Raw genomic sequence first — 288358 nt, 5'->3', positions numbered from 1 at the left:
AAAAGAAGGTATTTCATTAGTGATTAATTCAGTGATGTCCTCTGTTTCAAAATTTTCACTTCTTAGTTGTTTTGCTTGCATATTTTCAGGGTGAGCCCTTCATATCCATATATATCATAGAAATAGACATTGTCTGAACTTAAAAAATGGAAAGTTGAATGAACTTAAATAGGTAAAAAGATCTTTATCTGATTGTATTGAAAAAAAATCATATAAGAACTTGGAATGTTCAGTAAAGAATTTTGTCAGGTTGAAAATTATAATCAAGTCCTTTGCTTTCTTCACAGTCGTTCCAAATAGTCTTTGATTTCTACAAGTGCTTTCTTGGATGAGGTGGACGTGTCAAACATCCTGGATAAATAGTGATGAGACTTACACCCATATCAGTGACAAATAACTGAGTCTGATCCAGAGCACAGAGCTGGATTTTGAATAGAAGCCAGGGCCTGGTGCTTTCACATTGATATGAAGAGGAAGCCAGCCTCCTTTTTCACTACATCTTGGTGAAAAATGCGTCAATGTTATTAACTGCATTTGATATTACATGTAAGAGATCAATTTCAATCATCTCCAAGTCGCTGTACTGATTTGAGAAATGATATTTGGGATTTTTTCTAACACTTTGCATTTTTAGCATGTGAATATTTGGAACCATAGGCAACAGATAGGTACAACATAAAGAACTATTATATTAGCTCTGGCTGTATATTGATTATATAATAATATAGCTATAATTATGAGAAACTCTTATTGCAACAAATATCAACTAGAATTTGATAACAAGGATATAATGCTTATCTTTCATTTCATGACAATAGAAAATACTTTCTATATCCACATTACATTTTAAAAAATATTATAGAGATGAGATATATCAAGAGACTATCTGATATATGCCGTTATATCATGCTACCAAAATGTGTAGAGAATAATGAAAGGGGGACCTTTCCTGCCATAGAGAATAGTGAAAAGGGGAGCTTTACAATCAATATTCACATAGAAATTAAAGTGGGTGTACATGAAATGCCTTCAACAATGGACTATAAAACATATAAACCTTAGACATTTTATTATGACACAGCACCTAATAGATTCAAGGTTAACTCTCAGATGAGAAAGAATGCCAGTGGGTCAAGGTATAAAGGAGTATTTTTCTCTTTTCTCTTTTCTCTTCTTGTCACCTCCTCTCTCCCCTATTTTCCCTTTCTAGCTACCTCTGTTTCTTAACAACTTTTTAAAGTTTTTCTTTTGTCCTTTGTTTATCCCATATCTTCTTCCACTGGAGAGATGTGTCCTCATAATTAGTCATCAAAATGTACCCAGTCCTGTGCAAGATGTGACAGAAAAGCATAAAGAACACATAGAAGTTTCCTTCCCAGAGGCAATTTAGAATGATATCTGGAGACAGCCTTCATATATGAATCAATGAACATATAAGGAACATAAGTGATTGAAAACCACGCACCAATCACATAGAAAAGCCAGGGTGGTTACCACAAGAAGGAGGAGAGAAAGAAATGTCAATGGGAATTCACGATGTAAGGCTGATGGCTGGAAAGTCAAGCCAATATTGGGTGTTGTAGGAGAATAGGAGAGGCTAAGAGTCTAGTTTGCAATGAGAATTCATTCAGGTAAAAGCAGTCTGGGCACACAAGGCCACCAAGGTGAGAGCTCCTGAAAGAAAACCTTCAGCAAAGCTTTTACTGTGCACCTATTGGCCGTGGACAGGCTAGCTCTGGTTCTTCAGTGGTACCTGGACCCACAGCAGAACATCTGCCCAGAAGAGACAGAGAAGTACATATATGGATCATAACCTCAGGAGTAATGCAGGGATCTAGGAGTTGATTGGATCTGAAACAGGCAGAGCTGGGTCATCAAGATCTCAACCAAGCACTTCTGGGTGGTTTGAAGCTGCATGTTCCTTTTATCTTATTAATTGCCTTTCAGAGAAAGTGCTGGGTAATGTTTTGTTCATGTTTAATGATCCGGCCTTGACCATCAGCCTGGGAAAAAATTGGGCTGAACCTATGGTGGTTTTACATAGCACCTTTGGAGTTGAATCTTGTGAGTTGTGTTCTTAATAAAACATATTTACAAAAGTGTATAATCATGGAATTGACATAAGACAGATTGACAGGAGAAAAACAAATTTAATTTCATATGTCTGGGAACCCTGCAAAGATATGAAACTCAAAGAAGTAACCAAAGCAGTCAGTTTTTATACATTTAGAGAAAGAAACAATACATTTGTAAAGAATTGACAAGACAAAGATGTTTGTGCTTAGGGTAGTAAATTAGTGTAAAAATAACAAGATTTGTTCACATAGCCTTCTTGTCCTTAAATTCTCTATATCTGATAAGGATGCCTTCCATCCTCCTGATACACATAGAAGATTTATTTCCTGCTTTTAGGGGGACAAAAGAGCTTCAGAGTGTCCTTCCATTGACTTTTATTAAATAACTTTAATTCAAAATAATCAGTGTGCCCAAATGGCGTATTTTGGGATATCATATCCTGTTCCTCTTCAGCAGCAAATAAAAGCAGATAAATAGTCAAGGCCTTAGGAAATACAGGAATTGAGGAATAAGAAACCAGAATGTGGCCTTGATAAATAATGAAACCATAAAGAATAAAGAAGATGGGGCGCCTGGGTGGCTCAGTCGGTTGAACGTCTGACTTCAGCTCAGGTCATGGTCTCACAGCTTGTGGGTTCGAGCCCCGTGTCGGGCTCTGCACTGACAGCTCTGAGCCTGGAGCCTGCTTTGGATTCTGTGCCTCCCTCTCCCTTCCCCCAACCCAGTCACATTCTGTCTCTGTCTCTCTCAAAAAAAAATAAACATTAAAAAAAAAGAAGAAAGAAGAGAAAAAATTATGATCACTTAAAAAATTGTTTAATTCACTACTATAAATTAATGGGATCAAGTTGAAAATGACAGATATTGAAATATACAATAGCTGAGAGGTGAGGATATAAAAGCATGTTCTTAAATTCTTCAAGTTTGAGAACTAAGGGACATCAATGAGATTGCATCTACTAGCACCACAAACAGATTTGAAATATTAAAAACTCATACAATTATTTTCTTTACTCATGCAAATGCCTCGATAGTTGCCTTTTCCATTAAATTGATGAATAGACCTTTGTCTCAAGTGTCCTTGAGACACAGCCTTTGTTGAGAATTCCTGGGGGTTGGGTGGGGGGAGTAGATGAGGGAGGGAGAACGGTACTATACAGTAGTTTAGAAGACAGGATAGTTCTTAATGCAACTAAATAGTTTTTTGTTAGAGTCCCAGGACATCTCTGAAGTTAGGAAGCCATACCCAAGCACGTGCTTCAGAGGGTGTTCTTGTCTGTATGTCAACCCCAAAGCTAAGAGCTTTTCTATGTACTGCCCACCCTTTTCATATTATAGTTATTTGTCCCTCTGCATTCCCATTGGCCGAGGGACTGAGTGATCATTGTTATTCTCTAGCTAGCTTAATATATTTGAAATGTGCTTTAAGAGGAAAAAACAGAAGGAAAAAGCCATCACAACTAGATTTGACTGTTGATTAAGGAGAAGAAACGATGGTACTGGTTTAGTCAGGATTCTTTTGGTTGGAGTGATAGGTCCCCAGTTCAAACTAGCTAAAGCAAACAGGGGAGGTTATTCAAGGACATTAAAGTGTCTTATGGAGCCCAAAGAGAGAGGTGAGGCCGGGTCTCAAGAAAGAATGATCTAGCCTCTGAAAGGCTGTCAGCACCATCTTGTTCTTGCTGAATGTATATCTGGGTCCTTCCTTCTCTCACCCAGGCCCTGAATCCTACCTTAATCACAACCTTAATCTTTTAGATTTCTCTCCATACTGGGCACCTAGTAGGGGCTTAATAAGTATGTACCCAGCAGGTTAGTTCTTCACAAGGTGGACTGTCAAACCCCCCAGGACACCTCACACAAATTATCATAACATTGACAGGTCTAGGGATTGCCACAAAGAGTTTGTGTCGTATCATTATTTTAAATCAAACAAGGAGGCAGCTATGATTGTTGTGGGATCACTTGAGTACAGCAGTCAAGAAAGAATTCTGACTGGCCCAGCCAGTAGAGCATGCAACTCCTGATCTCGGGGTTGTGAGTTTGACCCCTGTCAGGTGTAGAGATTGCCTTAAAAAATAAAATCTTAAAAAAGAAAGAGAGAAAGAAAGAACTTTTGAGACGTTTTACAGTGTAACTTAGTGAGTTTATTTAAGTAACACAGGGACAGGACCTGTAGGCAGAAAGGGGCTCTATGCTCTATGAAGCTGGTGTTTATATGCTTAGTGCTCAAAGGCAAGGGGATGTGCAGGCAGTATTAGATCATAAATGTCCTCTTCAAATTTCTATTCATAAAACTACTTTTGCAAGATTTCCCTGGAGCTTATCATTCAGTTTGATATTAACAATCGCTGAGCTATACAGGCAGTCATGAGACCCTGTAAGAATATAGCAAGCAGCACCTATTTGATCCTTATCAAAACTATGCAGACTATAGGTCAGCCTTCTGGGATAAAGGTGAACATTTTTCTGCTTCTGTCCCTCATCATAATGACATGTCAGTCCATATTTCTAGATAGAAAAAGAGGTAAAGTAATGAATCCAAGTAACATTGAATAGACGCAGTGGTGTCTTACTTTCTTTTCAATGTTCTCCCTCATGTTAAGTATCTAAGCACCAAGTTTTGCTCTTCCTTCCAAGTTTGGTTTGAAGTGGCTTCCAGTTTGACGCCTTCAAGGCACAGTTTGATCCCAGCTTGATCAAGAGCCACCTCCCTCTTTGTCAAACTTCAAAGAGTTTGGCAAAAGTTCTTCTTCTGAAATGCGTGTGTGTGTGTGTGTGTGTGCGCGCGTGTGCACGTGTGACCTGTGGCTTTCTAGGAAGAAACAAAGGAAGACAATCGAGCTCCAGCCTTTGATTCAAAATCTTCTCATCATCTGTGCTTCTGCATGACTGCAAACTGCTGTGTTCTGTCCTCTTCGTTCTGTGCAACTTTCCACACACTCCTACCCAGAGACCAGCCTTCCAACAGGATCACACCGAGTTCCCATAAGCTTAAAAGATTAATGAACAAAGACAGCCCTATATTATTCTCTTTCTTTTGGTCCTGCTCAAGGACTCCCTGGGCATGCTACCTTCTGCTTTGAGCTGCAATCACTATTGTTCCCTGTACTGAAGACTGTACTGTAGGTAGGGACCAGTAGTTTCCCTGCTCAATGCCATTGTGCTGAAAGAGCTCCCTTTTCCCTGTTGATGTACCCCCAGTGGCCTAGGTACTGTTGGTTCCCAGGGGTCCATGGCACTGAATGCCTCACCTAGGGGGTGGCGCCTCTGTGGTGGGAACAAAAGTTACCTCTTTGCTTCTGACAACCAATGCCCAGATCATCCTGTGTTGTTTTGTGTTTAACAACTCAAGTTAAAATGCATTTTATCTCTAAGACAGCACTTTCAATATTATGCCACTTTGAAGATAGTATGTAAGCACAATATAAACAAACCTGCAGTGAAGGAAAGTTTATGTTTTAATTTGGTGGAATGTGTGTGTGTGTGTGTGTGTGTGTGTGTGTGTGTATGTTTTCAGTTTGGTTAAATCACAATCTGCAGCTATTTAGAAAAGAACAAAAAGGAGAAGTTTCCTGATCCACTTGATAAACAATTCTGGGCCTCCAGTCTCTTTCATGGTCCATGGGATTGAATTTAAAAGCCAAAACACTAGGTTTAAATAGAAAAAAAGAATGCATTTAAAAAGGCAAAGCAAGATTCTTTTTTTTCTTTTTAATGAAACTTGAAAACTTGACTTGAAAGAGATTCCATGTGTAAAGTTGCCTGAGGAAGTTTATCAAACTTTTATTCTTTGTTTTATTTTTGCTTTAGGTAAGAAGCAATTCAGAATATGAATTTTGACACCATCAGTAGCTGGACTTTGTATTCTCTTTCATCAATAAGCAATTTCATTTTCTATATAGTTATAACTTATTTATAAAGAGTTTTATGGAAAGCTTCACTTACCAAGCATAGCTCAAGAGTACTTCACACTGCATTTCTGGAAACCTCTGTTTTCTTTTTAAGACCTGCCTAAGAAAGCTACGTTGACGGATGTGAAAGACTTTAAACTTCATATAGGTCATTACCTTCATGGGAAAAAAGACCATCGTAGACACAAAACAAGAAAGAGAACTTTCTATTGGAGTGATCATATAACAAAATTATTTGTAGTTTAAAAGAGATCAAACATCACATCAACATGGGGTTATCTTTATTAACATTTTACCAATCTTGTCTGTAAATAGTAGTGGAGTCATTTGTCTATACTTGGCCCAACAATATCCACATAGATGACATTTGCATTTAGTGCCCTCCTAACATACTTTATAAACATTTTTCCCCAGATGTCCTATTCTGCCAAGGAACCCCCACCTTGGCACCTGCTCAGACCCATGAGAACCTGTGACTTTTATGTTTATTTATTTGCTTCAAATTTGTTTCATATTGACTTTTTCTTCCATGATAAAAATATGCTTATTAAAGAAAATATTAGAAAGTACAGACAAGCAAAATAAAAATCACTTGTAAACCCATTCTTTAGAATTTAGAGAATCCTCTAGAAACTATGATCAGTTTGTCCGGAAGTGGAGCATATAGTGAAGCAACCAACTATACACACGGGACAAGAATATTTTTGTGCCCACTGGGGAGAAACAAGTTATTCTGTGTCATTGTGCTTGTATAGGTGTGTGTAATTTTTACTGAGGGAAGCACATTAATTGGTATTCATTGCTATAGTTCAGGGAACTTCAAGCATGGTTGACAGAATAGAGCAAAGAATTTTTTTTTTTTTTTTTGTAAAATGGCTTTTCTGACCTACCTCTCAAGTATTGAACTATTTTACTGATATGCCAGGCCAGTTCCATTCTGTCTCATAATTGGTTGGATAGAAATAGGGAAAAAGCCTATAAAAGATATGCTGGATATTTACTGAGAAAAGGAACTCCTAGAGGCAGGTAAATTCTAAAAGTTCCTGAAGCCCCAAAGCCCTGAAATCTATCCAGCCCAACTCCCTACCTCTACCATATGCCATTGGCCTGGTAGCAATTACAACCTCTCCTTAGTCACGAGGTTTTGTTTTTCGTTTTCCATTTTTCTAAAATTTAGAAACATTTCAAATGAAAACTTCCAAAGATAAACACAAGTAGAAAGAACAGTATAGTTAACAGCTAACCACTGAGGTTCAAGAACTGCCAATGGCTCCAAAAATCACTTTGAAGCAAATTCCAGACATCACATCATTAGATAGATGATGATAGATAGATAGATCTTTAAAACAAGGTAGTTAGGGGATGACTGGGTGGCTCAGTTGGTTAAGCATCGACTTTGGCTTGGGTCATGGTCTCGCAGTTTGTGAGTTTGAGTCCCGCGTTGGGCTTTGTGCTGACAGCTCAGAGCCTGGAACCTACTTTGGATTCTGTGTCTCCCCCTCTCTCTGCCCCTCCCATGCTCATGCTCTGTCTCTGTCTCTCAATAATATATAAATGTTTAAAAAAAACTTAAAAAAAAACAAGATAGTCTGCTTAGGCTGCCGTACAGAATGCCACAGACTGAATAGCTTGAACAGGAATTATTTTCTTGCAGTTCTGGAGGCTGAAAGTCCAAGATTAAGATGCTGGAGGGCTGGTTTCCAGTAAGACCTTTCTTCCTGACTGGCAGGTAGCTGGCTTCTCACTGGGTTCTCACATGACCTTTTCTCTGGTGTACTCCTATGTCTCTTCTTCTTATATAGACACCAGTTCTATTGAATTAGGACACCACCCTTATGATCTCCTTTAGTCTTAATTACCTCCTTAAGGACCCCATATCCAAATACAGTCCCATGCAAGTTAGAGCTTCTATATGTGGATTTGGGGGGAGAGACATAATTCAGTCCAAACACAGAGATTTCTTTTAACATAAATACAGTATCATTATCACACCTAAAAATAGTAACAATAATCTCTTAAAATTCAATATTTAGTCAAAGTTCAACTTTATCCAATTATTCTTATAAATATTTTTTATAATGGTTTCAAAGTTTCATCTTATTTTTTTTTTCAAAATTTTCTCTTATTGATGATAGTCTGCGGAAACATCTTGTTTTTATCTTTAAATCCATCAATAAGCATGCACTTAATAAACACTACTATATACTCAGCATATTTCTTCAAAAATTTTTATTTAAATTCTAGTTGGTTAACATACAATGTAATATTTGTTTCAGGAGTAGAATGCAGTGATCTCTCACTTACATACAACATCCGGAGCTCATTACAACAGGTGCCCTCCTTAACACCAATCACCCATCTAGCCCATCCCACCCACATCCCTCCACCAACCAACTCTCAGTTTGTTTGCTATCTTTAAGATCTCATGGGTTTTTTTTCCTTTCTCTTTACCCCCCTCCCGTATGTTCATCTGTTTTGTTTCTTAAATTCCACATATGAGTAAAATAATAGGATATTTGTCTTTCTCTGACTTATTTCACTTAGCATAATACACTCTAGTTCCATTCATGTTGCTGCAAATGGCAAGATTTCCTTCCTTTTGCTGGCTGGTAATATTCTATTGCATGTCAGGGCACCTAGGTGGCTCAGTTGGTTAAGCATTCAACTTTGGCTCAGGTCATGATCTCGCAGTTTGTGAGTTTGAGCCCTGCATCTGGCTTTGTGCTAACAGCTCAGAGCCTGAAGACTGCTTTGAATTCTGCGTCTCTCTCTCTCTCTGCCCCTCCCCTGCTCACATTCTCTCTCTCTCTCTCTCCCTCTCAAAGAGAAATAAACATTAAAATTTTTTTTTAAATATTCCAGTGTATGTATATATACCACATCCTCTTTATCCATTCATCTGTCGATGGACATTTGGGCTCTTTCCCCAATTTGCCTATTGTTGCTAATGCTGCTATAAACATCGGGGTGCATGTGTCCCTTTGAATCTGTATTTTTGTATCCTTTGGGTAAATACCTAGTAATGCAATTGATGGATCATAGGGTAGTTCTATTTTTAACTTTTTGAGAAACCTCCATACCGTTCTCCAGAGTGGCTGCACCAGTTTGCATTCCCATATACTCAGGATATTTCTAAACACATTGAGGAGCTAAATATCCAGGTCAGTAAATGGTAAGTAATGAAGTCAAGGACTTGAATAGGGCCAGATGACAAAGAATATTAAAAAGAATTTTTAAAAAGCATAGCAAAGTTTAAACTTGATTCAGTTAAAAATTGATAACCGTTGAGGAGTTTTGAGCTTTGAGATAGCAGGATGAGCTTCAACTTCTCCAGTGAATGACAACGCAACAGTGACAATTTCCTTCACTTCTCATAATGTCTGAATCCTCAGTTGGCTGAAAGATCAAGAGAAATAATGCTTGTTTTATACAAACGTGATGATAAAAATATAAAGATTATATTTAGTTTATAGAAAGTTGTCATTATAATCAACTGATTAGAAAACAGGAATCTGCAAAGTAAGACTCTAACTATATACACATATACAGCTATATTTTAATACTCAATAAAAGATTTTAATTAAAAACTATATGAATAATATAAACAAGAGCATCCTTGATGGCCAGGAGAAATAGAATGAAAGAAATTAAATTTCAGGACTTAAAAAGTAAGTTTTTCTGACATTTTCTACCTTTGCATTTAAGTTTTTTCACTATATAAGTCTTAACCAATACTGCTAAGAGCTAAGTACATACACAGACAAATGCTATGTAAAGGAAATTTAACTATGGTTATTTTGAGCTAAATGGATTATAAAATAAACCTAAGACCTCATTACAGGCCAAGTTTTTGCAAAGATATAAAAATTGAGCTGTGGTTGGCAGGGATGCATGTGATGGAGTTTTGAAACACTTGTAATCTATGAGTCAGTACCTCTGGAATGCTGGAGAAAAAAGAATGGCAGTAATCAATCCAAGAGGACACAAAGGCATGTGCTCTGTGAACTGTTCCAAGTCTATTTTAGCAAGTGCACATGTCTCCAAAATGAAAGATACTCTCCAAATGGTCAAATGGCATCTGGATCATATAAGAGTTTTTTGTTGTTGTTGTTATTGTTGTTGTTTTTGTTGTTGTTTAGTCTTTTAAACCATTTCAAATTCAACAAGATTCTCCAAAATCTTTAGTAAAATGAACAATTTTCAAAATTTAGAAAAGGCCTTAAGGAAAAGGCTTTATTGGGACTGGAGTTTACCATTAAAAGGATATTCCATAAAAGCACATAATTCTGAATACTAAAAAAGCAGAAAATAGCACGGAAATATCACAGAAAGTAGACTGTGTTTTGTTTGGTGATTTGCCAAAAGGATTCACAAGACCCAATGGCAGGTTATACTTATGGCTAAAATTTATTACAGCAAAGTATACTGAGCAGAAGCAGCAAGAAACAGATGTGATCAGTGGAGTCCAGAGAGGTTCAGCACTGTCTTCCAATGTCCTTCCCCATCTAAGTCCATACAGGAGCATTTTCTCTCTGGTAGATCTATCTGGGATATAGATGGAATGTCTCTGCCTAAGGAAGTCCATTTGAGTCTCAGAATCTGAGGCTTTTACAGGTATCTATGTATCACCTAGATACATTCTACTACACAACCGGCCATGGCAACCAAAATCAAGACTCCAACAATTAACACAGATGCACATCATCACTCTTGAGATTTGCACAAAACAATTTGACCAGCCAGCACAGCGTGACCCATTGCTCCAAATGTATATAACAAAATTATCAATCATTAACATAAAAAAGATTCCAGGGACCACATTCCTAGGTGTTGGCCAAGGGTCTATTATGGCTCCTTCGGAGACATGTAAGGAATAAGCATACAGACCTGCTGTGATAACTCTTTAATCACTGGTATTTTGGTGTGAACCAAAGGGAGCAAGCTTGCAAGTGATAACCCTGAGAGCATGCCTTGTATGCTCCATCACTCTTCCTTTCCCAAAGTTTCTCCTCCAGCAAGAATGTCTTCCACATCCTCTCCTGTCCTAATTTCCAAATCCCATATACCCTTCAAACTCCCAAGGTACTGGTTGATTCCCCAGAGACCCATGCTGAGCTGGTAGCCATTATCGTGCAGTCAGGACCAGCTACAGAATTTGCAGGGTCTAGTGAAAACTAAAAATACCGGGCCACTTGTTCAAAAACTATTCAAAAATTTACTATAGTAAAGCTTGACAGTGACAGTAAAATTTTAAATCAAGAGAAAGACCTAGCACAGAGAGCCCTGTTGCATGGGTTGCACACCCATGAAGCCCATCCTGAGTGCAATGATCTTTCAAGAGGCCAAATTACTGATCAGAAAGATGACTTGATGATACGTTCTGGGTCCATCCATGTTGTCACAAATGGCAAGAACTCATTCTTTTTTAAGTCAGACAGAGAAAGGCAAATATTATATGATTTGACTTACATGTAGAATCCAAAAACCAAAGCAAATGAAAACAAAGAAACAGAAACAGCTCATAAATACATAGAACTGGTGGCTGCCCGGGGGGGGGGGGGGGGATGGGCAAAATAGATGCAGGAGACTAAGAGATACAAACTTCCAGTCATAAAATAAATAAATCACAGGGGCTCCTGGGTGGCTCAGTCGGTTGGGTGTCCGACTTTGGCTCAGGTCATGATCTCACGGTTCGTGAGTTCAAGCCCCACGTCAGGCTCTGTGCTCACAGCTCAGAGCTGGAGCCTGCTTTAGATTCTGTGTCTCCCTCTCTCTCTCTCTGCCCCTCCCCCACTCACGTGCACGCGCACGTGCGCTCTCTCTCTCTCTCCTTCAAAAATAAATAAACATTAAAAAATTTTTTAATAAATAAATAAATCACAGAGCTAAAAAGCACAGCACAGGGAAAATAGTTAATAATATTGTAATAATGTTATATGGTGATAGATGGAAACTACATTTATCATGGTGAGCACTGAGTAATGCACAGGATTTTCAAATCAATATGTTGTACACCCAAAATGAATGTAACACTGTATGTCAATTATATTTAAGGTGAGTATACTCACCTTAAAGTCAGTTCGCTCAGTCCTGCCCATCACTGGCAGTGTGACCTTGGAAAGTCACTTAGCCTCCCAGACTATTTCCTCCTCGATATAACAGGAATGATATTGACACTGAGTTCATGGGGCAATTGTGAGTGTTGAAAGAGATAATGTACATGGAGGCACTTTGTAAACTAAAGTGCTATGCAAATGTTATTAGCCTTCTCTGCAGAGATATTTCCTTCTAGGTAATGAATACTGGCTATTTCCTATTCCCTGGATAGTACTCGAGATGCACTGGCAAATACTTTCTTTTCTGATCTTTTCCCCCAGACACTAGTACTTCTCTCATGATAGCATTATAACATAACCTCATATTATGCTTTCCAAGTCATACAGTACAGTTGCAGTGATAGCTGATATGTCAGGAGAGACTGATACATTCATATCATCCCGGTTGAATATCTTCTATGGATGGCTAATCTTCTGCACCTGATGTTTTATTCCAATTAACTTCAAATTCATAGTGTCATTTCCAAAACTTGTCCTAAATTGCAGATCCATCATGCTATATAATGCCTGCAGTTGTCTATGAGCAAAGTACATTTTTCTCTCATAATCTCTTACCTTCTTAACTACGGCTATGTATACATAAAGATCTTGGTAAATATTTTGCCAAATGAATGAATCAGTAAAGGAATGAATGAAGAAAGGTTATAATCTGGAGATACCAAAAGATTAAATGCTGAAACTTGTTTATGATCACCAAACATGATTACCTTTGATGTCAGAAATAATTGTTTTCCTGATTGCTACCTAAAGACTTCCCACACATGGTATTGTATCCCAGGTAGTCACAGTACTCAATCCTAGGAAAGACACAGTCGTAGTGAGAGCAGCTGCTTGGGCTGATGTAGAGTAGAATGAAGTGAGATGAGCCACAGATCAGCTTATGCACACCAGCCCTTCCTGGATGGGAGCAGAGCTCTTGCCTTGGGGTTCTGAGTCAGTTTCAAAGTTGTCAAAGGGGGCATCCTAGAGCTAGATCTGGAAGTCGGTGGCACTATTACTTCCTGACTTTCCTCCTTACTCTCCATCTCTCCCCTCTTCTTCCCCCACCACATAACAAACACACAATCAGGGCCACTGTTGATTTCTCTTAGGCCAGATTCAAACCATGAGTCAGCTCTAGGACTGTCCCCATCCCCATGGAGCACAGGAGTTGGACTGGTCCTCTTAGAAGAAGTATAGTGTGGGGGCGCCTGGGTGGCGCAGTCGGTTAGGCGTCCGACTTCAGCCAGGTCACGATCTCGCGGTCCGGGAGTTCGAGCCCCGCGTCAGGCTCTGGGCTGATGGCTTAGAGCCTGGAGCCTGTTTCTGATTCTGTGTCTCCCTCTCTCTGCTCCTCCCCCGTTCATGCTCTGTCTCTCTCTGTCCCAAAAAAAATAAATAAACGCTGAAAAAAAAAAAAAAAAAGAAGAAGTATAGTGTGGACCTGAACTCTTGGCTCTGAAAGACTAGTCTAGCCTTTGGAAGGTGCTTACAGGAAAGAAACCAATGATTTTCATTCCAAACTTCTGTTTTTTTATATGTCTTTGGGTGGCATGTATTATCAAACCTCAATTAATGTGTGCTGTAAAACTGAGTAGAACTCCCACTCTGGTCAACTCACAGAAATGGAGAGGTCAAGTATAGAATGTGACTGTGATCTCTGATAAGTCTCTTTGTCTGAATATTTGGAGACTACCCAAGAAATTCCAATGAAAGTAAATTGCTTACTCTAAAAATGGAAGTGTTCAATTTTTAATGCCATGAAAGAAACAATTGAATGACTCAGAGCATTCAGCCTTTAGGATGATTAAGAAACCCCAAATTGTTACGACACTAAGTTCTTAAATGAAGCAGAATCCTCTTTGAGCAAGTTAAAATCTTTGCTGCCTGTGCTCCCAGGGCCCTCAAAACAGAGTGAAAATAATTAAAGCATGATTATTGCAACTTTGATGGCACTCCTGATTTGGAGATGATCTTCAGCCTCAGAGATCACAGAATGCTTCAGTTATAGACTGGCTCTATTAAATAGAATAGTAAGTAAAAATGTGTCATCTTGGAGGAGCTAATGTTTCCTAGGGATGGATTTAGTGAATAGAATTTTTAGCAGTTAGAATGAGATTTTTTCTTCTTGCTATAAGAAGTGGCTTTTCTCTCCTACTGTTGGAAAAGGAGAGAACAGTCACAAACTATGTTATAATGGAAGACTCAATATGAACTTTGGCTTTTAGAAAAAGCCATAATTTTCTAGCTTGATCACTATTAAATTTGCTCCCACCGCAACAGCAACACTTTTGCTCATTACAAGTTTTGGTCCCTAACACTATTCTCTACCAGAAGGTGAAAGGACTCCTAGAGGGTACCAGATTCCATGTCTTGGGACAAGAAAAACCAGGATGGTTTTAGAAGATCACATCTTGCCAAAAAGCAAAAATGTCTCTAAGGAAGCCAGAAACAGGGCTAAAGGGCAAAGCAACTTGCTTGAAGAGTCTCCTGCTGTAAAATAGAGCCTCAGCGAACAATAAATGTTATTGTTAATATAATTAGGACAAGTTGAATCTAGGAAAGGCCATGACTTTACGATACCCTAAAAGAAACATTAACATAAAATTATACAAAAGGTCATTGTGGTACGTACACAAGTGAGTGTGAGGAAATATTTTATTTGTATTGATTTTAATAAATAAAAGTATGTGTGTTTTCTTTCTTTTTTTTTATTTTAGAGAGAGAGGGAGAGAGTGAGAGAGCACGTGCAAGCAGAGAAGTGGGGCAGAGGGAGAGACAGGGGAATCTTAAGCAGGCTCCATGCCCACCACAGACCCCAGCATGGGGCTTGATCCCATAACCCTGGGATCATGACCTGAGCTGAAATCAAGAGTCAAATGCTCAACTAACTGAGCCACTCAGTTGACCCTTTCTTTCTTTCATTAAATTTATGCCTATTTATAAAGTATGGACATTACCATCACACTCCATCCATGTGAGTGAAAATAGTGAATACAAGCTAGTGGAAAGTCCCAGAAATTGTGGACACAGTACAAAGTACAGGACATTTCTGGTGATCACACATAAAAACAGGGAAGAAAGGGTTTAACATGTAATCACTACAGATAGTCATACATAAGACAGAAAAAAAGGGTTCAACAGTGAAAAATGAACCAAATGTCCTAAAAGAAAGCTAACTATGCTTCTAGGTAATTAAACCTCTTGATGGCCCTACTAGTTATAATGAAATACCAAAAAGGAATAAAAATGATTTTAATAATGGTAACAGATGAAGTGGGCCTATCAAAATGGAAAAACATGTTATTTAATACTAGCCAGCCAGGAGTTTAAAAATAAATCATTTGAAGAAAGATACCAAATTGTAAAAACAAAAAACAAAACACCTAAAACATATGCTAAAAATGATCTTGAACAGTTTTACTAATAAATGGAACTGATAAATGGAGCTTGACTGTACACAGGAAGGTCTGCCCTATTGCCCACAGACTCACTCAGGTCTGACTCACATCAGATCCTGTGCTCTGACCAAAATTTAGTTGATCAGCTCCATCTTATAAATGGTCCAGTCCGGGAATATTCTTTTGGATCTGGTAAGATCACTGAAATCCTGGGAAAGTATCCAAATAGTGCAATGAAAACCTTAGAAAGATATTGAAATAAGAATAGCTGTAACCCCCAAACAGTATAAAAACAAGTTCAGGGGAAAATGAAGAAATATGGTAGGGCCATTTTGATGATGTCTCAGAAATAATCTGAGTGTGATAATACACTTTATAATCATTTTTGTATGTTTTATCAACTGTTCAAAGGATTTCAAATGTTTTTAAAAATCATCAATACTAATACATATACCTGTAATCATTTAAATTGTTTAAGGAAATTAATTAACTTGATTTTTAAAATTTTATTTTAGAGAGAGAGAGAGCACACGAGCAGGGGAGAAGGGAAAAGGGAGAGCAAGAGAGAGAGAGACAGACAAACAGAATTTCAAGCAGGCTTCACACTCAGCACAGAGCCGGATGCAGGGCTTGAACCAACAATGTTTGGCATTGGGTGCTCAACTGACTGAGCCACAAAGGTGCCCCTAATTAAATTGTTTTTTAAATGCTCAAAAGAAGTTTTAGTTTTCAGTGATACTTACTAAGGTATATGAGTTTAACAACCTGAGCATTAAACAAAGTATAAATAGTTGTGAATATTCCTTTCCATGTCCCAAAGCATTAAAGGTTGTAAACATTAGGAGAGGTGACGTGTGGCAGGAATAGCCTGGACTAATGACAATGCTTAATCAGGAAGGTGGTAATGCACTGGGGCAGGGGAACAGAAGGCCTTCCTTGTACCAGATTTATTATGTAGGCTCGTGGGTAAAGAGATGTTTATAACATTATACTCCATACATTCTTCTGTGCTAAAATATTTTATAAAAAAACAAATTTACAAGTGTACTTGAAGGAAGAGAAACTCTCTCTGATAAGAAAGAAGGTCTTAGTCCAAAATGAATGGCTAGATTGGCTCAAAATGTACTGAAAAGTGTTCACACCTTGTAATCTTAACTCCAAAGGCAGAATTTTTCCAGTTCAAAGCTATTTTAAGATATTCTAAGCAACGTATGATGACAAATGGTAGCTCCACTTGTGGTGAACAGAGCATATTGTATAAACTTGTCAAATCACTATGTTGTGCACCTGAGACTAATGTAACACTGTGTATCAACTAAACATTTTAACAACTGGTCAGGTTAGATAACTACATTACAATTATCTTGTATCATTTGATTCTAATGGCATTAACCATTAAGCATACGTTAATATATTACATGTCTTAGATTTTTATGAGATTGTTTAACATAATTTCCAGAAATTAAGTCACAGTGTCTCTGCAGACTTTTGCTTCGCTGTGCTTCAAAAACTGCATGTCTGGGGCGCCTGGGTGGCGCAGTCGGTTAAGCGTCCGACTTCAGCCAGGTCACGATCTCGCGGTCCGTGAGTTCGAGTCCCGCGACAGGCTCTGGGCTGATGGCTCAGAGCCTGGAGCCTGTTTCCGATTCTGTGTCTCCCTCTCTCTCTGCCCCTCCCCCGTTTATGCTCTGTCTCTCGCTGTCCCAAAAATAAATAAACGTTGAAAAAAAAAATTAAAAAAAAAAACCAAAAAAAAAAACTGCATGTCTATGTGGGAAAACATTTACTGCACTAACAGTGTTTGATTTGTTGGCTTAAGCAGGCAAGTTAACAATAAGTTATTTTTAGCTTTTAAAACTCCAGTCTGGTTAATGTACAGTGCTATATTAGTTTCAGGTGTACAGTATTGTGATTCAATAATTCTACAATTCAATTCAATTCTCAGTTTTCGTCATGATACGTGGACTCTTAATCTCCTTCTCCTATTTCCCCAATTCCCCACGCACTTCCCCTCTGGCAACCACCAGTTTATTCTCTATAGTTAAGAGTCTGGTTTTTTATTCATCTCTTTTTTCTTCATTCATTTGTTTTGTTTCTTAAATTCCACGTGTGAGTGAAATCATAAGGTATTTGTCTTTCTTTGACTTTTTTCACTTAACGTTATACCTTCTAGATCCAACCATGTTGTTGCAAATGGCAAGATTTCATTCTTTTTTATGGCTGAGTAATATTCCATTGTGTATATATACCACCTCTTGTTTATCCATTCATCTACTGATGGACACCTGGATTGCTTTCATATCTTAGCTATCTATTGTTAATAATGCTGCAACAAACATAGGGGTGCATATATCTTTCCAAATCAGTGTTTTCATATTTTGGGGGTAAATACCCAGTAGGAAAGTTGCTGAATCCTATGGTAAGTCTATTTCTAACTTTCTAAGGAACCCCCATACTGTTTTCCATGGTGGATGCCCCCATTTTCATTCCCACCAATGGTGCACAGTCCACATCCTCACCAACACTTGTTGTTTCTTGTGGGTTTTTTTTTTATTTTTTTTTACATTTTATTTATTTTTTTTTTTGAGAGAGAGAGACAGAGCACAAGTGGGGGAGGGGCAGAGAGAGAGGAAGACACAGAATCCAAAGCAGGCTCCAGGCTCTGAGCTGTCAGCACAGAGCCCGACGTGAGGCTCGAACCCACAAACCGTGAGATCACGTCCTGAGCCAAAGTCAGTTGCTTAACTGACTGAGCCACCCAGGCGTCCCTCTTGTGTTTTTTATGTTAGCCATTCTTACAGGTGTGAGGTGATATCTCACCGTGGTTTTGATTTGCATTTCCCTGATGATAGAAGTTGTTTTAATATTAACTTTGGGAAGCAACAGCTATCATGAAAAACAAAAATACAACTAATTCACAGCAATAACCCATTAGTGCAATATAGTGGATTAACTTTACAAGAAAAGACAAATATGAAAAATGCAGGTCTAGTGACATTCTGTACCTTATGCAGAACTTTGCAGTGGTGCAAAGCTATCATTTCATAGTCTGAAAATTGTGGTCCATCTAGGACACAGAGAGGGCCATTGTCAGCACAGGGAATTTTGTTACTAAGATTCACTTAAAATGGGTTCTTTTGTAATAGTCTTCAAAGAGAAGCTCTGTATAGAAGTCATTGGCAGGCCTCATGTCTGAATTAAGAACTCAATAGCCAAATTATGAAAGAGCCCAAATGTCCATCAACTGACGAATGGATAAAGAAGACATGGTATATATACTCAATGGAATATTACTTGGCAATCAAAAAGAATTAAATTTTGCCACTTGTAACCACATGGATGGAACTAGAGTGTATTTTGCTAAGTGAAATAAGTCAGTCAGAGAAAGACAAATCTCATATGATTTCACTCATATGTGGAATTTAAGAAACATAACAAATGAACATAGGGGAAGGGAAGGAAAAATAAGATAAAAATAGAGACAGAGGCAAACCATGAGAGATTCTTAAACACAGAGAAAAAACTGAGGGTTTCCGGAGGGGAGGTTGGTAGGGGGATGAGCTAAATAGGTGATAGGTTTAAGGAGGGCACTTGGGATGAACACTGGGTGTTGTAGGTAAGTGATGAATCACTGGGTTCTACTCCTGAAACCAATACTACACTGTTTAACTAACTTGAATTTAAATAAATAATTTTTTAAAAAAAGAACTCAAAATCTCTAGACTTTTCTCATGTCTGGAATCAAGAACTCAAAATCTCTACCTTTAGGAAAGATTACTTTTTTCCCATAGTTGCCCCTGAGGTTTAGCAGCAAAGTGCAAGCTGAGAGAATTCTTCACTCATTCCAACTGGATTGATTCCAACTGACTATCCTTAATGCATGTATACTAAAACTTTGGGTTGTAATTTCAGTTAATCAATTCTGTATTTGCTGATCCCACAGTTTCAGAAATGTCAAGATTTGATGCTTGTTATTTGAATCCAGACTGGCTCTTGAACATTTTCTTTTTTCTTGGTAGCTTGTAATATTACCTCTCTGTTGTATCTTGTAATAATTACTTTTTCATTGCTAAACTCAACTCTAAGACAATGGGGTTTGGGGACATCTCTCCTCATTAACATAGTCACTATGTGCTAAAAGTGAAAGCAAATAAAGGAAACATAACACAGGTACTCACAGCACTGCCCGCAGGATGTCTCAGCTCTGCAAGGATCCTGTGGTAGAGGGGAGGCACCACCATGTGGTCCAACACAGCTGAGTTGGGCCTCTGGCTTCTGGCATTTGGCTGTGTGACCTTCAGCTAAGTATTTTACTTTTCTGGGTCATAGTTTTCTCAGTGAAAATGCCTAACAATACCTTTCTTAGTACGGATGTTGTATTCAGGGCCAGGATTAGGATGAAGTAGAATAAGATGGTTACATAAGCACAGAATCGGACTCTTTCTTTACTTAAAAATGTTGATATTTGTTACATTGTAGATTTCTTTGCATTAATTTTGATTTTTAAAATAGTGCAGGGGTGTTTGGGTAGCCCAGTCCATTAAGTGTCTGACTCTTGGGTTCGGCTCAGGTCATGATCTCACGGTTCGCAAGATTGAGCCCCGGGTCGAGCTCTGTGCTGACAGTGCGGAGCCTGCTTGGGATTCTCTCTCACCCTCTCTCTGCCTCACACCCACCCCTCAAAATAAATAAAATAAATAAACTTTTTAAAAGAAGTCTTTAAAAAATGGTGTATTAAAGTATATTATTATTTATTCCTTAACTGAATTTTTGTGAATCCCTCTTAATTTATGCCTGAGACATATGCCTCATTTCCTCACTCTGGTCTCAGCACTGATTGCATTTTCTATCTTTATAATTTGCAACATTATCCAAGGCAGAATTCTGGGAATAATCCCAGATTCCTCATTCTTAACCCCCTTCTGCATCTAAACAATTTGCAAACTTCATAGATTCTACTCTTCCTCTCTCTCATTGCTCTTCTGTTCTCCATTCCTACAGCCCTATTTGTGTCTCATCACTTCCCTCCAAGATAACTCCAAGAGCATCCTAACTAGTCCACCCTAACTAGTCTACCTGTCTTCCTTCCATGCATCCTCCAAATCATTGCCAGTGATATCTTTCTAAAAGACAAATCTGATCACATCGCTCTCCTGCCTTCAAAGATTTCTCCTAGCTTTCAGAATAGCCTAAGCTCATTCCCAACCCTTTCATACCCTGGCCCCTGCCTAGTTCTGCAGCTCATTTCCTGCTGTAGCCTACATACACTCTCCGTACATTGTGCTGTTTCATGTCACTGTGCCTTTGTACATACTGTTCCCTCTCTCTGGAATGCTCTTCCCACCTCTTTATCCAGCTGACTTCTTTTGTTTCAAAGTTCACCTCAAGAATATATCCTCTGGAAGGGCACCTGTGTGGCTCAGTCAGTTGAGCATCCAACTCTTGGTTTGGGGTCAGGTCATGATCCCAGGATCATGAGATCAAGCCCATAATTAGGCTCTGCACTGAACATGGATCCTGCTTAAGAGTCTCTCTTTCTCTCTCTCTCTCTCTCTCTCTTTCCCCCTTCTCCCCAGCTTGCACTCTCTCTCTCATTCTCTCTCATTCCTCTGTGAAGAATTGGCTGCCTACACCATTGAATTTATCTACCTAGTTTCTGTGTTTCCAAAGCACTTCATGTATCTATCTCTATCTACTATCATGCTATGCTGAATTCATTGATGTACTGACAGTACATTGGACAATAATGTCCTTTAGAACAGGAATCATGACTTTTTATCTTTGTTTTCCATCTCCTAGCACAGTGCTGATGGTACTCAGTAAATATTTGTTAAATGAATGAATTCTATGAAAGGCATAATAATACCCAGGATAGAGTAGGTACTCAAAAGAATGGGTCTTCTTTTTTTATTTGTTTTTGCACCCAACCACCCTAATAATAAATTTAGAGTCATCGTTCTCAATAACCAGATACTTTTTAAGAATTGATACTTTTCTTAAATAAAGAGTTTCAAGGCATTTGTTGATTTTATCACCACTGGTTGGAAGCTTTGTTTGAAGTTATTTTAAGTTAACTGAACAAACTGGGTAATGACGTGTGCTGGTCCCTGTACCCTAAAGGATGGATAAGAAATGATTGCTGATCTCAAAGAATTTCAATTTAATACAACTCAGTGTGACAAATACTCACTGTATGCTTCTATAGGACATATTGCAATAAAGTGCCAGAGAGTGTCATACAGAAACTATGGGGATCACATAACTTGTACTTGTAGAATCAGTGGAGTGAGATGCTGGAAAGGACATTCCACATGGAGGGTACAGAGGTGTGGATGTGGGAAGTCACAGAATATTTGGAAACAGAAAACAGGTCCAATGGGGTACATGTAGGAGAACGGAGGGAACAAAGGTCATTGAGAATATACTGCAGAGGATGTAAAATACCACAGTGAGGGATTCATGATTGACCTAAGGCAACAAGAAACCATAGAAGGTTGTTGAGCAGAAGAGTGTCATAACCAGAGATTTGCTTATGGCAGGTTACTTTGCAGTAATAGTAATAGTATCATGGATGTTTACCATCTAAAAGGGATCAAGCCATTGTGAATTACTTAAACAAAACAAATACACTGAAAACTGTACCTCTCATTGAAAGACTAAATGTGAGAACTCATACTTAAAAAAAAAGGAACTATGCACTACATTTGAGTAACCTAAAAGATTTTAAATTTAGGAATATTTGTGTGCAAAATATGGTTTTTCTCAAGTTAGAAGGAAAGGTTGGTGGAAAATTGTTGCTTCTTATTTACTGAGTTGGTGATTTTCCATTCTTCCTACTCAAGGACAATCTGTGGTCTGGAGGTCTTGCCATTCATCCACCTAGATCTAACAGTCAACACAGAAACTGGCTAGAACTCACCTCTTCTCTTCCACATCTAACATGACCCTGAGTGTGGCAATCTCCATGAAGAGATATGAAAATGAGCTGATTTCTAGAACCCAGAATAGCTGTTTCTCTAGAACATGATATGTTCACAGTAAAACACCAGTGGTGTGCATAAACTATTTGAAAATACATGATGTAAGTGTCACCTTAGGAAAATCTGATGTAGAAATGTTTGTGAAATCTGAAGACATAGATAAATAAAGGTGTGATTCTTCATCCTTATTTACCTTTGCATTTAAGACAATTAGATGTATATATGGACTTTTGAGGACAAATGAGTCATGAGAAACCAAGTTTTTCCATACTTCAGCTGTCTTAAAAATCTCAGGTTACAGGGGTGCCTGGATGGCTCAGTTGGTTGAGCATCTGACTTTGGCTCAGGTCATGATCTCACAGTTCTTGAGTTCAAGCCCCACATCAGGCTCACTGCTGTCAGCATATAGACTCTTCAGATCCTCTGTCCCTCTCTTTCTGCCTCTCCCCTGCATGTGCTCTCTCAAAATTAAATAAAACATTTTTTAAAAATCTCAGGTTACAAAGAATCAGGTGAAACAAAGAATCAGGCACAACACAAAAGCTAAGAAGCTTTTGAATTATTATTACTCCCAGGAAAACAACTTCTGGAGCAACAGGGCAGTGGTGTTCTCAAACTGTGGTATAAATTAGAATCATGAAGAAGTTCTATTACGGGCACCAGGCTGGCTCAGTCAGTGGATTGCGTGACTCTTGATCTTGGGGTTGTGGGTTTGGGCCCCACATTGGGTGTAGAGATTACTGAAAAATAAAATCTTCAAAAAAAAAAGAAGTTCTAAAAGAACTGTGCCTGGGCCCCATCTCTGGAGATTGTTTTGGTAGCTCTTGGGGAGGAGAGGAATCAGTTATCTGCATTAAACACACGTACATAATTTTGATACCAGCAAAGTATGACAACCACTAAAAAAAGGACTACTCAACCTCATGTCTCCCAAATCCCCAAGGACCCAACTGTCTTTTTATATTTGTCTTTAAAAAAAATACTTGTCTTTTTATATTTGTACAGTATTTTCTAAAGGGAATGCATGCTTTAAATCCTTTATGATTAGAGTAAAATTCTTCTAGATGGTTGAAATTCCATTATCTTCACATTCTTTCCATATTTTATAATGAGCTGACATAGGCCCATGGAAAACTAAGAGAATAGAAATAGAAATGCCATCAGAAGATGTGTCGGTCCAGATGCACTGAGCCGCACAGGCCAAAATGGGATTAAATGTGTGAGGTTTTTATTAAGGAAAATGATGCTGTGAGGGAAAGTGGAAGCAGGAGGAGGGGAACTAGGGAAATCTGGGGAGAACTCACCAGCCCCACAAATCTGACCCCAAGCGAAGGAGGAAGAGAGAATGCTGGGCAGCGGCATCTTAGACCACTGTATAGTGCAAGGAAGATTCAGCAAAGCTGTCAAGGATTTCTCAAGATGAAATAGACCTAAGTTTTTAAAAAAGGATTTAGATTTGATTTCCAGATTCTTCCTACCTGTGTGATCCTCAGAATCAACCTAGAAAATGACCTTGAGAAATTAGTGGCTTTGAAGTACATCGTATCTCCTAAAGAAAATTTCCAACTATCACTGAGATCTTGGAGTATTTTTTTTAATTAATTATTTAAACCTCACCCCTGGAGAAGGGCGAATTATCACCATTCCATTAGGGATTCTATATCATTCATTCATTAAATTAACAGAACAAACAAGATTCTAGAAATAGCTCCTTAAATGCAGAGTGTTCTGATGTTAAGCACTTTCCACTATTCTGGCATTACCAATATTTTGGATATTCCTGTACATGTCACAGTCTTTGATTCTCAGGCAAATCCTAGAAAGACAGCTGGGTCAATAACAACGATTACTGGTGGCAGTTCCATAGAGTAGATCTTCATTATTTCAATTGTTTCCAGAGCATCCAGCAACATATTAGGATCTGCCTAATCCCTACCATTTTAGAGCTTCCTTTCCTCATATGGCATCCATTTACCCTCCAATGACATAGTGCTTAACATTTCAGTCTGAAGCTTCCAATGAAGTGCCTAAATATAACTTGTGTCTAAGAGGAAGGTTTTCCAATAGTAGTATATGCAAGCAGCCCCCACTTTGTATAGTTCCTGTGTGCCTGAATTTCAGTTACCATGGTTTAGGTAAACAACACTAGTTCTCCAACAATAGTTCAAATTTCAGTTACCATACACTCGACAGTATGGAGTAATTGCATTCAGTAATTGATGCTAGGCCTTCAGTCCACAAATCTCTATGTAAATAACAGATGTGCAATACAATCGGCATCCAACACATCACTTCTTTCCAGGTCTACCAGTTATTGGCCGTTGCACATCTGCTATTCAGTTCTTGCACGAACAGCAAAGTGTGAAGTTGTGTAGGCTTTTTGTCTCCCAGCAATAAACTCACGTGACATTTTACAAAAATGGGTAACAGAAAGAAGGAATTGGCCAACAGAGATGAGAATGCAGCAAAGAAGCAAATTGTGATAAAGCTAACAGTGAAACTTGAACACAATACATGAGTTCTAGAAGAACTAACGGTGGGAACGATGTCTCTGCTCCCGTGGACACCTCTAGAGGTACAGCCAGAGGAATTCAGTGAAGGCAACTTATCGGCATAAATGGGGAAAGTGGTCATGATGGGAAAGGATGAAGATATCCCAGAGGAAGTGAGGTTGGCAAAAAATTCACACTAAAGGAACTCACGGAGACACTACACCATATTGAAAGCACAAAGGATAAATGTTGGAAACTTAGGAATGTGACAATTCACTAAGGCATAGAGAAGTTGCTTGTTCCGTATTGCAAGTTACATGACAAGAAGAAGGCAAGCGCTATCCAAATTATTGATAGCTTTTTTACAAAGAAATTAAACACATTAATCTTTAATGTTTCTAATGTGTTAACTTATAATGTACTAAATGTCAGTTCTACTATTTTTTAATTTTTAATTTTTATTTACTTATTTATTTAAAGTAGGCTGTATGCCCGGCATGGGGCTTGAACTCACAATCCTGAGATCAAGAGTCACATGCTCTACCAAGTGAGTCAACCAGGCACCCCAGGTTTGTTTGTTTGTTTGTTTTTCTATGCCTTTGTAACTGACAGAGTTTTTAACGTTTTGAGAAAGTATTTAAAGGTCATAGAACAATTGTCATTTTTTTCCCACTAATAGTTAAGATTGTTTTGCATGTTTCCAACTTACACAGTCATTTTTACTGTCCTGCACTACTGTGCCAACTGAGGACTGCCTATACACATTTGAAAGGGTCAAAATATCAAGAAACAAAATCACAGAAATTTGTATCCAGTTGATAGTCTTCTGTAGTACTGAAACACACTTCTTCATCCTACCAATTGCAAATTGTCATTTAAGTTTTTATTTAAAAGAAGCAACTGTTTAAAAATGTTCTTTGAGAGCAAAACCCATCACAAACCATGTTTGACAGAAAAACACAACTGTTCAAAGAGCCTCAGAAAAGTCACCCTTGAATACATTTTACTACACACACCATTGTAACAGTTACTGCATTATACCAAATTTCCAACTCCTTTTTCCCCCAGTAAAGCTTAATGTTTACATTCAATGCCATAAGTCTGAGGCAACCAGGAAGATGGTTTCTTAAACAACTAGGGTTTGGAAGTTGCAACCTTCAACTTTCTGCTCTTTGCTCCATATATTCTCTGTTTCCCCCCCCCCCCCCCCCGCCTCTTGTGGAATCCAACCCCCCAAATTACATTTCCAGCCCTGGGTGTTCCCTGGGCCAGCATTACTACACCAGCTGTACTGAGAACACCACTGTACTACTTAGAGGGACATATATTTTACATGTGCATACAGACAAACATAATTGAGTGAAGGAAAATATGAGAAGCAGATCCGGGATTGTGCTTCTGGACTGAAGGACTAATGAATTGAAGAGTAAAGTTGGGGGTTGGGATTTGGGGGAATTAGAGGAAGGTGGTCAAAGGTAGAAACTTCCGGTTGTAAGACAACTAAGAACTTAGGGATGTACTGTAGAGCATGACAACTGTAGCCACTGCTGCTGTGCGACATATAGGAAAGTTAAGAAAGGTGATCCCAAGCGTTCTCAACACAAAGAGAAAATTTTCCCCTTTATTGTTTTCCTTTCTTTTCTTTTTACAGTATCTATATGTTCCCTGAATCTATTGTGGTCATCATTTTACAATACATGTAAATCAAACTGTCATGCTGTATGCCTTAAACTTATGCAGTGATGTAAATCAATTATTTCTCAATAAAACTTGCAAAAAAATAAAGAGAAATGCTTTCTGCCTGACATGACCCTTGTGCTGTGAAAGCAGCCAATGGCTTGGTCAGGATGGAATTCCTATGAGGCACCTGGGACAGTTGCCCTGAGGTGGGCTGCCAGGGATGAGTCACAGGGAGAACTGGGAATCTATCCTTCCCAACCCCTCCTCTAAAGGATGAAACTTTGATGACACTTCAGCAGGGAATGCGGTTGCCAGAGTATGTGTGGCAGTGAAAATGTGTAACCGTGGTTACATCACTACCCTGATCTCCCACTGTGGGCGTCACCCACTCCTGGACAGTGCTGGATCTTCCCTGCTTCCTACTTCCCACACAACTTCCTATTCTCTCTGCTCTGGAGGCAGACTGGGAAGTTACACTTTCAAGGGAATAGGTGGTTACATTTTCAGGGCTTGGCAACCAAGAAGAATGGCAATTCCATATACAGAAGTTTCTCTTCTTACAAAGACATAAACAAAGTCATTTTTTCATGTTTATTTATTTATTTTGAGAGAGAGAGAGAGAGAGAGCATGAGCAGGGGAGGGGCAGAGAGAGAGGGAGTGAGAGAGAATCCCAAGCAGGCTCCAAGTTGTCAGCATAGAGCTCAACATGAGGCTGGATCCCACAAACCAAGAGATCATGACATGAGCCAAAATCAAGAACTGGCCACTTAACCAACGGAGCCACCCAAGCTCCCCTAAACAACGCCATTTCTTAAGCTGTCCTAAGTGACACCACATCACTGATTAGCGGTGGCAGCAGGGCACAAGTGATGTATTTTCCCCCTAGATCGGCTTTATTGGTCTCTAAGATGGTAGAAAAGCTGCTAAAACATGGGGCACTTGGAGATGACTGCTGGGAAGGGGAGTGAGGGATGTGGGCCATGCCTAGAGGTGGCGTAAAAGATAAGACCACCAGGTAATGCTAGAGGCAGAGTGTCAAATTCACACATGAAGCCTCAGTCCTATACCTTAGAATGTGATGGTATTTGGAGATTGCATCTCTAGAGAGGTGAGTAAGGTAAAATGAGGCCATTAGAGTGGATCCTAATCTAATCTGACTGGTGTCCTTATAAGAAGAGAAAATTTGGCACACAGAGAGACATCAGGGATGTGCACCCTCAGAGGAAAGACCATGTGAATATATGTTGAGAAAGTGACCATCTGCAAGCCAAGGAGAGAGGCCTCAGAAGAAACCTGTTCCGTTGACACCTTGATCCTGGACTTCTAGTCTCCAGACCGTGATAAAATAAATTTCTGTTGTTTAAGCCACCCAGTCTGTGGCTTATGGTATGTTGTTATAACAGCACTAGCACGCTATTAGAGGCTTGATAGACCATAATTAAAATTAAGATTCGCCTGAAATTTTTTTAAAAGGGAAGAACTGCCAAGGTCCCCCCAAACAAAGAAAGTCTGAGGAATTGTCACAGGCAAGAGGAGCCTAAGGAAATATGATGATTAACTGTAAAGTCGTATCCAGATGAAATCCCAGGGGAAAAAAGGATATTAGGTAAAAACTAAGAATATCCGAATAAGGCTTGGACTTTAGTTGATAATAATGTGTCACTATTTGTTTGCTAAGTGTAATCAAAATACCATATTAATGATAGATGTTAGCAGTAGGGAAAAATGGGCAATGGGTGTGGGATTCACAAAAGCATTTTGTATTAACTTCACAATTTTTCTGTAAATCTCAAACTTTGAAGTTTAATTTTTTTATTTATTTTGAGAGAGACAGAGAGACAGAGAGAGGGTGCAAATGGAGGAGGAGCAGAGAGAGAGGGAGAGAGAGGGAGTCCCAAGCAGGCTCGGTGCCCTCACTGCAGAGCCTGACACAGGGCTTGATCCCACAGATGTCGAGATCACAACCTGAGCTGAAACCAAGAGTGTGATGCTCAACTGACCAAACCACCCAGGCACCCTTGAAGTTTAATTTTTAAAAAAGAATGGGAAGCAATATATAAAATTCTAAGATGCTCTAGTGGCAGGAATGCCATCAGTAGTTGCCTAGGAGGGGCGTTTGGGAGAGAGAATCACCTGCAAAGGGGCAGTTGGTAGGGGGTAGAGGGACTATTATGGTGGTGGCTACAGAATTGTACATCATTAAGAAAATTCATCAAACACCTTAAAATGTGTGAATTCCATTGTATGTAAATAATACCTTCATAAAAGAAACAAAGGTAATGGAAAGATGTTAAAAGTCTCTTAAGTTGTTGTATAAGTGGTTGTGGAAAATCACTTTAGCAGCAGGATAGAGAATGTTTTGGGGATGAGATCAGCACCAAGGCAATTGCAGAAGCCCAGGCAAGAAGAACAAGCCAGAGTCTGAACAAAGAGCTAGTGGGTTGAGATGGATGATTTCAAATTGCACTGGAGAACAGCAATGGCAATTTAAACAGCTAGTGCTCACACCCATTTTCTCTTTTCTCCCAGCCCCTGAGAAGGAGAGGATATCATCCTTGCTTTACAGAGAAGAATTGACTCCAAAAAAGTTAAGAAAATCCTAGGAGCTTGGAGAGATGTCACAAATGGGCTGCTGGCAGGTATCAGGACACTTCTCTTCCTGTTAGAGTTCACTGCAATTGATGTTTAGGTCTTAATATTGTCCTTGGTTATAATATTTGTTTATGCTATGGAAGGTGATAGTTACATAAAATATAGCAGTATAAGCTATCATGTAGTCTTCCATTTTAAAATTTATAGACCACAAAAAAATAAATAAAATAAAATGTATAGACCACAAAGCTCAGAGATTAATAGCACATTGCATACCAACCTCCAGATCAATAACACATCTCATATCTACGTTCAGGGAAAAGAAAACCAAAACGTGCCCAAGTCAGACATTAATAACAGGTTATTTATTTTTTTAATGTTCATTTATTTTTGAGAGAGAAAGAGCGTGCAAGTGAGCAGGGGAGGGGCAGAGAGAGAGGGGGAGAGAGGATCTGATGTGGGCTCTGGGCTGACCGCAGAGAGAACCCAATGTGGGGTTCGAATTCACGAACCCCAAGATCATGACCTGAGCTGAAGCAAGACACTCAACCGAATGAGCCACCCCGGTGCCCCAATAACAGGTTATTTTTAAAAACACCTGATAACTGAAGGTCATTGAGTTCACACTTCTCTGTATCCCCCATAGTGGGTAGCACTGTGCACTATTCTTACTTGAAGTACTATAATTATTCCTTGATTGGTTTGTCTTGACTAGAGTCTTATTTATGTGATTTGGGGGTAAGTGAAGGCATTTCCCACACTGGAGCAGACTTTAATAATAACCACAGAAATTATTTTTTTTAATAGATGACACTGTATGAATGAAACATCCCAAGGGAAATGGAGCTTATTTTCATTCACATGTGGTGACAAATAAAATGTATCTGTGCACACACATGATTGAGGGGACCACCTATTATATGAACCTGGAATGGATCTAATATTTACTGGATGCTTATTTATTGAAGTATTTGTTTTAAAGCCTTTATTCCTCACTAGAAGGGGCAATGTCTGCATTATTTGCCATGGTCACTGACAGGTTTAGGAATCAATAAACACCTATTGATTAAATGTGTTTGTTACTACATAATGAGGCAGGGATTTTGTGTGTTATCTCAGTGAACCCTCTCACCAGCCCAAAGGGTAAGAATCATTCTGATTGGGGCGCCTGGGTGGCTCAGTCAGTTAAGCTTCTGACTTCGACTCAGGTCATGATCTCGTGGTTTGTGAGTTCAAGCCCCGCGTCTGGCTCTGTGCTGATAGCTCAGAGCCTTGGAGCCTGCTTCGGCTCTGTGTCTCCCTCTATCTCTGCCCCTTCCCTGTTCATATTCTGTCTCTCTCTCTGTCTGTCTGTCTGTCTCTCTCAAAAATAAATAAACATTTAAAAAAATGTTAAAGAATCTTTCTCATTAAACAGATGTGTAAACTACAGAGCTTCAAGGTTCTACAGCAAGTAAGTGGCTACACCCAACAGGAATTTGAAACCAGAGGTACATAGACCTGCAAACACGGGCTTTTCCACTGATTAAGAGTAGAGAGACAGGGCGCCTGGGTGGCTCAGTCAGTTAAGCACCTGACTTTGGCTTAGGTCATGATCCCACTGTTGGTGAGTTCCAGCCCCACATCAGACTCTGTGCTGAAAGCTCAGAGCCTGGAGCCTGCTTCCAGTTCTGTGTCTCCCTCTCTCGCTGACCCTCTCCCACTCATGCTCTGTTTCTTTCTCTCAAAATAAATAGATGTTAAAAAATTTTGAAAAAAAAAAAAAGTAGAGAACCACCTAGGAACCATGTGTGTGTACCTGGAAAAAGTACTCTTTGCTTTTGCTACCCTTTGGGTGCTTCCTCTAAAAAACAAATTAAAAAAAGGCCCTACGTATATTACTATTTTCAACCTTCCACTGGATAATGATTATAATTTCACATTTAGATTTTCTTTAACTCATGAGTTATAAACCAGCAGTTTACAGGCTGAATCTGATCCTCCAATATGTTTTGTCTAGCAAGTGATTTTTTAAAAATTGAATTTTTGGGGGTGCCCGGGTGGCTCAGTCGTTGAGCCTCCGACTCTTGGTTTCCACTTAGGTCATGATCTTACAGTTCATGAGTTCAAGCCCCGTGTTGGGCTCTGCGCTGAAAGCGCGGAGCCTGCTTGGGATTTCTCTCTCCTACTCCCTGCCCCTCTCCAGCTTGCTCTCTCTCTCTCTCTCTCTCTCAAAAACTAAATAAACAAACATTTTTTAATTGAATTTTTGCACAGCCCCCACCAGACCCTGTTGTCTAGGACCATGCTGTTTTGCTCATTTGTGTTACCTGCCTAACCACTTGCAGGCAGCCCTAGAGGGGCTAAATTAAAACCAAAGCCCAGTTAAAATGCTAATGCCCCTGGCAGGGGTTAATACTTCTGTCACTAGTTTGTACCTTCCTGTGACTAAGTGTACACCTCTACCGAGGAGAGATTTTTGAGGGGGAAAGATCGAACATCTGAGTGAAGAAAGCAGAGGACATACTGGGAACTGGAAGAGCGAGAAATCAGAGATGGTCCATACTTCTCCCATAATCCTCTGCCTCCCTGCCTCCTGTCCACCTCTCAAAGCTTTCCTTTGTCCACCTGCTTAATCTCAAGTAGGAATCCTCAACCAATAATTTCCTGCTAGTTATCATTCGTTTCTCTGGAAAACTTAATAACCACAATAATTACCCAAGGCAATAATGTTCTGTAGTAATCTATAACTGAGATATGCCTACTGTCTCAGCCTTGCAAGAGCTCACTTCCCTTTATGCCAAAACATGAATAGTCTAAGCCTCCATCCTGTATGGAAGGCCAGTATTTTTATTAACAATAATTAACTTTTATTGAATATTTATTATGTGCCAGGTACTTTGATCTTAGTTTAAGCAAGAATATACCTTGTTTATATAAATCTTCATGAATAATCAATAATTTTCAAGGACAGAAGGAGCAAAACCATATTTAAGAAAGAAACATTATCTGAAAGAAATAATTTGCAACAATGTAACCCTCACAATGAAGACAAATGTTGGAAACATTAGTGAGGACAGTATAGCTCATTTTCTAGAATCATTTTTTTAAGGTTTATTTATTTTTGAGACAGAGAGAGAGAGAGAGAGAGAGAACACGTGGGGGAGGGGCAGAGAGAGAGGGAGACAGAATCCAAAGCAAGCTCCATGCCATCAGGATAGAGCCCAGTGCAGGGCTAGATCTCATGTATGAAGAGATCATGACCTGAGCCAAAGTCGAACACTTAATTGACTGAGCTGCCCAGGCACCCCTCTTGGATCTTTTTATTACAAAACAGTATCTTTACTAAAAAGTCAATCAACATGTTTTTCCAAAAACAGGGGTGTCTGACTCTTGATTCTGGCTCAGGTCGTGAGTTTCATGAGTTTGAGCCCCGTGTCAGGCTCTGGGCTGACAGTGCAGAGCCTGCTTGGGATTCTCTCTCTCCCTCTCTCTCTCTTTCTGCCTCTCCCCCACTTATGCACCCTCCACCCCCTCACTCCCTCCCCCCCACTTTCGCCCTCCCACCTCCCACTCTCATCTCCCCCCTACCCCTCCCTGTCCTTGCTCTCACACTGTCCCTCCACTCCTGCACTCCAGAGCTCTCCCACACACGCATGCTCTCTCTCTCTCTCTCTCAGAATAAATACATAAACTTAAAAAAAAAAAAAGACTTGCAGGAACAGAACTTGTGGCTATTTATTCTTCCTAAGGGTATTATAAGTGGGACAGGTGAATAGGATTTGGGTTGAGGGGAGCAAGGAGGAAATAACAATGCAGACATAAATGATTTAATATGAAAGTTACAGATTATATATATACAAAGTATATATCACAGATATGTGTATTATAGATGTATGTACATATGTTGCATATATGTATGTGAATATGTATGTGTATAAAGAGATAGCAAAGAATTCTATTATGAGCTTAGCTAGATCTCACATTTTCCTTATAGTCCTGAAAACAGAGAGCAAGTTATTTTACAGTGAGTGAAATTTGGCAAAAGGTACTCTGAACTACTTTCCTATATTGATTTGAAGATTTTGTAGTCAGGACACACATTGTACTCTGATGCTGGCAAGTCATTTGCTTATTCTCAGCATACCAATGATAAAATGGAAAAGCTGCCTGTGAATTATAGATACCCTACCTAGAGTTTCCATTTTGACTTGCTAAATCAATCAAAGTGTATTTGATTCCGTTTTATCACAAATATAGTGTTTACATTCTAGCAGAGTCTAACACTTTTATAAGTCTACCAAATCTTAAAAGTCAGGGAAATAACCCAAATAAAACTTGTCCACTTGTCCACTTGATCTTCAATTTTTCTCAATCATAACAACACATTTTCTTTCTAGTGGTTCCCCCACTCATCAATAGTAAAGCCAGCTCTTTGTTTTCCTGAACATCAGATCTATCAACTGCAAATGTGCTGCATACAAACCACTTTTAGAGACATCGAGCAATTACATCCATTCTAATGCTGTGAATAGAAGGTTCGATGCCTAATAGGTTCACCCAGCAAATGAGATCCAGCACTATTTAATTACTATCCATAAGTGATATATTTGCAGTTCCAGGATCTTGAAAAAGACCACAACCCTTATAACAGCTGTGTTTATACAGCTTTGACATAGTGAATAACTTGATTATGTTGCATTTTTGTGCAGCTGAAACCCAAAGGCGGGGCTGTAGTTAACCTGATTAAAGTAGTACTTTCTTGCAGAAGGCTTACCTGGAATGGACGTTACAATAGGATTAGGATTAGGATGAGAGAAAGCTCACCTTCTTAACTAAAAGGGTCTCCCACTTTAGTTTATTTTATTATTAATATCATTTATTTATTACTTATTTATTTGAGAAAGAGAGTTCTCCTGTGTTCAAGTGGTGGGGGAGGGGCAGAGGGAGAGATAGAATCTCAAGCAGGCTCCACCCCCAGCACAGAGCACGACTCCACCGTGAGATCAGGACCTGAGCTGAAATCAAGAGTTGGGTGCTTAACCTACTGAGCCAGGGCCCAAGGGTCTCCTACCTTAATCCTGTCTATACCTAAGATGCCTATGGTAAAATATCAGACCATATTGCTAACAATTATATTGCCAATAATACTTAAGCTCCTCCAAAATAAGAGAAAATTATTCATTACTTTCTAAATAAGCTTTGTCCTGACTTCAAATCTTGTGGATTGATAGTAATGACTAGAGTCAAAATGCAGGTGGGCAGTGGTGACGCACATCCGGGTTCGAGCTTTCAAAGGTTCATCAGCATTAGGACAAACACTTAGAAAGAGTTTATTATGGCTCTGTGTTAGAAAAGCTGGAAGGAAGTACCTGAACTTCCGGGTAAGTGTTCACTAAAAATGAATTTTAACTTGTCTGCCTTTCAATTCAGTTATTCAGGCATTTGCTTTCAATTTTATTTTTGGTAAAGAAAACAGCAATGGAAGGAAGAACATAGACTGAAGTTCTTACTATTACAAATCAAGTCTTTGCAGGAATACACAGTATAGACTTCCTAAGAGCTCTGCAACAGTGGTATGGTGGATTTCGTGATGTGTCAGCCAAGCTCCCAAATCCTCCATTTATGATGAAGGCTGGTGGTTGACTCCCAGTCTCCCTGGGAATCGTCTTCCACAGAAGGGAGCTGCCTCACCTAAAATCAGGCCCCTTCCCCAGGGGTAGCCAACATCCAATGACCAGCTTCTTATCTGTATTAGAACGACTTTGATGGGCCATCCCTGTTCCAGAGCTTTCCCACAAAATCATTGGAGGCAACAACGCATCACACTGCCATTCCTCTGCTTAATGCTGCTTCGCTCATTTTCTTGTAGGTGGTGTTGCTGAGAGCACACCCCAATGAACTTCCTGCAAGCAAATCTCTGCCTTCGAGACTTTTTCCTGTCAAACCCAACCTAAGACATATGGCAAAAGTTTTTGGTAGACTTAAAAAATAACTACTTTTATGTCATTGTGGACTATTATTGTATTAATTTGTTTTGAGCAAATGGACTGGCTGCAGTAAAATTCTTGCTGGTTTTCCTGTGCATCAGTCTGCTTATTCCTAAAAATATAAACATGGTTGTATATATGTTTATTTAAAAAGGAGTCTGAAAAAATTACAAATTGTAGAATATATACAAGTCTGGTTTAAAAAAAAAAGAATTAACAAGCTTGCCAAATCATAGTAAATACATGAATAAATAGGAAGGTCTTCAGTTTCTACTTTCTCAGTTATGAGCATTCTCCTTATAATGATTATAGTTAACATAATATATATTTAGTATTTATATATATGACATATATATTATTATATGTAATTGTTAATATTAGGAATAAGAATGAGAATGAATAAGAATAAGAATAAGAATAAGAATAAGAATAAGAATAAGAATAAGAATAAGAATAAGAATGAAACCTTGGGCATTGAAGACATGACCGGAATGTACCTGGTCAAACCATGGTACATCCAACCCAGTGTTTTGCATGTGAGAGGCAGATTTGGGGCAAGATCTTGACTGTCATCCCTGATTTCATCTCCAAAATGTCAGGAAGTTTCTCCAAAATATCCATTCTTTATGCTCTCATGGCACTGCTTTTAAAGGACCTATCCCTGTGATTTATGTTTATTTTAACTCCTCCACTAGATTAGGACCTCCTCATTGAGAAATGATCCACATTTGTATCCTACACCATCTCTTGAGCAGAGCAACCATAATTAATAGTTACTCATTGAATTTCAATTTCAATCAGTATAGGATTTATTAGCACTTATGAGATCCTGAGCACTGAGCTAAACATTGTTGAAGAAAATGAGTCACACTTACTATCCTCAAAGAATTTATTATATTCTTGGGGTTAAACATATTTAGACAGCTAGACTGGCTAATTAAGTATGGCAAGTTGAATATTCACATTTATCTTTGATCCCCCTGACATTCCACTAAAATAACAGTAAAGAAACACAAAAGTCCTAAAGCTACAAGTGGAAAGAAAACTTGAAAGATCATCAGCAAACAGGATTTCAGCAACATGTTGAAAATGTGTAACTGTCTACATAGGCTGGAGAATGCTAAAACCTAGGTTTGCAGGGCAGAAAGCCAGAAAGTAAGTCAATTCTTCACACAGAATGCAGAAAACCTCAGGAATTGTAGACACCAAGAGGCAGGGGTGCAAGGTAGAGCTGAAAATAGGTAGGTTTAGTTGAAAGATTATATTGGGAGCAGTAAAATGCAATCCCCTCCTACTCAAGTGCCAGAAGATTGCCCCATTCCTCAGCACAACAGAAGGAAGAAAACACTCTCTGAAGAAGTTGAACCAGAGAGACTGTGGATTTAGAGACACCAGACACAGCTGAAGTTGTGATGAGTTGCCTTACTAAAAACAGTGGCCCAGTGGGTTGAGCACCTGACTTTTGATTTTGGCTCAGGTCATGATCTCACAGTTTGTGAGATCAAGCCCTGCATTGGGCTCCATGCAGACAGTGCAGAGCCTGCTTGGGATTCTCTCTTCCTCTCTCTCTGCCCCTCCCTCCCCTCTCAAAAATAAATTTAAAAAATTAAAAAGCAATCCATTCATTTAGAGAATACAAATTTAGAAAAACATATATATGTTTATATATATATATGTTTATTTCAGTTTGGGATCAGCATACCAAAAACATTAGCATATCCAAGAAATGTTATCACATATTTGTGTACACACACACACACATACACACACACACAAGCCAACATAACAGTTAAAAATAAACATGACACGGGGCACCTGGGTGGCTTAGTTAGTGAAGCATCTGACTCTTGATTTCAGGTCAGGTCATGATCTCATGGGTTTGTGGGATCAAGTCCCACATTGGGCTTAGTGCTGACAGTGTAGAGCCTGTTTGGGATTCTCTCTCGTTCTCTCTCTGCCCATCCCCTGCTTGTGCTCACTCTCTCTTGCTGTCAAAATAAATAAACATGAAAAAATATAAGCATGACACACAAAAGCCAGAGATGGAAAATAAGAAAGACAAGAGAAGCACAGGTAAAAAGAAACTAAAAAAGCTGCCTGGAAGAAAAATGCAGATCACACACAGATGATCAGGACTCAGAATGAATCAGACTTCTCAACAACAACAACAACAACAACAACAACAACAGAAGCTGCAAGATGGTAAAAAGAGCTATACAAGTTAGGTAATATAATTATAGTGCACAATTTAGCTAAGCTGTGAATGATAGAATGTAAACACTGTACAATAATTAACTAAAAATGGTGATGGAAATATGTTGGGAAGATAAGGGGAAGAAAATGTGTGTGTTGAGTCAGATGAGGGGCAAAATATAAATAAAATATATATAAACTCTGATATAAAAGAGTTATATTTTCCTTTAAAAAGAATAATAAATCAGAGGCGCCCAGGTGGCTGAGTCAATTAAGCGTCCAACTCTTGACCTCAGCTCAGGTCTTGATCTATGGGTCATGAGTAGAAGTCTCATGCTGGGCTCTGTGCTAGGTGTGAAACCTACCTAATAATAATAATAATAATAATAATAATAATAAATCAAAAATCAGCAATAAAGGAATGTTATGTTATTTACGACATGGAGATAAATACCAGAAAAATTGTTAAAGAGTTAAAGTGATAGCTTTGAAGAATAGAAATGAGGACTGGAGTGGGTTGAGCAAGAATTTATGTGGTTCATTGTTGTAATTCTACTTTAATTATTTTTTAAGTTTGTTTATTTTGAGAGAGAGAGGGAGAGTACACAGCAGAAGAGGGGTAGACAGAGGGAGAGAGACAGAATCCCAAGCAGGCTCTGCACCATCAATTCAGATCCCACATGGGGCTCAAGCTTATGAACTGTGAGATCATGACCTGAGCCGAAATCAGGAGTCCAATGCTTAACCGACTAAGCCACCCAGGCGCCCCGTAATTCTATTCTTAAACAATGGATGTGTGCTATTTTGATAAAAACATTTTAAAAATATGTTCTAAAGAATTAAACTGTGGTCTTAAATAGAGTGCAGGAGTTTTCTATCTGACTGTGAAAGAATTCTATTCTGAACAACCATTTGCAGGAGGTGGAATTTGGGGAAAGATGAATGGAGTTTGGTGGCCATGAGGAAAATTCAGGGTGAGATCACAAGACTTTGAAATTAGCAAAATATAAGGGGTCAGTGAAAAGGCCAGTTGCCAGGAATCAAGAAAGTAAGATGCTGAACAGTGAGAAAATCCTACATAAATAGGGGGAAGTCAGATGATAGAAGGCTTTGGACTCTAAGCAGAAGAATTTGAACTTGCTTAAGTAAGAAAAAAGGGAGTTGTGGGTTCTCGAGCAATGCAATGATGTAATAAAGAAAGGTTTTAGGATATTTAATGTGAAAATTATTGTATGTAAAATAGTGGATATGAAAGGGAATTGTTTGGTCTCTTTCACCATTGTATCCCCAGAACCTGTCTCAGTGCCTGACTGGTAGTGGGAGCTCAACCCATACTTACTGAATAACCAAATGGAAAAGAGGCTGGGCATTGTCCTAGTAATCCAGGCATGTGGTAGTAAGGCTTGGGACTAGGAAGGGATAATAGAAATGGAAAGGAACAGGTGCCTCTTATACACATTTCAAAAAAAGAAATACTGTAATTTCCTATTCTAAATGCCCATTTAAAAAGTCATTTCACATTAAATATAAACAAATTTTCTCATAGTAATAATGTTATAAATAATGTTACATTCTTAGGCCCTCTCTAACTATAATTAGTCTAAATATAGTCCAATCTAAGTACATATATTATGCTTAAGTAACATTTAATAGGGTCGTTTCTGGTAGATAAATTTTAAGTTCCAAGTTGTGGGTTTTCATACCAATTGTGTATTGCCATTAATAAATTTTCAAAATTGAGCATCTTTAAACAATAACCATCTTATGACATCTCATGATTTTGTGGGTGAGGAATTTGGGCAGGCCTCAGCTGGGTGATTCTTCCGTTCCAAGGGTGTCACTTAAGATTACTCACTGATATTTATCTGCAGGGTGTACTGGTCTGGACAGTTCAAGGTGGCCTCCTTTGCAAGTCTGGAGCTTGGGTAAGGACAGCTGGAAGGCTGGGATAAGCTGGGACTATGGTTAGAGTGCCTACATAAACATGGCGTCTCTAGCAGGGTAGTTGATCTTTTTATGTGGCAGTTGAGACTTCTCTGAAAGAGTGTTCCAAGAGATCTAAGTGGAAGCTACAAGACTTCTTCCCACTTAGTCTTAGCATGCAGTGCATCACAATTCTGCCACATTATATGGTTACAAGTAAGTCAAAGGGCCAGGAGAGAGGCCTAAATCCAGGGATGCTTGCTTTGTTGGAGGATCATCTTTGGTGGCTAACTTCCACAATGGAGATTTAATGTTCTAAGTTTGTATAGGTACTTAATTCCTATCCTTTTCAGACTATTCCAAAAAATACAAGAGGAAGGAAAACTTCTGAATTCATTCTCTGAGGCCAGTATCATCCTGATACCAAAACCAGATAAAGACCCCACAAAAAAAGAACTACAAGCCAATATCTTTCATGAATACAGATGGAAAAATCCTCAACAAAAATATTAGCAAACACACCCAATGATACATTGAAAAAATCATACACCACGATCAAGTGGGATTTATTCCCAGGATGCAAGGGTGGTTCAATATTCGTAAAACAATCAATATGATACATCACATCAATAAGAGAAAGGATAAAAACCATATGATCATTTCAATAGATGCAGAAAAATCATTTGATAAATTACAACATCCATCACAATAAAAACCCTCTGCAAAGTAGGTCTAAAGGGAACATACCTCAACGTAATAAAGGTCTTATGTGATAATCCTACAGCAAACATCATACTCAATGGAGAAAAATTGAGAGCTTTTCTCCTAAGGTCAGGAATAAGACAAGGATGTCCACTCTTACCACTTTTATCCAACATAGTACTGGAAGTCCTAGCCACAGCAACCAGACAACCAAAAAGAAATAAAGGGCATCCAAATTGGTAAGGAAGAAGTAAAACTCTCACTATTTGAAGATGACATGATGCTATATATAGAAAACCTGAAAGACTCCACCAAAAAACTACTAGAACTGATAAATGAATTCAGTAAAGTCGTGGGATACAAAAACAATGTACAGAAATCTGTTGCATTCCTGTACACTAATAATGAAGCAGCAGAAAGTGAAATTAAGAAAACAATTCCATTTTCCATTTACAACTACATCAAAAACAATAAAATATCTAGGAATAAGCTTAACCAAAGAGGATGAATTTCTTTTATTAGTGTTTTATGGAAGATATTCACAAACCAAGAAACAAACTCTTAACTATAGAGAAATGATGGTTACCAAAGGGAAGAGGTGGGGGAATGGGGATTAAAGTTATACTTAACATGGTAAAAAAAAAAAAAAAAAAAAAAAGAAAGAAAAGAAAAGAAGAGAAAAGAAAAAGAATGCCTCTGTCTTTACTGTGCCAACGTTGTTTAAAGTTTTTTAAAACTTTAGCATTAATAAAAAGATTAAATCTCAATCAATCTGTATAGGTACAAGTACCACTCACATTTTCATCAGAAAAAAGTTGTATTAATGAGTCTCAAACTGTGTCCTCAAGGAAACCTGTTTCATTGCTAATGTGGAATAATGCCAGTCTTTTCCATATTTGGAAGAAAAACTGGGATTAACCAATTTTTAAAAAGTCAATCTTTAGTTTCACTATGAAAATAATTCTTAAAGCCTATTGCCTGATACCACTATTCCTCACTGATGTGACAGGACACGTTTTTAGAAATATTTTGTTTTTCAAGTAGCATTTATCTCCTTCCTGGTCCTAGGCAGAGTCAGGTTCTTTATGCTCCCTTGCCCAGAAAAAGTGTGAATGTCAGATCTGAAAGCAGAAGGCTCTTGCAGACACTTCCCTTTCTGGATTTTGTTTTCATAAAGTCTGTGCTTCCAGAATCTGCTGTGCAGAAGGAAGGAAGAAGCAACAGTTGCAACCAAAGTGCCTTAAACAGCAGATGTTTCCAGAGCTTAATTCCTTGGCCCTTCCATCAACCTCCTTTCCTGTCCCACACCCATGAGTCACCTGAGTCACCTTTTTGGAACCCCTACTCCACGGAGACTTTGAAAATCACTGCTCTAGAGCAATCATTCCCCAGGTCTGAGGTGAAGACACAAAGGAATGGTGGAGTGGAAGTTGATGAACTTCAGACACAAACTACCAGATTTCTCTTCTGCATGTATAAAGGATGAAGTAAACAGTGGAGTTAGAGGTACCTGGAACTTTTTCATAGCCTGTGAGTATGGAAGAATGCTGATACTGGTAATCAAACTGGAAAAGTTGAGTAGTTGAACTGAGTATTGGCAGGAAGCAGAGGATAATTAATTAGTCTCTAGAATGTCAAATGTAATGTTAAGGTAATGCATCCTAAAGAAGGTGGCCTATAAGCTGCTAGAGAAATGGGAATGTCACACAAGTGAAAAGGTCAGGGTTGTAGATAAGAGTCTAGCAACTGTTGAAGACATGGGCTCAGAGAAAGAGCAGAGTGCTGAGGACAGGGTTGTCATGAAATCCTGTTAAAAAGATGGAAAACTAGTGGCCCACCTGCCACAACAACCTCCTTCTTTGAGCGATTGCTGCTTTCACTGAAAATTTTGTTCTCTAAAATTATAGACTATCAGAATCATTGTTTGAAATTATATCAGTAAGAATAAAACATCCTACTCTTTCTTCGAGGCTCTAAGACATAGAGAAGCTGCCTTGATTGACTTCCAAGACAGGTGCAGAGATTTGGGTCAGAGGTTTCTGAAGACAACTTTCCACATCTATCTTAACTTTGTAGTCCCCAAGGAAACAGGACCTTGGGTCCACTTGTACTCTAGACCTGAGGTCCTATCTCTGCTTTGTTTGGAGCCTACTGAAACACAATTTTATTAAAATTTTACCTAAATGCCACACTTCCCCCAGAGCCCTTTAACTCCATCTTTGCCTTTGTTTGGCCAGATGTGCCAGAGTTCCTCAGGTGTGAACTCTCCCTCATTGCTGTGGATCAACAAAGCTGTGTCTGTTGAAGTTTGGATTAATTTCTGGAGGCATTTGGATGGTAGGGCGAAGACTGAGCACTGGAGGTTTGTACAATCCAATCATTCATTTTTTACAAACCAGAGAAAGGGTTCCTGATTGTCTTTGCAGTTCTTCCACAGCACCTTAGAGAGACTTCCAGGTGAGAGTCATTATGGTATCCATCTTTCTAAAAAGCCACTTCAGCTTTTTAGCTGACATATAATCCATAAATTTATCCAGGTCTTTTAAGACCATCTTCAGACTCAGGTCAGTCATTCCTTCAGTGTTGAGATGGACGAGTTCCATGTATTTATTACCGGAGAAGCGGGACCTCCAATTGACTGAGGCCCTTCTCCCCAACCACCTTGCTCTTCCACATTTCTTCAGCAATCTTCTGCATTCCTTAAGAGAAATGTCCTTTTTCTTTCTTGTCTCCCCAACGCACTCTCTCAGTAAAGAGTAACCGCTTAAACCAGAGAGCCAAGCCCCACCCTTCGCTTCCAATCTTCCTTTCTCTGGGAAAGCGCTCTAAAAAGGTGGGCTACGAACCAATTTTATCTCCAGACCAAACAGAAGGCAAACACCTCCTTATTAGGAATACAGTATTTTATTTAAACAAGCTACAACATAAGGTAGTTTTAACAAATCCCTTGACCCCTGAAGAAGAGAAAACTAAGCGCGTCCGCCTTCGCTCTGGGAAATTCTGCGGCCAGAGAATTGCCCGGTCAGGCGGCGGGGCAACCAGAGGTACTTCTGTAAGAGAGCTTCCAGTAAAACTCGAATCGGCAACCCCAGGGCGAAGAGTGGCTGCAGGGCGGCGGCGCGGCCCAGCGCGGACGCGGATTGGTCATCTCGGCTGGGACCCGCCGCGCGTGCGCCGTGCTCCGCGCGCACCGCCCATCCAGCCGCTCAGTCGCCGGTCTTCGGCCTCTGAAGTGGTCGGGTGGCTGCCGGCAAGCCGGCGATCAGACTGCCCGGCGGGCGGACGGCGGGGCCGGCCTGCTGTCTCCGAGGAAGAGGGACGTGGCAATTTTTCCGGTGTCTAGAATCCCGTCGGACCCGTGCAGCCTGCCCAGGCCGACGAGGGAGAAACTGAGGAGCCGCAGACTCTCCACCCGTGCCGCCGCCGCCATGGCTGCCATGATGGATCGGAAGTGAGCCTCAGGGCGACTGCTACCGGCGCCGGCGCTTCGAGTCTGGGTTCCCGGGCCACCGCCGCCGCGGGAAGGGCGGGCGACGCGCCAGACTGCTGACTCTCTCGGCCTTCGCGACCCCTGTCCTCAGCTCGGGCCTGCTTCCTTCCAGACTGAGAGGCGGGGAGTGGCTCCCGGTCTCCGGCCCCGGCAGCGAGGAAGATGGCGGACCCGGCCGAGTGCAACATCAAAGTGATGTGTCGCTTCAGACCTCTCAATGAGTCTGAGGTGAACCGCGGCGATAAGTACATCGCCAAGTTTCAGGGAGAAGACACGGTCATGATCGCGGTGAGTGACCAACGCCCCTACCCCCAGTCTAGCTCCTTCGGGCCTGGCCGGGCCCCGAGTTCGGGGAAGTGGCGGGGTGCAGAATTGAGAGCTAGCAGTGATGACCCCAACCCCGCCCCCGAGTAGAGTTTGCCGGTTCAGATAACCCTGGGGAGGGAGACTGCGCGGCTCCATGGCTGTTCCTGGATCGCCCCTACCCCGATCTTAAGTGCCCAGAGAAGGGAGGCGCCTGGTCTCTGTCTGGGACACTCCCCCACCTGGGGCACTGGAGGAACTGTCCGGGGTGTAAGTTTAGTGCATATTTGCCTGTGTGTGTGTGTGTGTGTGTGTGTGCGCGCGCGCGCGCGCGCACCCGCGCGCGCACAGTTACTGATGCTGTTGGTGTTTTGGACTACCCCAAGTTTACCATTTGTAACATGTGCAAGATTAAAGTTTAGCTAAGAACGTTGAGCTTTAAGACTAGCCCTATTGTACCTTAAATAGTGAAGATACTTAGTTTTATAGGAGATAAAGATACAACTATTTGCTGAACCGTATTGTTTGCCTCACGGGAGAAGGAAAAATTATCAAACAACTACAAATATACCTGTACCTCAAATGTTCACCCACCCGTCCTTTGAGTGATGAATGAACGTTCATGTTAACTATTATAAATGACAAATTGAGGACTGTAAAGAGTGAGTTTTCTTTTGAAATCGGAGTGATCAATTTTGTTCAATTTTATAGTAGATCTAGCAGATCAGATTGGATCAAGTAAGTGCCCAGAAAAATCTGTAATCTCTTACTGGGTTTTATGGGGTAAGAGCATAGCAAAGAGTGTTAACTTTTTGTATTATAATTATAAAGGTAAGCGTTTTAAAAAAAATTAAAATTTGACCAGTAAGCTGGATTGATTTCTTGTTAACATTAGATCTCTACTTCTGCCTTGAAGAAAAACTGATTTTGATAATCTTAAGGACGGAGAAATAGTGTCCTTTGTACTATAAAATGTAAAACATAACTAGAGTTGGCTGATCATTGTCAGGGAAACCAGAATGTAAGGTTGATTTTTTTTGTGGTCTGATCTCTGGTATCAAAAGGTCCTCTGGAAATAGAATTTCCAGGTTAAGAAGATTAAAATGGGTAGCAGAATATTACATACCTAATTGTGACTAAAAATTAAATTTATCTTTCTTGGTAATGCGATTGTGGCAGAACTTTTTTCTACATTGCTATCATGGTACAAAATCTTAATGTTAATCTTTTCTCTAATGGCATTCCATATTTAGCATATTGTTTGCACAGCCTAATTTGGAAATAGGACAAAGGGTCACAGGAGATGGGACATTGATGATTAAGAGCATTGACATAGGAGATAGGACTGAACTTCTTCAAGAGTTTCTATGTGAAAGTTTCCAGAATTAAGCTCTAGGTAATGAGTGTCGTGTCATAGCCCTTTGTTGCTTGGTAGGCTTTTGGCAAACAAATCATTAGATTACTAACAACTGCCAGCCACTACTGTGTAAAGACTGTCCGGCTGGCTTTTTGTTAACAAGTTCATGAGAGAAACTAAATGATACCATGGTGAGACTAAGAAGTTAAGCACAGAAGTAGTCATCCTTTTCCTTTAGGATGGTATCTTCTGTGGAATCAGAGGAGGCTTGCAGGGCCTGGGTTGTTGACAAACTGGCTACTAGTTGCTCAGAGTTTTTGTGATTACTCAGCAGTAACAGTGGTTGACACATTGAAGCTATTTCCTTTTTGATTTGTATTAAGAATGTCTCATTTCTGCAGATTTTTGTGTGTGTTTAAACAAATCTATAAGTATTACCAGGATTCATTTGTTGGAATGATAGGATTTAGGATTCACAAGATGTATTGAGAAGGCAACTTTCTGCCCAAATATGACATAAAATATGAGGACAGTTAAAACAAGTAATTACCACTGGAAGCACACATGTATTCTAGGTTGTTCCCTTTGAATAAAGTTCTTGGACGTTCCTTAGCAATGTAAATAAATTTAAGTGATAATAGAAGTAATGAATAGGTGATTGAGTTGTGAATCTGCAATAACAGTTGGCCTTTAAGTAAACTGGTAAGCATTTTAGTCTTTTTTTTTTTTTTTAAGTTTAAGCAAAAATACAACGGAGTCCTGTAGCCTTAAGAAATATAAGAGGACAGGTTTAGTTCATTATTTTCAAGAATTAATCTGCATTTACTGGGTCATTGGTTACTCTGAGGTCTCAATTTTTTAAATGAATTTATATTTTAAAAGGTTGGGAATTTATAAGGAATAGCTGAGAGAGTGAAATTTAAAAATTTCTAGGTAAAGTCATGTGTTGGTTTATTTTGTTCATTTTACTGGATCCTGATTCAAAAGAAATGGTTTTAAGAAGGAATTGCTGCAGTGCGTCATTTAAAACTAAATTATTTTAAACATGATTTAAACACATTTTGTAGTCTTCTGGTTAAATCAAGATTTAAAGAGTAAGTAGTTTATAATGTTACTGAATTATAGGTATAATCTGTGCTCCTTTAGAAGATAATTTTTAAGGATTCTCATTTTCATTGAAGTTCAATTTCCAATGTATTGTCCAAACTTTTTTCTGTTACATCAGTGATTTTAATATAATATCCCATGGCAGGCAAATCTTGTAATCCTATAGTGTCTCTCTGTGTTTTGCAACTTTCATACAGATTTTTTTGGTAATTAAGTGCTTGTTAAAGAGGTATAAGTATCACATATTGAATGAAATAAATGGATTATTTAAGGAAAACCTTTAAATAAAAAAAGGAGGACAAGGGAAACACCGTATTTAGTTGAAATGAGCCTGCCGAAAACTCCAGGAAAAAAAAAGTCAATAGAAAAAATTATTTCTTTATGCATCATAAAAGTGGAACATGCGTATGTGTATCATTAAGTATCTTTATTAATCATTGTTCCTTATATGGTATACTGTAGAGGCTGTCAGAACCAAAAACAGGCTGTTGCAGTTCATTGAAATTAGAGGAAAGTAAAACCTAATTAGATAATCTTGTCCAGTTCCTTGCTTATAGCTCAACATGATTTCTCTTTTCAAGTGAATGATGATTTGGTGTTTGATCCTAATTACCTTAAGAGTGAACATTAAAAGAGAAGAAGTCATCATCACACCTGTACAGTTGTGGAATCTTAGCTAACAGTCATTGTCAAACTAAGGAAAATCTGATAAGCTATAATCCCATGTGATCTGAGGATCACTACTCAAAATTTTAGAGAAAGGTATATATGCCTGCTAGGAGGGTGTCCTTTATAACCAGATTTGATGTTCTGAAAATACAAACAGGAACCACTTCACTAAGAAATCTGAGGTATGGGGTGCCTGGCTGGCTCAGTCTGGAACATGCAACTCTTGATATTGGGATTTTGAGTTCAAGCCCCACGTTGGGTGTAGAAACTACCTAAAATTAAAATCTTAAAAAAAAAAAAAAAGACAAATCTGAGGTATGGTTGCAATTCAGATAAACATTCCTATTTGGTTTTGTCCACTTGAAGCCTAAGTCAGATATGAATGTATCTTATGACTTGGGGTATCTCTGAAGGTTCATAGAAATAAGACTATATAATGTACATTTCAAGGCAAAGAACCAGGATTTTTAAGATACGGATGTCTAGATTGTGAGTGTTCCTTTGTTTAATTCATTTGAAAGATTTTTAATTAAGAGCTGTCCCTTAATTGTAGACCCATTAGAAGTTTTCATGTTTCATGTATCTTGTTTTTCATCCCAGGAAGCTATGGTCAGTTAGTAACTTCAGGTCTTGATCTCTAATCAAAACATTTGCCTTATTTAACAAAATTATAGTTTAGTTTTGGAATTTAAAATAAAACTTTTGTCAACTTAATGCTTATAAGTACTTAATTTTTTTTTTAATTTTTTTTCAACGTTTTTTATTTATTTTTGGGACAGAGAGACAGAGCATGAACAGGGGAGGGGCAGAGAGAGAGGGAGACACAGAATCGGAAACAGGCTCCAGGCTCCGAGCCATCAGCCCAGAGCCTGACGCGGGGCTGGAACTCACGGACCGTGAGATCGTGACCTGGCTGAAGTCGGACGCTTAACCGACTGCGCCACCCAGGCGCCCCAGTACTTAATTTTTTATTTAACAATGATCTAACATCTAAAAAAAATCACTCAATCCTAGCTTAATTATTTTTTAGTTTGCGTATTTGCGATAAGGAATGCTATAGTAAACAGCTGTATAAAAGTACTTTTGAGGCAGGTTTTACTATTATCCATTATTTTGGGTATATCTCTTATTAAGTGAAAGTTTAAGACCACTGTTTTTATTGATGTAATAAATGGAGATGACTTAAAACTGAGTCGTGTTTGTTCTTTATATACATATATAATTTTTTAAGTTTATTTATTTTGAGAGAGACAGTGTGAGCAGGGAAGAGAAAGAGAGAAAGAGAAAGAGAAAGAGAAAGAGAAAGAGAAAGGATCCCAAGCAGGCTCCACACTGTCAGCGCAGAGCCCGACAGGGGGATTGAACTCATGAAACTGAGATCCTGACCTGAGTTGAAACCAAGAATCAGACACTCAACCAGCTGAGCCACCCAGGCACTCCTGTTCTTTGTATTTTTTATTTTTATTTAAAAAATTTTTAAAGTTTATTTATTTTGAGAGAGTGTAAGTGGGATAGGGACAGAGCAGGGGCGGGGCGGGGTGGGGGGGGGAGTAGCGAATTCCAAACAGGCTCCGCACGGTCAGTGCAGAGCCCTATGTGAGGCTTGAACCCACAAACCTCGAAGTAGTGACCGGAGCTGAAATTGAGAGTCTGACGCTCAACTAACAGAGCCACCCAGGCACCCTTCTTTATATTTTCGAAATGTTTACTTTAATAAAATTGTATTACTTGACTTATTTTGGAGGATGCCGTGCTATTACCTATTTTCTGTTGATTAGTTTGTTTCATGCAAGCAAAATTTAAATTAATCATTGTTTAATTCTTGTTTTCATAGTATCTTTTATACATTTTTTATTAAATGCATATTTTGGCTAATTGCAGTCTGTTCTTGACTCTTTACCATGAGTTCTTTAATGCCAGATGCTGACTCCATTTCAATTCAGTTAACATTGCATGACCACTTACATTAGATCTTAGTATACAGCTTCTTACCTTAGTATTCAAGATTCTACCCAGCCTTATTCTCTGTTCTTTGAACTCTACAGTCTGTACTAGCTAAATAACATTTCTAAAACTCTGTTAATCGTTTACGATATCTGATACCTGATAGGTGCTAAATGTTTGCTGGATACATACAGAGGAAAAGTTACTTTCTTTTTGCATAGGAAGAATTAGCATGGTTTGTCTGTGGATGGTGATTGTTATTTTGATTGTACATGTGTTTGTTTTCAATCATGATTATGTCTTATAAAATCAGTAAAAGAGTAGATTTTTTTTTTTTTTAGTTGCACCTGTAAAATTGAATGTTAATGTCTTTGTAGAACCTTAGTGAAAGGACATTTAGGCAAAGAATAATCAGATATTGAGATGCCTACTTTTTTTTTTTTTAATTTTTTTTTTCAACGTTTATTTATTTTTGGGACAGAGAGGAGACAGAGCATAAACGGGGGAGGGGCAGAGAGAGAGAGGGAGACACAGAATCGGAAACAGGCTCCAGGCTCTGAGCCATCAGCCCAGAGCCCGAAGCGGGGCTCGAACTCAAGGACCGCGAGATCGTGACCTGGCTGAAGTCGGACGCTTAACCGACTGCGCCACCCAGGCACCCCGAGATGCCTACTTTTAATTGAATACCAAAGTGAGGTCATCTTAGTATATCCTTTAGGAATGCTTTCAGCTGCAGAAGGAAAACAACTAATAGTGGTTTAAATAAATACGAGGTTGTTTTTCTCAAATATAAAAAGTCTGCAGATAGGCCCTTACTGCTACTACTTAATGACTCTGTTATCTGTTGTCATCCTTAATTGATTTTATCATGATGTTTGTAAGATGGATGCTACAGCTCCATCATTCCAGAAAGGAGAAAGGGCAGCTTCAGCTGAGATGGTCCTTTTTATCAGAAAACAGCCGTTTCCCCGAGACCCTTCAGGAGACCATCACTTTATTTACAGAATCCAGAACTGGGTCACGTGTCCACTAGTTGCAAGGAGACTAGGCTATCTGGTGTTTAGCTTCCCAACGTATGTAGTGGAAACTGGCATGGGGAAGGGGAATTAGGAATGACTTTGGATAGCCCTTTAAGAGTGTCTGTTTCGTTGTAATTTTCATTATATTATTGCAGACTTTGGGGAAGGAGACTGGGATGTAGTTTCTAAAAAGTAAGGTCTTTTTTTTTTTTTCAACTTTTTTTAATTTATTTTTGGGACAGAGAGAGACAGAGCATGAATGGGGGAGGGGCAGAGAGAGAGGGAGACACAGAATCGGAAACAGGCTCCAGGCTCCGAGCCATCAGCCCAGAGCCCGACGCGGGGCTCGAACTCACGGACCGCGAGATCGTGACCTGGCTGAAGTCGGACACTTAACCGACTGCGCCACCCAGGCGCCCCAGGTCTTTTTTTTTTTTTTTTTTTTTAGCTAAGGCCTGAGAAGTCTTCTGTAATGTTAAGGATTGTTTGGGAAGTCATGATTGTTTTATATTTTAGGGTCCAGTGTCTGTCCTTTCCTTTAGGAGCAGGTAGAAAGCAGGCATACACTTCCTTTCAAATACTTAGAATCCCCTTGCCCTCCTCTCATCTGTGCATGCTTACTTTTTCTCCTTGATTACTAGATTGTTCCTGCCAGTATTTAAACTTGTTCAGGTCTTACCCATCTTTAAAAAAAATTTTTTTAGACCTGTAGCCTGATTTCTGCTCTATTCAGTTACTTCTAATACTTTTTAAATCTCTTTCCAGTCTGACCTTTGTCATTGGATACTTTTCAGTTTTGCCTTGACCTCACAGCTATATTTGACACAATCAGTCCCTCCTTGATAATTCTTCCTTGACTTGCATGGACACTGATTTTTTTCATTCCATCCCTGTGGCTCATTCATCAGACAATATCAGCAGTGTTCTAAATGAGTCCCCAAGATCCTTTCAGGGGACCCAGAAGGTCAAAACTATTTTCAAAATAACACTAAAATGTTATTTGCCTTTTTCATTGTGTTGTCATTTACATTTGATCTTTGCTCCTTAAACTTCCAACTTAACTTCTTTTGGCTTCCTGCATTCTACAAGCTTCTTTCTGCCGTAGGATCTTTAAGCATCCCAATACCTAGCTAGGCTACTTCCCACCCTCACCCTCCCATGACTAGTATTGAAGAGACAGGTAGTGAGCTATTCTTCAGTTCTTAAACATCCCTTCTCCAGAGTCATTCCCTGCTATATTTCTGCTTTCTCCCAGACTTGGGTTCTTCTTTTATATGCTGTCACAGCACTCCATTGCATGAGTCAGATATCTAGTCATTTAATTATTTGTCTGATGCCTGCCCCACTATTACTTATGCTCCATTAAAGTAGAGAGTGTATCTATCTTGGTCATCATTCTAATAAGATGTCTAGTGTATTAGGCATTCCATAAATATTTGTTAAATGAATGAATGATTGGAAAGCTGTTGCAGTAAAATGAAAAGCCTAATGGGAGTAGTGGAAGGAGCTCTGAACTGAACGGAGATTTGAATTTAAATTTTAGTTTTGTCATTAACACCGTTTATACCTTTCAGGATTCTAGTTTCCTTGTCTGCAAAATGATACTATTGAAAATAGAGCCTCAGTACTTGCCAGAGTAGACACTCATTAAATAAAAATTCACTCAACAATATTTCACTATCATAGTAGTGCTAGGCCCTGGAAATCTAACAAAGACATTTTTGGTTTTGTAAAGTTTATTCTAGTGAATTTGTACTTAGTGATCCCTAAGGTCCTTTCTACAAAGATACTATGACATGAAGTAATGCATAGTAAGTACTCTATTTCAAAGGTTAAATATATGATGACATCTTTAAAGGAGCTTAGAAGTGTCCATTCACCTTTAATTTGTGATGTTGACATCTTTGTTTCTGTTTTTCAGTCCAAGCCTTATGCATTTGACCGAGTGTTCCAGTCAAACACCTCTCAAGAGCAAGTATATAATGATTGTGCAAAGAAGATTGTTAAAGGTAAATATATTGCTATGTTGTCCCAGCAGTAAGTAAAATTTGTTTGTGATCTTCTCCATTTACCCAACTTTTTTTTTTTTTTCATTTTAATTGCCCCCCCGTTTTTAGTTAATTGTAGAAGACAGTTTAATAAAAAAGATAACAGGGGCGTCTGGGTGGCGCAGTCGGTTAAGCGTCCGACTTCAGCCAGGTCACGATCTCGCGGTCCGGGAGTTCGAGCCCCGCGTCAGGCTCTGGGCTGATGGCTCAGAGCCTGGAGCCTGTTTCTGATTCTGTGTCTCCCTCTCTCTCTGCCCCTCCCCCGTTCATGCTCTGTCTCTCTCTGTCCCAAAAATAAATAAACGTTGAAAAAAAAAAATTTAAAAAAAAATAAAAAAGATAACATACAATTAGTAAACACACTGTTGCTCAAATTCCATGATCTAATTCATATACAGTACCTAGTGAAGGGTATTATAAGAATTTTAGTGTTAACACACCTATTCTAAAAGATGCATTTCTATTAGGTATTCCCAGGCGAGTTTCTAAGGTAGCAGTTATAGAAATACAGCAGCATGAGAATGACTACAAAATAGTTAGACAAGTTTCTAAAAAATAGTAGAAAATGGTAGCAATCTATCATTCTTCCATTCCATTGTTATTTCTTCCCCAAAGACTTCTCTTGTGTTCTACAGAAAAATGCTGGAGGAAGTGTGTACATTCCAGTTAATACTATTAATTTGTACTAAGATTTTCCAAGTTTATATTTTCTAAAACCATAGAACCCTAGAGTTGAGAGAGGGTATGAGTGATATCCCAGTGAATACTAGGATAGAGGGGATGGGATTCGGTATAAAAGTAGACAGGTTAGGGTTAAGTAGGAGCACAGACAATTCATCCAGTAACAGGAGAATAGGTAGAGTTTTTGGATAGAAGTCTATAGGTGTGATGGAAGAAAAATGCAGATCTTTTCATATTCCATTTTGTATGTGATACAGGGAGCAAAGTCATCACAGAATGAAGATGAGGGGGAGGGGGTCCTAGGAAAAAGAATGAAGTTGTCTGGCAATAGAAGTGAATGGATTAGGGAAATGTGGCAGTATTGCCAGGCAGCATTAAGGGCCCACTTGAAGTTAGTAGCCAGAAGAGTTGAATTTACCTAGTTGGTGTTTTACCAGATGAGTACAAAAGAGGGAGAGAAAGGCAGGAGAATTAATTGAGGCTGTAGTCAAGAGAATGATGATAATAGTGAACCATGGAATCTACGGTGAGTGAGGGGAAGGAGAGCACAGGTGGGAGAAATGGGTTTGAGGGACATGAAAAGAAGCGGTAAGGTTAGTATATTATAGTCTTTGTGGGGTCAAAGGTTTGTTGGAATCAGGGTACTAGAAGGAATAATAGGGGGTAGATACTTAATTGGCCTTAGGGAAACAGTGTAGTTAGTAATTAAATAAAAGGTCTAGAATATAACTGTAGAATTGACATCTGAAGGAGTAAAGGACAAGAGATCATGGAGAAAACTAGGCCCAGGATCTGAGAGACCAGGGTATTTTAATAGGATCATCTACTAAATGGACATTGGAACCACCAAGAATTACAACAGGAATAGTATTGATGAGAGACAGTGGACTGGATGTTGAAATCTTCATAGAAAGATGGAGAATTAACTTGATTCTATAAATGATTACAACAAAGAGGAACAGGCAGTGTCCTCTTTTGTTTGTAGGCATCAAGTAATTTTCCAAATGAATCTGTCATAGAACACAATTACATTACATTCTTTGATTTTAACATACTTTTTTTAATCAGTACAGCCTAAGATTTTACATGAGCTTTTTTTTTTTTAATGTTTATTTCTTTATTTTTGATGGGGGGGGGGGCGGTGGGGAGAGGCAGAGAGAGGAGACTGAGAATCCCAGGCAAGCTCTGCACTGTCAGCACAGAGCCCAATGCAGGGCTTGAACTCATGAACCTTTGAGGTCATGACCTGAGCTGAAATCAAGAGTCGATGCTTAACCGACTGAGCCACCCGGGTGCCCCACATTCACTACTCAGTTATTGATTCATAAGCTCATGGGCAACTTAAATGTACAGATCTTTTTCACATCTCCTGTGGCCAACATTAAACCCTCTTCCACACTTGAGTATTGGAGTTTTAAAATTTGACTATAAGGGCGCCTGGGTGGCTCAGTCAGTTGGGCGTCCGACTTCAGCTCAGGTCATGATCTCATGGTTTGTGAGTTTGAGCCCCGCATTTGGCTCTGTGCTGACAGCTCAGAGCCTGGAGCCTGCTTCAGATTGATTATGTGTCTCCCTCTCTGCCCCTCTCCCTGCTCACTCACTCTCTCTCTCTCTCCCTCCCTCCCTCCCTCCCTCCCTCCCTCTCTCTCTCTCTCTCCCTCCCTCCCTCCCTCCCTCCCTCTCTCTCTCTCCCTCCTTCTCTCTCTCCCCCTCCCCCTCTCCCCTTCTCTCCTAAGTAAACATTAAAATAAATAAAATAAAATTTGACTATCAGCTTTCAAAGTGTGGATTCCATCTTATCATTTTAGCTCTTGATTATATTTTGAGTGTTGTTCTTATGGTTATCTTATTAGGATATATGTTGGCTGTCAGCGTATTTGATAAGTCTGTTATGATGTCAGGGACTTGGAATTTTTTTTTAAACTTTTTATAGGTGGTGTTGTTTGAAAAATATGACTCTAAATCATTTATAAAATGCTTAACGGGAGGCGCCTGAGTGGCTCAGCTGGTTAAGCGTCCAACTTTGGTTTTGGCTCAGGTCATGATCTCATGATTTGTGGGATTGAGCCCAGTGCTCTGCCTCTCCCCCCACTCAAAGTATAATAAGTTTTAATAAAGGCTTAATGGGCTGTGTTCCTTTGCCTAGTCTTCTGAAAACTAAATAAGGTTTTTGGCAGTTAATTAAATCACACTGGGTATCCATCCGACTTCAGATTCTCTTATACAGTTACCTAGTTCTTAGCTTGTCACATATCAACAAAAATTTGATGAAAAATTTGGATCCTTTTATGAAGTCATGGTACATGAGGCTGGTGTTTCCCCAGAGTATCAGTTGGGTGACCGTATCGAGACAGGAAATGAGTTTAGTTCAACCATAGCTTTTCCTTAGTGAAATTTTGTATACTTGTCTGTAGTTCCCATAATCTATCATTTTTCCTTTTTGAAAATGAGTATAACATTTACAAATTAGTAATCTGCTGTTAACTTTTCATTCCCCGTGGCTTTTAAAAATTAGCTTGGTGGCTGTGAAGTTTTTATCCATGGAATGTATTTCTCCTATAACTAGAAACCTGGGCTCATTTAAATCCATTCTCTGGATGTCTTATCCACTTCAGCCTTAAAGTCTTTCTTGGCAGTGTTTATTTTGTTGTTCCATTTTGAGGATAATTGTGTAGAAGGTGGTAATAAAATGGGAATACCTCTGTCTTATATTATCTGTTAACATTTTATTCTCTGGGCTATGCAAGTCTACTCATATATTAGTCTTTTTCTGAATATTTTAAAATCTCTTTTTAGGGCCTTAACTTTTTTGTTTTGATTAGACTCACTCATTATGGACTTCTGTTTTTCTCATGCTGTTCTAGTGATTTTTGTCTCTTTTGTACATCCTTAATTAGTCTCTTAATAGTTTCATACTTACCTTTCTCAGAACCCTTTGTAATCTGAAGTCCTGAGGTACATGTTTCTATTACCTTCTGTTCTTTTTCATTACTGTTTACAATTTTAAGATGACATGATTCATTTAGTGAAATTTCCCTCCTGTTCTCAAAATTTGATCCCTTTTACTTCACAACAAATTTCTGTTTTACTGTTTAGAACTGAATTCTGAAGAGCAGTTCATTTGTTTGCATTATGGTTAAGAACACAGGCTTTGGAATCAGACAGACCTAGATTGAAATCCAGGCTCTGCCACTTTCTAGCTGTGCGAATTTTGGCAAGTTACCTAACCTTCCTTTTTTAAAAAAAAAATTTTTTTTAACATTTATTTATTTTTGAGAGAGAACACAAGCAGGGAGGAACAGACAGAGAGAGACACAGAATCCAAAGCAGGCTCCAGGCTCTGAGCTGTCAGCACGGAGCCCGACGCGGGGCTCGAACTCACAGACTGCGAGATCAAGACCTGAGCTGAAGTCAGCCAGCCACCCAACCAACTGAGCCACCCGGGCACCACTTTTTTATATATATGTATTTAAAATTTTTTTTTAACATTTATTTATTTTTGAGAGACAGAGACAGGTTTTCTAACCTTTCTAAGTCTCCATTTCCTGTTCTGTAAAATGAGGGTACTGTGAATATTTAAAAAGATGATTCATGGAGGGACGCCTGAGTGGCTCAGTTGGTTAAGCATCTGGCTCTTGGTTTCGGCTCATGTCGTGATCTCACGCAGTCTATGAGATCAAGCCTCAAATTGAGCTCTGTGATGACAGTGTGGAGACTGCTTGGGTTTCTCACTTCTCTCTCTCTACCCCTCTGCATGCTCTGCTCTCTCTTTCAAAATAAATTAATTAAAAAAAAAAAAAAAAAAAAGATTCAAGAAAAAGAACTTCACCCAGGGCCTGGTATGAAGAAGCAAATACACAACAGATATCAACTGATGTTTGTTTCCTCTGTCTTCTAAGAGAGGAAATTATTTTATTAATTGAATCATCATAATTGTGCTTAGGGTAACTCAGTCTACAATATTTTCACTCTACAAAATTAGGCTTCAAGCAACTATTACAATAGAAAGTTCTGTCACTGTCTCTCTCCAGCTTCTTTGCCAGCTTGTAATTTGTATTAGGAAAGTATCACCTGGCTATGACTTGCTCCTTTTATCTTCACCCAAATGCTGTCTACCATTTTGGAGAAGGCTGGATATTGATAGTAGGTAGTGGGACTTGTCCTGGGCAAGAACATGAATGTGGCAAAGTTAACGATAGATACATAGATGTAAGGAGAGAGATGAAGTAGAGGTAGGTGGTGAGTGCCTGGTGAGGTATGAGGACAGGAAACCAATTTAAATACATGGCAGGTTGTCCTTGGGACAATTATTGGCACACAAATCAGGTGGAAGGCCATGGTTAGAAACTGTTGGTAGGCAATAGTCAGCAAAATGATAGGTGAATTGGTATTGCTTCTGAGATGTGGATTTGATGAGCAAGCTGCCAAGGACGACCTGAAAGCAGCTAGTACTCTTTGGGCTCCTGATGGTTCACTGAAGCATTGTTTCATAAATTTCTGTACAAGTTTATGTTTGTATAACTTTATTATGTACAAAGTTATTACCTTTTCCTTTCTATAGATTCACTAGATAGGTTTTCTTTATTTTGAGCAAGGTTTACCCACTTGTATTCTCTCGTGAATTCCAAATCTGAGGGATGTCTCTTCAGTTCTCTGTATGAAGTAGTTGTCATTTATTCAGTACTTGCTATATGCTAGTCATCTTACCAGTCCTTAATAGATTTCTCTGTTTCCTACCAGAGCTTCCTGACCTGAACTGTTTGCCACTTCATTTACTTTTAATTTTTCCAGATGTGGCCTCCCATATATTTATTTTAGTTCCTGTGTTCCTTGATAATACAGTACAGGGGTCAAGAGTATGTCTTTAGAGCCAGGACTGTCTGGGTTTGCATCCCAGCTCTATCTTACTAGCTGTGGAAGTATGGGCAAATTAATATCTCTGTTCCTCAGTTTTGTTCTCTGTAAAGTAGGACTAAAAATAGTACCTTTCACAGGGTTTTGTGAGAATTGAATACATTAATGTATGAAAAATTATTAGAGCCTGGCACATTTTATGCTCTCAGATGTTAACAGTTTTCTGATTTGTAATTCTCATAGCCTTCCTTAAGCAGACATTTTGCTGATGAGGAACCTGAAGTTCAGAGAGAGAATTGGCTTTTAGAAGGTGTTATGCTGTTGTCTTGCTTACTAAATGTTTTTCTTTCTTTCTTTTTTTAACGTTTTATTTATTTTTGAGAAAGAGAGCATGCGAATGAGGGGGGGCAGGTGGGGACAAGATCAGAAGCGGGCTCTGAGCTGATAGCAGAGAGTCTGATGAGGGCTGGAACTCACAAACTGTGAGATCATGGCCTGAGCCGAAGTCAGATGCTCATCTGACTGAGCCACCCAGGTGCCCCTAAATATTTTTCATTTTTACAGAGTATGAAAGACGTAATATTTGTCTATAGTTGTCCATCTCTGTTTCTCACAAGAACAGCAAAAGTGTATTTTAAAGGGTGAGGGAGGCATTAGAAAGATGCTGTGTGTTTGTAATGGTAACAATTATTCAGCAAGCATTCAAGTCCCTACTAAGTGCCAGTCACTGTGCTAGGAGTTAAACACAGTCCTGGCTTCAAGGAGTTTACAAGCAGGTGAGGAAGGTAGACAAGTTAATTGACTGTTGCAATAGAGGAAGGCAGACAAGTTAATTGACTGTTGCAATATACAGTTATAAGTATAATCTTTAAATGTAGATGCTATAAGAACACATAGGATAAGCTGCTCATCCAAATTTATTTGGGGTGGTTTATGGTGTTGGGTTGGAGAAAAAAGTAAAGCCTAAGCTAGTCTTAAAAGATGCACAAAGGGGCGCCTGGGTGGCTCAGTTGGTTAAGCATCCGACTTCAGCTCAGGTCATGATCTCACGGTCTGTGAGTTCGAGCCCTGCGTCGGGCTCTGTGCTGACAGCTCAGAGCTTGGAGCCTGCTTCAGATTCTGTGTCTCCCTCTCTCTCTGCCCCCCTGCTCATGCTCTGTCTCTGTCTCAAAAATAAATAAAAACATTTTTTAAAAAGATGCACAAAGAGTAGGAAGGAGAAAGACGGGTGCCTTGTGAGCAGAGGTGACATTGCATCAAGGCATACCCACCTGAGAAGAGCATCGTGAATGTGGGAAACAACATACATTATGGTATGACTGAAGTTGAACCATGTGAATTTGTCAGATTTGATCATTTTGACCACCAAAAGAGCATTGTGAGAGGAAGGATGATGGGAGGTGGAGCTGAAAAAGCAAACAAGAGCCAGGTCAAAAAGAGCCTAATTTTACCTGATTACAAATGTATGCTCTCCAGGACTTTTAAACAGATGAGTATTATTTTTTATTTTTTTAAAGATTCATCCTCAGGATGGGTACATTTCATTGTATATAAATTTTTTACCTCAGGGATGGAAACTGGAAAATGAATCCTAGTTAATGATATATGCATGGTGAAGTATTTTAGGTGAAAGTGTACTGAAGTCTGCAGGTTACATTGAATTGCATTAAAAAATGAGATGGATGGATAGATACATGATTAAACAGTAAAATTATAAAATGTTACTGATCAGATTTTAGTGGTTATAGGAGTGTTCCCTGTAAAATGTATTCACTTTTTCTGTATGTTTAGATTTGTTGGGGGTAAGTCACTAGAGAAAGCAAAGTCAGGGCTGGATATGAAGGTAGGCAAGAATTATTTTCCTACCTATAAAGTAAGTTTAGAAACTTACTTTAGTTATAATGTGGTATGTCTAGAAATCACCTCTAATCAGTCATTGTTCTATCCCTTGCGCCCAGAGCAGAGCTTAGATCCTAGCAGGTGTCCAATAAATATTTGAATGTTGAATATTCCATAATCTCTGTAATCATACGAAATTTTTTAAGTTATGCTTGAAGTCCCAAATACAAATGTATTGTATACATTTGTTATCCTAGGTCCCTTCACAGAACATAGTTTCACATAACCACAAATAATACTATAATATTTTGTAGACATGCTAGTAAATACGATCTTGAGAAAGTCACTTGTTCACTTACCAGTATTTATTAAGTATTTATTTTGGTGGTTGCTAGGTATTTGGATCATATCATGAATAGATATATCAAAAATTTGGATTTGATTAAAAGATATTAAGCAGAGGGTGTGACATAGACATACTGAGAACAATTGTGTGTAAAGGAAGTGAATTGGAAAGGGTCTAGTACTTTTTTCTCTAGATGATTTCTTACTCAAAATTATACTGCAATGCCATCCATTTTAAATGTGATAGAAGATCTCTTAAAATTTTCCCAGGGGAGTAAATACCTTTTTGTTGTTGTTGTTGTTGTTGTTGTTGTTGTTGTTATTGTTAATAAATGTTTCTGTAGGAAATCTGTTAATATCTAGTTAGTTGAGCCCAATGTTGGGATTGTTCTTTTTTTATTTTTTAGATAACCAATTAAAAAAAAAAATACAAGGATTGACTTGCTTACTGATTTACCACTGTTGCCATCAGCTATTTCCAACAGAGTCTTCTCTTTTTACTTTAGCTTCCTCTAGAATACAGTGTAATCTCTTAGTACCTTTTTGTCACCAAAATAATACAACTAAATCCCTAAAAATTGAAAATAAAAAGGTCACCTTGTTAAATTTTCTTTTTTCCCTTCAGCCTAGTAAAGAAAGATATTTAAATTAAGGTTAATGGTAGATTTTGGAGTACATACAGGGCTAGAAAATAATTTCATAGGAACTTTCTGAGAATTTATTTTTGAGTTAGAACTGGGCTTACTAAGCTTGTGTAAGGGAGACTGTTGTATGGGTTTGTGAGATTTAATCACCAATTAACCACTAATCAGTAGTCCTAGTTGTAAAAGTGAATTCATATCTCTATGTAAATTTGCAGAACATTTTTTTCCTTCTACGTCACATAAATCTTTGGAATACAGGTATAATGACATTTGAGATATATGTACACTTATATAAGAAATGAATATAAGCAATGGAATTTAAATTTTGTGTTTTATTGACCACAGAAAGTAATCTGGGCTGGAGAGAAAGTAACTACTCAGGTGAATCATTACTAAGAAAATTACTATTAATGTATTCTTATTTTTTTCTTTAATGTCTTTATAAATTTTTCATGAACTAAATTTTGTGATGGTATCTTTCATATTAGTATAAAGAAAATCTGAACCTTCCTTACTGTTCTTCCCACAAATATTTTATTGTGCAGATTTGATTATGCATGGATGAGGAAAGGGTTAATATGTATGTGAATTTTTTCAGTGTTTTCTAACATTCTTAAGTAATTTCTCATGAAACTTCCTTAAGGGGAAAAATAAATGCCCTGAAGTACAAAATCTCTTATTTTCTCATAGATGTACTTGAGGGATACAATGGAACGATATTTGCATATGGACAAACATCCTCTGGGAAGACACATACAATGGAGGTAATATTTTATAATCTGTACTTGCATGTGGTTTGCAGAATAGAGGTGCATTCATTATTTGCGAAATGATTTTACTGTGTTTAAACAGCTTTATTCTGTTGCTTACTCTCCTATGAATAATACATAGGTAACATCACTGTTGGAATCTAATCAGTTCTGGAGTTTGAAATTATATATTTGAAATCATATCTAGCTTTGTTTTGACAGCATAACCACACAATTATAAACATTTTAGAATTAACAGGAATTTTCTTTATAATGGAAATTTGAAATCTTGAATGTTTTATGTTTTCATTTCTATTCAGAGCAATTCGTTCTCCTCTCCAAATACCTGCCACTTTTCTTTAATAGGAATGTGTCCACAATTGTCGGTGCTGCCATTATAATAAGATGTGGATCTGCCCAAACTTTGCTTCTAGAAAACATCCTGTATCTTATGCTGCTGCTACAAAGCATCTGCTTTTGTCATTTATCTGAGCATTCTGTATAAATGGCTGAGTATTTTAGTGTAATTCACATTACTCGTTTCCATAAAGTTACGGAGAATAAGGACATTTCTAGCACTTGCGTGGATTCGACTTGAAGGAACAGTATGAACTTACATTGGAAGAAACAAACTAAAACTCTTTCTTTAGAATATGTTCATTTCACAAGCATGGACAATCTAAATCTAATGATTAAATAAAAGGCTAAGGTCAGTTGGTAACCCATGTTGTTGACATGCAGTATTTATGTATAATTTACAAATATATGTAATAGTTGAATTGGATTTTTTACATATTTGTAGAGCCATTTCACAATAAAATGGCAACAATTACAATTTCTATCCTCTATTGGCTGTAAATTGTAGATTAGATGTTTCTACTTTTAATTCATACTTAAAGTCTCATTTTCTGTTTAGGGTAAACTTCATGATCCAGAAGGCATGGGCATTATTCCAAGAATAGTGCAAGATATTTTTAATTACATTTATTCTATGGATGAAAATTTGGAATTTCATATTAAGGTAAAATCCGTGGGGTATTTTGTTTTATATTAGAATAATTTTATTCCAAGAAATAATAAATGCTCTTTTGTTTTAAAAATATTTTTAGTTATTTTATGGACAGTTACAGTAGAAAGATCATTAGAGTTAGTAAACTGAGGGTTCTTAATCTGCAATTAGATGACCTTAAACAAGGTCATAAAGTCTTTTTTGTCTTAGCCTCCTCTGTAAAGTGATGGAGTTTATTACTGAACTCAAAGGTTCTTACTGCTCTCATGAGTCTAATTCATTGAAGATGGAGATATGTAATAGAAATTGCTTTTTAGTTACATGAGCAGTTTAGAGAATTTAGATATTCCTGTTAGAACATGAGCTGTGGCTAAGTTGTTAACTCTGTCCTCTGGTATAGATGGTACTTGGCACTCAAACCCCAATAAATTTAATGAACTAATTATAAATTATTTTATACTACTATAGTAGTATAAAATAGTAGTATATTAGTAGTATAGTAGTAGTAGTAGTATAGTACTAGTAGTATACTGTTATACTACTAATAAATTATTTTATAATTTTAATTAGTTGATCTTTTTTTACTTTATTTCTTTGCCCTTCAGGTTTCATATTTTGAAATTTATTTGGATAAGATAAGGGACCTGTTAGATGGTAAGTTAAATTCTTGCTCTTTTATCATTTTAAAATAGCACATGTTACTTTTTTTAATAGGTGTGAGACCATTTCTAAGTAACCTCTATGAAATTGACTTAAATTACAAGAAACCGATTTTAAAGTTCTTTTAAAGTTAGTTGAATTTTTTTTACACATCGAATAACTTATTTAAAGCACATATTTATGGGTGCTTGTGTTTCTTAAATAGTAATTAGAGAAATGGATTGTAGTTAGAGGTCCTGAGTCCTAGTCTGCTGTCAGATACATTGCCCTTGGGCAAACTGTTCAACCACTCTGGCTTATTATTTCCAAAATGTGGGTGGTAGAGGTTGCATTGGACCTAAAATTCTATACTGCTGCATTAAGTTTCTATTCAGATCTCCTCTGTTTCTACAGAGTCTTTTTTAATAGTGATGTGTTCATATTTTTAAAATTTACCTATTATTAGGCCGCTTGGGAAAGGAAACAATCTATTGAATTAGCTATTTCATGACTAGTGTTAGAGTTTAGGAGAATGTTGCTGATATTATTTATTTGTCTTTTTCAGTTTCAAAGACCAACCTTTCCGTTCATGAAGATAAAAACCGAGTTCCCTATGTAAAGGTACTTATAAAATAATACAGAATGCTTGTTTAGAAAAATCCTGTAATAGGGGCGCCTAGGTGGCTCAGTTGGTTAAGCGTCTGATTCGGCTCAGGTCATGATTTCAAAGTTCATGAGTTTAAGTCCTGCGTTGGGCTCTGCTGACAGCTCAGAGCCTGGTGCCTGCTTCAGATTCTGTCTTCCTCTCTCTGCCTCAAAAATAAATAAACATTAAAAAAAATTTTTTTTAAAGAAAAACCTGTAAGAAAATTTTTTAAGGTTATTGACATATTAAAAAAAATTATTTTATAGGGATGCACAGAGCGTTTTGTATGTAGTCCAGATGAAGTTATGGATACCATTGATGAAGGAAAATCCAACAGACATGTAGCAGTTACAAGTAAGTAGAATGTTTATTAACACGAGTTAAGGTACAGAGCTGCCTTAAAATATCTTTATCAAGTTGGTTAATTGTAAGATTTTTATGTAAAGTGATGCTTTAGAAATTATTAGTAAGGGAAAGCCATGTTTGTTTATAGTTGTTTGTGTAATTTCATTGCAGATATGAATGAACATAGCTCTAGGAGTCACAGTATATTTCTTATTAATGTAAAACAAGAGAACACGCAAACGGAACAAAAGCTGAGTGGAAAACTTTATCTGGTTGATTTAGCTGGTAGTGAAAAGGTAAAATCTTTATATTCTGGTAGATATTTAAGCATTTTTATAAACTTTAGCTTGAATTTGGACTCAGGCATTATTCATTGTTAACATCTTGAAAACTTATCAAATTGGATTTGGTAGTATTTTTGAGAGTTTAAAAGCATTGATGCATTGCCAATGACTACTTAAACTGAAAAATCAGTTGCAAGTTACTATCATTTGTGCCATAGTCCAGTTCAACCAATAGGTGTTACCTTTTACTTAGGGTATATGTTTTTATTGAGAATTAGTTCAGCATATATTGTTATCAATTTTATTAGTTATTCTTTTCCCAATTTTTGGTATCTATTTTATCCATATTGGCAGTGGGCTCCCTGTGAAAACTGATAACTATCCATTAGTCTTTTCTGGTTTGGTTGTACCTATTTTCTTTTCTTTGGATGATTATTTAATTATTACAGACTCTACTGTGGACTATCATCTGATTATAATTTATGTGAAAATCAAAATAAGTTCAAATATTTTAATATTGATCTCTGCAACCATTTTTGCTGTTTCACTAATTTGTTTCTTCTGATTAAAATGACATACCTACTCCCTTTTACTCAAGCCTTAAACATATCCTTCAAAGCCTGTCTTTAATTTTGTGAATTCTGAGAGGCTGTTTCTTCAGCCGACATTGCTAGTCTACTATTTTATCCTATCTTTAACATATGTATTTTATATCTTTTTTAAAAGCAGGTTTGCTTATATATTTAAATTCAGTACATAACAGAATATCAACCTTATGATTTAGCAAATTTTAAAAGGTTCCTCTTTAATGGAGCAAAGGGGATTAACAAATAGTAAATTGCAAATGTACCTGAAAATTTGTTATTTTCAAGAGCACAAACTAAAAATAAAATTCGGGATCTCCTTAATCACATTCTTGTCATGGACCTACAGTTGTCAGAAGACCAATACTCAAGTAGTGATAGCTTAGAGTAAATAATTGACAAAATCATGAAGCTTTTCATTTTGTTGTTTGCTGGTTATTGATGACCTCTGAACTTTTTAGAAAATTCAAAGAAAATAATTCTTAAACTCACAGTTTTGTTTTCATTCTTTTGAAATCTTATGCATAGGTTAGTAAAACTGGAGCTGAAGGTGCTGTGCTGGATGAAGCTAAGAACATCAACAAGTCACTTTCTGCTCTTGGAAATGTCATTTCTGCTTTGGCAGAGGGAAGTGTGAGTACTCACGTCTTCTCTTTCCCTATGGTTATCTTATGGGGAATTACTTAAATATCAATGTATGTATATGCATGGATGTTTGTGGGGCCAGGGTGGAGCGGGCATCTGGTGTTTTTAAGTCAGTATGTGTAAATTAGTTGTCTTTAGGAATTTATAGTAGTGTGTATGTTCTAGTTCCCATCATAATATTATCAGTTAAAATAGCCAAAATCCCTTTGTAATTTACTTAGAGTATTTATAAACAGATTTTATTCTGTAGAAACCCATTGGTCTTTGTTTCTTTTGTTTTTGTATTGTAGACGTATGTTCCATATCGCGATAGTAAAATGACAAGAATTCTTCAAGATTCATTAGGTGGAAACTGCAGAACCACTATTGTAATTTGCTGCTCTCCATCATCGTACAACGAATCTGAAACAAAATCTACACTCCTGTTTGGTCAGAGGTTTGTTGTTAAGAAAATACAAAGTCTATGGGGCGCCTGGGTGGCGCAGTCGGTTAAACGTCCGACTTCAGCCAGGTCACGATCTCGCGGTCCGTGAGTTCGAGCCCCGCGTCAGGCTCTGGGCTGATGGCTCAGAGCCTGGAGCCTGTTTCTGATTCTGTGTCTCCCTCTCTCTCTGCCCCTCCCCCATTCATGCTCTGTCTCTCTCTGTCCCAAAAATAAATAAACGTTGAAAAAAAAAATTAAAAAAAAAAAAAAGAAAATACAAAGTCTAAATGTAGATAGGTCTTTTGTTTATTAAATCTAGGAAAATAAAGGTAGATATTCAAATCAGTGCATATTGTTAATATGACACAACTTTTTAATTGAGAGATAATACAAGCAAGGTCCATTTTTAAAACTGCTTAGATTTGAATTAAGTTTTAGTACATATTGAAATCAAATGTTAAATTCAGTCAAATTTATAGGAGAAGCTTTAAACATTAAAGAAAATAAGTATTTGAGTCAGATAACAAAGAAAATCTTGACATCTAATTCTATGTTAGTCTGTTGACAGGTTCAAATAATGAGATAATATGAATTGGTTAACCTAGGAAAGTCAGTAGTGATGATTTTATTTTTGACCTTCAACAATAATTTTTTTTTATTCAGCCTTGCAAAAGAATTAGGAAAATATGGGCCCTTTTTTTTTATCCTCCTCTGGTGGTTAATTTTTTTTGTCTTTAAGCTATTCACAGATTTGAGGACTGACCCAAATTTATTTAGCTTGTTGAAGAAGCACTGTAGTAATTATGGGTCTTTGTATTTAGTCTAAAGATAATTAACAGTCAAATTACTCAGCCATATATGCCATACATATATATATAAAAAACAGAGATCTATAGATAGTAATTGAAAATAGTTAATTTTAGTCACACTTTTTTCCTGCAATTACTTCTTTTAGGGCCAAAACAATTAAGAACACAGTTTGTGTAAATGTAGAATTAACTGCAGAACAGTGGAAAAAGAAGTATGAAAGAGAAAAGGAAAAAAATAAGACCCTGCGGAACACCATTCAATGGCTTGAAAATGAACTCAACCGGTGGCGTAATGGTAATAATTTATAAAATCTGTCATTTTGAGTTTGTTGAATATGAATGTAAAACTATTTTATAAATTTGAGACTGACACGAATATAAATAAGAATAGCAAAGCGTATCCATTTTTATTTTTTAAGTATTAGAGATCATCAAATAAAAATGACTACAGTCTTTTAAATTCTGATTTTACCTGAAATAATAAATAGAGGCATAAAGGCCATCTTGGGAGCTATAGCAACCAAGGCACAGATGGCAAGTTTCCTAGATTAGGGAGGAAGCAATAAAAATTACAAGATTTGGTGACTGGATTTAGAAGATGGGGGTGAGTGAAAAGTAATTGTAGTTTTTTAAATCTCAGACTGAGCAGATAAAGTTGGTGAGAGCTGCTGAAATTGAATAAAATTGTCATTAGTTTTAGACAGGTGGATGTTTATTAACTATCTGTTGTCTTATTTTAGGAGAGACAGTGCCTATTGATGAACAGTTTGACAAAGAGAAAGCCAACTTGGAAGCTTTTGCAGTGGATAAGGATATTACCATCACCAATGATAAACCCGCAGCTACGATTGGAGTTACTGGAAACTTTACTGATGCTGAGAGAAGAAAGTGTGAGGAAGAAATTGCTAAATTGTACAAACAACTTGATGACAAGGTGCGTATTGTTCACATTCTATTTTGTTTTAGAATGTTATGACATACAGGTATTTTTATTACCTAATTTTAATATTGTGGGTCCAGGTGACCTGTGTATACATCTTTCCTTGATTTGTTAACCTTTTGAAAATCGTAAAGTTGACCCTCAGACAACACTGGTTTGAACTGCATGGGTCCACTTAGATGTGGGTTTTTTTGATACAGTACAGTAATATAAATGTATTTTCTTTATGATTTTAATAACATTTTCTTTAAATACTATATATAATATAACATAAAAAATATGTTAATTGTCTATATTATTGGTAAACCTTCTATTCAACAGCAGACTACCAATAGTTTAAGTTTTGGGGAAGTCAGAGGTTACATGTGGATCTTCAACTCCATGGAGGGGTCAGCACCCCTAACCCTTGTATTGTTCGAGGGTCATCTGTTTTAATAAAAAATATAAAATCACAATTTCTGTTTCTGTGCAGAAACTATGTATGAGACCTAATTTTTTCCCCCTCTTCTTTAATTTTCTGAAGGAAATTGAACATTGGGTCATTGGAGAGCCTTAATGAAATGATCTCTTAGAATCAGGGGTCTAAGGACTCTATAATAAAGGTGATGCAAGAGATTAGAGAGGGAACAGAATAAAGTGGTAATAGTGTTTTCCTGCTTTGATTATATCCATTAGAAGTGTGAAAAATAAATTATAAAGCAAATAGGAAAGGGAAAACGAGAACAGTGAAGAGACTCGAAGAAAATAGTTCTGGTTTTGTTTTTAGGTGGAATTTTATATGTGTTGTAGGCAGATATGGCAAGTTTGAAGTAGCCGAATGGCCTTTTTATCTATCTTTCCTTCTTTCTTATTTAAATTCAAGTTAGTTAACATATAGTGTAGTCTTGGTTTAGGAGTAAAACCCAATGATTCATCACTTAATATAACACTTGATGCTTATCCCAACAAGTGCCCTGCTTAATGCCCATCACCCATTTAACCCATCCACCCACCCACCTCCCCTCCAACAGCCTTCTGTTTGTTCTGTGTTTAAGAGTCTCTTATGGCTTTCCTCCATGGCTTTCCTCCCTCTCTGTTTTTATATTTTTTTCTTTCCCTTCCCGTGTTCCTCTGTTGAGTTTGTCAAATTCCACATACGAGTGAAATCATAAATCTGTCTCTGACTGATGGATTTTGCTTAGCATAATACCCTCCAGTCCTATCCAGTTTGTTGCAAATGGCAAAATTTCATTCTTTTTCATCACCAAGTAGTATTCCAGTGTGTGTGTGTGTGTGTGTGTGTGTGTGTGTGTGTGTGTACCACATCTTTATGCATTCATCAGTTGGCGAACATTTGGGCTCTTTCCATAATTTGACTATTGTTGATAGTACTGCTGTAAACATGGGGGTGTGGAGGTGTATGTGCTCCTTCGAATCAGCATTTTTCTATCCTTTGGATAAATACTGAGTAGTGCAATTGTTTGGTTGTAGAGTAGTTGTATTTTTACTTTTTTGAAGAACCTCCATACTATTTTCCAGAGTGGCTGCACCAGTTTGCATTCCGACCAACAGTGCAAAAGGGTTCCCCTTTCTCCACATCCTTGCCAACATCTGTTGTTTCCTGAGTTGTTAATTTTAGCCACTCTGACTGTTGAGGTGGTATCTCAGTGTGGTTTGGATTTGTATTTCCCTGATGATCAGTGATGTTGAGCATCTTTTCGTGTGTTTCTTAGCCATCTCCATGTCTGCTTTGGGAAAATGTCTATTCATATCTTCTGCCCATTTCTTCCCTGGATTATTTGTATTTTGAGTGTTGAGTTTGATAAGTTGTTTATAGATTTTAGATATTAACCCTTTATCCAGTGTGTCATTTGCAAATACCTTGCCTTTTAGTTTTGTTGATTATTTCCTTCACTGTGCAGAAGCTTTTTAATCTTCATGACATCCCAATAGTTCATGTTTGCTTTTATTTCCCTTGCCTCCAGAGACATGTCAGGTAAGAAGTTGCTGCGGCCGAGGTCAAAGAGGTTGTTGCCTGTTTTCTCCTGTAGGATTTTGATGGTTTCCTGTCTTACATTTAGGTCTTTCATCCATTTTGAGTTTATTTTTGTGTATTGTGTAAGAAAATGGTCCAGTTTCATTCTTTTGCATTTTGCTCTCCAGTTTTTCCAGCACCATTTGCTGAAGAGATTGTCTTTTTTCCATTGGATGGTCTTTCTTGTTTTGTTGAAGATTAGTTGGCCATATATTTGTGGGCCCATTTCTGGGTTCTCTGTTCCATTGGTCTGTGTGTTTGTTTTTGTGCCAATACCATACTGTCTTGATGACAGCTTTGTAATACAGCTTAAAGTCTGGGATTTTGATGCCTCCAGCTTTGGTTTTCTTTTTCAAGGGTACTTCAGCTATTCGGGGTCTTTTCTGGTTCTATACAAATTTTAGGATTGTTCGTTCTAGCTCTGTGAAGAATGCTGGTGTTATTTTGATGGGGATTGCATTGACTGTGTCTTGCTTTGGGCAGTATTGACATTTTAACAGTATTTGTTCTTCTTTCTGTGAACGTGGAAAATAGTTTTCAGTGTACAGATCTTTTACCTCTATGGTTAGGTTTATTCCTAAGTATTTTACGGTTTTTGGTGCAGTTGTAAATGGGATTGATTTCTTGATAGCTCTTTGCTGCTGCTTCATTATTGGTGTATAGAAATGCACCAGATTTTCTATATATTGGTTTTATATCCTGTGACTTTGCTGAATTTGTGTATCAACTCTAGCAGTTTTTTGGTGGAGTCTTTCAGGTTTTCCATGTAGACTATCATGTCCTCTGTGAAGAGTAAGAGTTCGACTTCTTCCTTGCCAGTTTGGATACCTTTTGTTCTTTTTGGTGTCTTGATTGCTGAGGCTAGGACTTCCAGTACTGTGTTGAACAACACTGCTGAGAGTGGGCACCCCTGTTGTGTTCTTGATCTTAGGGGGAAAGCTCTTAGTTCTTCCCCATCGAGGATGATATTAGCTATGGGCCTTTCATATGTGGCTCTTATGATGTTAAAGTATGTTCCTTCTTTCCCTATTCTTTTGAGAGTTTTTATCAAGATGTTGTATTTTGTCAAATGCTTTTTCTGCATCTATGGAAAGGATCATATGGTTCTTATCCTTGTTTTTATCACATTGATTGATTTGAGAATACTGAACCAGCCCTGCAGCCCGGAAATAAATCCCACTTGATCACGGTGAATAATCTTTTGATGTACAATTGAGTTCAATTTGCTAATATCTTGTTGAGAATTTTTGCATCCATATTCATCAGTGATGCTGGCCCGTAATTCTCCTTTTTAGTGAATGGCCATTACTTTCAATAATAAATTTAAACATGTTTATTATTTTTTAGCATTTAAAGTATTTAATGAATAACTTTTATAAGTTTAAGCTTTTTTAATTGCATGGTAAATGTTATAATTATTAATTGAAAGACATTCCATCTCTTTCAACATTTTTTTAGGAGATTGAAATAAGCAATGTTGGACTTGGAGAAACAGTTTTGAAATACCTTGATTGGGGGAATAGTAACCTTATAATTCGTATTAGAAAATAATTAGAATCAGATTGTGAGCAATTTTGTTAACTTGGTACTTTAAAATTCTAGGATGAAGAAATTAATCAACAGAGCCAGTTGGTAGAGAAACTAAAGACACAAATGTTGGATCAAGAAGAGGTAAGTTGAATACTTTACATACTGCTTTCAGGAGAGCTTTACAATTTGTCGTTATTATTTCAACATAAAAGATGAACCTACAGATCTCAAAATATACTAGAGTCCATTTAAAAATGTTTTGAATGTGACTGCTTCTCTGTGGGTTGTGCTCTCTGTGCTATCATATGGGTTGAAGCAAAGATTGATTTCCTCTTAAAGTATTTGTTTTTAGTATTTTTTTTTTAATGTTTATTTTTGAAAAAGAGAGAGACACTGTGTGAGGGGGGAGGGGCAGAGAGAGAGGGAGACACAGAATCTGAAGCAGGTTCCAGGCTCCAAGCTGTCAGCACAGAGCCCAACGCAGGGCTCGAATTTGTGAACCTTGAGATCATGACCTGAGCTGAAATTGGACACTTAACCAACTGAGCCACCCAGACACCCCTAGGAATTTGTTTTTTGTTTTTTGTTTTTTTTAAGTTAAGAGTTCTAACTGGAGGGGAGAAGATAACAATTTTCAGTATTATTCTTTAACATATTTCTAATGGACTTTTTAACTCTGTCTTCTTCTTTCGTTGCTTAAAATATGGTGCTGTTTTATCTCCTTATTCTCCCCAAAACATTTCTTACTGATTCTTGAGAAAGACTTACTACACTGGACTGGGATAACTTCAGACTCTCCTTCCCTTCATGGAAAGTATTTCCCCAAGGAAATGAAGGAAAGAATATAAAAAAACAGCATGTTTTATTACCATTCACTTAAACACACAGAGTTTAAAGGGATGATTAAACAAGGAAAATGCTGATTTCTGAATTACTTTGACCTGTCTTTAATAATTGCATAATTTGAGGTATGACTTATTGTGGGAATGAGAATATCAGTGAATGAAATCCTTTGGGACTCCTCTCACCATGTCTACCCTCATTGAACCCATTCATTTCTGCCTTCTTTCAAGTTTCTCTTCTCTAGTTTGTCACCTAGTTTGGACCGTCAATTTATCTTACCTGGGAGAGCAGGGGGATAATTGAAAAATGGTACATCATTTAAGGTTTGTTTTGGAAATGTGGGCAAAAACTGTATAGCTTCAATAAGGAAAAGATAGCCACTGTCTACCAACTTAATCCTGGTCACGTCATCTTTGCACTTATTTAAATTATAGCATGTTTTCTCAAAAGGGGCACTAGTAATTTGCATAATTTTTCATTATATTATTCTGTTTTGTATGTTATAGGACATTTAGTACCCCTGGTCCCTACTTCTAAGTGCCATTAGCATTCTGCCCCATTAGAAATACTCCTACACATTTCCAAATACCCCTTCTTTAAAGCCACTGACCCTGGATGATTACAGTGTTCTCCAGACTAGTGTCTTGGTTTCTCTCCAGTTCAAATTTTATTTGTTGATACTAAATTTTCCTGGGACATAATTTAGGTGTCACCCCTGGTTGCCCAAAGAAAATCTGAAATCTTCTAAACATCTACTAATTTCCTTGTTTTTCTGTGCTCACCATTCATGAACCTAATATGCCTGTTCCTTTCTATTACATTCATTTACACATGACTAAGATACCTATTCTAGGGGCATCTGGGTGGCTCAGTGGGTTAAACCTACAATTTCGGCTCAGGTCATGATCTCACGGTTCGTGAGTTCAAGCTCCATGTCTGGTTCTGTGCTGACAGCTCAGAGCCTGGAGCCTGCTTCAGTTTGTGTCTCCTTCTCTCTCTGCCCCTCCCTCACTTGCATGCACATGCACGCTTTCAAAAAATAAACATTAAAAAAAAAGTTTTTAAATGCCTGTTCTAGCCTCCTTCTTTGTGAATAACCTACAGAAATACCTACCCTCCTGTTTTAAATACTACCAAGTACTTTTTATGTGTTATGTCCTGTTGCCTCTTTTATGGCTCTTAACATTCTATCTCATGCGTTTATTTATGTACCTGTGTTTCTTCTACTAGATTCCTCAAAGACAGAGTCATTATTTGATTTCCTTGCTGTCTCCCACAGTGTCTAGCACATTGCCTGCACATAGTAGTTAGTAAATCTGTTGAATGAATAAATACTAACAGCTAATTGCATCCATATTTTATTCACTGTATATAGCATTTGATGAAGCAAATAGATTTTTTAAACCTGTATACTTTTACTCTTTCATGTAGCTTCTGGCATCGACCAGAAGAGATCAAGATAATATGCAAGCTGAACTGAATCGCCTTCAAGCAGAAAATGATGCCTCTAAAGAAGAAGTAAAAGAAGTTTTACAAGCCTTAGAGGAGCTTGCTGTCAATTATGATCAGAAGTCTCAGGAAGTCGAAGATAAAACTAAGGAATATGAATTGCTTAGTGATGAACTAAACCAGAAATCGGTAAACTATGATTTTGTTTTCTTAATACTTTATTATTATTTTTTTTAATGCTTGTTATTTTGAGAGTGAGAAAACATGCATGCGTGGGAAGGGTGGGGGAAGAGAGAGTGTGCGAGAGAGAGAGAGAGAGAGAGAGAATAAATCCCAAGTAGGCTCCACACTGTAGCCCGGAGCCCGGCATGGGGGCCAGTCTCAAGAACCATGAGATCATGACCTGAGCAGAAATAAAGAGTCGGATGTTTAACCAGCGGAGTCTCCCAGGCGCCCCTAATACAAGTATTCTTAATTGAAATTATCTCAGTAACTTCTTTCTATGTAAGCCCAAGACTGATGGTATCAATTCTTAAGGAATTCCAGGTCTCAACTTCACTTCCTCCTTTATATGAAGCCTTAGAGGTAAAGAAGAAGGCTGTTTTTTTAGTTCCTGAAAGTCTATTAATGGGTAATTAAAATGCCATTTTAAGACTTGCTGACTATTCCTAATATTCTGATGTTAAAGGGGAAATAAGTTAGCTTCTAGTTGCTAGAATAACTTCTAGTAAAGTTATTAGATGATTGTTCAAACTGTAAATTGAGAAAAAGAAAAATATATAACTTCATATAATTTGGGTTTTGTTCACTGTTAAACTCACAGCCCCTGGAGCAGAGCCCACCTGGCACATCTTCCTTGTGATTCCACAGTAGATAAGAATCTTTGTTTGTCATCATTGCTATAGAACAGGATTTGCCACCCTCCTGGAGTGATGCTGAAGATAATAGATAGCTGTGATAATGACTGCTATACTTCCAGCATCACCGTGGATGAGCTTTCTCATTAAGGATTTATTATTGCTAATGCTAACTTCTTGTCTAGAAACCATATCTAGAGTTGGACTCAGGATCAGCGTTCACTGCTTACTTCCCTGTCCATGTTCATCTATCTAAAGGAAAGCAATCAACACTATTTCTAAAGTTTTCATACCCCTGATAAATTCATTTTCCCTTTCTAATCTCCAAAGTTACAGTTAAGCTGGAAGTTACAATTTCACAGCATGGAAACCAAGGTGCCTTTATAGCTCTTACTGAGTTGCATTATTAGCAAACCTAATTACCATTTGGAAGAGCAGTAGGAATTTCTTACATCTCTATAAGCTGTAAGTTGGTCTTTGGTCACCTATTTCAGTCTTTAAGACATTTGTGTCTGTGTCCCAGTTACGAAGCTGAATCTGTCAGCACTGTATTGGTAATAGGAGTTAGAAACCTTATAGCGTTCTGCATCTTTGTATATGCGTACAATATTCCTGCTCAGTTGTTAGAGAAAATACCTGGTGATTTAAACATTAAAGCTTACTACCTGGGGCTCCTGGGTGGCTCAGTCAGTTGAGCGACCGACTTTGGCTCAGGTCATGGTCTCACGGTTTGTGAGTTCAATCCCCGCGTCAGGCTCTGTGCTGACAGCTCAGAGCCTGGAGCCTGCTTCTGATTCTGTGTGTGTGTCTCTCTCTCTGCCCCTCCCCCCACGCATGCTCTCTCTCTGTCTCAGAAATAAATAAACATTAAAAAAATAAAAAAATAAAGCATACTACCTTATGAGACTTGAAAGATACCTGGTATTTTATATTAAATTGGGTGAGTACACTACTGATATTCAGAAACTTAAGGAAATGACCAGAAGAAACAAAAAACTGAAATGATGGCATCTTTACTCATTTATTTTTAGTGCAACTTACTTTTAGTCAGTATCTGACTTGTGCTATAATGATTAGTTTTAAAGTGGCCAAAATGGTTGGACTTTTCAAAGCTGTGGTGACTTTCTTGTTGATAAACCAGCTATTATTTTAAACTTAAAGTAATTAAATTCAGTAATACTATTTCATCACTATCTCCTAAATAACTTTATATCATGTAGTAGTAGTAATTATCAGGTGGATTCTTTCCAGTGACTGTGTATGTAGAAAGTATATAAAGAAAACCTACAAACCATCTAGAAAATTCAGTTCTAACATTAATTTGCTCAGATGCTGTTTCCAAATATAAGCTATACTGTGGAAGTGAAAGAAAATTCAATCCAATTAATATGGAAATTTCCCATTTCTAGGCAGAAAATATTACCCAGTCTCAAAAATTAGTGAAATGATACAAACTACCTGCTCGTAATGGAGCATAATATGGCTATTTTATGTAGTCTATTAGGTCTGAAATATTTTGTAAGTTTGAACTGAGAGCTGTCCCAGAACTCGGTAGAATAGTTAGTTCAAAAAACTGAAAGTAGAGGGGCACCTGGCTGGCTCAGCTGGTTGAGTGTGTGACTCTTGATCTCATTGTTGTGAGTTTGAGCCTCACGTTGGGTGTAGAGAATACTTAAAATTAAAGTCTTAAAGTCTGAACTAGAAAATAATGCTTTTGTAAGTACCGGGTGAAAACTTGGGATGTGTCAATATTTGAAGTAATATTTCATTTAATAGATTTAACTGTGTCTTTTGTTTGGATTATGTTAGGCAACTTTAGCAAGTATAGATGCTGAACTTCAGAAACTTAAGGAAATGACCAACCACCAGAAAAAACGAGCAGCTGAGATGATGGCATCTTTACTAAAAGACCTTGCAGAAATAGGAATTGCTGTAGGAAATAATGATGTAAAGGTAAGTAATAATAACCAAATATTAAGCATAATTATTTGTACACCACTCATACTTCTGTTTACTACTAACTTTTTACAAATTTCTTTTCATACCCATTATCTCATGCATAACAGCAATGCATAGTAGATGGTAATAGGTGAGAAAAGAATAAGGGGCACTCAGAAAGTATATTCAGTAAGTATTTATTTGGACCCCATGTTTGGTTCTTTACTATGTATGTTTGCATTTAGGAATTATGTTAGTTACAGTACTTGAAAGTATGTCACTGGGACAACAGTGAAGATTAGCTCAGGGAGTAAACTTGTAAATGAATTGGCCTGTGGTTTGTTTTAAATGTTTGAAAAGATAAAAGATGGATATGCTTATTAATTTTTTTAAGTTTTATTATAAAAAATTTTAAACAGTAGAGAGAATAATACTGTGAACCTCAGAGTTATTATCAAAAATTTGCCACACCTGGGGCGCCTGGGTGGCGCAGTCGGTTAAGCGTCCGACTTCAGCCAGGTCACCATCTCACGGTCCGTGAGTTCGAGCCCCGCGTCAGGCTCTGGGCTGATGGCTCAGAGCCTGGAGCCTGTTTCCGATTCTGTGTCTCCCTCTCTCTCTGCCCCTCCCCCGTTCATGCTCTGTCTCTCTCTGTCCCAAAAATAAATAAACGTTGAAAAAAAAAAATTTGCCACACCTATTTTATTTATGCCTTTTTTCTGATAGTCTTTTTTAGGGTACTAACATTGGTTATGTTAGCACTAGGCATGTGGTAAAAAAAAACGTTTAGTGACCTGGTTTTAAAACTTAGACCAGAAAAGCACACTAGGACTCTTAGCTGCAAGCACATGCACATAATATGAAAGATTTGTATGTTGCGCTAGGTATTTGTTTGGATTTTATCTTCTTGATTAAAGCTTAATTTTGTAACAGAACAAACTAGGGTTGATAGTGACAGCCTACTAAGAATAAGAAGCCCAGTTTAACAAGAGCTTGAAATGAGTAAGTTTGCAATGTGGAACACACATTCCTTTTGTCAATTGTTATTCAAATTTGCTGTTTGTTGATGGAGGCAGGGATTCATTCTCCTCATATATTATTGTTTAACATTGTCATGCCATTGAAACAGAGGAAAAATGTTATTGTTAAATACTGGATGACTTGACTTGTTCTCTCTCTTCACTCGCTTGTCTTTTCACTCACTTCATCACTCGCTTCTGTCATTCATTAGGGTGGTCTAATGTGAGATGATAGAGCTGTGGGAATCTTTTGGGATGGAAAAGTAAATTTACTTAATATCACTAAACACTAGAATGGTGTTCAAAATTTGCTTTGTAAATTTGCAGCTTCTTTTTAGAAAAATCTTCCCATTTTGTGTTCAACTAATCTTACATGAAAAGGTGGTAAAGATAGGGAAAATAAGAGTAGAAATTTCGGCTTATGTTCAGTGGTAGAGCCAGTGATAGAATACAGGTTCCCTTACTCCCAGACTGCTTTTTTCACTATACCATTATAGCATTTTGAAAACAAGTCAGCCTTGCATATAGCTGCTTTTTTTTTTTAATGTATGAATTCTCAATATTTTTGTCATTTATATGTAATTCTTTTCCTCTTAACATCACCAGTAAGTACTGCTTGTGTTTTTTACGTTATGGTTCACTCGTGTTGTACAATTTTGTGGATTTTGACAATACATAATTCAGATCCACCATTACAATATAATAATGTAGATTACCTAACAAATCCCTTTTTACCCTATTCATGCCTCAGCCCTGAACCTCTAGCAGCCAGTGATCTTTTCACTATGTGTGCAGTTTTGCTGTTTCCAAAATAACACATAGTTGGAATTAGACAGTAAATGTCCTTTTCAAACTGGCTTATTTTTCTTAGCAATGTGCATTTAAGGTTCTTCCATGTCGTTTCGTGGCGTGATAGCTCATTTCTTATATCACCAAATATTCCATTGTATAGATGTACTAGTTTGTTTATCCATTCATCTATTGAGGGCCATCTTGGTTACTTCCAGTCTTTGGCACTTATACATAAAGCTGCTATAAACTTGTGTACACGTTTTCCTGTGGACATAATTTTTCAATTCAGTTGGTTAATACCCAGGAGCATGATTGCTAGATCATATGTTAAGATAGTGTTAGCTTTGTAAGAGACTCCCAAGGTGGCTACAGCATTTTGTATTCCAACCAGCAGTGAGTGAGAGTTCTTGTTACTTCACACCCTCACAAGTATTGGTGTCACAAGTATTGGTTTTTTGGTTTGAGATGTGTAGTGTTATCTTGTTTTAATTTGCATTTGGGATGTTTTGTTACCTTGAGTTCTTTGTATATTTTGGGTAACAGTCCTTTACCAGATATGTGTTCTGCAAATATTTCTCCAAGTCTGGCTTTATCTTTTCATTCCCTTTAATTTTAATGACGTTCAACTTGAAAATTTTTTCTTTCAGGATTGTGTTTCTGGTATTGTATCTAAAAACTCATCTCCAAACCCAGGGTCATCTAGATTTTCTCCTATGTTCTAGAGGTTTTTTGGTTTTATACTTACATTTAGGTCTATGATCCATTTAGAATTAATTTTTCTGTGAGATAAAAAGGGTCTGTCCAGCTTCATTGTATTACATGTGGCTGGATAGTTTTTCTAGGACTGAATCTTGAAGATCTATCTCCAGGTTACCTGGGTGGCTCGTTCGGTTAAGTGTCTGACTCTTGATTTTGGCTCAGGTCATGATCTTATAGGTCTAGAGATGTGGGCTCTGCACTGAGTGTGGAGCCTGCTTAAGATTATCTCTCTCTCACGCGTGTGTGTGCATTTGTTCTCTTGTGTTCTCACTGTCGCTCTCAAAAAAAAATCTCCATTGAATTGCCTTTGCCCCTTTGTCAGAGATCAATTGACTGTATTTGTGTGTGTCTGTTCCTGGGCTCTCTTCTGTTTTAGTTACCTGTCCTTTTGTCAGTACCCCACCATCTTGATTACTGTAGCTTTAGTAAGTCTTTATGTTAGGTAGTGTCAGTTCTTTGATTTTGTTGTTCTTTAGTGTTGTGTTGGCAATTCAAGGTCTTTTGCCTTTCCCTTTAAACTTTAGAGTCAAATTTGTTGATAGCCATAAAATAACTTGCAGGAATTTTGATGAAGATAATGTTAAATCTATAGATCAAGTTAGGAAGAATGGACATCTTGAGTCTTTCTTTCCATGAATATAGAATATCTAACATTTATTCAGTTCTACATTGATTTCTTTTGTCCTATTGATTTTATACCTATTCTATTACATTTATGCCTAAATAATTCTTTTTTTCTTTTTATTACAATGTCAGTGCCACTGTGTTTTTAATTTCAAGTTCCCTTGTTCGTTGCTGGTATATAGGGAAGTGACTTTGGTATATTAATCGTTTATTCTGCAATGTTACTATGATAGTTTATTTTAGGAGTTTTTTTTTTTTTTTTAAACAATCCTATCTGCAAACAAAGACAGTCTTAATTTCTTCCTTTTCAAGTTCCACTTAATTTTGACACTGAATATTGTACTGGAATTTTGTAATGAAACTTAAGGAATGTATAGTTACCACAGTTCTTTTGGTGAGCTTAAGAGTCATCCTTCCTCTGCCACCTACACATCAGTATTTGTAAAGTTTTAATTTGGACTCACATATGATTAGGAATGAAGAGGAAATCAAAAATAGAAAGAAGCAAGTGTCATCAGTTTTGTTTGTTTTTATGTTGCATTTTTTTTTTCTCTTGCAAGCATGTATTAACATTAAGTTGGGAGGCTCAGTTGGTTAAGTCTCTGACTTTGGCTTAGGTCATGATCTCACAGTCTGTGGGTTTGAGCCCCACGTCAGGCTCCGTGCTGACAGCTCAGAGCCTGGGGCTGCTTTGGATTCTGTGTCTCCCTCTCCCTCTCCGCCCCTCCCCTGGTCACCCTCTGTCTCTGTCTCTTTCTCTCTCTCTCTCAAAAATGAATAAACATTAAAAACATTTTTTAAAAAAACAAAATAAGGAAGGCGAGGCGTCTGGGTGGCTCAGTCAGTTAAGCATCTGTCTTTGGCATAGGTCATGATCTCCCAGTTCGTGGGTTTGAGCCCCGTGTGGAGTTCTGTGCTGACAGCTCGGAGCCTGGAGCCTGTTTCAGATTTTGTGTCTCTTTCTCTTTCTGCCCCTCCCTCCGAGTCTGATTCTCTCTCCCTCCTTCCCTCCCTCCCTCTCTCTCTCTCTCTCTCTCTCTCTCTCTCTCAAAAATAAATAAACGTTAGGGGCGCCTGGGTGGCTCAGTCAGTTGAGCATCCGACTTTGGTTCAGGTCATGATCTCACAGTTCGTGGGTTCAAGCCCCGCATCAGGCTCTGTGCTGACTGCTTTCTTGCTTCAGAGCCTGGAGGCTGCTTTGGATTCTGTGTCTCCTTCTTCCTTTGCCCCTCCCTTGCTCCTGCTCTCACTCTTATCTCTCAAAAATAAATAAATTAAATAAATAAATAAATAAATAAACAAAGCAAGCAAGCATTAAAAAACATTATTGTTTTTAATTTTTCTTTTTTTTTCTGACAGCAGCCTGAGGGAACTGGCATGATAGATGAAGAGTTCACTGTTGCAAGGCTCTACATTAGCAAAATGAAATCAGAAGTAAAAACAATGGTAAAACGCTGCAAACAGTTAGAAAGCACACAAACTGAGAGCAACAAAAAAATGGAAGAAAATGAAAAGGAGTTAGCAGCATGCCAGCTTCGTATCTCTCAAGTATGTATTATTATAGAACAAAGTTTAAGGAAAATGACCTTCTATAGGTTATTTTGGGTAACAATTAAAAGGGTAATGCAAGTAGTTTTTTCCTAGGTTTTCTGCAGTATAGCAACATGAATGAATTTAACTGGGTTATGTTTATTGACATGTATAGAAATTTATTAGAAAGCTGTAACTGATTTGACTATTGAAGAATTCTAGGGTAGACAAAACTGCAAGACCCGTTTTCTGGCTTTGGCAACTGAATGGATGAGGTCCTTCACCAAGATAGGAATTATGTAAGGAGGGAAAGAGAGTAGTATTAGATGGAGATAATAGTAAGAATATTATTTCATATGTCAGCTTTCAGTACCTTAATGTGCAAATGTTATAAGTTAAACAGGTGACCATTTCAATGATTAAATTCTTTATTGTTGCAATATATATTTAGATACATAGATAAAACCTTGCTTTCTGTTAACTTTATCTGTAAAATGTGCGTGTAAGATTTTTTTGCACTTCATTCATATCAGTATGTTTTTTCCCAAAAGCATGAAGCCAAAATCAAATCATTGACTGAATACCTTCAAAATGTGGAGCAGAAGAAAAGACAGCTAGAGGAATCTGTCGATTCCCTCAGTGAAGAACTAGTCCAACTTCGTGCACAAGGTATTAGCTTTCAGTGTTTTATGACTTCTTGTCTATATTCTTCCCTTAGTATAATTGTAGTAAACTTATATTCAAACTGATAGAAAATAGTAGGAATATGGGTAATTTGCAATAGGAAACAAATAATACCTTTTAATGTGGCTTTGACACATATTTTTGCAAAATTGTGTTTGAATGTGGAAGTGGTCAGTCTAGGAATTTCCCACAGTCATGAGGTTGTATATATATGTATAAATCGTAATATAGGGGATGTGGTGGAAAGCTATCTCATTCCCTACCATTCCCTAACCAATCTGTTCCAGGATTAGGCAAAGAAAATAAAAGAAACTGTAACCATAATACTAACACAATGGATATAACTAAGAGTCAAAATGTTCTGAACTTCAAGAGCAAGATTTACTGTATGGCATTTGGATAAAGTCTAGTACTGTTAAGCAACAGATCCCTCATTAAACCTATTTGCTCCTTGGTTTATAGGAAGAACTTTAAGGCTTATTTCTTCTCCTGTTTTCTCTCTCTACCCAAACAGAGAAAGTGCATGAAATGGAAAAGGAGCACTTAAATAAAGTTCAGACTGCAAATGAAGTTAAGGCAAGTTTGATGTAGCATTAGATTCTAATGACTTGAACTCGTTATTCTTATGTTGATTAATCTTACCTTAACATCCTTTTCCCCCAATAATTTTAGCAAGCTGTTGAACAGCAGATCCAGAGCCACAGAGAAACACATCAAAAACAAATTAGTAGTTTGAGAGATGAAGTTGAGGCAAAAGAAAAACTTATTACTGATCTTCAAGAGTAAGTAAACTTTTCTTCCCTCTAAGATATTAGAAGTAACACAGAAAGATGGACTATTTAGCAAGAGGCAATAATAAATTATTGATGGACAGTATGTCCATTTTAGAAACCTGCATTTTTCATTGATACTGTCATTTTGACTTAAAGATTTTTTTTAGCTTATGAGCATAACTTCTAAGTTCCAGATGAAATTTTTAAAAATTAACTTCCTCTTTGAAAATTTCTTAACAGAGAAAAAACTTTATTGGAAATTGTGAGGTTTAGAAGTTTTTAAGTTTTTATTTTATTTTAATTCAAGAAGTTTTTTTTTAATAGTTGTTGTCATCTTAGTTTTTCTAGAAGAGGTTTTCCCTATTTCCATAGCCATATGCATATATAGGCTAGAATTTATAGAAATTGGAGGTCTGCAACCAAATCATGATTTGAGTAAGAACCAGAGGTGACTAACAAAAAATGATAAATTTTGACATGTGGATCTTAATGTTAATACCTAATTGATTTAGGGACAAGGGTTCAGGGAAATGATGAATATAGAATGAGAGTCATGATTTCAAACCAAAATATGAAAAATATTATATGACTGAAAGTAGTAGCCACGTGCTCTTCCTTTCTTTTCTCCCTGCTGTGAGGACAGGATAACAGGTAGTCTTGAGTATTTCAGTGATGAGATTATAGAACTAAAGAATTTGATGAAAACATTTTAATGGTGCCATTCAGAAGACAATGCTGTTGATACTGTGTTATGTTTTTTTCTTTTGTCAGCCAAAACCAGAAAATGATGTTAGAACAGGAACGTCTGAGAGTAGAGCATGAGAAATTGAAAGCTACAGATCAGGAAAAGAGCAGAAAACTACATGAACTTACGTGAGTAAATGTTTTAATTCAAGTTTAAAAATAAAAACTAGAGGGGCGCCTGGGTGGCTCAAGTCGGTTAAGCGGCTAACTTTGGCTCAGGTCATGATCTCACAGTTCATGAGTTCGAGCCCCGCATCGGGTTCTGTGCCAACAGCTCAGAGCCTGGAGCCTGCTTCGGATTCTGTGTCTCCCTCTCTCTCTGCCCCTCCCCTGCTTGCGTGCTCTCTCTCTCAAAAATAAATAAACAGTAAAAAAAATAAGATGAAAACTAGGGGGATATCTGGGTGGCTCAGTTGGTTAAGTGTCTGACTCTGTTTCAGCTCAGGTCATGATCTCATAGTTTGTAAAATCGAACTCCAAGTTAGGCTCTGTGCTGACAGCATGGAGCCTGTTTGGGATCCTCTCTGCCCCTCCCCTGTATGCACGCTGTCTCTCAAAATAAATTTTAAAACTTAAAAATTTTTAAAAAATAAAAACTAAATTAGAGGATTGCAGATATTATTCTTGCTATATCCAATGAATACATTTTTCAGTTTGTATAGGTTAAAGGGTATTTTTCTTAAACCTCTGATTTGGTTTGATTTATACCTTAAAACTTGGCAATAATATACTATATGTTATTGTAGTTTAGCAAAGGCAAGATACTGTATTTTTCACTGATAGTCAAGATTCAGATTTCTGTGCTACCATATTAGTTGAAGATCCATTGTAAAAATATACCTTATATGACATTAAGTCATTTCAGAGATTTCAGGGTCTGCCAAAAAAAATTGAATTTTTGTCACATTTGATTTTGCATAAAAGACGATTATTGTTTCAGCCTTGCCTCTTGAACAGAGGTTTTCACCATTTACTTTTTTCCTAACATACTAAAAATATAGTCTATACTTACTTTTCTAGAATCTGAGCAGGTACAAAACACATGATTATAACTTTTCCTATCTTGAATTTATGAAAGACGATTTGTAAGTGGAACTGCTGTTATTAGGATGGTCACAGATCAGGATCAACTCAGAGTTGGTTTTATAAAAACTAGCGAATCTCAACCATAATTTTGTTTAGAATAATTCTAATATAAAATAAAATGTTTTAGTCTTCAATAATTTATAATCTCTAATTCCCACTTAATAGGAATTATTTTGGATAAATAGCAGTGTGTTCTATGTGGCACTAAAATATCAGAACCACTCCTTATTCTTTGAATTCTGCTGCATTTTATTTCATCTCTTCTGCTATAAGGGGTTTTTTTCCTAATAAACTATAGATTTAGAAGGAAATTATAAGGCATAAAAATTTATTTGAAAATAAAACTATGACTTTATGAAATTCAACTTGAAAATTATGTATATTCTTCTGTTAGAGTCATGCAAGATAGACGAGAACAAGCAAGACAAGACTTGAAAGGTTTGGAAGAGACAGTGGTAAGAAAAACTTGAAAATAAATAAGATAGTGGGATGTTTAATGGGTTTCCCCTGGCTTATGACTAAAGTTAAAGACCAAATTCCAAAAACATTGCTGTTCTTAATTCAAGGCAAAAGAACTTCAGACTTTACACAACCTGCGTAAGCTCTTTGTTCAGGACTTGGCCACCAGAGTTAAAAAGGTAATAAAATAATGCTGAGGTGGGTATTTATATAAGTGGTGTTTACTATGATTATTTATGTTCATAAGTGAAATAATTTTATATTATCAAAACAATTTCTGTGTAGTTAAGGTTAGATTTTTTTTTAATCTTTAATGTTTTTGTAGTATTCATTGACCTTCTTTTCTTAGAGTGCCGAGATTGATTCTGATGACACTGGAGGCAGTGCTGCTCAAAAGCAGAAGATCTCCTTTCTTGAAAATAATCTTGAACAACTCACTAAAGTGCACAAACAGGTAATAGAGAGTGTATTTTATGGTAGCTGCAAATTAAGAAAAAAATTGAGGAGTGTTTATATATTTCAGAGTACTAAGGAATTTTCATACCCTGAGCTGTTCCATTATTTTAATCAAGCAATTATATAAATAAATCACTAGCAGTTTTTAGGGAACTTAATATTTTTAACAACCCTTTTATCAAGAGGCCATTGAAAATGGTTAGTATTATTTCTTTTCTAGGATTTTAAGTCTTGTCAGTTTTTCTCAGTTATTCATGGTAATTAAGAAACATTTTTTTATAAATTTTTTTTAATGTTTATTTTTGAGAGAGAGCATGAATGGGAGAGGGGCAAAGAGAGAGGGAGACACAGAATCCTAGGCAGGCTCCAGGCTCTGAGCTTTCAGCACAGAGCCTGATACGAGGCTCAAATCCATGAACTGCAAAATCATGACCTGAGCCGAAGTCAGATGCTTAACCGAGCCACCCAGGTGCCCCTTAAATTTTTTTTTTGGTGTTTTATTATTTTCTTAGTGCACGAGCAGGGGAGGGGCAAAAAGAAGGAATTCCAAGCAGGCTTTTCACTGTCAGTACAGAGCCTGATGCAGGGCTCAAACTCACAAACTGTGAGATCATGACCTGAGCCAAAATCAGGAGCCGCTTAAGTAAACTGAGCCACCTAGGCACCCCCATGGTAATTTAAAAATCTTCAATAGATAGGTCTTTGTAGTTACAAATACATTTTTTTTGTCTTTTGTCTTTTTACATTTAATGCCCCAGAGTGTGAAATAAATAAAATAATGAGGCAGTTCATTTTTTTTTTTTTTAAATAATGCTTTCACATTACCTAAACTATGTGGGTTTTTATTGTTTTGCTTTCTGTGCCTTGATATGTGACTTAATTATTTTTAAAGTTTCTTAGTGCACTCAATTGTACATTTCGTTATTGTAGACCTGATGTTTGCACCAGAGTAAAGTTAAGGGAATTTTAGCCTTTTTTTGCTTTCAAAACTTGATTTTAACACTTAACATGGTATTTACCAGATGTTACAATTTCCCGTCACTGGCTAGTGGGGAGAAAGAACCCTTTCCCTCAACCCCTCCCAAAATTAAATGAAGTTATATTTTGTGAGACACACATATGGATCTGGATGGATGTATGTATTCTTTGCTTATTGCTGCCTAAATTGTTAGATAAATGGAAAACATTAATATAAAATGTAGTTTTCTTTTCTAACGAGAAGTTATGAAACATTCATATTTCTTCAATTCATCTTGTTAAAGCTAAAATCCTTATTTTCTTTATGTACTTTTAGTTGGTACGTGATAATGCAGATCTTCGCTGTGAACTTCCTAAGTTGGAAAAGCGACTTAGAGCTACAGCTGAGAGGGTAAAAGCTTTGGAGTCAGCACTGAAAGAAGCCAAAGAAAATGCATCTCGTGATCGCAAACGCTATCAGCAAGAAGTAGATCGTATAAAGGAAGCGGTCAGGTCAAAGAATATGGCTAGAAGAGGACATTCTGCACAAATTGGTTAGTAGAACACATTAAAACCTTTTAACCTTGCTTACTTTGAGTGTTTTTATTTACTTGAAAACGTAATCTGATTGACAGATTCTGTGTTGTCATGGTTGTATTTGTCTTTATTTCTAACTTACCTAAGAGTGGCATTGTTGAGAATGAAGAGCAAACTGAGGAATAGCCACATTCACAGGAAAAAAAGATAAATAAGAACTAGACTAGCATGCAAAAATGGTCAGGAGGAGGTGAAGCTATAAAAAGAGCATTTTTTTTTTTTTAATGTTTATTTATTTTTGAGAGAGAGAGAGAGGCACAGAGTGTAAGCAGGGGAGGAGCAGAGAGAGGGGGAGACACAGAATCCCAAGCAGGCTTCATGCTCTAAGCTGTCAGCACAGAGCCTGACCCGGAGCTTGAACTTAGAAACCACAAGATCATGACCTGAGACCTCAGCTTAACCAACTGAGCACCCCTCTATAGAGAGCATTTTTAAAGCAGAGAGACTTGCAGGAATATGCAATCTTTTAGCAACAATATTACATGTTTTAGAATAATTATTGATACAGGAATTAGGTTCTTAAGAGACTAGGGATTGTATAGGTCCTGGAGAAAAGGCTATAACTGAAAAAAAGAGAAGAATTCTCTGAGGAACAAAAAGGCAAAGAAAAACCACATTTGGGAATTGTTGTGAATAAAGAGAAGAGTCATGTGTTAAGATTTATGCTAAAGTCAGCTTTTGTTTTTCACACTAGCTAAACCTATTCGTCCTGGGCAACATCCAGCAGCTTCTCCAACTCATCCAAGTGCAATTCGTGGAGGAGGTGCATTTGTTCAGAACAGCCAGCCAGTAGCAGTTCGAGGTGGAGGAGGCAAACAAGTGTAACCTCTACACATTACCCACAGGTTTGTAGTTTATATCTGGCTTTGAGTCACAGCTCTACATGGAAATATTCAGCCATTGGTTGTTAAATACTGCTTTTTTGGATATCCATATTGGGTTTTTTTTTTTTTTTTTTTTTTTTTTTTTTTTTTATGTATGTGATTATAAAAGTAACTTGGCATAATTCCTTCTAGTCTTTTATCATAGTTTAGATCTCATACTTTATATTCAAGTTTGCGTTCCTAACATCTTTAACCTTACATACTGGAATATTTTTAAAAGCTCTTGTATTTTGTCTAATGGATATACCATGGCTTATAACTATTCCCTGTATGGGACATTTAATTAAATTAAGCATGCTAATTCTTTTTCTATATTTACTATAAAAAGATGTCTCACATTTCGAATTTCATATACGGAAATTTCAGTTTGGAAAATTTCAAGTGTGAAATATCTTTTTGTGTTCTCTTACCTTTTAGATTATTTTCAGAAGATTCCCAGAAGTGGAATTATAAGAAAGCATGAATATTTTCAAAGTTCTTGATACATACTAGTACATTGCTGTCTAGAAGGACTAGGCCAAATTGCGTCATAGCCAGGGATACTGTCTATTTTGTTGCATCTTTGCCAGTATTGAATATTAATAGTTTTTAAACTTCTGTTTTAATATAAGCATCTCCTTGATTTATTAAGAAGTTGGATTTTTTTCATATATTTACCGGCTCATTTATATTTCCCTTTTTTTTTTTGAGTTATTCCTGTATGTATCCTTTTCCATTTACCTATTGCAAGTGATTTTTATTTGTTTCTAGTTGTACAGGTAATGTCTGTTCCTTATAGGAGAGTAAAGAATTCTCACAAAGTAGAAGATACATTTCATCCAGAGATACCACACAATTTATTGTGTGTATCTTTCTGGTGTTTTCTTTACATATTATAATTTTTTTTAATATTTATTTTTGAGAGAGAGAAAAAGCATGAACAGGGGATGGGCAGAGACAGGGAGACAGAGGATTTGAAGTGGGCTCTGTGCTGAGACCAGACAGCCCAATGGGGGGCTTGAACTCACTAATCATGAGATCATGCCTGAGCTGAAGTCAAACTGACTGAGCCACCAGGTGCCCACATATTTTCGTTTTTAGATTAAATTTCTAACTATTGATAAATACTCTAATAACATACTGCTCCTATTCTAGTACATGTTTCTTTGTAGCCTTCTTTAACTTGGCAATGTGTTCTGAACATTTTCTTCTACAACATGATTGACTAGATAATAAGCTGCCTAGTATGTCATCATCTAGCAGAAACACAGATTTTTGTTGTTTAGAAAGTCCCAGATGTATACACGCTTTGGGTACTAAAAATACTAAAATTATTACGTTACCTATTAACACTTTCTGACAAATACTAAAGTCCACTTACTTGCATCTTGCTTATTTTTACTTTGACACATTGGATAAGAATGGCTCTCAGTTTGAGTAGAGAATTTAAGCAATAGTCTGAAGGATTCAAATATCCCAATAACTCATAAAAATTTTTTGTCCACAAAGTATAGGATTTAAAAGAGAGTGACATAGTGAAGAGTACAGACATCGGAGTTCCATAAGGTTGAATCCTGAGTTTTCTACTTTTAGAAACTTCAACAAGTTACTTTTTTTGTATATAATTTCTTTCTTGTTTTGACTCCTTTTAAATTTCTTAAGTATGAAAATAAATTATGTGTTTATGATCTAAAACTAATGTATCTGTAAACATAACATTTTTTCTATAATCACAATAGTATCACACCTAACAATATTTTTAAACATTGTCTAATACCAGTCCATATTCATATTTCTCTAATTGTTATTTTTTTCCTAAGTCCTTTATAGCTGGTTTATCTAAACCAGGGTATAATCCATGACTGCTGTTTACATTCAGTTAGACCTCCTTAGTCTCTTTTAATCTAGAAAAATTCTCCCCTTTTTAATGACATTGATTTACTGAAGAGACTAGGCTAGTTCTCTTGAGCATATGCCACCTCTGGGTGTGTTTGTTTCTATGTATAGTAAGTAGCTTTGTTCCTCTATTCGTTGTAATGAAAGCATTTATTAGATTGGGCATAAGTAACCATTCTTAATGAGACTACCACATAAAGTAATAATGTGTTTAATATTAATATTGTATTGCATTAATTTAATATTAATATCGTATTGCATCAGTAAAACAGTGGTTTTCCTGCCAATTAGAGGTGGCCTCTGTTTTTCTCCATTTGGAGTAATTAACTTGTTGAAGCCCCTTTGCCACAAGAATGAAAGTCATGCTTGAGAATTCTACAAGTTAAAGTGTTACCTAGTACACAACAGTTGTACAGTAGATGCAAGTTGCCTTTTCTGGAAGTGTAGGTAGGCAAAGGGATTTTCAAAGCATATATATACATACAGATAAAAGTTTATTCTTTTTGGGTATTGTCCTCACATCAAAATTCGTGTGTAAACTTTGCACTATCATTCATAGACAAGATAGACCATGGCCTTACTTAAATATAACTAAGTTTTAGCTTGAAAGTAGAATGGTGATCCCAGTGTAATGACAGCAGTTTAGCACATGAGGGAGATAGCTAACCTGTCCAGATGAGGTTTGCAAGACTTGAAGTTACTTGAAAAGTGTAGTCGTTTGCAGGTTTGTTTCATTGCTGAGCCAGAGGATAGTGATTGTTATTTTTTAAAGCCTTGCAGTCTTAAACCATGATTGAGGAGTATACAAGCCTCGTAAGTGATAAAGTGTTGAAAAATTAGATAATATGTAGAGAAATTTTTAATTATTAAGAAACATTTTGAGACACTGGATTTATTTCTGGGAAAGACAACAGTGTATTAATACTGATTCTTTTAGAACCCAGTTTTACGTGGCTGGTCTTGTAGTTTGCATAATACTTTCAACAAGTTGAGTTTTCCTAAACACAGAGGTAAAGAGGTAGTTTAATACAAGATGCCTCCAGGTAACAGCAGTTGGAATTGTTTATTTTAAGGTTACTTTTCCCCACTCCATGTATCTCTTGTATATCCCTATTCCTGTCCCCAACCCCCACTTTTTGTTTTTCTTTTCCAGCTACCATGTATAAAACTTTGCTAGTTCATGATCCTTGGCTTAAAAATGTCATGGATATCGTCTACTGCTCCCATTTTATTAACCATTTGTTTCTTTTTACAAAAAAATGTAATTCCTTCATTTGCTCATTCATAACTCTCTTGGGGAGAATAAAGGGCTGACCTTTTAAGCACTATACTGCTTATAAACTACCCTGTTTAAAACTTAAGTAAAAGGAAAAGGAATAAAATCATTTAATATTGCCAGTCTTTTTAATTTGGGGGAAAGTGGTCTAAGCTGTTGGCTAAAATGTTTTTAAACTATTGGTGTATTTTATGAACAAATCTTTTTCATGATTGTTTGGAAACAAGTTTTGTATAAATAAAAATATTTTCTGTTTTTCATCTATTTTCAGGCATTGAAAGTAATTGAATATGAAGAGGACATAATATCAAGCAGAGTCTTTCAGTGACTATAACCTCTACCCCCTGGGAATTGTAGAATTATAACTTTTTTTTAATGTATAAATTATACCTGGCTTGTACAGCTGTTTCCTACCCACTCTTCTTGTAAACTCTGCTGCTTCCCAACACAACTAGAGTGCAATTTTGGCGTCTTAGGAGGGAAAAAAATGACAGTTTACAACTGTGGTCCTATTTATTACACAGTTTGTCTTTTGTGTCTTAAATTTAGTCTTCACTGTGCCAAGCTAACTGTACCATATAGGATTGTGCTTTTTGTACTTTTTTGTGTGTGTGTGTTTATTTTTTAATCTCAGTTTAAGTTACCTAGCTGCTACTGCTTTTTATTTTGCTTTTCTTATTACAATGTCTTCCTTATTTAGGGAAAATGGAACATTTAGATTAAATGTCTTAAATTTTACCACTTAAAACACTACATGCCCACAAAATATATCCAGTCAGTACTGTACTTTAAAATCCCTTGAAATGATTTCAGAGTTAAAATTATTTGTATCGTCTCTGAAGTTTGCTTCTGAAAACTACTGTTTGAGCACTGAAACCTTAAAACTGCATAAGTAGGCATTTGAGACTGAGCAATGCTACTTAATTCTCTCATGAAATGCCTGTTGCTAAATTATCTTGAATAGAAATATTTTATATCAAAAGCAGTCTCACTTTATGAAAGAGAGTTTGGAGACTCTTCCCAGTTCTGTAATCAATATGGCCTGATGGAATGAAAATACCCTGCTTCATTCTGGTGAGCCTGCTAATTAATATAAGAATTGGACAGATTAATTTATCATCTTAATATAGTGAAATGAATTAAGATACTACATGATCAAACAGCATTTTATATTGTTAGTGCTGTATCGATTATTCTAAATTTATAGTCTGTGAAAATTGAGAAAAAGTATGGAAGAACAGGACAAGTATATGGTGGACTTAGAAACACGTTGATTAATTTTGGTCTGAAATCCTTGAGGTGTTTTTAATCTGTTAACACCAAGTCATACACTATAGTTTATTTCTTGTTTAGTCTAGAAATAATAAATTGCAAGTCACTAATCCTCAAATTATTGTGTTGGCTATAGCCCCTAATTTTGTAATTAGTACTAAGTGTACCTGTTTTTGCCATTCTTCTCAGCTGATTAGGCGACGTCAAGTTTATTTTCAGAAGCTATAAAAGTAATAAGGAAAGAGGTTTCAATATTTGCTTCATCTGTGCGTGGGGTGACTACAGCTATGTTAGCAGAAATTTGCAGAGGATGAGGATTTAAGGTTATTCAGTCAGTAAAGAAAGTTGGAGAGTTCTGTGTTAGGATCTGGCTGGCAGAATTAACTTTTTGAAAAAGTTTTATACACAGATATTTGTATTAAATTTGGAGCCATAGTCAGAAGACTCAGATCATAATTGGCTTATTTTTCTATTTAACTATTGTAATTTCCACTTTTATAATAGTTTTGATTTAAAAGATAAATTTATTTATTTATTTTTTTAACAGTCAAAAATCCTTGCTGTTGTAGTATGCAACCTTTAAAATGATTGTGTTGCTTTTGATCAAAGAAACACTCCAGAAATTGAGGTGAAACCTTGGTGTGCAGCAAGATTGAAGTAATACAGTTAACTTTAAAAAAAAAAAAAAGTGCTATAGCCTATTTATGATGATAGTTTTCTAAATGGAGAAATATTTGGCTGCATTCACATAGACATTTATATTTTGTTTTCAAAAGAAAGCTTGCTTCTTTGGCAGTACTCTTAAATGAAGCAGATTTTTTTTTCTCTTTTATCTGAACATGGTAGTTTCACTCTTGTTAGATGTATCACGGGTATTGGTGCTGTGTAACAAACAATTGTAACTAGCATGTGGTTCAGAATACACAATGTTAGGGTTTTTTAATATTGAAATGGTTCTTTTCTATTTATAATTTCAAACTTTCACAAAGTGTACAAAGAATTTCATAAATTAGTTTTCAGTGAACTGCTCTATTTGCTACGGTAGGTCATTAAACAGCATTTACTCTTATAAATGAAAATTTCTGATCATCTGGAACATTGACGCTTATTTCAATTTGCGGTGTCTTTTTTTTTTTTTTTTTTTTTTTGACAATATCAACGTTCCTCTGAATGGTATTGATAAATGGTTCAGAAGAGAAACTCAGTGAAATAAAAGAATAATATTTATTCATGGTGAGCAATTAAATTATTTGCCTAACTTAAACTACTATTTGTAACTTTCAATTTGATATGAGGTGACAGAAAAGAGTCTTGAGTATACCTGTGGAGTATGTGGGTTTATTTTCAGTGCTTGAAGATACACTCAAAGATCATTGGTTTGGGAAGACGCCATATAATTTTAAGTTAACCTGCATGCTGTAAATGTGTTTTATGTTTAAATAAAGAGGAAAATTTTTTTGAAATGTAATAACTTTCTTAAAACTTAGTTGATGAAGTATTAGGTTGATTTTATATGACTAAGAGGCCTTTTGTCTTGACAGAATAGTGACTAATGTGTCATTATATTCATGTATATTCTGTTTCCTAATGTATTACTCTTTGGACAGTGGGTATTAAATATGTAGGCTGAAAACTTCAGAGCCAGAAATGAAATCAGTCTCACCCATGTTATTTTACTTTAGCCTACCTACATGGTTCTGTTCATCTGAGCCTGATTGTTTTATTAACCTGTGTAAGAAGTGTTTGTTTTTCAATGCTTACTCGGTGGTCCTCAGTGATCATTCAAGCCTAGCTGGAGAAAACTAAAGAAAGACTGTTCTTAAGTTCTAGTGGTGATTTGGCTTTTTGTTGGGGGGGGGGGGGTGTCGGGTGTATAATATTAAATTCTTTAATAGAAATGTTTAATTACATATAAAAGCATACAGTAAATAATGAACGTCCAAGTACCTCAACAGTTTTCAACTCAGGGCTAATTCTGTTTAATCCATAACCCCCACTCATGTGCCCCCTCCCCCATATATACATTAAAGCAATCCTGGATATATGCATTTCTTCATAAAATTTCAGTATATTATGCATATTAAAATACATGCTTGTTAAGCGGTGCCTGGTTGGTTCAGTCTGTTAAGCATCTGACTTGATACTGGCTCAGGTCGTGATCTCGCAGTCATGAGAACGAGCCCTGCATGGGGCTCTGGACTGAACGTGGAGCCTGCTTGGGATTCTCTCTCTCTGCCTCTCCCATTTTCCACACTCTCTCAAGTATATACTCCTTAAAACATACAATACCAGATACCATTATCACCAAAAAAACGAATAATTCCCTAAACAAATTCAATTTTATAAACAATCTGTTGGACTCAAGATCCAATTAAAATCCATATATTGTAGTAGCATCCACTTCATTTCTCTTTCTCATTTTTCCCCCTGTAATTAGTTTATAAGGAAAGCAGGTTCTTTGTTCGGTAGTTGACCAAATTTTGCTGTTCACATTCCTTTGATACTCCTTGGTCCTTTATATTTCCTATAAATTTATCCTGGATCCACAGACTTCATCAGGTTTAGCTTTTCTGTTGAGAGAGGTGCAGCATTGCTTCATAGATGCTGATATTCTTCCATCAGGTGGCACATAATATCTGTTCTCTTCCTGGATTATTATTTGCCATTAATGATCAGTGCCTTTATCCACCAATTATTAGGGGTTGCAGAATAGCAGTAATATGTGATGATGCTTTCATTTGTTAGTTGCAGTAGAGAACTGCAGAGGAAAAACAGGATAAATGATTCCTTGCAAGTCTCAAAGTCAGTCATGTCACTACTATCTTCCAGTAGTGACCAGTAGTGCATTTTTCCCTTGTTTTTGTTACTTGGTTTTCTTTTAAGTGTACTCTGTGAGCCTCCAAATCATTTTTCCCTTTTATGGAGGAATTGAAATGGAAACCGACTCTTACATATTCTCTCCCACACTGGACACTGGTACAGTGTGTCTTAGGGCCTCCACTGTGCTAGCCACTTCTGTCGCATTTATTTCGATAAGCTTAAAAATGTGTTGATATATGTTCTGTGGCGTGACCAGATGTCCAGAACTCTCAAATTTGACAGAGGTCAGGAGAGTTAACATGGCCCTGGAGCAAAATTGTACATGAATGTTGTCTGCTACATATGAATGTGAACTGCTTATAATCTGAAAGGAGCACGTTATATACTGTTTTGGCCAGTGGGTGTGGGAAGGGAGGGCACAGCAGTTTCAAAGGCTTCTGTTTGGCCTCTGGGATAGCCGGTGTCCTACAGGCCAAAGATGCATGTGGGGCGCCCTGCCATCTATTATGTCAATTCTGGTTACACATGGAGAGATAAGGAAATGACCTATAAGCTGAGTCCACAGTATATACAATTTTTTTAAAAACAATTCTATACATTACCCAGTGCTCATCATGATAAGTGTACTTGTTAATCCCCATCACCTCTTTCATCTGTCCCCCACCCACCTCCCCTCTGGTAACCATCTGTTTCTTCTCTGTAATTAAGAGTTTGTTTTCTTGGTTTGTCTCTCTTGCTCTTTTTTATTTTTCCTTGGTTTGTTTTGTTTCTTAAGGTCCACATATGAGTGAAATCATATAATTGTCTTTCTCTGATTTTGCTTAGCATTATGCTCTGTAGCTCCATCCATGTTGCAAATGGCAAGATTTCATTCTTTTTTATGGCTGAATAATATACTTTTATATATATGTGCCACATCTTTATCCATTCACCTATCATTGGACACTTGGGCTGCTTTCATAATGTGAGCATTGTAAATAATGCTGCAGTAAACACAGGGATGCATGTCTCCCTTTGAATTCATGTTTTTGTATTTTGGAAGTAAATACCCAGTTAGTGCAATTGCTGATCATAGGACAGTTCTATTTTTAACTTTTTGAGGAACCTCCATACTGTCTTCCAGAGTGGCTATAATAGTTTGCATTCCCATGAACCATGCAAGAGGGTTCCTTTGTCTCCACATTCCCACCAATACCTGTTGCTTGTGTTTTTTATTTTAGCCATCCCGACAGGTGTGAGATGATATCTCATGGTGGCTTTGATTTGCATTTTCCTTGATGAATGATGTTGAGCAAATTTTCATGTGTTGTCTGTTGGCCATAGGAGTCTTGGGAGAAATGTCTGTTCATTTCTTCCACCCATTTTTTTATTTGGATTTTTTGTTTTTTGACTATTGCATTGTATCAGTTCTTTATAGATACTGGTTATCAGATACGTCGTTTACAAATATCTTCTTCCATTCAGTAGATTGTCATAGTTTTGTTGACTATTTTCTTTGCTGTGCAGAAGCTTTTTATTTTGGTGTAGTTGCCAATAGTTTATTTTTGTTTTTGTTTCCCTTGCCTCAGGAGACATATCTAGAAAGATGTTGCTACAGCCGATGTCAGAAAAATTACTGAGGATTTCTCTCTAGGATTTTTATGGTTTCCTGTCTCACATTTACATTCTTAATCCATTTTGAGTTTATTTTTGTGTCCAGTTTCATTCTTTTGCATGTAACTGCAATTTTCCCAACTCCCATTTGTTGAAGAGACTGTCTTTTTCCTATTGCATACCTCTTTATTGAACATTAATTGGCCATATAATTGTGGGTTTATTTCTGGGTTTTCTATTTTGTTCCATTGATCTGTGCATCTGTTTTTGTGCCAGTACCATACTCTTTTGATTACTGCAGCTTTGTAATATACTTTGAAGTCTGGAATTGTGTTACTAACAGTTTTGTTTTTTCAAGATTGCTTTGGCTATTCAAGGTCTTTTGTGGTTCCATACAAATTTCAGGATTATTCTACGTCTGTGAAGAATCGTGTTGGCATTTTGATAGTGATTGCATTACACTTGTAGATTGCTTTGGGTAGCATAGATATAACAATACTTGTTCTTCCAGTCCATGAATGTATGCAGTATAAGAGCACTTAACACATACATTTATAATTTGATCAACACTGATGTTTATTACTGTGCCTGTACATGTTCTCCTCCCCCTCTCCCCACCATGATGATGCTTCAGACCCCTGAGTGTCAGTGCCAACCCAGACTGTGTCCAACAGCCTCCCCTCAAAACATTGGATATATCTATCCCTCTCTCCAGTGTACAGTTCTGAGTAAATGGCCAGAATTCCGTTTGGGGTCAGATAGGGAATTTAGTCTGTGCATGCTGTGTTGTTGCCAGGTCCTTCCTCCTGGGTACCAAACCTCTTCATTTTGTGTTCTGGGTTGAAAAACTGGCTTGGGTAACTGGGAAAGGTATTGTGACTTTATTAGGGCAACTGCCCTTAGCTTCCTTGTTGTCTTCCATCATTAATATTCTGATGGTAAAAACTGAATAGTATCCTTATTTGCTGCCCATATATGTTGCCCTTAGACATACTGTGTTCTATTAGCCATATCCATAATTGTGAATCCAGGCCCCTAAGCTGCCAGGTCAGCCCTGCTACACAGTATGGTAATTATATCCTTCTGTCTTCTGGTAGTTAGGTATCACCACCTGGTCTTTATATTGGAGAGGGTAGGGAGAATTTTGTCATCTCCATCGCTATCAGTAATTCTAGTGGGTTGTTGTTGTTGGTTTTTTTTGGGTTTTTTTTTTGTTTTTTGGGTTTTTTTTTTTTAGCTTTTTTAATGTTTATTTTTGAGAGAAAGAGAGCATGTACGCAAGCAGGGGAAGAGTAGAGAGAGGGAGACAGAGGTTCCAAGGCAGGCTCCATGCTGACAGCAGAGCCCCTGTGGGGCTCATACTCTCCAAACCACAAGATCATGACCTTAGCCAAAGTAGGAGGGCTCAACCAACTGAGCCACCCAGGCACCCCAGTGAATCTTGTTCTATAACAGCCTCATTTACCATCAGGCATCGGGCCCTACCATACAGAAGAAAGTCACCGCTGAACTTTTTACCTTAACCAAGTGATCACCAATGATACATGTGGATATCCTGTACCCTTGATATGTAATGAGAGCACTTTCCTGTTATTCTCCCCCAAAACTCCTAACCCCAATCTGATCATGAGAAAAACATCAAACCAAATAGAAGATCATTCTACAGAATGCCTGACCAGTACTTTTCCAAAGTGTCAAGGTCATGAAAAACAAGGAAAGACAAACTCACAAATCACAGGAGACTATGGATTCTTAACAACCAAATGCAGTATGGTATCCTAGATTGGATCCTGGAACAAAAAGCCATCAGTGGAAAACCTGGTGAATAAGTAATGTATCACTTAGTTTCTTAATTTTGAAGCATTGGTGATGAAAGATGTTAACATCGGGAGAAACTGAGTAAAGGGTATAAGGGAATTCCCTGTATTACTTTACAACTTTGTAAATCTAAAATTATTCCAAGAGAAAAGGTTTATTTAATAATTTATAAAGCGGTAAGAAACAGATATAGCAGTAACATTCTGGAAACTAAAGCAGACTCCAGAAACCTGACATTGAAGTCAACAGTGAAAAGATTGCTAAGAAGCAACCCAGTATCTCGCCTCCCGTAGAACTCCCAAATGTTCATGAATATGACATCAGGTACCAGTAGAAGGAGCTTGAATATAGGAGGAGTTGAAAGTATTTAGGACTTTCAGTTTGATCCCCAGATGGGCTCTTCAATACTATACAGCTTGGCAACAGCATCCCAGCATAAGCCTGTGTGTTTATTTAGAAGGGGTAAAACAAGGTCTCTATACTAGGAAACGCCACAAAGAGTTGAGGGGAGGGTAACATACTGAAAACAAAGAGTAAGGAGCATGACAATTATCAATTTATTGCCTCATCCCCAAACTCACCCTTCATTGCTAATAGAAGTTGAATTGTGCTCCTCCCCCTGCCCGCCCAAATTCCTAAAGTCCTAACCCCTAGTACCTTAGAATGTGACCTTACTTGAAGATGGGGGTCTTTTCAGAGGTAATCAAGTTAAAGGTCACCAGAGTAGCTCTAACCCAAGCCTTTTACAAGGCTGGGGTCCTTGTAAAAGACGAATTTGATACACAGGGAAGATGATGTGAGGAGACATGGGGAACAGTGATCTACAAGCCAAGGAGAGGTCTGGCACAGATTCTTCCCTAAGCCCTTAGAAGAAGTCAACCCTGCCAACACCCTGATTTTGAACTTCCAGCCTCCACAGCTGTGAGACCATAAGTTTCTGTGAAGTTAACTAGGCTGTGGTACTTGATTACGGCAGCCCTAGCAAACTACTACAATTGGCTACACTACAATATTGAGTTGGACCCTCAAGCATTTTTCCTTTTCTCGTTTCTTAGCTGGCATGCTTTCATTTGCTTTTCTTGTTAACACTATCCAGTTTTTAGTGGTGTGTTTGTGGTTTTGGATGGAGACATCCAGTGGCTCTCAACCCCAGGGTACAAAGTCTCTAAGCGAGCTTGCAGCCCTGCAGCATGTGACCACCTCTCTTGTTGGCAAATAGACTTCCAAAGTCCTGACTCCCTCTGAGCCTGCCCTTCAGCCTCGTGGAGAGGCATTTCCTGCTCACCTGTACTCTGGAGGGATGTGCTAGCCTCAACCCTGTTGTATCCCAGTGAGGTGTTTCCTTTTTCCCAGTTCCAGTCATGGTTCCCCGCTTGCCAACCTTGGCCTGACTGCAACCCAGAGGGATGGTTCTTGCTTGCCTGGCGACTGTGGTCCAGTTCTAGCCTGAGAACCCTAGCAAACTTCACCATTCAGTGGGCTGCAATCACCTTCACCAATTAAATCTGAATCCCAGACATGGGGACAGGGGGCCCCCTTCTAAGTTTGTTCCATTCTTGGGTACTCTCCCTTAGCCCTAGACTGTTTTTTAAAGTTCTCTGTACCCAAACCCATGGGGGAGGGGAAGGGGAAAAAAAAAAAAAGAGGTTAGAGTGGAAGAGAGCCAAAGCATAAGAGACTCTTAAAAACTGAGAACAAACTGAGGGTTGATGGGGGGTGGGAGGGAGGGGAGGGCGGGTGATGGGTATTGAGGAGGGCACCTTTTGGGATGAGCACTTGGTCTTGTATGGAAACCAATTTGACAATAAACTTCATATATTGGAAAAAAAATAAAAATAAAAGTTATCTGTACCCATTTATACTTAATCCCCTTGGACCATGACTGATACAGACAGTAATATGAAAGTTTATAATGTGAGTATTTAGAACCTCAGCCCTTTATTCCCTCACTTGGCTACCTGAATGCTGGCAGCCAGGCTTAGGCTCTCCATCCAGGAGATTAGAAGATTGCTCTGTGAAAAATTTGACAGCTGATACTGGGGGTACCCAAGGAAGCAATTTCAGAAATGCAGGCAAATCCTATTCATACGAACCAATTGCTTCCAGTCAGCTTCTTTGTGTCCCCATCTTAAATATGTACAGTCAAGGATCATCAGACATTTGAGGAAAGCCCTTAAAAGGTGAAAGAATCAAAACAAACAGAATTAAAAAAAAAATATATTATGACAGGGAGGGAGGCAAACTATAAGAGACTCAAATACTAAGAACAAACTGAGGGTTGATGGAGGGTGGGAGAGAGGGGAAAGTGGGTGATGGGCATTGAGGAGAGCACCTGTTGGCATGAGCACTGGGTGTTGAATGGAAACCAATTTGACAATAAATTATATTTAATTAAAATAAAAATAAATATTATGACAAAGAGTGGCTCTATGAAGGGAGAAGAGAATATTTTAAAGAAATGCCACTAATATTCTCAGGTTTTAAAATAGTAAAAAAGTTTGTCTCCACTAAAAAAGAAATTAAAAACCAAGGGACCATAAAAAAGAAATATTCAGAAAACAAAATATCTTGAAAATAGAAATGAAGGGGCACCTGGGTGGCTCAGTCGGTTAAGGTCATGATCTCATGGTTTGTGGGTTCGAGCCCCATGTCAGGCTCTGTGCTGACAGCTCAGAGCCTGGAGCCTGCTTGGGATTCTGTGTGTCCCTCTCTCTCTGCCCCTCCTCCACTCGTGCTCTATCAAAAATAAATAAAAATGTTTGGGGCGCCTGGGTGGCGCAGTCGGTTGAGCGTCCGACTTCAGCCAGGTCACGATCTCGCGGTCCGTGAGTTCGGGCCCCGCGTCGGGCTCTGGGCTGACAGCTCGGAGCCTGGAGCCTGCTTCCGATTCTGTGTCTCCCTCTCTCTGACCCTCCCCCGTTCATGCTCTGTCTCTCTCTGTCCCAAAAATAAATAAACGTTGAAAAAAAAAAAAAAAACTAAAAATAAATAAAAATGTTTAAAAAAAAGAAAACAGGGGCGCCTGGGTGGCCCAGTTGGTTAAACGTCCGACTTCGGCTCAAGTCATGATCTCACAGTCCGTGAGTTCGAGCCCCGCATCGGGCTCTGTGCTGACAGCTCAGAGCCTGGAGCCTGCTTCAGATTCTGTGTCTCCCTCTCTCTCTGCCCCTCCCCTGCTCATGCTCTGTCTCTGTCTCAAAAATAAATAAATAAATAACATTTTTAAAAAATTAAAAAAGAAAATAGAAAATAGAAGTGAAAAACTCAATAGAAGGGTTAGAAGATGAAGTTGAGGAAACTGCTACCAAAATAGTACCCAAAAATGTTGGAAAATAGGGGGAAAAAAGAAATTAGAAGACTAGAACAAAAGGACCCACATAGGAATAATTAAGCATCCCACAAAGATAGAACAGAGGAAATAATCAATGAAATAATTCAAGAAAGTTTAACGAAAGGTCATCAGTTTCTAATGTACAGCACAATGGGTAAAAATAGACCCACACTAAGGTACATCATTGTGATATCTCAGTACAAAGAAGACCTTAAAAAAACAACAGATTTCATACAAAGGACTGAGAATCTGAATGCATCAACCAACACTGGAAATTACAAGAAAATGTATTACTACCGTCAAAATTCTCAGGGAAAATGATCTCAATTCATATAAAGGAAGTAAAAGGTTTCCAGACACACAAGTTCTCAAAATTTTACTTCTTAGAACCCTTTACTGGGAAACTATTGCTAACCAAAATGAGGGATTAAACTAAGAAAGAAGGTGTGGGACATGCAAAAGAAGGGTTCAACAAAAGAAGGGAATCATCAAGGTGACACATAAAGAGCAACCAGTCCAGATTAGGGCCAGTTAGAAAGCTACCAGAGATATGTTTCCAAAATAAAACAGATTAATTGATGTGTTTAAAGATTTGGAGAGGGAATTTATATAACTGAAGAGTAAGGTTAACCAAATGATTGGTACATAGAACCATGAAAGAAGGTAAATTACTGATTCAAAAAGGAACCCTAAGTGAGAAAGGAAAAGCTGCCATAATATTTAACATGGCTCAGCTGCGAGTGGCATATTTCATTGTCACAGTATATAAACACTGATTATTAAATTCATAAACATGAATTATTAAATTCATGATATGACCTTATTTTTTTTTAATTTTTTTTAATGTTTATTTATTCCTGAGACAGAGAGAGACACAGCATGAACGGGGGAGGGGCAGAGAGAGAGGGAGACACAGAATCGGAAGCAGGCTCCAGGCTCTGAGCCATCAGCCCAGAGCCCGACGCGGGGCTCGAACTCGCGGACCTCGAGATCGTGATCTGAGCTGAAGTCGGACGCCCAACCGACTGAGCCACCCAGGCGCCCCCATGATATGACCTTATTGAGAAGAAGAGGGGTTAAGGGTGTGGTGTGTATGTGTGTGTGGGGGTGTGGGGTGTGTTTGTGTATGTGGGGTGTGTGGGGGGTGCACTCGTGTGGGGAGTGTGGGGTGGGCAGGAGGGGTGTATTTGTGTGTGGTGGGAGGGGTGTGCGTGTGTGTGTGTGTGTGTGTGTGTGTAGTAATGAAAAGGGTTCATTCTTCATCTTCCATAGTGATAACTGATGATGCTTAACCATGAATAATCAAGAAGTAGCAGGGATTTGGAGATGAAAAAAATGAAAAAGGCTGCTTCTGGAGAGTGGGAAAGAGGTGAGGTGGGGCAGGGGACCACTTTTTAGTTTTGTTTATTTTGATTGGGGGGGAACCACTGTTTTTGAAACAAGTTTTCTACAGCACGTTTGACTTTTCAGGGCTCAGCTCTGTATTCTGTCATCAACAGCTCTGCTGTGAAGATGGCTTTGGATGCTAGCCCCAGGTTCTTGACCTAACAGACTTTAACTTGTTCATTTGTAGAACAAAGAATTGTCATTTGAAAACCGCAAGGTGACTCTTAGATCTCTTGTTGCTCTATAATTCTTTGATGCCAACTAACCTTTCCTGGAGATATAAATATAGCAACTGGTGCCTGCTTCAGCAGCACATATACTAAAAATTGGAATAATACAGACAAGATGAACATGACCCCTGTGTAAAGATGACATGCAAATTTGAAGCATTCCGTATTTTTAAGTAAAATGTTTGTCTGAGTTCAAATATATATATAAGATAAATATATATATCTCACATCTGAAGGGTTCATTTTAAATTAAGCCTTTATAATCACTGACGATGTGCAAAAACAAATCCACAAGTTCTCTGAAATGGAAAGTTATTGAAATTATTTCTTTATGAAATAAATGTTTCTAAAGTTTGAAAATTTAGAAGGGAATTTTTTTAAATTGTGGTAAAATGCACATAAAATAAAATTTACCATTTTAATAATTGTTAAGTGTACAATTCAGTAGTGTTGGAAAAGAAGTGCTTTCTAAAGAAAAGTGTACACGGATATTAGCTCAGGACTAGAATTATTTGTGTCATGATCTATACCAGAATATTTATTTAATGCTCTTCATATTAGCTTAATGAATTAATGTTAACATTACGAACTTTCAAATGTGTCCACTGAAGCTAAGATTAGAACCTATGACAACTATTTAAAATATCCAAGAAATTAATTCATTTTTTCACCCACTTAACAGTTGACAGCCATTTGAAATAAAAAATAAAGTAGCGTAACTAAATCTAAGCAATCCCAAATAAATGCTCATTGTTTCTGGAGAGATAGACAAGACATCACCAGTGTGAGCTACAGAAAACACCCACATTAACATCTTGGATATATTATTTTCTCGCTGAATAAAAAGTTAGGCACACAGCTTTTCTATACAATAACTGGAATTGTGCACAGTCCCCCTCCACACTGCTCTGAAAATGAACTTTTGTTTTATGCAGATGTAGGCGAGTTAGAATGAACAAAAGGCACACATTTGAAGGCTGAGAACATTCAACTGAAAAGGAAAAACAGATTTTTCTCTCATTAGACAGGAGACCAGATGCAAATGGTTTACAGATTGTTTTGCAGTGGGCAGGTTAGAGGCAGACCAGAGGTCTTCGAACTGTCCTATCTTTGACAGTGGCTGTCCACCAGCAAGTGTTTTCTAACTGCTCCTGCCAAGGTTCCCAACGTGGCCTATCTGAAAGAATACACAGGAACAAGCCTGGTCTCCTTTCTGGTCTCCTCGGCCCAGTATCTGTGTCCAGGACCAACTTCTTCCTATACCCAGTATTGCAATACTTCGCTCATTTTGGGGTCTGAGTAACTTGCTAGAGGACTGAGCTCAACAGAGAGCTGATGGGACTGGAAAACTGCAGCAGACCCTTGAACTTTTATGGGAGAAGAAGCATGTATAATCCTTCTCAAGAAGGCTGATGGAAAGATGCTTGGTTACCAGGAATGTGGAGGTCAGATCCCTGAGCCTGGACGCAGAGGCAACCGTGAGCCCTTCCTACCCCATCCTCCACACACGTGCTCCAAAAGTCTAAGTTCACTCTGACATCTGACAATAACTCCACTGAGAACTAGGAAGCCAGAAAAGTGTGCTGTGTCTTTCCTTGGCCACTGCTAGTGGTCATGGTCCAGAATGATCACACCCTCTGCTCCGTCCAATCAAGCTTTCTTCTCCACATTTCTTGATCCATCCCTTAAACACTGATGTTCCCATGGCTCTTCTGGCAATGCATGGTTTCTGTTACGGGCTTTCATGATTCTAATGCAACCGTTATCTATATGTCGATAAATCCAAAATCCGCTTCTCTAACCCTAAGCTCTCCCTTAAATTTCTAACTCATATGTCAACAGCATGCAGCTTGAAGACCTCACAGGCACTAAAAATCCCCCAAGCATTATGTGTGTAAATAAACTCCACAATCTCTTAGTTGAAATCCTTGGGGACAAATATTTTATGGAATTTTGAGTTTCATGAATTTAGAAAAGATAATAATACACAGTATATAAATACCACCACCAGTGAGGTCTAGACCAGTATCTTATAATCAGTTTTTTTCTTCAGCAAAATGTACCACTACTCACATTAAGTGGAATTTACAAAGGCTAAAAGTAGTCTTATGTCAGCAGAGGTTACATTTTGTTATCAAATGAGTTTGCACCAAATTTACTTAAAACTTCAGAGCTTTTCAGATGTTGGAATTGTGAATAAGTGATTCAACCTTATTTGTTCCATATATGATATTAAAGGGCTAATGTCCCTAATATACACAGAGCTCTTAGAAATCAATAAGTAAAACAAAGCTGAAACCTAAAAGGAAACTGGATGAAGGACACAAGTAGACTGTTTAAAGACAATATTTTTTAAATGTTTGACCATACTAACTATAAGCTGCAAAGTTATGAAACCTGAAATAGTAAATTATTTTCTGCTTATTAGATAAGCAGAGACAAAAAATAAATAACTCAGCAGGGAACCTGGGTGGCTCAGTCAGTTAAGTGTCCAACTCTTGGTTTCAGCTCAGGTCATGATCTCACAGTTCATGGAATCGAGCTCCACGTCAGGCTCTGCGCTGACAGCATGCAGCCTGCATGGGATTCTCTCTCCCCTTCTCTCTTTCCCTCCCCTGCTCGTGCTTTCTCTCTCAAAATAAATAAATAAACATTAAAAAAAATAATTTAGCAAAGGTAGAGAAACAGGCGCTTACATATACTATCAGTGAGCTTATATTTGTAAAAGCCTTAGAATAGTTGCCTAGCACGTAGAAAGCTTTACAAAAGCGCTTATTAAATAAATATTGGTAGACATTTTTATTGGTAAAAACTTTTGGGAAGACAAGTTTTCAATAATTGATACTTATTAAAATTTTAAATGTGTATATGCTGATATCCAGCACCTCCAGTTCTAAGAATTTATTCCACCAAAAGACTCAAACAAATATATTTTACATAGAAAAATGTTCATCAAATCACTGTAATCATGAAATCTGGAAACATCATTTCCCTAGGGGAAGAAGAGAATATCTTCCTGGGGCTCACATTTAGGAGTAGAAAAGCTTTTCCCAGAAGCTTCCCAATAGACTTTTCTCTTGTCTCATTGGACATTTCTGGAGTCCATGAACATTCCTATACCAATCCACAGCAAAGAGAATGGCATTCCTCCAGGCCAGTGGTTCTCAAACTTTTTTATCTTGGGACCAACCCAGATGCTCAAAAAAATTTATCTCCCCTGGTCGCGCTCTCTCCCAAACAAAAAATTAAAAAGAAAATAGCAACAATAAACCCATTAAATGTTAATATAAGTTAACATAGTTATATTTTCCAAAGCAAAAGCATTTTTTAAATGTTCATTTTTGAGAGAAAGACAGAGCATGAGAGGGGAGGGGCAGAGAGATAGGGACACACAGAATTGAAGCAGACTCCAGGCTCTGAGCCGTGCACAGAGCCCGACACAGAGCCTAGACCCATGAACTGTGAGACTATGACCTGAGCCCAAAATCGAGAGCCAGATGCTTAACCGATTGAGCCAACCAGGCACCCCCAAAGCAAAAGCATTGTTAAAATAAAAATTGTAAGTATTTAAGGTGTACAACAGGATGATTTGACATACACATAAGTGGTGAAATGATTACTACAATCAAGCTAATTAATAAACTTGTCCTCTCATAGTTACCATTTGTGTGTGTGATGAGAGCACCTGAAATCTATTCTCTCAGCAAATTTCCAGTATTCAAGACAATATTATTAACTGCAGTCATCATGCTGTGTGTTAGATCTCTAGACTTACTTAGCCTACATACCTGCAACCTTGTACCCTTTGGCCAACATCTCCCCATTTCCCTTACCTCTAGACCCTGGAAACCACCTTTCTACTCTCTGCTTCTATGTATTTGCCTCTTTTAGAGTCAACATACAAATGAGATCATGCAGGAGTTTTTTGTTGTTGTTGTTGTTTGTTTTTGTTTTGTTTTGTTTTTGTTTCTTCTGTGTCTGGATTATTTCACTTGGCATAGTCCCCCCAAGTTCATACATGTTGTCACAAGTGGCAGGATTTCCTTCTTTTTTAAGGCTGAATAATATTCCATTGTATGTACATATCACCATTTCTTTATCAATTCATCTGTCAACAAACACTGAGGTTGTTTCCATATCTTGGCTTTTGTGAATAATGCTGCATGAACATGGGAGTGCAGGTATCTCTTTGAAATGACAATTTCATTTTGTGTGTGGGGGAGGCCGGGGGTGGGTGGGTTATACCCAGAAGAGGGATTTCTGGATCATATGGTAGTTGCTTTTAGCCATATAGTAAACATATTTGATGAGAACAGTGGCCTTGCTTTCCATCTTTGCAAAGCACCTTAATATTTGGTTTAGTGTAAGACAGCTCAATTCTCATACATGCTTTTGTATTCATTCAATCTGTTGGGATCTATTAGTAGTAGTGTTTTTTTTTTAAATGTATATTTATTTTTGAGAGAGAGAGGGAGACAGAGAGGAGAAAGGAGAGAGGGAGACAGAGGATCCGAAGCAGGCTCTGTGCTGACAGCAGAAAGCCTGATGTAGGGCTCCAACTCACAAACTGTGAGATCATGAGATGAACTGAAGTCAGACTCTTAACCGATTGAGTCACCCAGACGCCTCAGTAGAAGTATTTTTTAAAAATCCAGGCTCATTCAGGGGCACCTGGGTGACAGCTCAGAGCCTGGAGCCTGCCTCAAATTCTGTGTCTCCCTCTGCCCATCCCCCCACTTGCTTTCTCTCTCTCTCTCTCTCTCTCTCTATCTCTGTCTTTCTCTCAAAAATAAATAAACATTAAAAATAAATAAATAAGAATCCAGGCTCATTCAGATATGTAGCCGGAAACGGGAGAAACTCACAGACCCTCGAAAAGGATCTCAGAAACCCCAGGGACTCCGGCTGCATTTTAGGAAGCTCTCCCCTGAAGGGAGGCCCACCCCTGGAGGAGGGGATAGATCATTAGGGCCTAGGGCTGTTAGGAGAATGGGTGGATATGTAAACTAAGTCACACTGTGTTGGGAAGGAGAGAGGAGAAAATAGATTCTGTCAGGAAGAGGAGACGACAACCAGTCACGCCCCTTTACAAACTTTTCTCCAGAACACATCGAGAACAAGGTTTGGTTGTTTGTTTCTGTTTCCCAATTGTGGTTAAATACGCACAACATGCACTTTTCCATTTTAACCATTTTTAAGCATACAGGCATCAAGTACACTTCCACTGTTGTGCAACTGTCCCCACCACCTATCCACAGAACTCTTCATCTTGCAAAACTGAAACTCTGTCCCCATTAAGCAACCCTCCATTCCCCATTTCCCCTGGCCCCTGACAGCCACCACTCCACTTTCTGTCTCTAAGAGTTTCATGACTCTGAGTACCTCGCATAAGTGGAATCGCACAGCATTTGTCCATTTATACCTAACTTATGTCACTTAGCGTAATGTCCTCCAGGTTCATCCACGCTGTAACATGTGTCAGAATTTCCTTCTTTTTCAAAGCTGAAGAATATTCCATTTATGCACGTATATTTAGTTTATCCATCCTGGTGATGGGCAATTGGGTTATTTCCACCTTTTGGTTATTGTAAATAATGCTATTATGAACATGGGCCTACAAATAGGTGTTCAAGTCCCTGCTTTCAACATTTTGGGGCAGACACCCAGGAGTGGAATTGCTGGATCTTACTGTAATTCTATTTTTAACTTTTTGAGGAACAGTCATACTGTTTTCCATAGTGTCTGTACCATTTTACATTCGCACTGACAGCGCACAAGGGTCTCAATTTCTCCACATTTTCACCAATACTTGTTATATATTTATAAATTCCTAATAAGTATGAGGTGGTCAGAGTAATCTTTTAAAAACATAAACCAGATCATGTCATTTTCCTGGTAAAACCACAATGCCTTTCAGCTATCTTGTAAAAGTGAAACTCCTTGTTATGAGTGCTGAGAAGGCCTTGTGGATCTGGCCCCATCCTCTTCTCCAACCTCCTCTCCTACACTCTCCCCTTGCTCACTGTCCTCTAGCCCATGAACTTTCTGGTTTATTATTATTATTATTACTATTATCAATGTTTATTTATTTTTGAGAGACAGAGAGAGGCAGAGCACAAGTGGGGGAGGGGCAGAGAGAGAAGGAGACACAGAATCCGAAGCAGGCTCCAGGCTCTGAGCTGTCAGCACAGAGCCCGACACCGGGCTCGAACTCTCGGACCATGAGATCATGACCTGAGCCACAGTCAGAAGCTTAACGGACTGAACCGCCCAGATGCCCCCCTTCCTGTTTTTCAAACATGCCAAGGCGTTTCCACCCTTCAGCCTTTGCACAGTCTCTTCCCTCTGCCTGGAAACCCCTAGAAACCCCGACCCTTCCCAAGGCTGGCCCTCTTCCCCTCACTCAGGTCTGAGCTTAAATATAGGTATTTCCTGAGTGCTGCTCCCAATCACTTGTATCAGACATTTCACAAATGTTTCTTAAGCATCTACTATATGACAGGCCCTATTCTAACTGCTGGGGGTATAGGGTGGACAAAACACTAAAATCCCTACCCTTATGAGACTTCTATTCTGGTGACTGTCTACAAGGTGCTAATCACCACTGCAATCGTCTTGTTCATTTTTTCAATGTTTATTTTATTGGCTGGTCATTTTGGCATCATTTATAAAGCAAAAGTTGGAAACAACCCAAATGCCTGACAGTGGGAACTAGTTTAAAAATTTATCATTCATCCTTAATAATATAAAGTCATACGTCTGTTTTAAAGAATGAGTAGACCTATACGTACTGCCATGAAAAGGCAGCCACAATATACTTACATGGGACACATGGATGTACACCTTCTGAGTTCCCTCTGCACCAGCCTCCGCTCAGACCCTCAGCTTCCTCTTCACCTCAGCACATGGTTCTACCATCTGGGCCCAACACATGGGCCCAATCCCTGGGCCTGGGAGAGCAAGGCTGTATCCTCTTGCTGCCTCTACATAAACAGGCCAAACACTTGCCCAGAGTTTACCTGCTCCTGCTACTTCTGCCCTTGGATGAGACCACATGGCAGGACATGGGCTCTGACATCCTAAGTGGCCACACAAGAGGACAGGTGAGGCAACATGGAAATGTGGAGGTTAACACCCCCTGGGAGACTTTTGCCTTTACTGAGTATTTCAAAAGCTTTTCTTCATATGGCTTACATCTCTCCATATTTATCATATTAGAAATTAAAAGTGAAAAAACATTTAAGTATTTATTAATTGATTTTAAACATCAGCAAACACTCATTGTATGCAAACATAAATAACATATTTTATATGAAAACAAAATATATTTTCCAGAACAAAAAAATTAAGACAGAAGAGTGGTATTGCTTTACACTTTAGCAGGTCTCTTACCAGAAAGCTCAATTCTCATATCTGCTTCTGCATTCAATCTGTTGCAGTATCTTACTTTTTTATTATTTAAAAAAATTTTTTTTAATGCTTTTATTTTGAGACAGAGAGAGACAGAGCATGAGCAGGGGAGGGGCAGAGAGAGGGAGACACAGAATCCGAAGCAGGCTCCAGGCTCTGAACTGTCGGCACAGAGCCCAATGTGGGGCTCGAACCCACAGACTGTGGGATCATGACCTGAGCGGAAGTCGGAAGCTTAACTGAAGTCAGAAGCTTAACAGGTGTCCCTGTTGCAGTATCTCATTTTGGTTTAAGTTCATGAAGATAATCTGGCTGCAGATGTGCAATTGGAAAAAGCAGACATAGCATTTTCAGATAACTGGAAATTCTTCTTTGATACTGCACCAAAACTTGACAAGTATTAGTTTCTGAAAGGTTAACTGCAACATGGAATCTAAAACCGCATCAATAAACTCTCTGCACTCCATTATATTAAAACACATTGTTCATTTGTACTTTGGGTGGATATTTCACCCAAGTGTAATACTGATCTTACAGACACCTGAAAGGGTCTTGGGGATTCTCAAAAGTCCATGGACCACACTTTGAGAAGTGATGATTTATTTATTTACTTGTTGATAGTTTGTTCTTCCCAATCCTACCCTCCAGAAAGTCAGCTTCACAGGAGCGGGAACATTGTTCATCTTCAATCCCTTGAACCTAGAACTGTACTCAATAGTCACTAGTTCAATGAATGCACCTCAGTGATTCTTTAAGAGAGGCATCCCATAAAGTTATCTTATCACCTTACAGGGATGGCTCATGGTTCTACATGACTTGAGACTACATTAAATTATTTCCCCAGGATTTAAAAAATTGATGTCATAAGGACAAATTAATTTAAAACTAACTAGCTTTAAAATTCACAAATTTTGCCCTTAAGAAACAGATTGTGACTTTCAATAATAAATATTTATTTCCATAAACATTAAATAAAATACAGTATAATACAATGTCAAGTACCCTTTAAGAAATATGTGGTACAAAATTCTACATATGGGGTCTATCTAACCAACGCTTTATGAAGGAATTCTTCCTTCTTTACAGGAAGTATGCAGAAAGAAGAGTAAATGAGATTAGGCTAAAAGAATGTTGTAAGAAAAAGATGAAAACAAAATAAGAAAAAGTTACATGGCATCTTTTAAGAATATTCATAAAAGCTCTGGTATTTCCTGGAAGTTAGAAATGAAGAGTCTCAGGCCCCACCAGGCCTACTGTGCAGATGATGTTTTCCAAATATAGCCGTACAATATGTTCCATTCCACATGTTGTGAAGTTGACCCTTCTCCCATCAAGTGATGGGGGCAAAGTCTCTTCCCCTTAAAAATGGGAATACCTTTTGGACTGACTCAACCAATAGATTATGGTAGAAGTGACACTAGGTGACTTCTGAGATTACATCATAAAAATGCCATGCACTTCCACCTTGCTTTCTTGGGCCACTTGGTGAAACCCAGCCACTATGCTGAAGGGAGCCACGCATACACTTGGAAGGGATACATGTGAGCTTCTGGTCAAGAGCCTCATCTAGGGTCTCATTCAACAGACAGCATTAACCACTAGACTGTGTGAGTAAATATTCAGATGATTTCAGTTCCCAGCTGTTAAGTTATCCTCAGTATCCAACTTTCCCATCTAAGCATGTATGGGGACAAGCTTTCCCTACCAGGCCCTGTTCAAATTGCAGGTTTGTGAGCAAAATAAATGAGTAATCACTTAATGGCTGTTTTAAGCCACTAATTTGGGATGATCTGCTGTCCAACAGATAACGAGAACACCCACTGAATCAGTATCTGCATTTTAACACAATCCTTCAATAATTCATAAGCACATTTCAAATGTGGGAAGTATTGTGCTCGCTTTGGCAGCACATATACTAAAGTGTGGGAAGTATTGATTTTTTATAAGTTTTTATTTAGACAGAAAGAGAGGGAGAGAGAGAAAGAGAGAGAATGCAATCAAGGGAGGGGCAGAGAGAGAGGGAGAGAATCTGAGTTGACAGTCTAGAGCCCAATGTGGGGCTCGAGCCCAGGCACTGTGAGATCATGACCTGAGCTGAAATCAAGAGTTGGCACTCAACCAACTGAGCCACCAGGCACCCCAAGAAGTATTGATTTAAAGTAAAATTGTGTGACATGTAATTCTCCTACTGCCTTTAACAACACTGATTGCAAATTGTGAAAAACTTCATACTGAGTTAAAATTGTATTTACAGTAATTATTCCCAGAAAGCTAGATGTGCTGTGTTCTCTAGGTGTTAAAACTTGTCCAGATCATGGGTCTGACTCACAGTTGGAGGGTATTTTCTCCATGAGAGATGGAGAAAACTGGCTAAGTAATCGAGGCAAGTCAAAAGATTTTAGAAGCCAAGATTCCTGAAATGTTGTAAAGATGAGGACTGAGGATGTGTGACTGTCTAGCAAACTTACTCATGTCAAGGGCAGTAATCATTTTAATAGCAGGTGGCTTAAAACTTTTAAAAACAGATGGTGTCATGCTACCAAAATGAAATGCAGATGAACATATGCAGGTGTTTGCTATTGTTAAAGCATAACAACAAAACTGTAATTCATCGCATTCTCTGGGGGCAGGTTTTAAAAGTGTGTTAGCTAAAGGCCTATGGTTTCCTAAAGCAGTGTAGAGGATAGCTTTCATTCCTACTCGTGCATGTGGTTAATATCACCATGGTTAAGTTCTTTGTTCAGTGAAGTTGAACATTTCACTCATAGTGCTCTAAATTCTAAGTCAATCCAAATCACAAAGATCCATGAATAATAATCATCAGCTGTCACATGATGTCAAACAATTGGATATTTGGGAACATCTAAATTTTTAAATTCGTTTTTCCAGTTTCCAACCAGATATTTGGCATCCTGTGACCACAGCCAGGTCATTTAGCATTTCCTCCTATCCCTATCAAACTCACCTGCGTTTAGACTATTCCTGCAAAGAATAGCCCTGCAGCTGCTGTTACATTAACGTGCAGCTTGCTTTATTCCTTTTCCAGTTATAAACAATAACTCATTAGTAAGGGTTCTTGGTTGCAAACAACAGAAACACATTCTGGCTAATGTAAGCAGAAAAGGATTTATTGGAAGACTAATAGGGGCTCATGAACACACTAGGGGGAGGAGTTCCAGGCTTGGGAAAGGGCGGGGGTCAAAGAAGTCCCAGCCCCACCCACTTCCGCACCTACAGTGCTAGCACCACAGGGAGACTATCCTCCAAAAGATCTAGCGGCCTCCTGGGTCAAAGTCCTCCTGGCTTCTGTAAGAGAGAGGTGGATGTGAGATGGGCAAGCTAAAATTTCCCCTTCTGCTGAGATTCCTCACTGAGGAAGAAATACTATTTCCCATAAGAAAACTGGGATGTTATAAGGAAATAGGATGATGTTGGGCATCCAAAACCCTCTATACATCTGCTATAAATAATGTGTAAGACTTGTTTACATTATGAAATAATGCATGTTCATTGTGGGAATATATAGTATTGGTTTTTTAATGTTTATTTGAGAGAGAAAGTGTGCGTGAGCAGGGGAGGGGCAGAGAGAGAGAGAGAGAGAGAGAGAGAGAGAGAGAATCCCAAGCAGGCCCCTCGGGGTCAGCCTAGAGCCCAAAGTGAGGCTCTATTTGATGAACTGTGAGATCATGACCTGAGCTGAAATCAGGAATCAGATGCTCAGCCCACTGAGCCACCCAGGCACCCCTATAGTATTTTCTTTCTATATATTTTTTTCTAAAATTGGAATTATATTGAATGTACTATTTATAACCAACTTTTTTCTCCCGACACATTGTGATTATTTTCCATGTCATTAAACTACTCATCTGCTTTTCAATTGGTTTTCAGTGTTGGCATAATATTTCTTCTCTGTATGTATTTTAATCACTTAGGCAATTTTTACTTTACCTTTTACTATTGTAAATAATGCTGAACTGAACTTACACTTCTTTTTTTTTTCTCTTTTGCTTAAGTATGTTGAAGGCTTACCATATATCAGGTAATATGCTAAGGTGCTTCGTGTGCATTTCCTCGTTTACTCCCCACAATGCCCTGTGTGGTAAATCCTATTATTATCACCATTTTCCAGATGAGGAACATGCTGCTTAGAGGCTATAAAGAATGTGCCTAAAATGACATGGACACTGAGGGACACTAATTACTGTGAAGGTCACACAGCCAGCAGAAGCAGAACCAGCCTGCAAAGCTACATATAGCTCAGGCTCTGAACTTCTTAAGTTCCTTCTTATGTAGCAGGTGTTGGATAATTCACAAATAGTTCCTTAGGATAATAAAGAAATCAAGAGAGGTGGCATTGAGGGAGTAAAGGCTTTTGATACATATTATGAGCTGCTCTCCTAAGAGCACCAATTTTATACAACCCCAGAAATCAATTAAAGGGCCTATTTTCCCACACTCTCGGGAAGAGCCTAGATGGAATACCTGCTAGGTATTACCTTTATTAGAGAACCTTTGTAAATCTACCTGGTAGGAAAAAAGGTACCTTGGTTTTTACATTTTGCATGTTTTGTATTATATGATAATGCTACCTATGATTTATGATGTTTTACTATGTGTCAGTCAAATGTAAGCCCCAAGAAGCTAAAGATTATGTCTGTTTTGTTTATTGCTGTATCCCCAGCACCTAACAGAGTGTTTGGGACACAGCAGTCATGTGATAAAAATTTTCAGAGTAGAATAAATAAGGGAATGTGCCAGGCATTGAGTTTAGCACTTTATGTGGGTTATCTCAATCTCATAACACTCTATGCTTTAGCTAGTATTGACACCATTAATACTTTCACTAGTATGTCTGATGCAGTAGGAACTGCCAATGCCTTGCTTTGAACCTCAGGTTCAGCTGTTCTAAAGTAGGACTGCCCATCTCCCTCGGTCTTTCCCCAGATGGATTCCTTGTACAATACATGAGCTATATTTTAGGTCGAATCACCCTGAAATCATTCCAAACTTGGTGAAAATATGCCCATCCACTTTCCATGAAGTAGTAATGGAAACTTAATTTTTTAGGAGTCTTTTGCTTTTTTTATTAGTTAGAAAAGGTCCATTTTTTTATTATTTTTTAAATTTTTTTAATGTTTTATTTATATTTGACAGAGAGACAAAGCAGGAGCAGGGAAGGGGCAGAGAGAGATGGAGACAGAATCTGAAGCAGGCTCCAGGCTTTGAGCTGTCAGCACAGAGCCTGACATGGGGTTTGAACTCACCAACCATGAGATCATGACCTGAGCTGAAGTTGTTTGCTTAACCGACTGAGCCACCCAGGAGCCCCAGAAAAGGTCCATTTTTTAATTTAGCTTTCTGATTCTGTGTTTGTGCCTTCAACACTTTCATAATGATTTTCTGCTCCTCGATCAGAAAAGCACTCTTGATCCTGTCCTGGAGACATTTAGCAACCACGGAAGCGCCACAGGCCTGGAGGACATGTTTTTTTGGTTTTAGACAGTCTCATAAACACTTCAGATCTCATTGCACAAACCCCTTGAAGTTGGCCTGGGCACATGCCACATGTGGATTTTGTGTACTGTCCCCACTCTTCTTGTTTTAAAGAGAAACAATTCTAATACCAGGGGCTCAGGGCAGCCTAGTTTTGCTAGAGGTTGTATTTGTAAAATCGCCTACAATGGTATGTCAAATGCGGGACCATTTGAATGCCTCTGGATACTATCCCTAAAAGGGAAAAAACAGAAACCTAATTTTATTTATAGAAGTTGGAAAGAACTCTCCATGTCTTAAAAACATTAGCCCTAATCCTCTGTCATCCTTTGTCATGTAGTTTGCAAATACCTTCCAATATTTTTATTTGCCTTTTAGTTTTATTTACGGTATTTTTTTACTTGTAAATATGTTCCCTTTTTTGTAGCAAAATCTATCTGTCTTCCCCTTTATGATTTCTTTCTTTGCTGTTATGCATAAAAGTCTTTTCTACTTTAAGTAGGCTAATAATCATATATAATAACCATTTCTTGATGGAATTATCTGGATATAGAATAAAAACTCTGGCTTTCCAATGCAAAATCAAGCTGGTGGTGCACAGAATCCCTCTATTTCCATGTAATGGCATGAGATTAGCTTTGAAACTGCTCCAGGGCAATCTAACCCAGTCAAGGGCCTGGGATGTCAAAGTTCTCTACTCTGGAAGAGAAGATGGGAGCATCAGTTTTGTTTCCTCTCCAGATCCTACAGACTGGTTATATGCTCTCCAAAGAGCATCTATCATCACAAGCACTACTTCAGTTCCTTGGAATCAATAACTTTGGGTATGTTAAAAAAGAAACATTAGGATTTCCAAAATGGAGCCACTTGTGCTAAACCCCACATCAGCAAGCCAAGAGAGGTTAATACCTAAACTAAGTGCAGTTTCAGCCCCTCCTAGGATGTAATCTTAACCAGTCAGTCTGAAATGTCCTAATCAGCACTAGTGAGGTAATCCTAGTGACTTTGACTTTGCTTGAAACAATCCATTCTTTTCCCCCTTCTGCCTATAAAAGCCTTCCATATTGTAGAGCTCTTTGGAGGTCCTTTCTATTTGCTAAATGGGATCCATGAATCATTGAAAAAAGCCAATTAGATCTTCAAACTTACTCAGTTGATCTTTTTAGCACTGTAGGAAATGAGAAGGGATGTCTGTATGTGCATGTGTATATTCATACAATTTTCCTTATAAAGCTCAACGGACTGAACAACAACAATAAAAATTAAATAGCATTAAAACAGTTCTCTATAATAGTGGAAAGTTAAATAAGGAAGAGGAAAAAAAACTCAACCAAATGTAATGTGTGAAAACGGAATTTTCTATGCACATGAGTGAGAATTGCTTAGGATGAATGAATTTGTACCATACAATGAGTTAACTGGTAACAAACAGTGAATTCCAGGTATTCACTGAATTCCAATGAATTCCAAGTAAAGGCCCCTGCTTCCAGTCCTGTAAGAGAAAACCTGGAGCCTGAAGATGGTGGCCAAGGAAGACCATGACTGAACTCAACTTCCCCCACAGATACCAAATCTATAGCTACAAAAGGGATAATTCCCTCTAAAAGAGAACAGAAACCTAGCTGAACATCTCTCTCCATAATGAAGGCTAAAGGGGCCACACTGAGAAAGGAAGGAGAGGCAGAAATACAATCTCACCAAAAACTTCATTCCCCACACAACATGCAGCAACCCATACACAATAGGGAGGGATCTCACAGGTCTGGAGTCTCTCCCTGAGAAGTGAGAGGTTTATGCCCCATATCAAGCACTCCAACCCTAAGGATCTGCACCAGAGAGATAAGACCCCCAAAACATTGACTCTGAAAATCAAAGAGGCTTATATCCGGGGAAACTGGGGGGCTGTGGGAATCTGAGATATTTCCTATGAGGGGCTCACATGCAGACTTACTCATCCCAGGAACCAGCACAAAGATAGAAATTTGAGAGGTGACTGGATTACATGGGAAGGACACTCATTTGTTAACCTTAAAGCATCTGCCAGCGGGGCCAGGGATGAGTTGAGACATTCTTTGGGGATGGAGGCACCAGCTAGTGCCATTTTTGCACTCTCCCTCTATTTTGCTAGTACAGGCAAATATGTGTGGACACAGCCTCACTAAAGCCACCGAGCTGCACGCCCAGCATTCCCACATCTCCCTAAACCTGTGGACATGTATGGCCCTCGGCACACTCATGCAGCTTTCCCCAAGCCTGTGTGTGAGTGCAGTCTAAACAGGGGGTGTCTCTTGATGGTCTGGCCCTGGCAGCCTGAGTAACTTGTGTTTCTGAGTCCCAAAAGACTATAACAATTGGAAAGTTAGTTCTGGGCAGGCTATAGCACCCAGGGCACTGCACAGATAGCAAACTGAAATGCACTCTCAGTGTACCTGAGAAAATGGCCCATCTACTTGTCCTGGAGCTTCAATCAGAGGGATAGCCTTCAACTTTGCCCCACTTTAGAGGTTACAGAGGCACTTTGAGGGAACACAGCAGGGAAACACCATCTTTGAGCCCTTCCTTGGTCTCACCACAGCTTGCTGGTACCTCCCAAAAAGGAATTTATATACCAATCTGAAGCTGATTTTTGCAACACAGTTGATGATGATAATGATGATGATGATGATGATTATTCTACAGGTCTGTATGTATTTGCATACCTTATTTTTATTTTTTTAATGTCTTTTTTTAAATGTTTTTATTTATTTTCAAGGGAGAGAGAGAGAGAGAGAATGCAAGCGGAGGAGGGCCAGGGGGTGGGCAGAGGGTCCAATGTGGGCTCTGTGCTGACAGTAGAGAGCCCTATGTGGGGCTCAAACTCATGAACTGAGAGATCATGACCTGAGCTGAAGTCAGACACTCAACTGACTGAGCCACCCAGGAGCCCCTGTCTTTTTTTTTTTTTTTTAAAGAGAGTCACTTCAGATCCAAGGACACACACACAAACTGAAAATAAAGGGATGGAAAAAGATATATCATGCAAGAAAGCTGGTGTAGCTACACTTATATCAGAAAAAATAGACCTTAAAACAAAGACTGTAATAAAATACAAGGAAGGGTATTACATAATCATAAAGGAATCAATGTAGCAAGGAAATACAACATTTATAAATATGTGTGTACCCAACATAGGAGCACTAAATATATAGAGCAAATATTAACAGATCTAAAGGGAGAATACACCAATACAATAGTAGAGGACTTTAATACCTCACCTTCATTACTGGGATAGACTACCCAGACATAAATTCAATAAGGAAACATCAACCTTAAAAGACACATTAGACCAGATGGATTTAATACATATATACAGAACATTTTATCCAAAAGCAGCAGAATACACATTCTTCTCAAGTGCATGTGAAATATTCTCTGAAATAGATCATATGTGAGGCCATAAAACAAACCTCAATAAACTTAAGAAGACTGACATTATATCAAATATCTTCCCTGACCACAAGAGTGTGAAACCAGGAATCAATTAGAAGAAGAAAACTAAACAAAATCACAAAATGTGGAGATTAAACAACACACCACTGGACAGCCAATGAGTCAATGAAGAAATCAAAGGAGAAATTAAAAAAAAAAAAAAACCTTGAGACAAATGAAAATGGAAATACAACAATCCAAAACCTGTAAGATTTAGCAAAAGCAGTCCTAAGAGGAAAGTTCATAGTGATACAGACATTGCTCAGGAAACGAGAAAAATATCAAATAAACAATTTAACCTTACACTCAAAGGAACTAGAAAATGAAGAACAAATGGAGCCCAACATTAGGAGAAGGAAAGACATAATAAAGATATGAGCAGAAATAAATGAAATAGAGACTAAAAAAACAATAGAAAAGATTAATGAAACTAAGAGCTGGTTCTTTGAAAAGATAAACATAACTGACAAACCTTTAGCTAGATTCACCAAGAAAAAAAGACACAAGTTCAAATAAACACAAGGAGAAATTAAAAAGAAGTAATAGTTGACATCACAGAAATACAAAAGATCATAAGAGACTACTACGCACAATTATATGCCAGCAAACTCAATAACAAAGAAGAAATGGATAAATTTGTAGAAACATACAATATTCCAAGACTGAATAGACAAATTACTAGTACAGAGATTGAATCAGTAATCAAAAACCTCCCAACAAACAGAAGTCCAGGACCAGATGGCTTCACTGGTGAATTCTATCAAACATTCAAAGGAGATTTAATACCTGTCCTTCTCAAACTCTACCAAAAATTGAAGAGGAATGAGGGCTTCCATACTCATTTTATAAGGCCATTTTAATTACCTTGATACCAAAACCAGACAAGGCCACCACTACAAAGAAGTACAGGTCAATATCCCTGATGAGCACAGATGAAAAAATCTTAACAAAATAGTAGTAAACTTAATCCAATAATACATTAAAAGGATTATACACCATGATCAAGTAGGATTTATTCCAGGGATGCAAGGATTGATCAATATCCACAAATCAATCAACATGATACATCGTGTTAACAAAATGAAGGATAAAAATCATATGATCATCTCATTAGATACAGAAAAAACATTTGACAAACTTCAACATCCATTTATGATAAAGATTCCCAGCAAAGTGGGTTTACAAGGAATGCACCTCAACATGATAGAGGCCATATATGACAGGCCCACAACTAACATCATAAGCAATAAGAAGCTGAAAGCTTTCCAAGACCAAGAATAAGACAAGGGTGCTCACTCTTGTCACGTTTATTCAGACAGTATTGGACGTCCTAGTCATAGCAATTAGGCAAGAGAAAGAAAAAAAAGGCATCCAAATTGGAAAGAAAGAAGTAAAATTGTCACTATATGCATATGACATAATACTATATGCATAGAAAACCCTAAAGACTCCACCAAAAAAAACTATTAGAACTAATAAATGAATTCAATAAAGTTGCAGGAAACAAATAAATATACAAAAATGTGCTGCATTTCGATACACTAATAACAAATTAGCAGAAAGAGAAATTAAGAAAACAAACCCATTTATAATTGTATCCAAAAGAATTAAATACCTAGGAATAAATTTAACCAAAGAAGTGAAAGACTTGTATACTGAAAACTATAAGACACTGATGAAAGAAATTGAAGAAGACAAAAAATGTAAAGATATTCAACACTTATGGGTTGGAAGAATTAACATTCTTAAAATGTCCATACTACCCAAAGCAATCTATGGATTCCATAAAATCTCTACTAAAATTCCAATAGCATTTTGCTATTGGAACTAGAACTAGAATAATTCTAAAATTTGTATGGAACACAAATAACCCTGAATAGCCAAAGCAATCTTGAGAAAGAAGAACAAAGCTGAAGGTATCATGCTCCCTGATTTCAAAGTATACCACAAAGCTACAGTAACCAAAACAGTATTGTATTGGCATAAAAACAGACATATAGATCAATAGAACAGAATAGAAAGCCAGAAAAAACCCACACATATATCATAAGTTAACTTACCATAAAGGAGCCAAGAATGTACAGTGGGGATAAGATAATCAAGAAATCATGTTAGGGAAATTGGACAGCCACATGCAAAAGAATGATATGCCATATACAAAGGTTAACTCAAAATGGATCAAAGACTTCAATGTAAGACCTGAAATCATAGAACTCCTAGAAGAAAAAATAGGTAGCAAGCTCTTTGACATTGGTCTTGGTGTTAACTTCTTGGATCTGACCCCATAAGCAAAGACAACAAAAGCAAAAATAAACAATTGGAACTATAAAAAGTGTCAGGAGCACCTGGGTGGCTCAGTCAGTTAAGTGTCCAACTCTTGATCTCAGCTCAGGTCTTGATCTCAGGGTAGTGAGCTCAAGCCCTGCACTGGGCTCTGTGCTGGGCGTTAAACCTACTTAAAACAAAAAACTAAAAAGAAACTAAAAAGCTCTGTACACCAAAGGAAACCATCAACAAAATGAAAAGGCAAACTACTGAATGGTAGAAAATATTTGCAAATCATACATCTGATAAGGGGTTAATATCCAACACATATAAAGAACTCAACTCAATAGCAAAAAAAAAAAAATCCAATTTAAAAATGGGATAGGTTTTAACTAGACATTTTTTGAAAGAAGATATACAGATGGCCAACAAGCACATAGTGATATTCAATATCACTAATCATCAGGGAAATGCAAGTCAAAACCACAAGGAGGTATCACCTCACAACTGTCAGAATGGCTATTATCAAGAAAGCAATAAATAACAAGTGTTGGCAAAGATGTGGAAAAAAGGGAACCCTTGTGCACTGTTGGTGGGAATGTAAATTGGTGCAACAACTATGGAAAACATTTCACATGTTCCTAAAAAAATTAATAACAGAGCTAACATATGATCTACCTATTTCACTTTTGAGTATCTGAAGAAAATGAAAACACTAATTTGGAGAGATTTATGCACCCCTAAGTTCACTGCAGCATTATTTGCAATAGCCAATGTAAATAATTTCAATGTACATTGATGAGTGAATGGGTAGGGAAGATGTAATATATATATATATATATATATATATATATATATACATAATATTTATATTATTTTTTAGATGTAGCTAAAAATATTTTTGTTTATTTATAAGTTTATAAATTATATAAAAATTATTTATAAATAAATATATTCTATATATTCTATATATTCTATTATATATATTTATGTATAAATTTATTTATATTTATACATGTTTATGAATATATATTATATACATATAATATATATATGAGTTTTTCATCTATACAATGGATAGTAGTCCAGTGTGTGTGTGTGTGTGTGTGTGTGTGTGTGTGTGTACACAATGGACTACACGCAATCATAAAAAAGAAGGAAATCTTGTCATTTGCAACAACACGTATGGACCATGAGGGTATTATGTCAACTGAAATAAGTCAGACAAAGAAAGTCATGTGATTTCATTTATATATGGGACCTGGTGGTTATCTAAGAAGAGAGAGTTGGGAAGTGGGTGAAATGGGTAAAGGGGGTCAATTGTATGCTGATGGACGGAAACTAGATTTATTGTGGTGATCACTTTGTAGTGTACACAAATATTAAATTATTACGTTGTACACCCCAAGCTAGTATAATGTTATATGCCAATTTTACCTCAATTAAAAAAAATAACCTGTAGCCTACAAGTAGATGGGAGCATATTTTAGGCTCACTTTGAGACACTGATCTCCCAAAATAACCAAATGAACTTTGTTTTGGATTCTACATTGAACACACTATCTGCATATAGTTATATCTTACAGACATTATAGCAAAGGTTGTGCTGTTCCTGGTGTTACGTAATTATCAAAAACACCTTCAGAACTTGTTGGAGCCTCCATCTGTCATATTTGAAGACAAGGAGTTACAGCAGTAGTGTCAGGGTTGTGTGATGACAGGGTGGATTGGTAATTAGTTGCTAATTAGAATTTTCTGAAATATTAGGGTAATTATCACAGGAAAATCCCACTCAACATTATATGTAAGTTAAAAATGCCACAGGGTAGCTATTAACTTCTGAAAATAGTAGCAGGTAGAAGTACTTCAGTTGAAGGTAATCAATATTTCTATTACCTACTTAGTTTTTAGAGATTAAAACTTGATTTTTTTTAACGTTTATTTATTTTTGAGACAGAGAGAGACAGAGAATGAATGGGGGAGGGTCAGAGAGAGGGAGATACAGAATCCGAAACAGGCTCCAGGCTCTGAGCTGTCAGCACAGAGCCCGACGCGGGGCTCGAACTCACGGACCACGAGATCATGACCTGAGCCGAAGTCGGCCGCCCAACCGACTGAGCCACCCAGGTGCCCCAAAACTTGATATTTTTTTATTGGGCTACATCAGTCTGGTGTTTATACCCAGGTTTATAAATCTATAAATTTAAAAATATCTTTCATTTTATTGTGAAGCTGCTGCTAATGAAAATTGGCTTTAATAAACATCATTTTGATACTGGACTTAGTTAGTCCTCTTTATTTTTCACTTGGAGATTTTTTTTTAGACTTTTCATCAGGGAGAGGTACTTAGGTAACCTACAAACATGAAGACATAAACAGATCTCAAAGACAAGTCATGTTGACCTTATTTGGACCTTAACTTCGTGGTGATTTATTTCAGATCTTTTAAACAATGAGTCAAAGGAAACTTGGCAAAATGATTCTTTTTTAACCTCAGATTACAATTGAAACCTCATTTGAACCACTAAAAAATTAGAGAAACAGCAAAGAACATAGCCAAATAATGTAGTCTAGACTTTACCTAGTTACAGAACGCTGTAATTACTGTATCTTAATTTAAGATTTAAATGTTTAATTTTGTAGAGAGATAGAGCAAGCAAGCAGGGGAGGGGCATAGAGAGAAAGAGAGAGAATCTCAAGCAGGCACCGCACTGCCAGTGCAGGGCTCGAACCCCTGAACCGTAAGATCATAACAAGCCGAAATCTAGCGTTGGATGCTCAACCGACTGAGCCACCCAGGTGCCCCAGGTATCTTCATTTAAGATTTAAATTTAGGGGTGCTTGTCAGTAGGTAGAGCATGTGACTCTTGATCTCAGGACTCTTGATCTCAGGGCATTGATATTACCTAAAAATTTTTTTTAATAAATAAGATAATATGCAGCTACTAGGTATTCAGTCTGTTCATGGATAAAAATAATACCTGATAGTTTCTTCTAGGGGCAGAAAGTTAGTTTTCTTCAAATTCAACACAGAAAATATTAAAATATGACAGAAGTCATATTTGACATTTTTACAGATTTTTTTTTTTTGCCTCATCCTGTAGGTTTTTTTGTTTTTTTTTTTTTTGGTCATTTGCACATAAGACCATAAATATTACCTAATAATGGATCAACCCCAGTGTATTAGTTGTCTATTGCTCTTTAACAAATATCCCCCAAACTTAGTGACTTATAACAACAAAAATGTATGATCTCTCAGTTTCTGTGGATCAGGAATCTGGGCACAACTTAGTTGGCTGCCTCTAGCTCTAGGTCTCTCAGGAGGTTGCAATTGAGCTGTCAGCCAGGTCTGTTGTCTCATCAAAAGATAGACTGGGGAAGGATCCACTTCCAAGTTCATACACCTGGTTATTATCATCTTAGAAAACCCACTTCCAAGCTCACTTACAAGAACCTCTCCATGGGACTGACTCACAACATGGTAGCTGGCTTCTACACAGGGTGAGCGATCCAAGAGAAAGCCAGAAAGTCAGAACATCCAAGATGGAACCTGCAATCTTTTATAACCGAATCTCAAAAGTGACACGCCATTACTTCTATCATACTCTTTTCTTTAGAAGTGAGTCACTAAATCTAGCCTTTGAAAGAGAGGATTACAAAAGTACATGGATACTAGGAGGTGGGGATTGTAAGGGGGGGGGGTGTATCTTTGAGGCTTCTATCGTAACTTTAATCAGTCAATGATGATCTTTTAGAGAAGTAGATCATTGTTCTCTCTTATTTTTTGTCTGCCTGCCATATTTTTAGAAAATGATTTCTTCCTCATTTTCAATCTGTGTGGTTCTGAGAGCCTTACTACCTAACCTCATCACCCTGGTTTTTGTGGGAGGCACTGTGGTGCCCTGGCCTTGCCAGTAAGAATGCTTAAACTTTTTGGCCACAGTGAGTGGTACAGGGATGGGCCATTTGGTATCTCTTTTCAGGAACTGACACGGGTGCTGGGAGAAAAAGGGTTTGCTAAGATCCTAGGTGCAGTAGAACATTGAAAACTGGAATTTCTTCCCTCTCCCATACCTATATACAGGCTACCTTTGCTCCATGTGGAAATATTTTTAGAATAATACCATACAGAATTAAATGGAACTCAGAAGTGGAAAGTGAGCGAGTTACACCAAGTTCTCATGACATCTTCTGCCTCTCTATACCCAGCTACACCTAAAGCCAGGCTCTCCTTTTTTTTTTAGTTTTGATGTGGCTTTCTGTTGCTTCTGACAAAAATGGTCCTAATATACTAATATATCCAGATATTATGAGTGTAGCTCCAAATATTCTAGGCTACCTTAACAATACCATCACAGCAGTGCCTTTTATGAAATTATCTAAATATTGAGAATATTTATATGCTTCAACCTTATCAGCTTAACTCTTAGAACCTAAGCTCCAAGTGTTTCTTATTATGTGAATTACTTCCTTTATCCACCTTAAATTTACTTTTCTCAAGATTCAGGAAAAATCTTGTTGTATTTAAGTTCTCTAAAAGTAGGGAGAAATGCCTTCTTAATTATTAATTTCCTCCCCAAATTGCAGCACACTATCTGGCCATGTAGTCAATCCTCAATAAACCTTTAATGAGTGAATGGGTACATAAATATTCTAAGTACACTTCAGATTATTTTTGTCTAAGTTCAATACTTTATTTTTGCCCAAAGATCAATTCAATACTTTCTGCCTATTCACATAGCTTCATACTAACTTCAGATTATCCCCATATACTTGAGCTTTCCATACTCAGAAGAACTTGTTGTCATTATGCCTTCCCTCCTCCAAATAATTAATAAAAATATTAAACAGGGCAAGTTAGAGAGGAATGCCATGTTTATACTTCTTCCTCCAAGAATGCCCTTTTATCCTAAACCATTGTTTCTTGTCTCTAAGCAACTTCCCTGTGCATTACACCAGTCTCCATCATACCATGATGACTCAATTTTTAAAATAGCCTTTTGTGTGGAGCTCTGTGAAAGGCTTTTTGAAAATCTAAATAGACGCCATTCATGAGCTTTGTCCATATGCATATGTGCCTCCTAAAAGAACTTTAATAAACTGATGAGGCCTCATTTCCTCTTATGGAAACCATACATTTTTCTCCAGCTCCTTCCTTGCCTCCCCCAGTTATATTGCCATACAATTAATTGTCTTTTGGGGAAAAGTTCTTTTCTGTTGATCTGCTCTCATTGGGTCTTTAATCCTTACTAGGTATTTAGAATTAAGCAGGGTTAAGATAGCGCAAATCTATCCTAAAAGAGATTCATATCTATGGTTAAGTTAGCATGTTGAGGTCAGAAACAGGGAAGTATGGACTAATGCGTGGTAACTATGGGCAAAAAACCAGAAGTAAGTTTAGAAATGTTGGAAGCCAGGGACGCCTGGGTGGCTCAGTCGGTTAAGTGGCCAACTTCGGCTCAGGTCATGATCTCGTGGTTCTCAAGTTCAAGCCCCATGTCGGGCTCTGTGCAGACAACTCAGAGCCTAGAGCCTGTTTCAGATTCTGTGTTTCTGTCTCTCTCTGCCCCTCCTGTTCATGCTCTGTCTCTCTCTCTATCAAATATAAATAAATAAATAAATTTTTTTTTAAATTTTTTTTTCAACGTTTTTATTTATTTTTGGGACAGAGAGAGACAGAGCATGAACAGGGGAGGGTCAGAGAGAGAGGGAGACACAGAATCGGAAACAGGCTCCAGGCTCTGAGCCATCAGCCCAGAGCCTGACACGGGGCTCGAACTCCCGGACCGCGAGATCGTGACCTGGCTGAAGTCGGACGCTTAACCGACTGCGCCACCCAGGCGCCCCAATAAATAAATAAATTTTAAAAAATATAAATAAATAAATGATAGAAACCAATCAGAGTCAAGGATGTTTTAGGTCCTTCAGGAATTTGACAATGTTACTGATTTCTCTTTTCTTTAGATTCTCCCTTCCTTTGATTTCTCTACATCATGCTCTCACCCTGCCTTGGTAAACAGTCTTTCTCCAAGTCTTTCCCTGGATGCTCTTTTTCTTTTTAATATGATTGTTTTCCAGATCCCATTATTGTTTTTGTGTCTCTTCTACATATTCTCTATTCCCAATTTCATATAATCCAATGGATTTAGGTAAACTCTTATGGATTTAGGTACTCTATTTATTCTGTAGAATCAAAATGTAAATTTGGGGCACATGCTTCTTCCCTGAGCTTCAGAGAAGTCTATTCACCTACCTAGTGGACATTTCCACACTGATATTCCATAGACATTCCAAACATGCATCCAAACATCAAATAACATTTTAACATGTCCAAACTCAAATGCATCACCTGTATATAAATTTAAGACCTTTTTTCATTATATGTGACAAAACTTACATCTCGTGGAATCTAAGAGGGAGCTGAACAGACATGGATACAACTAAGCTCAGAAAAAACTGAACCTAGGACCTGGAAAACTTGATGATTTCTCTCTCCAAATTATACCTCTACTTTCCTCTGTATGCCTCTTTTTCCCCTTGTTACAGACTAACTTCTGCTTCTCAGTTTACTTGGTGGGAAATAATGAAGATTTCTATGTTCTTACTTCAGTCACACAGAATGAGACTGGCTTTATTCCCTTTGGGTTCTAAATTCAAAATATCGAAAAAGAAAGCCCTTGGCTCAGCCATGGCCAAGGTGTCCACTCATAAAGCAATCAACTTTGGCCTCAGGTACAGAGTTACAATGTATGCAACTTGAAATTTTCCCATAGCTCACTGATACTCTGGTCATTTTACTTTCAACCCTTTTTCTCTGTTTGTTTCATTTTAGATAAATTTCTATTGCTATGTATTCAAGTTTACTATGCTTTTCTTCTGTTGGGTCTAATCTGCTATTAATCCCATTCAGTATATGAGGTGCCTGGGTGGCTCAATCAGTTAAGCACCCGACTTCGGCTCAGGTCACTATCTTGTGGCCTGTGAGTTCGAGTCCCACATCAGGCTCTATGCTTACAGCTCAGAGCCTGGAGCCTGCTTTGGATTCTGTGTCCTCCTCACTCTCTGCCTCTCCCCCACTCAGGCTCTGTCTCTCTCTCTCTCTCTCTCTCTCTCTCTCAAAAATAAATAAAACTTCAAGAAAAATTTAATCCCATTCAGTATATTTTTCACCATATATTTCTCATATCTAGAGTTTATTCTTAATATCTCCCATTTCTCTACTTACTATGCTCCATCTTTCCTTTAGGTTCTTATACTTATGGAATAGAGCTATAATAACTTTTAATGTCCTTGTCTACTAATTCTGTCTTTGTATAAATTAATATCCATGTCATTTCTGGGTTTGCTTCTATTGATTGATTTTTTTCCTCATCACTCATTGTATTCTCCTGCTTGTTTGCATGCCTAGTCCTTTTTCACTGGATGCCAGACATTGTCAATTTTACCTCCTTAGGTGCTATTTTTTATCCCTATAATATTTTCTTGAACCTTATTCTGGGAAGTGGTTAAATTACTTGGACATGGTTTGATGTTTTCAAAGCTTCTTTCAGGCTTTGTTAGGCAGGATGAGCAGCCTTTAATTCAGAGCTAATTTTGCCACACTACTGAGGCAATAACATCCTTTTCATCCAAGGATTATTCCCTCTGTTCCTATCCTGGAGTAGTTTCCACATGCTCAGGTGCTGATCAGTACTCAGCTGAGGACTCTTGGGGGCCTCCTCTAGGAGCTCTCTCCCTGGGTGACACTCCTCTCCCTGCGACTGTGCCTGGGAGCTCAAGATGCCATGGCCCCCTCGGACACTCAAGGCCCACAGAGATTCCCACTCTCTAAATCGCACCGTGGAAACTCTCTCCAGGCAGTAAGCCAGGACAATCACAGGGCTCACTTCATTTGTTCTCCCAGTCTCAGGGATCACCGTCCTCTGCTGCCTGGCACACAGCGCCTGAGAACAGTTGTTTTCTGTGTTTTGCCTCTTTTTAAAGTTGTGCCAGATGCGAGGAGGGTAAATCTAGTTCCTTCTCAATCCATCTTGGTCAGAAGTGGAAGTCCAGTTTTTCAGAACCCTGGGCCCTTGCATGTCCAGCATTCCTCTTCTGTGCTCCGTGGCTTTAGACGCACACCACACAGTTGGTTCCCCTCACAGAACTCTATGTCCTGTGCCCACAGATCATAGCTGATTCCTCTTTGTATTTTTGAACTTAGCATGGCTGAAGCATAGCAGGTGCTCCACATATGCTTCGCAGAATGAATAAAACATTGTAGATAATTACACCAAAACAGAGAACAATCTTCACTGTTTTTTTCAGAGTAGTTTATGAGCTGTTACCTGAAAAATGAGTTATAACTTAAGCATCTCTATATTCTGAAGTTCTCGTATTTCATCTCTGTGAGTCAAGTAAGTCATTAGCAAATTTCTCAGCCATTAGACATGATTCTCAACAAAAGTGGTTTAATTAGAAGCGTCTATTTGCCTTCCTTTGAGGAGGGCTGGGGATTGTTTGGCACATGACTGTGCATTTGGTTTGGTCGCATATACTGAGCATGAAATCTTTTCAATGTGTCATAGATTTTGAAAAAGCATTTGTGTGTTTACAGCTCATGCTGAGCAGAATGCAACCAGACTGCCAAACATACAACCTCATTATTTGCTTCTCATGATTGCCTTCTCTGATTCCAAAGTCACACCACAATCTGTAGCTGTGCATTGTATTTCATTTCAGTCCCATGGTCTGCTCAGTGCAGATACATGGAAAACTTTACATTACATTTGTCAAGAGTTAGATCTCTGAGATTCTGTAATAGGTCCTTCCCAGGCCACACATGTTCTCTTTTGCTAAAATGTGACACCTCTCTCAGCACTGCCTTCCCCAGATCTCTGGAGCATTCTGAGTTGAAAGCTACTTGACACCATGGTGCTTTCTTTTTTGACCTAAAATGTTAAGTTTATAAAAAACTGACATAGATAGGACCGGTGTTAACTGTAAATGAAACTAAATATTTGTGTATGAGCAAATAAGTAATAAATGTCACATATAATGATGCCAGTCAGAATGTATCATATATCACATATTATATATGTTGTATACATGTTATATACATTATACATATTATATATCTTATGTTGTATCTACCACTTGGTAAATGGTAATCTGTTTTCCATCCCCCCCATATCTTTCCAAGTCAATGAATATCTTTTTTAATTCCCCAAAATAAAATCTTTTACAAACATTACTTTTTGTTATGTTTCCACTCTTTCTCTTTCTTTCTGGAGTGTCTATATTTTAATAAAAAACTCTTGAAGGCATAACACCTAACATAAAGGTATTAATTACTTTCAAGTGGTGGAATTTAAAGCACGATGGGGATAGAATTTTGAGTGCTTTTAAGTTGCTGTATTCACTTCATTCATGCAGAAGGCCAGCTCTGCCATATTATGAGTAACCATAACAGTGTCATTGAATAAAAGGAGCAAAACTAGAAGAGACCATTGTAAAAATTCCAAACGTAATGTTCCACTATGTTCTAAGTGACAACTACTTTTAGTAACAGCAGTGATAGTTGTGAAACTTTACTACCTAAAGGAAAAGAGAAAAGAAAAATCTGTGGTTTGACAATTCCAACATTTTCCAATAGCCTTCTAAAGCCAACAATGAGCAATTTAATTGATTTCTTAATTTTATATTTGTATCTTGAGTTGGGGCAGTGTGCAGCCAATTTTCTTGTCTCCTTTTGGGGGAAAATATCTATCTTTGAAATAGTCTAATATAGGAGGATAAAAACATTAATGTTAAGGTCTCTTTGGTAAGATATACTAAGTTCCAAGATAGTAGGAATGATGTCTACCTCTAGTGTCTAACATGGTGCCTCACAAAGAATAGGTGCACAATACATATTTACAGAATCTAATCAAGTGTCAGTATGTTTGTAAGAGTCACTATTTGCATTTGAAAACAAAGTGTCATCTAAAAATTAATTTTTTTCTTACCCTTTTTTTAAGAATGACATTGATATACATACAAATTATACAAACACACATATCAGGGTTTCTAACCTTGATACTATTAACACTCTTTGTTGTGAGAGGCACTGTGCACTGTGCACTATAGGATGTTTAGTAGTCTCTCTGGCCCCAACCCACTAAATGCCAGTAGCACCTTGCTCTCCTCCATGTTGTGACAATCAAAAAATATCTCTAGGGGCACCTGGGTGGCTCAGTCGGTTGAGTGTCCGACTTCAGCTCAGGTCACGATCTCGCGGTCCGTGAGTTTGAGCCCCGCATCAGGCTCTGGGCTGATGGCTCAGAGCCTGGAGCCTGCTTCCAATTCTGTGTCTCCCTCTCTCTCTGCCCCTTCCCCGTTCATGCTCTGTCTCTCTCTGTCTCAAAAATAAATAAATGTTAAAAAAAATTAAAAAAAAATATCTCTAGACATTGCCTAATATTCCCTGGATGGGGGGGAATGCCTACACATACACACACATACACAGAGACACATGCACACCCACATATACACACAAAGTCAGGACTGTTGAGAAACAATTACAATGACTCTTTAAAAAGACATCATTCAAGTGACATATTACTAGTAACACATCAATTCAAAGGAAAAATTACCCAGCACCTTTGTGGCTCAGTTGGTTAAGCATCTTCTGACTCTTGACACTGGCTCAGGTCATGATGTCTCAGTCATGAGATTGGGCCTGATTTGGGCTCCGCCCTGAGTGCAGAGCCTGCTTAATATTCTCTCCCTCTCTCTCTGCCCCTCCCCTGTCCTCTCTCTCTCTCTCAAAATAAATAAATAAACATTTTTTAAAAAAAGAAGAAGGAGAAATTACAAGGGTGCCTGACTGTCTGAGTTGGTAGAGCATGTGAACTTGATCTCTGGGTGGTGAGTTCCAGCCACATGTTGGATGTAGAGCTTACTTAAAAAAAAAAAAAAAAAAGAAAGAAAAATAAATAGCTTTAAAAAAATAAATGAGCAAATAAAAATGAAAAGAAAATGAAAGATTACTTTAAGAAGTAGGAATATTTACCTCAATTTGCACAAAAATGGCTCGTTATCTTGACAATATTAACTGGGTTCTGAAAAATAAAAAGACCTGTACCATGTAAAAAACAACCCCTTTGCAATAGTCATGCATTAATTTTACGCATCCAGTTATGTACTTGAACTTTAAGAAAAATATCTGAAATCAAATTGGCACCAGGGGCGCCTGGGTGGCGCAGTCGGTTAAGCATCCGACTTCAGCCAGGTCACGATCTCGCGGTCCGGGAGTTCGAGCCCCGCGTCAGGCTCTGGGCTGATGGCTCAGAGCCTGGAGCCTGTTTCCGATTCTGTGTCTCCCTCTCTCTCTGCCCCTCCCCCGTTCATGCTCTGTCTCTCTCTGTCCCAAAAATAAATAAACGTTGAAAAAAAAAAAATTTTTAAAAAAAAATAAAAAAAAAAAATTGGCACCAATATCCTAGTGATTCAAGTAGACTACATTTCAATGCCTTCAAATTCAGATTCTTTCATAATTAATGGCATTCTTGTTTACTTCACTATGTAAAAGTTAATTCTCAATGATCCATGCATTGATTATTCTGGTTCTGCCAGTGACACACAGGGCCTCAGTTTCTTCATCTGCAAAATAAAGGTAATACTAATATTGACTCCTAATTGTGTTGTCAGACTTGAAAGAGTACCCACAAGTGCACAGAACAATGACTGACCCTCAGAGAACACCCGGTGAAAATAAATAATATTATTAACATCTACCAATTTGTAACGAGTTTTTCATATCAGAGGACTCATTCTTCTCTGTCTTTGCCACACATTATTTTTGGCTAATCCATCCCATCAAATTATACTAAGCAAAGTAAACTTATTTCAAGATTATCTTACATAAAATATAATTGGATATATACAGCTGTCTCACTATTCTATTAATGCTATTATTCTTTTCTTTAATATAAGTAAAAAATTAAGAATTCATGAGAAAAGGGAAGACTGGCTGGTTTAGTTGGTAGAGCAGGTGACTATTGATCATGGGGTTGTGAGTTCAAACCCCATGTTGGGCACAGAGATTACTTAAAACAACAACAACAACAACAACAACAACAACAACAAAAGATTTATGAGAAAAGAACAACAGTCGCTCTCCTAGATTCTCAATTTATTTCTCCCCAAGTTAAAAAGCAGTTTTAAATTCACTTTTTTCAGGTGATATGCTTTTTTTCTGTGTGAAACAAGAACAACAATAATGAGTACAATTGACACTTGAATAATATGGGTTCGAACTGCCAAGGTCCAATTATATGTGGATTTTTAAAAATAAATATAGTACAGTACTGTAAAAGTATTTCATCTCTTATACTTTTCTTACTAACATTCTTTTCTCTAGCTTACTTTATTGAAATACAATATATGATACATATACAAAATATATTAATTTTCAATGTTATCAATAAGGCTTGTGGTCAATGGTAGGCAATTAGGAGTTAAGTTTTGAGGGAGTCAAAAGTTATATAAGGATTTTTGATTGTGCAATCCTAACTGTTCAAGGGTCAATTACTTACACAGCATTTATCCTCTTTCAGGTACTTTCCTAAGCATAAAATTTAATCCTCACCCCTATAAGATAGGTATTTTATTATGCCCATTTTACAGATGAGAAGCTGTAGCAAGACAGATTACATGACGTGCTCAAGGACATTCAGCTAATAAGTAGCAGAACTTGTGGAAGAATCTAGGAAGTCTGAGTCTGTGCTCACAAGTGTATATGACTGAAAACAACAGCAGCAGCAAAGACACAGACATAAAATTAAAAGCTCTTTTCTCTTGACTTTTATGTATCTTCTTAAAATAATGACTTCTCATTGTCACTGTGAAGCTGAATGACAATATCCCAATTCAATCACTTATTTGCAATTGAAATGGTTAAGTGAATTTTCGGTTGCAGCCAAGGGAGCAAAATTAGCTCTCGGTCTAAAAAAAAGCACATTGTATTACACTTAAAAATAAAGCTCTAGAGGGTGGGACATCAGCAAGATGGCAAAATAGGAAGCCCCAGGGCTTTGTTCCCCATAGAGACACCAACTTAACAACAACATCCAGATCAAACTGCTTTTGTCAGACTTCCAGAAACTAGTTAAGAGTCTGTAGTACCTAGGCTAAGACAAAGCCAAGAGAGCCACAGTGAAGTGTGTAGGAAAGTTTGTTCCATTTTGCCTGCCCTCACTTCTTCCCTACCCACCCCACCCACCCTACGGTATGGTGCAATTGGGAGAAAATTCCCGAAGACCAGTTTTTCGTTCAGGAAGGAAAGAGAAGATTGGAAGATTTGTCTAAAGATTTTATGGGGCTCCTTGAGGGAATATTCTGTCTCACTTGACTAAGTGCTGATGCGAACTAGTGACATAATTGCTCGCTAGGTTGGGGGCCATTGAGAAGAAAGGCAAGCATCAAGATGTTGTAGCAGTAGGGAGACTGCAGTACCTCAGGCAGACACCAGCAGGAGAAGAGATTACACTCTCATGAAAAGAAATAGGAAAAAGACTTATTAAGTAAACAATCACATGCAAAAGCTCAGAGGAGACATATCTCTAGAGAAATTTTGAGACGTCCCAGAATCTTCACTGGGTTGATTGGTGATGGTCTTCCCCTGCATAGAGGCAGTCTATAAAGACTGGGAGAGGTGACTTTTTTCAAATGCTAAAATCTCAACAAAAGATCACAAGGTACACAAAGAAATAGGGAAACATGGTCCAATCAAAAGACCAAAATAAATCTCCAGAAACTGACTCTATTGAACCAGAGATTAATGGACTACCTAACACAGAATTCAAAATAACTATCTTAAAGATGCTTAATAAGGTAAAAGAGAACACAGACAAACAAAATCAGGAAAATGATCATAAAATGAGAATATCAATAAGGAGATAGAAACTATAACAAAAAAAAACAAATAGAAATTCTTAAACTGGAAAATACAATAACTGAATTAAAAAATTTACTAGAGGGGTTTAACAGCAGACTTGATAAAGCTGAAGGAAGAATCTGTAAACTTGAAGATATTGAAATTATTTTTTAATGTTTATTTTATTTTTGAGAGAGAGAGAGAGACAGAGACAAAGGGAGGGGAAGAGAGAGAGAGGGAGACACAGGATACAAAGCAGGTGCCAGGCTCTGAGCTGTCAGCACAGAGCCCAATGTGGGGCTCGAACTCACAAACTCATGAGATCATGACATGAACCAAAGGTGGCGCTCAACCGACTGAGCCACCCAGGTGCCCCATAAGATATTGAGACCCTCCCCAGAAGACCAGTGCAGCCCCTGCCCACACTACATCCCTAAATCCTGGAGTTTTAAAAGTCAGCAGGCTTAGCTGGGACAGAGGCAGGAGGGCACTGTACTGCTCCTGGAGAGAAGGCAGGCAAACAACCCAGAGGCAGACCTCATGAAAACCACCATCTCAAAAACACTGAAACACACAGCAGGGAGATTATTCGTTCTTCTGGGAGTGCTTCCCTGAGAATAGGAAGCACGGAGACCCCTCTCCCAGGATGAAGGAGCTGGCTGGCACCATCTCCCTCCCCTGCCCCTCAGCATAAACACAGAATCACCTTCAGTAAACAGCACAGCACTGACACTGGCTGCCTAACTTGCTTGCGCCAGGTAACAGCCCACTGCTCTCTATTGGTACTGCCCAGTAAAGTGTACCTCAGTCCCAGCACAACAAACCCCCCACCCTAGAAGACCAGCAGAAACCTCCTGCTCACACCACATTTCTCAACATAAGAGTTTTTGGCAAGGCTTCAGTACTTGTGGAAGTAGCATCAGGTCTCAGTTAACAAGCACACCAGAGAAAACCAAGTTAAAATTCACCACATTCTGGCCAAGGGCCAAACACTGCCCACTGCAGGCAAGGAGAGCCTCTGTAGATGACTAACCTAAGAGACAGAGCAGCCAAAACACAATAGCAGAGTACATGCAGCACACACCAAAGATATTCCCTGAAGCACCAGGCCATGGACACTATATGACCTCTTCTTCATAAAGCCATAACTCTCAGGAGCAGGAAACATAATGGGCTTTTCTAACACACAGAAGAAGACAGAGATTTAGACAAAATGCCAAGACAAAGGAATTCATCCAAATGAAAGAACAAGATAAGGTCATGGCCAGAGATTTAAGCAAAACAGGTATAAGTAATATGCCTGATGGCCTGGAGAATTTAAAGATACAATCATAAAGATACTTGATGGGCTTGAGAAAAGAATAGAAGGCTTCTGGGAGTCCCTTACCACAGAGATAAAAGAGATAAAAACAATGAGTCAGAAATGAAAAATACAATAACTGAGATTCAAAACAGACTGGATGCAGTAAACACAAGGATGGAAGAAACAGAGGAATGAATAAGTGATATAGAAGATAGAATAATGAAAAATAATGAAGCTCAACCAAAGAGAGAAAGAAGAATTATGCAATACAAAAATAGACTTAGGGAACTCAGTGACTTCATCAAACATAATAACAAAAGTCCCAGAAGAAGAAGAGAGAAAAGGGGGCAGAAAATTTATTTGAGGAAATCATAGCTGAAAACTTTCCTAATCTGGAGAAGGAAACAACCATACAGATCCAGGAGGCACAGAGAATTCTTATCAACATCAACAAAAGCAGGCCAACACCAAGACATACTGTAATTAAATTTGCAAAATGTAGTGATAAAGAAAAACATCCTAAAAGCAGCAAGAAAAAAGAAGTCCCTACCTTACAAGGAAGGACCTATAAGGCTAGCTGTAGATCTCTCCACAGAAATTTGGCAAGCCAGAGGGGAGTGGCATAATATATTCAATGTGCTGAAGTGGAAAATTCTGCAGCCAACTCTATCCAGCAAGGCTATAATTCAGAATAGAAGGAGAGATAAAGAGTTTCCCAGACAAACAAAACCTAAAGGAGTTCATGACCACTAAACCAGACCTACAAGAAATATTAAAGGGGATCTCTGTGAGTGGAAGGGAAAGAACAAAAGTGACAAAGACAAGAAAGGAACAGAGATCTCTAGAAACAATGTCAAAACAAATAATAAAATGGCACTAAATATATATCTATCATTAATTACTCTGAATGTAAATGGACTAAACACTCCAATCAAAAGACACAGGGTGTCAGCGTGGAAAAAAAAAAGCATGACATCTGTATGTTGCTTATAAGACGGTCATTTTGGACCTAAAGACACCTGCAGATTGAAAATGAGGGGATGGAGAAACATTTATCATGCAAATGGAAATCAAAAGAAAGCTGGAGTAGCAGTACTTACACCAGAAAACTAGACTTTAAATCAGAGACTTTAACAAGAGACAAAGAAGGACACTACATCATAATAAAGGGGACTGCCCAATAAGAAAATCTAACAATTGTAAATATTTATGCACCCAACGTGAAAGCACCCAAATATATAAATGATTAATAACAAACATAAAGGAACTCATTGATAATAATACATAATATTAGGAGACTTTAACAACCCACTTACATCAATGGACAGATCACCTAAGCAGAAAATTAACAAGGACACAATGGCTTTGAATGGAGAGCAACACGCAGAGGAATGAAACTGGATCACTTTCTTTAATTTTTTTTTAATATTTGTTTTTGAGAGAAAGAGACAGAGTGCAAGTGGGGGAGGGGAAGAGAGAGAGGGAGACACAGAACTCAAAGCTGGCTCTAGGCTCTGAGATGTCTGCACAGAGTCTGATGCGGGGCTTGAACTCATGAACTGAGATCATGACCTGAGCCAAAGTTGGATGCTTAACCGACTGAACCATCCAGCCTCCCTGAAACTGGCTCACTTTCTTACACCATACACAAAAATAAATTCAAGATGGATAAAAGATCTAAATGTGAGACTTGAAACCATTAAAGTCCTAGAGAAGAACACAGGCAGTAACCTCTTTGATCTTGGCTATAGCAACTTCTTACTAGTTATGTCTCCTAGGGCAAGGAAAACAAAAGCAAAAATGAACTACTGGGACTTCATCAAAATAAAAAGCTTCTGCACAGTGAAGGAAACAATCAACAAAACAAAAACAAAACAAAACAAAACAAAAAAGGCAACCTACGGAATTGGAGAAGATACTTGCAAGTGACATATATGATACAACATTAGTATCCAAAATATTTAAAGAACTTATCAAACTCAACACCCAAAAACCAAATAATCCGATTAAAAATGGGCAGAAGACAGGAATAGACATTTTTCCAAAGAAGGCATCCAGATGGCCAACAGACACATGAAAAGATGCTCAACATCACTCATCATCAGGGAAATACAAATCAAAACTACAATGAAATATCACCTCACACTAGTCAAAAGGACTAAAATTAACAATGCAGGAAATTACAAGTGTTGGCAAGCATGTGGAAAAAGGAGAACCCGTTTACACTGTTGGTGGGAATGCAAACTGCTGCAGGAACTCTGGAAAACAGTATGGAGGTTCCCCAAAAAGTTAATATAGAACTACTCTATGACCCAGTAATTGCACTACTAGGTATTTACCCAAAGGCTACAAAAATACTGATTCAAAGGGACAAATACACCCCAGTGCTTAAAGATGCACCATTAACAATAGCCAAATAATGGAAAGAGCCCAAATGACCATCAACTGATGAATGGATAAAGAAGATGCAGTATATAACACACAATGGAATACTACTCAGCCATCAAAAAGAATGAAATCTTGCCATTTGCAATGACATGGATGGAGCTAGAGAGCATTATGCTAGCAAAATAAACCAATCAGAGAAAGACAAATACCATATGATTTCACTCATATGTGGAATTTAGGAAACAAAACAAAGGACCATAGAGGGGAAAAGCAAAGAGGAAAACCAAGAAAGAGAGTCTAAATGACAGAGAATTAAATGATGGCTACCAGAGGGGAGGTGGGTGGGGCAATGGGTTAAATAAATGACGGGTTTTTTTTTTAATGTTTATTTATGTTTGAGAGAGCGAGAGTGCACGCACCAGCACAAGTGGGGGAGGGGCAGAGAAAGATAGGGAGACAGAATCTGAAGCAGCCTCCAGACTCTGAGCTGACAGCAGTGAGCCTGATGTGGGGCTTGAACTCACACACCGTGAGATCATGACTGAAGCCAAAGTTGGACGCTCAACCAATTGATCCACTCAGGTGCCCCTAGGTGATGTGTTTTAAGGAGTGTACTTGTGATGAGCACCAGGCACTGTATGCAAGTATTGAATCACCATATTGTACACCTGAAACTAATATTACACTGTATGCTAACTAAATGGAATTTAATAAAAACTTGGGGAAAAAAAAAGGATCACTGATTGTCTTCTGTCAGATTCCTCCACAGTGTTAGCAGTAGTTGTTATGCTTTTTATTTGTTTAGTAACTATTTGTTGAAATAAAAAAAAACTGTCAAAAGTCACAGATAAAGAGAGGATCCTAAAATTAGCAAGAGAAAAGTGATTTGTCATCTGTAAGGGAACATCTTTAAGATTACTAGTGAATTTCTCAGCAGAAACCTTATAGAATAGAAGGGATTGTGATGATTTAATCAAGGTATGTAAGAAAAAACTACCAGCCAAGAATAATATATTTAGCAAACCTTCCTTCAAAAATGAAGGAGAAATTCAGATTTTCCTAGATAAACAAAAGCTGGGGGAGTTTATTACCATTAAATTTGCTCTAATGTTAAAGGGAGTCCTTTAAGTTGAAATGAAAGGACACTAGACAGAAACATGAAACTATATGAAAATATAAGACTTCCTGGTAAAGATAAATATATGAACACATACAGAATCCTGTAGTATTGTACTATTGGTGTGTCAGCCACTTTTACTTCTTGTATAGAATTTAAAACACGAAAGCATAAAAAGTAACTACAAACCTATGCTAATGAATACACAATATAAAAAGATGTAATTTGTGACATCAATAACATAAAACGGGTGAGGATAAACATGTAAAGGAGTAGAGCTTCATATTTACTCGAAGTTAAGGTGTTATCAGTTTAAAATAGGTTGTTATAACCTTAAGATGTTTTATACAATTGCCATGGTAACCACAAAGAAATTACCTATGTAAGTACACAAAAGGAAATGAGAGACCTACAGTTTCTGGTCCAGCATGTAAGAAGCTTAGAAGCATGTAAAGAGCTTAGAAGTTTCCACTTTCTCCTAACACATAAAGAGCTGAACAAAATGAAAAATCAACCATTCTTCTAAGATCTAGAAGAAAAGTGAGGTCACAGGGCAAATCACTGCCCCCAGGGTTGGAGAAACAGGCACATACAGAGATTCACAACTACTGGAGTAGAAATCCATGAGCAAAAATCTCAGCAGGAACCAGTGCCTAAGTAGGAAAACCTGAACAGTAATTGGCAATTTGCTGGAGACTCAATGTGGACAAGTATGAAAGTTAAAAACTACAGAGGAGCCCAGTCATTGGGGAGGTGGGTTCTCATCCTTTTGTGACTTTTACCCCATGGAGCTCTACTGGATTGTCACAGTGAGCACTGGGCAAAAAACTTCTCATGCCTCATGGTAGGAGGAGGAGAAAAGTACGCATTCTGAAGGACACTAGAGCATTGTTCATTTTTCTTTTTTAATGTTTATTTACTTATATTTGAGAGACAGAGGGAGATAGACAGTTGGGGAGGAGCAGAGAGAAAGGGAGACAGAGATTCCCAAGCAGGCTCCGCAGCTGTCAGTGCAGGGTCTGATGTGGGGCTCGAACCCACAAATCCTGAGATCATGACCTGAACCAAAACCAAGAGTTGGACGCTCAACTGACTGAGCCACCCAGGTGCCCCTGGACCATTCTGTTCTTCATAATAAGGACTGTCCTCAGGAGAAGCTATCTACCAGAGACTAACTTGAATCTTGAATCTAGAATCTTGAATCTTATCTAGACTAACTAGATTAGACTAACTCTATCAGAGCCTAATCTATCTAAAGGAAGGGAAACATCCATTTCCAGCTATTTCTAGACTTCTATTTGGGGGAAGGGGAATATGAAACTCTAACCCCCTCTTGCCATTTGTCCCAGGTAAGGGGGAAAAAAACCCCTAAGAAGTACTGGTCAATTTCATACTCTAAGGGCACAGGTATACCAAAAGACTGAGGCCTAGTCACACTGCCATAAAATACTTACCCTCCCCTCAACACCTTACCATCACATTATTAATGGCCTGTTTACAGTAGTTCCTTTTGCAGTACATCATGTCTGCTTTCCAACAAAAAATCATGAAACATGTTAAAAGGCAAAAAACAGTTTGATCAGTGAAAAAACCATCAGAATCAGAGTCAGATAGGGCAGGAATGTTGAAATTAACAACCTGGAAATAAAAAAAATTTTGGTGAATATGCTAAGGACTTTAATGGAAAGAGTAAAGAATCTGCAAGAAGAGATGGATAATGTAGCAAAGAGATAGAAATTCTAAAAAAATAAATAAAAGAGAAATGCTAGAGTTCAAAAACACCATAACAGAAATGAAGAATGTAAGATGGACACTAAATTACAGATCCAGGAAGCTCAGAGAACACCATTTGGCAAAAAAACTACACCAATGCATATCATATTAAATTGCAAAAAATCAAAAGAAAGAGTGTGCAGATAAGAGAGAAAAGTCTTCAAGGAAGCCAAAGGGAAAAAAACCACCTTACACAGAGAAAAGTAAAGATAAGAATTACATTTTCTCCTCAGAAATCAAGCAAGCAAGAAGAAAATGGAATGAAAATATTCAAAGTATTGAGAGAAAAACCCATCAATCTAGAATTTTATAAACTGTGAAAATATCCTTCAAAAGTGAAGGAAAAGTCTTTCTCAGAAAAACAAACATAGAATGAATTTGTTGCCAATAGATTTTTCTCATAAAAAATGTTAAAAGAAGTTCTTTGGAGTGAAGGAAAATGATATAGATCAGAAAGGAATCTATATAAAGAAAGGAATTGTATTAGATAAGGAATAAGTAAAAGAAAAATAAAAACTTTGATTTTTCTTATTCTTACTCTTATACTCTACAGACTGAGCCAGGCAGGCACCCCTGATTTTTCTTATTCTTAATTTAACTAACAGATAACAGTCAAAATAATACCAATGATGTATTCAATCATGTATGTGTAACTACTTATCATACTTATGTATAAATGAAATAAATGATAACAATCAAGAGACAGGAGGAAGGAGTTAGGAGTATTTTGTTTTCATAAGGTACTTGCACTACCAGTAAAATGTTACAGAGCTATTTGAAAGTGGACTTGGATTAGTTGTATATAGCAAGCTCTAGATCAACACTAATTAAAGTTTAAAAATTAAGTATAATTGATATGCTAATAAGGAGAAAATAGAATCTCATAAAATGCTCAGTTAAAACCATAAAGGGCAGAAAAAGTGTTAAAGATAAAAATAGCAAAGAACAAGAGCAACAAATAGAACACAGTAATAAATATGGTAGATATTAATCCAACTATATCAATAAGCACTTTATGTGTCAATGGTCTAGGGGTACATGAGTGGCTCAGTTGGTTAATTGTCTGACTTCAGCTCAGGTCATGATCTCCCAGTTTGTGAGTTCAAGGCCCACGTCAGGCTCTGTGTTGACAGCTCAGAGCCTGGAGCCCACTTCAGATTGTGTGTCTCCCTCTCTCTCTGCCCCTCCCCCACTTGCGCTCGCTCTCTCTCTCTCCCTCCCCCAAAAATAAACATTGAAATATTTTTTAATGTCAATGATCTAAATACACTAACTAAATGACAGAGATTGTTGGAGTGGATCAAAAAGCAAGATCCAACTATATGTTGTCTGCAAGAAACCCACTTAAAATATAAAGACAGATACAGATTAAGAGAAAAGGTATGGACCACATGATTTCATTCAAATGGGGAATTTAACAAACAAAACAGATGAACATATTGGGGGAAAAAGAGAGAGGCAAACCATGAAACAGATTCTTAATTATAGAGAATAAACTGAGGGTGCTAGAGGGGAGGTGGGCAGGGGGATGTGCAGAATGGAGAGCCCAGAGATATACTCACAAAAATATAGTTAACTAATCTTCCACTAAGAAGCAAAGGTAACACAATGCAGACAAACTGTCTTTTCAACAAATAGAGGTGGAAAAACTGGATATCTACATGCAAATAAAAGGATCTAGACAGACCTCACATCCTTCACAAAAACTCAGAATGAATCATAGAACTAAATGCAAAATTGAGAACTATAAAACTCCTAGAAGATAATATAGAAAATCCAGATGATCTTTAGTATGCCAATGACTTTTCAAATATAACAGCAAAACACAATCCATGAAAGAAATAATTGACTTCATTAAAATTAAAAATTTCTGCTCTGTGAAAGCATCTGTGTGGCTTAACTCGTTAAGCATCTGGCTCTTGGTTTTGGCTCAGGCCATCATCTCACGGTTCATGAGATGGAGCCCCATATTGGGCTCTGCAGTGATAGCATGGAGCCTGCTTGGGATTCTCTCTCTCTCCCCCTCTCTCTCTCTCTGCCCCTCACTCACTCTCTCTCTCAAAATAAATAAACATTAAAAAAATTTCTGCTCTGTGTAACACAATGTGAAGAGAATGGGCAAACAAGGGACAGACTGGGAAAAAAATATTTGCAAAAGACATATACGATCAAGGACTATTATCCAGAACATACAAAGAGCTCTTTTAAAAAAATTATTTTAAGTAGACTCTACACACAATGTGATAATTGAACTCATGACCCTGAGATCAAGAGTCCCAGGCTCCACTGACTGAGCCAGCCAGGAACCCCATACAAAGAACTCTTAGAACACAACACTAGGAAACAAAAACTTGATTTAAAAAATAGGCTAAAGACCTGAACAGACACTCACCAAAGAAATTAAGCAGATGTCAGGTAAGTGTAAGTATATGAAAAGATGTTCAGCATTATACATCATTAGGAAACTGCAAATTAAAACAACAGTGAGACACCACTACACTCCTGTTAGAAAGGCCAAAAAAACTGACACCATATACTGACAAGGATGTGCAGCAACAGGAGCTCTCATTTATTTCTGATGGGAATGTAAAGTGATTCAGCCACTTTGGAAGACAGTTTAGCAGTTTCTTACAAAACTAAACACACTCTTACCATATGACATAACAATCGCTCCTTGGTATTGAAAATTTATGTTCACACAAAAACCTACACACAGATATTTATAGCAACTTTATGCATAACTGCCAAAACTCAAAAGCAACCAACATTTTCCTTCAGTAGGTGAATAGATAAATAAACTGCAGTGTATCCAGACAATGCAATATTATTCAGTGCTGAAAAGAAATGAGCTATCAAGACTTGGAAAGACATGAAGGAAACTTAAGTGCATAATACTAAGTGAAAGAAGCTAGCTTAAAAGGTTACAAACTGTGTGATTCCATGTATGTGACATTCTTGAAAATGCCAAAGTATGGAGTCAGTGAAAAAATTAGTGGTAACCAAGAGTTAGTGGGGGAGAGTGGGATGAATTGACAGAGAATAGAGGACTTCTAGGGCAATGAAACTATTCTGTATGATACTATATTGGTGGATACATGTCATTGTACATGCCCAAACTCAGAATTTGCAGCACCAATAACGATCCCTAATGTGAATATGGCCTTTGGATGACAATATATCAACGTAGGTTTATCAATTGTAACAATGTACTACTGTGGCGCAAGATGTCAATTGTAGGGTAACTTTCGCCTGTGTGGGGACAGGAGTATATGGGAATGCTCTGTAGTTTCCCCTCAATTTTGCTATGAACCTAAAAATGCTCTAAAAAGTAAAACTTTTTTTTCACAAAAGCATAACCTAAAAAACGGTAAAAACCCAACCCCCTTGTAACAAAAAAGAAAATAAATGACAAAGCATGCCACTGCAAAAAATAAATGGAGCACAAAGAAAGGAAGTAAAAGAGGGATAGGTTCAGACATACAGAAAAAATGAACAAAATGGCAATATTAAGTCATTCCCTATCAGTAACTATTTAAATGTGAAAGTATCAAACCACAATTAAATGACATATACTGGCTGAATGGATAAAAAAATTACACACTGTACACAAGAGACTCACTTTAGATCTAATGACATGCATAGGCTGAAAGTGAAAGGATGGAAAAAAGATATTCTACACAAATGCTAACCAAAAGACAGCAGGGGTAGCATGCTTATATTAGACAAAATATAATTTCAGTCAAAAACTCACAAGAGACAAAGGACATTATATAATAAAGGGTCAATTCACCAGAAAGATATAATGAAAATATATATATATATATATATATATATATATATATATCTACCTAACATCAGAGCTCTTAAATACAGGAAACAAACATTGACAGACTTGAAAGGAATAATAGCAACACAAAAATACTAGGAGCTTTCAATACCTCATTTTTAACAATGGATGGAAAAACCAGGCAGAAGGTAAATAACAAAACAGAGGACTTGAACGACAATACAAACCAATTGTAATAAAGAGACGTATGCAGAACAATCCATCCAGCAAAAGAATATACCTTCTCACATGTACATGGAACATTCCCCAGAATAGATTACATGTTAGGCCACAAAAGAAGTCTTAAAAACTTCAAGAAGGTGGAAATTATACAAAGTATGTTTTCTGAATACAAGGGAATAAAATGAGACATTAATAGTAGAAGGAAAACGGGAAGATTTACACATATTTGGAAATTTAACAGCACACTTTTTTTTTTTTAATTTTTTTTTTCAACGTTTATTTTATTTTTGGGACAGAGAGAGACAGAGCATGAACGGGCGAGGGGCAGAGAGAGAGGGAGACACAGAATCGGAAACAGGCTCCAGGCTCTGAGCCATCAGCCCAGAGCCCGACGCGGGGCTCGAACTCACGGACCGTGAGATCGTGACCTGGCTGAAGTCGGACGCTTAACCGACTGCGCCACCCAGGCGCCCAACAGCACACTTTTAAACAACCAATGGGTTAAAGAATAAATCACAAGGAAAATTAATAATTAACATATATATTATATATGTAATACATATACATATTTATATATATAAATTATAACATCTAAAATATTTTTAGTGTTTCCTATTAAGGGTTACAATTTATATCTTTAACTTCTCACAATCTACCTTCAAATAGAATTTCACATAAATTTAAGAATCTGACAATAATTTATGTACATTTCTTTTTTCTCAATTTTTCCAGTATTAGTTATTCATTTTACATGTAAATATGTACTAAACACCAAAATTCATTTTTACTACTTTTTCTTTAAAGAATACAAAATAGGGGACATCTGGGTGGCTCAGTCAGTTAAGCATCCAACTCTTGATTTAGGCTCAGATCATGATCTCATGGTTGGTGAGATCAAGACCCACGTTGGGTTCGGTCCTGACAGTGCAGAGCATGTTAGGGATATTCTCTCTCTCTCTCTCTCTCTCTCTCTCTCTCTCTCTCTCCCCCTCAACTCCTCTCTGTCAAAATAAAGAAATAAACTTAAAAAAAAGAGTAAAAACTATTTACTCACATATTTACCATAGCCTGTGCTCTTCATTCCTTTTTGTTCATCCAAATTTTTATGTGGTTTCACTTCCCTCTGCCTGAAGGACTTCTTATGTGGTTTCATTTCCATCTGCCTGAAGGACTTTCACATATCTTGGTGTTGGTCATCTGGTGATGAATTCTTTCAACATTTATATGCCTCCAAATGTCTTTATTTACCTTCATTGTGAAAGATATTTTCACCAAGTAAAGAATTCTAGGTTGGCTATTTTTTAGTTTCATTACTTTTAGGATATTGCTTTATTCTTTTCTGGTTTGTATTGTTTCCAATGAGATGTTTGTGTACTTAATGTCGGTTTTCTCTGGCTGCTTTTAAGATTCTTTTTTCTCTTTATCAGTAGTTTTAAGCAATTTAATTATAAGGTCTTATAAACTGCATCATGTTTCTTGTTCTTGGGCTTCATTGAGCTACATAGATCTTGTAGATGTATACTTTTCATCACATATAGAAAATGTTTGGTCATTATTCTTTAAATAGTCTTTCTGCTTCCACTCTCCCATATCACATTCTCTTCTTCTGCGACTGTAATCACACGTATATTAGGTTGCTTGATGTTGTCCCACAGCTCACTGAACTGAACTGTGTTCATTTTCATATCCAATCTCTCTTCTCTTTGTTTTTTATTTTGGATAGGGTTTTTTTTTTTTTTTTTGCTTTGTCTTCAAATTCACTAATCTTTTCTTCTGTGGTGTCTGATCTGCTGCTAATCCCATCTGGTATAATTTTTTGTATTTTCCATATTTGGAAGTTTACATGGGTTATATCTTTTATATATCTCTTTGCAATGCTTCTTTAAAATATGCAGAATATTTATAATAACAGTTTTAATGTCCTTTTCTCCCACTTCTATCATGTGCTCCATATGTGAGTCTGCTTCTTTCTATTGATTGACTTTTCCTCTCACTATGGGTTGTACTTCCCTGTTTCTTTTTATGTTATAATTTTGTTTAAATGGGAGACTTTGTGGATTTTACATTGTTAGGTGATGGATTTTTTTTTTAATTCTCTTAAATACTTTTGAGCTTTGCCCTGGGATGCAATCTAGTAAAACCTGAAACCGTCTGATCCTGTCAATGCTTACTTTTACACTTGCAAGGTAGAACCAAAACAGCCTTTACTCTAAAGCTAATTTGGCTTTTCTCCTAAAGCAATACCCTTCTGAGCATTCTATTTAATGTCTAATAATTATGAGGTTTTCATTCTGGCTAGTGGGAACAATAACCATTCCCAACCCTGTTTGATCTCTGAAGATCATTCTGCCTTTTTCCTTCAGGTTTTCATTCTGGCTAGTGGGAACAATAACCATTCCCAACCCTGTTTGATCTCTGAAGATCATTCTGCCTTTTTCCTTCAGGTGGTCTTTTCTCTAGCCTCAAGGAGTTCCTCTCAGGTGTGTGCTGATCAATACTCAGCTGGAGACCTGAGAGGAACCCTCTGCAGTTCCCTCTAGTTCTCTTTCTATATAATTCTTTCTTCTCCAGTACTTCACCCTGCAAATTCTAACCACCTTCACCTCAATTCTGTCATTTCAACTCTCTTTCTTCACTCAGGCTCTGTTTCAGTTTATCCCTCTTTGAGCTATGGCCTGGAAAGTATAGAAAAGTAAGCTGAGACAATGGTAGGGCTAACCTCATTTGTTTTCCTTCCCTTAGGGAACACTGTCCTGAGCTTTCTGTTGTCCAATATCTGTGAACCAATGTTTCATATACATTGTCCAATTTCTTATTTGAGGTAAGAGGGTAAATCCGATTCTTGTTCCATCATGGTTGGAAGAAAAAAGCCACTTGGTGCTTTTTGGTTCTACTAAATGACTTTACTGACAGTCTGACATCTAGTAATAAGACAAAGAGGCCTATAATGAGAGTAATACACAGTCAAATATCCACTGTGTATCACTGGCATTTTGTATTATGTGCTGATAAAGAAATACTGCCCCCTTTAAGGTTTTTTAAAAGAATATTCTCTTCAGTTTTGTGTTTTTTCTCTCCCAACTTTTGATTTTGAAAAATGTGAACCTTTTTTGGAGAATTTGAAAAAAATTGAAAAATGAAAATCCATAAGCTTTCACCTAGAATCAAAAATTAATATTCTACTGCATATGCTTTACCTCTGTAAATAAATTGAAAGTAAGTTTCACACCTAAATATTTATCCTTTATCTTTCAAGGAAAGGATATTCTCATACATAACCACAATAGTATTATTCTACCTAAGAAATTTAATAGAGGTTCCTGGGTGACTCAGTTGGTTAAGCATCCAACTTCAGCTCAGGTCATGATCTCATGATTCATGGGTTTGAGCCCTGTGTTGGGCTCTGTGCTGACAGCTCAGAGCCAAAGCCTGCTTGGTGTTCTGTGTCTCCCTCTCTCTCTGCCCCTCCCCAACTCGTGCTGTGTGTGTGTGTGTGTGTGTGTGTGTGTGTGTGTGTGCTTGTCTCCCTCAAAAACAAACATTAAAAAAATAAAAAAAAAGAAATTTAATACCAATATAGTAATATTAGGTAATACATAGCCCATATTCGAATTTCTCTAATTATCCTTTTCTCTTTCCACAATCACAATCCAATCAAAAATTACTCACTGAATTTGGTAATTATAGTCTCATTAATCTCTTTTGTCTGAAACAATCCCCCTGCTATTTTCTGTTATTTATGATGTTGGCATTTTTGAGGAGCTCAGGCCTGCTATCCTGTTTAATTTCAATTTTTAAAGATTGTGATAATCTTAGTAAATTTTATGACAACTGGGAAAGAGAAACTCCTCATTATTCTAGAATTATATTCATCCTGTCACTTTGAAGACTATGCTAAATTTTGAATATGAATAAAACTCATTTAAAGAACTAATACACTTGAAAGTTGCCCAGTGACTCAAATGTGCTATTATAGAATTTAGAAGTGGAAAATATCTCATAGTGCATTTCTCCCTGGCAAAGGGAAAGGCAATTGAGACATTTAGCTTCATTTTGTGTTGTCATGTTTGTTTTATAGTACTAGGGTTAAAAATGTGGCCCAACTTTTTCACAAGTACTATTCTTGGGTGATCGTTATAGAAAGTCAAATTTTTTCATCCATTCAGCAGCTGAACCTATTGTATACTCCCCCAAGTGAAATGGAAAAGGAAAATGCTCATTGATTTAGAACCCCAGAATATGCATGAGAGAAATAAATGCATATTTTCCCCTGATGAAAAGTATTTCACTTTACTTCCGGATATTTCAAAACTCCCATCTGGTAGTCCACCCTGTTTTTCCACCAGATGGCAATAATCCATAATGGGTGAGCAGGACGAATGGAATGTACACAAGGGCGTGAGCGTTAAAGGGCTATGAGCTTGCAATGTGGTAATGTAGGAAAAATGATGAGTCCCAGGAGAAGGGGATAAATAATGAGTTGCTAAGTCTGGCATGCTAAAAGCTAACAACCACCATCATAAAAGGGATCGAATCATTCATCTTTAATTTATTAGTGTAAAATTTAAGAAGAAAACAAGTTGTGGCATTGTTATATTTTTTTGTTTGTTTTTAGAATCACATAGGAAAGAAAAGCTGATAGAGTGGAGAAGTTGTTGATTTTCAAGTAGAGTTTCTCAAATTCAGCACCAAAAAGACACTGTATATTCCTAACAGAAGTCACAAATTGAGGGATGCCTGGCTAGCTCAGTCAGTAGAGCGTGAGACTCTTGATCTTGAGGTTGTAAGTTTGAGCCCCACATTGGGTGTAGAGTTTACTTGAAATAGATAAATAACCTCATTTAAAAAAAAGTCATAAGTTCAGAGCATTCGAAGAAAAGGGAGGGAGAAAGGAATCTGCAGGAGCTGCTCAGGAAACCTGGAGACCATTTCTCTTCCCCAGCACCATGGCTTGATGGGGAATCCTGCTGACACCTCACGAGTCTATCAAAATCTGTTTAACTGAATATTCCTTCTTGGTTTTGGTTTTAGGTGGTATCATACAAATCCAACCCAATGCTACACCATCTCATGCAAATAATTCCCAGTGTGTTATAGTGCAAAATTACTGTACAATTCTACACGTTGGCAGGTTTCCTTTCAAAAGACTTTTCCCCCACTGGATATCTGTCATTTTCTTCTCCTCTGGGTTCCTTTTTCTAAGTACTGAATATTCCTGTGATAAAGGCCAGGCTGCTCTTTTTGAAGACTAAATAGTACTAATTTTTATCATTGTTTTTACTATTTTCCTTTCTTTCATTTTGAAAAATAACAATATAGAGTTCAAAGGAAACTGGAAAGAATCTAAATGATGTTGTTTATTGGAACACAATCATACAAAATTTCTAAGGAAACTGTTAGGAACATTTTGCTGTTGGTGTTTTGAGAAATAGATCAATTATCTATTTAACGTAGGTAAAGATGTTATATAAAGAAAAAAGACCAAGATAACAGTGAGAAGAGATGAAATCCAGGGAATTCAGTTTTTTGTTTAGACAATGCTTTTTTAAAGGGGGCTATGATAAAAAGCTCTTATCCTTTTTTAAGTACATTTTTGTCTACATTATAAGTGATCAACATAAAAACATTAAGAATGAAGAAAAGTAAAGAGTTACCAATCTGAAGACAATTGCTATTAACATTTTAGTGTATTTTCTTCCATTGTTTTTTTCCGGAAATAAGTTTATTTTTGTCTTTTGAAAAAATCTGTTTTCATGATTGTTTCATGTTTTTCATGAACTGATTTCTTACATTGCATGATAACGTATGTATTTTCCTATGTGATTAGAAACAATAAAATTATTTTATTTTTATTTTATTTAAAGGAATATTTAAAAATTTTTAATGTTCACTTATTTGTTTTAAAATTTTTTTTAACATTTTATTTATTTTTGAGAGACAGAGAGAGACAGACCATGAATGGGGGAGGGGCAGACAGAGAGGGAGACACAGAATCTGAAGCAGGCTCTAGGTTCTGAGCTGTCAGCACAGAGCCTGATGCAGGGCTCGAACCCACAAACCGTGAGATCATGACCTGAGCTGAAGTCAGACGCTTAAGAGACGAAGCCATCCAGGCACCCCTAAAATAATTTTAATTGCTTCATAATGCTTTGGTAAGGATAAGCCATACTTTAATTAGCCTATTATTAGATATTTATTTAGTTTCTCCTTTTTGATTTAACAAATAGCACAGTGATAAACATGTTGGTGTATACAAAATATTTTCCATATTTAAATTTTCTTAGAAAGGATTCCCAAGAGTGAAATCACTAGTTCAACAATGATAAAATATTTTAATGCTTTAATTTTATTTGTATCACTGCCAATTTTCTTTTCAATAGAGCTAAGTCAGTTTACACAGCTAATCGCAGTGTGCAAGAATGCAGCTTTCACACTAATGTCGTTGCTGAGTATTATAAAAAACAAGCAACCAAACACTTTACTAAATGGCCTCTTACTAGTGCTTTAATTTGCATATCCTTGATTACTAGTGAGATGGAACCTTTTCCCACTGTTTGCTAAACAGTTGAATTTCCTCTTTTATTAATTGTTCATCCTTTGATCATCTTACGTCCCTTGTTCATCTCTTGGGGTCTCTGTAATCTCCGTTTACAAAGAGAACTAACAAGCACTATCTAGAGAAAGGCCTTCTGTATGCAACACTGTGGAATTCTTCCCCTTTTAAGTCTTTTCAGAGGCAGCATTGGAACTGCAATGTGAAGAGGAATCCAGGAAGGGCAGGAAAGATATATATTTCCTGTGATATATTTCCGTCTGCTGTACCAGTGAAATAGAAGTCCATGTTACTGTGGTGAAATCGCTCTCTTCTTTACTTAAGCCGGTACTCACTCGAAAACTGCATTCTAATAAGTTTTGACCACTTTTCAAATATCATGTTTATGTCTTATATAACACCAGAAATACACGTCATATAAGTCACTGTGGAGCCATGGTGGTTCCACAAAATGTTGCCATTCCAGGGTCTTTTAAAATAATTTACTTAGACATAATTTAATTTAACTTAGCTTGGAACCAAGTTATTATCCTTTATTCTGCAGCCACTTCCTGGGAGGCTGGCACTTCATATATAATTTTTCTTTCTTTTTTTTTTTAATTTTTTTTAACGTTTATTTATTTTTGAGACAGAGAGAGACAGAGCATGAACGGGGAAGGGGCAGAGAGAGAGGGAGACACAGAATCGGAAGCAGGCTCCAGGCTCTGAGCCATCAGCCCAGAGCCCGACGCGGGGCTCGAACTCACAGAGTGCGAGACCGTGACCTGAGCTGAAGTCGGACGCTTAACAGACTGAGCCACCCAGGCGCCCCTATAATTTTTTTTATATGGATACAACTAGAGCAAGTACTGAAAGGGGCATAAACACAGAGTCCTGTCTGAAGTGACAGTGGATGAGCTGAACTTTTCCCTGCATAGGTGACTATCCAGACCCAGGCTCTAAGAACATTCCTCCTCCTGGCAATGACAGGGCTTAAGACCAGTAAATAGGACTCTAATGCTGACAGCTACTTGAAACAGCCTAAATTCCCTATATGAAACACCCAGATAATCATAGTTCCTCTTATCCAACAGATATTTTAAAGATTACAAAAGAAAAATCTTTGAGGTTGAAAGGAATAGCATTAAGTATTACTATATTGCAGTAAATGTTATTTTAAAACCCAAGTCAAGACTCAAAAATGATCTCCTTTGTCAAGTATCTTGAGATCATAAAGAGAATCAAGGAATATTGGGAATGGACAGGGTCATGGAATCATCACAGCTAACTCTCTCCTTTGACAGAGGAAGAAACCAAGTCTCTGAGAGGTTTCAGCCAAGATGACACTTGAATAAAGTGACAATGCTAATTAAAGACAGAACTTGCATGCTACTGTGGGGGTCCGGGGTTTCCTCCAGATATCCTTCTACCACCTCCCTCTTCATCTAATGGGTAGAAAGTTACTATGCATCATCTTTAACAGAAGTGTTTCAAGCTCCCTCTTTATTCTGAGAGCTAATTTTTTTAAGAGAGAGAGAGAGCATGTGTGCACGCGAGCGTGGGGGCAGGGGCGGAGAGAGAGAGAAAGAGAGAGAGAGAAAGAAAGAGAATCGCGAGCAGGCTCCATGCTGAGTGTGGAGCCACTGGATCATGATCTGAGTTGAACTCGAGTGTCTGATGCTCAACCTACTGAGCTACCCAGGTGCCCCCTAAGAGCTAAATTTCTGTTCACAGTAAAAATAATTACTTCAGGGGGACCCTGGCTGGTTCAGTGGGTAGAGCATGCAACTCTTGATCTCAGGATCATGAGTTCAAGCCCCACGTTGGGGGTGGAGACTACTTTAAAAACAAAAAACAAACAAAAAAAACCAAGTGCTTCAAATAGGCTAAAATATGTATATAAAGTTCTCTGACAAAAGACTGTAAGTTTATTTAAAGATAAAATATTTTATGTCTAAAAGCTTAAGAAATAGGCATCAAAGAGCAGGTTTTAATCAAACCGAAGCATCTTTTTAGCTTGTGTGCTGCTGTAAACACAAGAGGACAAAGGTCACTGAAACGAAGTGGAACCAGTTTGACAGAGAGCATTCAATCTGGTTTCAACAGTTTGATTAATATCAGAAGAAATAAATTTGTTACACTAAGGAAGAGGGCTCTGGAATCCTTGTGATTTAAGAGGCTACACCCCTCTTTTCAGCTGATCAGTTAAGTGAATGTGTTAACTCTCTATGGAAATAATGCAGGTTGCAATGAGGAAATTGCATATCAGTACATCAGAGAAGCGTCTTCATCAAACACTGGGAAAACAGGCAAGTTGATTTATTTGTGTGAAGCTAAGGGGAATTGTATTAGTAGATACTTTTTTTTTTTTTTTTACAGTTTATTTATTTTTGAGACACAGAGAAGAGTGACCAGGGGAAGGGCATAGAGAGAGGGAGAGAGAATGTCAAGCAGGTCCCGCACTGTCAGTACAGAGCCTGATGTGGGGCTCGAACTCACAAACCATGAGACATGACCTGAGCTGAAACCAAGAGTCAGACAGACGCTCAACCAACTGAGCCATCCAGGCGCCCCTGTATTAGTAGATACATCTAATGATCCAGAGTTCAAACTTGTAAGTGTTGCTCATGAAGCTACATGCTTAGATAGAGAGGAGACAAACTGTAAAATCAAGAGAGAGAGTATCTTCCCCTCCCCCCAATTTCTTTAAATATTAAAGAACTTTTGCTTTCTTTTATATATTTTCCCCCAACTTAAGTAGGATGTAATATATATTTAGATACACAAGAATCTGTCTTCTTTCATTCCATGCATGCACATAAACACACACACATGAAATAGTATGAGTTAATCAAATGAAAAACACAGTAAGAAAGTTCTACGTGGCAAGAACTTTTTTTTAAAAGAGAGAGAGAGAGAGAGAGGGAGAGTGAGCATGAGCAGGGAAGGGGCAGGAGGAGAGGGAGACAACAGAATCTTAAGCAGGTTCCACACCCAGTGCAGATCCTGCCGTGGGACCTCTGTCTCACAACCACGAGATTATGACCTGAACCAAAATCAAGAGTTACACACACAAACGACTGAGCCACCAAGGAGCCCCTCTTTTCTTGCTTTCAAACAAAACTGGTAAGGCAGCAAAAAGAACTGTTTTACTTTCTCACTGGCCTTGCACCCAAAAGAAAGTGAAGAATATGTTTTGAATTGCCTAAAAGCAAAAGGAAGAGACATAAAGGCTGCACATGAGCACAAAGTGAAAATGTCTCAAAATCCATGAAAATAGACGACAGGGATATTTAAGGAAACCAACACCTTGCTCTTGTGGAAACTGTCACAGATCATGTAGTGGCTGCATTTTACATCTTCTATGCTGAGTGAGAACATTGGTATTTTCGTGACTCACAAGGACAGGGGTGTGCTGCCTGCTGAATCACCCACCCTCCTCTCTTCCTGGGGTGCCTGAATGTTCCAAGACACTAATGGAGGATTAAATCGTGGTTACCATGACAGCTACTTAAATGCTGTCATGATAATATCAACAGATGTAGTACAGTGTTCCCTGAAAATTGAAGTTTTATTTTACCCCCTTCAAAAACTTCAATAATTTTAATCATTGAAGTTCTTTAATAACTATGCAAAGTTGGTCTAAAGAATTAGTAGTATTTTTCTTAACTAGATAGATTGCTATATTAAGATATAAGTCATCTCTTAAAATTTATTTCATCTAGTGAACACTGATTGATAAATGATGTTGCCTATTGTATTTTTAGAAATTAAAATAATATTAAAGTAGAAATAAGAATGCAGTTTTATCAATTTTTTTGAAGTCTAGAAACTCAAATTTACAAAAACAAATCTGAATACTTTAAGCATTAGCCAGCATCTTGTGGTAACGGGCTGTTTTTTTATGTGTGCCAGCAGTTTATGCAAACTGTAACATGTAAAAACCTGCCTGTGGAGGGTTTGTATGTGGTAGGCTGATGTTCTGTCCCTCTCTTCCCTCGGTTCCAATGATTAGATAATCAGCAGCAGATTTTTATGTATATTTTAAAAATCTTACTTTCGGGGAAGTTTAAAATATCTTTTGGGATTACTGTGAAGCCTCAACTACTGAGGAGCACTTAGACTCATTAAAATGAACAGCAGGAAAAGTTCAATGACCTTGAGGGTTCTTGAAATGCCTTTACTAAATGTTTTCAAAACTCGGCTCAAGCATTTGCTGCTGCTTTTCTGATAGTGTTTTTCTCCTTTCATTTCACCTGCCCTCAGGGTATTGGTTATTCTTTTTTTGCTGGAGTGTCACTAGGAATCCTTCTAATTTCAGTGGGACAAATTATCCAAATTATCAAAGGCTAAACTGTTCCTCAGGCACATGTTTAATCAAATGTGTCAGTCAGGGACCTATCAGGAAAACATCCATTTAAATGAATTTAATGGAAGTTAATTTAATGATGGCACTATTCACAGAGGTGTGGGTAGGGTTAAAGGAACCAACAAGAGGGTGGTGAGGTACTCAGAGATTAGTACAACCAGGAGTCACTCCACCATCCAGACCTCTAGGTGGAGGAGGAAAGCCCAATTAATGCTCCAGTGCCTGTACAGAGCAGGAACTGTGAGAGAAGAGTTCTTAAAGGGAGTCGCATGTGCAGAGGTGAGCAGCTTCCCCACCACCAGAATCTTGGAAAGACAGGGCATGGAGAGGAATAAATACCCTGGCCCTTTCTCTCTTTCCACCTTCTATCTTCTGTCACTGCCTCCCAACCAAAAACCAACAGGGCAAGGGAGCCTGGTTTTGATACAATTCCAAGGGATTGGCTTCCAGGGCATAACGCAGGACACCAAGGGGTGGAGAATGAATCCAGGGATGGTGGTTGGGTATGGAGAATAACCAGCCTATTAAACATAGAATTTCGGATTGAGTAAATTTTGTGCATGAATTCTGTTCCGAGCTCTGCTTTAAAAAAAAAAAAAATTTCTTGGTTCTCGGCTATTTGGGTAGTCTATATTGCCAGATATCTGATTTATAATTAATCCGACTTACGGTTTTGTAGTCACATCATCACATTTGGATTCATACTGGGAAATGATAAAGTTATACTTCATGGAGCGATAAAGATGACAATATGCATTTTAATATTCTAATATTTTTAACATAATTCTGGCCACACAAAAACAAACGTTTCTTCTTAAGTATGGGACAGAGAAAATCCTCCAGGATTGACTCTTCAAACCATTATTATACACAACTATAAGACTGAATTGGTAGACATACACTGAAAGCAATGCAAATTTCACATGCTCACCTAAAGGAGTATAGGGCCCCCGCTACCATGGAGTTGGAGAATTCATCTAGCATCTTTTGGAAAATATGATTATAACGGTTAGTTCCATCTTGCGCATGTATTTAGAAAATTTCACAAACTCACACTTAGGGCTGTTACTGAAAATAGAAGAGAAGTTATTGTTGCTCGGTTCCCAGAATTTCCCTGGTGGGGTTAACCTCCAACTACCCACTGTACGCATCCTTTATTAATTTCCCTCTTCTCTGCCTCCTTTCCTCACTCCCCTGCTTCTTCCATCCCCTTCCAAATAAACTATCTGCACTTTAATCCTTGCCTCAAGGTCAGTTTCTGGAGGAACCTAAACTAAGAAAAGTATATTTTCATCCCTTGCCTGTGTAAATCTGTAAAGGTCTAATTTCCACAATTTTATAACAAATTACTCTTTTACAAAGAGTTGAAAAATTCCACAGAACTTCAACTTTATCATTTACTGACCACCTACCAAATGCCAAGTTTGGGGCTATCTTCTTTAATCCTTCCATCCAATCATATGGATTTCAGTAATGTGATTTGTTTGGGTGTTTTATCTACTGCACCAAATTGTATAAACATACATAAAGTTTTATCTACAAATTTACTTATTGCCAGATACTCGGTACAACCGCCAGTACAATGTTGACTCAAGGTGGTGAAAGCAGATATTTTTGCCTTATTCCCAAAGTTAGAGTAGTATCTCCACTTTTAAATCAAGAAATATTATTTCTATATTACCTGTGTTTCACACTGAAACATTGTACTACTGCTTAATTATGACAAATACTAAAGGTTTTCATGTAGTGTAAATAGACTTCAATAATGAGTTATTGGTCATTGCTTTTTATTAATTTTAAGGTAATTTCTTAGTGCCTATATCTGAGTTATAAAGTTTAAATGGCTGCATATATAATTTAAAGGATATAAGCAGAACAAATTAAAATATACCTTTAATTATTGATTGGCTGATTACATAGTTTAAATGTTAAAGTCAATTACTAATTTTCTGGTGTTAGGTAGCCCTGGCTATACAATTTTGGAAAAATTTCGAGGTGGCAGTTTGCCTTTTAGTCCTAATTACTTATGCCTGAATTTGTCTCTAACAAAAAGTGTGAAAACACTTATCATGTAAGTTTATATTATGAAAACTGAGATTTCACAAGAATATATTAACAAAGCCCTTAAAATCCTCAAGGAGATGGTGTTTTGTAAACTTGAATGCTACTGTAGTCTATGATTACAATTCTTTTTGAAATTTCTGGAAATTAAGTCTAGGAATAAATATAATAAAATTCTGAAACACAGTAGGCAAAGTAATTTCCAGGGCAACTAGGTAATCTTTGGAAAACAGAAGGTAGTTGACATTACAAAGTGGGCAAACTAACAGATATACACAGAAACACATGCTTTCAGTGTTTTTTTCCCAAATATTTTTTTCTTAATTTTAATTAAGAGATGAATAAATGATCTACAAAATTCTAATTTTATTACTTAATCAGAGGATCGAAGTCATTAAAACGTGTCCAAATAAGGCTCTATTTCAAGAAAAATAAAGTTCTTTTGAAAATACACATATATTTGATATGATGTAACCATACTTCAAAGTAAGTATAGTACCTGGGTCTTAAATTATTTCAGTAAGGTACAGTTATTGTTCAATCAAAACTTAATGAAAATAACTGATTTTTAAAAAAGTTTACCTTATAGGGGTGCCTGGGTGGCTCAGTCCGTTGAGTATCAGACTTTGGCTCAGGTCATGATCTCACAGTTTGGGAGTTCGAACCCTGTTATCGGGCTCTGTGTTGACAACTCGGAGCCTGGAGCCTGGAGCCTGCTTTGGATTCTTGTCTCCCTCTCTCTCTCTCTGCCCCTCCCCAGCTCGTGCTCTTTCTCTCGCTCTCTCTCAAAAATAAATTAATTAATTAAAAAAAATGTTTACCTTATTTATGTACTAGTTTACCTGATAGGCTTATTTGATTAGGTAAACTTTGATAAAATAGGTGAAGCCTGACTGTTTTAATAACAAAATAAAGATAACAGAAAAAAATTAAATATTTTAATTTAAATTTTTGAGTAGTTAAATCACTCACATGGTTTGAATATCAAAAAGTTTAGATACAAAAAAAAAAGTTCAGATATGAATACAGTGAAGGATCTTTCTCAGGCCTTCCCTCCACAGATTTCTTATACATCAACAGTTAGTTTGTCCTAGTTTAATGCATATACAAGGAAATAGATTATTTTGCACCATTTTCCTGCTTTTTTTCATTTAACAAAAAAACTTGGAGACTGTGATATTAAAACATAAAGAATTTTGTCTTTTCTTTGTTAACAGCCATGCAGTGTTTGCGTGTATGGATTTATCATAATTTAATTAGTTATTCCCAATCATTTGCTATTCTCAACAACATTATAAGAAATACCTTATCATTTCTCATGTATAGAAATACATCTGCAGGATAAATCCCTAGAAGTGAATTGGAGTTCAGAATATGTATGCATTTGTAATTTTGATAGGGACTGCCAAATTCCTGTTTCTCTAGAACCTAGCCAAAGCAGGGATGCCAGATATAATTTTATGCCTTTTCATTTAGAAATACAAAATGAAAAGTCGGTTACCTATTACAGAATTAGAAAGCAGGGCATATTCAGCAATTTACAGAGTACATTTCAACAGAAATCTATTGTGCATCTATCACATGCCAAGTACTTTCAGGCACTTTGGATACACACACACACACACACACACACACACACACACACACACACACCAAACTCAAATCTCTGCCTTTGTGGAGCTTACATTTGAAATCCACATTTTGGAACTTCATGCTACCTCATTAGAAGTCAGTTAAATGTCAATATCCTGAAAGTGATCTGTTGAGATCCTGAGCACAGGAGCCAGACATATGCTGCTAGTCTTATTTAAAAACTAACTAGAGGCAGTGTTGCAAATGATTTCATAGCTCTCCATCAGGCCCTTCTCAAACAACACACTTGAGTGAGAGCTCTTTTTATCTGACTCCATCTGCTGTTGGTAGTGATCAGCATACTGTGGGCATTGTGGTATCATCTGAGATTATGTTGTGAAATAGGAAGTAGAAGTTACAGGCAGATCAGCAAGTATGCAAACTGTTCAGTTTTCTCTTGCTGAAACCAAGGGTGCCCAGTTCAGGTTTGGGGAGTAGGGAAGATAAAGTTATCAGCACATTCCCATCAGGGCACAGTTTACTTTTTGTAGCCTGTCCTTGTTTTGGTTCTAGAAAGAGATCACAAGGGATTCTATGGAAAAGTTTCGGAAGCATACAGCAGCAACACTCTGTATGCTGAATAAGTGCATGGAAAAGAGAACATGTTAGAAACTGAGGGAGACAGGAAAAACCATTAGTGTCAAGGAAGGGGTGGTGGAAAGTGCAATGATAGAGACAGTCTCTGGCTTCTTTAGAAAGTGTCTTTCCTTTCTAAAATGAAAATATTTTAAAACTGTAGTGCCGCCCATCCATTAAATTTAATAAGAAGGTGGAAAACTATGGCTGTTAAAATCTTGTCAATAACCCAGTGGGTTCTCTATAGTCATTAAAGAACAAATGGGAATTCAGCTTATGATAAGGAAGCCAGACACAGTGGCATCTTCAAGTATGAGGTGAAGAACAGAAAAGGGCCAGTTCCCGAGAGTGACTTTCCAACCATATCCTCCCACTTTTTTTTTTTTTTTTAATTCTGGTATCGTTAAAATTTAATCCCGGCACCATAACAGACACAACAATTGGTTACTGAATGAGTGGTTCCTTATGACCTAATAATGCTGATCAGTTTTCCTCACAGTCATTAAATTTAGGGCTAGAAGAAGGAGCCTTTGAGTTCAGTGAACACACTCCTTTGACAGCTGAGGTCGAGAAGTGTGAAGGGACAGTGGTAGAAGCTAGGTGTCTTTTCCAGATTCTCTGTCGAGTACAACTCCTGCCATAGGATCACCATGAAAAACCTTTAGTGCCTCTGACTTCTGGATTCTGTGCTGCCAAAGTGCAAACGCTGCAAGCAGTGATGACTTTGGCCAATGACACTGTGGCCCCGGGGCTTGCACACAGCTGGCCCCATGGACAGCCATTGGGCTGCTTCAGCATTCAGCTGAATGCTGAACGAGGGGTCATGCTGCTTTGCAGCAGCCTGACCACGGAGCGGCCGTTCTCGGGTCCCCAGGGCCCTCTTCAGCCCTGAGTGTGTGTGCACAGCTGGTGCAGCAATCTGCCCTGGTGGCCCCAGCGAAGGACAGCTCCTCATGGACCCAGTAAATGGACTCACTGTCTCCAGTGTTCCATTTCGTCCCCAGGAGGTAGCTGGTGGCACTTTTTCCGAGTCTCCCCGAGGGATTTCCGGGGCGGTGGACGACTGACCTAAGCCTGGCAGCAGCTCCCAGCAGGCCAGTGGGCCGAGAAAGGGAGCGGGCAGGGCCCACCGCCCCGCTGTCTTTCCCTGGGCTCCATTCCTGTCACCCTAGTGCTCGCTCCGTTTCCCGTTCGCCCTTCCCTCGTTTTCTCCCGAGCGTTTTCTCTCAACGTTTCCCACTTCATGTTTACAAAGTGCTTACGCCCACTTGGCAGACAACAACCTCGCCAGCCCGAGTCCCTCAGCCAGTCCCTCGGACCGCCCCCCTCCTCCCGGATCCACCTCAGCCGATTCACCCGGCGCCCGCCCGGGTCGTCACGTGAGCCCCGCCCCGCCCCCTGCCGTCACGTGAGCCGCCAGCCCCGCCCCGCCCCCGCGCCGGCGCGCTCCGACGTGCCCTGGAACTTACCCTCCCTCGGAGACCAGCCTGCGGGGACGGGCTGGCCGCGGCCGCCGCGGTGTGAGCGCCCTTCGGGCTCGCCTAGGCGTCCTGCAGACCCCGTGCTAGTACAAGAGGGAGCTGCCTCCCGCGAGGCCGCCGTCCTCTCGGTAAGGTGGGGGGCACAGGTTCCCGCGGACGGAGGGCAGGTTGGTGAGGTGCTGCACAAAGGCGTCCGCGGCCGGGGCTGTGCCCGCCGAGGGCGGCGGAGTTAGGGGGAGGTGTGTGCGGGAGGCGCGTCGGCGCCGAGGTGAGCGCGAGGTGCGGTCGGGAGCGTCGCGGAGGGGGCGCGGCGCGGGGCGCGAGGTTGGCGCGGGGGGCAGGGGGGCCGTGGCCAGCCCATTGGCTGACGTGGGCGAGAGGGTTTAAATGGCTCTAAAGTTGTGGCTCCTCTGCCCCCCGGGTTTCCTGACTTCCTGTGTGAGGGCAGCGCCCGCCCGCCCCGCCCCTAGGAAGGAGGGCGTCGGGGTGTGTGTGTGTGTGTGTGTCTGTGTGTGTAAGAGGCAGGCTGGTGCCGCCCTCCTTCCTCGCCTTCTGCAGCTGCGTGTGCCCGCTCTCTAATTGCTGTGGGGTGTGCAAACCTCCGCCCATCCAGGCAGCCCACCTGGGGCCTCCCCTCGACTGCTGACCTTAAACTGGGCACTTTGGTCTCCGCAGTCTTTAGAGGTGCTCCGCCCCTGTTGAATGGACACTTGCTACTTTAGCTCTTCTGGGAGCAATCTCCTCAAAGTCCTTGAATTTAAAAAAAAAAAAAAATGCTCCTTATGAGCGTGCTGCCCTCCTGCCGTTTCAACGCAGTTGATTGTCTTCCAAGAATGGCTGTCCTTTAAGTGTTGGATCTTAAGTTACGGCAGACCCTCTGAGAAGAAATGTCCGCAGGGTCAGCATTACAGAAAAACTCAACGGCCTTCAGTTTTAGAGGCTTGCGATGTTTTCCTTCGACTGCAGCAGCGGTTATAAATGCATTTGCAAAGGCTAAAGCAAAATGTTTAAAGCATACCTTTAGGAAAGTTCTAATGCCGTTCCAAGTGAAGTGTTTATTATGGGTAAAGGCACCTAACGCTCGAATTGTTTTATGGTTAATTATGACCTATGAGCAGATTTTATTGAGCATTTATGCACATATTCCAAAGGGGAGGAAATGTGGAGGAAGGAGCAGCAAGCGAGGAGTCACTCGGCTTCTGGTTCAGATTCTGCCACCCCTTCTGAAGGTGAGACCTCGGAAGACTGTGTTACAGTGGAAGGTTGTTAAAAAGTATCTAGCCCCTGGCCACGCCTGTTTCCTACTGAAAAGTTGGGAAATGGTGGCCTAGAGCTGTTATTTATTTGTCCATATCCAGTGTTCCTTCCCTGGTCTGTAGAAGGGTGTGTTACAGAATGGGTCATCTTTCTGTACATTTTCTTGTCTGAGTAGACATTCTGGCTGCTGGTGCTAGTATTTTTCTCTTTTTCTCTGTTTTGAAATGGCTTGGAAAGGTTTCAAAATAGGGATTTGGGAGCCCAGAGAAGTGCCTAAAAGCAGGCTGTGAAATTTTAACCCTGAGCAGTGCACCGTGAAGAGCCAGACAAGCCCGATGCACATGTGGGACCCGCGGTTGCATGTAGCTCCGCGGCTCTGGAGGGGTTTGTGCTTGGGGGAAAAAATGAAGTGTAATGAACAGATTATGTGTTTGTGTATGTGTATGTCCAGGATTTGTTGATAGGATTCTGTTCAACTTTATCCACCATGAAAGTTGGAAAAGATTGCTAACGCACTAATTCTTGATATAATGCCATTTGTAAAGGTTATTCATATATAGACAATAACTTACATATTTTTATTTTTTACTTACTGTACTAGTTGTGAGGCACAAGTGAAAACGTGTACTATAAATGCTGTAGAAAAATAGCGTATTATTTGCAGTTAATCACTTGGTTTTCATTTCATTAATTAGAAAGTATCTGTTGGGTGCTTTTTTTTTTTGTAAATAGGTGGATAGACAGTGGGCTTTACAAACTTAAGTACTTGAAGTTATGAAGTTGACATTCCTGAGAAAAAGAGGGTAATAAAATGTTTAAATTGATTGAAATAAAGCAGTGAATATAGTGAGGTATAAGTGGCAGTACCAATATTTTGCTTATCTGAGAAAATTGGTACTAAGAAAAGGTAACTTAAGGTGAATCTGGCCCAAATGGGCATTACAGTTTTCTAATAGTGGGAGAGAAAAGTGAAATTAAACTTTTATTTTATCTCATATTTAACATTTTTAGTTTTAATTGCAAATATGCAGTGTTTTGTGGATTGAATCATACCTGAAAAGGTATGATTATCACATACCATCATTTTACTTCAAATCATGCTTTTCAAATCTCTCTCTTTTGAGGAACCCATTGGGCCACTATCTTTGTGGTTTTTCTTTTCTTCTGTTGTTAACTGGTCTAAGTATGATACATCCTCAATTGTGGACGGCTTTGCTGTGATTCAGCCATTTTCCATTTACTTTCATTGACTTAAATATTTTGCAGTTTCAGTTTGCAGTTCATTAGCTTTTTATTTGAACCAAACTGCCAAATGCTGACATCTCTAAGCACCCCTCCCTTGTTGATAATTAGTGTTTCTCAAACTTTAATGTGCATGGGGATCACCTGAACTTCTCACAATCCCCCAGGTGATAGATACCCTTGCTGCTCTTCTGCCCAGGCCACACAAACTATTGTCCAAAAGAAATGTAATACCAGTCACCTGTGTATTTAATGTAATGTAATTTTTTATGTAAGTAATCTCTACACCCAACATGGGTCTTGAACTCACAACCACGAGATCAGAAGTTTCATGCTGCTGCAGCTGAGCCAGCCAGTCAGGCGCACCTCACCTGTGTAATTTTAAAGCTTTTAGTAGTCACATGATAAAAAGTTAAAAAAAAAGGGGAGAACCCAAGTGAAATAAATTTTACCATATCATGTAATCCACATGATTCTTTTTTTCAGACTAAGTGTTCAAATCTTATGTGTATTTTACACATCCAGCACACCTCAATTTAGATTAGCCACACTTAAAGTGCTCAGTAGCCACATTTGGCTAGTGGCTCCTGCATTGGACATCACTTCTGGAGTCTAGAACCTAGACCACTGCTCTTCTAAGTGTATTTTTACATTAGCCCCATCAGCATCCTTTGGGAACTGCATTAGGAATGCAGATTTGGGGGCCTCACCTCATACTGCTCTCATTATATTGTCTGGGTTTCAGTAACTTGTGTTTAAAAAAATTTTTTTTTAATGTTTATTACTTATTTTTGAGGGAGGGGAGGGGCAGAGAGAGAGGGAGACACAGGATTCAAAGCAGGCTTCTTCTGGCTCCCAGCTGTCAGGACAGAGCTCAACATGGTACTCGATCCCATGAACCATTTAAACCATAATCTTATCATGATCACAACCTGAGCCAGAGTCAGATGCCCAACCAACTTAGCCACCCAGGCTCCCCAGTAACTTGTGTTTTAAAAGCTACAGGATATGGGGCGCCTGGGTGGCTCGGTAGGTTAAGTGTCTGACTTCTGTTCAGGTCATGATCTCACAGTTCATGGGTTCGAGCCCTGCGTCTGGCTGTGTGCTGACTGCTCAGAGCCTGGAGCCTGCTTTGAGTTCTGTGTCTCCCTCTGTCTCTGCCCTTCTCTCTCTGCTCCTTCCCTGCTCATGCTCTGTCTCTCTCACTCCCTCAAAACTAAACATTAAAAATATCTTAAAAAAGAAAAAAGCTACAGGATATGATCACAAAATGTATATGTGGTATTCTGAATGGAATTCTAGAGCAGAAGAAGTCCATTAGGGGAAAACTAAGGAAATCTGAACAGAGCATGGTTATTGTGTCAGTGACAAATGTACCATACATACATATATAAGATGTTAAAGGTAGAGGAGACTGTATACAGGGTATATGGGAACTCTCTGTTTATCTTTGCAATAATTCTGTAAATGTAGAACTCATCTAAAAAAGTTTTTATTAAATGTTTATTTATTTTTGAGATAGAGAACATGAGTGGGGGAGGGAGGGAGGGAGAGAGAGAGAGAGAAAAAGAGGATGAATCCCAAACAGGCTTCTCGCTGTCAGAGCAGAGCCCTGCAGGGGGCTCAAAACCCATGAGCTGTGAGATCACGACCTGATCCAAAATCAAGAGTCAGACACTTAACCGACTGAGCCACCCAGGCACCCCGCAACTTTTGCATTTTTGAATAAGTGTTTAGTGTGGATACTCTGTATCATGCCTTATAGTTGACAGAGTGCTTTTTTCTCTTTCCATTCTCACAAGGATCTTTTGAGGTTTGTATTGTCTGTTTTACAGGTAAGTTAAGGTGCTCATAAATGGCAAATCCTAGATCTAAATTTCAGACCTCTAACCTTGATTTCTGTGCTTTTTTGCCACAGGAGAATTTAGAATACATTTTACGTTAGAGTGGTAGCTTTAAAAGTTTGTTGAGGGGCGCCTGGGTGGCGCAGTCGGTTAAGCGTCCAACTTCAGCCAGGTCACGATCTCGCGGTCCGTGAGTTCGAGCCCCGCGTCGGGCTCGGGGCTGATGGCTCGGAGCCTGGAGCCTGTTTCCGATTCTGTGTCTCCCTCTCTCTCTGCCCCTCCCCCGTTCATGCTCTGTCTCTCTCTGTCCCAAAAATAAATAAAAACATTGGAAAAAAAATTAAAAAAAAAAGTTTGTTGAAAATTACCACTATTTTGCTATATATTACTGGTTTGTTTAAAAAAATCAGTTTTGTATACATTAACATATAATAATATTTAACAGTAGAAGTGAACTATAGATACATGCAACTACATGGATGAATCTCAAAAGCATTGTTCTAAGTGAAATAAGCCAGATGTAGAAGGCTACATACAGTATGATTCGTGGGTTCTTTTCTTTCACCACTTTGTTTCCTTTAGTGAACAGTGATTAATGTGATGGTCTGTATCAAGCTTTATAGTTTAAGTACTTTTTCACATTTTCTCTTTCCATTTTCACAAGGATGTCTCAAAGTTTGAGTATAGTTGACGCACAATGTTACATTAGGTTCAGGTGTACAACATAGTGTTTTGAAAAGTTATATGTTATACTCTGCTCACCCACAAGCGTAGCTACCATCTGTCACCATACAACACTATTACTGTAGCATTGACTATATTCGTCGTGCTTTGCCTTTTAATCCCATGACCTATTCATTCCATAATTAGAAGCTTGTATCTCCCAGTCCCCTTCACCCATTTTGCCCATCCCCCTCCACTCCTCCTCCCTTCCCAGGATCTCTTAAGGTTTCCATTCTTTCCTATTTTACACATGGATGTACCACAGTTAGTCTAGGGTTTCATTAGTTGATAGGCCTTTTTTTTTAAATTTTTTAAATGTTTATTTTTGAGAGAGAGCGAGAGCGAGAGACAGAGTGTGAATGGAGGTGGGGCAGAGAGAGAAGGACACAACAGGATCTGAAGCAGGCTCCAAACTCACGAACTGTGAGATCATGACCTAGGCTGAAGTCAGATGCTTAACCGACGGAGCCACCCAGGTGCCCCAGTTGATAGGCCTTTGAGTTGTTTCCAGTTTCTGGCACTTTATGAATAAAGCTGTTATGAATGTTGATGTAAGGCCTTTGTATGGACTTATGGTTTCACTTTTCTTGGGTAAATACCTAGAGGTATTGAAAAGGAATGGCTAGATCATATGGTAAATGTATACTTTATGAGAAACTGACAAAATGTTTTCCAGAGTGTCTGTACCATTTTGCATTCCCATTAGCAGTGAATGAAAATTCCAGTTGCTAGTATTCTTACCATGCAAGATATCCTTTATATATACTTAAAGTCATTGTAGTATAGGAGAAAGTAGTATTTGGTGCTTTAAATTTGTATTATTAGAGGGTTTTTTAACAGGTTTATTGAGGTATAATTGCTGTCTAATAAACTGCATATATTTTAAATGTGTAACTTAATGAGTTTTGATGTATGTGTATATGTGTGTGTGTGTATATATATATATGGATGTATATATATAAGCTGTGAAACCATCACCACTATAAAGAGCATGTTAATCTCCTCCCCACCCCCCCCACCCCCAAATTTTCTTGAGCTCAGGATAGTTCATTCCCTTGTTCTCTGGTCAATATTGATTTGTTTTCTGGGGCTTTAGATTCATTTCCATTTTCTAGAATTTTATGTAGACGGACCCATATAGTATGCAGTCTTTCTTGTCTGGATTTTTTTTCACTCAGCAAAATTATTGTGAGATCCAGTTTGTTGTATGTATTAGTAGTTCGTTCCTTTTTGTTGCTAAGTGATATCCCATTGTGTGGATATACCACAATTTATCCATTCACCATTTTTTTTTAATGTTTGTTTATTTTTGAGGGGACAGAGTGCGAGTGGGGGATGGGCAGAGAGAGAGGGGAAGTCACAGAATTTGAAGCAGGCTCCAGGCTCTGAGCTGTCAGCACAGAGCCGGATGCAGGGCTCGAACCCGCAAACTGCGAGATCATGACCTGTGCCAAAGTCCAGCTGACTGAGCCACCCAGGCGCCCCTATCCATTCACCTCTTGATGGACATTTGGATTGTTTCCAGTTTGGGGCTGTTACAAATAAAGCTGCTGTGAACATTTACACACAGGTCTTTGTGTGGACACCTGCTTTCATTTCTCTTGGGTAAATACCTAGCAGTAGAATCCCTGGGTCATATGGTAGATATATATTTAAATTTTTAAGAACCTCTCAGACTATTTCCACATTTTACCATTTTACAGGTCCACCAGCAGTGTTGAGTTCTGGTTGCTCCGCATTCCAGAAAACAGTGGTATATGGTCAGTCTTTTAAATATTAGTCATTCTAATAAATGTGTAGTATTATTTCTTTGTGACTTTAATTTGCATTTCCCTAATAACCAAAGATGTTGGGCATCTTCTCATGGACTTATTTACCATCTGTAGATCCTCTTTGGATAAGTATATCTTCTACCTATTTTTTATTGGGTTGTCTTTTTTTTGTTTATTTATTTTGAGAGAGTTGGGGGACAGAGGGTGAGAGTGAGTGTGTGTGGGAGGGACAGAGAGAGAGAGAGAGAGAGAGAGAGAGAGAGAGAATCCCAAGCAAGCTCCACACTGTCAGCGCAGAGCGTGATGTGGGGCTCAAACCTGTGAACTGTGAGATTATGATCTGAGCTGAGATCAAGAGTTGGACACCTAACCTCCTGAGCCACCCAGGCACTCAGAGTTTTTATTGGGTTGTCTTATTGACTTGAATAGTTCTGTATATATTTAAATGTGAGTCCTTTCTTGGAGATAAGTTTGTATGTATGTTCATGAGGGATGTTAGGTCTTTAGTTTTTCTTACAATGTCTTTGTCTGGTTTTGGTATGAGGATAATGTTGACCTGATAGAATGAATTGGGATGTTTTTTCTCTGTTGCAATTTTCTTCAAAAGGTTTGTGTAGAATTGGTATTATCTTCCTTATATTTTTGGTAAAATTCTCTAGTGAAGCCATCTGGGCTAGGACTTTGTGGGAAGATTTTTAAAGAGATGTCAATTTATTTAACAGATACAGGGCTTTTTAGGTTATCGAGCCTTGGCAATTTGTCTTTCAGGAAATTTGTCTGGTTCATCTAAGTTGTTGGATTTATTGGGTTAAAGTTGTTCATAGTATTATCTTACTTTTGATGCCTTTAAAGCTGTAGTTGTGTTCCCTGTCTGAATGCCTGATATTGGTAATTCATGGTTTTCCCCCTTGTGTTCTGGATCAATTTGACTAGAGGGTTATTAGTACTACTGATCTTTAAGAACCATCTTCTGATTTCATCTAACACTTTTCTGTTTTCTCTCTCAGTGATTTCTGCTCTGATCTTTATCATGTGATATCTTCTGCCTATTTGCTGTTTAATTTGCTTGATGTTCATCTTGTAGTTTCTCAGAGGGGAAGTGTACATCATTGATTTGAGACTTTTTTCGTTTCTAATATGGCCATTTAGTGCTATAAATTTTCTCTGAGCACTACTTTAGCTGCATCCCAAAAGTTTTGAGATGTCATGTTTTCATTTTTATTCAGTTTAGATTTCCTGTTTGATTTCTTCTTTGACTTCTGAGTTATTTAGAAGTGTGTTGTTTAGATTCCAACAACAAATTTGCAGCTAAGTTTTTGTTAATTTATAACTCAATTCATTTGTTAGAGAATATACTTAGTATGATTTTAGTCCTTTGAAATTTATTGAGATTTGTTTCATGGCCCAGGAACAATTTGTTTCAGGCTGCAGAAAATCTTTGTTTATAGGAAATTACTGAACTGGCTGCACTGTTTTTAGTATTTCCATTAGCACTGTGTGTCGGATTCAGTTGGTAGACTTATCAGCATTTTGTATTGTCTAATTTTTGAAAATAACTTTATTGTGGTTGGTGTGTAGTAATAATCTTGTTTTGGTTTAATTTGCATGTTTGGATTTTCAATGTTTTGTAACATAATTTAAATCTGAATAAAAATTAAGAATCATAGTGTGCTTTCTTTTTTCAATCTGAGGGATTGGTAGTAGTAATAATTCATCATTTGTATGCCACATAAGTGCTACTTTCAGTTTTCTAAAAGTTTGAATGTGTTTTTGCCTTTTAAAATTTACTTTGAAAGCGTATCTGTAAAAGCTATGTGAGGATTTTAGTGACTTTTGTGGTTTGGGGGTAGGCAGGTGTAAGGTGATTTAAATTGTATTCTGCAATGACTATTGTGGTAATATATACACAGTAGTATTTTATGTATGTACCACATTTTGTTTAGGCATTTATCTGTCCACAGACATTTGGTTTTTCTTTCCATCTTTTGGCTACTGTGATTAGTGCTGCTGTTAACATGGGTGTACATATATGTTTACAAGTCCCTGCTTTTGGATATATACCCAGAAGTGGAATTGCTGGGATGTTTTAAAAAACCACCATACTGTTTACCCCGGTGCTGCTACTGTTTTGCACTTCTACGAGCAGTGCAAAGAATTGCAATTTCTCCACATCCTCACCAGCACTTGTTATTTTGGGGTTTTTTTGGTTGTTGTGGTTTGATTTCCATTTCCCTAATGATTAGTGATGTTGAGCATCTTTCCATGTTCTTTTTTTTTTTTTTTAAACATTTATTTTTGAGAGACAGAGACAGAGACAGAGTGTTAGCCGGGGAGGGGCAGAGGGAGAGGGAGACACAGAATCTGAAGTAGGCTCCAGGCTCAGAGCTGTCAGTGCAGGGCCTGATGTGGGCCTTGAAATCACAAACTGTGAGATCATGACCTGAGTTGAAGTTGGGAGCTTAACCGACTACACCACCCAGGCGCCCCATCTTTCCTTGTTATTGGCCACTTGTGTTCTCTTCTTTGGAAAAATATCTATTCAAGTCCTTTGCCAACAATGGCTCTTATCATGATGTTAATTTGGAGTAGGTTGGTATAATGTAAGCATTAAACAGAATAGTTTTTTCTTTTTTGAAAAGTTACTGAGGTCTGACTAGAGCTTTGCAATGGCCAGATGTTAATAATCACTATTCTTGTATTTGCCTTTGTTTTGTAGATTGTATATTTTTTTAAAGCACAGGATTTGGTAAACATTTGAAAGTAGTTGAATGTAAATAGTCATTTCAAAGATTTTAAGAGGGTAATGTGTATAGTTTTGGAGGAATATCTGAATGGGTTGGGGGAGAGGGTGGTTAATACCGAGGTAACCAATAGAATTGTGAAGTGAATGAAGTTTTTCTTCTAGAGTAAATTATTAGAGGATTAGAAATCCTATTAAAATTTATAAAGACCAAGGTTATGATTTTCTTTTCTTTTTTTAAGTTTATTTTGAGAGAAAGCGAGAGAGTGAGGGAGAGTGAACAAGGGAGGAGCAGAGAGAGGGAGAAAGAGAACCTGAAGCAGGCTCCGTGCTGTCAGCACAGAGCCCAACTTGTGGCTGGATCTCACAAACCACGAGATCATGACCTGAGTAGAAAGTAAGAGTTGGACACTTAAATTGACTGAGCCACCCTGGTGCCCTGATATTCTTATTAATATATGACAACTTGTGTAATGATATGGACTGAGATCATGAGCATGGATGCTTCCCCAAAGGAAAATCAAGGTGTTGTTACTATAAGGGGGGACAGGTTTGATGCCACCAAGGCAAGATCAAATTTATGTGACCTGTAAAAAAGGTTACTTTCTTTTTTTTTAATTAAAAATGGTTATTATAGAAATTTCTTAATAAGAAATTAAAATATGGGACTCAGGTGTTGAGGGTATAGAAGGAAGAATCCATTGTTTGGAGTGCATTCAGAAAGAAGTAATAAGAAAGCTGAAAAATACAGAAGCAGAATTGATTATTGTAGAAGGGTGGTTTTAAAGGTTAACATGGAGCCAGTATCCATATAGGTAGCTTATGAAATAGAATCTGAAGGAAAAGGAAGTTAACCTATTGGCTCAAGAAAATTTTTTGATCCTTAGACTTTTTACTAGGTCTCAGTTTGTTTTTTTTAACCTTATAGGCTGTCTTCTGGTGTGTGCAAATGGATCTGAAAGGATTAAATTCTAGTTTAATCCTTTTTGGTTTGAAAGGGCTTGATCAGGATGGTTTACTGAAGTACTGAGTGTGTGAAATTTTTAATACAGTATGCTCCTCACTTTCTGCTCTGTCATATATCAGCTGGATCAGTATTTACTCTCCATGTATAAGAGATTATTTTAGAATGATTTTGAACCCTACTGCCTCTTAAGTAATTGTAATTTATATTTTGTTGAGAAAAACAGGCACTGTGATTCTCCATAAATGCAGAGTGTAAAAGTAAAGAATTACAGAAATGTGAGTTTTTATTTAAATTATTCAAATGTGGGGCAGCATAATGTAAGATTTTTTTTTTATTTTTATTTTTGAGAGAGAGCTCCATGAGTGGGGGAGGGGCAGAGAGAGAGGGAGACAGAGGATCTAAAGCAGGCTCTGTGCTGACAGCAGAGAGCCCAATGTGGGGCTCGAACTCAACGAACTGTGAGATCATGACCTGACATGAATTTGGACACTTAACCTACTGAGCCACCCAGGCCCCCCCTAAGATATTTTAATATGAATATGAAATGTGCGCCATATCACTTTGAATTATAGTTTAAGAAGACAGTAGTTTAATAATAAGCATTAAAAAAATGGTAAGCATTTAAATCTAAGGACTAGATAGTCCTTAAAAAAAAGTAAATATAGTCCTTAAAATCCAGAGGGGCAAGGGTCACTATGGCACTACAAGGAGCTTGGGGCTCATCTTGTATATTTTCTGCCCCAGTCCTTGAATCAGTCATCTCTCCAAAGAGCCTTGTTTCCTTTATTTGGAGAATGGTATTAGAAACCATATCTGGATGTTAGGTGTACTTGTTGCTGTTAGGTATCATTTTTACTGACAGCAAAATGTGTATACTAAGCAATATATAGATACATATCTGTAGTATTTCTTTATGAAATCACCTTTATTTTTGTTGTTATTGTTCTGTTTATTTATTTTTATTATTTTAGTTTATTTATTCTCATATTAGCTAACATAACAGTGTAGTCTTGGCTTCAGGAGTAGATTCCAGCGATTCATCACTTACATACAACACCCAGTGCTCATCCCAACAAGTGTCCTCCTTAATGCCCCTCACCCATTTTCTCCACCCCCATCAACCCTCAGTTTGTTCTCTGTATTTAAGAGTCTCTTACGGTTTGCCTCCCTCTCTGTTTTTATCTTACTTTTCCTACCTGTCCTCTACGATCATCTGTTAAGTTTCACATATGAGTGAAATCATATGATATTGATTGATTTATTTTGCTTAGCCTAATACCCTCCAGTTCATCCACATTGTTGCAAATGGTAAGGTTTCGTTCTTTTTTTATCACCAAGTAGTATTCCATTGTATGTATAAACCGCATCTTCTTTATCCATTCATCAGTTGATGGACATTTGGGCTCTTTCCATAATTTGGCTATTGTTGATAGCACTGCTATAAACATTGGGGTTCATGAGCCCCATTGAATCAGCATTTTTGTATCCTTTGGATAAATTTCTAGTGCGGTTGCTGGGTTGTAGGTTAATACTATTTTTAATTTTGTGAGGAACCTCTACACTGTGTGGCTACACCAGTTTGCATTCCCACCAACAGTGCAAGAGGGTTCCCCTTTCTCCACATCCTTGCCAACATCTGTTGTTTCCTGAGTTGTTAATTTTAGCCATTTGATGGATGTGAGGTGGTATCTCATTGTGGTTTTGATCTCTGTTTCCCTGATGATGAGTGATGTTGAGCATCTTTTCATGTGTCTGTTTGCCATCTGGATGTCTTCTTTGGAAAAGTGTCTATTCGTGTTTTCTGTCCATTACAGAATCACCTTTGTTATTTTATCTGTAGTAAGCTAAAAATGAGTTCGTATTGATGTTTCCAAGTTTAATCCATGGATAATTCTAGTCTTTTCCCCATGATTATAAATTTCCACTCCATCACTGAGAAACCTGGTTCCTATCATCCATATTCCATTTAATTAATTATTTCGTTACGATACACAAATATGGCTGTATCAGAATTTTTGACTTGTACCCCCGTGGGATGTGTTTTTTATCAAGCTAGAATACAGTATTTATGTTCAGTTCCTTTGCCTATATTCTTACAAACTTCACTTATTTTCAAAATAAGTTAGATCAGCATCCTCTTCCACCCTCCGTCCATTCAGTGAGGTTGTTCCATGCATTTGTCATACTATTAGACTATCTTGTCTTAATCTGCTTTCCTGGGAAATCCTGGCATTCCCCCAACTGCCTAAATGAATTTTTAAAATTTGCATACATTAAAGTTCATTATTTGTGTTATAAAGATTAATGGCTTTTGACGTGTACATTGTCTTACACCCACCATTACAGTATCATACAAAATAGTTTTATTGACCTAAAAGAATCCCCTGTGCTTCGCTTGTGGAACCCTCCGTCTCCTCCTCCCGTCCCTGGCAATTACTGTCTGTATGGTTTTGACTTTCCCAGAACGTGATATAATTGAAGTCATTCAGTGTGTAGCATTTTCAGACTGGCCTCTTTCGCTTTGCCAAATATATTTAAGATTAGTTTGTATCTTTTCTTAGCTTGATACCTTATTTTTATCACTGAAGAATATTCCATTGTGTGGATGTCTCACACATAGTTGGTTTATCCTTTGTCCTATTGAAGGATTTCTTTGTTGCTTCCGGGTTTTGGCAGTGATACATAAAGCTGCTGTAAACATTTGCCTGCAGGACTTTTTGTGGACATAAGGTTTCAACTTATTTGGGTAAATACCTTGGAGTGTGATTGCTAGATCGTATGGCAAGACTATGTTTAGCTTTGTAAGAAACTGCTAAGCTGTCTTCAAAGTAGCTGAACCATTTTGCATTCCTACCAGCAGTGAATGAAAGTTCCTGTTGCTCTACATCCTCACTAGCTCTTGTGTTGTCAGCTTTTTTTGGATTGTAGCTATTGTAAGAGGTGTGCTGTGGTGTCTTGTTTTAATTTGTAATTCCCTAATGGCATGATGAGCACTTTTTCATGTGCTTATTTGTCATTTGTCTGGTTTTTTTCATGATTTGTCTTTTCAGATTCTTTTTCCATTTAAAATGTTAGGTTCTTTTTATTGACTTTTAAGAATTCTTTGTATATTTTGGACACTAGTCCTTAATCACGTATGTATTTTGAAAATATTTTCTCCTTGTGTGTGGTTTGTGTTTTCATTCTTTTCGCAGTGTCTGCCACAAAGGAGTTCTTAATTTTAATAAACTCCTATTTTTTTCTTTCATGGATTGTATATTTGGTTGTATAACTAAAACTCATTGTAAACCCCAATATCATATTTCTTCCCTTTTAAATTAGAGTATTTTCTCCATTCTTGTAACAATCCAAGAAGTTATTACGTCCACCCTTATTTCTGACTAAGACTTTATGGCACGAATCATTCTAAAATACCCTATGCAAATGTAATTTTTTTTTTTTATTTTAAATTTTTTTTTTCAACGTTTATTTATTTTTGGGACAGAGAGAGACAGAGCATGAACGGGGGAGGGGCAGAGAGAGAGGGAGACACAGAATCGGAAACAGGCTCCAGGCTCTGAGCCATCAGCCCAGAGCCCGACGCGGGGCTCGAACTCACGGACTGCAAGATCGTGACCTGGCTGAAGTCGGACGCTTAACCGACTGCGCCACCCAGGCGCCCCGACAAATGTAATTTTTAGTAAAAAATGCTTGCTTCCTCAAATGCTTTGTTGTTTCCTCATTTTTGTTTCAGATTTAAATCTCAGTTTTTAAATTTCTTTTACTACTCTATGTTTGTGTTCTCTCCTGCTTTCCAGTTACCCAAATATTTCCTGTATCCTTCTTCTGTCCCTGTTTTTGCTATTTCTTCATGGCCAATGTAGTTGATAATATTAATCACTATATTTTTCTTCTCTTCTTTAGGCCTAAAGAAATGTCTTACATCCTACACGTTTTTATTATTAGAAAACAGGTGTCATGCATTGTGAAAAACTCTAAGTGCCTGATAAGTGGCCTATGATTTTTTGCTGTGCAAGTGTACAATTTAAAAAATTATTTGCTGGTATAATTCTTTATGCTAGAACTTAATGCTGGAATTGTTCTTAACTATTTTATTGTGCTCATTATGTTTAACTGATTTCTTCAGTAGAGGCCTGTTTACGAATTGTTCATTTTATTTATTTTTAATTTTTTAGGGGCATTATTCATTTTAAACAAGTACTTTTAAAACTATGTGGAGGGCTTCATGTCAAAAAAAGTGGCCTAAATTGTACTTTTTAAGTTGGTTAATATTTACTTATATTTTTAAATGTTTCTTTTTTTTTTTAATTTTTTTAAATGTTTATTTGTTTCTGAGACAGAGAGACAGAGCATGAGTGGGGGAGGGGCAGAGAGCGAGGGAGACACAGAATCTGAAGCAGGCTCCAGGCTCTCAGCTGTCAGCACAGAGCCCGACGCAGGGCTTGAACTCACAAACCATAAGATCATGACCTGAGTGGAAGTAGGACGCTTAACCGACTGAGCCACTCAGGCGCCCCTGGTTTCTATTTTTTTTTTTTTAATGTTTGTTTCTTTTTGATAGAATGAGAGAGAGACAGAGCGTGTGCAGAGGAGGGGCAGAGAGAGGGAGACACTTTGAATCAGAAGAGGGCTCCAGGCTCTGAGCTGTCAGCACACAGCCTGACGTGGGGCTCAAACTCATGAACCGCGAGATCATGACATGAGCCAAAGTCAGATGCTTAACCGACTGAGCCACCCAGGTGCTCCAAAGTTGGTTAATATTTATGCACATGAGGCTATATTAATATTTTGTTGCTCATGGCATTACAATTGCTATACTCATTGTACATATATGTATTAGATTTAAATTGTAGACTCATCCCCCTAAAATTATAGACTCATTAATTATGGATGCATTTACTGTATTTCTCTTAAGATTGTGTTCATTTGTTTACTTTTTTGATATACCTAGTAAAGATACCATGCTGAGAGATGTAGTTGATTAAAACAGATGTCCTGGGGGAGGAAGATAACATGTGCTGAGCTGTGTAATTTGCCGTGGGAAAGAAAATGAGGGGGAAAAAAAAAGGCAGACAGAAAGGAGGAGGCTATTAGATTTTAAAATAGCATGGTAGAAAGTTCTGAAGCTGACGTGGAAGAAGAGAAGTAAAAGATGTAAGGAGTTGTGTATATCTGTTCTTGTTGAAACATGAGTTAGAAAACTGGTAAGAGTCATGGAAAGCCTACATGGGTGGTGTTGAAACTGCCGAGTAAAGCAGTGGTTGGTACTGGGTCAGTAGATACGCAAAAACTTTATATATATTGGTGGTTGGGTACTTAGTTTTAAGGTGTGTGTGTGATGAGTGTGGATGGGGGAGTGTGGTGATGAGTACAGAATGTATTTCAGTTCGAGGAGAGCTGTGCTCAGAGCATTATAGTTGGATGAGTAAGATTTTAATCAAAATACTTGAGAGGATAAAATAGCAGGATAAACAGTGCTTAACCTATCTAAAGAGAAGAATCCACAAGTTTGGAGAGTAGAGAAAAAGATAAATGTTTGTTTTAATATAGCTTATGTTTTTAAATAAAATTAGGCAATATAATATACTTGCAGATAATTTTCACTTAGATCTCAGTTTTTAGAGCTACCCCATAATTATTTTAATTTTCTCTGAATCCATAACTTAAAATAAGGCTTTCCTCTTTTTTATTTTATGTAACTTTTCCTAGACCTTGGGTTGTGATACATAATTCCTGCTATGTGACTTTCTAGAGGTTTATAATTTTAATAGTCTCTCTTAGGGGCTTCCCAGTTTCATTCCCCACCTCACCACCCCAGTATTATAACTAGAAAACTATGTCAGCTCCATTTCCCCTATTCTTATCCCATGTGTCTACTCCTGTTCATGTTGTCTGCCTTGATATCCAATTTCTTTTTCTATGTAGAAGTCTTTTGGCTACTTCTCCATCTTCTTTGTCCTCCCAGTCTCATTTTTTTTTTAAACTTTAGATTGCATGTCTCTTGTTGAACATAGTGAACTGACTACTTCATCTTTCTCTCTAACTTCTCCTTCATATTTATCTTTGTAGTCACAGGGCAGGGTGTAGTCATAAAGCCTGGCAGTGAAAGGGACTGAGCATGGATTGGCTTTTAACCTATTGTTGGTCCCCACTGCCCAGCCTCTCTCCTACTAGCGTGACATACAGTTTTCTTGTTATTCTTCATACTTTCCTTTTCTTCATTGCTGTGGATAAATACCTGACTGCTTATGGTATGTATGAGCTTAGAGGTGTTGCTTAAGTTACTTTATTACTTCCTGGAAAGCAAAAGAAAAAAAAAATCACCTGAGGAGAAGTATTTCAGTGTGGAATTTTAAAAAGTTGTAGTGAAAAACTTTTATGTAGGTAAAAGGATTAAAGCACATACTAATGTCCTGGTAACGCATGAAAGTAAAGGCTGAACATTTGGAAGGTTAGACTTTCTATTTACCGCTATTGGAAAGACCATGCAGATCTGGTGGGGCTCGGGTGGGATAGAGATAGAAAGTAGATTTTGCATGTTGTAAGTTTTAGGTACCTACTAAAATACCAAGTGGATTTTGTTGTTGTGGTCCAATAATCTCTTTTGATCTAGAAGACTCTTCCTCCCTTATTCATTTTTCCATGAAATTGTATTTCTTGAAGAGTTCAGGTCTGTTATCTAATAGAATGTCTTATACTTTGGAATTAATTGTTTCTTAACAATTAACAAGATTTAACATGTTTTTGACAAGAATGCAACTTAGGCAACATTGTGTACATCACATTAGGAGGCATATATCATCAAGGTTGTCCCACTGTTGGTGTTACTGCATTTGATCACTTGGTTAAGCTCATGACTGCCAGATTTCTCTGTTGTAAAGGTGTATTCGTCTATTTATAATTAGTAAGTAATCTGTGGGGAAACATGTTAGGACTCCCAATAGCTTGGAGTGTTTGTTGTCATTCTCTTTATCCATTCAGTACAATAAACTTGAAAGCCAGTTCTGTCATTTTAACAATTTTACAAAGGCTGCTTTCATATTATTAAAAATTTTAAAAGATATTTGTTAGAATAAAAAATAAGGGGCAGAAATGAAATTGAAACCATGTGAAAGTGAAGTAGGAGGGGCAGTGGTGAAGCATACCTTGTATTTGTCCACATTTGGAGGGTGGTGCGGAACAGTCTTGAGATATAAAATTGTACTGTTTCATAGGGCTGTTATAAAAATATGAGCAACACATCGCAGCTATTCTAAATCATGAACAATATTATTAGCCTTCTTAAAGCAATCCTGGTTAAAGTTAATGAACTTTATTATTTTTTTATAGGTTTAAATGAAATACTGGATATTTATTTCTTCCTTTAAGGTAAGTTTTTTATTTTTAATCTTTTTCAAAATATTATTAAATTTGTTATCCAAGTACTTTGTCCAGAAAGTAAAAGTTTTAGTTACTGAAGTTGTGTCACTAATTTATCATCTGGACTTATGGGCTTTATCTATTACAGAGAAGAAAAATGTCCTCAAGGAAATGATTGTTACTGTACATACAGCACCCAGTAATACTATGCCCAGCATTTGGGTGCTGAAGAGAATTGGTAGGTTATCATGGGACCTTAGGTTTACACATTTGTGGTGTATCTCGGTATTCAGAATTGCTTAGCTTTGCCTTAGGATCCTTGAGCCTTGGGTTAATATTAGTTTCCTAGGGCTGCAATAACAAAGTGCCACACACTGGGTGGCTTAAAACAATAGAAACTTATTCTCTCCCAGTTCTGGAGGCTAGATGTCCCAAATAAAGGCAGGGTTGTCCTCCATTTGTGAAGGCTTTAGCAGAGACTCTTTCTTTGCCTCTACCTTCTGGTAGCTGCTGGGTGTCCTTGGGGTTCCTTGCTTATAGCTGCTTCACTCCATTTTCTGCCTCTGACTTCCAGTAGTGTTTCCTCTATGTGTTTCCTTTCTCTGCCTCCAGATCCCCCTCTCCTTATAAAAACACCAGTCATTGGATTTTGGTCCTACCCTAATGACATATAACCTCATCTTAAATTGATTACATCTGCAAAGATCCTATTTCCAAATAAGGTCACATTCATAGGTCCTGGGTTTATGACTTAAACATACCTTTTTTGGGGAACACAGTTCATCCTACAGCAGTTGGTACTTGAATTGAGTTGTAGTAATATCGAGATGCTATGATCACTTTGAAGCTTGAATACTGTATTCTATGAAGTACTAAAGTATTTTGGAATTGATATAGAAATAAAAGTGAATCCCTAGATTTCTCAAGCCAAGTTAGAACTCATTCTGCAACAGACTTTGAGTGGTAGAGGGGGTAAGAATTTTTAACATTTATAAATAAAAAGATCGGGAGCACCTGGACAGGCTCAGTCTGACTCGATTTTTGGCTCAGGTCATGATCCCAGAGTCATGGAATGGAGCCCCACTTCGGGTTTTGTGCTATGCATGGAGCCTGCTTAAGAGTCTTTCCCTCTCCCACCCCCCCCCCCCTTCCCACCCACCCTACCAGCTCCTGCTCTCTGTCTCTCAAAAAAAAAAATTATAAGACTGGTTATTTATTTCCATTTGTGGGATTCAGCCTGACAAGGATTGTGGCCCTCCTGAGGTACAACATGGAAACAAAGTAAACTAGGAGTTTTGTTTTCTTCATGTGCGTACTTTGTCTGGAAATAACAGTGTTCTCCTTTTTATCCATTTATGTTAGACGAAACTCATATAATTGGATAATTTTTTAAAGCACATTAATACTCTTGACCATTTTAGAAAATAGTACAGGGTTACTGAAATTCAGTTCCAGCTTCAAAGAAGGACTTAGATAAGTGAACCTAGCTCAGTTCTTGGCTCTTGGTAAGTGCCTAAGATGTATTTGTTATTATTAGTGAGCCTTTCTAAGAAAGTGAAGGAGGTTTTAGGTAGTCATGAAAAGAAGGAAAATTCTCACCTCTTATTTATTATTATTTTTTTCTGTCTGGCTGGTTAGGATATTTACTGTTCCAATAATTGGTTTGGTTTTGCTTATAAATGACTGGAAAATGTAGATTACAGTTAGAATGAATGTTTTTAATGTAGGAAAATACATATGATATTAGACACGTTTACTTTTTGGAGGGTGAAGGTAATATTTTTTAAAACTGTTTATTTTGAGAAGGAAAGAGTGCACTCCCATGTTAGCAGGGTAGGGGGCAGAGAGAGGGAGAGGGAGAGAATCCCAAGCAGGCTCTGTGCTGTCAGCACAGTCTGTCAGCTCATGAACCGTGAGATCATGACCTCAGCCGAAGTCAAGAGTCGAACGTGTAACCGACTGAGCCACCCAGGTGCCCTGGTAGTATTCTTTAAATACCTTGATTATATGATGCTTTTGGATAAATATTAAAAATCCAGGCTGTGTTAACTTTTTCTTTATTCTCTTCTTCCATTTAAATAAAAATAGCTGTATTAATCCAACAAGGCATAAAGCCATAATGTGGCATACCATCCTGTTTGAGAGGTGAACATTACTGAATAAAAATGGCTGACAGAAGTGGGAAGACTATTCCAGGACAAGTGTATATTGAAGTGGAATATGATTATGAATATGAAGCTAAGGACAGAAAGATCGTGATAAAACAAGGGGAACGATACATCTTGGTGAAAAAGACCAATGACGACTGGTGGCAAGTCAAACCAGATGAGAACTCCAAAGCATTTTATGTGCCAGCTCAGTATGTCAAGGAGGTCACCCGTAAAGCTCTCATGCCGCCTGTTAAACAGGCAGTTGGACTGCCAAATAATTCTATGAAAATGATACAGAGTCTCCATCTTCAGAGGTCAACAGAAAATGTGAACAAATTGCCTGAGCTTTCGAGCTTCGGAAAGCCATCATCGTCTGTTCAAGGAACAGGTCTTATTCGTGATGCCAATCAGAATTTTGGACCCAACTATAATCCATGTCAGACTGTGAACCTAAGCCTGGACCTGACCCATAATAATGGAAAGTTTAACAGTGATTCACATTCTCCTAAAGTTTCTGGCCAGAATAGGACGCGCTTATTTGGTCACTTTCCCGGCCCGGAGTTCTTGGACATAGAGAAAACTAGCTTCTCCCAGGAACAGTCTTGTGATTCAGCAGGAGAAAGCTCAGAAAGAGTACATCAGGATTCTGAATCTGGTGATGAACTTAGCAGCAGCTCCACTGAGCAGATAAGGGTAAGATGAAAAGTAGAATGATGGAGCACTTGTACTACCATAACAAAAATATTGCAGATTTTAATTAAAATCTTTGTAGGAGTTAGGCATTGTTCATTTTGCTTTGTTATTAGAATAGGTTCCATCCTGACTTAATGAGGTGGAGAATAGTGTAATAACTTGTAGAGTTCATAAAGGTTGGCCTTATGGTTTCCATAGTTCTCGTACCTTTGTGGGACTAGAGCTGCCTCAAGTGTGGAAAAGTTTTTTTTGGTCTTCTCTATTGATAATGCATAGGGTAGAAAGGATTTACTTACCCAGTGATATTTCTTTTACTAGACCAACTTTGTTTTCTAATTGTACTCATTTGGCTTATTTGTGATAAGTTTTCAGGTAATAGTGGGAATATGAGGAAAGGTGTCACTGGAATGTTAGCTGCTAACTCTTGTTCTTTAAAACTTGTTTATTAACCTCTAATATTTAAAAACTAGCTGACAAATCTTTGCCTTCATTCATGCACTTTGGTGTCTTAAGTGTTTAAATATACACACTTGTTTGCATGGAGCATTGGCCTGAAAAAGATTGTGTGTCAGTGATTTGATTTTTTTCCTCCTTATCCAACTTTATTTTGAGATTAGTTTATGCCAGTTTGTCATGTAAAGTGAAATAAAATTAAAAGCAATTGCATGAAATCAAAACTTGAATGTATTTGGATAAGTCTAAGTAAAAAAATTTTTTTTAAATGTTTTATTTATTTTTGAGAGAGAGAGAGAGAGATGGAACGAGTGGGGGAGGGACAGAGCGAGAGGGAGACACAGAATCTGAAGCAGGCTTCAGGCTTCAAGCTGTCAGCACAGAGCTTGATGCAGGGCTTGAACCCATGAACTGGGAGATTATGACCTGAGCTGAAGTTGTTTGCTTAACTGACTGAGCCACCCAGGTACCCTGGAGAAGTCTAATTTTAAGTGAAATTGTAAATTGGTAAATTTTTGGTCTAAAGCTCTGTTGTAAGATTTATTCATCAAGTTAAGTCAGTAATTGTGAGGCTGGTCTTAGATGTGGTCTGACTCTGATGGAACTAGTTTGTTCTTACTATAGCTTTTAATTTTTTTGTGACATTTTGAATGGAAAAGGGAAGATTCTCTAGAAAAATTTCTGATGTTTGAGATCGGGGCAGTTAATGAAGTAGCACTGCCAGTTTACCATCATGTGTCTTAGGAGGCTTCTATTTCTTTAGTCTTTATGTGATACTTTGACATAGGATATACAGTGTTTTCCTGGAATTTTTCTGTTCATAGCTTCTTTTTGAACTAGCGGGACTTAGGAAAGATGCGTTTTCTATTACTGATAGCCATCACAGTTCATGGTATGTTTTATATTTATGTATCCCAGCAATCCTGTGTTCTCTTCATTATGGTCATCTTAAATTCACTGCATGGAAGTTCATGGCTCCTGACCTCTCCTGAGCCCTTAACACTGCTTGGAAATCCTGCTAAATTTCTCTGACAGGTCCTTTTCCTAACTGTTCATGACAAGTATTTCAAAACTTTATCATTTCTCTCATTCACCTGCTTTTCCCTGCTCTCTTAGGTCAAATAACTTTACCTTCTATTACCTTTTATTAGTCTGTAGCCTAAATAAAAGCTTTAGGATGGAAATGCTTCAGCTGTGGGGAGGATGTATTGCACAGCAGTTAATAGCACTGGCTTTAGATTTGGATCTGATTCCATACCACTTACCAGCTCTGCCATAATTGGGGCAAAGTGCTTAACCTCTGTGTCTCAGTTTTCTCATTTTAAAATGGGGATCACAGGGTTGTTGAGGATTAAGTGGGCTACTATATCTAATATGCTTACAACTATGCTTTGCGTATAAGTACATTATGTATCTATTGCTATTTAATAAATTCCTCCCAAGTCTAGTGGCTTAAAACTGTAACATCTTCTCAGAGTTTCTGTGGTCCATAACTCAGAAGCCGGTTAAATGACTTTTTTTTTTCCAACGTTTATCTATTTTTTGGGACAGAGAGAGACAGAGCATGAACGGGGGAAGGGCAGAGAGACAGGGAGACACAGAATTGGAAACATTAGTAAGTATTCAGTAAAATAGAGCTGTTGTTGTTATTTCTATTATTATTTCCACCATCAAATCTATAGGACTGCACCTGTATCAGCAGTCCCCTTTCCCCTTGTGTGGTGCAAGCATTGTCTCTCTTCTCCCCTCCATAGCTGCTAAATATTATGCAGCATTGTGCTCATGTGGTTGATTATTTACCATGTTTTCTCCCTCATTTAAATCTCATGTTTTTCACATTTTAGTAAAGCACTTCAATAATACCTTCCCCTCTGAGTATCACTTTATCACCCTTTTCTTTTATTGACAACTCCCGGGAAGAGTTGTATGTATTTGCTTCTCTGCATTTTGTTGTTTCTCACTCACTCCTTAACTTAGTAGGACTTCTAGCTCCACCATTCTACCTAAACTGCTTCTGCTAAAAGGTACTCAGGTAAATAAATTTACAGACAATTGAAAACATTCATACACAGCCAATGCCATCATCATGGTGAACAAGATTAATAATCATATGACAATTTAAAATAATCTTTTACTGAGGCAGAGCATACAATTAAGTGTGTAAATTGCAGCAGTCTTAAATGCACAGCTTGATGGATTTGAATTACGTATACACCTCTGTAACCTTGAGCTGCTCCCCTGCCCCTCATGTGTCTGCTAGGAGATTGTCATTTTTCTGACTTATAGTGTCATTGGTCAATCTGCTTTAATTAAACTTTTCATTTTGAGATGCTTGTAGATTCATAAAAGCAGTTGTAAGACATAATACAGAGAGATTCCCTTGTGTCCTCTATCCAGTTGCAAAACTATACTGTCATATCACGATCAAGATATTGTCATTTGTTGGGCACCTGGGTGGCTCAGTTGGATGAGCGACTGACTTCGGCTCAGGTCATGATCTTGCAGTTTATGAGTTCCAGCCCCGCATCGGGCTCTGTGCTGATGGCTCAGAGCCTGGAGCCTGCCTCAGATTCTGTGTCTCCCTCTCTCTGCTCCATCCCTGCTCATGCTCTGTCTCTCAAAAATGAATAAACGTTAAAAAAAAAATTGTCATTTGTACAATCTAGATACTGAGCATTTCCATCACCACAAGGATCCTTTATATTGCCCTTTTAAAACCACATCCTCTTTCCTCCCATCCCCATCCCTCCTTAACCCTGGTTACTACTAATTTGTTCTCCATCTTCATAATTTTGTCATTTCAAGAATATTATATAAATGGAATCATATGCTATATACCTTTTGAGGTTGGCTTTTTCATTCAGCGTAATTCTCTGGAGATTGATCCAGGTGACTGTATCAGTGTTTGCTGTTTTTGTTGTTGACAAGTATTCTGTGATATGGATGTACCACACTTTGTTTCACCATTAACCCATGGAAGAAAATCTAGGTTTCCAGTTTTCTGCTGTTGTAAACAAAGCTGCTATATATAAACATTTCTGCACAGGTTTTTGAGTGAACATAACTTTTTGTTTGTCTGGCATAAGTGCCCGTGAGTATTGCTAATGGTATGGTAGATGTGTGTTTAATTTTTTAAAGAGACTGCTAAACTGTTTTCCAGAGTGGCTGTACCATTTATATTCCTACCAGCAATATATGTGATCCAGTTTCTCTGCATGCTCACTAGCATTTGATGTTGCACTGTTTTTTTGTTTTTTTTTTTTTTTTAGCCATTCTGAAAGGTGTGTAATAATATCTTGTGATTATAATTTGCATTTCTTAACAACTAATGATGTTGAACATCTTTTCATATGCTCATTTGCCATCAATAGATCCTTTTAATTGAAATGTCCTTCATATCTTTTGCCCATTTTTTAATTGGACTGTTTGTTTTTGTACTCTTGAGTGTAGAGAGTTCTTTATATTGTCTAGATACTAGTCATTTGCCAGATACATGGTTTGCAAATATTTTCTCCCAGTCTAGTTTGTCTTTTTATACTCTTAACAGCATAGCTAGTCAGGGTTCTCCAGAGGGTGTGTGTGTGTGTAAACTGCTTTTATATCTTTGTGAAAAATCAGTAGGCCATATTTGTATGGATCTATTTCTGGATCCTCTGTTGTGTTTCACTCATATATGTGTCTTTCCGTACTCTAATATCAGACATCCTTGATTTTTTTTAATATTTAATTTTATTTATTTTGAAAGAGGGTGAGTGGGGGAAGGGCAGAGAGGAAGAGAGAATCCCAAGCAGGCTCCACTCTGTCAGTGCAGAGCCCAATGTGGGGCTCAGACCCACAGAACTGCAAGATCATGACCCAAGTTGAAACCAAGAGTCAGATGCTTACCTGGCACCTCTCAGACATCGTTGATTACAGTAGCTATATAATATGACTTAAAATTGGTAGACTGATTCCTCCCAATTTGTTCTTCAAAATTGTTTTAGTTATTGTAGTAGGCTAAATGATATTCACCAGAGATATCAGATCCTAATCCCTGGAACATTTCTTTTTTAAGAAAAAGATCTTTATACAGATAAGATTAAGTTAAGGATTTTGAGATGAAGAAATTATCCTGGACCCTGCATGTAATCACAAATGTCCTTACAAGAGAAGAGCAGAGGGGGCATCGCACACAAAGAAGAAGGCTATGTGAAGATGGAGCACGGAGAGATTTGAAGATGCTGGTCTTGAAGACATGAGTGATGTGGCCACAAGCCAAGGAATACTGGCAGCCACCGGAAGTTGGAAGAGGCAAAGAAAGCATTGTTTACTAGAGACTCTGGAGGAAGTGCAGCCCTGCCAGTTCCTTGATTTCAGCCTGGTGATACTGATTTTGGACTTCTGGCCTCCACAACTGGCAAGGAATAAATTTTTGTTGTTTTAAGCCGTTTTGTATTAAGTTCTTACGGCAGCCACAGGAAACTACTCAGCTATTCTAATTCCTTTGCTTTTCCTCATACATTTTAGGAGAGTCTGATTCATATCTATAAAACATCTTGCTGGGATTTTGATAGGAAGTGCATTAACTTCCATGTCATTTTGGAGAAGATGAACATTTTTACTATGTTGTGTCTTTAATCTGTGTATATTGTGTGTCTCTTTCCACTTACTTAGATCTGATTTGATTTTTTTTCATCAGCATTTTGTAGTTTTCAGTAAAAGTCCTGTATGTGTTTTGTTGTACTGACACGTATTTAAATTTTTTAGAGCAATTGTAAGTGATACTGAGTTTTTAATTTTGGTATTCACGTATTCATTACTAGTATATAGAAATACAGTTGATTTATTTTTTTAAAGATTATATTTTTAAGTAATCTTTACACCAAATGTGGGGCTTGAACCTACAACCCTGAGGTGAAGAGTCGCATGCGCCACTGACAGTCACTCAGGTGCCCACGATTTGTTTTTATTCTTACTTTTGAACTTTTTTAATGCACCTTTAGACTGAAAGAAATATTGTGAAGAAATTATAGACTTCTGATATACCCCACACCTAGTTTTCACTGTTGTTAACATATTAGTATGATTTGTCATAATTAATGAACTAATATTGATACATTATTAGCTAAAGTCCATACTTTTTTCAGGAGTTCTTTATTTTCTATTAATGTTCTTTTTTATCTCTTCCTGAATATCACATTACATTTAGTAGTTATGTGTCCTTAGGTTCTTCTTGGTTTTGATAGTTTTTCTGAGTTTCCTTGTTTATAATGACCTTGACAGTTTGGAGGAGTGTTGGTCAGGTGTTGTAGAATGACCCTATTTTGGAATTTGTCTCATGTTTTTCTCATGATTGGACTGTAGTTCTAGACTTTTGGGCAGGAAGACACAGAGGTAAAATGTCATTTTCATCACATCTTGTCAAGGGTAAATAACTACCAACATCATTTATCAGTGTTGATAGTGAGCTTGATCACCTGATAGCTGTTATTGTCAGATTTTTCCACTGTAAAGTTACTCTTTTTCTCCCTCCCTTTCCATACCATGGTCTTTAGAAGGAAGTTGCTATAGTGGCCCATACATAAGAAGGGGAGGAATTATGCCCTACCTCTTTGAGTGTACAGTGTCTACATAAATTATTTGGAATTATTTTATATGAGAAATTTGTATGTTTTGCACCATTTATTCAGTTATTTATTTATATCTGTATAGACTCACAGATTTTTTCTTTATACCTTGCATTATAATCAATACTACTATATTTTGTTCCTCAATTATTTCAGTTTTGGCCTTTGAGAACTCTTTCAGGTGTGTGTATGTGTGTTTTAGCCATTCCTTACTTGCTGGCACTTCAGGATGCTCTGTGCTCATCCTCTGTATTTTATGCCCCAGCCCTAGAATCAGCCATTTCTCCGTGGGGTCCCTTGTTTCTTTAACTGGAGAATGGTATTAGAAACCAAGTTCTGGGTGCTAGTGTGCTGATGCTACTAGGATGTCATGGCTTCTAGGCCCTCTGAGCTGACAGAGCAAGGAAATAAACATAGATATGCTAACTCATATATATACCCAATCTATAATTATTTCCATATGTAATCATCTGCATCTATGTTGAGCTAAACCTGGGTTCATATTGATGTCTTCCACTCTGTAATCTCTTCCTGCATGGATCATTGCTTATCTATAAACTTCCTCCCCAACATTGAGAAATGGGGCTTCCATTGTCCACCATCCATTTGCATAATTGTTCAATACAAGTATAAGTGTATAGGAGTATCAGAATTGTTAACTTGTATCCCTGTGGAAAGAACTTTATTAAATAGAATATAGTACTTCATATGCAGTTATTTTTTTTTACTTTATTTTTAAAGTTTTTATTTATTTTTGAGAAAGAGCACAAGTCAGGGAGGGACAGAGAGAGGGAGAAAGAGAGAAAGAGAGCGAGCACGCCAAGCAGGCTCTGCTCTGCCAGCACAGAGCCCCACACGGGGGCTCAAACTCATGAAACCGTGAGATCATGACCTGAGCTTAAACCAAGAGTCAGACGCTCAACTGACTGAGCCACCCAGGCGCTCCAGTTGTTTTTGTTTTTGTTTCCTAATGTTTGTTTATTTTGAGAGAAAGCAAGAGAGTAGGAGCTCACAAGCTGGGGAGTGGCAGCAAGAGAGAATCCCAAGTTGGTCCCATGCCCAGTGCGGAGCCCGTCATGGGGCTCGACCCCAGCCAGTATCAAGAGTTGGATAGCTAGCTCACTGAGCCACCCAAGCACCCCAAAATGCAGTTCTTTTTGATTTTAGTTTTACAGACTCATTTTCAAAGTTTCTTTGATCATCACCCTACCCACCCCCGCCCCCCCATTTTAATGAGGTTGCTGCATACATTTATAACATTTAAAAAAAATCATATTCTGCTTTCTGTTTTGGGATTTCCCACCCCACCTTGAGTTTCTGTTTTAAAAAATTGCGTACATTGAGACATTGAGGTTTGCTCTTTGTGCTGTAAAGTTCAGTGGGATTTGACAAATGCATACTATTGTGTATCCATAATTACAGTATCACACTGAATAGTTTCACTGCCCTAATTCCTTGTACTTCGGCTATTCACCCTCTCTACCCTTCCCTCCCCTCCCACTCTTGGCAACCACTCATTATTTTACTCTCTCTGTAGTTTTGCCTTTTTTGGAGTATCTTTTAATTGGAGTCTTACAGTAGGTAGGTAGCCTTTTTCAGTTGGCTTCTTTAATTAGCAATGTGTATTTAAGACTTATCCATGTCTTTTCATGGCTTGATAGCTCATTGCTTTTATTGCTGAATGTTTTGTAGGGATATACCACAATTTGTTTATCCATTCATCTTTTGGACTGGTGGTTGTTCCCAATTTTTGACAATTGTGAATAAAGCTGCAATAAATATTTGCATGAAGTTTTTTTTTTGTATGGACATAAATATCAGATGAGTTGGGAAATGCCTAAGAACAATTGGGTAATACTTTGGATAAATATCTAAGATTGCTGGATAGTATGGTAAGACCATGTTTACCTTTTTTTTTTTTTTTAATATGTATTTATTCTTTTAGAGAGAGAGAGAGAAAGCACAAGCAGGGGAGGGGCAGAGAGAGGGAGACAGAGAATCTGTAGCAGGCTCCAGGCTCTGAGCTGTCAGCACAGAGCCCAGCACGGGGCTTGAACTCACGAACCATGAGATCATGACCTGAGCCAAAGTCTGACGCTTAACAGACTGAGCCACCCAGGCACCCCAAGACTATGTTTACCTTTGTAAGAAACTGCCAAATTATCTTTTAAAGTGCCTATACCATTTTGTATTCCCGTCAGTAGTAGAGTTCCTTTTCTGCATGAACATGAGGATGGTGAACCAGCATTTGGTATTGTTAGTTTTTTGGATTTTAGTCATTCTAACAAATGTGTAGGATCTGATTGTTTTAATCTGTGTTCTCCAATGACAAATGATACTGAGCATCCTTTCCTGTGCTTACTTTGCTGTCTTTTTATCTTTGGTGAGATGTCTAGATCTTTTGCTCATTTTAAGTGTTTATTGTTGAGTTTTAGGAGGTTTTTCTAAAATCACATTGTATGTTTTGGATACAAATCCTTTATCAGATCTCTCTCTCTCTCTCTCTCTCTCTATATATATATGTATATCTCTCTCTCTATATATCTACAAATATTTTCTCCTAGTCTGTAGCTTATCTTTTTATTTTCATAACAGTGACCTTCACAGAGTAGAATTTTTTAATTTTAATAAAGTGCAAAATTTAATTTTTTTCCCAGACCGTGTTTTTACTGTTGTATCCAAAAACTCATTGCCAAATCTAAGATCATCTAGATTTTCTCTGTTTTCTAGAATATGTATAGTTTTGCATTTTATGTTTACGTCTGTGACCCATTTTGAGTTAATTCTTGTGAAAGGTGTAAAGTTTTTGTCTAGATTCTTTGTGTATATGTGTGTATATATGTATATATATATATTATATATATATTATATATTATATGTGTATACATATATGTATATAATACATGTATATATATATCTAGTTGTTCCCACTATGTACAGAAAGACTTTCCTTTCTCTGTTGAATTGCCTTTGTTCCTTTGTCAGTGGTCAGTTGACCATTTGTGTGTGATATATTTCTGGGCTGTTTTGTTCCATTGATCTTTGTGTCATTCTTTTGCCAATAACATGCTGTGTGGATTAGTGTAATTTTGAAACTAGGGAGTGCATGTCTTCCAGCTTTATCATTCGTCAGTATTGTGTTGACTCTTCTAGGTCTTTTGCCTTTCCATATTAAGTTTAGATTCAATTTGTTATCTATAAAAGAGTTAATTGGGATTTTGACTGGAATTATATTGAATCTATAGATCAAGTTGGGAAGAATTGATGTTTTAACACTATTGAGTCTTCCAATCCATGGGCAAGGAATACGTGTTCATTTATTTAGACTTGCTCTTGATGTCTTTCCATTAGAGTTTTGCAGTTTTTTGTACCCTTTAGCTATCACTTCGCTATTCCTCTATCCACCCCTGCCCCAAACAACCTTTAATCTACTTCCTATTTCTGTAAATTTTCCTGTTCTGAATGTTTCATTTTAGTGGAATCATATAAGATGTGCTCTTCTGTGATTGGCTTCTTTCACTTAGCGTAATGTTTTCAGTGTTCATCTATGTTGTAGCATGTATCAGTACATCTTTCCTTTTTATGGTGGAATAATAATCTATTGTTTATCCATCACTTGTTAGGCATTTTGCTTGTTTTCATCCTTTTTTTTTTTTTTTGCTACTGTGAATAATATTGTTATAAACACTTGTGTACAAGTTTTTGTGTGGGTATATGTTTTTACTTCTCTTGGGTAAATACCTAGGAGTGGAATTGCTAGGTGATAGGGTAACTCAGTGTTTAACTGTTTGAGTAACTGCCAGACTATTTTCCAAAGTGCCTATACTGTTTTGCATTCCCACCAGCAATATATGAGGGTTCCAATTTTTCCATATCTTCTTTAGGACTGGTTAGTATCTGACTTATCACAGCTGTCCTGGTGGGTGTGAAGTGGTATTCCATTGTGGCTTTGATTTGCATTTCCCTCATGATTAATGATGTTGAGTATCTTTTCATAGGTTCATTGACTACTTGTGTATTTTCCTTGGAGAAATGTCTGTTCAGATCTTTTGCCCATTATTAAGTTGTCTTTTTATTTGAGTTGTAAGAGTTCTTTATATAGCCTAGGTATAGCCCACTACCACATGATTTGCAGATACTTCTCCCATTTTGTGGGTTGTCTTCTCATTTTCTTGATAATGTGCTTTTAAGTACAAGTTTTAAATTTTGATCAAGTCCAATTTACCCATTTTTTTTTAATTTTGTGCTTTTAGTGTCTTTGTTGCTAGTGCTTTTAGTGCAACTCCATCGCAAAATATGAGGTCAGGAAGATAGTCCTTCATTTTCTCCCAATAGTTTTAGCTCATAAATTTAGTTTTGATCCATTTTGAGTTCATTTTTATGTATGGTATAAAGTAAGGGTCCAACTTAATTTTTTTTGTTCCAGGACCATTCCTTGAAAAGACTTTCTTTCCCTCATTGAATGGTCTTGGCAACTTTGTTGAAAATCAGTTGACCATAGACATGTGTTTATTTCTGAACTGTTCAACTCCAGTGATTTATATGTATATCCTTATGTCTGTGCTAGATAGACTGTCTTGATTACTGTTTTGAAAGTTCAAAGTGTTGTCCCTTCTACTTTATTATTCTTTTTCAAGAGTGTTTTGTCTGTTCTGGCTCCTTTGTAATTTTATGTGGATTTTAGAATCAGCTTGTCAGTTTCTGCAAAGAAGACAGCTGGAAGTCTGATAAAGATGGTCGGAAGTCTGTAGATGGTTTGGGGAATGATGCCATTTTAACAATGTTAATGTTTCTTTCAGGGCAGATGTGGTGCTGAATTCCTTGTTTTGTTTGTTAAAGCAGGTGTTTATTTCTGCTTCATTTTGCTGCATAATTTCCTTGGATACAAAGAAAATTGGTGATTTTGTTTCTTTCAACACTTTAAATATTTCACCCTTTTTTTGTTTGCTTGGTTTCTGATGAGAAGTATGCTATAATTCTTCAGTAGTTCAGGTGTTTTTTTCCTTTGGCTTCTTTCAAGCTTTTCTCTTGATCTTTGTTTTTTTGCAGTTTGCATATGACCTGCCTTTCTGTAGGTTTTTTGATATTTATCCAGTTTTCAGTTTGGGACGTTTCTTTTGACATATCTTCATGCTCATTGATTCTTTTCCCTGCCATGTCCATTCTAGTGATCATCCCATCAAAGGCATTTTCTATTTTTTTTTTTTTAACAGTGCTTTAATTTCTGGAATTTGTTTTTGATTCTGTTTTAGCTTTTCCATCTCTCTGCTTACATTACTTACTTGTTTTTGAATTTTTTTCTTTTATAGCTCTTAAGATATTAATAGAAGTTAAATTCCCTGATAATTTGAAGATCTGTGCCATATCTGATAACATAAGTTATCTCTTCACATTTTTTTCTTGTCTTTTGCCATATCTTCTGATTTTTTGTTGAAAGCCAGACATGTTCTATTCGGTAAGGGGAACTGAAGTGACTAGACCTCTAGTGTTAGGCTAATCTGGCAAGAAATTGAATTGTGTTTAAATTTTGCTGTGGTTGTAGGTAGCAGAGGCTTTAAATTTCTCAATTATCCATGTTTGGGAGCTTTTCTGAGTGTTTCTCATTAATATCTGGTTCCTCACTAAATCTCTCTGCTACCTCCCTGGCTAGGAGGGGTTGAATTACCTCATTACTTGGTCCACCTGGCTTCCACTAACACCGTGGGTTAGAGGATGGCTTCCTTGCTGCTTGGCAGTAACGTAAGTTTTGATTCTCCCAGTAGGCCGTGTGTGTGTGTGTGTGTGTGTGTGTGTGTGTGTGTGTGTGTGTGTGTGTGTTGGGGGTGGAGGTTATCTTGTTACTGTCTGGTAATGACTCCTAGTTTTTTCTTCTGCCTTCTCTGACACCACTCAGGTGGGCATTTTGGAGTGCCTTGTTCCAGCCTGGTAAGTGTGAAGATCTAGGTTACCTGTCTGCCATTGTTGGTGATATGTGGTGAGACTGTAGGCGTTTTTTTCTATGTAGCATTTGGCTGATGCAGAGTGGTTATGTATAAAAGTTTTCAGTCTTGCTAAATCTTCCTCTTTTTTGGTCCTTTTGTTAGAGCAGGGATTTGTTGGGGCCTTTTAGTCTGTCTGTTAGTGTTTCTGTTTTTTGCTGACTTCTGCCTTCAAATCTGGGATATATGAAGCCAAAATTAAACATAGGAAACTCACCACCATGTTGTTCGTTGGGTCCTGAAGTCACTAGTTGGTCTACTTTCTCTCTACTTTTCAGAGTCTATGTGTTTTAATAATTTAATAATAGTAATTCCTAATCCATTCCCCTCACTCTCTTCCCTCTGGCAACAACTGGTTTGTGCTCTATTTATGAGTCTGTGTCTGTTTATTTTGCTTTTCAGATCCCACATGTAAGTAAAATCATATGGTATTTGTCTTTCTCTGTTTGGCTTATTTCACTTAGCATGATACTCTCTAGGGCCATCCATGTTGTTGTAATAATGGCAGATCTCATTCTTTCTTATGGCTGAGAGTGTGTGTGTATGTGTCTACCACATCTTTATCCGTTCATCTTTGGGTGGACAGATGTGTTCTTGTGTTTGTTTTGTATTGCATCCAGTGTTTTTATTTGTACTTAGTGTGAGGAATAGGGAAAAGTACATTTACTTCTTTTTCCCAGAATGGAAGGTAATTGATAAGTTTTCAGTGGTACTTTTTAAGTATTAATACTTTTTAAGTATTAATTTTGTTTAAAAAAATTTTTTATGTTTATTTTTGAGAGAGAGAGAGAGAACATGAGCTAGGGAGGGGCAGAGAGAGGGAAACAGAGAATCCCAAGAAGGCTCTGCACTGTCAGCGCAAAGCCTGATGTGGGGCTCAAACCCAAGAATTGTGAGATCATGACTTGAGCTGAAGTTGGACGCTCAACCGACTGAGTCACCCAGCTGCCCCACGTATTAATTTTCTTGACCTCTTAACAGTCTTGTTAGTTTTGGCATCTTTGAGATACCCTCTCATCATAAACTACCATTGCGTCCTGTACTCCTCCTTTGTTGTACTCACTGCATTTATGATTATTTTCTTCTTTTTCTTTAGTCAGTCTGTAATCTCCAGGCCATACTAGTTATTATGTCTTGTCTATCTCTGCATATCGAGTGCCCTTAGTGTAGTGCATGGTACATAATACATATGCTGAATGTTTCTGGAATGATGACCAGTGTTTAGCTACAAATGCATGAAGTCAAAGGGGAAAGGGAAACCTAGATTAATGTCCCATCAAAGGCATGTTCCTTTTTGAAAAGTAACCTAGAAGTATTGTGACCCTTGCTTACAGCATAGATTTTATCAAAGAATATTAGGGAGATGAAGTTGGAGGAGTTGATTTTAGAGATTCCAGAATTTGAGTCAAAAATTATAAAATTCAGTTTGGCCTTTCACTCACAGTGAAATGGACACATCATATTTATTGTCTTCCTTAGAGCAGTAGGTTTTTAGGTCATTTCAAAGTTCATATTAATGGTTGATAAGAATATGAAACTTTGAAAATCAGTACGTTAGTGCAGAGCTCTAAACCTTTAAATAGACTTAAAAACTGTACATTTTGCTCCTGATACCCTGTTTTCCCTTCATGATCTCACTAATGCCCCTTTAATATATGACATACCAACCTGGAGTATCAAGTTTCCCAGTTCCCTATAGTTAGAAAGTATGGTCTTAAACTGGAGAGTAAGGGGTGCCTGGGTGGCTCAATCAGTTAAGCATCCAACTCTTGATTTAGGCTCAGGTTATGATCGCAAGGTTCATGAGTTCGAGCCTGGAGTTGGGCTCCATGCTGACAGTGCAGAGCCTGCTTGGGATTCTCTCTCTCTCCCTCTCTCTTCCCCTCACCCACCCACTTCTTTCTTTCTTTCTGTCTCTCTCTCTCTCTCTCTCTCTCTCCCCCAATAAATAAATAAACAAACAAACAAACTTTTAAAAAAACCCACAAAAACTGGAGAGTAGAAATGGTATTTTGTAGACCTTTATCTATGGGCTCGTGCTAGACAGAGAAATGAGGACTGACAACCTGCCATAAATTTAGGAAGGCCAAACAACTCTAATGCCTAGAATCATTATTTTAAAAATACAATATGAGGGGCGCCTGGGTGGCTCAGTCGGTTAAGCGTCCGACTTCGGCTCAGGTCATGATCTCATGGTTTGTGAGTTCGAGCCCCGTGTCAGGCTCTGTGCTGACAGCTCAGAGCCTGGAGCCTGCTTCAGATTCTGTGTCTCCCTCTCTCTCTGACCCTCCCCCGTTCATGCTCTGTCTCTCTGTCTCAAAAATAAATAAACATTTAAAAAAAAATACAATATGAATGTCTATCATGATGACCATAAATCTAGAAATGTTTGGATTAAGTTCTAGCTTTTTATGTTGGCAGATATGTTTATAAAGGAGTGTCTTCACTGACCATGATAAGCTAATGCATTTGAAACCTAATCTTAAATTAATCTGGAAAATTTTATATATGGAGCAGTTCATCAACATTTTTAGGTGTTATTCTCTGGGTTCACAAGATCAGTTCCTTATTTGTTATAGATTTACACTTCGTTTCTAATTGAAAAAACATTTAAATATTTCCTTTTAGTCCCTTTATTGCCAAATTGTGTTGGCTGTTGAAATAGATGTTTATTGTGTTTAAAAATTCAAATTTAACTATACGTATGTACGTTTGTATATTTACAAACATTTATATTGTATGTGCAGTTTCACTATAGGGAATATTTTAAAAACTAACATACAAATAGAATATCTGTTATGCAAAGAAGAATGCTTGAGGGATGTAATTTTTCAGGCTAATTGGATTTTCTGGTTAATGCAGGAATAGGTATAAAATGTTTCAGGGTTTGTTAGAGATTTTCCTAAATCCATTTCCACATAGATGGTGCTGACTCTAAAAACAGATCTAAATTAGCTTTGTATAGCAAAAACTAATAATGTCTCCTGTCATCCAAATCTTTGTTCACTGTTAATAGATCTTTTTGTTAAATCCTTCCACTGCCACACTGCTGGAACCAGTGGAGTCATTACTTAGCTGCATCTAGGCAGAATGTTGATGTTTTAAAACTATTTAGTGTCCTTAACTTTCCTTTGTTTATATTTTCCTCCCTGAATGACATCTGTTTCTGCTTCACAGGATCATCTTCTAGTCACACCTTTCTACTTAATTAAATAGGAAAGAAAAATAGTTTTAAAAGTTGGTTTTATTTTTATTATTATTAAAACAATTTTTTTAATGTTTATTTTTGAGAGAGAGGGACCAAGTGGGAATGGGGGAGGGGCAGAGAGGGACACACAGAATCCAAAGCAGGCTCCAGGCTCCATGCTGTTGGCACAGAGCCCGATGTGGGGCTTGAACCCATGGACTTTGAGATCACAGCCTGAGCTGAAATTGTACACTTAACTTACTGAGCCACCCAGGTGCCCCCAGAAACCTGGATTCTTAAAGTGGAAGTTTTAGGCTGAGTAATTATGGAGTAAAAATTGATAAATCTTCTATAAGGAAATTTAGGCTTAAATATCTGGGTAGATGGAAGTTTGGTAGAGGAGCTAGATGAGCTTGAAGTTGTATTTGGGGTGAAGCTGAAGGCAAAATTGATTGAGGTCTTTTAGGATAACTGATCTTAGCTTCCTTCTGGAACAAAGAGCCTGTTTTATTTTAGCATAGATCTGTTTATCAGGCTCCTTCTTTCTAAATTGTTTTTTTTGTTTTGATCTTTTGAGGATCTAGGGAAAGGAATGAATTGTCTAAGAAAGTGCCTCCATGTGCATTCATGCATACAGTTTCATTGGGCTCACAGTTCACCTTTTATGTCCACCTCCCTTTCACCTCTTCTCTGACCTTTTCTCACTTTTTCATTTTCTAAGGTGTCTTTCAACTTTCTTCTAAACTCTACCTGTTCCTTCTACTTTGATTCCTAATGCATTTGGTCTTATTTTACATTCATTTACTTTTTTCTGCTTTAATCCCTGTGATTAGTCAGAATGTAGCTGTTAAGTGGTAGACACCAAGTGTGACTAGGTGAGGCAGAAGGGAATTTAGTGGCTCATGTAACCAGGCTACAGGAAGTGTTTATTCATTAGAGCTAGGGCCTTGTTCACTGTTAGGATTCCTTTTATCACTTGTGTCTCATATCTCTGATTCTGTCTCCATGATTTTGTTATTCTTCCAAACAGACTTCTTCCTCATGGCTGTAGATGAGTTGCTGGCAACTACTAGGATCACATCCTCAGTTTTATAGTAGAGTATCTTATTTTCTTTTCTTAGTTCTAGTTTAGAAAATCTCAGAGAAGGAATTGGGCTTGGCTTGTGACATGCTTGTACTTACGGCCAGGGACCCTACCCAAACTGCATAGTTGGAATTTACAGAGAAACAGTTCTCCCAAAGAAATAGTAGGTATGCTGTTCCCAGAATAAGGGAGAGGTGCCAGGTAGACAGTATAGTTATCAACCATATCCTCTGTTTCTGAGATTGATTCTCTGGGTCTTCCCACATTGTATCTGTTCATATCAGGTCAGTCATTGACACCAGCTGTTCTGAAAGCCAGGGATGGAGCTAGCAAGGATGGAATACCCAGACTGATTCTAGTTCAGCACATGAAGTTTTGAAGATCCAGATTTCAAATGGAGAGGAATTCTCTGTGCCAAAAAATAGGAAGAGCAAATTTTTGTGCATATCTTGTTCTCTTCAGAGTATAGTCTTTAAAGCCAAAGATTGTGTCCTACCTATTTCTTCCAGTAAACTTTTGACAGCAAATAATGTAGTGAATAATCTGTATAGTGAAGCCAGTACTGATTAAAAAAAAAAAAACACCACCACCTTAATATGATATGCCTACAGTTGACAAGAGGTGAACTTGTGATGACGAACTGAATTTTATGTGTCAACTTGGCTGGACCATGGTGCCCAGATATTTGGTTAAATATTATTCTGAATGTTTCTGTGAAGGTGTTTTTTGGATGAGATTTACATATAAGTCAATGAACTTTGAGTAAAGCAGATTACTCTCCATAATGTGGATGGGCTTAATGGAGCAGACGATAGACCCTCCCCAAAATGAGAAGAAATTCTGCCTGCAGACTGCCTTTGAACTCAAACTGGTACTCTTCCCTTAGTCTCCAGCTTGCCAGCCTACCCTGCAGATTTTGGATTTGCCAGTCCTCCACAATTGCATGAGCCAATTCTTTAAAATAAATCTCTCTTTCTCTATATATACACACATATATCCTGTTGGATCTGTTTCTCTGGAGAACCCTAATTCACCAGATAGGCAACTGAATATTCCAGGCTTTTGTCATCACAGTTAGAGCCAGAAGAAAGATATGAAGTTCATATCTCAAGTCCTTTGCAGGGACATCTGAACCTAGCTTAATTAAGTCTGTATTCATCTCTGTATAGTGTAGGTTGGTTGAGTATTCTGATTTGTCAGAAATCACTGTGTTTTGTGCCAATCCTTCACAAAGGTGTGAGGTGTGCAGGGTAGAGTCACATATTTGGGGGAAGGCAGATAACCAAAGAAAGGAAAGGTGCTGGTGCTAGCACAGGAAAAGGAGAATGCTGGACAGAAACAATACATGTTCAGATAGCACAGTTATTTGCTGTACACTGGGATCTATCTTTTGGAATATGGAATTAATGTATTTATGTTTCAGAATTTTTGCATACTGTGTAAGATCAATTACATATACATTTTTTTCACTTCTGTAGATGGATTCTGATATACTTAAATGCCTGAATATTCTATTCTGTGACTTTAAAAAGTCGACATATTTAAAGATTAAAGTCATTGTGTTAGTTGACTTGCGATATTGGGAATTTCTTTCTCTGTCTCTTGATGTATATATGTGTATGTGTATATACATACCTATAATTGTAGTATGATTGTAGTAGAGTAGTAATGGAAAATGTGGTTGAAAAGATAATCTTAATAGAGTCATTAAAAAAATGTGTACATTATACATGTTTTGTGTTTTCACCCTGTTTTCTTCCTAGGAAAGAATTTGCTAATCTAGGTGACATATCAACAAAAACAACAGATGTGGAAACATTTTTGCATTTTTCTTCAGAAAAATCTCATCTGTATGCATAGAATATCTTTAGCAATTGCTTCAGTAAATGCCAGACAGATGGTTTAGACTCAGAATGACTACCAAATAATTTTATCACCATAATTATTTTGAAGTGGGGTATAGTAACACCACTCAGATTTCTGGAAAATCATGAATGTAATTTGGTACATTAAGGAAAGAGGTTCAGGAATAGGCTTCCAAACCAGAGAAATTTTTGTCTCAGAGCCTTTCCACAAGATATTTGACTTCTGAAGCCCTCTTTCTGTAACCTGTGGTTGAACATTACTTACTTGCCTGCTTTTCTGACTCAGAGCAGTGTAAAATTCAGTAGTTCCAAAGTGATTTGAAGTGGGTGAATGGCAACTTGATTTTTAATGAGAGATACAAAAATAGAGGGGATTCACAAAAATAACCAATACTGTAGTGAGAGAGAGGAAGGTGAATGGATCTAGCCATTGCTGAGCATCTTTAATGTATCAGGCACCGGGAGAGATGCGTACATATGCACTTGCTTCACCACTGCTTTGTAAGGTAGATAGAGACGACTTTCTTACTACTCTGAAGAAACAATTCCATATTCTCAGTTTGCACAGTCAGGGGAATACTTACACCTTTAAAAAGTACTTAAATACAACTATATAAAAAATCTGACATTCTTGTTTGTGTTAGGAGTTGAACCAGTCACTTTTCATGGAACACCAGTTTTACCTGAAAGAATGAGAAGCAGTGTTCACACTAGGGCATATGTTAGATATTTTCTCAGATATGAACAAAGTAAGCCCATTACTTTCAGGAAAACAACAGTTGTTGCAAATGATAAAATTCAAGCTTTAAAGTGAAAATTAGAATTTTATTTTATTTTATATTTTTAAAGTTTATTTATTTTGAGAGAGTGAGAGCAAGAGTGGGCAAGCATGCACTGGGGAGGGGCAGACACACACACACACACACACACACACACACACACACACACACACAAACCGAAGCAGGCTCCATGCTGTCAGTGCAGAGCCTGATGTTGGGCTAGATCCCACGAACCATGAAATGACCTGATCTGAAATCAAGTGTCAGGTGCTTAACTGACTGAGCCATCCAGATGCCCCGAAAATGAGAATTTTAAAAACTTATATCTGCTGCCGTGAGCTTATAGCTTCTCAGTCTCAAGACCGACCTTTTTTCCTCCCTCCCTCCCTCCCTCCCTCCCTTCCTCCCTCTTCATTTCTTCCTTTCTTTCTTTCTTTCTTTCTTTCTTTCTTTCTTTCTTTCTTTCTTTCTTTCTTTCTTTCTTTCTTTTTATTTATTTTGAGAGAGAGAATGCAGGAGGGGCAGAGACAAGGAGAGAGACAGAATCCCAAGCAGAGCCTGATGTGGGGCTTGAACTCATGAATTATGAGATCATGACCTGAGCTGAAGTCAAGAGCCAGACATTTAACCAACTGAGCCACCCAGGCGCCCCAGTCTCAAGACTTTTCTGGTGAAACACTGGTGGTATTAAGAATTGTGTTTTGTTCTTTGTTTTTGATACTGTCTAATGAAATGTTTCAACATTTGGAAGATAAATGTAACTCAGTGAATTAGTATTTTTCAAATGACCAAAGCATGATGAATACAAGAGTCATTCAAAGGCAAGATAGACCAATGGACTTTTAATGTGCCAACGAACAAATAATCGTTGCAATTTTAGATTCCACATTGCAGCTAATCTTTAGAATCTATCACTTGTTGAGTTTTGGCAGAGTGACAGAGAAGAATGTTCACAGTTATCTGGAAGGACTATTAAAATACTTCCCCCTTTTCCATTTCCATATCTGTATAAAACCATTTTCCCTTCATGTAGTTCAAAACAACATATTACAAAAGACTTCATGTAGAAGTAGATATGTGAATCCAGACAATAAAGAGATTTGTAAATGTAAAACAATGCCATCTTTCTCACTAATTTTGGGGGGAGACTGTTTTTAGTTTTCATAAATATATATTTATGTTAACATCATGGAGCTTATTATTTTTAAATGAATTTAACAAATAATTTAAAATTTCTTTGTCTTAATTCCTAATAACTAAATAGCAGTTGATAGAACATAGATAAACAAAAGCCCTTTGGTGTTCCCAAGTAATTATTAAGAGTATAAAGGGACTCTGGGACCAAAAAGTTTGAGAATTGCTGTTGTGGTGAAAGTCTGCATTTGGCTTTGTGAAATGGTATTTGATTGAGGCCTTGCAGAATTCTTCCCTTAGAAGGAAAAGGGTATATGTGAGTGGTTTGTGGTTGATGATAATAAACATTTTTGATAAAATGTCTTAAAATTTGACTATATACTTTTTGGCTAAACTCTTTTTTTCAGTTAGAGAGATTGGTAGGTGAATTCTTTGCTAAAATCTGCATCAGTTAGATCAGAAAGCATATATTCAGTGGTCTTTTAATAATATATAGAATTAATTTTTGTTGTAAACCCATATGAAATATTATGAATAATGGCAATACTAAAATGTTGGAAATTTCATGCCTTAGAAGTAGTTTATACTTAAATCAGTTATTGTACGTAGGGTCACATTCCCACAAGGAAAGCATTGTGAAAATACTCAGTTTCAAGACCTGAAAACCTTGAGTAAGCAGAAATAGAAATGACAAGAAGTGAAAGACTTAATGTCTCTAGTAAGGATGGAAAAGAGGAAGGAGTCAGACTGCTTTAAATATTTTTATGCTGAAGTTAGAAAATAGAAAACTTACCAAAAGAAAAAAAAAAAGCCTGCCTACTCTATTGGTTCTGCCTTAAACATAGCATACAGTTTGAGAGATACCTTAATTAGTGATGGAACTTTTTCACTACTTTGTTATAAGATGAATTCATAGCACTTCTCTCCTTTTATTTGTCATGCTTGTTGAGCTGAACTTTGAAGCAAGTTTGGGTAAGGGGATAATTAATATAAGTCTTAGGGAATAAATATTTCTTAATGTAATGAAATCTCAGTCCATTTTCTTGGGGTACAGAAATTTTAGCCTAATTTCCCTTAGTAAGGTAGGGATGTCCAGTATCTATGTTTCCTTCTCCACTTACTAAAGACTTTCTCTGTGCCTGATAAAATGAAGTCTTGTCTAGTTTCTGCCTGTAGGAGGCTTATAATTTAGTGTATTGTAAGGCATGCTTAGTGTATTAGTATCAGTAATATATGAAAGATTATTGAACCCTTCTTTAAAGAAACCAAGACTGTTGTTGTCATCATAATTATTACTGTTAGTTATCTTCATAGTAATATGTTAGTTTGTAGTGTTTCTAGGACATACTCAATGCGGTTTTGGGGGAAAAATAATTATACTACCAGATATCATTTGCCTAATTCCTCTCTCATGAAAACTCTGAGAAGTTACAGGTAACAGTTTTGGTTAGGTAGGCTCTGACTACTACAATTTTTTAATGTAGATTTTCACTTTTCTTTCTCTCTGATTAAAACAAAATCTAAACAAAACTCTCTAAGTTTGAAACACTTGTTCCTTCTACTGTATTAACTCTTAGTGTGTTTATTATTTCTGACATTCATTTAAAATCCTGTGGCTGTAGACTTAGTCTTATTTTGGAGATTCTATCCTCTGAAAGTTACTTACCATTTTTGGCCTCTTAGAGCCCAGAGCATACATCTGGCCTTCTTTGGTCTTGTGTCTAGTAGCTTCTCTGCAGATGAGGACCATATGTTAATTAAAATCTCAGTACCTAAGCACATAATCAAGCCAAATGTTATACAGTGGGAGAATTGTTCTGCCTCCCCTCTCTTTGAGAAACTGATAGAGTGGGAAGGTATCCAGTCCCTTACTTTGGGAGGGTAGACAGAATGTGCGCTATAGTCAAAAATGTATTCAAAACTTATTTTAAAAAAGAAATTGGTGGGTGTGTCATGACCGTTATTTTATAATTTCCAAGGTACTAGAGAACCATGAATACAAACCTTGAGAATGATCTTTTTCTGCTCAAAACTGCCTAATGCCCTATACTTACAGGCACTAAGTTAGATGACTCTGTGTAATGAATCAAGTAGTAATCTGTTTCCTAGTGGAATACACTTATTGCACCATTAATTATTCTACTTTCATTGTGCACAGCAAAATTAGTTAATTAATTAAATTAATTTAAATATTTTGAGCTTGGATATTTGGTAGTGTCGTGGATGTGGCAACCATACTGTAGGAACCAAAAATCAGAACATTGTTGTGACAAGTATGGGAAGTGAGAATGAACTTCTGGGGGCAGTAGGAGGCACTGAAATCTGAACTGAACTGTATGGTTGTCATGCTCGTAGAAAGAAGAGTATTATTTAATTATTTAAAATATTTATTGATTACTTATGCTGTGCCAGTCATGTTATACAAAGTATGGAACAGTATTCTCAGATCTTTTACTAAAAGGTAGGCAAACTGAAATGAAAGTGGAATAATTTAGTACTTAGTATTTCCTGTTAGTGTTTTCCTGTTTGCAGTTTCAGGGAAAGACAATGTGTCAGTTCCTAAATTCGAAAATATTTTGCACTGTGGTAACAAAAGTATTTGTTAAACACAACTCCAAGAAATGATTACTTTTACTTCTACTTGGTAGCAACAATATAGGTACTAAGTAATAGCCCGGACTTTTGAAATCAAATAGACCTAGTTTTGATCTTGGTTCAGCAACTTCCTCATGAGGAGGAGTAATTAAACTCCTGGGTGTTGACAAGATTAAGGAGATGAGTTAAGTGTTTTGAACAGAGTTTATGCTTAATAAATACTAACTGCTATGTATTATTTTTGTTCCTGCCTAAGGAAAATTTTATTGGAAAAAAAGTACAAAACCTTTTGGATTTTCCTTCCTTCCTTCCTTCCTTCCTTCCTTCCTTCCTTCCTTCCTTCCTTCCTTCCTTCCTCTCTGTCTCTCTCTCATTCTTTTTCTTTTTTAAATGTTTGGGGGGGAGGGGAGGGGCAGAGATAGGGAGAGAGAAAATCCCAGGCAGTCTCTGTGCTGTCAGTGGAGAGCCTGTTGTGGGTTTCAATCCCACAAACCATGCGATCATGAGCTGAGCCAAAGTCAAGAGTCAGACATATAACTGAGCCACCTGGTGTCCCAACTTTGTGGATTTCTATTTGAGACCCTTCAAAAAAACGTTTCTGAGACCAGCAAAAATTCTTTTTTTTTAAAGGTTTTTTTTTTAATGTTTATTTAATTTTGAGAGAGAGAGCACTAGTGGGAGAGGAGTTGGACACTTAACCGACTGAGCCACCCAGGCACCCAAACAAGCACAAATTCTTAAATGCATTATTGGTATATTACTTTGGAATTGATTTGTTTGGAGTGTGTACTTATGTATTTTGTATAGTGTATTGGGCCTTTTGTAATATATCATTGGGCCCAGGGCATTTATTTGTGTTTTTCCACCTATAGAGACAGTGTTACTGCCTTAGGCAGTTTTTATTTTTTATTTTTTAACATAGCATTGCTTTCTGCACTTTTATTATATTAGATAATTTTTTGTCAATTTTGATATTCTTATGGAAAACTGATACGGTACAGTTTTTTGGAGGAACTTATGATGTAAAGTCTGGAAAGTACACTCAACTGCATTGAGTCTTGCTTCCCATACCTGAGTTGCCACACTTCTCAAGGACTCTGATTTGTCTGTTACTTTTTTCTTATCCTTTTAGTCAAGGATGTGAACATTTCTTGAATGAGTAAGTGAATGATGGAGAGCATAAAAGATTACTAGTGAAATCAAAAGACCTAGACATTGAAGAATATGATTTCTCAGTTCTTTTTCCTAATTAATGTATACATTGCCAGACAGACATGTTACTTTATTCACTGGCACAAGTCCTTTTCTTGGTTTTCCAGTTTAGTCTTTACTCTGAAGAAGACTTGAATTTTGGTATGGTTTACTTTCTATAGCTCATAACTGTTAGCCATGTCTAAAATTTCAGTATTATATTTATAACTTTAATACACTTTTTACCCATTAATAAAGTGTAGAGGCAGTGTTGTGTAAGACAGGCACAGAGCATGGGTTCTAGAGCCAGGTTGCCTGGGTTCAAAGATCACTTTCTAGTTGTCTGACAATAAATGAGTACCTGAACTTTTCTGGCAGTATTTCCTCATCTGTAAAGTGGGAATAAGAGTACCTATGTCATAGGGTTTTTATAGGGTTAAATGAATTAATCTAAGTACTTAGACTAGTGCCTGGTCCATAAAATATATGATATAAGTGGTTTCTGTTATTTGTAGATGTACTTTTGTTAACTGATCTCAAGCATATAGGTAGAACTACACACACACACACACACACACACACACACACACACACACACATTAATCTGTGAGTAAAGACAGTTTGTTTTTTCTTCTCAATCTGCACACAAGAAAATTTCTTTTCTTGTCTGGTTGTACTAGCTGGGTCTTCAAGTATGATGTTGATAGGAATGGTGAGAGGGAACGTGATTGCCTTTATTCCAGTCTTAGCAGGGAAAACATTCAGTTTCTCACCATTAAGTTGTTAGAGGTTAACTGTAGACTTTCTGCAGATTAGAACTACATATTTTTTGACATTTTAATTAAAAATAGAAGAAAGGAAAAATAGCTAAAGCCTATTTTAATACCTACTTAGGAAATAAAATTTACTTATGAAGTAAATGTATGAATGTTGTAGAAATACCATTATATGTCTGGTTGAAGTAGTAAAGGTGGAACTTACTTAATTACTAGGGATAATTTGATATTGACATTCATATGTGTCTGTATTTGGTTATTTTACATGAGGAGATGTGAGCCTGTGTTTTTTACATAAGCATTTTTTGGAGACCATAACAAGGTAGGGTATTTGAAAATTGAATCTGCGATATCTTCCCTGTGTTTCAGAGAAGTTTGAACTCCTCAAGTGAAACAAGAATTTTTTAATACCCATTGTCAGCTAGAGGCTTTCAAAAAACTGGTTTCTTTCCCATACATATTTGTTAAATATCTGAATATTTTTTATTTGGAAAGGAAGGGAAGATACTGATGGAGAAGAATAAAATAAAGCAAAAAATCATGACTTTAGATTTACTGGAATAATTCATTCATTCATGCATTCACTAAATAAATGTTTATTGGGCGCCAGCTACATACTTTGTATAGTGCAAGGTTCTAGGGATATGATGATGAGTAAAGGATCATGTCTTGTAATAAAACCATGCTTTATAAATGAATACTACATACCATTGTGTAATAGTAGATCATTTCTACTGCTTCCTAGTGATCTCCCACAAGAAAAAAATTTCAATTTGGACATTCCTGACCTTTAGGGGTTGTTAAAAGTACCTGCAGAGACTAGAATGACCGGCAACCTTGTAGAAGCATGTAGGAGCCATTACTCTAAACATCAAGGAACTATATAGGAGATTCCAATACGATTCTGGTACTGTAAGTGGAGATGATTTTAGTTATGATACTTACCTGATATAAAAACTGCTAGTCTATGCTTGGCAGTGATGTACAGTTCAGATGTTTTAGGTGTTCCTCCCCGCCCCCCAGCTTTCAAGTGTTTAGAGGTCACAACATTTTGAGTGTCTTTCTCTCTGTATATAGATCATAGAAAAAAATTAAGTCACACACATTAGTTTTTATTGACTCCTCCAGGAGACTTTGGAGGAAATGGGAGAGGTGGAGTGCTTAGAAAACCAAGATAATCAAGTGACTTCAACTTAACTTGGAGAACAATTAAATGGTTTTGAATAGACAGTTAAGCGTAAGTGTATTTAGACAAAGGAAAATGTCATTGTTAATCAGGAAGTGAAATTGCAACACAACATCATTTATCCTCTAATATTTATTACTATAGAGCTTTTTTTTTTTAAAGTTTATTTACTTATTTTGAGAGGAGCGAACGAGCATGAGTGGAGGAGGGGCAGAGAGAGGGAGACAGGATCCAAAGCAGAGTCTACGCTGACAGCAGAGAGCGTGACATTGGGTTTGAACTCAGGAACTGTGAGATCATGACCTGAGCCGAAATCAGGAGTTGGCCACGTGCCCCACAGCACTAATTTTCTGTTCTGCGAATGCAAAGAACTAAAATATAGTAGTACAAAAATAAGAATTAGATCCAAAATATGAAGAGTACCCATTCATTGTCTTAAAAATTCCTGACATGTAGGAAATAGAAATAATACCACTTAATATACTTTTTAGTAAGTAAGCTAGGGGGGAAAAAACCCTGCCAGCCTAGTGTCAGTCTGTTAATCTGTATTGACTTTTTTTTTTTTAAACTAGAGCCAAGTGTGAGCATGTTAGGTGATTTGTTGGAATGCAGGTAATAAGTAGGATAAGGCAGTGAATAGGATATGAGGTCAGAGGGAAAATATGTGGGGAAGAATAAGTTAAATAATATTTACAACTAGAGATTCTACACTTAATTTGTGTGTCTGATTTGGTCTAGGTACTAATGTTGTATTTTTATTTATTTTTAATTTTTTAATGTTTATTTTTGAGAGACAGAGAGAGAGACAGAGTACAAGTGGAGAAGGGGCAGAGAGGGAGGGAGACACATAATCCAAAGCAGGCTCCAGGCTCTGAACTGTCAGCACAGAGCCTGATGCAGGGCTTAAACTCACAAACTGCAAGATCATGACCTGAGCCGAAGTCGGACGCTTAATTGACCCAGCCACCTTACGTTTTTAAAATAAAAATTTTTTTAAATAAAAAAATTTTTAAGGGAACTCACTAAAGGCCTTTGTGAGAACTCTTTCTGTAGCTAAGAGAACTATGCTTGTCTTTTAAATAGGTAATAAAACTTGCATGTGAATTATGAAAATCAGTTGAAACTCACTGGTAACCTAAAAGCTGAAGATTGTAGCTTTTCATCTTTTCTGAGGTTTATAGGATAATGTCAGTGCTGAACAGATCTAAATTTTGTAATTATTGAAACTAATTACTTTGGAAGAATGCAGTAAAATACATACCCATCTAATTCTTGTGTACTTGGTTTTAATAAAATCTAGCTTAATGCAAGGAGGGCATTTTCACAGGAGTTGGCAGACTTTTTCTGTAAGGAACCAGATAGTGAATACTTTAGGTTTTGTGAGCTTATATGATTTCTGTTACAAGAATCCAACTCGCATTGTAGCATAAAATAGCCATAGACCATATGGGAACGGTATGTTTCAATAAAACTGTGTTTTACTGAAAACAGCTATGTTTCAATAAACTTAATTTACCAAAATAGACTACAAGCTACATTTGGATTATAGTTTGCCTTCTCTGTATCATAAGGAAATCTAGGGGAATGCTATACTATACTATTATTTTTCCATTTTTATTTTTTGCCTCATTTTAATAAGTGTAAAATACAATAAAATGTTCACATACCAAATTATAATGGTCACTTGCTTTGCTGTATCACTATTGTTATGTAATAGTTTTCATGTTAGTGCATTCACTGAAATAGAATATGAAGACTGAAAACTGTGATAACCAGACTTGTTCCTTCCTACGGTTAGCAGTTTCTTCTATTAAAAGGAACGAGGCATCTTTATGCCACTTTCAGTATGTGTCATTCAGAAGAGCAACAGTATCCTAAACAGACACAGTAAACAAGAAGTTAGTAAATCTTAATTTAGATCTCTGTCACAGATTTTCTCATTTGTCTGTTTTTATATGTAGAGACTTCTGAAGCCTGAATGAAATGTTTTTATTTCTCCTTGAACATTCAGATACCTGATGAAAAGGAGCAAACATATAAATAACTGTTTCGGAAGCAAAGGGGACTGACATGTCTCAAGTGAGTCTTGGAACAGGATAGAGTAATTCTGAGCCTTTAGATGAGAGTCAGTAGTTGATTTGACTTAGAGGAAATGTATCTTTTGTATTTAAGAGCTTTTAAAAAAAATTCCAACTGAGAACTAGGTTTGATGAGGAAGAGAGGTTGGAAAGGCCCTAAAAGGAGACTAAAGATCTTGGAAAACAAACTGCAGTTTTGGCTAGCATTAACTCTGTAGAATTCAAGTGCATTTACTGGATGAATTTTGTTTCATGTACTTTGGGATATAACTAGAATGTTTTATATTTTTCTCTTTTACAATGAGAATATATGAGGAGGTCAAGAGGAACAAGATTAAATTGCTTTTAAACTTAGCTGCTGATTTTTCCCTCTTTAAAAATTTTTTAAAAAGTATTTATTTTTTTGAGAGACAAAGAATGCAAGTGGGGAGAGGCAGAGAGAGAGAGGGAGACACAGAATCTGAAGCAGGCTCCAGGCTCTGAGCTGTCAGCACAGAGCTGGATGTGGGGCTGGAACTCACAAACTGCGGGATCATGACCGGAGCTGAAGTTGGACGCTTAACTGAATGAACTACCTAGGCGTCCCTGATTTTTCCTTCTTTTAGATTAATGGTCTTTCATATATATGTAAGATGTCAGGAAGTGGAAAACATGCAAGGTATCAATGTTATTTTTTGAATGATGACCTTTAGAGCTAATGGTAAGTTTACTGAGGAGTTTGAGAAGAAAAGGGCTCTTATTGGTATTGGGGTTCTCAAGAGAAAAAGAACCAATAGGGTATAAATAGGTATATATATGAGATTTATTATAGGAATTGACTCATGCAGTCATGGAAGCTAAGAAGTCCCAGATCTGCTGTCTGCAGCCTGTAGAACCAAGGAAGCCAATAGCGTAATTCAGTCCATGGCTGAAGGTCTGAGAGCTGAGGAAGTCTGATGGTGTAACTCCTTGTCTAAGTCTTTAAAAAAAAAATTGTTTTTTAATGTTTATTTTTGAGAGACAGAGAGACTGAGCACCAGTGGGGGAGGGGCAGAGAGAGAGAGGGAGACACAGAATCTGAAGCAGGCTCCAGGCTTTGAGCTAGCACAGGGCCTGACATGGGCCTCAAACTCACCATGAGATCCTAACATGAGCCGAAGTTGAACACTTAACCAAGTGAGCTACCCAGGCACCCCAGTCCTTGTGTACGTCTTAAGACTCAAGAAACAAGAGAGTCATGCAAGAGAGTGATTTTGCCCTTCCTCTGCCTTTTTCTTCTATTTAGGCCCTTAGCAGATTTGGAGGATGCCAGCTTCCTTTGGTGAGGACAGTCTTCTTGACTTAGTCTGCTGATGTAAATGCTGATCTCTTCCAGAGGCACTCAGATATAATGTTTTTCCAGCTATTTGGGCATCCTTTTAATCCAGTCAAGTTGACTAAATTAATCATCACAGTACCCAAAAGAATTGAATGCAGGGATTTGAATAGATATGTCCATGTTTATAGCAGCATTATTTTTAATAGCAAAAGGTAGAAGCAACCCAAGTTTCCATCAACAGATGAGTAAACAAAATATAGTATGTACATTCAGTGGGATAGTATTCAGTCTTAAAAAGGAAGGAAATTCTGACACCTGCCACAGCATGAATGAATTTTGAAGACATTATGTTAAATGAAATAAACCAGTCACAAAAAGACAAATATTGTATGATTCCACTACTCGAGTAGTCAAATTCATAGAGACAGAAAGTGGAATGTTGGTTGCCAGGGGCTGGGGAGTGAGGGGATGGAGAGTTACTGTGTAATGTGTACAGTTTCAGTTTTGCAAGATGAAGAAAGTTCTGGAAATGGATGGTGGTGATGGTTACAAAGAGAGAATGGCTGGGAATGATTACCTAGTGTCTAGACAGGCCTCAGTTTATGAAACTTTAGGATGAACTGCTCAAAGAGGTGTTAGACTTTTCACTGCTGTCATTATAGAACATTCTCATTCTGTCTCACCCATTTTACCTTTCCCTTCTCTCCCCTGTCCTGTTTTATCCTTTAGCAACTTGGAAAACTTGCTAATGGGAATCGTATTCTCATTGTGACTTATGAGGATTTTAATTCTAAGGACAGCGACTACATTTGTCATTTAGAATGAACCCAAAATACTCATGACTGTGAACTAGCCCTTCTTCCTTGCCTACTCTAGATTTTCTGGGTAAACTTAAAGTTTTGAATTTTGAACTCCATGGGTATCATCAGTGTGTTCTTGCTTTTGTAGCTTATGTTGTAGAATTTCTTAAAGATCATTCCAGAATTGTTGTATAGATTTAAAACTAATGGCCTTTTTCTCTTCCACAAGTTTTTTCTTTTTAATCTCCTTTCAGAATAAATAAGAGAATACAGGTAAGCCAAGCCAGCCATAATTCCATGAAATAAGTTACAAAACTTATAGTCTTGATTTTTTTCATGCATCTATGAATGCATATGTGTGTGAATTTATGGATACATTTTTATATTTTTAGGTTCATCTATATGTGTCTAAATACCTATTTAGAGTATCTTTTAAGGAATTCAGGGCTTAAATGTTTCTTGTTTTAGTATAAAGTGGCCATTAAAATGATAGAAAATCATCTACTTTTTATTTGCTTTGTATAGGTATAAGGTGTTCAATACAGTTTTAAGGGTATAATACTTTAAACCTTGTAAACTATGCACTCAGTTTAGAATTAATATAATAATAGATTATCCAAGTACCTGTCATACGGACTTGTTAACAAATTGGTACATGAAGTAAATTAGAAACCCATTTATTTGGTTGTGCTCTTTTGAAGTGAAAATTTATATTTTCCTTAGATAATGAGCTTTTCAGAATATTTTACTTCAGAATCTTATTTTTGAAAAAACAAAAGAACAGTCATGAAAATGACAGGACGGTATGTCAACCATTTAAATGTGTACCATGTAACTTTGGATTGATCTTGTATTTGTTTTTAATTTATTATATTTTTGGCTATTACCAGAAACCTCAACATCTAAGCTTAAACTTGTATTTATATTAAATGCTTTCTAACAAGTAAAGCCAGATGCATTTTTTTCCATGGGTGATTTTACCACAAACTTTTTACTCTCTAGAAATTTCACAACAGAGTATTCTTTATTCTTTAGTCATCCTCTGAATGCTGATCATACAGTTACCATTCAAGTCCCTAGGGAGAGAGATTTGCGATAGTGAATGGCAGCATACCAGGCCATTGCATGTTGCTTCATCAGTATAAATTAGTAGCTAAGTCTTGCTATTTCAGCATAATGTCCTAGTGGAGAATTTTGTTTGCTTAACTGACCAAGGACAGGCATATCTGGTTGAGTACTTTCAACACAATAATGAGGTTTCATCAATAAATATTCTTAGCTGTTTCATTTATCTTTCTGTTTTTTAAAATATTCTATGTATTGGGAAAGCAGTTACTGGGAAAATTATCAGTGTTTGAGTCAGGGCTTGAGAAGACATCTTAAATTTATTAATTTGTTTCTACATTTTGAAAATACAGTGTGTTTAAGACATGATCTTGCTCTAAACTCTTGGGGGGCTTCAGGTTTAGTTGGAGAGACTGAAAAATAACAACTAAGTACAATGTAGTATGGGGGGGAATTAGTAGAGGTGGATACAAAACACTGTGGATTGATACTGTTTAATACAGTAGCCAGTTGCCATGTGTGGTTATTGAGCACTTGAATATGGCTAATGAGACTGAGGGACTGAATTTATTTTAGTTTTAGTTATTATAAGTTAAATTTAAAAACGGATATAGAATAATTTGCATATGCGAATTTGCTTAATTGTAAATTTTATGATCTCTACAAACAGATTAAGTACTTTGAAAATTTGGGATCTAAATTGAAATATGCTATAAAATACTGGATTTTAAAGACTTAGAATTTTTATATTGATTATATGGTAAAATACTGGTATTTTGGATATATTGGGCTAAATGTATATATTATTACAATTCATTTCATCTTGTTTTGCCTTTTTAATGTGGCTACTAGAAAATTTTAAATGACATATCTGGCTGTCATTATATTTGTATTTGTGCTACTGTAGATGCATAGGAAACCTGTGCATTCTGCATTGAGGAATAGAGGAGTGTCTCAGAGAGAAAGTGACCTTTGAACCAACTCTTTATGGTTTTATATATGGCTTACTTATTGGTGATTAAGGACAGGATATCCCAGATAGAAGGATAAAGAAATACTTGAAGGTAATGGTTGGAGGTGGGGGAATAGCATGACATTCATAATAGATGTGTGAGTAACATGGGGTTTTGGAGCAAAGAATGTGAAGAGAATGAAAAGAAAGGAGGCAGAAAAGATTCTTTGGGACTGGAGTGTTCAAGAGTCTTAAATTCTCTGCTATGGTATTTGAACTTCTTTTATAGTCAGTGAAATATTCATTGATGTTTTTAAAAGCAGGTGAGTAGAAGATCAGATTTGTGATTTTAGAGAATAATTATTGGTACTGTGAAAGACCAATTGGACAGGGTGAAGAAATGGAGGCAGTTGACCCCCAAGGGTGCTTGTAATCATTTAGCAAAATAGATGAAGAGGACCTAGACTAAGGTAGTTACCTTAGGGTAAGAGAGGAAAGAATTTAAGGTATATTAGGAAGAATTCATGGAACGTATTGGAGTAAAGAGAAGAGACACAAGATGACTTTGAGATTTCTGCTTGGGTAGCTTATGATGCTGTTATTTGAACTGGCAAATATTCAAAGATAGTGTGTTACAGAAAAAAAAAGTTTAGGAAGAAGATGTAAGGAATTTAAGGTATGTGTGGAGGATCCATGGTAGTAGGTCTTTCAAAATACATGTCTGTCATTTAGGGGAGAGAGGTAGATGTTAGAGAGGGAGTTTGATTTTATTGAAGCAGTAAAATTAGGTAAGATTTCCCAAGGAGACTATGAAAACAGTGGTAAGGAGTTAATTTCAGTGTATGGATTCCATGATAGCTTCTTTAGTTATATGAAATAATTTTCATTAAGGGGTGCATTGAGCGCTTACTGTGTGCAGGTGCTGTATTAGGCACTGTGGATGAAGAGATAATCAAGGCAAACATTTCTGCCTTGAAGATCATCAAGTGTTAGAAGGAAAGGCAGACAAGTAAATCTGCGATCGTAGTGCAGTCTAATGAGTACCCCAGAGATAAGCTGCAGCATAGGAAGAGATGCATGTGAGGGCACAACAGAGAATTATTGAAAGAGCTGTGGGCTTAATTTTTTTGTGCGTGGGGGCCTAGTTTTTAAGGGAAATAGGTCTTTTGTTCTTTTTTGGCAAATCTTTTACCTGTGACAGACTTCCTAATTGTACACACCCTTATGACTATGTCTGTATGGGTCCCTTTTATTATTGTGGTGTCTGTCAGCTCTTATCTGTCCACCCTCTGATTATCTTCAGCTCCCAGTGATTTTAGTTGACAGCATGGCACATTTGCACTGTTGTCAGTTGGCATCTGGTTTTGCAGGTCGGCAGCACAGAAATGACTTCATCAGTATGTTTGTTTATGGCTTCCTACAAATAAGCCTTTATGGGGCCTCACAGCTCTCGTACTTGTGGCCTGCCTTCTTACTGTCTGTCAAGGGAGAGGCAGAAATGGTGACAGATCTCTGATGTTGGGAAGCGGTTGTTGAGGTTTGTCAGTTAAGGTGATCCAAGGGGAGGGAAAGAGGATGGAAACAAGGTGAAAGATAAGCAGCTAAAATGTTTTAATGTATGAATATAAGGTATCAAACTCTAGAGGAGCTGAGCAACCTTGAGTGCAATAAATAGGAAAAAAATAATACAGAAAAGAGGCTTTTTGTTTTTAAACCATGAAAATAATATTTATTGAAGCTTTTCACAGTACTGACTTCCTTTAGCTACCAGTTATGTTTTATTATGCAAAGGCTGCTTTTTATTTTTTTGTGTTATGCTAGCTAAAAACAGATTTTGAAATGTACTCAGAGTGCCCTTGAGCACTTCCTTTGACCTCCTTGGCTCCCTCCTGCTTCCCTCTGCTTCCCTTTATAGATCCAGTTAAACCTGTGCTGTGAACCTTTCTTCCACACTATGTCTCACCCTCTCCTCCTTGTTTATTGCCACTTTTTTTGTGTGTGCTCCTGGAGTATCCTGTACACATAGCTCACTGTAGCACTTAGCTTGTGCCATTGGAATCATTTTATTATCTGTCTCTTCCTCTTTACTAGGTTGCTGGCCCTTAAGGATAGGAACTGTCACAATTTCATCTCCCACCCAGCTCATAATTAGTTCTTAAATGTTAGTTAAGTAAGTAAAATCATAGAATACTCCATAGTAAACTCTGTAAACACTGAAATCTTAATGTAGGCATGCTTTAAAGATATAAACATTAGAGGGGTGCCTGGGTGGTTTAGTTGGTTAAGCATCTGACTCTTATGATTTTGGCTCAGGTCATGATCTTACAGTTCATGAGTTCCAGCCCCACATTGGGCTCTGCACTGATGGTGTGGAGCCTGCTTGGGATTCTCTCCCTCCTTCTCTCTGCCCCTTCCTGGCTCATGCTGTCTCTCTTAAAATAAATAAATAAAACTTTAAAAAAGAGAGATATAAACATTAGAGCTTGTAAGTTTTTATATTTTAAAATTATCAAACAAAGGGTAATATATGTTTTTCTCCCTAAAATTTGGCTTTAAGTGAATAGATTTCTTTTGGAAAGTAACATTTTTCAGTTGAAATTAATATGCAGTTTTCAGTTGTGAAACTAAAACAAATTTTACCACCTATTTTTTTATTATTACTATTTTTTAATGTTTATTTTTGAGAGAGAGTATGACAGAGTGTGAGTGGGGGAGTAGCAGAGAGAGAGGAAAACACCGAATCTGAAGCAGGCTCCAGGCTCTGAGCTATCAGCACAGAGCCCGACATGGGGCTAGAACTCACAAACTGTGAGAACATGACCTTAGCCGAAGTCGGATGCTTAACCAATTGAGTCACCCAGGCGCCCCTTACTGTTACTTTAACTGAATGTTGGCTTGTTGGCTATTTTTTGTCCTTTATTCTGTTGACTGGACCAATGTTATGATAATTGGCAATTATGGTAAGGCAGAGTTTAAGCAGGTAATGGTACCAAAGGCATATAAATGTCTTTTCTCCACATCAATTAAAATAGAGTTAAAAAATAATTTAAATTTTGTTTTGGAGTCTGATACTTTGGTAAATGTTTTGTTTTGTTTTACCCATACTAAGTCAGAGATATGATTATAGGCTGCAGGGACTTATATTGGTTGAATAATCAACTATATTACTAAAGAGCAATATAAATATAAGCATATTTATATAAATGTAATTCATTATTATTATGAAGGTAGATACTAAGTATTAGTACTGAGTGGCATATGCTATTTAAGAAACAAGGGCCCTAGCTCCTTAGTTAATACATATTCTGCCATTCTCTGAAGTTTATTTTAGAAGCAGTACTTTAATGTTAAAAAGTAAAAAGAGAGCAAATCTCCATGTTTTTGGTATTAAAAAAGTAAGGATTCAGGTAGAGTCTAAGTTTAAAGTTACCTTCTTATATATATATGTGTGTGGTTCCCCAGTTTTTTCTTTCTGTGCATAGTGGGAGGACTATTTTAGTCTATGTATAGACAAAGTGGAACAGGCCAAGTCTTTTTTTAAATATAAAATTGGGTCATGTGCAGAGGTACTAGTCCCAATTCAGTTGTTAATTAATGACAGATATATGGCCCATAAAATTAACTTTGTTTCTTTGTTCTCCTTTTAAAGTTTTTTTTTGTTTTGTTTTGTATGAAAAATCACTTACTTTGTTGTCTACAATTCATGAGCAAGGTTTTTTGCTCAGTTTAAGGACACAATGCATAAGTCTTATAAATATTAGAAAATTAATTTTTATGTGATTCATATGTTGGAAGAACTTGTTGCTTATTCTTTTATTTTAATTCTTTGACTTATCTGCAGACTAAGAAACAACTGGAGGTGTAGAGTTCAGAATTATCTTCAAGCCTTTTAGAATACAAACTTGTTGGACCAAGGGTACCAGTTTGCCCTGAGTCCATTCAGGAAGATTTAATTTTATCAGTGTGTTCCAAACAGTAGTACACATAAGGATCCCATAGAGTATTTAAAAATACAGATTCTTGACTACCACTTCCCAGTGTCTCTGGGATATGACTCAAGAATTTTAAATTTTATTTTATTTTATTTTTTTAACGTTTATTTATTTTTGAGACAGAGAGAGACAGAGTATGAACAGGGGAGGAGCAGAGAGAGAGGGGGACACAGAATCTGAAACAGGCTCCAGGCTCTGAGCTGTCAGCACAGAGCCCGACGCGGGGCTCAAACTCACGGACCTTGAGATCGTGACCTGAGCCGAAGTCGGACGCTTAACCGACCAAGCCACCCAGGCGCCCCAAGAATTTTAAATTTTAAAAAGCATTCCTAAATGAGGCTGATCTAGATCATCCTTTGACCACCTGTTAAGAAACACTAGTTTACATAGTGTTAATACTGTTGCTGTCACTTTTGTGAGTCCCCTGGACTAGGCAAGTGCCCCAGATTATTGAGGAAAATAAAATTGGGAAATAAAGCACATAAAAAATCATACATAATCCTATTATCCAGAGAAAAATGACCGTGTTTAGTTGGTTTTTCTTCATACTTTAAAATTTTTAGTTGGAACTTAGTTGGGTGTTAGAAGCAGCTTTATATTCTGCTATTCTCAGTAACCTCAAAATTTTTATTGTGTTATTAAAAATCATTAACATTTTCAGTGCCTCACTGAAAAAAAATATATTATTGCCTCATATATCATTATTTACTTAACCATTCCTCTGTTGTTGAATGTTTAGATGATTTCTAATTTATTTCTGATAAATAACATTGGAATGAATATCTTTGTGGGAAAAACTTTTTTCTATACTTAGGATTTCCCCCCCTCTGCTCAGGGTTCTAAAAATATATTTAAAAGCTTTTGAAACATACTTGCCAAACTGTTTGCCAAAAAGGTTCAGCTAATTGAAGTCACCAGCAGTAAACTGAAGCTCTTACATTCAACCTTCACCAGCATTGAATGTGTTTGTTAAAAAAAAAAAAAAAAAAGTATTTTTGGTTCACTAGACAAAATGGTGTATAATTATTTACATTCCTCTTTGTAGTTAATCTGTATTTATTTATGTGTAAAATTAGTTTGATATTTTATACTATTTTTTCTATCAGGAATTTATATTTTTAAAAGTTCTTGAGGAAATCCTTAGTGATCTCCAAGGAAATGCCTTACAGAAATGGCATTTTTCTTCAGTTTTTCTCAATGATTTGAGCAATTGAAATAAACATACACAGTTTTCTTTTTGTCAGAGATGAGAGTATTAATAAAAATACTGAATCCTCTTCTGTTCTCTTTCTGTGTACTTTGGAAGTTAAAGTATAAACTGATTTTAATCATGAAGTTAATTCTTTTTTATTCTTTTTTTAATGTTTATTTCTGAGACCGAGCATGAGTGGGGGAGGGGCAGAGAGAGAGGGAGACACAGAATCTGAAGTAGGCTTGAGGCTCTGAGCTGTCAACACAGAGCCTGACACGGGGCTGGAACTCACAGACTGCAAGATCATGACCTGAGCCGAAGTCGGACGCTTAACTGACTGAGCCACCCAGGCGCCCTTTAAGTTAATTCTTAATTAAGAAAACAAAAGTCTTCTACCAGAACCTGTTTCTGACAGTAGATGAGCAACATTTCAAATGAACATCTGTCAAAAATTTTAACTGGTAGTAAGCATGTGAAATATTAAAATTTTACCATTCATTCATTGTCAGTAAACCTAACTACATGTCATTCTGTTTAAAATTACTGTTATATTTCTTGATTTCAGACATAACTCTCCTTGATTTCTTAGTTTATCAATTTTGAAGAACATCAACAAAATTTGGAGATTCCTGGAAAAATTAGAGACCATTCTCCTTGTCCTCTCTTTGCAATATTTGATACTTACATAATTATTTTCATTTGTTGTATTTTTCCCTTTGATATTTTAAATAAGAAATGTAAACCTTTATCTCTGTACTGTTTAGTCAGTGAAACTGTATAGGTTTTCCCTTCCTGTGCTGATTTCTGGAAACTACCTCCAGGCAGAAAGCCTTGGAGTGGTCAGGGGACACCTCATTTGTTTCTTCTTTCTTGAGATCACAGTCCTGTGCTGCTTGTTGTTCCAATGCCTGAAAATGCCCGTTTCCTGTATTTCATTCCCTTTTCTGAATGTTGGTGGCAGGGAGATAATTTGGGATCTTCATGACTGGAAGTTGAAGTCTTCTAATGACTCCTTAATTGTTAAATCTAATACTTGTTCCAGAGACCTTATATTGGATTCTTTGGAATGATACTGTCAAATTCCCCTTCTTTTGAAATTTTCTTCTCTTTAATTTTTTTAAATACCGCCTTTTCCTGTTTAGCTCTTCTATTTCAGACTTTCCTTTCTTCCTTTTTTATTAGATCCTCTAACTTTGGTACTTTAATTATAGTAATTGCAATAATAATTATAACAACACTAGAGGTCACCATATTAAACCCTGTGCTAACTTTATACCTGTATTTGCATTTTAATTCATAAAGCAACTGCTTAGTATTCTCCACAGGTCTGTTTTCCTCCTCCTCACATTCTGGATACTCTACTCTCTTAAGGTAATGGCCCCACCTGTATGCCGATGACTTACATTTAAATTTTTAGCTCTCATTTCTATACTGAACTCCCCATCCTTGTAGCCAGCAAACAATCTGTGAATATTTTCAAAAGGCGCATCAACCTAATACAATCTGAATGGAATCCCTCTTCGCTTCTTTTTATCCTGTTCTTTATCTTGGCATTATTTAACCTGTAGTTAAACACACAGACAAAACAAAATATACTTCACATAAACAAACATACAGTCCGTATGTTAATGTAACCTCATTATTTCTCCAGTCTGGCCCTGCTGCTTTATTCCTACCATCCTTGTCTCATTGTAGCTTTCTTCATCTTCTGTGTGTACCTTTGTGCCAGCGTTAACAGCGCTCCGCCTCTGGTTGTGTCCCTCCGTAATATTTCTAAATTTTAAATCAGAATGTATTTCCTGCCTTAAAGTCTTCAGCCCTCCTTGTTCTGTCATTGCTTCTCCTTAGATCTCCATCTTGCTGCTCCTTTTACGTATTGTAGGAGTCACATCATTCCTTGACTGTGCCATGCTTTTTCCCCACACTTTTGTTTGTGTTGCCTCCTGTATCCCCAACTTTTGCCTGGCTGACTCTTACTATTTATTCATTTCTAGAACTCAGTCACTTGTTTCCAGGTCTTTTTCCTTTTAGCTCCCACAGCATCCCACGCGTAGCTCTAGAGTCTTGTTGATTATCCACTTAAATGAGCTTTTGTTTCAGTTCCTTTTGCTGTATCACGAAGTCCCAGAAGACAGTACATTTTTTAGTTCATGTTTGTAACCTTAGCACCTAGTTAAGTACTTGGCTCCCAATTCATTTTTAGATAGTTTCTTTTCTTAAGATACTTTTTTAAAGTTTATTTATTTTTGAGAGAGGGGGGAAACATGAGTGGGACAGGGACAGAGAGAGAGAGAGAGAGAAAGAAAGAGAGAGAATCCCAAGTAGTCTCTGCACTTCAACGTAGAGCCCAGTGCAGGGCTCAAACTCACAAACTGGCAAGATCGTGACCTGAGCTGAAATCTTGAGTTGGACGCTTAACCGACTGAACCACGTAGGCGCCCCTAGATAGTTTCTCTCTTAAATGGTGACACAACCGTCCATCCTTTCCCAAGACTAGAAATATAGATGTTTTTCTAGTTTCTTCTCTATCACATGTAGCCAGTTCCAAGTCCTTGAATTTCACTTTCACTTGGGCGTTAGGTGTTTGTATTTTTTTGTTCACATGTTTGTTCGTTCATTCAACGAATTTCATTAAGTGCTACTTTGTGCTGGGCAGTGTACTAACTATACTGCTTGCTGGACATAGTGTTGAATTTGTAGGATTTATAGATTTTTTTTTGCAGAAATCACATGTTTACAAGATAACTTTTTCCCTTTAGAAACAAAGGTTTATCTGAATAGATAAATATAATTTTAGGCATCTAAGGAAGGTTTTATAAGTACATATTCCTCATTTGATTTTATACATTTCTTTTAAAGCTTATTTATATTCTTTTCCTATTGTGAATGAGGTTTTTTACATTGTTACATTTTCCACTGTGTCATTGCTCATGTATGAGAAACTGATCAGATGATCTTTTATCTGGCCAACTTATTAAATTTCTTAGTAGTTTTTCTGGACTTGGGTTTCCAGATATTTGTTATGTCATTGTCAGATATCAGGGTTTTTTTTCCTCTAGGTATTTATGAATTTAATTCATTTTTTATATCTTAGTACATTGCTTAGAATCTCCAATACAGTGTTGAATAAAAGCAGTGATATTTAGCATCCTAGTTTTTATTCTTTTAATGAAAATGCTTCTTATCAATCCTTGCTGTGATGCTTATTTTATTTTTAAAAAAAATTTTTAAATGTTTATTTTTTTGAGATAGAGGAAGCACGCGCAAGCGGGCAGGGGGCAGAGAGAGGGAGACACGGAATCTGAAGCAGCTCCAGGCTCTGAGCTGTCAGCACAGAGTCGTATGTAGGGCTTGAACTCATGAGCTGTGAGATCATCACCCAAGCCAAAGTCGGACACTTAACTGACTGAGCCACCCACTCAGCTTAACTGACTGAGTGCCCCTGTGGTATTCATTTTAAATAGTAATTTCTAAAGTCACATTAAGGAGACATCACACTTATTCTTTACTTGCTAAGAGTTTTATCCTGAATCCACGTTGAATTTTATCAAATGGTGTCTGTGGAGAGGATTATGTGAATCTGTTAATGTAAAGAATTATAGTATGAGAGTTCCTAAAGATGGACTTTATTAACATTTCTTTTTTTTTTTATTTCTGATTTACTTACTTAGTACAGTGCTAGATTTGATTACTAATGTTTTACTTAGTATATTTTCATTTATAACCAAGGTTGGTTTATAATTTTCTTCCATTTAGAATAACGCTAGTCTTATAAACTGTGTTGAAGCATTTCAATTTTTTTTTCATGTTTATTTTGAGAGACAACATGAGTGGGGGAGTGGCAGAGACAGAGTAGAGAGAGAATCCCAAGCGTGCTCCACTTTGTCAGCCCAGAGCCTGATGTGGGGCTCGAACTCACATGAGATCATGACCTGAGCCAAAATCGAGGAGTTGGGCACCCAACCGTGCCACCCAGGCGCCCCGAAGCATTTCAGTTTTTTTTAAGTAGAAAAACTGTTTAAATTTGCACTGTTTAAATAACAGGACTTGGTGGTTTCTTAAAGATAGCGTAGAATTTTCTATCAGTAGAATTTTCTATGAACATCTTTTAGAAAATGGCTGTCTCTTGGCTCTTTGTTTCCCTAAGTCTAGTAACATATCAGGAGCAAAGTAAGAATTTCTTTTAACACTTGTTGAATAAATATTCTCTAGAAAAGGTTCTGGGAAATGATTTGCTACATAGAATTATTTGTTGTATTAACAGAGTTCATTGTAGTCAGAGAAAAACATTGTTACCTTGGCTAATTCACCAGGATATGGAATTACTCTCAAAGAGAAATACTACATGGAAATCTGTCTTCATGGATAGATTTTCTTCATAGAAAGATGCTGTTCGGTGGTAGTCTAAATTCACAGCTAACATTTCAAGGAAAACAGTCTTAATTTGTATCATTGTGCATAATTACTATGTGTAAAAAAACCAAGGTAACAATTTTACATATGTATTCATGTTTGGAGTTATTTTACTGTTTTCTCTTTTAAATCTTATTCTTTGATTTAGATTCATTATAATTACTTCATAGGCAGGTAATATTTTAGAACTTAAAGTACTTTAATTTTAATATAACTGACTCTGTATCCATCCACATTTCCCTTTTTAAATTCAGTATTTTTAAGCATTCATAAAACTCTGGGTACATTATAGATGTAATTAAACATTTGCATATAATGCTAGGATTTATATAGTAAAGCAGTGGTTCTCAGTCAAGGTTAGTTTTGTCCCCAGGGGACATTTGGCAATGTCTGGAGACTTTTTAGTTGACACAGTGGGGGAATGCTGCTATCATCTAGTGGGTGGAGGCCAGAGATACCAGTAAACATTTTGTAACACACAAGATAGACCCCCCCACAGCAAAGAATTATCAGTCCTAAAATGTTATAGTGCCCAGGTTGAGACACCCTGTGGTAAAAGGAAAGATAAATATACAAATATGAATACCCAGTATAGAAAGGTGTTCTCAGACATGTGCTTTTTTTTCTTCAGCTATTAGAATTTTAAATTCAGTCATAGTGTCCTTATGAAAAGTGTCTGAAGAATATTCTGCTCTTGACTGACATCTAGTGAGACATTTAAAAATAAAAAGTAAAGCTGGAAGTTGAGATTAAGCATGTAAATCAGTTCCTGCTAATGCTTATTTTTCCACTGTTAGGAAATTCACAAATGAGGAATCTAGGAAGAGATTAAATGATTTGTTTATGGCAACTGAGAAATTATTAGTTGAGAAGGAATAGAATGTAGTAAACTCTTAGCTGAAGAATTTATCTCCTTTATCTTTCACTTATGTATTCCTGATTTAGTATTAGAGCTTAGAACGTAAAATCTTTCTTTTGGTAGTTTTTTGAGTTACCCAGGTGTAAGTCTTTTTGTGTTTTAAAAGATTGTCTGAAATGATAGACTTTTAGAGACAAAGGAGACTGGTGTGATTTAATCTGATCCCCTCATATACAGAGATTTAAAAAATCAGTTTTGGAGAGATGAGGTGATCTAATCCAATGTCATACAACTTGTTAGTGCCAGATCTTGAACTGAAACCCACAGATCCTGACTTCTAGTGCACGATTCTTTTAGGATAAGGAAAAGTTACTAAGTACACTTTGGATTCTATTTGAAACTTTTATGTTTTCTTTAACCAAATCATGAATATTAATACCATTGCATTGCTTTTTCTTTAGAAAGAATATATACATCTGTATGTATGTTTTAAATAAATTTGTATGTATTTTCTGTGTCTCATGTTTCATTCAATTTTTATTTGTAAATGTTATGCCAGTTTAAACATGAATATTTCACATTTTCCACAGGCCACAACCCCTCCAAATCAAGGACGCCCAGATTCTCCTGTCTATGCTAATCTACAAGAACTGAAAATATCCCAGTCTGCGCTCCCCCCGCTGCCTGGGAGCCCAGCAATTCAGATTAACGGAGAATGGGAAACTCATAAAGATAGTTCAGGGCGATGTTATTACTATAACAGAGGAACACAAGAAAGAACCTGGAAACCACCTCGTTGGACTCGGGACACAAGCATAAGCAAAGGAGATTTCCAGAGTCCAGGAGACCAAGAGGTATGAGTGATTAAGGAAATCAACCAGTGACTTACCAAATTTTCTCTGTTTCTGTTATTCAAGATAAAAGAAGTGAATAGGTTTGTTTCTTGGTATTAAAATAGTAGAACACTTGAAATCTCTAAGATACTAAATGTTCTTTCCAAGTTTCATTATATTAATGCTACTTTCTAATATCTAACTAATAGACAGTAGCTAACCTTATAATGTACTTACTAGTTCCAGAATTAACTCAAAGTTGCTTAGTGCCAGTTATAGAAGATACTAATTTGGTTATTGTTATTGCTGAATCAGTGACATTTTATAGAAAAAGGAAAGAAAATACAGATATGACTTAGCCAAACAAATAAAAACAACGTTATTAACTGGTTAAAACAGACATTTTTCTATATTGGTGTGGTATGACTAAGATACTTTGCCAGTTTTTGTCAGTCAGAGGTACAACATCACTTTTTATTTATATGTAAGGAAAATGAGTAAATGTAATCCTTTGCTATAAATGAGCCACCCTGTAAAGTTTGACCATTCACTTTCAAGTCATTATTTTCTCTATCAAGTGTTCATACTACCTGTCCCCTACCTTTGTCTCACCTCTTTGAGGCTGGTGCAGTGAACTTGGCCAGCCATATTTTGAGTACTCTCATGTCAGAAGTCTGGAGGGATTCCTTAGGACTGTTCAAACATGCAGGAGAGGCTTGGGTAGAATTGATAGAACGGAATTAAAATCTCCTGTTTGATAGACGGAAGCCCCTATGCCCGCATAGGACACCTTGGTCTTACAGAAAGTAGCTGGATTGTGTAATAAAAACAGAACTCCAGTCACATAGGAGCTGGAAAAATCAGGTAGCACATCTTGTATTTAGCAGAATCTAAAAGCTTTTTGTAGTTAATAACTCCTCTTGTCCTATTTTTCAGTTGGTTATTTATAGCTTTGGTTTGGTGGTAACTTGTACTTTTAGTGTTCAAGAATGAGATCGAGAATAGTGAGAGAAATTTGCTCATGTGTTACTATAATAAGAAAAATGTTGGGAAAATTATTTGAATTGTAGATCTAGAAAGATTTAAAATTATATTGTCCTGTGTATGAATAATAAAGTAAAATCTAATAATTTGGAAGAATTAGGGATTAAATTAAATTATAGAATAATTTAAAGGAATTTGAAGTATACACAGGAATTTTCAGTATGTTTTTTAGCTTTCCATTTTATTTTATTTTTTTTTTTTTAAATTTTTTTTTCAACATTTTTTATTTATTTTTGGGACAGAGAGAGAGACAGAGCATGAACGGGGGAGGGGCAGAGAGAGAGGGAGACACAGAATCGGAAACAGGCTCCAGGCTCCGAGCCATCAGCCCAGAGCCCGACGCGGGGCTCGAACTCACGGACCGCGAGATCGTGACCTGGCTGAAGTCGGACGCTTAACCGACTGCGCCACCCAGGCGCCCCTTAGCTTTCCATTTTAATAAATACATGGGATGGATTTGTATATGAGAGTCTCAGTCTCTGCACAGATTGTTTCAAAATAGTTATTTCCATAGTAGCTGGAACACATTTTCCAGTAACCTCTTGAGAAAGGTTGCATACATTATATAATATTGAGACTTTATGTATGAAAATGTTTATATATTTTTTTAATGTTTATTTATTTATTTTGAGAGAACGAGAAGGGGAGGGGCAAAGAGGAAAAGCAAGAATCCCAAGTAGGCTCAGCACTGTCAGCATAGAGCCCATCGCAGGGCTCCATCTCAAAAAGCATGAGATCATGACCTGAGCTGAAGTTAAGAGTCGGCTGCTTAACTGACTGAGCCACCCAGGTGCCCTGAGAAGGTTTATATTCTGCTCTTATATTTAATTGATAGCTTGCCTGAGTGAGTATAGAATTCTAGGTTGGAAATCATTTTTTCTCAAAATCGGAAAGCATTTTGAACTTCACTTTGTGGCCATATGGATCAACTGCTTGTAGGGAGTCTCCAGTGTCAGAACCATTAGGTCTTTCCTTTTAGACTAATGAATCTTCACAGAAGTCTTAAAATCTTCCAGGAAAGTAAGGGTTGCCAGGGTCTTGGTAGTCAGCACTTAGTGTGCGTTTAGTCTCTCCTCTTTCTGCTTGGTACTCATGTCCCAGTTGTGCGTGTTGTCTTTCAAATCAGAATCTTTTTTCCCTCTTAAGAGGGAGTGAATTCCTGTACTTCTGCTGGGAAAAGGGAAGGGTGCACACCTAGCAGTCAGGCCTGAAGGAAAGGGATTCTGGCAATTTTAGTGCTCATTGCAATACCCTCTCTTCATCCCCAGTTCAAAGAGGACCTAATACTGTCAGTTCCTGAGCCATTTGAAGGTTCTGCTCTGTAAAGTGGTTGGATTTCACTTCCCTCTCCAACTCCACCCACTACCCCCACCATTTTAGACTTTGCTCTTTGCAGATAATTTAGTCTTTTGTTCATCTGCTTCTCAGCTTCCAGAGTTTTGTGACTATTGTCTCTTCTTGTGTTCTCCCTGTTCTTGGGAGTTTAGGTCTTTTTATTAAAGCATATTTGAGTACTTCTAGTGGGGATTGAGAGGAAATAAGTGTTCAATCATCCATCTAATTCAGGCTTATTATTTTAGTGTTTAGCTAGAACAGTTGTTCTCAGCTGGAGATGGTTTTGCCTCCTGGTGACACTCCATGTCTGGGGACATTTTTGGTTGTTAGAACTCGGGGAGGGCTATTGGCATTGATTGGGTGGGTAGAAGCCAGAGGTGCTATCAAACACCCTATGATATGAAAGAAAGCTCCCACAATGAAGAATTATCTGGTCCTAAATGTCAGTAGTGCTGCTGTTGAGAACCCTGCCTTATAAGTGTTAAGGTGCATGTATATCAAAGTCTAAAGTTAGTATCTTCTTGCTCTTTAAAGCCATACAAGAACCGTGTGCTGTTTGCTGTTCTTGTCTTTTATTTCTGTTTTTAGCCCCTTCTTTGTACATGGTGTCTCTTAAAATTTGTCCTTGTTAGCACTGTCTTTTCTCACACTCCTTTATGCAAATTAGATATCTTGGTTAACTTTTGGTTAACTACTGTCTTAAGTATGTACTTTTAAATTTTCTTAGTGAAGATTTATTAGTGATAGAATCTAGTTTTGTCTGAAAATTTAATTTTCCTCATTTTTGAAGAATATCTTTACTTGATAAACAGTTCTGAGTTGACTGTTTTTTCCTAGTTCACTGACTATTTTATTCTCCTGTTTTCAGGCTTTCATTGTTGATATTGCAAATTCAGCTCTCAGTTTGATTGTCATTCCTTGTCTCTTCTCGATGGCAGCTCTTAAATTCCATGTCTGTAATTTTCCTATGATGTGATTAGGTGAGGGTGTCTTTATTTCCTGCCAGGGTTTTTTTGAGGTTCTTGAACTTGAGGAGCCTTGTCTTTGATTAGTTCTAGAAAATTCTTGGTCATCTATATATAGCCTCTGTCCCATTTTCTCTTTCCTCTCATTCTGGAACTTTGATTAGAGGAACATTTAATCTGCTTACATTGGTCATGTCTCTTGATTTCCCTTATACTTGTGTATTATATCTCTAGGTCTCTCTGTGCTTCTCAATTTTTAGATGTAGTTCCAGTTCACTATTCTTCACCTTTATTTGTTTTTGCATCTTTTTTCTGTAAGTTTATTTATTTTTTGAGAGAGACAGAGACAGTGTGAGCAGGAGAGGGCAGGGAGAGGGAGACACAGAATCCCAAGCAAGCTCTGCACTGACAGTCCCAATAGGGGGCTCAAACTCACAAATGGTGAGATCATGACCTGAGCCGAGATTAAGAGTTGGACACTGAACTGACTGAGCCACCCAGGATCCCCCTTCTTTATTTGAGATTAAACCAATCCTTGAATTTTAAAAACCTATTAGTTTTTATTTATCTGGGGGAGCTTCTCCATCTTGTTACTTTGGAAAGTTTTAAACCTAAAGAATAGAATAGTGAACATACATATACTAGATAGCCTTATTAGTCAAGATTTACCAGTCTTAAATTTTGCTACATTTGCTTTATTTCTCTCCCTCCTTCTGCTCTCTACCCTCCAGTAATTTTCTTCTGAACCTTTTGGATAAGACAACATAATATTTTATTTTCTAAGGATAAGGACATTTTCTAGCAAAACTTTTTTTTTGGTGAAAAATAATTTATCATACTCAAGTTTAATATTGGAATACTATTTAATACATAGTTAATATTCAGTGTTTCTCATTTGTCAAGTAATATCCTTTACATTTTTTTTCCTGCAATAAAAGATCCAGTAAAGGATCATATATTTCATTCGTCCTATCTTTCTTTAGTCTTTTATTTTTTATAATTCTAGTATATAAAGCCTTTAAGAGTTGGATTATGCTGCTTTTTTGCTGACTGTAACTTACAGTGTTTTGTTTCACATCTTGTCCGTGTGTGTGTATTTTAAGATGAGATTATAGTTCATATATAGGAAGTGTTTAGTGCTGGGGTTGACAGTCTGTTCCATCAGAGAGGATTTGCTTTTGTTTCTGCCAGGAAGTTAGTATCCTGTGAACATTTGAAACTGAATTTTCAGCTTTAGTTTTTACAGGCCACCTAGGTAGTAGTAATTTGGATTGCATGAAGACTGGTTTGTGGCTGGAGATTCTCCCATTTTCCCTCCCATTCTTCCATTATTTGGGAAGATTCCTGTGATTTCTCTTGTGTGGAATAAAGGGACAAAATTTGTTTCTGGTTAACTGATAATCTGAGGGTATAATTCTTTGGGGTCCCAGTTCTTTATTTTCAGGGGGGAATTCTGTTAGACTCCCTACTTTTGGTAGTCTTGAGTTCTGTTTCCCAATGCTTCATGACTTTGAAAAGTAATGTTCTAGTTTGGGGATTGGCAAATGCCTTCAAAGAGAAAGCTGGTCTTTATATTCTACTTATACTTTTGGATTCTTGCTTCTACTTAGTTTTGACTTCTGAGTATTTCTTAGTCAGTTTCTTGCTTCTTGATAATTTTTTAAAAAAATTTGGGGCACCTGGGTGGCTCAGTCTGTTAAGTGTCCAACTTCAGCTCAGGTCATGATCTCGTGGTTCATGAGTTCGAGCCCCGCATCAGGCTCCTGTGCTGACAGCTCAGAGCCTGGAAACTGCTTTGGATTCTGTGTCTCCCTCTCTCTACCCCTACTCTGCTCGTTCTTTGTCTCTGTCTCTCTCAAAAATAAACTTTTTTTTTTTAAAGAATGTGTTAAAAAATTTAATATATTAGGGGTGCCTGGGTGGCTCTGTCAGTTAAGCGTCGGACTCTTGGATTTGACTCAGGTCATGATCCTACGGGTTTGTGAGATCGAGCCCCACATCAGGCTCTGTGTTGACACAGTCCTTGCTTGGGATTCACTCTCTGCTCCTCCCCTGCTCATTTTCTCCCTCAAAATAAATAAACTTAAAAAAATTAGTATTTTAAATTGTTTTAATCCAGGTACCCATTTCAGTACCTCCCTGTCATTCCCCTGTAAATGGGACATCTGTGTAGCCCCCTTTATTTCTACTAGGCCATGTTTGCTGCAAAATATATACCCCAAAGTTACTGAGCTAAGTATGCTGCTGAATGGAGTTATGAGTATATAGCACAGTTAACATTGACAATGCTTGCCAAAAATAATCTAACTTTTATTTAATTGCCACTAAATAGCTCCTTTCTAGCAGTAAACAATCAAGATCTTCAAAGTACCCCTGGTTCTGTAATGAAACATGTTGAGATACTGGAGGTTTCTTTTCATGGAAGAAAGGAACATCTTACTGCACAAAAATTGGGAAATGATGGGAGCATTTTGCCAAGTAGAAAGTCATATTTACAAAAAAATTGATTTAGTAACTTTGTTTCCTAAATTAATTTTACTAGTTTTTTTTATTCAGGTATAATTAACATATAATATTTTGTTAGCTTCAGGTATACAACCTAATGATACAATATTTGTAAATATTACAAAATGATCACCACTATCTAGTTAATATCTGTCACCACTTGATTATAGAAGTTTTTGTCTTGTGATGAGAAGTTTTAATGTCTACTCTCTTTGCAACTTTCACATATGCAATACAGTATTATTAACTGTGGTTGCCATGCAGTACATTATATCCCCATGACTTACTTTGTAACTGAATTTCATGCCTTTTGTCTCCTTTGCTCATTCAACCTGCCTTCCCCATCTCTGGCAATCACCAGTTTGTTCTCTGCATCCATGAGCTTGTTTTGTTTGGTTTTGAGGACTCTACGTAAGTGAGATCATATAGTATTTGTCTTCTCGCTCTGATTTACTTCACTTAGCATAATGCCCTTAAGGTCCATCCATGTTGTCACAAATGGTAAAATTTCATTCTCTTTTAGGGCTGAATATTATTCTGCTGTATAGATTTCTTTTCTCTATTTCTAAAAGATTTTATTGTACTTTGCCTACATGAACTTGTATTTTAAGTGGCCTCAATTAAATAAAAATAAATTCTGATTTTTGCAATAAGTTTTCATTAAAAAAAATTCCTGTTAGAGAACATATATAGCGCACTTTATGCAAGGCTTCTGTAAAGTTGTTTATGTCAGTTTTTGTGTTATGTTAGTATGTTTGTATCTTTAAGTTACTTCTAAAACATTGAGAATCTACACATTTTACTATTTTAGACCATTTAGTATTTTAGTATTCTGTGGTGGGAGAAACTGCAGTCTGATTAAGTAAGATATAATTGTAGAAACTATTTTACCTAAAAGTGACCCAGGAAAGGTCATTTGCACCTGAGAGTTAATCTAGTAAATATTTGTTGAATTAATGACACTTAAGGGCAGTAAGTAAATTGCTACTCACATTATGATACTTCTTGTTTGGAAAAAGCAGAGATTAGGTTTTCTCCGTCTCAATCGCTTGTCTTATATGTCTGGATTCTCTCATGCTTTTATTTATTTTTATTTGTTTTTAAAAATTTTTAATGCTTATTTTTGAGAGAGAGAGAGACAGAGTGTGAGCAGGGGAAGGGCAGAGAGAGAGGGAGACACAGAATCTGAAGCTCCAGGCTGTGAGTTGTCATCACAGAGCCCCACACGGGGCTTGAACTCATGAACTGTGAGATACAACCTGAGCCAAAGTCGGAAGCGCAACCGACTGAGCCACCCAGGTGCCCCTCTCTCATGCTTTTAAAAGTAAAGTATACCTAAGTTACTTCCATACTGAGTTTTTTCATCTATCATGTTTGAATTTTTTTAATATTATTTTTTCTTGTTTTGAAGTTCAGTTCCCAACCATCTTTAATAAACGTTTGGTTGAATGAGTTAGGAAATCTTGCCAATAATTTAGGATATAAAATACAGTATTATAAAACTAATGTCTCTTACCTCTCAGTTTCACACATTTAAAAAAATAATTCAAGATCTATTTTTTGAACACTGTCAGGCATTTGTCTAGGAACTTGTATATATAGGTGAGTGAGAATTTTTAAGAAACTCAGTCTAATGAAGTACCCTCATCCCCTATTTTGCTTACACATGGATGTGTATACCCGTACACACATTCCTGTCAGTTTTTAACCTGATTTTGGTTCAAAAGCAGCATTAAATAGAAGGCAGCATTTTTATCTCTCAGTCTGAAAACATTGTTTTCAGTTTTATTATAGAGAATTTTTCCAGGGTTGCATTATTGTGCTAAAATAACCATTATTAATTTCACCTTACCACTTACAGTGTACTCTTTGAAAGACTAACAATTTGTTTTGAAAATATTGAGATATAGTCAAGATATCTTAGTGCTTCAGCCAGATACAGTTTATTGCTTAGATTTGCAACTGCTGCATATATATTTTTTTTTCAAAGAAGAAAAATACTTATGTTTCTGACTATTTATAGCTTCTTTCATCAGAAGAAAACTACCACAGCATTTGTTACAGCCAGTCAGATAGGCAGTGTGGTTCTCCTCCAAGGGGTTGGTCAGAAGAGTTGGATGAACGTGGGCATACCTTATATACCAGTGACTATACTAATGAAAAGGTACATTCTTTTTTTCTCATCTAGTTTTCTTGGCAGAATCTTCTCATAAAATAGTTGTGTACTCAAGTTTGGTATTTTAAAAACTCATGAAAATATTCTTTATTGTAATTTTGTAGTCATGGCAATTGACAACATGAAAACTCACTATAACTACTGATTCATGGTTTTAAACTTTATAATTACAGTGATTCTTGTGGTGTCAAAACCCATTTAAGACAAATCTTTATAAGAGTAGACCTATTGTCATTCTGTTTAAACTTCTTCAATAAACATATTTCTTTATATTTTTTTGGGGGGGGGAATGGTTTTTAGGGAATCATTTTCTCAGCATGTGTCACTATGGTATACCGCTTCACTTTCTGTGCTTTTTATTTTATAACCAAGTTACGTAAAACAAAAACCATGAATCTAGTTATTTTATGATTAACTATTTTGGGAATGCATATTGAAATTTTATGTATTATATCTCGTGTCATCAGAGAAGGTAATAGGTGCTTGCCTAGAGAATAGACCTTTGGGAATAAATGGAGATGGGCTTTTACCCCTCATTTCTGCTTTAATTATTTGACACTAGAATATAAGGAAACATTAGTTTTCATTTATTTCACAATTTTGTTTATATTAGCAGTGCTTAGTCTTTTGCCCCTCATATTCCCTGTATTATTTTATACGAAGTTTTATTAGTATTACTTAAATCATGTTGAGTAAGAAATTTGTTGGCTACAGGAGGTAATTCCTAAGGGTTTGCATTAAGTTTGGCTTAAATTGTTCAATAGTTTTATATTTGAAGATTAAAAAAAATTTTCTCTTGTTAATTTCTCAACCTTGTTTTCAGAGTGAGTGTGGCTCTGTGTCTGGTGTATATGTGTATCTGTGTATCTTTGTTAACATATTTCTTACATTAAGTAGTGCTTGACATTGGGACTAGCTTGACACACTGGAAGAAAGAGAGAGAAAAGAAATTCAATTAAAGAAATTAATATTGAGTTTACTTAATTTTTACCAAACTTAAAATACAAATCTATTAGTATAAGTTTGTAAATTTCTTTTATAGTGTTCTTGAGCAAGTAGAATAAAATTCCTAAGAAAATATCTAATATCTCTGGTTGTATAAGCTTAAACTCACTTTTACTTAAATGGAAAAAGTAACACCTATTTTGTTTTTATAGTGGCTCAAGCATGTTGATGATCAAGGTAGACAATATTACTACAGTGCAGATGGATCTCGGTCAGAATGGGAATTGCCAAAGGTAATAAACCTTAACACTGAATTTCTGTTTTAAATAGCAGATAAAATATCTGAAAATGGCTTCAGCAGATTTACTTAAAATTTTTATTCAACCTTTAAAGAACAAGACTTTTTTTTCAGAATTCACTGAGAATCTTTTTGGTAAATTTTTCTAAGATGTGTATTATCTTTATAATACTATATAATACTGATAATTTCTATTCAAAAATTCTGGTTTAACTTGAAATCAGTTTTTCATCGTTCCTAGAGATAAGCATCTCCTTCAGTGCCAATAATGACATCTTATACCTAGTTATCTTGAATATATTGAATTTTCTACGTGAGGTTGATTTTACGTTTAATCTTTTTTTTTTTTTTTAGTGTTTATTTATTTTTGAGGGAGGATAGAGCACACGAAAGTGGGGGTTGGGCAGAGACAGAGGGACAGAGGATCCAGAGCTGGCTCTGCACTGACAGCAGCAAGCCTGACGCGGAGCTCGAACTCACGAACCGTGAAATCATGACCTGAGCCAAAGTCAGATACTTTACCGACTGAGCCATCCAAGTGCCCCTAATCTTTTTTTTTTTTTTTTTTTAGGAGGAAAAAAAAAGCAGCTCAATATTCCAGTTTATTCTCATATGTAAATATGTGTTGTAATTGTGTCAGTAATTAGCAGCATGTGCTGATAAGATATTCTGGGCTCTCACTGGATATCTCCTTTCAGATAAGTACACTAGGGCTGAGTTTAAAAGGCAGCAGGTGGGGCGCCTGGGTGGCGCAGTCGGTTAAGCGTCCGACTTCAGCCAGGTCACGATCTCGCGGTCTGTGAGTTCGAGCCCCGCGTCGGGCTCTGGGCTGATGGCTCAGAGCCTGGAGCCTGTTTCCGATTCTGTGTCTCCCTCTCTCTCTGCCCCTCCCTTGTTCATGCTCTGTCTCTCTCTGTCCCAAAAATAAATAAACGTTGAAAAAAAAAAAAAAGGGCAGCAGGTTTCAGAGTGGTCATGTAGTTGTCACTAGTAGTATTGAGATCATTTTAAATGATATCAAGCAGGCTTTTAAATTTTAATTGGTATATTATTTTGATGTTTTAGAAAACAGCCATAGTCAGCAAACGTATCTGTAGTGTTAATTATCAGGTAAACTTCAGTTTTTAAAAAAATTTGTCTCTTTACCAAAGTCAGTCAATTTAAAGAAAAGTATTAGTATAAAGATACATATAGAAAAACTCACTATGTGTTACTAAATTGAAGATTGGGAAACACTATCTAGTAAAGTAGTAATGATGGTGGTTTCTTCCTATGTGAAGGTTATCTGCCTCTAATTCTTTTATGAAATTATAAGGGTTGATATTAGTAGAAAAAGGTGAACCACTTGTACTTGACTTTTAAGAACATCTTTGTGGCCTATCTTGAGCCACTAGCGTAAGAACTCCATTATAAGTCTGACAGCTTTTATTTTTAGTATTATCTTTTAATTTTGAGAGAGAGAAAGAGAGAGAGAGAGAGAGAGAGAGAGAGAGAGAGAGAGAATATGAATCACAAGCAAGCTCCATGCTATCAGCGTAGAGCCTGACCTGGCGCTCGATCTCATGAACCGTGAGATCATAACCTGAGCTGGAATAAAGAGTCAGACACTTAACCCATTGAACCACCCAGGTGCCCTTAAGTCTGACACCTTTTAAAATGTTTACATTTCAGGGCGTCTGGGTGGCTCAGTCATTGAAGTGTCTGACTTCCACTCAGGTCATGATCTCATGGTTTGTGAGTTCAGGCCCCACCTCAGGCTCTCTGCTGTCAACACAGAGCCTGCTCTGGATCCTCTGTCTCCTTCTCTGTCTGCCTCTCCCTCCCCCCTCTCTCTCAAAAATAAACATTAAAAAAATTTTTGTAAATAAAATAAAATGTTAAGATCTCAAACAACGATGTAAGTTGCTATAATGCAAACTTGATAACATTCGGGGATAAGGGTTGGGGATAAAGGAAATAATAGCTCTTTTGGTTAATTTGACTATCAAGTGCAGCTCTGGATTTTCTTGTGTTTAAAAAAAGCCTTGTCAAATCTTCAAGTGACTATTTATATTCACATATTTTAGCACTTATTTTACACAGGTACTTTCTCTTTTGTCCAGCTCAGCAGAAAAAAGTATTTCATATTTTTAACCATTTTTAGTAGTTTCAAAATGAGAAGTTGTATTAAAATTTATGTATAGACAATAGGTACTACTTGTTGGGCGCCTGGGTGGCTCAGTTGGTTAAGCCTCCAACTTCAGCTTAGTTCGTGATCTCATGGTTTTGTGAGTTGGAGCCCTACATCAGGCTCTGTGCTGACAGCTCAGAGCCTGGAGCCTGCTTCGGATTCTGTGTCTCCCTCTCTCTGCCCCTCCCCCACTTGTGTTCTGTCTGTCTCAAAGATAAACACTTAAAAAAACACAAATGCTATCTGCAACATAATGTATTACTGTTTTTTTTGTTGTTTTTTTTTTGTTTTTTGTTATTTTTTTAAACATTTTTTAACGTTTATTTATTTTATATATATATATATATATATATATGAAATTTATTGACAAATTGGTTTCCATACAACACCCAGTGGTCATCCCAAAAGGTGCCCTCCTCAATACGCATCACCCACCCTCCCCTCCCTCCCACCCCCCACCAACCCTCAGTTTGTTCTCAGTTTTTAACAGTCTCTTATGCTTTGGCTCTCTCCCACTCTAACCTCTTTTTTTTTTTTTTTTTTCCTTCCCCTCCCCCATGGGTTCCTGTTAAGTTTCTCAGGATCCACATAAGAGTGAAAACATATGGTATCTGTCTTTCTCTGTATGGCTTATTTCACTTAGCATTACACTCTCCAGTTCCATCCACGTTGCTACAAAAGGCCATATTTCATTTTTTCTCATTGCCACGTAGTATTCCATTGTGTATATAAACCACAATTTCTTTATCCATTCATCAGTTGATGGACATTTAGGCTCTTTCCATAATTTGGCTATTGTTGAGAGTGCTGCTATGAACATTGGGGTACAAGTGCCCCTATGCATCAGTACTCGTATCCCTTGGATAAATTCCTAGCAGTGCTATTGCTGGGTCATAGGGTAGGTCTATTTTTAATTTTCTGAGGAACCTCCACACTGCTTTCCAGAGCGGCTGCACCAATTTGCATTCCCACCAACAGTGCAAGAGGGTTCCCGTTTTAACGTTTATTTATTTTTGAGACAGAGAGAGACAGAGTATGAATGGGGGAGGGTCAGAGAGAGGGAGACACAGAATCTGAAACAGGCTCCAGGCTCTGAGCTGTCAGCACAGAGCCCGACGCGGGGCTTGAACTCACGGACCGCGAAATCATGACCTGAGCTGAAGTTGGCTGCTTAACCGACTGAGCCACCCAGGCGCCCCTATGTTTTTATTTTTGAGAGAGAGCAATAGTGGCAGATGGGCAGAGAGACACAGAATCGTCATCAGGCTCCAGGCTCTGAGGTTTCAGCCCAGAATCTGATGCAGGGCTCGAACCCACGAACTGTTAGATCATGACCCTAGCCAAAGTCAGACACCTAACTGACTGAGCCACCCAGGCGCCTCCATGACATATTACTGTTAATGACGATAAGTTTTATATTTTAATTACAAAACTCCTTTATGCAAAGAGTTTTGAAGATATCACATTGTGGGTTTTCTTTTTCTTTTTAAGACTTAAGTTTTTTAAACAGTTTTAGGTTTACAACAAAATTGAGAGGAAGGTACAGAGATTTCTCAGATATCCCCTACACATGCATAGCCTCCCCCATTATCAACGTTGCTTACCAGAATGGTATATTTTTTACTAAGGATGAACCCACATTGACACATCATAATCCCTGAAGTCCATAGTCTACTTTAGGGTTCATTCTTGGTATTGTATATTCTGTGTGTTTGGTTAAAAGTATACTGACATGTCCATCATTATAATATTGTATGATGTATTTTCACTGCCCTGAAAATCTTGAAAATCTTGAAAATCTTATGGATGGTGAGAGTCAAAATATGTTAATACCTATGTGCTGGGAAAAGAATATGTATTTGGGGACATAATTATTCAATATTGAGAACTATGTAACAATGATTGGTTGTATTGGGCTTATAAAATATGAGATCTGCTTTTACTTGAAGACATCAGAAGGTAAATCTGCTGGAAATTTAGTTCACTGAAAGTGATTTAGATTATAGAAGGCCAATATTTTATTAATATATTATTAATTAAATAATTTAAACATATATTAAATTTTTGTTCCACTTGACAAATTCTCATTGTAGCTCATATGTCAGATATCATTTGAGTTATAGAAAAATCTTAGTGTATTACATCTTCTTTCATAGTAGTTTCTGATTACCTGGAGTAATGAGATCAAACACAAGCTGCCTTTTGAGTGATTTGTCTCAGGTCAGGGTCCATTGAAAGAAGAGGCTTCCAGGATGACCTTATGTAAGGAGCAATTTGGAACCTATACTTAACTGGTAGCTAAATATTTGTTTTTGTATTAACTCCTATACTTTCCTTGGTCAAAAGACTTAAAAGTTCACTATTAAGAAACTTGTTTGTGGAGATGCCCTGGATGAAAGAAAGAAGAGAGGCAAGGGACTAAGTGATATCAAAACCTTTAAGGATAGTTCCACAACAATGGAAGTGAGTGCTGATTGTGACCAGGAGTGAGTCATTAGTTTTGTGATATTATCTCATTTTGTGCCAATATTTGCCACTTGGACAAAGTCAGAATGGACAGTTTCTTGAACTTCTAACTAAATTGGATGTAGGGAGGTTTGATTTGGGTACAGTGGGAATGAGGAAAAAAGACAAAATGTTTTAGAACCATTATTTAAAGGATTTTTACTGTATGATAAAGAAAATTATAGGTTAAATTTTGTACTGTAAGCAATTTACCACTTAGTAAATCCAAAATAAATTCTATCAGATAGGTTTGTAACTCCCAGTGCAGATAGATATTAGAAACTTAGCTAACTATTTTATGAATATATCTTTGTCAGCTCTGTGTAGGTATTATAATGGATCCAAATGCATAGGGCATGGTCTTTACCCTCAAGGAGTTTGCTGTAAATTTGGAAAGAAGGAACATGTTCATATGACAGCTAAGTGAGACAGAATACATACACACATACATTTATGCATACCTGGTTCTAAATTGGGTGTAGGTGAAGGGGATCATAAAACTAGACAGGAGCAGGGTGCCTGGGGGCTCAGTCGGTTGAATGTCCGTCCGACTTCGGCTCAGGTCATGATCTCACATTTTGTGAGTGCAAGCCCTGTGTTGGGCTCTCTGCTGTCAGCATAGAGTCCATCTCTGCCCATCTCTCCTTTTCCTCCTCCACTCGTGTCCTCTCTTTCTCAAAAATAAATAAACTAAAACAAACAAAAAACTAGACAGGAGGAAGGACTGGGAGAGAAAAATAAGGATGAATGAAAAGAGAACAAAACAAAATATCCCCCACTCAAAATGAGTCTGGTATCCAAAATTCTAAGTAAAACACATAAAGAACCCCAACGCTTATATAAACATGAAAAAATCCAGAATCAGAACATTGTACTCCAGTTGAAATTACTTTTTAAAATAACTTAATGAAGACTTTATAAATATGTTGTAGATGTCTAGAGTTAAATGAAGTCTTTCATTTAAAAAGAACAAGAAATTATGAAAAATAAATACAAATGATATTTTAATAGGTGAATATGATAAAAAATAAATTGGAAATATTTCGGGTGAGGGACGCCTGGGTGGCATAGTCGGTTGAACATCTGACTTTGGCTTAGGTCATGATCTCACAGTTTATTGAATTTGAGCCTGGCATCTGGCTCTCTGCGATCAGCATGGTGCCCACTTTGAATTCTCTGTCCCCCCCACCCCTCTCTGCCCCTCCTCTGCTTATGCGCACTCTTTCTCTCTCTCTTAAAAATAAATAAAACATTTTAAAAAAAGAAATATTTCAGATGAAGAGATAGTGCAATAAAAAATGTAGGTAGTCAGTAGTGTAAACTACAGACAGAAGGGCAGAAAGATAACAAATATTAAAGCATAGTTAAGAGAAATGGAAGATGGGTGAGAGGTTTCCTGTATTCATATACTAGGAATTCCAGAAGAGGAGAATGGAAAAAAGATAGGGAAATAATATTTAAAAATATAATTTCTAGGAATTTTCTAAAATTGAATGAAGGCATGAGTCTTTAGTAGAAAATATGCCTTAAATGCTGACTAGGATATATAAAAATAAATCTATGTGTTGACAAACTTTGCTGGATATTCAGAACTTCAATATAGGGAGACAGTTGTAACAACCATCAAAGGGTAAAGGACCATATTACCTACTGTGGTAGAGTGCATCATTGGATCCGTTCTGCACCCACTCCTGTATCAGTGCTCTTTGCTGTGTGCCTTGTAGAGGCCTCCCACTGTGAGTGGAGGTATATTCTGCTGTTAACTGAGTTCAGTCATGTGACTTGCTTTCCCAGATGATTTTTTTTAAGTTTATTTTTTTTATTTGAAAGAGATACAGTGTGAGTGGGAGAGGGGCAGAGAGAGAGAATCCCAAGCAAGCTCTGTGCTGCCAACACAGAGCGATGCGGGGCTTGAACTCATGAAACCATGAGATCATGACCTGAGCTGAAACCAAGAATTGGATGCTCAACTGACTTAGCCACCCAGGTGCCCCAGCTTTCCCTAATGATTTTGAGCAAACGTGTCACAAGTATAGTATTGAAATGAGCATGTGCACCAAAAAATAAAGTTTTAAAAAATGAACAGAGCTTCAGAGATCTGTGGGGAAAATACAAAAGTGTTAGGTATTTATGCTATTCATTTTATTGGAGTTCTAGAAGAAGAGGAGAAAGAGTGTGAAGCTGAAAAATATTTGCAGTAACGGTGTTTGAAGACATCTCAAATTTGGCAAAAGGCAAACCAAGAATCTGAGCAACACTAAACAGGATAGACCCAAAGAAACCCACATCTAGACATAGTAGTCAGATTTCTGTAAACTAAAGACTTCTCTTTCCTTTCCTGCTAAAATAATCTCGAAAGCAACTCAACACAGTAGCTGTAGGGTAATAGTGGTTTGAATGGCAGTGGATGTCTTATCAGAAGCCATGAAGCTAGAAGGAAGTGGTATAACATTTTTCAAATGCTGAAAGAAAAAACTGTAAACCCATAATTGTACATCCAACAAAAATGCTCTTCAAGAATGAAAATAAAAGAGACATTTTCAAAGGAAAGGAAAGTAAGAATTTTATTACCAGTATCACATTCTTAAAGAATTACTATAGGAAGTCCTTCACACAGAAGGGAAATGATAACTGAAGAAAACCTGGAACATCAAGACTGAAGAAAGTACAGTGGAAAGGGTGAATATCTGAGGAGACTTGAGTTTTAAAAATTATGTTTGACATTCAAAACAAAAATTAAAACATTTCTGAAGTACTCATTGTAGTTAGAAATGATACTTTTTTAAAGTTTATTTTGAGAGAGAGAGAGTGCATGTGCATGACCAGAGGAAGGGCAGAGAGAGAGGGAGAGAGAATCCCAAGTAGGCTCCCCACTGACAGCACAGAGCCCAACATGGGGCTCAATCTTCCAAACCATGAGATCATGACCCAAGCCGAAATCAAGAGTCAGCGCTTAACCAACTGAGCCACCCAGGCGCCCTGGTAGAGATGATACTTAAAACAGCCAAATACAGTACCATCAAGAGGGGAGAGTAAAGTGATATCACTGTTAATAAGTTTTCTGCATTTCACTTGAAATAGTAAAATGTTGATACTAGTAGACTGTGGTAAATTAAGCATGTAAATTGTAATTCCTAGAGCAGTCACTAAAAACCAACAAAAGATATATTCAAGAAACTATAGATGAATTAAAATCTAATAGTGAAAACTTTTCAAGTAGTCCATAGGAAGGTAAGAAAGAAGAAATGTGAATGATAAACAGGATAAAAAACAAAATGGCAGCCTTAAATCTCATGGTTTGTGAGATCAAGCCCTGCATCAGGCTCTGAGCTGACAGTGCAGATCCTACTTGGGATTCTCTCTCTCCCTCTCTTTCTGCCTGTACTCTACTCATGAGGGTACTCTCTCTCTTTCTAAAAATAAATAAAGAACCTTAAAAGAAAAAAAACAACTACCCATTTCTCTAGTAAAAAGTCAGGTTTGAAATGTGATAGAAATAAAGATCCTCTTTACATTAGCAGCAGTGGCAACAAGAAGAGTTGTAACTACTGATACACCAATTAAAGGTTTGTAAGATCTTAATGAAGAAAGTTTCAGAGCAGAATGGAAGAACATAAAACCTGAATAAATGGTGCAATATGCCATTGTGGTTTTGGACAGGGAGGCCCAGTATTAGTGCAGTGTCCACATTAATCTATAAATTCACTGCATTTCCACTTACTTTTTCCCTTTCCACCTTTTTTGGAACTGATGCTAAATTTTGCTGACAAACAAAGGTCTATGAAGAACCCAAGTATTCCTGAAAACGGGAGGTGGGGCATGTGAGGGATGAGGTTCATGAAAATAAGTGATTAAGATGGGTAGTAAGAGCACACATACAGAGAAATAGACCAGAATAGAAAGCTCAGATCTGGCATTACAAATTGATGAGTTAAGCATGGACTATGCAATAAATGTTGCTAAGATTATTGGTTATTCTCATGGAAAAAAAAATGAAGTGTAGATCTTGACTCATGTCATACTTAATGATTAATTCCAGGTAGATGAGAGATGTAAATTTAATCAGCAAAACTTTAAAATCTATATAAAAATATCTTTGACTTCGGAATGGGAAGGATTTCTTAAAAAGACTACAATAACGAAAACCTATAAAAGGAAAGATTGACAGATGTGATTACATCAAATTAAAACGCTAATATAAAAGGTACCTTTTAGGGGAAAAGCTGAGCTATGGACTAGGAAAAGGTATATTAAACTCAAGAACTCAAGTAGCTTACAAATATTTAGAAGCAAAATATATAAAGAACTTCCTGATCCTTTCTGTATGTAAGAGAAAGTCCAGTTGAAATTAGGCAAAATACACAACTAAGCAATACACAGAAGAGGAAAAAATGTAAATTAAAACACTGAGCTAGCGTTTCACCTTTCACATATTTTTTAATGTGTATGTGTACTTAACATTTATTTTATATATACAAATGCATATAAATTCAGCAATTCCAAGTAGGGCAGTGCAAAGCATTATGTTCTGCTGGTAGAACTATAAATAAATTAGTACTGCCACCTTAGACATATCCATTTGTAGCAAAATGGTTAAATTGTGGTGTTTACATATAATGTAATATTCTATAGAAGTGAAAATACGTGAGTCAGAACTGCATAGTCAGCAGCATGGATATGTTTTTTACAATAACATGTTGAATGCAAAAAGCAAGTTGAAGAATGATGCAATATGTGGTCTGATTCCATTTATATCACTTTTAAAACTCCACAGGTAAATATATTTATAGGTGCATAAGTATATATCAAAGTGTGATGAGAATGATGACCACTGAATTATATGATGCTGCTGGGAAAAGAGGGAGAGGAATGGAATCTCAAAGATGTGTTCAGAGGGTCTCTGACATGTCTATAATATTTTCCTTTTTTTTTTTAAAGGGTACCTAAAGCAATGTCTTCTATTAGATATGCTAAAACTTGATGGTGGGTTTTCATTAGAGTCTTTATTCTTTTGTATATGTTTGAAATAATTCAAATAAAAGTTCATTTAAGATTGTTAAAAAGGTGTTTTTAATGGGATTAGAAAAGTTTTAAACTTAGCCGTCTTTTTAACTAGATGCGCGTGTGTGTGTGCATGTGTTTTAACTGTGGGGTAGTTATTTTCTGTTCTTTGCACACAACTGTGCAAAAATAACAATTATTTTTCCTTTCTCTAATTATGTGGCGCCTTGTTTTTGTCTTCTGTCTATGCAGTATTTTCTGTTTGACATTTTATTTATGCTTTGTTTTTATGAACTTACTATGCCCTAGTAAAACCACCAACACATTTACAATTGTGCTTATTACCCAGTTTAGTTTTATGTTATCTTTGATACCGTGTAGAAAGGATTTCTCAGCAACTATAGTAATTATAAAGCTCGTAAGCTAAGGTAGGTATCTGTTATGGTTTGTATACATGTCTCTACACAGCTATACATTTTAGTTCTTGCGATGTTTGTATTGAAGGGAAAGTGTATTTCTGTTTTCACTTAGAGACTTCTGGCAAAGAATTTTTGGGGGTGTAGCCTTTAAGTTTCATCTTTGTTCATTCTAGAAATGATCCCTTTGTGAACTTCTGTGACAGATTTTAAGATTGCTAATTGTTAAGCAACAGTGATTTAAAAACAAATGCCGAGGGGCGCCTGGGTGGCGCAGTTGGTTAAGCGTCCGACTTCAGCCAGGTCACGATCTCGCGGTCCATGAGTTCGAGCCCCGCGTCAGGCTCTGGGTTGATGGCTCGGAGCCTGGAGCCTGTTTCCGATTCTGTGTCTCCCTCTCTCTCTGCCCCTCCCCCGTTCATGCTCTGTCTCTCTCTGTCCCAAAAATAAATAAAAACGTTGAAAAAAAATAAATAAATAAAATAAAAACAAATGCCGTATGTGACTGCCTGGCTTTGGCAAGTTTTAATGTGAAGAATGAAGTAACAGATTTGGGAGACAGTTTAGGGGGCCTATATAGGCTCATTTTGGGGACTAAAAAAATGGCATAGAGAAACATGTTGGAAGATTTTTTAATATTAAAAACATTGCTATAATATAATTTTACTGGAATTGTAATGAATCATTAAAATTTTAAGATTTGATGGGCTTTTTATGGGTGAGAGAAGTAGATAGGTATTAGGTGTCCTTTGCTTTCGGGAGAAGAATGTAGCCTGTAATTTTTTGTCATTTAATTATGTTTTATTACTTATAATTTATTAAAATTGGCTGTATAAATCAGTATAACTCCTAAACGTCATATTTCTGAAATGTTTATGCTTGCTGATCTACTTGACATTTCAAACACATGATTTAATACCTTACTGATAATACATTCTTAATTTTCTGTATAATTTTAGGGGGTAGTTATTTTCTGTTCTTTGCACACAACTGATATATTCAGGATTGGTCTTTCCAACCAATACCATCTCTATCTTCTGGTCTGCTATGTTTTACCACTTCAGAGAAACAAATAATAATATGTTTGGCTTATAAATGAAAGCAAAAATAAAAACAAACAACCCTTTAAATGTGAGGATACTGTTTTATATGTAATAATTATTTTAAAAACCTAAACCAAAAATTGAATTCATGTGGATTTTTGAATTAGAAGGAATCTTAATAAATTTGTTCAACAACTTCGTTCTACAAATTATAACTAATATTTACTGAGAATCTACTATTAGGGCAATATTTAGCACTTTTTACACTGCTTAAGTTTTTTTTTTTTAAGTTTATTTTGAGAGAGAGAGAGAGAGAGAGAGGCACACAGGGAGGGGCAGAGAGAGGGGGAAGGAGAGAGAGAATCCCAAGCAGTCTCCATGCTGTCAGCCCATAGCCCCACGTGGGGCTCCGTCTCACAAACTGTGAGATCAGGGCCTGAGCCGAAATCAAGAGTCTGACACTCAACCCAGTGAGCCACCCAGGTGCCCCCATACTGCTTAACTTTTATAACACCGGTGTGAATGAGACGGTGTTTCTGTTATGCCTGTTTTACAGTTGGTGAAACGGAGACCCACGGAGACTGAATATTTATTTTGCCAAGCTAACGTTAACTTTGTCCAACACCAAAACCCCTGATCATCTCAGTTGTGCCACAGTGTGGTCAAAGATGAGAAAACTGAGACAAGAAAAATTCCTGTGATGAACTTCGCCTAACATTATGTGTCATTTGGAGCCTGCATGTTTAGATTCCACTTTTGTTTCTATTATTTATGAGGTATAATTTTTTTTTTTTTAGTATAATGCTTCATCCCAACAACAAAGAGAAATAATTAAAAGTAGGAGCCTGGACAGGCGGCTGCAAGAACCGATAGTTTTAACAAAGTGGAGACATAGCACCATTGTGTTGGACACCAATGACAAGGTAGGACTTCTTGAGAAAAACTGTTGACAATATTGGCATGTTCTTTATTCTTTATACTTTTATCTTTTTCCTTAGGTGGATCTCCTATTTTGGTGACTACTGTTTTATTATATATAGACAGCAGCAATTTATCCTGGAATGGGTTTTGGTTTTGAAGCTTACTGATCTTTGCACAGTGGACTGACTTATCTGTGGCTTAATAATGTATACGTTTGAGCCTAGTAGGTGATAAATACTTTTGATAACCCTTTTTAAAAATCATATATCTGTTACTGTTTATCTTCAGTCTTCCAGAAGTTTTATAGTAAAGACATTAGTTAATTTTCTTCATCCCCTGGGAAGATCGGAATCCCACTCCTCTGTTTCCCTAATTGTTCTCTGCACGAAGGACTTTTATCAATCTGAGAAGTAATGTTCTCTGTTTCAAATAAGGGATAAATTTTGATGCAAACATCAGAATGGAAAAGCCATAATGTTTTTAACTTCCTTGTAAGTTTTCTCTTTATGTTGTATCTTCATTTTGGGGATGGAGTAGGAAATTCATGCGAATTTGTAGAACATCAGCCATACTAATGTAAAAATGAAAGGGCAGTAGTAACACTCTAAAACTAAAAAACTTATTTTAAAAAGATATCTGTCACTGGGGACTCTCTTATTTTATCACAATCAGACTTTTCTTTAGCATAATTAACAGGTTTCCTACATTTTCAGGTGTGTGAGTGAAAACAGAATGATTCACTCTTAAGGCGTGTTTCTCTATGCCTAGGTACTTTCAGATGTAAATTCCTTTATAAATTATATCAATCAGTCAAAACAAGTTGGTTTTTTGTGTTTTTTTTTTAGTGACTTTAATATTTTTGTGAAATTAAATGGAAGGCTTTTTGTGCAGCTGTAGAAACAGTCTACACACATTATGTTTGTAAGATAAACTAATAGAACAACAACGGAAGTAGTAGATCAGTTTGTAATTTATATTTTTTAAGAATATTATGTGGTTTGAAAGTAGAGAGCATATCAAAGGAATGAAATTCTGGAACCTGTGCTGTTGAAGAATGCTTCAATATTTAAGCATTGGGATTAATGTGAGTAGGTGAGATTCCTAGAGATTTTTAATAGAAAAATTTATTTAACTCCAAAAACCAGATTATAATTCATTGTAGACACAAAGCTTGTGTATGTTGTCATATATAATGCTCTAAGGCAAAAGCCATTTTTTAAAAAAATTTTGTTTATTTTTGAGAGCTAGAGAGAGCATGAGTGGGGGAGGGGCAGAGAGAGAGGGAGACACAGAATCTCGAAGCAGGGTCCAGGCTCTGAGCTGTCAGCACAGGGCCCAATGCAGGGCTCGAACTCACGGACCGCGAGATGACCTGAGCCAGAGTTGGCCAAAGTTGGCCCAAGTTGGCCCATTGAGCCACCCAGGTGCCCCAAAAGCCATTGTTGAAACAACCCCACTCCCTCTTCATTCTCGAATAAAAGGGATGATTACTTTGCAGATGGAGACTTAGTTTCTTACTCTTGTAAAATCTTTTTTGAGATTTATTTTCAGTCTGTTGTTAGAATAACTTGCCTGAAGTTCTTACGACATTCCTTCTTTTTTAATGTTTATTTATTTGAGAGAGAGAGAGAGAGAGAGAGAGAAAGAGAAAGAGAGACAGAGTAAGAGGGGGACAGAGGATATAAAGTGGGCTCTGTGCTGACAGCAGAGAGCCGAGAGCCCGATGCAGGGCTTGAACTCATGAACCATGAGATCATGACCTGAGCCGAAGTTGGACACTTTTAACCAACAGAGCCACCCAGTTGCCCCAGACATTTATTTTTTTACCTGATTGTTTCAGAGTTCTGATAGCCTGATTTTCTTGCGACCAGAGATTTACTTATTTTTGGTAGAAAGGTCTTTTTTTTTAATACCCACACCTGAAACTTTATAAATGAAATCCTAGATAATACCTTCAAGTAAGCTTTTCTATTTATTATCACCACCTAGTATATACATTAAGATTTGAGGAACTATGCCAGAACAAACTAGCTGAGTAATGTATGATGAGGGTTAAAGGATGTGTCACTTGAAATGTAATAGAAAGTGGGGTGCTTGGGTGGCTCAGTCAGTTAAGCGTCCAACTCTTGATCTTGGCTCAGGTAAGATCTTGGCTCACTGTTCATGGGATCAAGCCTCGCTTTGGGCTCTCTGCTGGCAGCTTGGAGCATACTTAGGATTCATTCTCTCTCTCTCTCTCTCTCTCTCTCTCTCTCTCTCTCTCTGTCTCTCTCTCTCTGCACCCCCCTCCCCACCCCTTGCTTGTTCTCTCTCTCAAAATGAATGAATAGACTTTGAAAAGAGGAAAAAAGAAATAATAAAGAAACCTAATACTATGTAGCAAATGTTGTCATGATGATACAAGTCCTAATTCAGATGTCAGACAACTTTGGAGAAGGTAGATGTGTGTATATCTGTGTGTATATGTATATGTGTGGGTGCACTGTTCCTGCCTATGTATGTTTTTTTTACTAAAACCTCATTGTAGACATTTAGATATACATGCACATACATTTATAAATATACATAAATAAGTGTAAAACTTTTGTTATAGAATTCTACTTGTTGTACATATATTATTACTTCATTTGCTGTGGTTTTTATTTCTGTAGGACTGATAATGTCATGAAAAAAATCGTAATTACCATTCACTTGTTTTTTAGTTTGTGGGTCATCAAGTCTATCTTTTCTCTTTTTTTCAAACTCTTAATATTAGACACACAAGAAATTAAAAAGTGAAACATCTGAAGCAGTCAGAAAAATAGTTAAGTGAAGCTATACTAGATATGTGTAATTTCTTTTTGTAAAGATACATTTGATATGCTTTTAATGTTTCTTCATTAGTAATATAGGCTTTGAATGTTTGATTTGTAAGATTGTCCCTTCAGGGATTTTCTGTGTAAACTTTCACTACTATCTAGTTTCTCTGTTTACAAACTTTATATGGTATAAACCTGAATATTTTTTTCCAAGTGAATGGATATGGAGTGGATGGGTTTTTTTATCGTGTTTTAATACAAATTTCCAGGTTTGTTAACAGTACCTGATTTCATAACCATGGTAGACTGACAGAGATGTGAAGATGAATGTGCAAACACATTATTTAGTTTTATAAGAAAACTAATAATAAGTGTTGGCATATGATTTTTCTAATTTTCTTTTCCTAAGATTATTCATAAAGCATTTAGGGGAATGGAAAAAATTAAGTGGAGTTTGGCTGTGGGTACCAAAAATGTTTTTTCAGTCTTGTCTTCTATGAAGAGTCTTGTAAACATCTGTGATGGAAATCACATAACATGTCTTTAATATTGACAAACCAGAATTGCTTTTAAAATACACACCATCAATTTGCTCCTGTTATATATTCTTGTAGGCTTAGACATTAAAACATTTTTTTTCTGGAGAGTTATTAATCTTTAAAGTTTTTTTGTGTGTTTTAAAAAATCTTGTTTATTTCTAGTAATTGAAGGTTAGCTATAAATTACTTTAAATATTAATAACCATTTAATTTAATTTACATAGATTACCATTAACCAAAAAAGTTTTCATTCTGGCAGTTGCCACGTCATTCCTGTGACTGTTGCTTGCCTAATCCCGGGTATTCATACCTGCCGTACCAAGAGCCAGTTAGTATGGTGACTAATACATTTTTATCCATAAGTGTTTAGATTTTACCTATTTTAAATGTGGTCAGTTGAAGCTGATACAACATCATGGTATTAAGGCAACGTGCATCATTTCTTTTGACTAATTCTGTATGCAGTATTTAAGTTTAACTGTAATTAGAATAAAATGTCATATTTCATTAACTTTAAGACATCTGTATTTTATAAATCAATACCATACTAGTTTCAGAGCTGAATATAGAAAGAAAATAACTAGGAAGAAAATTTTTTAGCTTCCCTTATTAAGCTCTCCCACTGCGAATAGAGGGAGAAATATAATGCTATAAAATAGAGTAACATTTTTCATTACTTATTTCTTGTAGGAATCTCCAACTGCCTCAAAACCCTGCTTTCCTGAAAATGAATCTTCTCCCTCTTCACCAAAGCACCAAGATACAGTTAGTATGATAGCATATAGTATAATATAGTCCAGTTATTTCAATCAGTTTCAATAAGTTAATTTTCTCTAAGTATAACGTTTAAATATTTCTTGGGCTTCTATTAACTTTCTTTGGTTTTTTAGATAATAATCATAAAATAGGTTTAAATTAAGAATTTAATCACTTTATAGACTTAAAAGCCCCCTTTTTATGCAAAATATGGTATCTTCATGATTAAATAATTTATATACCATATTTGTAAGTGACAAATTTATATTTGGTTTTTTAAAATAAATATAACATCCCTGGAAAATACTGTCAAATTATACTTCACTCTTTTTTCCTCAGGACAGCAGTCCAAAGGTAAGCAGTTTCCCTTCTTCCTAATGAGCACAGACACCACTTTTGTTCTGTGCTGTACAATTCATTGACGGGTCTAAGCCAGAAGAATATTAGAGGTCTGAACTCAACTTTAAGGTTGCCCTAAACTGAAAACCTCCAGATGACTTCTCTTCAGAGACCTGGTTTGACTTGGATGAAAGTTTACTTAATCTGTGTATTGCAGTCCCTCCTGGTCTTCCCTGTATTGGGCTGATCCTGCCAGACCCCTTCAGTGGCTTTCCTTTTCTTTTAGAATGAAGATCAACATTTGTAATGAGGACTACAAGACTGAGCGTGCTCCAGCCTTACCTCACACTTGTTGTGTCCTCCTTTTCCCTCCTTGCTTGTTTTCCCTCAGCTGCACTGTACTTCTTTCCTCAAAAGAGCCTGCTTTTCAGCTCAAGGTCCTGGCACATGTCATTTCTCTGTCCACTGAACCATTTCTCTCCCACATCTTTGCCTGTTAATGTCCGTTCGTTTGTTCAAGTTCAGTTCCAATTTTGCTTCCTCAGAGAATCTCATTTGAATCTTCTAGATTTGGTCAGATTTCTCTGTAATACTCTTTGTACATGTAATTATATGTTACTTGATTATAGAAAATAAGATAACACTTTTCATTTTTATTTCTTATAGGAACCTGAGACCCTCTATTTGTATTTGTCTTCCCTGCTAGACAAAGAAAAGCTTTATTAGAGCAGTAATAGAGGAGCCCTAGTACTTCTGTGGGTACACAGAGTAGTAGCTTTTCAGTAAATACTTATTGAATGAATAAATAAAACTTTTAAAGCTTTTTGAAAGACAGACTTTTATTGTTACTTCCTTATTTTATGGAACTGTAGTAGACTTACTTATATGATACTTCTGATTTTTTAGAGGCAAAGGCTTCCACAGATGCCATTTTATTTTTGTAACTCTTTCTCCATTCCCTAACTGAATCACATCTTTTATGGTTCATATCACATGTTGTACACAGTTCCTTCTGACATTCATTGTCAGAGTCAGGACTGACTCTTTCAGAGGCCTTGCCAGACTAACCTTAGCATAATAATGGTCTCTTCTTTTTAAAAAAAATTTTTTTTTGATGTTTATTTTTCAGAGAGAGTGAGCAAGCAGGGGAGGGGGAGAGAGAGAGGGAGACACAGAATCTGAAGCAGTCTCCAGGCTCTGAGCTGTCAGCACGGAACCTGACGCGGTGCTCAAACCCACAAACTGCGAGATCATGACCTGAGCTGAATTCAGACGCTCAACTGACTGAGCCACCCAGGCGCCCCATGATCTCTTCTTTTTTTCCTGAATTGCCAAGTCTCTTATTGCATCGAATAGTGTAAATGTTAACTCATGTACCTGTCATCTCCCTACTAAGGTTTTAAACTCCCAAGGGATACATAGTGACTACTTTTTTAGTTTCTATTTTTGATCTTTTGCATTATGTAACATAGTACTGGGTACATAAACATTAAAGATAAAAGTGAACATGACTTTAGTGGTGGTGTCAGGAATTAGTGTATGAATCTAAGGTGTTGTTACCCTAATACTCTTTATTAGCGCATCTAGAAAAAAAGCAGAAATCCTTTCTAACTTATTTTAAATACAGGTAATACATAATTATTAAGGAGACCTTTTATAAATTATTTACATTTTGGTAAAAGCGAATCTCTAGGTTAGACTAGAAACACAAATTTGCAAATGTTCCACATAGAGTTAAAAGGACAATTTGCAAATTATTTCCCAAACCATTTACCCCTTTTCTCCAGAGTTTGACAGCAACTAGACCATCCTGGACTCATGGTACCCCCTGATGGCCATCACAGGGAACTGTCTCACCAGTATTTTCCTCTTTGATTCTTTTATCTTCAAGTGCAAAGTTGAATAGGTTTGTTAGTTCTGCGTGACTCCATTCTTTTTTCCACATAATCATACAACTCTTCTTTTCTGTTCTGGAGTACACCTCTTCCAGGCCGTCTGGCCCCTTCCCATTGAGGCTTTTGCCCTCCTTGACTTTTCCCTTTCTTGGCCCTCCACTCCCTATTCTCAACTTGTGCTTTTTTCCACCAAGTCTTTTTTCCACCAAGCCTGCCTTTCCCACTCTTAATGGGTTAATACGGGTTAATACTTCCTTTTTGTGAGTTAAAATCTGGTTAGTATAATGCCTTAGCAGTAAGAAAAAGAAAGCTACAAATTTAGGAATGAAAATAGTACTGTAATCATTGTTAGCTTCCTGATGTCATCTTAAAATCTCTGCAAAGTGCCCATCTATCTCTTCAGACCCTGTTTTGTTTTTATAAAAAGCTTTACTGAAATGTAATTCACGTACTGTACAATTTACCTACTTACATGTATAGTTAAATGGTTTTTAGTATATTCAGGTTTGTGTAGCCATCATCACAGTCAATTTTAGAATTTTTTCATCACCTCAGGAAGAAACCACATACTATTAGGTATCACTCCTCTACCTCCACATCTCACCCAGCCCTGAACAACTAGGAATCGCACTTTCCGTCTCCCTAGATTTGCCTATCCTGGACATTTCATAAGAATGGAATCATACAATATGTGGTCATTTTTGACAGGCTTTGTTCACTCAGCGTGATATTTTCATTTAACCTCTTCTAATCAAACCAGATTTAAAATTCCATCCCTCAGTATGAATTTTAAACATGTTCATTTTTTTTCTTGTTTCATTTCCATTCAAATGCATTACTGTTGTTTTTAATGCCCCCTTCAAATCCTTTTTTGAGATATGCCGCATATGCTTTTTAAAAAGATCGGTGTTAATATTTCCGTGCAGTATGAGTACAGTGTGGATTAAATAGGTGTGGGCTGATGCAAGAACCCAGTCTCTTTCCCAGTGTGTCTGTGACAGATGTGCATTTTTTTTAAGTTTTTATTTAAATTTGAGTTAGTTAACTTACAGTATAGTATTAGTTTCAGGTGTACAGTACAGTGATTTAACAATTCCATGCATCACCTGGTGCTCATCACAACAAGTGCCCCCGTCCTCACACCCACCTCCTTTCTGGGAACCATCAGATTCTTTTCTGTAATTAAGAGTGTGCTCCTTGGGTTGGCATTCTTATAGGCTTGACTCCCTCTCCTCTGTTCTTCCAATTCCTGTGTCCCCTAGCTCACATAAGCAGTGCCCTCCTGGCAGTTGTTGTTACTTAGTTCCTGTATCATTGAAAGGGTTTTTCCCCCCTCCCTGCTCCTGATAGTAAGTTGGGAATATTCTTACTTAAATGTGCATACTTAAAATTGTGTAATCGATGTTTTTGTTAAGAGGCAATAGAGAACTGTTAGAAGTATCAGGCTTGCATGTCTAAGGAGATCTAACCTGTGTTTCATGAAAAAATCATAGTAAAACTTCACATGGTATTTCCCGAGTCTTCATTATACCACAAATGATGAACATTAATACTTTATCAGCTTTGTCTATAGATGAGAATTTTTGGCAGAGTAGGCAAAACTTTCAAACATTATTTTTTAGACATTATTGAGAAAACAGTCCACATCATGTTTATCTCTCATACAAGAAAGATTTATCTTTTTCTAATGGAAATACATTGAGAAAATAGCTGAGGGATAAATTAAGTAGAAATAAATTCTGAATTGGGAATATTTTTTCTTTGGTGTGTATGTGTGTGTGTGTGTGTGTGTGTGTTTTGGTTGAAGTAAAATTGTTCTGTCATATACATACAGTGCTTACTAATTTGGATGATTGCTATAGACATCAACTCATGTAGATTAAATTCAGTTGAATATTGGAAGCTAAGCAATGAGAAAGTGTTTCCTTTCTTCCACCTGGAAGAATTTTAAGATCCAATTTAACTTCAGCAAAGTGGTTTTGCCTTCAAGGGGTTTGATGATAAAGCTGTGTCACTATTTGACATCAGCTAACTACTATATCTGGTTTGTCCAGAGCCCAATTTACCATCTGATAGTATGTTTAATGAAGCACATACTGAATTTTTTAATGCCACATTAAGGCCAGTTCTATGCATAGAAACATTGACTTTTGAGTAATTTATTAATACAGTTACTGCATTTGTTTTATTTAGTTATTTTTACATTCTGACAAAGGAGGTTAGTATCTTAACTAATTTTCAGGCAGTACTGCTGTAAAATAATACAAAGCAAATAATTTCTTTTTGTAGTATTTATCATTATAGCATTGTATTACTTTCTTTGAACAGGAAGTTATAAATCATTTTCCCAATACTGACTAGTAGTGTTCATGTGGAAACCTAATTTGACAGCAAAGTACTTTATGGCTGCTGTGACTTGAGAAGAAGAAAGGTTTAATTGTAAAGTTACCGAAAATAACCTTACGGAAGTACTAGGAAATTGTATTCCTAACATACTTTAGAACTAAGCGTATTACATACTGACTAATCTTTTTTTAAGCTGATTTTTAGAGTACCAGATCATTTTGTCTTAATCATATATAAGAATTTAGATTTTACTGTCTAGATGAATGATGTGTAAATGGTATTACTCTGTTACATAGGGTCAAGAAAAATATGGATTATTAAACGTAACAAAAATTACTGAAAATGGGAAAAAGGTTCGGTAAGTATAAAAATCATTAATATTCTGACATGTATTTGATTGAAATTAAAAGCTATGAATATAGTTGTAGTAGAAATGATTAAAAGGTTCATAAGAATTTCAAATAATGTATTTTCTAATATAACGTATGTAGGATTGTCATGAAATGTATGAAAATCTCCCTTTGTCTTGGCATTTTTTTTTTTTAATTTTTTTTCAACGTTTATTTATTTTTGGGACAGAGAGAGACAGAGCATGAACGGGGGAGGGGCAGAGAGAGAGGGAGACACAGAATCGGAAACAGGCTCCAGGCTCTGAGCCATCAGCCCAGAGCCCGACGCGGGGCTTGAACTCACGGACCGCGAGATCATGACCTGGCTGAAGTCGGACGCTTAACCGACTGCACCACCCAGGCGCCCCTGTCTTGGCATTTTTAAAGGTGGTACTAGATTCAGAGGTGATAAAGCAGAGGATTCTGATCAAGCATTAGCTTTACTTAAACATTTTTTTCAGTAAGTCGTAAGTGCACATGGTAAAAAACAAAGATATGCATAATATTTAGCCAAAAGTCAGTCATCCATCTATGAGTTCCCTTCCCTAGAGGCAACTAGTTAAGTCTAATGAGAAATAGTGTTTTCTTCCAGAGTTAGAAGATATATACATCTGTATATGCATAGATTAATTTTTTAAACAGTCTTTGAAGAGTTTATTTTGGAGATGGTTCTGTTTCGTTCATGTAGAGCTGCCCATTGGTTTTAACTGCTGCAATATTGTGTGGCTGTACCCTAGTTTATTTAACCATTATTTGCAGGTAGGTAAATAGGCCTTGTCTATTGGTAGACATTTAGAATGATTACATTTTTTTTTGCTATTGCAAACAGTATTACACATACATTACATCTTACATAGTTCATTTTGCAAGTATGTAAATACACTTGTAGAATAAATTACAAAAGTGGACTTGCTAAGCCATATGCAGTAGTCATTTTGATAGTGTTCCAAGTTATGCTCTATGGCACTGAATCGGTTCATACCTCTAATAGCAGTGGATTTCTCCACACCTTTGCCAATTCAATATATTGCCCACTTTTTTGATCTTTGCTAATAGAGATTAGAGAGAAAATGATATTTTTAATTTGTATTATTTTTAATGTGGTAGAATATCATAAGCCACTTGTAGGTCTTTTTGTTGTTGTTGAATTGCTAGTTCATCCCCTTTGTCTGCTTATCTATTGGGTTGCTGGCTTTTTTGGTTAATGTGTAGTAACTCCTAATGAATCAAGGAAATTAACTCTATAAGCTAAGTTGGATTTTCCCCAGTTTTTAAAAACTGCTAAAATGCTATGATTTTATAGTCAACAGAGATCAGTCTGTTGTGTAAAGAAGAGTTTAAAATTTACATATAGTTGAGTTTTTAAGATTTGCTTTAACTGAACTGTCTTTGTCCCATTTTAGTACTTGGAAGTTTTTCTTTTAAGTGGTCTGAAATAGCTTTACAAATACTGCAATTATTTGTTCCTTCATCTGTTCTTTGGGTGGAGTCACTTGTGAATGGGGTCTTTATTTTTCCTTTTCTCCCTTTTGGGCATGTGTATGTAGTGCAGATAGTTCTTTGGCCACTTTCTCTGTTTTTGTTTTTCCTGTGGTAGTCTTTTAGATTTTCGACTTCTTTTGGAATACTTTTGGTGATTTATGTTTTCTAAGAAAATCATCCATTTCATCTTCAGATTTATTTGTGTGGAGTTGAACAAAATAGTTTTTTTACTTTTTTGTATATCCAGGGTTCTCAAACATTTTGATCTGAGAACCCCTTTAAACTCTTAAAAATTACTGAATACCGCAAAGAACTTTTGTCTATGTAGTTTATAGCTATAGCTATTTACTTTAAGAAATTAAAACTAAGAAATTTTAAGTATTGCAACTCTTAAAACTATAACCCATTATCTGCTAACACAGATAACACAATTACACATTTTTATGAAGGAAAATACCTGCATTTTCCAACACAAAAAATTTCCCTGAGAGGTGTGGCATTGTTCTACATTTTTGCAAATCTTTGAAATTTGATTTGATGGAAAACAGCTGGATTCTCATCTATGCTGGCAGTCAGTCTGCTGTGACACGTTGTTTTGGCTGAAGTATATGAAGAGAATCCTCCCTTTCATATATAAAGCTGGCAAAGGGAGGAGTAGTTTAATATTCTTAGGTTATTGCACATATTTCTCTGCTACACCATAACTCCCCAAGTGTTAGTTGCAGTTAGTGAACTTTCCTACTTAGTCACGTCAGAGTCCATCGGTCTGTGTTGCACTTTGAATGAATCTTTACCCATGCACAATTTTGTAGCATCTTGTGGATCATTTGGAAAATACTGGTTCACTAAAGTTTGCTGATTTTTTCAAATGTTGACATATTTTATAATATCAAAGAATCACAAATCTGTAACATCATCAGAAAAATCATTAAGGATTGGAAAATCGTCCACATCACAGTGGTGGGTATGCCAGGTTTTCCCAAATTCTACTTACCCTTTGAAAGCTTTAATTTTTTATTGTCAACAAATACTGTCATTTAAATGACACGCTCACTTCATTTATTTTTGAGATAATGTCTACCTGCCAAATGCTCAAGACTAAATAACCATAGTATGATCATCAGTATTGTTTTTGTTGTTTTTTTCGAGGAAAAATTTCCTGGGGAAAAAAATTGTGACTAATTCTGCTTGCAGCTCAGTCCCACGAGTGCTTCAGTCTCTGAGACAACTATTGTTAATTCACTATTTAATATTCAATATTCTTAATATGTTTACTAGTTCTATAGTTTTTCTAATTTTGAAAACTAAATTCAAAAAGTTTATTTAAAGTAGAAATACACTAATTTTAGCATTTTTCAGAGGAGGGAATCAGTAGATGATCTCTCTAGAAATAGAAGATTGAGTATAAAATAAATTTACAAATAAAAATAAATCTCTTCAAAATATCTTAAGAGATCCACACAAAACAAAAAATAAAATGAAATGAAAATATAGCAAAAAGATGACACAAGGACTAAACATATGTCAATGTCTATACTCCTCTATTAAAAGAAAAAGATAACTCAGATGAAGCACAAAACAAAACCCACCTAAATGTTATATATAAAAGAGATACCTGAGAAATGATTCAGAAAAGTTAAAAAAAAAAAAAAAAAGGGGGCATGTCCAAGATACAAAAAGTAAAGCAAGAATGGGGCTTTTAATACCAGACATGTTCAGTTCGGAGGGGGCAGGGGGAAGGAAATCATTAAGCATCACAAAGATGGGGACTTAAGATGATAAAAACTGTGGATAAATCCACAATAAAGATCTAATCATTAGGAATAGCCATTCACCAAGTAAGTAGCATTAACTACCATAAACAAAAACACCAGGAAATAAAAGAAAAATTAGATAGAAACTTAGTAGTAGTAAACTTTATTTTACTTTTAATCCATGAAGTTCAAGTATACATAAAAACTAATAAAGTAGGTCTAATTGATATGTATTGAGTTCTGCATTCTGAAAAAGGAAAATAAATCTTTTTAGTACCCATAGAATTTTCACAAAACCGTCAGTATGTTTGGCAGTAAGGTAGGCCTTAATAAATTTCTGTAGTAGACCTATTTGACATTCATTTTAGCCTGCCAGCAGTTGAATTTCCTTATAAGGTAAATATTGCTTGTCTTTGGAATGTGGGTTGAAGGAGAAGAAATAGGGACTTTTCTCTTTATACATTTTTTTCTTCATACATTTTATATTTAGAGTTTTATATGTGTGTTAATTTTGTAATTTAGGACAATTAAAAAAAAAACCCTCATCTTAGTAACCTCATTGATCAATGAGTATGTAATTTATTGTATACTTGTAATGTACCTAGTATCTATCACTTACATTGTGTAGCCTTATTAGGGGAAGGGAGAATACTAAGAAATATAAAACAATATGTATCTATAAAGAATTAGGTGAAGGGGGCATGTTTGCCTAATTTTTAATCATGGGTAATTCTTGCCAAATAAAGGGTTCAGTTCGTGTTACTTCAAAATAAATTCATACCCTTGATCACAGGTGTGCTGGATTAGTCCATGAGAACTTAATTAGGTATATAGTTATTCTGATAACTTCTATCTCTATTAGCTTCATTTATTTGGGGCATTATATTCTCAGTAAATACAATTAGAATGTCAGTAATGAGTATACATTGTGGAAAACATTGTTAAGTAGGTTTTAATATTTTAAATGCAGTTGGAAAAACTAAGTAGCAAAGTTTTAGTTGGTCATATTTATAATTACAGAAAGAACTGGTTGTCTTCTTGGGCCGTGTTGCAAGGTTCATCTTTACTCTTTACCAAAACTCAAGGAAGCAGCACAAGTTGGGTAAGTATTTCTTCTCTTTGAGGGCTTTATACATTTAAATTTTGTGGAAGGTATTTTACCTGAATTTCATGTAGTATTTCAAAGTCCTTCTAGCTACAGCTGGTATGCAAATAAAAGTAAATGAAATTTTTAAAAAGATGCATTTTGACTCATAACAAGAGGGCTAATTAGAAGTCTGATAAGTTGTATTATTTAAATCATCAAAGTCTGTTGTATCCATTGGACTGAAAGGTGAGCTTACTACTTGGACATAATAGAACAAAATATCTCTCTTTATTCACCTCTAGGATGTTATAGGTTGTCCGAAAGCAGAGCATTCCAATGAAACTTCATAAAGCAAAGAAGCAATTACCATTAATTTATATGGAAAAATTTTTGAGGATTTTCATCCCTCCCCCCACCCACCCCCCATCCCTCTCTTAGGCTTTTCTGATACCTTAGGAAATATCTTGCTAATGGATGCACAAACGAGCTAAAGCACAGACGCTTACACAGTCAAAACCATGGTGGATTGATGCTCAGGTGCTAGTGTGGTTCCCTGAGAGGGAGCTTGGGGTGTGAGTTTGCCTCCACAGTTGCTCACTGACAACAAATGTCCAACGCTATTTTCACTCTTCACCTTTTTTTTTTTAATTTTTTTTTCAACGTTTATTTATTTTTGAGACAGAGACAGAGCATGAACAGGGGAGGGACAGAGAGAGAGGGAGACACAGAATCTGAAACAGGCCACAGGCTCTGAGCGGTCAGCACAGAGCCCAACGTGGGGCTCGAACTCACGGGCCGTGAGATCATGACCTGAGCTGAAGTCGGACGATAAACCGACCAAGCCACCCAGGCACCCCACTCTTCACCTTTTTTAATGAAAGTGCAAATACTCATCAGATTTGTTTTGGTTAACAAAAACAGATACTAATGTAGGTCTTTTGTAAAAGCAAAGTGGTGTAAAACTTCCAAAAAGCAGGGGACACCTGTAAAAGCTTTCTTATGCTTTGTGGTTTTGCCAGTTCAGATGTTTACTCAGAAAGTAAACAGTAATGTGTCAAGCCCCACCTTGAATTGTGATCTGATCCTTGGATTACTAGTCAGTGATTACATATCTGTGTATGTCAGCCAGCATTTAGAAGAATAAGTAAATGTCCCATTACTTGTGGGATTTTTGAAGTTTTTTGTATATCTGAGTGTTTGCTATTGTTACCCCTCAGTTAATTTGTAATCGAAATATTAAAAATTACAGTTTGTGACATAATAGTTATTAACACTTTTTGAATGCTTAATATGTATCAGGTACTCCTAGAAGATTATGCATATATTATTACCCTTTTAAGTCTGAGATAGCTACTGTTTATCATCCCCTCTTCCCCTGTTGTAGATGAGAAAATGAGGTGTAAAACAGTTAAGGAGCTTGCCGAAGGTCATATAGCTAGCTACTAAGTGGCAGAACTAGGTGGCATTTTGTCTCCAAAGTCCACCCTCAGAATATTTCTAAAAATTTTTGGTAATTGAATTTGAAAAGTCAAGCTTAAATAAAATTTAAAATGAAATCAATCTAACGTCTTTAGTCTGCTCTATATCCTACCTTAACCAGTATTTTCTTATATTTACTGTTGCTTTAAAATTAACAGGACTTATGGACCTTATGTTTGATAAAAAAAAGAAATCCATTTATAAAATTCAAGCAAATTCTACTCATTTACATTTATAATGCAGCCATTTAACATATTACTCAGAACCAGGAATGCATAGAACATGTTAGAACTCTGATATGGCAACAACCCCAAAATCCTCTGGATTGGGCACTAATATGAACTTTCTAGAATGTTTCTTCTGTTTTGTTCACCAATTTTTTGATTTGCTTCATTGTTTAACCAGAATGGTGGAACAGACCTGTGATCTGCTTTCCATATTTAAAGATTGAAATTTATCTTAAAGTAAATGGATAATTATGTGTTTCTCCTTTTTTTCTCTGAGGTAAAGCATATGGTACTTTTTGTTTGTGCTAATGCATTTCTAGAGGGTTATGCAATTCTTCTTCCTGCTTGTGGCTCAAGGTTTCTTTGAAATCGAGTGCAGGAAATGAATGCAAGAAGAGGAATGGAGAAGCAATTAGAGATTAATAAGTAATAAAAAAGTACCTAAAGAAAGCCGAGTAATGGTTATTTGATAATTTCTGATACTTAAAGATTGGAGGTTGTGGTATGTGCAGATAAAGTAGAGAACATTGTGGTAAGAGGTGTCATTTAGCTAGGCAGATTTGTATGTTATTTAAAGAAAATGAAAACTTTTTTTAAATTTAAAGATGTTAAGTGAATACCTCAGCTCATGATCATCAGTGCAGGCTGGTTGCATTTTACTTAAGGTTTTCACTCTTGAAGATCTTACATAATTCAGAACTCATAATTAAATCTAATCTTGACAAAGGATGTGAGGTATTTCTGTTCATCAGCTAAAGTTGTGTTACTGTATTACCATGTGGCAATAACGGAAACAGTGTAAAATTCAGTGAGCCAGCCAATTTTGAAACTGTAGAATTCTTAATTAATTTTTAAGTTTAGGGATTCACTATTTGAACTACTGCCTTTAAATGAAATTTTATTAATGTATTTTGAATTATAGAATATATTGTAATCATTTCAAATTGGTATAATTAAATAAAACTAAACAGATGTGAGATGATAAAATGCTTGGATTTGCAGTTAATTCTTAATTTTTATTTTATGGCAAATTTAAAAATCAGACTTTCTTTCCATATGTAACATTTATGAAGTGAATGAAAACTAATTTAAATGGGCTAAGTAAAAGCAAGTCAAGATGATTCAAATAAAAAGTATATGAGTGTGTACAATATATTTTGGCACATACAACATTCATAAATATTAAAAAATTGGTGAAATATGTGAAAGGCTTCTTAACTAACTCTGTAATTAGGATTGTTAAAAAGGATTTGAAAAAATCACAGCTTTGTTTCTCTGCTCAGTCACCGAGTAGATCTATTGTAGGTAAAATGTATCCTGTTTATATAATGAAATCACACCTTACCTGAGGATGAGATTCTAAGGCTAGATATAAGCCAAAAAGACAAAAATCACTTGTAGTGAAAATGTCCTTGAGTATCTCTTAGAAAGGTGTTAGTTAGAAGTTGGTCTCTAGCAGAGATATTTTCTGCCTTTGATGTTGGAAGATTGCTTGCCCTCCACTTGGTTTATGTTAAGGGGCTAGTTGGTCCCCAGGCCAGTTGGTTCTTTAAAAATTAGTTTCACAATTAGTGCAAAAACCTATACCTAGATCTACTTGAAGAAAGAGCAGGTTCAAATCTTATGCTCACTCCAGGGCATATACTCATTGATTGAAGGCTGAGCAAAATCACTCACACTATTTGAAATTGTTTTTTGTTTTAATTAATTCATACTTAGCATTTATTTTTGGTTCCATGGATAGTTAATATTAAGTAAACAAAACATACATGTGCACCATGCAACTCCACTATATAAGATAAATTTTACATAGGTGGTACATGATCCAGTGAGCCTTTCTTTCCCCTTTAGGATATATTCCAGTTGTTTTCTGTATACTTAGTTATCCACTGGATTGTGATATCAATAACATAAATTATACTTGGTTTTTTTTCTTACTTCATTTCACCTGATTTGTTCAACAGACCTTAAAGCCTATTTTGTTCTGGGCATTGTGTTAAGTTTGGGGAGTTACAAGTAAGTAACATGGTCTTTATCCTCATGACTTACACTATAATGGGGAAGACTGACAAGTGCACAGTTATAATGTGACATGACATGTATTGTGCTACCTTTCAGGATATCATTCATCATATTCCTTGAGTATTATAAAAATCACCCCACAAATATTAGTAATTATTCAAATTTATTTATATGTGCTTTTAAATATCTAAAAATTGTCATTTTGGGGGGGCAGATAATTCTTTGTTGTGGGGGCTCTCCTGTAAATTTTGTGGTATTTAGCAGAAGATAGTAGCATCCTCACCTCCAGGTGTGACAACCACAAATGTCTCCAGACATTGCCAGATGTCCCCTGGGGGACAGAATTGCCTGTGGTTGAGAACCACTTGTCCTAAAGGAAGAGAAGGCAAACTGGATGGTAGGGCCACTGGGGACATTGCCCAGCAGGTTGCAAGGAGGAAGCTCCCAGATTCAGGGGCTGCTGGGTAAGATGGTGGTGGGCCAGATGTGACTCCCGTCTGTGACCCTTCAGGTCTTCTGTTGTGAATACAGATGAAGATGTTTAATGTAATTTCTGTTTAATGTAATTTCTATAAAGCATTCATGTTAAAAATAAAGCATGAACTTCCATAGTAACAGAGTCAGAAAATAATTCTGAGATATAAATGCTTAGTGTAATGTTTAATGTAATTTCTATAAAGCATTCATGTTAAAAATAAAGCATGAACTTACATAGTAACAGAATCAGAAAATAATTCTGAGATATAAATGCTAGGGCCTTTGCAAAATATTTGGAAGTTAAGCTTTGTGTTGTGTCTGCTTGTGGAATTGTATTTTTGTCCCATTTGTTTCCATATGCTTTTCTCTTATGTGTCATTTTGCCGTTGTGCATTATTATGACATCATCACTTTCTTCCCTTTTTCCATCAAGTCATTCTGCCAACAGGGCTCTGTCTCTGAGCTCTTGCTTTCGCTGCTTTCTTCTTGGAAAAACTCTGTCAGTCGTCGGCCTGCATATGTAAAATCTGATCCTGTTTCGGCTGTCACTGTATGTGTTCTTGTTGCATGCCCCTTGCCACAATTATTCCATTTTCTTTGCCATGAATTTATTGGAGGGATGTATGATAAAGTGGGACTAAAGTTTGAAAAAGAATGAGTAACAAACACAAAATTTTGCCAACCGCATTGAATGTACTTTTACCAGCATTCCATGTCCTGTCATTGTATTTGTTATTTGGTTGCTATATCTTACTTGGTTAGTTATTTAAGCTAAGTATCTTAGCTTATAGCTAACCATTTACAGGCATGTAATGACAATTTGTACATGGATTTTTATCATTCAGTTAAATGTGTACATTTAAGTTTTACAACTTTTGAGATCATCATTTTTGCTCAGAAAGTTCTCTTTGCCCATTGTAGCTCCTTCTATGGTTAATTAAATGTCTTTTGAATGACAATGACAGACACTTAAGGCCAAGACTCTGTAAATTAGTCAAAATTTTTGTGATTGTTATTATGATTCCACTAATAAAAATTCCATATAACACCCTAAGCTTTGTTTTGATTCCACTAATAAATGCCATATAATATCCTAAATGTTGTTTTGTTATAACAAGTACATTATTTAAGTCCACGTTGCTAGCTGAAAAGATGAAGTAAAAGGGAACAGATGAAGTTGAACCATTCATTAAATGGGAAGCTACTGAGTAGTGTTATGAACAGTGACTAAGATATCAGTAGGTTGCTGGGGTAATATACATTTCCAATGACAAACATAATTTGACTTGAAAATATTTTAAGAAACAAAATCTTCTGTAATAAATCTTTGGCCTTAAGATTATAGCCCTTAAGGATTTAAAACCTCTAAACCTTTCAATAAATGGGAAAGCTATTTTCTGTTCTTAGTTCTGTTGTCTATTCTTAGTTAAATTTCTAAACAAAAATTTAAGTTAATGATGACAAGGTGCAGAGTACGTCTGCATTTAACATGAATTTTCTGCTGCTTGCTAATCTTTTCCTTATCTGGTTAACAAAATCTAACAGCTAGCTAAGTGCTTTTTCTTTTCATGTCAGCTGTCTTCCTATTCTTTTCACAGTTTTTTATTAAATTGCTGAGGCTTCATAGCATCTGGCTCCAGGTATAATTTCTAACAAAGGCTAAATAAAAGAACATGAGGCTTAGAGTTTTCTGTTTTTATAAGTTACTGTTAGTTGTTGACAACATAAATAGTCAATAAGGAAATAACTCTTGAAAGCATTATCAAGTTTATAGAATGTTTATTGAGTGGAAAACAACTTGATATCTGCCAGATATTATTTATACATATGTAAGAATAATGCCTTGCCTTTTGAACACATCATTTTACCTAGTCCTATATAGTCTAGGTTCAGTTCCAAGCCAAAGGATACGTGCATTTGTAAATTTCCAAATAAAGTATTACAATTTTCCCTCTCTAGGCATTGTTCCAATTTGTACTGTACTTGCATATGAAGGCCTATTTCTCTATGCAAAATATAGTTTTTCATCTAACTTTTAGAATTTTTTTTCTACACTGATGGGTGAAAAAAGATTTTAGTGTGGCTTTATTTTGTGTTTTTCTTATTAAGATGCAAGTCGAGCCATTTCCTTTTCTGTGAACGATATATTCATGTCTTGTAGACATTTCAGTTTTAAGGTATGAATTGTTATTTTATAATAAAGACAAGAATTTGAGGTAATCACCTATTTGATTTATTGTTCATAATATAAAATTGGTCTAAATTGTTTTTGATATGCCCGTGTACATGAATATCACAAGGGTTTTTCCTTTTTTCTAAAATGAAGTTTGGGAGTAATCAGTCCAAGCCAGAGTTCACAGTGGACCTGAAGGGGGCGACAGTGGAGATGGCTTCAAAGGACAAATCCAGCAAAAAGAATGTATTTGAGGTAATACACTTTTTTTCTAAGTATAATTCACCTTCTTTAAATTTTTTTTAATGTTTATTTTTGAGAGAGATTGAGAGAGAGAACAGGGGAGGAGCAAAGAGACAGGGAGACACAGAATCAGAAGCAGGCTTCAGGCTCCAAGCTGTCAGCACAGAGCCCGACCTGGGACTTGAACCCACAAACTGCGAGGTCATGACCTGAGCCGAAGTCAGACACTCAACCGACTGAACCACCCAGGCGCCCCTATAATTCACCTTCTTAACCATAGTAATTGGGTGTTCTTTTTTTTGAGTTCTTTTGAGCTATATTTTAATGCAACTGATTAAGGCAAAGTTGGTCTTTAAATCAGTTTGGTGTCATAATTTAAGGGGAAAAAAGCTGGTATAAAGATCTGGGCTTCACTTGCATAAATTATTGGGTCTCAGACTATATATTACAAGCCTTTGTTCCACAGTCATGCCTTTCCCTACCGACAATAAAAAGGGTGTGGATTCCTTTACCTACCAAATCTAATATTGAAAAATAAGTTGAAACCTTTCCATTTTGTCATTAAAAATCCCCCACAGTAATATATGATTCTGTATCTGTTATTACTGCTGCATATCAGACCACCTTAGAATTTAGAAGCTTAGGAGAAAAGAACCATTTTTTTAGTTGGGTTTGGCCTTTACTGAGCTGAGTGGTTCTTCTGATCTCACATGGGGCCATTCATGAGGCTTTAGTAGTGGCTTGACTGCGTCTGGGCAGTCTACTCACATGTATGGTGTTGTGCCAGCTGCTAGACCTCTTTCTCTCCAGGTTCTCTCACTCTTCAGGAGACTACGCCAGGCTTCTTCACGGGGCCGTGTCAGGGTTCCAAGAGGGTAAGAGTGGAAGATATAAGACTTCCTGAGGCCTAGATTTAGGAGTCACACATCAGTGGATTCCATTGGTTAAAGCAAGTCCGAAAGCCAGCTGAGTGTTGAGGGTTGTGGGGAACTAGAACCCACCTGTTGATGGAGGAACAGTAAAGGCACATTGCAGAAGGGTGTGTATTCGGAGATTGGAGGAATTTTCCAGACTGTCTTTGCAAACAGTCTTCCCAATCCTAGCCTTCCTTTAGAGCCTCATGTATCAGTCCTTTCCTGTCTTGTCCAGGCATTTGCTGTTTTCCAAGTGAGACCTAGGCTTTCCTGCTCCTATGATTTTTACTCTTAGTACCCATGGCAGTCTCTGCTTATCACATGTTACCTGTCTTCCAAGACCCATGAGAAATGTGACCACAACACTGATGCTTCTTTTTTATTATGCTTTTAAAATAGCATTTAATTGGGGCGCCTGCGTGGCTCAGTCGGTTGAGCGTCCGGCTTCGGCTCAGGTCACGATCTCGCGGTCCATGAGTTCGAGCCCCGCATTGGGCTCTGGGCTGATGGCTCGGAGCCTGGAGCCTGCTTCGGATTCTGTGTCTCCCTCTCTCTCTGCCCCTCCCCCATTCATGCTCTCTTTTCTGTCTCAAAAATAAATAAATGTTAAAAAAAATTAAAAAATAAATAAGTAAATAAAATAGCATTTTTTTTTAATTTTTTTTTTCCAACATTTATTTATTTTTAGGACAGAGAGAGACAGAGCATGAACGGGGGAGGGGCAGAGAGAGAGGGAGACACAGAATCGGAAACAGGCTCCAGGCTCCGAGCCATCAGCCCAGAGCCTGACACGGGGCTCGAACTCACGGACCGCGAGATCGTGACCTGGCTGAAGTCGGACGCTTAACCGACTGCGCCACCCAGGCGCCCCAATAAAATAGCATTTAATTGAGTGTGCCTTAGTTTACCATCATGTGTAAATTACGCTTCCCACTAGATAATTATTATTTTTTCAGCAGAGAGACTATTTTTCCTTATCTTGAAGTAAGAACTGACAGTATCTCATGTGCAGTGAATATTCAGTATTGGTAGACTGGCTTGACGGACTCTGGGAAAGTAGTACAAGAAAGGAAGTCAGTGTTTACTGAATTAACCTTGTAGTTTTAAGAAGTAATTTAGAGTGAAAGTGAATCCATGGTCAAATAAATGCAGGCAATGGTGTATATTGTTATTCTTTCCTTAGAAAATCAGTGTACCCTGGAATATCAAAGCCCTGCAATATCTTAAAGGAGAGAATCTTGTTTAACTTCCTTCAATCCAGTATTTCCCAAATTAATATCTTAAATATCACTGAGGAATACCTTTTTTTTAAAACATTACTTTGGGAACTGTATTTGAGGCATATGTCTCAGAATGTTGTATGGGAAACAATGCAATATGTTCCTCAAGGAAAAAAATAAACAGTTACTAACCACAAAATAGGAGGAAGCCTTTCTCCCAATACCTCATAATTTTTCTTAGTCAAGTGGAAGAAACTTTGAAGCAAAGTGTTTACACATAATCTGGCAGTAGCCTTCATGTAGAATAATACATAGTATCCTTACTTGAGTAGTTCATGATTTGACACTTAATTTAGTACTGTTTCTTTCCAAAAGTGATGTAACATTTATTGTCTGTGCCTTCTCTTTATACCAAGCCATTATATTTATTTGCCTATTAAATAGGAAATAATGAATATTTCACTCTTTCATATATTTTTTCCTACATTTATTTTTTAACTGGGGAGAGAAAAAAGTTCCTCAGATTTACATAAAAAGATCACAGATTTTATTTCTTTACAAATGAATTTTGTTTTGGGGCACCTGGGTGGCTCAGTCAGTTGAGTGTCTGATTCTTGATTTCAGCTCAGGTCATGATCCTGAGGTTGTAGGATTGGGTCCTGCACCAGGTTCTGCACTGAGCATGGAGGCTGCTTGGGATTCATTCTCTCTCTTTCTCTCTCTCTCTCTCTCTCTCTCTCTCTCTCTCTCTCTCTCTCTCCCCTCTCTGCCCCTCTCTGCCCCTCTCTGCCCCTCTCTGCCCCTCTCTGCCCCTCTCTGCCCCTCTCTGCCCCTCCCCTACTTGTGCACGTGTGTATGTGCTCCCTGTAACATAAAAAACATAAATTAAAATGAATTTTGTTTCAATTCTAATTGAAAACACACAGCTTTGATACTTGAACTTATTTTTTTTGTTTATTTTATTTTTTGTTCTCATTCATTTTATTTTTTTAATTTACATCCAAATTAGTTGGTGTATAGTACAACAATGACTTCAGGAGTAGATTCCTTAATGCCCCTTACCCGTTTAGCCCATCCTCCCTCGCACACCTCCTCCAGTAACCCGCTGTTCTCCATATTTATGAGTCTCTTATACTTTGTCCTCCTCCCTGTTTTTTATATTATTTTTGTTTTCCTTCCCTTATGTTCATCTGTTTTGTATCTTAAAGTCCTCATATGAGTGAAGTCATATGGTATTTGTCTTTCTCTGACTAATTTCGCTTAGCATAATACCCTCCAGTTCCATCCACGTAGTTGCAAATGGCAAAATTTCATTCTTCTTGATTGCCGAATAATACTCCATTGTGTGTGTGTGTGTGTGTGTGTGTACACATATCATATCTTCTTTATCCATTCATCCATCGATGGACATTTGGGCTCTTTCCATACTTTGGCTATTGTCGATAGTACTGCTATCATTGGGGTGCATGTATCCCTTCGAAACTGCACACCTGTATCCCTTGGGTAAATGCCTAGTAGTGCAATTGCTGGGTCGTAGGTTGGTTCTATTTTTAGTTTTTTGAGGAACCTCCATACTGTTTTCCAGAGTGGCTGCATCAGCTTGCATTCCCATACTTGAACTTATTTTTTAATGAAAAAGTACACTAGATTTCAGCAAGTTTTATTGCATTTGTGTGATGGAATTTGGGACCCTAAGTTATTAGATTTTTGTTGAGAATTTTTTGTGAAAAAAAAATTTCATGTTTTATAAAATAATTCCTCTGGGATTATTTTATATTAAAGTAAAAAATACTCTATTGCTATGCAGCATTACTTTAACCTTTCATCACTTAATGTAACGTCTTTTGCTGGTGGTTTTGTAGACTTTAGTTTAAATATATTCATTTATTTGGGGGCTCCTGGCCGGCTCAGTTTCTGGAACATGAGACTCTTGATCTTAGGGTTGTGAGTTTGAGTCCCATGTTGGGGGTAGAGATGACTTAAAATCTTAAAAAGAAAAAAAATATACACACACATGCGCGCGCACACACACGTGGCTTAGATGAACATCTGACTCTTGATTTCAACTCAGGTCACAATCCCAGGGTTGTGGGGTCAAGCCTTGCATCAGGCTCTGGGCTGAGCATGGAGCCTGCTTGGGATTCTCACTCTCTCTTTAATAATTATGTGTGCGTGTGCGCGCGTGTGTGCACATGTGCGTTCATTTATTTGGTTGAAAGCACTAACTGTACTTTTTTTTTTCCTTTTCTCTAAAGCTGAAAACCCGTCAAGGAACAGAACTGCTAATTCAGTCTGATAATGACACTGTTATTAATGATTGGTTTAAAGTTCTTAGTAGTACTATCAATAATCAGGTATGTGTTTGACTTAGGTAAATGTTTTTACTTCAGAGCTGTTTTTCTTTTCTGCTTTCTAATTGACTATTGCATATCTAGTTTCCAATTTACATGTGATAAAACAGGTGGGAAAGGCACTGGTCAGTTTAGCAATTCCCCAGGGCTCGTGGAGACTTAACATTCTCAATTCTATAATATTTGCTATCAGTGGATTTTAAATAATTTTCAGATTGAAGGATTGGTCCTAAAAGAAATCGTTCAAGAAGAGGGACAAACCATTCCTAGTGCATAGTATTTATTCAATGATTGATGAATTGGGAATAGTGCTATTTGGTGGAGGCAGGTCCTAGGCAGTTATAAAATGAATAAAGCTATAGTCTCTTCATGAGCACCTTTTCTTTCCTCATGATAGCTCTCTAGCTACCCCTTAGGCGTTCTAGTTCCTCCCCTCACTCCCCTAATCATGGAGGTGTTCAGTACCCTCCCATTCCTGGTAAGTCTCCTCGTGTGTGTGTGTGTGTGTGTGTGTGTGTGTGTGTGTGTAATGTACTATATATATATGTATATATGTGTGTGTGTGTGTGTGTGTGTAATATACTATATATATATACACACACACACAGCAGATATAGAATATAGAATATATGTATATATATAACAGTAACAACCAAAAAGAACCTCAAATTTGTATCCTGCAGCTGTGTTAGTAAGAGCAGGAAGAAACAAATAGGGACGCTACTTTTTCAGACTATATTCTTACCCACACTGTATGGGGACATGTTCCTGATTAAGGATCATAGGTCAGTGACAAAAAGAAAAGTGAATACTGAAGAAAGTGTGTTATGGTTTTAAACTAAACAAAGACTGAAAAAAAAATTGGGAATCACGGGCTTTAGTGAAGACTGAGAAGTCTTTCAGAGACTGTAGGTGAAGCCTCATTATTAATAAGATTTGTGATCTTGGGGCACCTGGTTGGCTCAGTCAGTTAAGCATCCAACTTCAGCTTAGGTCATGATCTCATGGTCTATGAGTTCATGCCCCGTGTTGGGCTCTGTGCTGACAACTCGGAACCTGGATCCTGCTTCGGATTCTGTGTGTACCCCTCTCTTTCTGTACCTCCCCCCCCACTGGTGTGTTTTCTCTCTCTCTCTCTCTCTCTCTCTCTCTCTCTCTCTCTCACACACACACACACACACACACACACACAAATAACCATTAAAAAAATAAGATTTCTGATCTTACTGAGGTATTCTACCTCTATGGGCATCCATTTTTTTCACTTATAAAATAGGGAGGTTGGATTTGATTGTCTCCCAGTATCTTTTTAAGCTCCAGTGTCTTTATGATGCACTCAGTTCAAAACAACCAGATTTGGAATCTTGAGTATTAACTCTTACTCCTCTTTTTACCTCTTGTAGCCAGTTATTCATTCATATATATATATATGCAGTTTGTATATATTGTAAAACTCCTTTGCAGTTTGTAATATTGTATATTTCTGAATCTTGTCTCTTCCTTTCCATTTATTCCTGAAACCTGATCAAGACTTTATATGTTAGATAAGAGTCACTTCCCAGTTTTTCTTATTTCATCTCATCCCCCACCAATATGTTCCTAATAGTATTGCTGTATGAAACTTCCTAATGTTAACTTTATAATCCTCTCCTGCTCAGAAACCTTCTGTGACTCTCATTAAAATTCAACAACCCGAGCCCAGTCTGTCTTTTCAAATGTACCTTCTTTCTACTCTACCCAATATGGGCTTTCAGCTCTAGTCACTGTAATCTGTTCCCAATCCCTTGAAAAGCAAGTATGGCTGCATTCATTTAATAAACGTGAGAGTGCTTTATGCACTGGGGAGATATAGCAGCATGCAACCACATGCTACACATTTCTATATGGAGTTTACAGCCAAAGACAGAAGATTACTGAAGACAGATGACTGAATAGTTAATACAGTGGAATGTAGTGAGGTTTATGATGGTAAGGGATATACAACTTACTATGAAAATACCAATTAAGGAGGGGCTAACCTAGTGTAGGGGTCCAGGAGAGCCTTGCAGAGAGAAAAAGGGTTTTTTTTTTCCTTTCCATTTAAGCCTTATAGGATCAGGGGATAAGCCAAGTGAAAAGAGAGTAACATCAACTATGAAATTTAAAATATATACTGTTTACAAAGTGGCAAAAGATACTGTAGAAATATGCACAATAAATGTAGAAAGAAGCACAAGACTCCTGCAGGGAAGATTGTAAAACTTGACTGAGAGACATGGGAGAAAATCTCATTATATGTTCATGGATTGAAAGATTCAGTAATGTGGAGCGCCTAGGCGGCCCATTCGGTTAAGCATCTGACTTTGGCTCAGGTCATGATCTCCTGGTTCACGAGTTTGAGCCCCGTATTGGGCTCTGTGCTGACAGCTCAGAGCCTGGAGCCTGCTTCGGATTCTGTGTCTGCCTGCTCGGATTCTGTGTCCTCCCCTGCTCACGTTCTGTCTCTCAAAAATAAATAAATATTAAAAAATATTTTAAAGATTCAATAATGTAGGGGCGCCTGGGTGGCTCCTTCAGTTGAGTGTCTGACTTCGGCTCAGGTCATGATCTCGTGGTCGAGTTCGAGCCCCGCATCGGGCTCTGTGCTGACAGCTCAGAGCCTGGAGCCTGCTTCCGATTCTGTATTTCCCTCTCTCTCTGTCCCTCCCCCGCTCATGCTCTGTCTCTCTCTCTCTCTCTCTGTCAAAAATAAACATTTTAGAAAAAATTTTAAAAAATAGATTCAATAATGTAAAGATATATTCTTCCAAATGATTTATAAATTTATATATTTGAGATTTTTGAACCTCCTTCAAAATCTCATGGAACTTGACAAGCTTGTTCTAAAATTCATACAGGAATATAAATTTGGTAAAAGTAAGACACTTTTGAAGAAGAAAGTGGAAGGACTTGTTCTCTCAGATGTCAAGACTTTATAAAGCTGTATTAATTAATAGAACATGGTATCCATACCAGGCTAGATATGCAGATCTATGGAACAGAATAAAGAACACATACCTTTGGACACTTTATGCTAGATTTAGCGTTGTAAATAAGGAAGAATAAGCTTTAAAATAAATGGTACTGGGTCAACTGGATATCTAAGAAGAAATTAGAACCTTTTTTTATGCTCTACACAAAAATAAGTTCTAAGTGGAGTAAAGACATCAGTGTGAAAGGCAAAGCAATGCTTCTAGCTTTGAGAACTCACTTCAGTTTTTTAACCCGTAAAAGTGACTGGTCAGGCTGTACATGAGCCCTGGGATTTCTTTCAATGTCTAAAATCCATGAATTGTGAGTAATTACTAGCTATTGATACAAAGTATAATTTGCAACATTTGTTGGTGTGAAAAATTAATGTGCCCTAGGCTAGTTAGCTTTATCTTGTAGTATTAGCACAGAATGTAGCTTCATCATGTTCTGTCACCACAGATTATAGTCTGACCTTTTAAGTCTTGTTACTATAATTCTTATGCAGTCGATCTACACAAGGGAAGATAGCCTCATCATCAGTATATAAACCCATTGTCATGTGAATTATTAGCATTTTTTCTCTTTTGAAATCAGAATTAATTTCCCCCATCTAGAGGAAAAAGAATACTTTTAAAAAGTTATCAAGTATCTAAATCATATATATCATATACTAATTAGTTCCCTAAAGTCATTTAGGAGGATCAGTTACTGATTATAATGAGAACTATGCTATCACATCTAAAAATAGTTTCAAAAGTAATATGTGTTTGGGAAATCTGTAATCAATAGACAGTAGAAACTGATGAAGCAATTGAAGAGGAGATACCAGATTCACCAGGAATAGAAAAGCATGATAAAGAGAAGGACCATAAAGACCCTAAGAAACTTCGTGGTAAGTTATTCTTTATATGTTTTGCTAGTAGCCTTCAGATTAACTGAATGATTAGAAAATCATTTCTGCTTTTGTTCTCCCATATTCTGAAGAAGGTTAGGCCTGTTACAGGCATTGTCACAGACATATAACAATGTAAACACATGAAAATTTGATTATTTTAATTCTTTACTATCTATTGTTTGTGCTCTCAACTTTCCTCATATACAGTTCCTTTCAAGAAATTTACTTTTTGGGTATTTTTTATGGTAACCAAAAAAGAAATCAGATTGATGGCAATGTAGGATGTTATTCACGTGGTCCCATTCTTAGTGTAGAAGTAATTATGATGAGATTTTGTTAGCTTAAAGTACAAATAATTGTGACGGATACACATATCTCCAAACTCCTAGTCCAGTAAGGATACTGCAGGATAGGGACTTGTTTATGTTCTATAGACATTTTTTTCTGGTCATTTTACCTTCTAAAGCTGATGGAGAGTCAAAGAAGGTATAAGTAGTATCATTTATGAAACACTGAATATAAATTAAAATAACCAGTGTCTTAGCACATATACCAAAGAAGGTATAGTTCATTGTCAGTGTTTAGTGATAAAAATGAAATGTTTTGCTTGGTTTATCACTTTGAAATTGGGTCTGTGTTAGCTTGATTCTTCACGTATTACTCTCAAACTATGTTAAAGTTACAATAACTGAATTTATAACTGATTTTTACATTTGAGATTAATATGTTTTGAGTGCTAGGTGGAAAAACTTTCATCAAGAAGTTCTTATTTTAGGGGCGCCTGGGTGGCGCAGTCGGTTAAGCGTCCGACTTCAGCCAGGTCACGATCTCGCGGTCCGGGAGTTCGAGCCCCGCGTCGGGCTCTGGGCTGATGGCTCAGAGCCTGGAGCCTGTTTCCGATTCTGTGTCTCCCTCTCTCTCTGCCCCTCCCCCGTTCATGCTCTGTCTCTCTCTGTCCCAAAAATAAATAAACGTTGAAAAAAAAAAAAATTTAAAAAAATAAAAAAAAAAAAAAAAAAAAGAAGTTCTTATTTTATGAAATGCCTAATATCTGTTTGTCTTAAGCCATGAAAGTGTCCAGCATAGATTCTTCAGAACAGAAAAAAACGAAGAAAAACTTAAAGAAGTTTCTTACACGGCGCCCGACTTTGCAAGCTGTTCGTGAAAAAGGTTATATCAAAGGTAGATAGAAGTGATGTTTTTACTAATGTTGGCCAAAATCAGAAATAAGACATTTTAAAATAAAAACTGAAAAATTTTTGACTAGTAAAAATGTTTTAATTCTTTAGAGTTACCAGGTTCATTGGTTAAAATACATTTGAGTGATTAAAATTGATATTTTAATGCACATGAAGGGTTAAACTAAAACATTGAACAGACCTAAATACCAGACAACCCTGTACCAGAGGAATTACAGGGATGTGATGGATGGATAGGAGACATGACAATAAAGATTTTTAGTTTTGAGATGCACAGATCAGAAGAAATTTTGAATAATTGGTCCCTAACACAGTAGAAAGAAAAATATTGAACAATTTTATCTTGATTGTTTGCTTTCAGTTTTCATTTCAGGTGATTTTAAAATTCATATAAGGTGTGTTTTCCCAATTAATTTTTATATTTGTTACTTCATTTATAAGCAGTAATAGCAATAATGCACTAACAGGATCTTTTTTTAGTAAGAGTATTCTTTAAAATCACATATACTTGTGTATGCCTTTAGTTTTTACAAGCACTTTTAATTTCAATGATTTCTAGTACATGACTCGGTGACATTAATTAGTAAATAAAGATACAGGTAAAGGTAATATATAACACATACATGTCTTTGAAATTTCAAACAAAGACCATCACTGGAACATCTGTTTGCAAAGCATCTAAAATACACAGATGGGTTTCATTAAAAAGATACTTAAAACTAGGTGGAGTTCAGCCAATTAAGGGATTCAAATTAGCAACCTTAAGAGTTATCGGTAAACAGGGACTCTGAGATGATGCATATGAATTTTGTATATTGAGTTTAGAACCTTAAAAAAAGCCTGACAAGTCAATGAAAAGAAACTGCTATTAATTTGTTCACCAGGCTTTTTCATTGAGAAATATAAACTGTTGGTGCTTTATAGTGTTATGCTGCCTTATGGTGATAGGAGATTGTGTTTAGCACTTCGAGTATTTTGTTTTCCTGGATACTTAGCACAAATGTGTCATGTCAGAACCGTGCTTTTTTCTTTTTTTAATGTTTATTTTTGAGAGAGAGAGAGAGAGCGAGTGAGAGCGAGCAGGGGAGGGGCAGAGAGAAAGGGAGACACTGAATCCAAAGCAGGCTGCGGGCTCTGAGCTGTCAGCACAGGGCCCGATGTGGGGCTCGAACCCACAAACCACGAGATCATGACCTGAGCCAGTCAGACACTGAACCGACTGAATCACCCAGGCACCCCGTGCCGTGCACCATGCTTGTTTTAATACTTAAAGAAATATTTCAGTATTTACTAAGTGTTAAGTGGTCACCTAGGTGCCATGAATACCTACTGGTGTTCAAGAATTGCAAGGTCCCTGCCCTCATGAAACTTACATAAAAATGAGAAATGGACAAGATAACTTCAAATAGTGCTGACTACTCTGAAGAATTTACCATAGTAATAGAATAGAGAGTGATTGTAACTGGGTTACCTTAGGCTGCTCCTAAGGTTTTTCTAAGTAGATGATACTTTAGCTGAGGGTGGGAGTGAAAAGAAGGAGCCACGTTTGGGAGAGAGGATGGATCTCTGCAAAAGGTGTAGAAAACAAAAAGGCTCTCAGGTAGAAATGAGTCAGGGTGTTTGTGGAGTTTAATAAAAGCAGGACAGTTGAGTTGTTTGAAGTGGCATTGGAAAAGGGCAGGCAGATCACAGAAGGCGTAAGTCACAGTTGACGGTGTCTGGCACGGAAATGTCTTGATGGCACTGTGAATGGTTATCACCATGTTGCAAACTAAGTTTTAGCAAGATGGTTTATTTTAAAAAATAAATCTCTTTCAGATCAAGTATTTGGAGCCAATCTTGCTAATCTGTGTCAGAGAGAAAATGGCACAGTGCCAAAATTTGTGAAGTTATGTATTGAACATGTTGAAGCATATGGTAAGAGAATGATTTTTTTTATGTTAAACATACTAACCCATTGTTTTGCCATCAAAATCCCTAGGATTTTTATGATTTTTGAGTGATAGAACAGTTGTAAGATATTAAGAAAAGCATCTGGTTTGCAAAAAACTTACGTGTTTATACTTATTTTAAATTAAGACCTGTGCAGGCACCTGTTGAATGTTCTGCACTTCTAGTTGATTAAGCGTATGGTATTCTTTGAAGCCATTTGGAGTTGGCATTTGCTTGAAATGAAGAAGGTGATTATGAAACTGAGTTTATTAAGAAGTGATAGTGTAGAAGGTTGTGTTTACTTATCAAGAGAGTGTTCTTTCTCTTTAAAATAAAAATGAGATCACAGTTTAAAACTGTTAAATCAACTATGAAGTGTCTCAATAGACCAACCTTCTTATGTCATTTCCTGTTAAATAAGACTTAAACCAATTTATATTTTGGTTAATGTTAACATGTTTATAATACTTATACCTTTATTATATAAATATTATACTTAGAATTTATATTATACAAATATATAATATTTTTAATAAAATAATATCTTGATGGTAATCACATTAACTTGTATCTGTACATCATCAAAAACATCTTGTATAGTTAAAACATTTGCATAATTTGTAATTTCTGCCAGTTTCAGATCTTGTCTCTGATTTTTCTTGACAACACGCCTTTATTTGAAGTTATATGAAGAAGCACATTAAATAGTGTGTGCTTTGTTAAATGTGTACAACCTTATCATTTAATGAACATTTGAATTTTTTAGGCTTAATGGGATGAATTTCAAATGATTCTATTCCATATATAAAATAAGTTAATAAACTCTGTCAAATTATCAATAGTTTTTATAGAACCTTTACTTTTTAATTGCTAGCTTATATTAAGTTTATTACAAGCACTTAATAGGACATCCATGTTTGAAAGAGTGCTTTAAGATGTACATCCACATTATATAATGTGCAAAAAAATGGATGGGCTGATTTTACTGGTTTCCTTTACCTGTTGAACTATCCACAGGTGCAGAAGTTCATCTTAAATTGTTAGTATTTCAAGTTTGATGAGGTGATTTTTTTGAAATGATCCACCAGCTTCATGATAAACAAAGTAGAATTGTTGCTGTTTATTAAACATTTCCACCCCCTCTGTCTCTGCCAAGCATCTATAAAAAGCCAGTTAGAGGAAAAGAGTATTTGCCCATTTGATTTTAGGCTAATGTTAATGAAGAACGATTCTGAAACATGCAAGCATCTTTAGAAGAGGCAAACACCTACTTTAAACACAAAAATACTGTAATTTTCTTTTAGGTTTGGATGTTGATGGGATATACAGAGTAAGTGGCAACCTTGCTGTGATCCAGAAACTGAGATTCGCAGTCAATCATGGTAAGATTGTACTCCCTATTGTTATGTGCAAAAACTCTCATAACTGTTAGAATAAGTTTAAAGTAAGTTTTTTAAAAATTTCCTATTCTGTTTTCCAGATGAGAAGTTGGACTTGAATGATAGTAAATGGGAAGATATTCATGTTATCACTGGAGCACTCAAAATGTTTTTTCGAGAATTACCAGAACCTCTTTTTACATTTAACCATTTTAATGATTTTGTTAATGCAATTAGTAAGTATGTCATTACACTTAGTTTTTTTTTTCTAGATGTTGAAAGTCCTCTGTACTGATTAAGCTACTACATTCTGTTTGATCTTTTAAATTTTTTCAAAGGTTTTACTTCAGAAACTTTAAATGTGACCACCAGATGTCACTGTGTATTACCAAATATCGGGTTCTAAAATATGTCACTGTTTTCAATTTCATGCAAAATCTCCAGTTATTATCTCTTTTTCAGAACAAGAACCAAGACAGCGAGTCGCTGCTGTTAAGGACCTAATCAGACAGTTGCCAAAGCCAAATCAAGATACAATGCAAATTCTTTTTAGACATCTCAAAAGGTAAGAGGTTTACCACGAAAGAAAGAGAGAGAGAGAGAGAGAGAAAGAAAGAAAAGAAAGAAAGAAAGAAAGGGAGAGAGAGAGAGGAAAGAAAGAAAGAAAGAAAGAAAGAAAGAAAGAAAGAAAGAAAGAGAAAGAAATAGTAATTAGGATGAAAAAAAGAAAAAAGTAAGACATAAGACAGATGCATGGTTATGAGATGTGGCATGGTACCCCCAAGGCCAGGTCAATGTCACTGAGACGTTGGTTCAGGTCCCAGCTGAGCTAATTGCTATCTTTGTAACTTGAAAAAGACCATTCCTTTGGGCCTAGTACCCCATAGGCAAATGGTCTGCTATGAAAGATATTTACTTAAAGTAAATATTATATGTAAGCATTTATATAATACCTAGCACATAAGTGTCCAGAAATTGTTGAAGTTAGTTAATATGAAGATGAGATTGGTTAAGTGATGAATATTAAATTTAAATTACCGTTAAAGCCATCATAGCTTACTGCTGTAGTTGTTACTGTAGTTACTACAGTACTATATTTATATAGTTAGTATAGTACTATATACTGTAGTTACTATAGTTACTGCTTAGCCATTTTAATAACTGATTTTTGTCTTCTGATAGAACACTAGAATACTAAAATAAATTATCCCAACAAAGGAGATTTAAAACACACATAAAATGAGTAAAATGAAAAATTAATCTCTGTACCCTAATGAAATTTTTTTCCCCATCAATCTGGTGGAGTAATTATTGTTACCTGAATTGTAGCTCATACTTACATCTGTGTCTTAATTTTGTTAGAGTATATACAGTTGTACCTTTCAGCTGTGTTTATCCAAAAGAAACTTTCACATGGTGTTTGGACTGAATTCTACTTGGTTAAGTAGCTTAGTTTAGGAAAATGAGCATTATTTCTCATTTCTCTTTTTTTTTAATTTTTTTTGTTTATGAGAGAGAGAGCAAGAGCACGAGTGGGGAGGGGCAGAGAGAGAGAGAGAGACACACACACAGAGGCAAGCAGGCTCTGTGCACAACCTGAGCTGAAGTTGAACACTCAATAGACTGAACCACCCAGGCGCCCCATTATTTCTCATTTCTAAATGCAAACTGTTTATAATACAATTTGAAGAATTTTTCCTCTCTGCTTACTCTTTTAACAATTTATTTTTTCCTTCTTAGAGTTATAGAAAACGGAGAAAAAAACCGAATGACCTATCAGAGTATAGCAATTGTTTTTGGTCCCACTCTGTTAAAGCCAGAGAAAGAGACTGGTAACATAGCAGTTCATACTGTCTACCAAAATCAGATCGTAGAATTAATTCTTCTGGAAATAAATTCCATCTTTGGGCGTTGATTCTTACTGAAGACAACCTGTGGAATAGAAGTTGGATTCGATCAGATTTCAAACCCTTAATATGATGTGTTTAATTTTGGACCAAGCAGTTACTCTTTGATTTTGCACTTTTTGGAGGGATCAGAAGGGAATGGGAGAGTCAAGATGTGTGTTAGGCCCTCATATTTGCTGCTTTGTTGCAAGTTGATATAACTGTGTGTAATTTTGAATTAATTTTATCCTGAATGTGTGCATTTCATACTCTGAATTTCAGTATAAATCAAAACTTGCAATTCTAACCAGTCGTATACACTGGATAATTTGGTAAGAAAAGTATGTTTTTTTGTTTTTTTGTTTTTTTCAAACTGGATAATGTAGAATTTCTTCTCATGATTCGTTAGATTCATCACTTGATAGAACAGTACTCACTATCAGTTATTTTGAAGACGCTCTTGGGCATTCTAAACGAAATGAAGTACATCCTTTTTGAAACCTGTGTATTTTTTTTTTCAGGGTTTCTGCATGCAGTGGTAGTCTAAGTACTACAAGTCACTATAACCCAGATGTAATCCCTTGTGCAGCCTTGCTGCCTGCCTGTTAACTGTGTTGCACAGCATCCTTACTGGATGGATGTCTTAGTTGTTTGTTTGGGCAGCACACTAATATTACTTAACACACTGTGATACTGGAGTTTAACTTAGCATAAGTCAGTTCAGGGTATTTTTGGGCTGTCTGTGCTATACTGATTTGTAGCTAAGCATCCTAATTCTGTCTAGTGCCATACTGAGTTCTTGGTATGACCCTGTGGAAACAGACATTAGTTGATGTAAATATAAGCTAAAGACAATGTCCTTTAGCTTATGTATATAATTTTGTTGTATAGTCTCAGAGTACATCCTAACCTGACATTTCTAATCATGGTATTGGTAATCTTTTCCGTGAATATTAGGTTTCCTCCAGAAATAGGCTGTTATTTGAGAAACTTAACTGTGTGCACTTTTAGATTTTAATTACATTTACAGGCAAATCACTGTAATGCAAATGGTACTGGAAAAATACTGAATAGACTTGCTAAATGGCAAATGCACTACAAGAGGAACCTTTTAGATAATTTAATATGTACAGAATACATTAGAAAAAATTTATTACAGAATTCTAACTGCAGTATGAATAGTGGAAACCCATATGTAAATTAGATGGATGTCAAATGGAAAATGACATTGCTAAATTTGAGAATTTCTTTTTACATTACTAATGTAGGTTGATTTCTACAATAAAACAGGGTTTGGAAGGTTTTGTTACAGAGAGCATGGTCTGTTAAAGATATTTTAAGATGTATTTTTCTAGATTAACTGATGTATATGAAATGTCTAATCTGAATAAAGAAAACTATAAGAGGTTTAGAGATTTTCCATTGGAAATGTGCATTTTGGTTTTACTTTTTTCTTGTTTTTGCATTTACTGGCATACTCTTATACCTCATTTTTAAAAAATCAATTGAATCCAGCATTTCATGTGGTATATATGTTTTCCTCATTTTCCACACCTTTTCTGCTCCCTGCCATGCCAATACCTCCTCCACTATCCCCCCTCCAATTTTTATTTCTTCATCAATATTTAAAAGTGGATACTTTTGTAATTGAGACTCTTTTCTTAGAATTGCATTTGTAATTTACAGATTGCCTTCCTTGGGAACAAATAGTTTTTGTATGATCTGCCTAAAAATCTCTCACCTGAGTTTTGTGGTAAAAATATTGTTTGTTGTTGTGATCTTGTTAGATTGGTAACAAACCAAACTACTTGATAGCTATGAAAAGCAGATTGTTTTGGGCAGGGAGAAAAAGCCCCAAAATGAGAATGTTTATATTTGCCTAACAATGTCCTGAACAATACAATATGCTTTAGAACTGACCCATATAGTGATTGTATGCCAGCAAAACAATTAGACTCAAATCAGTGATGCTCTTTTTCTTGGTAGCTGTGGGCATAACAAAGATTAAAATTGTCCTGTGTTTCTTGTTTCAAAGTACATACGTGTGTATGTGGGGTCTTAAATGTTTTATTAGTCTACAGCTAATTCGTTTATTGTAATATTGTATGTACAGTGACATAAATGTCTTGTGTTTTCATCCTTTGTGAATTAAAAATTCTCACTTTTTTTTTGTAATAGCAAAACCAGTAATATTTTCCTGTCTTGATAACTTGATTTTTAGTAGAAAACATGTTAAAGGCTGAAATAAATTGTCAGTGGAATTTCATTTGCTAATAGGCCTTTTCCTTCAAAATGTCATTTTAAAAAGTAGTTGGAAATTGAAAGGAAAAGTATATTCAAATATGAATTAGAAGAAAAATGTTCATTTAAATTTTACAGCAGTAAAACTACCTTTTACTCTGGAAAAATGATGTTGTCTTTTAGGTAGAGGCAAATCTGCAAATATATATATATATTTTTTTTCTTATGGGAAAAGCACCAATGGGATAATTCAGCCAAACTGGGCTGAGGCACATGTATGTGTATATAAATGTGTGTGTGTGTGTGTGTGTGTGTGTGTGTGTGTACCATTGCTTACATACAAATGAAAATTTCATTAATAATAATGGCAGATATCTGGAGACCTTTGTGTTATTTTAGTTCTATCCCATGATTCTTTGTAAGCCTGTAATATTAGATGTTAAGATAGCAGTAAGAGGAGAAAGAGTTATTCTGTAATTTTGCCAAGAGATTCTTTTTCAGCTCATGGGAGAGATCCTCTAATTAAATATTTAAAGTAAACATGCAGTTTCCCATGACACTAATTTCTCCAACATATTTAGGCTTTTAAAAGACACAGAGGAGTCTACAACATGTCATTTTAGTAAAGAAGAAAATAAAAATAGTCAAATGGGCATCATGCTGTCAGTGGCCTAATAAAAGTCAAATGTTCAAAGATGACATCTATATAGAGACCTGAAAATGGGTAGAAAATAAGATTTTGTGGAATTTTCTAGTTTCTCTGAACTCTAGCCATCAGCTCTAATGATCCTCTTTTATAGAAAGCACTCTGTAGTACAAGACTAGAGAAGGTGTTTAATAGGGACTGTAGCCTGTAACAATCCTAGATGCGGGGCATAGTCTTGTTTTTGTTTGTTTTTTAAACAGTATTTCAATATAACTACTACAGTTGTGTTAAATGCAACTTTCGTTTTAAACCAGAACCCCCCCCCCCACACACACAAAAAAAACAAATAGCAAAGGGGGCTGCAAAACAAAATCAAGTCTTACAATAATGGTGTATTAGAATCTATTGGAAATTCGCTGCAAACCCAGGCCAAGCAGAGTCAGACTTCGTATTCTAGAGAAGGGGGAGGTACAGAATGCCTAATGAGACATTCTATAACTACTAAAGACAAGGGAGTTCTCCTGAAGAATCTCAATTAGTCTTCTCAACTGAAGTTTTGTGGGCCAGTGGTGGCTGTAAATATATTCAGCTGGATTGAGCTTTTACAAATTAGCCTTATGTGAATATGGCACTTAAATGAACTCTTTCATTTCCTTCATTGCTTCCCTTCTCCCACAGGAAAAAAAGGAAAGAAAAAAAGCACTTTCATGGTACTCTCATAAACAGAGCACTTGTAGAACAAGGTAACTGTTTAACAAACCATTACAAAATGTATTTAGAAAAGTCTGATTTCTTAGTTTTTTCTCATCAACCCTCCCCCCCCCCTTTATTTTACTTCCTCTCTGTGTTTTCAGAAAAACAGTTTTTGGTAAAGATTTTTTAATTATTAATACTGGTAGCTAAATCTTTCAGGTAGTTCTAATAGTTGTAATGTCATGAACCTTGTATCGCTAAAATTTGTGGCGACATCATACCAACAAATGATGCTGTGGAAGCTCTTATCAGCAGGGCCTTTGCAGAGGTGAACATCAAACACTCATCTATCTCATGGTGGAGTGACCGGTGAAGATTCAGCATAGCATTCAAGGCCTTCTTTCTCCTCCTGGACATTTTGAGAGATTGTTTATATTTAGGCAAGAGAAATGGGACTCTTAGACACTCAAGTAAAACTGAGTCTAACTGATTGATAAAGCAGGACAGAACAAATAGGGGCCCTAACATTCACAGCCTTACTTTATGGAAGCACAAAATAAGAAGCTTAAGGCTGGAAGGAAGACCTATCTTGATTAGTTACGTTATTGTCTCTTTAAACTTCACAATCAATTTTAAGTAAAGCGTATTTGCCATGTTCAAATACTATCATTTGAAGAACAAACTAGTAACTTCCCTACCTATTCTGACCATCTGTTTTCAAGCTAAGTTAGTTTTTATTTATGTGGCGTATTGAAACTTCATTTACTTATTTATTTACATTTTTAAAAATTTTTAAACTTTTAATTTTTTTACTTTTATATATTATGTACATCTATTATGAATATAGATGTGGCAGAGAGGGTATGTATTGCTTTCTGCTGGTCTCTCCTAGTTCTAGTTGTATAATCAGGCTTGAGTGGTTGTATTTCTACCTGCTGACATTCTGGATTAGCCATTGTGTTCATTAATCTCTTTAATATGGATGTCTGCTTTCACTGGAGTTCTAGAACTATGCTGTCCAGTACTATAGCCACTGCACACATGTGGCAACTTAAATTTTCATTAAAATTAAGTAAAATGAAATTCAGTCACAGTAGCCACATTTAAAATGTTCAGTAGAAATGTGGAGTCTATGGCCACCATATTGGACAATGCAGGTATAGAATATTTTTTATCCTTACAGAAAATTCTTCTGCACAGTGTTGTTATAGAAGGTTGGTTGTGAGGAATAAGCAATTACAAAATACAAAATTCTTTCAAAAATATATGCTCTAAAGCATTATATTTCATAATTCTCCCTCATGCGCATCTCAAGTACATGACACTAGAAGAATTTAAAATCAAGAAGAGATAATATTTTTATACAAGGGCTGCCAAACTTTGAATATTTGTCCCATTGTATGCTGTCATTATAGGGGGCTGGGAGAGTAGTAAATGTGATTAGACTTCTAATACAGCTCCATCAAAATGCTTGCAATTTGGTGAAAATCAGTTTGAAACTGTGGCTTAAAAGCTTCAGTTGACATTGTTCTCTGGAAATTTAGGAACTATGAGATAATTAACATTTCTGATGCTATGTCACAGAATTCTTGCATTCAGATTTTAAGGACTTTTCACCTTGGTGGGAAAGATTTTCTGAAAAGATTTTCAAATCTTTCAAGATTTTCTGAAATCTTTTTTTTATTCTTTTATGCAATCTTTATAAAACTTTTTTTTTAAAAATTAGATTCAAGCTAGTTAACATACAGTGTAGTATTGATTTCAGGAGCAGAATTTAGTGATTCATCACTTACATATAACACCCAGTGCTCTTCCCAACAAGTGCCTTCCTTAATGCCCATCACCTATTTAGCCCAT

The 288358-nt window shown here is 37.1% G+C and overlaps 2 protein-coding genes, 1 non-coding gene and 1 pseudogene across 7 annotated transcripts; 3 read left to right on the top strand and 1 right to left on the bottom strand.

The window, feature by feature from the left end:
• Window positions 1-43472: 43472 nt before the first annotated feature.
• KIF5B (kinesin family member 5B) lies at window positions 43473-93633 on the top strand. The gene is made up of 26 exons (XM_047065051.1): window positions 43473-43796; window positions 51829-51916; window positions 61009-61082; window positions 61984-62088; window positions 62682-62730; window positions 63281-63336; window positions 63628-63715; window positions 63878-64002; window positions 65103-65207; window positions 65510-65655; window positions 66599-66747; window positions 67193-67386; window positions 71009-71077; window positions 73211-73417; window positions 75895-76038; window positions 80577-80765; window positions 81299-81416; window positions 81946-82007; window positions 82104-82213; window positions 82976-83077; window positions 84429-84489; window positions 84601-84672; window positions 84843-84947; window positions 86244-86460; window positions 87198-87348; window positions 90810-93633. Exons 1-25 carry the CDS (start codon window positions 43671-43673, stop codon window positions 87326-87328), a joined length of 2892 nt encoding a protein of 963 aa, XP_046921007.1. The 5' UTR covers window positions 43473-43670; the 3' UTR covers window positions 87329-87348; window positions 90810-93633.
• Window positions 93634-103053: 9420 nt separating this feature from the next.
• LOC124502761 (U6 spliceosomal RNA) lies at window positions 103054-103159 on the top strand. The gene has a single exon (XR_006960022.1). It is a non-coding gene; the product is annotated as a U6 spliceosomal RNA (small nuclear RNA).
• Window positions 103160-115203: 12044 nt separating this feature from the next.
• Window positions 115204-116102, bottom strand: LOC124501828 (60S ribosomal protein L34-like; annotated as a pseudogene).
• A 46650-nt stretch (window positions 116103-162752) lies between these two features.
• ARHGAP12 (Rho GTPase activating protein 12) lies at window positions 162753-285187 on the top strand. Of its 5 annotated transcripts, XM_047065198.1 has the most exons (20): window positions 162755-162890; window positions 180637-180675; window positions 182755-183509; window positions 226582-226845; window positions 234697-234837; window positions 236007-236087; window positions 248025-248150; window positions 252176-252250; window positions 252581-252595; window positions 257118-257179; window positions 261467-261548; window positions 268065-268166; window positions 272544-272642; window positions 276420-276522; window positions 277591-277707; window positions 279543-279641; window positions 280961-281038; window positions 281137-281271; window positions 281498-281600; window positions 282776-285187. In XM_047065198.1, exons 3-20 carry the CDS (start codon window positions 182832-182834, stop codon window positions 282948-282950), a joined length of 2535 nt encoding a protein of 844 aa, XP_046921154.1. In that variant the 5' UTR covers window positions 162755-162890; window positions 180637-180675; window positions 182755-182831; the 3' UTR covers window positions 282951-285187. The 5 variants fall into 5 exon arrangements, with proteins under 5 accessions (XP_046921158.1, XP_046921154.1, XP_046921155.1 ...); XM_047065202.1 differs by lacking the exon at window positions 272544-272642 and having other exon boundaries at window positions 162753-162890; XM_047065199.1 differs by lacking the exon at window positions 252581-252595.
• The last annotated feature ends 3171 nt before the right edge of the window (window positions 285188-288358 follow it).

The sequence above is a fragment of the Lynx rufus genome, unplaced genomic scaffold, assembly GCF_022079265.1.
Source record: "Lynx rufus isolate CCGP_SWC_20201006 ecotype Redwood Valley unplaced genomic scaffold, mLynRuf1.p SCAF_7, whole genome shotgun sequence".
In the NCBI taxonomy this organism is placed as follows: domain Eukaryota; kingdom Metazoa; phylum Chordata; class Mammalia; order Carnivora; family Felidae; genus Lynx; species Lynx rufus.
The sequence above is the reverse complement of the archived record's forward strand: the minus strand, read 5'-3'. Positions and strand labels throughout refer to the sequence as shown.

Bases quoted from the DNA above. Each gene is read 5' to 3' on its own strand.
- ARHGAP12 (XM_047065198.1), top strand. From the start codon at position 182,832: ATGGCTGACAGAAGTGGGAAGACTATTCCAGGACAAGTGTATATTGAA. The intron at 236,088-248,024 runs GTAATAAACCTT...TTTTTTTTTTAG, and splicing joins CAGAATGGGAATTGCCAAAG to TATAATGCTTCATCCCAACA. The intron at 276,523-277,590 runs GTAAGTTATTCT...GTTTGTCTTAAG, and splicing joins AGACCCTAAGAAACTTCGTG to CCATGAAAGTGTCCAGCATA.
- KIF5B (XM_047065051.1), top strand. From the start codon at position 43,671: ATGGCGGACCCGGCCGAGTGCAACATCAAAGTGATGTGTCGCTTCAGA. The intron at 65,656-66,598 runs GTTTGTTGTTAA...TACTTCTTTTAG, and splicing joins ACACTCCTGTTTGGTCAGAG to GGCCAAAACAATTAAGAACA. The intron at 86,461-87,197 runs GTTAGTAGAACA...TTTTCACACTAG, and splicing joins AGGACATTCTGCACAAATTG to CTAAACCTATTCGTCCTGGG.